This window comes from Furipterus horrens, unplaced genomic scaffold, assembly GCF_987537825.1.
Source record: "Furipterus horrens unplaced genomic scaffold, mFurHor1.1.pri manual_scaffold_10, whole genome shotgun sequence".
Taxonomy (NCBI): Eukaryota; Metazoa; Chordata; class Mammalia; order Chiroptera; family Furipteridae; genus Furipterus; species Furipterus horrens.
The window spans coordinates 97026289-97311772 of NW_028327180.1; the positions used below are offsets into that span (position 1 = coordinate 97026289).

The 285484-nt window shown below is 43.1% G+C and overlaps 3 protein-coding genes and 1 non-coding gene across 4 annotated transcripts; 3 read left to right on the plus strand and 1 right to left on the minus strand.

Moving 5' to 3' along the window:
• The first annotated feature begins 2278 nt into the window (after positions 1-2278).
• On the plus strand, positions 2279-226243 carry RANBP17 (RAN binding protein 17). Its single transcript, XM_090288573.1, has 28 exons — positions 2279-2403; positions 11318-11464; positions 14151-14241; positions 16683-16849; positions 19831-19896; positions 23994-24098; positions 25509-25674; positions 27175-27248; positions 29471-29590; positions 31688-31834; positions 32402-32574; positions 34345-34538; positions 39119-39224; positions 47968-48103; positions 144750-144823; positions 145692-145772; positions 154909-154972; positions 155061-155169; positions 165033-165136; positions 170810-170898; positions 178382-178489; positions 180644-180726; positions 189411-189625; positions 191602-191740; positions 201359-201525; positions 222037-222135; positions 223956-224083; positions 225817-226243. The coding sequence occupies exons 1-28, from the start codon at positions 2386-2388 to the stop codon at positions 225911-225913; spliced, it is 3267 nt and encodes a 1088-aa protein (XP_090144699.1). The 5' UTR covers positions 2279-2385; the 3' UTR covers positions 225914-226243.
• LOC150000998 (small nucleolar SNORD12/SNORD106) lies at positions 100988-101081 on the minus strand. The gene has a single exon (XR_016513863.1). It is a non-coding gene; the product is annotated as a small nucleolar SNORD12/SNORD106 (small nucleolar RNA).
• Positions 226244-235215: 8972 nt separating the features above from the next.
• On the plus strand, positions 235216-237491 carry TLX3 (T cell leukemia homeobox 3). The gene is made up of 3 exons (XM_090289797.1): positions 235216-235777; positions 236139-236382; positions 237255-237491. Exons 1-3 carry the CDS (start codon positions 235216-235218, stop codon positions 237463-237465), a joined length of 1017 nt encoding a protein of 338 aa, XP_090145923.1. The 3' UTR covers positions 237466-237491.
• A 27545-nt stretch (positions 237492-265036) lies between these two features.
• On the plus strand, positions 265037-276110 carry NPM1 (nucleophosmin 1). Its single transcript, XM_090288575.1, has 10 exons — positions 265037-265218; positions 267229-267308; positions 267875-267994; positions 268200-268293; positions 268588-268694; positions 268804-268871; positions 272576-272633; positions 272982-273065; positions 273684-273785; positions 276012-276110. The coding sequence occupies exons 1-10, from the start codon at positions 265161-265163 to the stop codon at positions 276093-276095; spliced, it is 855 nt and encodes a 284-aa protein (XP_090144701.1). The 5' UTR covers positions 265037-265160; the 3' UTR covers positions 276096-276110.
• Positions 276111-285484: the final 9374 nt, after the last annotated feature.

Sequence of the window (285484 nt, forward strand, 5' to 3'; positions counted from 1 at the left end):
TAAATAAATATTTAACAATAATTTAACATATATTAAAAATATATGCATATACACACACAACACATATATATATATATATATATATATATATATATTTAACAATTGCTTGGAGGAAGTAAGAACAACAGATAAAGGCAAGATTTGATTGGCTCGGATCTTTGAAAGCATGAAGGCACTAAAGGGCAAAATTCACGTTCAGCTCAGCTTTCCCCCACTCCCCAGAGCATTTTCCAGTTGGCACAAGGGGCAACAGAACTAAATAGCCAGCAGCAATCTCATTAGGGTACGAGTAGAGGTGGGAGTTCAGTAACAAAAGCAGCTAGGATTTGAGGGACAAAATTCTAGAGAGGCAGAAGCTACAGAGATGTGAGCCCAAAAATCTGTGTACAAATTCCCCTCAAATCATCAGTCAATTCTTAAGATGCACATGTCCAGGGAAAAGACTTTAAGAAACTCAGGAAAACAGGAGCACCTAAAGCGCTGAACAGAGATTTTAGCAGCTGCACAGTATTGGGGAAATGGGTGTTAGAGTTCAAGCCCTACAGGGTAGCGGAGTCTTGCTAAACATCCTGGGTTTTTAGTTTTCAGATCTAGTAAAAACTGTGACTTTAAAAGCATAAAACCAAGCCTCAATAGGATTAAAGTGATTCACTGGTGTCCTATCGGCCTATTACAATAAGAAAACTTAACCCTCTTTGGAAAAGTCTGGTATCATCTAGAACCTTGACAATTTTTCTTCTACACTGTCTGACATTCAATGAGAAATTATGAGGCATGCTTAAAAAATAGAACCAAATACAAAAAACCAGGAGGACCTAGAGGTGAAGATATAAAATAGGGCCTTTCAATAATAGAATTAAAATGTTCAAGAACTTAGAGGGAAGATAAAATATTTCACCAGAGCCTTGGAATCTACTTAAAGAATGGAAGGGGAGAAGTCAAATGAAAATTCTGGAACTAAAAATAAGAATTCAGTAGAGGGGTTGTATACCAGATCAGATACATTAGAAGAGATTCTACTGAATGGGAAATAGGTCAGTAAAAATATGCAAATTAAAGCACAATGAGAAAAAGACAAAAAACAAAAAAGAATGTAAAAGATATATGGAATGCTCAAAATGGTCTAACATAGATGTCAGAGTTCCAGAAGAGAGAGAGAGAAGGGGGCAGAAGCAATACTTAAAGAAATCCTAGCTGAGAATTTTTAAACATTGATTAAAAAAATCAGATTTTATATTCAAGCGGCCTTAAGATCCCAAGTAGGATAATGCATACAAACACACACACACACACACACACACACACAACACAGTTACACAATTACTACAAAGATATGAAAGAAAAATTGTGAAGCATCCAGGGGTGGGAAAAGAAGACATAATACCTTCAGAGGGACGACAGTCAGACTGATGGCTAACTTCTCAACAGAAACAATGGCAACCAGAAATCAAGGGAAAGACATTTTTTAAACGCCATAAAATTAAAAGCCAAAATGGAATTCTATACCCAGCAAAACTATCCTTTAAAAATGTAAGTAAAATAAACAGGCTTCCATGTTAATAAAAGCTGAGTGGATTTGTTGCTAGCAGACCTGACCTATACGAAGTCTTACAGGAATTCTTCACACTAAAGGATAATGATCCCAAACGGAAGTGTCAAACTTCAAGGAGTACTGAAGCACATCAGAAAGGGGAGACTTTGACCCAACTTTGTTCAAGTAAATTCTCATTCCAATGGAGTAATTTGATTTAAAATATAAGTTCATTTTAAATGAAATCTATACAAGAAGAGGTGAGCTATAATTTTACAACTTAACACCATGTCAGTTAAATTTTAAACAAAATAAAGTTAAAAAAATCAAGTTGGTCTCTGGGAGTTGGGTGTCAAGGACAGCAGTGAGCATACAGGAATCTAAAGTTATGGCTGGCTGATTGTGTCAGGGCAAGCGGGCCTTTGGGGACATGAGAACTTGCAGCGGTGTGGTAGTCAGACGCCATGGGCAATAGCTATGCTGTAGGAGTTAGGGAGCAAGCATCTGTGGGAGATCTGAGAGTCAGAGGTCACGGCCGACAGTTGGGTTGTGGTAGTGGTGTCAAAGGACAGAGGGATGAGTTGAACAGCAGTTGAAATGAGTGCAGAGGACAGTTGAAATTCCCGCCCCAGGCCACGCCCCCTTTGGGCCCGCCCCCCGCGCACCTCTATCGTCCCGCCCCTCCACGTCAGGCTCCGCCCCTTCCAGCGCCAGGAACGGAGACCTCGCGGCAAAGGGGAAGAGCGAGCGAGCGGCGCAGGGACCCCGCGGGCGGCTGTGGCTTTCGCTGCACCCGCCTTCGCTCCCTCCCCTTGGGCTTTCGGGGCCGCTGGCCGGCGCCGCCTCCCGGGAAGATGGCGCTGCACTTCCAGGTCAGTGCGCTCTGTGCCGCGGGTCCCCGCTCTGCCACCCCGGGAACCCGGCGGGACTCTGGGGTCTGGAGCTGAGGGCCGAAGGCGGCGGCGGAGGCCGCGGGGCCGCGGACCGGCGTCCTGGGGACACGGGCACTGGCCTGGGCTGCACACACCGGGCCGGGGAAGGGGCGGCCCGAGCCCGGGGGCGGGGTAAAGGGGCAGAGGCCAAGCTCGAGGCTCGCCGCTCGGGGCGGTGCGGACGCCGAGGACCTGCGTGAATGGCGGCTTTGGCGACCCCAGGCAGGTGGGATCCCGGCCCGGCGGGACAGCATTCCCGCCGCCTCGGCGGCCGCGGCTCGGTCGTCAGTCCACACGCTGTTGGGACGGAGCTCGGGACGGGCCCTGGGTCCGCCAAAGGAGCTGCGGCAGCAGTTGGACTTTAACTGGCCGGGGCGGGCAGGAGCCGTGTCCGTGGGGAGTTGCGAAGGAGGGCTCCTCATTGGAGGAGGAAGCCCGGGCCGGGCGTGCGCGGGGAGCGCGGGGAAGCTGAGGATGCTCGCGGAGGCAGGCTCACGCATCCTCGGGCTCCGCGGGCACGTGCATCTACTTATTCATTTCGCAAACATTTATGGAGCTCCCCGCTGTGTCTTAAGCACAGTGCAAAGTTCTGGGATGAAGGATGACATCATTTTCGCATCCCTGCCCTCGCTGAATGCAGCATGATTACAGTACACGTGAAAAAGGACGGGCTCGGATTCAGCACAGGATCTCCTGGGAACATGGAAAAGGGGGCAGCCCACCGCGTGTGTGAGGCAGAGCTGCTGTGCTTTCCAGACAGGAAGTGCTTGGAGCTTCTTGAAGCTTCCATTTGTCCACTTATTTGTTGAGTTCCTGCTTTGCTAGGCATTAAAGATACAACTGTAGCAAAACTTCATGGTATCAATTCTCAGGGAACATGCAGTCCGGTGGTTCTCAAAAGCGCTGTAGGAGTTGTCCGGGTGAAGGGGGGTGGTGGGAAGGGTGCAGAGGCAAAAGGGCAGTGTGAGCCAAGGCAAAGAATTGTGGAAAAACGGGGCGCACGGCAGGAAGTAGGGTCTGGCTGGAGCATTAGGATTCGTACCAAAGGGCTGGGAGCAGGGGGCGGGGGCTGTGGCTGGCAGGAGATGACTTGGGAGGGGTAGGCAATTTCTTGGTATGGTGACAGTGCATCCAAGTGTCGCATAACTTTGGTAGACGTTTTGCCTGCCCCCCTGGCCCCCCGTGGTCACACCGACTCATTCCTTAACTAACAGCTCCAGGATGTTATGGTTTAGGAGGTGAAGAGCCCCCACTCATTACCTTTGGACTCATTGCCATTATAAGGGTCTCCAGGTCAAAATCATGTTCTTTATTATCACTTTATAAATATTCCACCCCACCCCCTGCCCCTCGGGAAATTTTCACAGGGAGGATTTAGGGATTGTAAATGGGCGGTCAGATGTTCACAGTTCAGCTGTAAATCTTGAGGGTAAATTAAAAACTGTGGCGGAAGTTTGGAATATTTTCACACTTGGAAAGATGATGTATACCAGTTAAGTCACTCAGTCCTGGAAGAATTCTTCATACTTAGGTAGAGTGTTGGAAAAATTAGCTGCTGTTGCTCAAACTGCCCATATTGGTGACCTAGTGATATATTTCACAGCAGCTGTGGGCAACTTAAAAGTGGAGTTGGACAAATAAAAGATCAGATAGTTTGGGGAGCCTGAAAAAAAAGCTCCAGAACTTCTTACTCTCAATTCTTTTTAGCCTGTAGGAGCACATTATTGTCCAGTTAACTCAAGGAGCATTTATTAATAATGATAACCAGTCCCTAGCATTTTGAATTTTCATGTACTCATTGCAGACTCTGAGCCACGTGGCTAACTTGAAAAGTGCGCATATATGCATATGTTTTATTCCTGAAGTCACTGAGTCTGAGAACAGTCGTGACTTGCCCAGGGCTACAGGGCTAGAGTAGACCTAGTAACTCATAATTTCGTGTTCTTTCATACCTGTATCTTACTGTCACCTCCAGAGTAGCTAGCTCCTCAGAGATGATGCTTTTGAGGCGATGAGTGAAGAAGTGGGTTTGTGTCAGGCGAGGTTAAGGCTCTACTTCACAGTCTTTTTCACATCGTGGCATACATAAAAAATGCTAATTGTGAAGCTCACTGACATCAGTTGCCCAGAGCCAGAAGCCTGGCTGCTGGGAGGGCAGAGGGATCAATATCAGGCAACCCTATGACCATTTAGGTCCCTACACTCTGGTTAGGGAGCTGTGAGTTAGGCTACTCTGTCCAAAGGGAAGTAATGGATTCGGATCGCCTGCGAGGAGACCGTCCAGCGCGGGGTTAAGGAGCGGACTGCGGAAAGTTCGGCTGGGAACAAGGAGGGTGTAAGCTGAGTGCGCAGAACAGGGGGCCTTGATGAGATTCAAAGTGTAACATTGCAAATAATTCAGGGGACCTAGTTGCTTGATTTTTTTTTCTCTCTCTCTCAGGATTGTTCCAGAACCAGGGACCATAGTCGTGCTTCTTAATACCCAGCCAGGCTATCTGATTTGATCTAGATGTGATTATGAACTGTTATATTTGAACATGATGGTAACATGATGACCCGGGGGTGGGGGGTTAGGGATGATCATCCTGGAAGTGGACTTGAATTGGAGAAACCTGCGTTCATGCTGCTTGTCACCTACTAGACCCAATAAGCAGAGTTAGGGACTGAATCTTCAGATGGTCGGTGATCTGAGAAGACAGCGGGTTTGTACCCTAACAGATCATTTTCAGTTCCATTTGAAATGGACCCTTTTTATAAGGAGAAAAAAGGTGTAGGTAAGGGGTTTGGAATTCAGGGGAGAAGTTAATCAGTTAAAAGCTGCAGCATTCCTTCATCTGTGCCCTGGGCAGTGGTCTTTGTGTCCTGGGCAGTGGTCGCTTCACCCTGGAGCACAATGGCTCAGATACCGTCTTGATTGCTTGGAATCCCCCGAGGCACAAAGGTGGGGCAGTTTATAGCCTGGAGTCAAGGTGGGTCATTCCTTCAGTTCCTGAGACAATAGCTTTTTATATACATTGATTACTAAGCTTATTAGTTTTCCCTGAAACTAAAAATTTCCAACATTTGAGTCCTCCATCAAGAAGACAATATAGTGTTCTATAATTATTAGTCGTTGGCAGCCGTCCCTCTCGAGAGACGATGGTGTAGCTTCCTAAGAGTCTATCTGCACCGCCGAGAATGGCTGTGCAGTCCGACTCGGGAGTGACACGGTATCTGTCTCCTCCCGTGTTGAATCGACATCTTGCGATGACGCTGGAGTGTCCTCTCCAGTGAAGCTGAAGCTACAGAGCCTGGGCAGGGTGATATGGAGGGTCTGCTGTTGCCCATGCAGCAGACCCCCCCTCTCTTCGCAGCTGAAGGGTCCAAGGGAAAGACGGAGTCAATACAGCTTGGCTTCAGGTGCGCCGCAGGAGTTGCCGGTGTTGACTACAGCGTCAAACCGCCTTAGGGACTCCGGCTCCGGATTTTCTGTCGGGGTTTACTCCCTTAGCCTTTCCCCTGAAGAGGTATGCCGCAAGGCAGCGGAGGTTTTTTGGAGTCAGAGTTTTCCTTCTCTTAGTAACTAAGAGATTATTCACAATTTGTTGTGGATCTGCTTTGTGCCAGACCCTGGATTAAGCTTTCTCTCATCTTTTCTGTCTTAACCTTGACAGTTATTTTGGAAGGTGGATAGTATTTCAAAATAATATTTTTCAATTTCAAAATGAAGTTTAGAAAGGTTAAATACCCTGCATGAGGTCACTTAATAAGTAAGGGGCAGATTCCAAAGCTTCCTCTCTTATTCCCAAAGAAACCAATGAAGAATCCAGGGCACTGGAGGCCACAGTTAGAAAATATTGTTTTATTGCTCTATTGTCTATGAATGTCATAAAGAGGTATTGAGTCTTTATTTAAAAAGAATTGGTAAGACTTTATGACAGATTAGGTATGTATGTGGAATTAGCCTAACTTTGAGGTTTGAGGGCACAGTTCCTAAGACCGCCCTCACCTCGAACACTAACTGTGTGTTTGGGGGTTTCCCAGACCACCCTCAGGGTTGACAATTTATCAGAAGGACTCACAGAACTCACCGAAGGCTGTCATACTCCTGGTTGCAGTTTACCATCAGGAAAGTACACACAGATTAAAATGGATTAAAAGGAGAGATGCGTAGGGTAGAGCCTGGAAGAAATCCAAAACAAAGTTTTCGTTGTCCTCAGAACATAATATTCTCAGGGCATGTATGTGTGGCAATATGCTCTGAGTATTGCCAACCAGGGAAGCTCGCTGGAGCTTTGAGTTTGGGAGGTTTTATTGGGACTTCATTATGTAGTCATGACTGATCAATTGCCCATGTGATTGATCATAGTATTTTAGGAAGACGGATACCATGTACAGTGATCCCTCACTTATCGCGGGTATTATGTTCTAGACCCCCCCGTGATAGGTGAGAATCCGCGAAGTAGGAACCTTACATATTTTAGTATTGACTGTACAGGACCACAAAATCCCGTGATATAGCAAAAAATCCGCGATAAATAATTAAATATAATATTTTCAAAAATATCGCGATACAGTGAAGCCGCGATAAGTGAACAGCCATATAGACAGGGACTGCTGTAATCCAAAGTCCCCGCCCTAAAACGGGGCTGGCGTTCCTGGTATGGCCAGACACCAATTTAAGACTAGGGGTGTACCTCCCTACCCTCCGTTCTGAACAAAAACACTCCTATCAGGTATGACTTAGACTGTCCCCCAGAACCCGAGGGCAAGGCTGGACTTCCCTGTGGGTAGGGTGAAACTTGATTATACAGGAGGGGCTAAGGCGTGGAGAGCCAAAGATAACACCAGGACTGTAAATCCAGATCCTGGTCTTGACCTCTGAAGCCACTGAAGGAAAACAAAGGGACACTTGAAGTGGAAATCTGGGGGAAATATATGCAATTCAGATTTTGACATTTTGGGGTGGTTTTCAGCATCTTTCTGGATTCCCGAGAGGAAGACATTTGCAGATAAATATAAGGATGGTGAGAGAGCTGAAAGTGGACTAGGGTGTCACCTGCGGGTTGAGCATGCCTGGCGGGCGGCACGATGGCGGCGAGGAGACAGCGTGTGCGTGAGGCCTGAAGACTTCTGTTTGGCTCAGTGCTGACCATTTGCGCTCTGTTCGAGCTTGAGCAGCTTCTGTGTTTGATCTCTCAGCCTCAGCACGTCTGTACACTGGGTGTGCTAAAATGCGTGCTCTGCAGGGGTCTACTTTTCAGGACTGGGTTAAAAAATAAAAGATGCAACTACTTCTATAAGCTAGAAGGCACTAAAACAATACTTACCCGGCTCGTTGTAGAAGGAAGAGTTACAAGAGCCTCAGGAATAAGCCCGGAAAGGGTAGTAAAGGGAGAGGGAGAGAGAGGGAGAGAAACATCCATGTGAGGGAGAAGAATCCACTGGCTGCTCCCACACGTGCCCTGACTGGGGACCAAACCTGAAACCTAGGTAGGTACCCTGGCTGGGAATCGAACCCATGACCTTTAGATTTGTGGGATGAAGCTTCAACCAACTGAGCCACACCAGCCAGGGATGTCTGGCTCCTTTTATTCAGCATTGACCTGTTGATAGATACATATGTGGGAATTACTGTATAGGAAGAAGTCACACCATTTAGGGTTCATTGTGTGTCAAGTGCAAAGGCCAGAAATAAGCCCAGAACAACTTGGAAGATCTTTATACTGTATGCAGGATTGTGTCATTGTCTCCTGGGCCATTGAAATTGGGTGCTGTCTGTTTGCATTTGATAGTTGCTCTATAAGAATTAGGTGATGTCCAATTCTACTTGTTCTACCCATTAGTTTTTTAAATGGGCTTCTAATGTTGATATTAAGCCTTGTATAAGCTTTAATAACTCAAACCTGATTTGTCAACAAATTGTGAAGAGTCCTTTCTCTGAGGCATTCTCACGTTAATCATATTCTCTGACATCAGTGGATAAAACTAAGATGCATATTTATCAGTTCACTGTGAAAAATGAAGCCTCTGTAGAGAAGTTCTTTGGGAAGTCAGATGCTAATCCGAAGTTGCTTGGTCAGTCCCCATTGTGAGTTTAACTATTTTAAAGGTGTAGATAATGCTTTTCCACCAGACTAAGGAACTTTGTGTACGTATCCTTTTATCAAAAAAGGTTAAGTATGCCAGGCACGTGTTTAATTGTAGTAATTACAATGAAAGAAGAACTTGATTTTTTTTTCCCCTTTGTTTCAATCTTTTGGAAGAGGAAGTTCAGACCTTTCTCTTTTATCTTGTGCTGCCTTTCAGTTGTTAATAATTCGAAATACCTTTGGGGAAGATAAGTAAATTGGTGACATTTTAGACTTAAACAAATACTATTTAAATACACTCCAAACTTGTTCTGTGTTGAGGATCTCTAAATTAGTATAAGAAAATAGACAAAATAATTTCCAGAACCTTTCCGGAATCTTTCCAAATAGGTTTGCTTAGGTACCATTGAATAGATTAATATTATTTCTGTTAGTTTGCTAGGGCTGTTGTAATAAATTGCCACAAACTGGGTGGGTTAAAACAACAGGACTTATTCTCCTACAGTTAAGGGGGCCAGAAGCCGGAGACCAGTGTGGCAACAGGGTCCGTTCCTTCTGGAGGCCTGGGGGGAGAAGCTGTTCTTGTCCTTCTCCTGTCCCTGCCGGCTGCAGGCAGCTTTGGCGTCCCCTGGGCTGTAGATGCACCACCGCAGCCCCTGCCTCCTCCTCCACGTGACGTTCTCCCTTGCGTCTGTGTCTCTGCATCTAAAATGTCCCTCTCCTTCCTCTTACGGACCATTCGGTTTCGGCCCACCCTGAATCCAGGATGATCTCATAGCCCCAGATCCTTTATGTAAGGATTTGCCAAGACCTTGTTTCCAAATATGGTCCCATTCAAAGGTCCTGGGGGTTGGGACTTGGACATATCTTTTTGGGGAGCTGTAAGTCCATTCATTGTAACATTAATAAGAAACAACTTCCCTTTTTACTGTACACTGTCTTCGGAAGTTACGCATCCTGAACTTGGTTAAGCTTCCAAGCAAAGCCTGTGAGGTGGACACTGTTAGTGAGTGGTCTCTGCCTTTGATTGCCCTTTGTATTTGGACAGTTAGGCCCTGTTCTCTGGCCTAGTTCTCTTTGTACTCAAAGTCAACTTCTTCAGAGACTCCCAGACCGAGGTGAATGTGGCCAGGTCAGGTTATTATTAAATTATTCTGGGTATTATCAGTTCTAAAGTTCAGCCCTTCCAGTTTATTAGGTGAAGGGAGTCTTCTGAGCTTGATCACGGGTTATGAGAAGGAAAGGGTAGCTCTCTTCCTTTCTGTCTCTCTTACCCTTGGGGAAAATAGGGGAACCCATATGTATTCGCGACTCATAAATCCTCTGTGCATTTGAGTATTATGAACAGCTTGGCGTAGTTCTCTGCAGACCTGTTGGGCCAAGCTGGGGAGGGATGGGGGTATTTAAAATATGGTTCATTTGAGGTCCTTTACTTTATTTTTACTTTGTCCTTTATTTTAATGTCCCCATTTGAAACCTTCCTTTTGTATTTGTATTTTCACTCTGGAAGAAAATTCCCACGTCTGGGATGTTGGGCTCTGACCTGAATGGGGAAGTGGGAAATGCCATAAGGAGCTAAGAAGGAGGGAGAAGTGACGAGAGTCACGGGAGGTAGCGGAGGTTTCATTTCAGGTGTCCTGTGTGTCACACAAAGGTATATAGACGCATTCGAGGGAACGCTTGGGTCAGGGTAGCTGCAAGGCCGCCGCATAAACACTCAGGCCAGAAAGGACACAAAATAGCATTTCTTCGTGGCCCACCTGTCATTGAAATCTGTGCCAATTGTTTGTCCTCCAAAGAACAATTCTCTTCTGATTCAAGTTCAGAGGGAAGTAGTTTGTTGAGTAGGATGCCATTAACAAAAATTCTTCTAAGCTGAAAGGAATGCTAGACTCACTTTAAAATTTTTTTCAGGTTGTATCTGTGTGTCCTGTGTCTTCAGTTGAGATTATATTTATAAACAGAATAAATTAACCTTTGTGTGCCTATAGAGTAGGCACCTACAGTGTGGTAGCGAGCTATTGCACTGCTAGCAATAACTTGGATCAAGTGATAGTTCTTGAAAATGGTGACAGAGTTGGCCTACAGCACCGTACGAGTCGTTAGTTCAGAAGCTCCAAATCAGCATACATCTGTAATTATCTTTTCTTTTTTTTATAGATGGACCCATGGTAGTTCTTACAGTTTGAGAAAGCATGTAAATTGGTGTCATGTCTGCAACTTGCCTGTAATCCCCCCCCCCCATCTCTTTAGCTACATTTGCCAACTCCTCCTTGCTGCCCGTGTTCCCAGCCATACTGACCTTTAAATGCCTTGAAATGATTAATCCCTGTTCTGGGCCCCGGCCAGTGCTGTTTCTTTGCTGGGGCTGCTCTCTAATATTTTTCTGTCTGGCTCAGCCTTTCAGGTCAGCACAAACGTTATTACTTTGGGCAGGCCTTCTCTCACTCCTTGGGTTTGGCAAGTCCGCCTCTTTCTGTATTCATACTTTTCCATCACAGAACTGTCCGCTTACAGTTCAATGGCTTGGAGGTAGGAGATGCGCCTGTTTCGTTCACTGCTGTGACCTCATTAACACGCTGCGTACTGGGGTATTTAAATGCCTTTTAGAAATGACGAGAATTCTCGCCACCTGTACACAGTGTGTTAGGTAGTGGTAGCTCAATAGACACTTACCGAATTGGTGAACGCAGGCACGGTATTTGTATCCCTTGTTTCCTGTGATTAATACATGTGTCTGATTTTTTCCACTCAAGTAAAATATTAATTTTTTTCTTTTCAAGAGTTTGGCAGAATTGGAAGTATTGTGTACTCATCTCTACATAGGGACTGACCTTACACAGAGAATAGAGGCTGAGAAGGCACTCCTGGAACTTATTGACAGCCCGCAATGTCTCAGCAAGTGTCAGCTTTTATTAGAACAAGGAACAGTAAGTATTTGATAACAGTGCTTAATCATAAACGGTCAGATATATGTCATTGTTGATGAACACATGTGGGTTAGCGATGATGACTACTAGATATTAATTACCACATGTCTTTTTACTACAGGTCATTTCATTGTCAAAAAGATTAATCAGAGAAAGGATTGGACAACCTGAAAGCAAACTTAGAGGAGATCCCAGTGGGTGGAAACAGGCATGAATTGAAAAAAACTTTTGACCTTCTTTATGTATCATCAGTGGGAAAAAGTTATATTTTTATAAAGCTGACTGACAGCTTTAACAGACGACCCTAAGGTGGGAGAGGCAGGTTGTAACTGACTGAAGCAGAAGGGAATGGTTCGGGGGTGCGGAAGCCCGTCGCCTGCCTGCCTCGAGTTTCATAGCCATTCACTCAGCGATTATTCAGCAGAGACCTCAGTGTAAAACCAGGTGCTGTGCTCTCTGCTTGCTTTATGTTCATGCATTCCGGTTACTCGTACTCAGGGTTTAGTTAAGGAGGCATAGATGTCGGAATAAAGACTCTGAAGTAACGCAGCAAGCAACACAGTCGGAGCCTGCAGGGGCTGGGGCAGGTGTCGGCACCCTTGTCCTGCGAAGTGCCAGAGGGTAAATATTGTAGACTTTGCAGGCCAGGAGACAAAGTCAAGGACATTTTGTAAGTATGTCTGTAAGAAGACAGAAAATAAATGTCAGCAAAGTTTTATAGATGAAATATAAAATATAATAATTGAGCACAATTTTCTTCATATAGGTGTGCTAATGAAAAGAATGGAATTATTTTCGGGGGGGCAACATTTTGCTTAATTGGTGTTCAAAGTTAGTATTTCCTATCAATGTTGATTGCACATGTTCATATGTTAATACTGACCTGTGATGAGATTTTACTTGTTTCATTTTTGAAAATGTCTTTTCACACTGAGAGGTCCTGACAAATATTGATATCAATCCACGAGCATATGGTTTTTTATCCTATCACTTAGAGAAGGCATTCATAGAATTCTATATATTTGTCTTTTAGAATGTGAATACATTGCAGATTAGTCACTTCCAATTGAGGTTAGGTGGAGACTCCTCAATTGCTCAGTTAAATGGATTTCAAAATATGGCAATTTTTTTTTTTTTTTTTTTTTTTGCACTTGTATCAAAGGGTCTGAAAACTGCTGCTGGAACTGTAGTTTGAGCTCAGAAAATATACCCAGAAATAGAGATCTTGCTACTTGTTTTAATGGTTTTTAAAATTAATTAATTAATTAACTTATTTATTTATTTATTTTTAGAGAGAGGGGAAAGGAGAAAGAGAGGGAGAGAAACGTCACTGTGTGGTTGCCTCTCACTCGCGCCCCCAACTGGGGACCTGACGTGCAACCTAGTCATGTGCCCTGACTGGGAATCGAACCAGCGACACTTGGCTCACAGGCCGACGCTCAGTCCATTCAGCCACAGTAGCCAGGTGTTTTAACTTTTGACAGTGTGGAAATATATAAAGTGGCTTGGTAATGCTTGTGATTCAGACACTGTCAGTTGTTACTGAAGTGACTATTGCAGTGTTAAGTTTTATAAATGGGTACTAAGCACTGTTTGCCTTTTAGGCAATTTATAACCTTAGGTTGAAGTCCTTAAGAGATATCAAGTTTACGGCACAGGCTGATTTCCGAAGCCATGTAGTGTTCAGCAGTAGTGGCTTAGAGTGGTTCTCATTCAGAAAAATTTCGTTTTCAGCCCTGAGTTTAAAAAGAAAATGGTAATGAAACTTGACCGCTCCTTAAGCTATTCAGCTAACTGCGTGGTGGGGAAAGTCAGGATTTTCAGCTTCTGTTTCTGATAGAAACGTACAGAAGTGAAGACAAGGTCACCGAGTGAATAGAAGTCCACCGTTAACGCCGCTGATTCATTAACACGGGTAGATTCAGATATTTACCGCCAGGCATTTTCCAATGAGTAAGACAGTGAATAACCGTAGGCTTTAGCCTCTTACTACATTTTATAAGCTTTGTAAGTTTGTCCAGTGGCCCTTTTCTGCTCCGTGTATTTTTATCACCACCTGTGACACTTCCTAGCTGACACTACTTTAGGTTTAGAGAATTAGTGTTTTCTCAGCTTCTTTAAGAATATTCTGGCTTGTAGTCTCACCAACTCTTTCTAGAAGTTAGTTCTTCAGTCACTCCGCACTCACCATTGATTTCTGCAGTAAACCGTAAGTACTGGTAACAGTGTGGGCAGTGTTAGTGACATCTGTCACCTCCGCAGGAGCTGAGCAGGACCTCAGTCACTGGCCTTGTTTGAAGTCTCCTTTCAATGTCGCTCAGTACCTTCATCTGAGCATTGGTCTCACCAAAAGGCTAGTGGTCTGAAGTTCATTTTCTCTGCGTGTATCCCTTTGGCTACCGCAATAAAATAATGGTGATTTAATTAACTCCACTGGTAAGTAAGTGGCTTTCCTTGCTCGGCTAACACATGAGCCACTTGAAAACTTGGCTTTGGTTGCAGCCTTATTTTCTGTTTTTGTGAAGAAGTTCTGCTGTGATGAGATACTCTGTTTCACATTTTATACATTTTCTGACTGTTGGTTTCATGTGAAAAATTCTCATTATTGCTTAGGGAAAGTTCTTATATAGAGTTTTAATTACTCTAATTTCATTTGTGATGGTAATAAATATTATTATTCTTTCAGACATCCTATGCTCAGCTTCTTGCAGCTACATGTCTTTCAAAACTGGTCAGCCGGGTCAGTCCTTTGCCAGTTGAACAGCGGATAGATATCAGTAAGTGGCTTAAAATGCCTTTTACCTAATTGTGTTTATTTTCCTTTTAAATATGCTAACCTCTTATAGGTATACAAGGTATTGGATTCTGTCATTTTATAAAGACGAGTGGTCAGATTTCCTTTACCCATCTAGTGATGAATAATGATTATACAACCATGTGCCATTGAAAAGCAGTTGTTTAAATTAATAATAAATAACAACTAGCATTTTATTTTGTGTACTATTTACTAAGATTTGCACTGGTTAATTTTAGCCACTAAACTTATAAAGTTGGCGCTGTTGTTACCATCATTTTATAAATGAGGAAGTTAGAATCGATAGGCTCTGTAATGTCTCTGAGATCTCACAGCGAGGGAGCAGTAGAGCTGTGATTTAAACCCACCCAATATACGTGGAGTTCATGTTCTTGGCCTTGTCTTAACTTCATGTGCATGAATGATAGGAGAGAAGTCAGTTTCCCAGTATTTCTCAGGATGCTGTGTTTAAATTATTTGGGCTACATGCATAAAATCAAGAGCCGATTTCTGGAGAGGGGGTGGGCAGAAGTGGGAGAGGGTATAGGGGAGGTAAATGCTAATGGGGAAAAGACAGTAAAGTAAACAATAATTAAAATTTAAAGAAGCAGATTTCTACTTATTAGGAAGATATTGTATATGTGGGTGAGTAGTACTTGAAATTTAGTGTAGTTGGAAACTGGTTCTAGAAAGTAGCAATATATTTTTCACAAATAAAGTATTTTAAGGAGATGTGTGTGCTTTTGTGAATTTGCTTTTCATGTGGACAATGCTTAATAATTGAGGTATGGGATTTTTAAAAACCCATAAATTAACCCATGAATCATATTAGAATAGATTGTTGATTCATTTATGCTTTTTCGTCTCAAAGTTCACATATCAGAAAAATTAAAATACATGTGATGGATCTGTAGGATCAATTTTTGAATGGATTGATCACACAATAATGCGTTATTTGCCTCAGATATCTAACTAATATTTCTCAAGCACGCAGAGTCATAGACACTGCGGAAAACCTAGAGGCGGGTTTGTCCATGCGCTCATGGACTTGTGTGCTTAGGAAAGCAAAAGAGAAATTTACAGTTTCAAAAATAAATGTTTAAACATTAGAAACCTAAGTCATAAAACATTGTTTTTATTTGAGTTACTTTTATACATGCACATACACATTTTAATAGACATTTTTTTAGAGCAGTTTTAGGTTCATGGCAAAATTAAGCATGAAATACAGAATTCCTGTATACCTCTTGCTCCCACACGTATACAACCCCCGCCCCCATGATTAGCATCCTGTACCAAGTGGTACATTTGTCCTGTTCATAAACTTCCCTGACACATCATTATTACCACAGTCCATGGCTTACATTAGGGTTCACGTTGAGGGCTGTGCATTCTGTGGGTTTGGATAAATGTACGATGATATAGATCCCCAGTATAATATCCAGCATATATTATAAAACTCCTGTGTTCTGTTTGTTCACCCCTTCTTCCCCTCCAACCTCTGACCCCTGGAAACCACTGATCCTTTTCCTTTTCCAGAACGTCATATAGTTGGAATTATACAGTGTATAGCCTTTTCAGATTGGCTTCTTTTACTTAGTAAGATGCATTTAAGTTTCCTTCATGTCTTTTTGGTAGTTTTCCTTTTTTTGTTTAAAGCACTGAGTGATGTGCCACTGTCTGCATATAGCGCAGTTTATTCATCCACCCCCTGAAGAAGGACTTGATGGCTTCTGAGTTCTGGCAATTATGAATAAAACTGCAATAGAGCAGGTTTTATGTGGGCATAAGCTTTCACCAGGGAGAGTCATTACTGGGCTGTATGGTCAGAATCTGTTTAGGTTTGGAAGAAATTACGAGACTGTCTTCCAATGTGGCTGCATCATTTTGCATTCTCACCAGTGGTGAAGGAAGTTAGTTATTGTTTTTCCGCGTCCTTGCCGACATTTGGTGTTGTCAGTGTTTTGCATTTTGGCCATTTTAATAGGTTATGTGGTAGTTAGCATCTTGCAGTTGTTCTGATTTGTAGTTTCCTAAAGCCATACGAGGTTGCCCATCTTTTCATAGGCTGACTTGCCAACTGTATATTTTCTTTGATGAGGTGTGTGTGTGTGTGGCTTGGTTCACTGGGCCTAGATGGAGTTTTCTGTATTCACTCAGCATTTTTTCCTATAAGAAATCATGCAAACACAAAAGTGACATTTTCATTATATTCAAATTATTCTCCAATATACCAATCGAATTGGAACAAATTTACTTTTTCAAAATAAGTCTTACAGTAGAGTTGACTGTATAAGTAAGTACGTGCCTTAAAGCAAAGGGATAACTTTTTGTCCAAGAATGTGTCATCACCACCTGTTTCTGTTTACATGATTCACGTTACTTACTGAAGAGTCCAAATGATCACAGACTCTTTTCTTACAGGAAACTACATCCTTAATTATGTGGCCTCACAGCCCAAGCTGCCGCCCTTTGTCATCCAAGCCCTAATTCAAGTCATTGCTAAAATCACTAAGCTGGGGTGGTTCGAAGTTCAGAAAGACCAGTTTGTCTTCAGAGAAATTATTGCCGATGTGAAGAAGTTTCTTCAGGTAAAAAGGCATTATAACATTATTAGAACATCATTTTTAAGTTTAAAAAACTGCTTTTATTACAGTTGTGTGGTTTGTTTTGTGACTATCAGTACCATATTAATTATGATTTATTACTTGTCTTGGGTCCTTCATTTTTTATTGCCAGTAAGTGAGTTCCGTGCCATTATATATCTTGCAGACCAGAGGAATGCAAATTATAATGTTTTCTAATTGCAAAAGTATATGTCCCGTCATTTCTGATTCGTATATAGCTATGTACTGCATATACACAAAACATGTATGCATATATTGTTTTCATGTATTGCTCATTACATCTCTGAAGTAGATTTCATTTTGTAAATGAGAAAACTGAGGCATACAAAAGTTAAATAATTCACAGAGCTGGCATTTCAGCAAGTTTTCTAACTTAAGATACATAAATCCATGTATATACACCAATATATTTAATTTTTACATTGTACCACATTGACTGTATTAGTTTCTCAAGACTGTTTTCAACACAGGTGCAGGTTTTGGGAAATCTAAGTTTGTGATTTCCTGCTTCCTACATGGACCCTCAGGCTCTGTTCAGTACGGTTCAGATGTTTGGATACGTATTTTTTATCCAAACATCAACCCTGCTTGCAGGAAAAGTACTTTGGCTACTGCTTTGCCAAAGAAGCGGTGATCTGTTAAGATCCCTGAGGAAAAACCCGCAGTTTGGATTAGCTGAGCGATGGTTCGGTATTGGTTTATTAGCAACTGGGGGCAATTTGGACTCTGCGGTTTTATTTCTTTTACAGTCACCTGAACATTTAATTCCTGTGCGAGATGTAACTCCATCGCGTAGTGTGGCGCTGGGCACCGCAGACCGTGGATTGCTAGATGTGCTGCCCTCTTTATTCATATTGCTCAAACCATGGGTCACAAATACAGCAGGTCCTCAGATAATGTCATTTGGCCAGTGTCGATGAGTTGCAGTAGCAACGTAACTCTTTATATCAATGAATGTTATTGTAAAATTGCTTTCTCTATAAGTCATTTTGCTTAAGTAGCAGAACCTGCCCAGGACATTGAGGACTTGCTGTGTTTGATCATCTAAAACTTCACAGAATTAAGTGTGTTTTTCACCCTGAGTAAATCTCCCTGGGGCAGACGGAGAGAGTTTATTCAGAGACGGGTGAGTTTTTCACCTTAGAGTTGTAATTCTGGCTAACATTGCATGCAGCTCATCAAGAATCATCAGCATAGACAAGAATAGGCTTCAAAGTCCTCTTTAAAAAAAAAAAAAGTCAGGGTTAAAACTCAATGGAATGAAATCATTCCTGGTGACCTGCATTTTTCCAGCCGTTTTTAGTGGCTTGTAAGTTGGGCTCAGCGTGCTTTTGTCGGTTTTGGAAGACCAGAAGAAACAGAAAATGTTTTACCTTCAAAGTTTATTATAGTATCAAAAAAAGCACTTGCTTCCTTGGTGTGTGACTTAACCTAACCTTGGTTCATGAGAAAGACAGTTGACGTGCATGTTTAGGGCTCTAAAATAGTCCTGTGAGATTCCTTTGGGTATTAGCAGCTTCGGTGCATTCTGCACTAAAAAGTTTGTCGGATCTGTCATGGCGGAAGTCGTGTGCTCTCCTGCTTCTGCTGCTGCAGTCTGCTGCCGCCACGTTCCCGGCATCTATGTGCCTCCTTCCCACAGACACCCCCAGAGAGCCCTACTGCTGCTGGGGCCGTGCGCTCAAATTGCGGGTCCCCCACAGAATAAGGGGTTAATGTCAGAATGCAAGTCGGCCTGGTGCTTATCTCATCCAGGAAGACCTGCTACGAAAAAGCGCTCACTGAACTACACAATGTACGTAGTGACTTAGCGATTTTATATTCCGGTCCGAACTTTCCTGTCCTTGCGCGGACCAGTGCCAGACTGTTCTCAGAGCAGAGCCGAGTTTGCAGAGCACCAGCGGATTCATGGACCAGCCAGCGGGTCAGGGGACCCCACTTGAGTATCGGCCTGGTGTACACAGTGGGTGCTTCAGGACGAGGAAATCTGGAGCCCAGTTCAAGTGGTGCAGGTTGTCTTAAAGAATTAAAGTGCAAAAATTAGGGCACTTTCCTTTTGTTTACCTTTTTTTGTTGTGCGAATTCGAACTTAATTACACTTAGTGGCCCAGTGTTAGTGGAATTCAGGGATAAGGAACAGCCGAATGTAAAAGTAAAACTTGAAAACTGCATCATCTGTGTTAGTTTTTTTTTATGGTTACACTGTAATTGGGTGCTCCATTTAGTTCATCCTTGCAGTCTGAGTCTGTGGTAGGGCAGTTTGTTATAATGTGCACATAAACCCTGAATTCTGACTTAAAGACGTTTTTGAGATTAAATTGGAAACTGATTGAAAACATGACAGAGGCTATGAAACTGTATACCATATATTGACAGTCATGCATTTACCCCAGTGCATTGGGCACTTTAGATGCCTTCATTTTAGATACATAATAAATGCACACACATGCACTATTAAATAGTATTAAAAGGGACTAAGTGGTCTTATCTGATATTAGATTGAACGATTTGAATTAGTTTCTAAGCTATTAATTATTTATTGAATGCATGTATCTCCATAGCCTTCAAGCAGATTTATAGAGCTAAAGTGTATTTTTTTGTTCATTCTTATTGAGGGCCTTATGAAAACTATTAAACCAAACTCTTATATTTTGAGGTTTAATTTATGATGAGTTCCAGGTGCTGAAAACATTTTGTAGAGTATCACCCAATTCTAAGATTGGTAAGCTTTTATCCCACAAAACTCTATATACTAAATTTATTCTTCAAAAAATGACTTGAAATTCTTTTTATTTGTGGACCTCATTGTGATTTTTCTACATATTTTAATAGATATATGATTAAGAGAATGTTATGTTTAATTAACTGTAAATATTGACTGGTTTACGCATTAAGAACCAATCACATGTCTCCAGTCAGTCTGAACTTGGTTATTTCCGCCACAGGGCACCATGGAGCACTGTGTCATAGGAGTGATCATCCTTTCAGAGCTGACTCAAGAAATGAACGTGGTAAGCCTTTCCGTCTGATGGCAACATGACATTTGCTAATGCTGTTTCCTTGATATAAAACCTTCTTTATGTGGCATAAAACTCTGAATTGTCGTTTTTGTTTTTGTTTTTGTTTTAAATCTATTGGTGGGAGAATAAGTACTGGAACACTTTCATTGTTATTGAAAATAACGCCAGTAGTAGAAAGTACTACAAAGAATAGGGAATTAGACATGGTCCTTGCCCCATGGCAGTTGGAGAATTATCCTTTTATGTTCTGTATGTATAGTAATATACTAACCATAGAAAATAAGTTATATGCAGTTGAGAAACAAGCCTTTATTTGCTTACAAATAGAAGAGAAGCAGCTTGGTAAATTGGTACTCAATAATGGATACACAGCAGGACTCATCGAAGAACAGACCATTGGCACTTTGCCACTTGCTAGCATGGGTTCTAACCCTGTACGAGGGGAGTTTTCAGAAGCCACCCCCTTCCCCCCCGCGCCGTGCCTTTATGAGCTCCGCAGCTGAGCACATTGTCACCTGCTCCTGTTCACTTTTGTCCTTAACATGGTTCTAAACAGAACAACAGCAGAAGTTGAATTCTATATGGAATGTTACAATGAAGGGCAATGTCAGTTTTTATATAAAACTTGGTTGTCATGTTGAATGGTCTGTGTGTTTGTATATGTGTATCCACATATATATAGATACATGTATTTACATACCCCCACATACATACATGTAGAGAGAGCTTGTCAGGGGCATTTACCAATTCCCTAAAGAGAGACTATATAGTTTCAGTGTGTAAAAACTATATCATCCAAAATAACTATTTTCTACTTGTGTTCAATCAGGAATTAGAAGATATTTCTAGATTGGAAGGACTTCTAAATTTTAAAGTGATCTCTTAATATACCACAGCCAGTAACTTCCCCAGAGTAGGTAAAGATTTCTTGCCTTATAGATGGATGCCAATATCTATGTGTGTCTCTCCAGGACTAGTGGTAATAGTATATGTTGGCAGGGACATTGTGACAAGGACTTTGGCTAATCCTATTAGGCTCTTCAAATATCCTTGAAGAACTATAGCTTTGTTTTTTAAAAACATGTTTAAAAATGTTAGTATGATTATTTTATCTCATAAAAGTGAAGAGATTAGTACAAAAACCTCATGTATCATTATTCAGCTTACACTGCCATCAGCTTTTTGCTAATCTTAAAAACTAGAATTTTTTTTATTTCCTACTTCATGGCATAATAGGAGTGCAGACTGCCCTGGTAGTGAGGGTTTTCTGTGTGTAGACTAGGTAATTTGGGGTTCTAATAAAAGTAGGACTCAGCAACCAAGGTGGTTTTCTTTCTTTTTTTTTTTTTTAATTAACTATCTTAGACTTACAGATAACTTGGGAGTATAATACAAAGAAGTTTTCTCTCAACCATTTGAAACTAAGTTCCCGACGTGGTCCCAGGCTACTTGAGTGTATTTCTTATACACAAGGACATTCTCCTGCACGTTAAAATTAGAAAATTAAATGACATATTATTGTTATTCCCATTTAAATGGAGTATTGTTATACCCCATTTAAGTTTCTTCTTCTGTCCCAGAGAGGAGCCAGCTTAGAACCCCGCGTCTCATTTATTAGGTGTTTTATTGGTCTCCGTCAGTCTAGAAAAGCTCCTCAGTCTTTGCTTCACTCTTATGACTGATATTTGTGAAGGCTAGTTGTTTTGTAAAATGTCCCTCAGTTTGGGATTGTCTGATGTTTCTTCATTAAGAGATTCATAGTATGCACATTTGTTACGAATATCACAGAAGTGATACTGTGGTCTTCTTGTTATCACCTGTCGGGAAGCACATGAAGTGATCTGTTACATTACTAATGATGTTCACTTCGGTCACTTAAGATGGTCTCTGCTGGACTCTCCAACTGTAAATTAACTCCTTCCCCTTTGTAAAGAATAAGCATTTTATGGGGAGGCACTTTAACACTCTGAAAATACCTCATCCCCTATCAGAGTTTCAGTTTACTCATTTATTTAAATCAGAAGGGAGTCCTAGTTTCCTATTTCATTTAGTAGGTTATAATTTGTTACTGACATATTTTGATGCGCAAATTTTCCCAGATTTGGCCAGCAGGAACCTTTCAACCTCGCTTCTGTGGCCACTTGACGTTTACTTATCATTCTTGGAACATTTTCTTATTTTCTGGTGCAGGATGTTCCAGGCTTCTCTTGCCTTTTGAAAAAAGCTTCAGGGTCTGAATGTGATTTTGGCTTTGTATGGTGAAAAAATATATGGCTTCTGGACATGTGTCACTCAGCCTGATTTTATGGCATTTTAATTGCAACTAGAATTTCTTAATTATTTCTGAACCAGACAGTTGGAGATCTGTAATGCATAATGAAAATCAAATATTATGGTTGTCAAGCGTGAGCCAGGTAAATTCATGTGCTGTCAATAACAGGATGTATCTTCTAAGGAAAAGACCTAAGTTTCCTAAGCGTTAAGAGTAATAGATGTTATCCTGCTTTTTTAGAAGCAAAGTCTGCTATTCCTGGAGTATATTCAATATATATATTGAATATAAGTAAAATATCCTTTGCCTGCATGGGAGAGGCATATGGGTATGCAATAGAAAATGGACCCACAGTTTCTCTTCTCAGAAAACTGGATGTCGAAACGAGTAACCCAGATAAAATAAGCATGTAGGGCTTGAAGAGAATTCTGAAGGAAGACCTGGATTTGTGTTTAGCTCTGTGGCTTTGTGCACACTTCCTGATGTCTTTAAACTTACACATTGCTGTCTTTAACGTGAGTGACATCTTCCATGGAACTTAGGAGAGCTCCCAGCACACGGCCTAGTGCGTACACGTGCTCAGTAAACCCGAGGCTCTTCTCCCTGTCATAGATGCAGTGGTAATGAGAGGTCGGTCTGAGGCAGTGTGTCTATAAACTTTAATTTTTTCCTATGTAAAAAAGAGGATAATACAGATCTCACAGGTCGGTTTGGAGGATTCCGTGAAATAATGTGTGAAGAATGTTTCATAAATTGCTATTGTAATTCTGTATGCTACTATTAATTTGTATGAAGGAGAAATTTATTTTTTAAGTATATTGAGGGAAGTATTGTGGGACCCACAGACTGAAGTTGGACTTGAAAGACGGGAGGAGTGCTGGAAACCTTAAGTCAAATCTTACATACTGGATACAGATTCCAGTAACTGTTTTCTGTAATCACTTATACCTTCTGTCACGTTTCATGTTTCTGTGAGTGAGTGGCATTTAAGTCCAGTCTAAGTTGTATGATGGCGCTGAGGAGGTGTTGGATAATGCTGTCGCCCGTGGTGGTAATAATCGTTTGGGGTTCAGACTTCAGATTTGGTTGCTATTTCCTAGTGATAAGTGGAAATATTAATGGTATTAATAGTATCGTTTTGACCATATATATTTTAGAGGTTCTTAGTAAATTTATCCTTAAAATTATTTATCATTAATAAAATATTCAGAGGGAATATACTATTGCTTATATAATCAGATTTCTGATTATTTATCATTTCTGCCTTTGTTCCTTTTTAGATTTATGAAACCAGTGACATCTGGTATATAGAGAGATACCACTTTTATCTAGAAGAAATTTTACATAACTGATTCAGTTCGCTGATTTACAGGAACTAGAATTTGAAGATTATCTAGAGATTAGCTTAGAGATTTATCATTTTAAAGGTGGAGTCTGAGGAACAGGGAAATTGTTACTTGCTTAATGTGCATAGTTCAGGAGTTGATAATCTTAGTATCTGTCTGTTATTTTATAATATGTGTTTATATTGCCTCTGAAAGTTTATAGTCAATTCTGTTTTTTAATTTCGGGGTCAGTATGATTTGTAGAAAGAGCACTGCAATAAAACAATCCAGAAACTTGGGTTCTAACCCTGGCTAACCATTAACTTTTTGAGTAACCCTAAGGAAGCCACTTAATCTCAGTAGGTTTTTTAAAGTTCTTTTTGCTCTATACTTTATGATTCTTTCATTGTTATTTCCATTTTTTCCTACTTAGGAAATTTTGTCTTGCTATTTGTAAGCCTGGTTAAATAAATACATCTTGATCTTTTTAGGTTGATTATTCCAGACCTTCAGCAAAACACAGGAAAATAGCTACCTCATTTCGTGACACTTCCCTCAAAGACATTTTAGTGCTAGCATGCTCTCTTCTAAAAGAGGTAAGTTATTTAATAATTCAACATTCTAGTTATAGTACTTCGGAAGTTTTACGGTTCAGAGAATGTCAGGTGAGTCTCCCTCCCCCCATTCTGCTTTTTGAAGAGTTGTAGACAATCCTAAGGTAGGGTGGATTTGCACAAAGCTGTAAGAGGTTCCAAAAACTCACTCACTAAGAATATAATAAAGTAAAATCGAAAGAACATTGAGAAACTTGTCTTTGGGTAATACTTTCCTTGTCTCCCTCGTTTATTGCACAAGCGAACTGAGACTTAAGTTTCTTTATTCCTCTGCCGATATTTTAATGGGGTGCAGATGAGCAGTGAAATGACGGTAGGTTTTCCCAATCAGTTACCTATTTATTCATAACTGAGCCAAGATAGTTGACTTGAACAATTTCTTAGGGCAGTACTATTTCCCCATTTGCTGCTTTGTGCCATATTGGTCATTGGGGACAGTACTGTTTATAATTCTGTTGTGTTCTCTTATAATGTAGGGACTGCATCATGCCGCTCAAGCTTGTTAATTGGTGTAGTGCAGCATTTCCCGAAGTATGTTCCACTACTCACGATTTTCTACTTACCTCGGTTCTGTACCAACATGATAACTCCCACACAAGGCCAGACTGAAAGACCCTGTTATTTTAAAATTGTTTCTTATACTTCAGAAAATTTTACCATGTAAGAAAGAAGATGGAATAGTAGAATGAACTCCCTTGGATCCATCAACCATTGGTAGTAACAGTTCATGACCGATCTTGTTTCATCTCTGTCCCTGACCTAAAACTTTATTTTTGTGTGTGTGTTATTCTTGAAGCAGAATCCCAGACTTCATATCGTTTCCTCCACAAATATTGCAAGTTGTATCTCTAGGAGATACAATCTGTTCTGGTGGTGTCAGAATGGACACTTGTGGAGGTGGGAGTCGGAGTGGGGGAGGTCGGCCCTGTTGTCCAGAAGCTTGTGAGTCCCCTCCCACGTGCGAGCCGCTCTGAGAGCCTTTGTTAGCTGAACAGGGAGCATTGACGCGTGGAGTTCCCCCACTTTCTCTTGAAGAATATTATATTTCAGCTTGTTCCAAGAAACCTTTGAATGAGTCCCATACATTTATACATTTGTGCTGTATAAAGTATTTGTTCTAAAGTTACCTCTTAAAACTTTAGGGGGTGATCTATAATTTACCTTAAAGAGTAAAATTTTTTGTTTCCATTTTACAAATTAAGTATGAAAATGGTCTGTTATTGTAGATTTCTGATAGTGATTTTACAATTGTTTCTACAATTTATAATAACATAACCTTCAGACTCTTTTTTTACTAATTTTAATTAGGCATTAAAGGGTTATTTAAATAAATGAAGATTTGTTTATTGACATATTTTATTAAGTTTTATTTGACCTTGAACTTTTTTTCAGGTGTTGGCCAAACCTTTAAATCTTCAGGACCAAGATAAGCAAAACCTAGTGATGCAAGTCTTGAAGCTGGTCCTCAGCTGCCTTAACTTTGACTTCATCGGCAGCTCGGCAGACGAGTCTGCAGACGACCTTTGCACAGTGCAGATCCCGACCGCCTGGAGAGCCAGTAAGGGCCAAGTTCAGTGTGAGGCGCAGTCCGCAGAGAAGGCCCAGGATTAAGCCGTATACTTCCTTATGTGCAACTCTGCACTTTTTGCTAGGCAGTCAGAAAGTTCAAAGGCGTTTGTAACCCACGGTGGCTGCGTTTACCAGTATTGGAATGTTTTTCCCAATTCACATCAGAGTAACCCCCATATTTTGATTTTGGAAAAAGGACGAGACTGCTCTAGACTGAGGGGGAAATAGGTTTGAGAGGGAAAATGAGTGGGATAAACAGATATCAGAGTGGGAGAGGGTACAACCTTTGGCAACAGATACCAACCTGTATTTCAAAGTTACAAAGAGAATGCAAAGAGTAACTGACCTCGCAGAACGGGACTGCAGCTTACTTCTTTACAGGGGGGCACCGAGACAGGCAGGGGGGTGTGCTCTCCCACGCCCCAGGAGGAGGACGGCGGAGGGTGCTCCTGAAGTCACACTGACGTGATCAAGTGTAAGACGGAAGGGGGCTGACAAAGCTCTGCACAGACTCCCAGGGTCTTCCCTACCACCTGCACGGCAAGGCGGCTTGCTTTGTCACCCCCCACCCACCCCCACTTCGTGCACGTCCCTCTCGCTTTCCAAGACCAGGGCTTTTTTCCCCTCAAGAAATTAAACCAGAGAGGTTTCACATTCAGGGATATCAGATATAGTGGAGAAACACCATAGGTATTGTGAAAACTAATATGGAAATTGGAGACTAAAACAAACAATTAAAAGGGATCTTCACACCTTGACTTTGGTTATGAATACATGAACCAACACATCTAATAAATATTGCACAGACTAAATGCACATACACACAAGTGCATGTAAAACTGGGAAATCAGATTAAGATTAGTAGATTGTTTCAGTGTAGTCTCCTGAGTGAGATACCATATTGTAGTTTTCTAGGAACTTAGCATGGGGGAAACTGGGTTAGGCTGCATGGAGTCTCTCTATTATAATATTTCTTGAAATTGCATACGAATCTGTAATTATCTCAAAAAGATTTTTCTTTTTAATGAGGGAGAGTTAGTAGAGAGACGAAACAGAGAGTAGAAATAAACTTTGAAAAGAATAAGTATTATCTCCACAGAGAGAAAGAGGTAATGCGTCCCGGAAACAAGAATAGCATGTTGTTTTTAAGTGGGACCAAAGACAAAACATAGATGGGCCAGTTTGGCCTAAAAAGTTACCAGTTTGGGGGCCTCCCACTTAATGATCCAATTGAAAATATTATGATTCTCAAAGTAAGAACTGCAATGCTACATAGAAATAAGGGACATTTTAGCTAATTAATTGCTTTCTCTATATTATTTCATATTTCAAAAGAAAATAACTAGGAATTAAAAAGAAATTAAGCCTAACTGGAAAGAGTGGCCTTGTGAAGAGATCTTAGAGTTCTTGGTTTGCGTTATAAAAGTCTTACTTTGTTAAGATCACAGAATTGAAAGTAATGATAATAGAAAATAACTTTTTCCCCTAGTTTTCCTGGAACCAGAAACATTGGACCTTTTCTTCAATTTGTATCATTCACTTCCACCACTACTATCTCATTTAGTAAGTAAAAATCATTTATTATTTCATTAAAAAATACTTGTGATCTTTATCTAAGGTTGTTACAGATTTGCTTTTAAAAATTCTATTTGTATTCTTGATTGGGTTTATCGCTCACAAGAAATTCTTACATTTCTGGGATTTGTATTGCTTAAGCTGTTTGCCAGATTCCGTTTATAGTCAACAGTGCATTCCACTTGGTGGGTGAGCCCAGAACCGATTACTGTTGGTTTAGCTTCTGCCCGGAGCCGAGACAGCTACCAGCCTGTGAGTGTGTCTTCCTCCCCGTGCAGTCCTCACGCCTTCTGGGCCTCCATCCGGTAGCTGGCCCCGCACCTGTCTCCCTGCCTTCTCCTGCCCTCTCTCCAGCTCCTGCTCAGCCCTGCCCGTCTCCACATCTTCGGTGCGCCAGGCAGCCCCATTCGATAGCTCGGAATGAGAAATGAAGGCGATCTGCTCCCTCGATTTTGTGCTCATCCCTCCAGTTGTTAATTTAAAAAAAAAAAAAATTTCTATTATGCGATTTAAAAATTCTTGAAACCCCTTGGTTATATAGAACTTTGAGACTCTGAACCCCATCTTTGTGGAATCCGAAACAAGCCAGGCAAGGTTGAAAAAAAAGAGAAGAAGAAAAAGTTGTCAGTTTAATATCTAAGCTTGTAGGAGTGGAGTTGGGGAATTCTAATGTTGCCACTTCCTGAAAAAGGCGTCCCAGACTTAAACTGCATGTAAGCGGTGTGTTCGTTTAGATACGTTACCGCCTGGAAGGACAAAACAAGAGTCATTCGCAAAAATATTCTTTTTTTTCTTTCTTTACTCTTTTTTTTTTTTTTTTTTTTTTTTTTTTAGAACATACCTCCTGTTGAAGTTAGGATTTTAAGATGAAGGTTTTTAAACTTTTTTAAAACACCTGGACACTTAGGTTTCCACGTGGTGCCGGAGTTTTAGCCTTCATCTTTTAACTAGGATAGTCTTGTTTTTGGTGTTTAAACACCATGGTTTCATGTGCAGTTATGTTTTGGGATAAAAAAGCTGCTGGTGCTTAAAAATAAAGTGGAGTATGACTGCTTGCAGAGAGTAACATTTGTTGGGCATGCCCTATTAATAAATGGTGCTTCTATCACTTTATCCTCCAAGGGGCCCTGCAGAGTGGTCTTACCCTCCCTATGAAGACGAGGGGACGAGCCAGACTGGCTGAGGTGGCTTTCTCCAGGGCAGCAAACTAAACGTGGGAGCAGAGAGATTCAAACCTCGGTGTTTGGGGGCCCCACCCTGGGATAAGTTTAATGTACCAGTGGTTCTCAAACCTTCTGTGCATCAGAATTGCCTGCGGTTTTTTGTTTGTTTTGTTTGTTAGTTCATTTTTGCACAGTAAGGACTCTGGCAAACTGGAGCCCGTCTGGAAGTGTCATCCTCTGATTCCTGTCCTTATTCTCAGCCTTGCCAAGAGAGCCACACATTTTGTGTGAAATTGAAATGTTTAAATATTGACAGCAAATTCTACTGTTAAAAAAGTGGGCACGCAAACATGTGGACCAAAGACAAAACATAGATGGGCCAGTTTGGCCTAAAAAGTTACCAGTTTGGGGACCTCCCACTTAATGATCCATCAGACTTCAGTGGGCGCCAGGGAGTGAAATTGTCTGATACAGTCATAGCTTTAAGAGGATAACTAGACCATGGATTCTCGGCAGGGATTTTTAGAGTATCTCACTCTTCCAGCAGTGTTTTCCAAGTTGTTCCTCAAGGTCTTAATGACTGGTCAGATATTCTGTCATCAAATACATTTGGGACATGCTAGGTTAAGGAAAGTTACGGAGTCCCCAGCCCCCGTTTGCAGGATACCACAGTGCATACATAATACGCGGTATTTCCCAAACATTACACCACAAAACCGTATTTTCTTTTTGGTAGAACATGTGGTCCATGGGCTCACAAACAGAACAGGTCATTAGAAGCAATGGAAAGCCTTTTGAGTGTGTATGTCCAGGCTCTGCTCTGGGCATATCTGACATATGAAAAAATGGTAGAGGAGAAGGCTCACCAGTGGTAGGGTTGACGGGGTGACTGATACGTTACATTTTTAGCTTTCATTCATTTTGGATTCTATAATGCTTTTTTAATCGCAGAAATTAAAAATGTTTTTTATGTAAAGGTTAATGATCCTTACATGTGGCCGGAGTTCCTTTTTAAATTGAAATGGCATTTGTTGTTTCCTTTTCCAGGTACTGTCATGCTTAGTCCAGTTTGCCTCTACAAGAAGGTCCTTATTTAGCAGTCCTGAGCGTGCCAAGTACCTTGGTAATTTAATTAAGGGAGTTAAAAGGATACTTGAAAACCCTCAGGTATTTATGAAGAAATTTAATTAATACTTAGCATATAAAAATACAGTTTCTTTCCCTGCTGAAACGGGCATAATAAACTTTATTATGATTCTGGAGAAATTAGGTGGTATCGTATTCTTCTTTCTTAGAGCGCGAACGGGCACTTTTCCCAACACCCTTCTGTGTTCTTCCTCTTGTTGCTTCTTCCATTCTTTTAGGGGAGTGGATGTCATATGTCACATTATGCTTCTGCTTCCCGCTCCTGTGCTGCATCTCTTTGCGTGCACTTCTTATATTACAAAGGGGTTAATTCAGTTATATCGCCTTCTGAACGAGGGGACTTAATATAAATCTAAATGTTAACATTGGGATAAATGGCTCTAAACTATGAAATAATGTCTTTTTGCCCTCTTGTGGACAAATAGTTTGTAGATTTTAAAATCTGCTTTCTACACTAACTGCAAAACGTCAGTAGCGGTATCTCAGAGAATTACAAAACGTTATTTAGTGATTTTGCATACCTAGATAAAAATTTTTGTTTCACTTTTTATTCTGTACTTGGTTTAAAATTTCTGTAACAAAAATACAGGTATTAAAAGGTTAAATGATGATTTAAGGAGGTTTATATAAATCTCTTGGTTACTACATGTAATATCTGTACCTAAAGAAAATGTTTTTTTAAAGAGCAATTATTTTTGCAGGTTATTCCTAGGAGAATTTTAAATGTTGTGCATTTGCTTTACCTTTTTTATTTTTTTTAATTGAACTTATTGGGGCGACATTGGTTAATAAAACCGTACAGATTTCAAGTGCACCACTCACTAAACCATCATCTGCCCACCACTTGGTGTGCTGTCGCCCCAAGCAAAGCCTCTTTCTGTCCCCACCCCCCCCCTTCGCCTACCCCCGCCTCTCTCCCACCCCCTTTCCACCCTGGCTGTCACCACACTGTTGTCTGTATCTGTCTGTCATATGTAAATTATTTTGGGAAATCCCTTCACATTCTTTCATCCAGCCCCCCCACTCCACTTTACCTTTTCAATTTAGCATAACTATGAAAGTTACTTGTTTTGCTTATAAGTGGAATTTTACCAATATGTATACTTTAATGTTTTTAGTTTTAATTACTGTCATTAATCAATATGTGGATAATATCATATAATTTTCTTAATTGATTTAACATCCAAATGTTGACGTTTCATGGCTGTAAAAGTTAGTTTGAATATCTATAAATTACTTCGGAGTTACAAACATGTATTAAAGGACCTATGAGTACAAAATACTTCTTGTAATTTGTCCTTAATAGACGCTGTTTTATGTTCTTTCCTTGAGCTCGTTTGAATGAAATCTCTTATGCAGTCTTTCAGTATCAAACAAACACTTTCTGACTTCTGTTTCATGCCAGCCACAGCACAAAGTGTTCAAACTGTAAGGATAACAACACGCGCCCTGTCTTCAAGGAACTCAGAGGCGTGTGGGCACTTTTTTCAGTTTTTCCCTTTAACTTAACCTCTCCCAGAAGTTATTTCTGTATCTTGTAGTAGTTTTGTTCCGCTTTGGGCCCTACACTGAAATAGTTCATTTAAATGGCCCTTCATTTAGCAACAGAAAGATGCTTGAGGGTACAATGCCTGTGGGTTCAATAAACATTTGTCGAATTAAAAGAAATTTCTATTGTGTGTGCAGTGCACACATACTATTTACCTTCACCTTGGGTGGTGTTGCTCTTTTCCAGGGTTTCAAGAGCCCATTCTTATTTTTTATCTTAAGTATTTTTCAAGTCGTCTGTTGACTTCTTTCTAAGCCACAACACATGCACGCACACATTTTGTGTGTAATGTGCTGGGTTCCTAATAATTATAATTTAGCTCTCATGCTGCAGTTTCCTGCAAAGCCTCTGCTTTGGATTCCTTATTGTTAATAATTGATGACAGCATTAAATCCAGCAGAAATTATTTGTTTTCTTTTATTACTGTCTACCCAGTTGATACAAAATACCCATAAGTACCCATGAAAACTGGAAGACGTATTAATAAAATACTCTTGGAATTTTATTGATGGTCATTAGCTTGGTTTGTTTTGAAGTATTTTTAAAAGCCTTTTTGCCTCATATTTTAGGGTTTGTCTGATCCAGGTAATTATCATGAATTTTGTCGATTTTTGGCTCGTTTGAAGACAAATTACCAGCTGGGAGAATTAGTTACAGTGAAGGAGTATCCTGACGTTATCAGATTGATTGCTAACTTTACCATTACTAGCCTACGGGTAAGTAGAAATATATAATTGATATTAAACTCTAGATAGTTTTGAAACAATTTCTTGGTAAGATTTGGTAGGGATTTTTAACATCGATTAGAGTACTTTGCTAAAAATGTTCATTGCGAGGTTTTAGGTTAAAAAGTTCATTATAACATTTTTATAATAAAAATTTAGAGGGCACCTAAAGATCTAATAATTGAAGAATGAATTGAGAAGTTGTAGAATCTATGTGAAGAAATAAAAGAAAGTTTTTACAAATTGGTTTTGGGGAAAATTTATAAGTTTAGGGGAAGGTTTTAAAACCATATATTCCAAGATATCAACTCTGTGAAAAACTATTCATGGAAAGAAGACTAGAAGGACGGACGTGTACTAAATTTTAATAGTAGTCACTCCTGGGTGGTAGAATAATGAGCTTGTTGGTTTCTTCTTTACACACTTTTTGCATTTACAAAATCTGCTATGTTAGGTGTTCATTGGTTATATAATCAGAATAAAATTTAATTTTAAAATCTGTGTTTAGTAATTTTAAGACATGTCATTTTAAATAACATTTGCTTTATTTCTTTGTAGCATTGGGAATTTGCTCCCAACAGTGTTCATTATTTATTAACTCTGTGGCAAAGGATGGTAGCTTCAGTTCCTTTTGTGAAATCAACTGAACCCCACTTACTAGACACTTACGCACCTGAAATCACGAAGGCCTTTATCACTTCTCGGTTGGAATCTGTTGCCATAGTTGTGAGGTATTAAAAACTAAATATTTCTGTTGAATTTTCACCTTTTGTGTCTTTGAATTTTAAAAAATTGAGGAATAATTTACCTACTGTAAAATTCACCCTGTTCAGTGTACAGTTTTATGAGTTCTGAGCAGTTCATACAGTTGTATAACTATCATCAAAGTTAAGATAAAGAAGGGTTTCATCATCCCCAAAAAGTTATTTTGGGTCTATTTATAGTTAGTCCTTTCCCCACCATTAGCCTCTGGCAATTACTGATTTATTTTGTTTCCCTGTAGTGTTTGCCTTTTCCGGAGTGTTGTATAAATGAAATTATATGGTATATAGCCTTTTAGTCCAGCTTCTTTCACTTCACATAGTGCATATAAGAGTCCTCCACGTTGAATCAGTAGTTGTTTCCTTATCGTTGCTGAATAGTATTCCATTGTATGGATGTATCACAGTTTGTCTATCCATTGACCCGTGAGTGGGTATTTGGGTTGTTTTCATTTTTATCAATTATGAATAAAACAGCTGTAAATGTTCCTATACAGATTTTTGCGTGAACCTAGGTTTTTATTTCTCTTGGGTAAATAGTGAGGTGTGAGACTCCTAGGTTGCGTGGTAAGTGGGTGTTTTACTTTGTAAGAAACTGCCAGACTCTTTTCCAAACAGCTGTATCCTTTTGCCTTCCCACCAGCTATGTATGAAAGATCCAGTCAGTCTGCATCCTCATCAGCACTTAATATTGTCTGTTTTTAAAAATTTAGTCATCCTAATAGGTATGTAATGGTACCTCATTGTGGTTTTAATTTGTGTTCCCTCAATGACTGATAAAGTTGAGCATCATTTTATATGCTTATTTATCACTCATATGTATTCTTGGCAAACTGCCTGTCTAGTCTGTTGCCCATTTTTTATTGGGTTATTTTCTTATATTGAGACTTGAGAAGTCTGTATATTCTGGCCACAAGTCTTTTTTATCTTGTGTGTTTTTTCAGCTGTTTTCTTCCAGTTCATAGCTTGCCTTTTCATTTCCTTAACAGTCTTTCAAAGATAAGGCATTGTAAAGTTTGATGAAGTTCAGTTTATTGTATATTTTTCTTCTAAAAATTATATACTTTCAGAATTAACATTGTGATTCATTTTGAGTTAATTTTTGTATGTGATATGAGGTAAGACTTGAGGTTATTTTTATTTTTATTTTTTTTCATATGGATGACCAGTTATCCCACCACTATTTTGTAAAAAAACAAAACAATTCTTTCCCCATTGAATTGCCTTTTACACTGTTTCCAAAAAGTAATTGACCACATACATGTGTTTCTCCTGCTAATAACCTATCTTGATAACTGTTGTGGTTATCTTGTAATTTACTGAGCTCTTCTGTCATTTCTTTCATGAATGTTTTGTAGTATTCAGCCTTCAGCTCCTACTTAGATTTAATTAGTATTTTATGTTTTCTAGTGCCTTGGGAAGATACTGTTTTTTAAATTCCAGTTTCCAGTTATTCGTGGCTCGTATATAGTAATGTAGTGGAATTTTGTATGTTGACCCTGTATGCCAGGAGCTTGGGAAACTCAACTGTTAGGACGAGTGGGTGTTTTTGGTATTTTTAAAACGTGTGTAATCATGTCATATTCAGATATAGATATTTTGTTTTTCACACCCCCCTCTATTTTTCTTTCATTCCTTTATCCGTTATGGAATTTTATTTAGCATAAATGAAGTTACTTTGTGGTGACTGAAAGTACATTCGATTCTAACGTTGTCTGCAAACGTGTCCCACCCCCGCAGAGACCGCTTAGATGACCCACTGGACGACACCGCCACCGTGTTCCAGCAGCTGGAGCAGCTGTGCACGGTCAGCAGGTGTGAGTACGAGAAGACGTGCGCCCTCCTCGTGCAGCTGTTCGACCAGAACGCGCAGAATTACCAAAAGCTCCTGCACTCCGCCGCCGGGGCCACTGTGGATGTGACCATTCAGGAAGGTCCATACGTTTTTCCCCATTACGTGGCAGCATGTTGAGTTTTAAGTGGTTTCATTCATCACTTTAACAACTTTATGCAAATTACTTTTATATAGTTCCCCCAATTCCTAATCCCCTAATAAGCCATTAAATTTTTAACCTTCTGGATATTTTGGTGGCCTGATGGTTAATTTTCAGTTTTCCTTTATAAGATTCATATGGAGATATTTCTGGAATCAGTATCAAGAAAAGCTGATAATGAGTAGAGTTTATTATCTTACAACTGTCTTCTACCTGATCTAATTGGTCATGTGTCCTTCTTTGTTGTAGACTGCAAATTCAGAGCCCAGTTCCAGCCAGTAAAAAAATTCTGTAAGACCTCAGCATGGATTTGCATTTGTGTGTTACCCTTCACCGTGGCTTTATTTTATTTTTATTATTATTATATTTTAATTCTTTAAATTTACATATCTTACCATTTGTCTTTAATCCTTTATCAAAGGAGGATTTACTTATTTATGTTTATCCCTTTAAGTCCTCTCAGTATCATAGCAGGGAAGGAAAATAAATAATACATTTTTCAGACTTTTTTAATGAGATGAATTTTGAGAATGAAACTGGCTTGATACATTTCTAAGAGAAGGTATTTTAGTTATAGTTCCAAAATTTTCTAAAAATATTTGTATCTTTTATCTTGTTTAAGAAAGTTAGTGGTAACAGGTGATAGTCAAACTTACTTTCAGTGATTTCTCTTCTACACTTTTTTTGTAAAACATTTAAAAGATTATGCTTTACATTTACATAACATTTCCTTAAAATACCTTCTATTCATTATGTACTTCCGCTTTTTGTGTGTCGCACAGCACTGCTGGGGACCAGGTAGTGGAGTGGTTCACCTTCTCTCCTTTAAACGTTCTCTTTTATTAGAATTTCATTATTTATAAATTAAATTGGGGAGAACTAATATTTTTTGCAGCATTTAGTCCTTTCATGATTGATTTCTTCTTTTAGTAGAGTTTTGAAGATTATTAAACCCCAGGTACATACAAGAAGGTATTTACATACATTGACACATAGCGGCTGCCAGTAGCAAGCGCCATCACGTGGCTGAAAGAGTGGTTCACCCCCACTAGCTAGGCTGGGCCCTTTGTTCCCCTTTCCAACCAGCAGAAAGTACTTGCAATCTTGAATTTTTGTAAAAAATTAATTAATGCCTTTTCTTCATACCTTTACTGCTTATATAAATAAATTTGTATATTTTGAAAATAACACATAGTTTTTTGGCCAATCCAATAATACTACATAACAATAAAATGAATGAGCTACAGGTATACTTAAAGATGAATGTCAGAGGTAAGTTATTTAGTGGGAGGAAAGAAGCAGTTCTTAGTAAACTATATGTACTTTGACATATTGAAAAATGTCACGAGAATAGGAGACTGGATATAGGATCATGGGTGCCTCTAGGGTGGGAGGTAAGGAGACAGGCTGGGGGAGGGCACGGAGGTAGGGATGCGTGTGTTGGTAAAGCCTTGGTTCTGAAGTTGTACGGTGCGCTCACAGGTGTTTGTTTTATTACACTTCATACACGTGGCTTACATTTTTCATATATACCAATATTAAATTATAATGTATTGGGTTGGCCAAAAAGTCTGTTTAGTTTTTTCCGTAAAATAAAAGATACAGTTTTCATTTTCACCAATTGCTTTCTTGATTTGGATATTTTGAGTATGTCGGCTCTTTACTGCATGGTACAGTGTTGATTGTTCTCAGTTAATGTCTTGATTTGATTGCTATCGACTTCAGCTGGTCTGTCCAACTGCGGAGCATCATCCAGTGAGAAATCTCCAGCATGAAACCTCCCTCACAGACCACTTTTGACATGTTCAGTTGGTCACAGCACCTTCTCCATACACTGCACAGATCTACGTTTCGGATGCATTTTTACCTTTCTTGAAATAAGAAAGCATAATATGCCGAAAATGTTGTGTAGTTTCTTCCATCTTCAATACTAAAATCGCTACACAAAATTTCACCAATTTTGACAAGTTTTTTTTAATGCACACTGACATGACAGCTGTAACAATCTAAGAAAATTGTTTTGAATGAAGTTCAGGACAACTAAGCGCTACTGGAGCCACGCTACAAAAGGGTATTAGCTGTTCTAAGAAATGTGAACGCAATTAACTGAACAGTAATAATTTACTGATGTTAAATAAATGTTTATTGAATAAAATTAAGTCAGACTTGATTTTTGATTAATATAAATTTAAGGAGTTTTTATTGTTAGATACATTCTATAACTTTAATAAGATGACATTTCAAAGTTTCTAATATAATTCCTGAAGCATAGAAAATTTTAAATAAATATCTTTCCTTTCTTCTAGTCAAAAGGTCAATGGGAAGCAATTTTTCCAGCTTTTAAAAAAAGATCTGTGGTCCACTCAAAAGTGATTGTTTCATGTCACAAAAAATATCTAACGTGGCTCCAGTTTGTACTATTCAGTTTCTTTTGTGCAGACTAAACACTTCAGTTAGTGTTGAACAAAGAAAATTATATGCTCCCGTTATGTGTGCTTTAATTTAGATGCTTAATGGCTTTTAATGTTACAAAATAAGTTTATTATTATATTATGATCTCATTTGTATTATATTGTCTTGCTCTTCCATGTTTGTGATGATATGGTCATGGTTTACGAAAACAATAATCCCTAAGAAATAGGTCATTAACAGTAGTTAACGATTACTTGTGATCTATGGTAATGACTGATTTCTTTGGGATTATTGCAGTTATAAACCATAATTACAGATTATTACAGCAATAATTATTTTTTAAAGGAAAAAATGTGCTGTCCTTGAACAGCTGCTAAAACAAGTGCCCTGAACATTAATGGAAAATTAAAATGGAAATTTAGTCTTACTATAAGATATTTTTAAAATTTATAGATATGTAACATATATTGGATATTTATGAATATATTCCTAAATACAGTTTAGATTTATGGATTTATAAGATTCTTTAAGCTTCGGGGAAGTAATTCTGTAACCAAAGTAACTTAACATCTATTATTTTGAACACTGCCAGTCAGTTGTTGGTGAGGTTTAGGTAAAGGTATAATGTGTTTGTTAGCAACACACTTTTACATGGATCATAAAATACTTCCAAAGTACATAAGGTAACTTCCTAACACCTTCTGTTTCCTACATGCACTTTTTTTCCCCATTATCTTTTTTCACAAGTTATACATGAGTCATTCATAAAACTGAATTGCTTGTCAAATTACTGATCTTATTCTTTTATTCAACCTGTTTCATGTTGCTAATATACAAGGCTGCATAATTGGTCAATTCTGATTTATTCATTGTTTTATGATAGATTTCGGGATGTGGATACTTGCCAGGTTACATTTTAGACTTGCAGGGTGTTTGTCACCTCATTATACCTTTGTCTCCAGAAGTTTGAAGTAGCTGTTGATGAGTTGTAGTACAGTGATGACCGCTAGTATCCGTAGGAGGATAGGAAGAGTCTGCCGTTTATGTGTCATTTTTCTACTTATTATTTATTCTTCTTAAGTTTTCTTACAAGTACAGACACCCTCTTTTATTACTGTGTAATTCAATACCTTGTAAAAAATAAAATAAAATAAAAATAAAACAAAGCACTGTAGTTCACTTGAAAAGGGTTCCCAATACAGAAATATCGTTGGTTTCAGTATTATGAAACAGCCCGTTCCTCTTTGAAGAACTAGTCCCCAAGAATAGCACAAAATTTCTTTTTAGCAAGATAATTGATATGTTGTTAATTATTCATAAAGGCCTCAAAAATCTCAGACAACTTGATACATAGATCGGTGAATATAGAGATGTAAAATAAAATGCCTTAAATAAAAACCATTCGATATAAATACCTCCACTTCTAAAGTGTCAGTGTCGGCTGCCCCAGAGTAAGGTTTATGAAAACTGGGGGTGCTGCCATTGTGCCTCTGTTGGGGAGCTGTTTAGTCCTTCACTGCCGCTGCCCGAGAAGTTAATTTGGTTGTCAAACGACGTGATTTGCCCAATGTGATTTAAAAATCTTGGATTTTTAAAAAATTATGCATAAAAATACAAAGGGAATAAATTATTATGTTTCAAGCAGGCGTAATATTAAAAATAATCAGACTGGTACTATCATGATATTGACTGTTCAGAAAAGAAAGCCCTACATCTAGACATTACATTTGTTGTGATCACGTTTAATTTTAATAAGTCTTCAGGGTAGATAAAATTTTCTCCATTTTGCAGATGAAAACCTTAAGATGTAAAGGGGTAAGTAACTGAAGCAAGTTCCCATAGCAAATTGGTAGAGGTGGGATTCAGTTTTATCTGCCTCTAAAATCTCTCAGTTTTACTGTTTTAACTTACTGCCTTGATAAACTTTTTTTTAATTGTTGTTTTATTACAGTTGTCCATGCCGTAATGAACTTAAAACCCCACTCTCCACACTGTGAAGAACTGTGTTCACAGTAGTTTATCACTTATTTGGGGGAATAGATAAATTTACTAAATTTTGAGTTTTCTACAATACTTCCTAAACATTTTTTGTTCTTGTTATTTATTAGGACGTCTTGCATGGCTGGTGTACTTAGTTGGGACAGTGGTTGGAGGAAGATTAACATACACCAGTACAGATGAACATGATGCTATGGATGGAGAGCTATCCTGTCGGTAAGGGATGGCCATGTAACTTACAGAAATTTACTAAGTAGTTAAGAAACTGTCATTGAACTGGTATTGTTAGCTAACGCATTTTGTATTTGGCCTTTTAAGGAAGGTATTCTTTTCCTTTTTATTGATGGGAATACCAAGGCTTAGAGGTTGAGTGATTTGTAGACGTCAAGCCTGTAGTAAGTTGCTATAGTCAGATATATTTTAAATGTGCATAGAAAGCGTGATGAAGATTGAGGTTGCTTTTATTCCTTAGACCTAATGAAGCATGCAAAATCAATGTGTATTGGGATGGTGGCAAAATTGGGGTGACATATGTCTGGTCAAAAATCAGCAGCTAGTTAATTACCCAATACAAGTTTTGTTTATGATTGTTGACTAGACTGTTCACTTCATAACTGTATCTTTAATAAGAAGCAATTCATGTTCCTAATCTAACCTGAGGAAAGTTCCTATATGAATAATACGAGTGAGTTGGTTTTCTATATATTTTCTTTGTTAATAATGTCTTTATTAACAAAGTAATACGTGTTTTTGCTGAACCTTCAAAAGTTCGATTGAAAAGTCATATATTGGTTTGGAGATAAGCACTGCTGTCATCTTGGTAAAGACCTTGAGCCTTTTCAATTCATACTTGAGGATGTATGTTCACCACACATGTATTTTTCAATTTTTTAAGCAAAAATTATATAATACTACTGTTTTGTAAACAAAATAGGAATACTAATAGTAATAATACCTGATTCATTTGGGGCTATTATTAGGATTAAATGAGTTAATATTTTTTTAATGTTTAGAACAATGCCTGGCGAAGGGAAGTGCTATATTACTAAAACAAAACAAAGAAAAAAACTCAAAACACTTGTTGTTTTTTTAAACATCGATGTGAGAGAGAAACAGTGATTGGTTGCCTCCCATACATACATACTGCCCTGACTAGGAACCAGTGTGTAGCCTAGGCATGTGCCCTGCCCGGGGATCAAACCTGCGACCTTTTGGTATGTGGGGCGATGCTCCAATTAACTGAGCCACCCGGCCAGGGAAAAACACTTCTTTTTTGTTTTTTTTAAATCAAACATAACATTATGAACGTTTCACGTAGACATGAAATTCTCTAAACTGTACCATAATTTAAATAGGCCCTTGTTTGGGGAATTTTAGGTGGTTTCTCAATTTTTTCTTCTTACAAACTGCCTTAAGATAAATATTTTTTTAGTTATATTTTCCCTTCTTTCCATACCCATTTCAACCTTTAAAATAGCTCTTGTCATTGAAATTTGAATCCGAATGTAACATAAATATTTTTAGTTTCTCTTAAGTTTATTATTTCCAACATTAAATTATTTTTAAATATGAATGCAGGCATTCTTAAAATGCTTTGGTTCATTTTAAACCAAGTGAATAATTTGCCTCTCTATTATCTTTTAATATGACATCACACATTTACTTAAGTAGAAATTAAGTATACTTTTTGCTATAATTAGATTCTTAAAAGTTTTGTTATTGAGTAGGGAAATACCCATGGGCCCATTTTCCTGAGAAACAGATAAGAGGAAGCAAACGAAGAGCATGTATATTTGCCAAGTAGAACAATGTAATTTTCTCTTTAAGCAGCACACATATATAACTTTAAATAGGATCTGTTTTGTGTTTTAGTCTGCATTCTTTAGAAAACAGAGCCTTAGGTGACCTTCACAGACTAAGACTATCTTTGAGGAGTAAGGAGAAGGGTGCATTTTCAGGGAAGAAAGAATGAAGGAGAAGGAAGTAAGAGAATAAGAGAAAACAGAGTCCGTCGTCGTCATTCACAGATCGCACGCTGGCAGGTTTCCGTGCTTCCGATGGGCACTCGTGGTGCTCTTGTGCCGTTCCTGGGCACGTGCGGGGTGGCGAGCAGTCTGCGTCCTGGGGGCGCGCCTGCCCGGCTGAGCTTGAACAGGTGCTCTGCCTTCTCCTTTGGCTCTCATGCTGTAAATGTGTCCTTTCTGCGCTCTATTTTGTGCCAGTATTTTTGCGTTTTTGTGTTCTTTGTTGGCGGTTCGGCCGTTTAAAATGGCCCTGCCAGCGTAGTGCTGACGTGCTGCCTGGTGTTTCTAAGCACAAGAAGGCTGGAATGTGCCTTACAGAGAAAAACCCACGTGTGTACGTGGCTTTATTTAGGCAAGTTGTGGTGCTCTTGGCTGCGACTTCGAGATTAATGAGTCACCTGTGTACTAGATAGGGTTTCCTTCAATAAAAACAGACAAAACAGGGTGATGTGTTGATCAGTGGATGAGCGGCTTGTGACCATAGTCCGTCAGGAACCTAACCCTGTATTTCCTTTGGGAGCAGCGGCTCAGAACTCACTAGTTCCGCTTGCACAGCGACTGTGTGGACCGTGCTGCCACGCGTAATGGCGCTCGGCCGTGTAAGGCGGTGCCTTCCTCACCGCTGGCATCTTCCCCAAAGGCCGCGGGGAGCCGCTTTGCCTCCTGCAGTCTGTGGTGGTAGCAGGGGGACGGGAACAAGGGAAAGCAGCTCATCTGTCCGCTTGTTCCTGTGTCCGTTTCTTAGTGCTTGAAACCTGCCCCTTGGGTGTTCCGCTTCTCCGTGTTTCTGAGTTGGGTTCCCTGGCCTCTTGGAGAAGCTGCTGAAGTAGCCAGAGCTTCCGCTGGTCCTGTTGAGTCGAAAGTACGGGCTGGAGCGATGGCGGCCTCTCCTCTCCCCTGGGTGAGGGGTTCAGCATGAGGGTGGGGTGAGCGGCGGGGCTGGGGCGGGGGCTGTGGAAACCGAAGCAGGCAGGTTCAGCGTAGGACGCATACTGCAGCCTCCCTACTTTGTGTGGGAAAAGAATAATATGTGTCTTCAAATGAGATTTTTAAGTTAAATAAGAATGATGTTTTATGTAATATTTTAAAATAATTAATTTCCTATGAAGAAGCTCCGAGTAACGAGAATTGTAATGCCGTTTCCTTCTGAGCCTTATACGACTCCTTCCCAACTCCTGGGAGGACATGACCAAGTTAGAAGATTGCGGAGCTTCTGCCAAAAATCTGTGTGCCGTTTTATCAGGAAAAGGTTAATATTCAGGGAAGCTCCCAATATTGTGATAATTATAATTAAAACAAATAAATATATTTGTGCTCAGGCCACACAACTCTAATTAAGTGAGGCTAATTTTATAGTCATTTCAGTCTCAATCATCATGACCAGAATGTAGACTTCTTGAGACATTTCCCAGGGATTTTGTCTTATTCTGTATCCTCTCCATCTGCTCGTGCCAGTGGAGTGCTTGCTTCTTTCAGGCTCATTCTGCTCGGTCCCACCACCCTCTGTTTCTCCTGGTGTCCCCCTGCCTGTCTTTGTCATCCCTCGTGATTCTTTGGAGACTGACAACTCTCTCAGAGTTCTGCGCTCTCTCCCAGACCCTGTCGTATAGAGAGATGAATTGAACTTCTGTCCCATCAGATAATGGCACTGTCCTCCTTACTCATCAGCTTCCAGGGGCTTCCCATCACACGAGGGACAAATTCCAAAGTCTTTGTATGGTCCAGAGCATCCTCTACTGCTTCTCTGGCCTGGTTTCCTGTCCCTTCTAATTCCACTCACCCGTCCTGGCCTCCTTGCTCTTTCTGGAGCATTACCAGTGTTTTCACTTTAGCACCTTTGAACTTCTCTGGTGCTAGGAATGCTTTCTCCTAGATGTTCCCATGGCGCTCCCTCACTGCGGTCAGAATTCTCTTCCACGTCTGACCTCCCTCTCCAAAAGAACATTCTTACCCTGCTTTATTTTTCTCTATAGTACTTTGACCTCTTGACATGTATTTGTTTATTTCACAATAAGGGGATCAGGAAAGGAATAAGCTTCATATACTTTGTTCATGGCTGTATTATTACTTCATCTGCCTGGCAAACCTTAACCCTGAAGAGATTCAGAGTTTTCTGTAATTTGTTGAGTGATAATCAAAGAAATTGCACACCTCTGTAGATAGGTACTATTGTCAGTTAAGATTTTTTTTTTTTTTACCTCAGCTGACCCCTCAGTGTTGTTCAGTGATTTTGTGCTGTTTCAGTAATTCTCATCTTCGGGCTTGCAGACACCTATAGAACTGTTCCACATGCGTCTTCTGTCCCACATGTGCCTCCACTTCAGTGACTAAAATTAAACTCATGTCTTCCATCCACTCCCAGCCTTGACTCTCTGCAGGTTTCTCATCACTGGCCACTCATTGCCTAAGTTTGAATCTTGGGAGTTAGCCCTAATTTCCTTTCCTTCTCGCTGGCATCCATGTCGTCATCAAATTCTCTCAGTTCTGCCTGCAGTTATCTCAACGAGTCCAGTGATTTCTGTCTTCCCTGCCATTTTAGCCCCTGTGGTCTTTCACCTGGATTTGCACTATGGATTTAAGTGGACCCCTTACCTCGTCTGGCATTCTAAAGTACAGATCCGATTGTGCCAGTGCTCCCCCCAAACTCCGCGGGACTTCCCATGCTGTCGGGATCAAAATCAGCACGGCTTATCAGGCTCTTCATGACCTGGCTTCTGCTCCTGCCACTGACTGCTTTACAGCCATTTTGAATTTTATTTCAGCTATTAAATGGGCCATGCTTTTTCTTACCTCCCGAGATAGCTATACATGCTTTCCTCTTTCTCTCAACATTCTTTGTCCCATTCCATTCTAGAATATTAAGAATCCTCACCCATTTCTTCGTAGCGTTATAACACTTGTCTGTGTTTATTCTAATTGGATCTTTCATTGTCTCTCCTTCCATAGACAATAGATTTTTAGAGCACTGGGAATATATATGTGTTGTTCATTGTTGTGTTCTGAACAGTTAATACACATCAGTCATATAGTAAACCAAATATTTGTTGACTGAATAATTATTTAATTGGATATCCAGGAGAATATGAAATGATTGTCCAAAATTTATTTTTTTGTATTTGAAATGGTGTGCTATACTTGGATCAAAATAATTTAATGTTATATTTATCTTTTTATTCCCTCTGTGCTCTTTACCAATAATAAATTGAATCTGGAAGTGAATAATATATATATAAAATATAACTTTTGATCTTAACCACTTGTTAGACATAGCCAAAAATCTTTGAAGGACACTGTGGCAGACACTGCTAGTTGTGCCATATCTCTTTTTCCTTTCTTCTACAGTAATAGAATACCTGATTGTGGCCACCTGAATAAAGACTAGATTTACTAGACTCCCTTGCAGCTAGGTACAGCTAAGTGATTATGTTCAGCACTTGGATGTAAATGAATGTGTTATGTGCAATATATGTAAACATAATGGGTAGAACTGTAGCGGCCATGGTAGACCATGAAGTGATTGTGTGAATGAAAGCAAATTAACAGCAAGGATGGAAGGAACCTGAGTCCCTAATACACCATGGAGCACCACTTAGTCCTGGAGCACTGCCTTGGATTTTTCTTGCGAGACGAACATCTATATTGTTTAAGACATTGTTGTTTTGAATTTCAAACACTTGCAGCTGAGCTTCTTGTACAGCTACCAAAAATTCTTTGGCAGGTGGATCGTGTACCCTGCTGGGAACTCTTTTCTATTTTCCTGCTGGGGATGTCATTGCCTCTTAGGGAAATGCAAATCAGCATCTTAATATGATTATAAAGACACCCCAACGAACTGTCTTTTGATCTCATGTCTTGCTCAGATTTTGGAATGTATGCTATAAGGAGGAAATAAAAGTAAATAAGAACAAATACATAGAATCAACAAAGAACTAAAGTAGGAAAAGGGAGATCCTACTCAATAAAGAATTCATTAGCAAGATATGCCTTAATTAAGTCACTTGAAATATCACCTAAATTCAGAGACAAAGTTTGATGTATCTATTTAACTAAAAATTTCTCCAGCAATGTGCTAATTCACCAATACACGGACTTCTAAAGTCACCTTTGTGCCTTTTCTGCAAATGAGGCAGTAAACTCACCTGCTCAGGGAAAGCAAGAAAGTCCCCAAAACATGGTTACGGTAATTCTAAAATTGAATCTTTAGTAAGTTTTTCTTCCTAAAATTTCATGATATTAAAGATATGGCTGGTTTGGCTCAGTGGATTGAGCGTCGGCCTGCGAGCTAAGTGTCGCTGGTTCGATCTTCCAGTCAGGGCACATCAGAGAAGGAAAACTCTGACTCAAAAAAACCTCCGCTGCCTTGCGGCATACCTCTTCAGGGGAAAGGCTAAGGGAGTAAACCCCGACAGAAAATCTGGAGCCGGAGTCCCTAAGGTGGTTTGACGTTGTAGTCAACACCGGCAACTCCTGCGGCGCACCTGAAGCCAAGCTGTATTGACTCCGTCTTTCCCTTGGACCCTTCAGCTGCGAAGAGAGGGGGGGTCTGCTGCATGGGCAACAGCAGACCCTCCATATCACCCTGCCCAGGCTCTGTAGCTTCAGCTTCACTGGAGAGGACACTCCAGCGTCATCGCAAGATGTCGATTCAACACGGGAGGAGACAGATACCGTGTCACTCCCGAGTCGGACTGCACAGCCATTCTCGGCGGTGCAGATAGACTCTTAAGAAGCTACACCATCGTCTCTCGAGACAGACGGCTGCCGACGACGAAAGATACTTGGTAAGTGAAGGGTAATTTTAAATAAGTAGCTTAATCTATAAATATAGGAAATAACTATAAAAATAGTTGTCAGAATATTATTTCATAATGCTGGCCAGAAGTACCAAGTTTTTACAAGAAGTTTATATGCCATAACCTAGATATTTTGTTTTAAGAAATCTTTGGTAGTAGGAAAGAGGACAGTAGTTATATTTTACAGAAATATGAATTTATATTCAAAATAAGATGATTAAATCTTTACATAGTCTTAAATATTAACCATTAAAATAATGTTTTGAAAAATTACTTAACATGAAAAAATAATCACTCAAGATATATTTAGTGAGGTAGATCAATGGAATAGAATTAAAGGTTCAATAAGGAATCTGAAGGCATAAATGGACTGAGTGTATTGATAAAGGGTGATTCAAAATGGTGAGGAAAAGATAGACTACACAGAAGAGAAATGACGTTTAAGAAGCTGAATAGCCACCTGGGAAAAAATGATAGTCCATTACCTCACAAAATGTTGAAGATAAGTTCAAATATACAGGTAAATGTTAAAAAATAAAATAAAACATAAATACACTTCAGATTCAGGTAAGACCTTGTTATTATGCAAAATGCATAAAAGAAAAATTGATAACATTTTCTGCATAGAAAAACAACAAAAACTTTTACATGGCATTAAAAAATACAATAATGAAAATCGAGACAAATGAAAAATGAGGACAAATAGTTACAGCTCAATCACAGGCAAAGGGCTTCATTTACTAATATATAAAGAATTTGTGGTAATCAGCAATAAAAAGACACTCAATAGAAAAAATAACAAAGGATATGAACAGGTCACAGCAAAAGACATAAATATGGCTTACGTACACTGACAAATTTATATGTTTATATTCTTGAAGCTAGTAGTTCGAATGAAGTGATGTGTATAAGATGGTCAATTACAAAATTTCTGTAACAGCAAAAAATTATAAACAACTTTAGTGTTTCGCCATCAGTAGTGGAATGTGGTATGTTCATGTAATGGAATGTTTGCTGCAAAAGAGAACGAGGAAGCTCTTTACATCTAATATGGAAATGATCTGTAAGATATAGTGTTCAGTGCAAAAGAAGCTTGGTTTAGAACCATAGGTATAATATGCTCCATATTTTTAAAATAGTGGGGAGGAGAATATATATAGTCGTATTTGCGTGTACATACATTTTTTAACATTCTTGAAAGACACAAACTATTAACAGTGCGCGCGTATATGTCTTGTGTGCCTGCGTGGCAGGAAGCAGGTGTCAGGGCTGGGCACAGCTGCCCTCGTGCAGTTCCAGAGTGGAGGAAAAGGTGCTGCTTTGTCATCGGCCTCTCCTTCTCTCTTAACAAGATTGATGCAATATGCTGGTCTTTGTTAGCACCGAGCACTCGGTTGCCATCCCAGGAGAATTTTAATGATAATAGGTAGATAATAAAAGGATTCTTTTTTGAAAATTCCAGACTAATCTTTTCATTATATTGAATTTTTTTTTTCTCTAGGAAATTTAACTTAACCTTCGGTTTATTTATAATTTTCTGATGATAATAATAATTGCATACTTGTGTGAAAAATATTTCATTATGTTAAGATCGTCTTGTAATTTATTTCAGGTAAAGTTTTTATTATTCATGAGGAAAGTGATATAACTTAATGGGTGTACCTGATGTTTTTTGTATTTTGAATCATGGGACCCCAAAATATATTAATAAGTAAAAATACAAGGTTTAATGAAAAAAATAAAACCCAAAGCTACGTATTCAATGTCATTCTTTTTTTACTAAAATTTTATGTATCCATGGACATTAACATACACTGTTATATTCATAATAATCATATTTACTTATATCTGTATATATTATTATATATGTATATGTCATAGTATTCCAATATATAACTTTTTTGTAAAATAATACATATGTCTTGTATATGTATATGTATGTCTTAGGAAAAAAGACTAGAAGGAATTAGACCAAATTGCATCTCTTAGTGGTAGGATTTAGATGGTTTTTAAAATATTTTCTTTATAAGTTTTAATGTTTCCACTTTTTACAGTAATTATATATTATATCAACAGTAAATGTTTTCATGTTGTTTTTCTAACAATTTTTACTAAAGCTTTTTTTCTTTCCTTCATGAAAAGAGTTTTTCAGCTTATATCTTTAATGGATACCGGATTGCCTCAGTGTTCTAATGAGAAAATAGAGCTTGCAATTCTGTGGTTCTTGGATCAGTTTCGTAAGACATATGTTGGTGATCAGCTTCAAAGAACCTCAAAGGTACGTTTTTACTAGAGATTAAAAAAAATGTTTTTGAGGATGAAGAAAGATATTCACATGTAACAGCTTTGAGCTCAATGATATATTTGGGCAATTTCTATGTAAGAAATTTAATTGATCAATTGAAATCAATTGATTGATTGGTATTGGGGGCAATGTGAGATTAATTTGCTCATTTTATGCCTGCATTTACCATTTTCTTTGAAGATTGATTGATAGAGATAGTGAATGTTTTTTATGTGACTAGTCATTAAATAGTTAAGATTATTTTAAATATTTTAATTGAGTCTGCCTTATTGTATTGTATTTCAAGGTTTAAAATATAAGATTAACTCTTTTAGTAGTTCTGGGTTTATTTTTTCTGAACACTTAATTATTTATGTGATTTCCAGTATATTTTTTGCTCATTCCTTGGCATTTTTACATGATAAATTACGATGACTAGGAGAGTTAGATATGTCTTTGAGAGGTCACAGTGAAATTACCTTAATGTGGAGAATACTTGTCCTATAATAATTGAAAGTTTAGCATCAGCAAATAGAGATGAATTGATCCTGAGGCAGAATGAGGGGTTACTGAGGGCATGTACGTGACCCCTAACGAGGTGCTCAGTAGTGGTTGTGACACTGAGTTAGATCTATGAGATTTTTGTTCTTCTTCGTGGAATAGTAACTCTTTCTAAAACCTCTGTGAGAAGTCTTAAGGATATTCTTACCTCCTCTGGATTTATAGTTTATGTTAGTAATGTGGAAGTATTTCCTATTTGAAAATTCTAGAGTAAGCTTTTTATATTAAACTGAGCTTTTTGTTCCCTGGGAAATTTAGTTTAACCTTCAGTTCACTTATGATTTTCTATTAATAATAGTTGTAGTGAAAAAAACTTTTTTATTTTGTTAAGATCATCCTTTAGTTTATTTCAGGTAGTTTTCTTGTTCACTTTTTAAAAAAGGCATATAGCTTGATGCTTCCTATGTCAAATACATCATGGTATTTTATTGCCATTTATAATTAATATCAATAAGATTTTCTTAGAATTAAGCTGCTATTGAATGAGACCATTAGAGAGAAAAAAGAGTAGCTAGAAATAAATGCATTAGGTTGAGACTAAGACAAATTAGAATCAGAGAAAAATTACATGTTATGAAATTTATACAGGGTGCCTCTTTTAAAATCCTAAATGTGTTACTCAGAAGTTGAGTGTAAATTGAATTATGATTAATTGTCTTGTTTTAAATGTACCCAGAGAGTTTGTTATTTTGCTTTTACAAAAGTGGATACTCTTAAAACATTACTAATTCAATATTCATTTGGTCTGGGTCTTAAATCAGAACATTATAATATGAAGTAGAAAAACCTTCAAATGTTGTACTTAAAGTATTGGAAAGAAGTTTGTAAAATAGGAGTAGTTGTTTTAAGGCAGTGGGACTTGGGAAATACACATACACAGCTTTTAATATAAGGTAATTGTGAAAAAAATGAATTATAGAGGATCTCTTTTTTTTTTTTTGAAAGAACTTACACATTAGGAAAAAATAAACACATCATCAAACTAGTGCTGTTTCTTTTAATAAAACTTTAATTTTTTGGTGTATGCATCTTACTGTGTTCTCAGAGAGAGTTTAAGCCTAAGTTGATGTACTTTCTAAGGCATTTCTGCTGTGTAACTCCAAAGTGAAACCAAAATTTACCACTTTTCTTTTTCTCTGGCCAGTCTGCCCAAATAGGACCTGTGTTTGAGGTCATTAATATGTGCCCTGACACCCTTCTGGGAGCTCTTCATGCTCTTTCTAGTCCTCACAGCAAGCCTGAGAGGTTGGTGATATCGTTCCTGTTCACAGATGAAAGGACAGACTGTCTAAGACATTTATAAGTTCTCTCCATACTATTTTTCAGGCATCCAACTAAGAAAGACTAGACAGAAAATATTTTATGGTTAGTGTACTGTTGCCCTGGCTGGTTTAGCTCAGTGGATTGAGCGTCGGCCTGCGAGCTAAGTGTCGCTGGTTCGATCTTCCAGTCAGGGCACATCAGAGAAGGAAAACTCTGACTCCAAAAAACCTCCGCTGCCTTGCGGCATACCTCTTCAGGGGAAAGGCTAAGGGAGTAAACCCCGACAGAAAATCCGGAGCCGGAGTCCCTAAGGCGGTTTGACGTTGTAGTCAACACCGGCAACTCCTGCGGCGCACCTGAAGCCAAGCTGTATTGACTCCGTCTTTCCCTTGGACCCTTCAGCTGCGAAGAGAGGGGGGGTCTGCTGCATGGGCAACAGCAGACCCTCCATATCACCCTGCCCAGGCTCTGTAGCTTCAGCGTCATCGCAAGATGTCGATTCAACACGGGAGGAGACAGATACCGTGTCACTCCCGAGTCGGACTGCACAACCATTCTCGGCGGTGCAGATAGACTCTTAAGAAGCTACACCATCGTCTCTCGAGACGGACGGCTGCCGACGACTGTTGCATTTCAAACTGTGTCCAAAAAGGGGAGAGGGTTAGGAAACAGTGAATAATGTTGAGCTTAGCAGGCACTTACCTTGGACCAGGAACTGTATTAACCACTCACCAGCATTATTTCATTTAATTCGATTATATAGGGTGCAACTTAGCAAAGTCCTTCCCGATCTCTTTTCCATGTCACCAGTTTTGTGCTTCAGTACTGCATACGTGTGCCGCGTCCTTTATGTGTGCTAAACTTGGTCAGCGCCTTCAGCATTCTGCGTTCTCTGGCCATCGCGGTCAGGCCTTTGCACAAAATGGTTCTTCTGCCTAGGACCCATTTCTTGTAGGTCCAGCTCCCACCTCCCTGCCTTACTCTGTTAACTCCTACGTACCTTTCACATGAGACACCCATTCGTCAGGATGCCCTTCTTAGCCTCAGTGCTGGAAGACGTTCTTTTCTCTGTGTTCTCTGGCACCCTGGGTTTCCTGTTCTAGCCTAATCACATACGTTGGTAAAACATACGCGGACTGTAATTTGGGTGAGGACTGTTTCTGCCTTTTTTATTGTTATTACCTTCTAAGTGCCTGGACTATTGCTCGTATGCTTTTTACTACATAATGGTTGAATGCGTATATTTAGTACAATTCCAGAGGAAATGGGTCTGGACCTCATGATCTAATACTTTAGGTAATTAAGGGTAATAAAGGAAAACGTGCCTACTTCAGTGAAATTATTTGGTGGTTTTTAATGAGGTATACTGTTAAGCATCTTGAAAATTTTATAAAAGCCTACATAGGTAAATAATATAATTTATAGAAATAAGTGTTTCAGGAGCTAAGGTGGAATCATTGACGAGTCCTAAATGATGTACAGACGTACGTCCTGTGAGAAAGAAGAATCATCAGCAGTAGCGACAGGCCTCTGTTTAATAGTTAGCCTTTGCCAAAGACTTCGCCCAAACCTGACAGGCATCTAATTTTATTTCACAAAAACTCCACAGAAATGGTAATTTTTATTAACACCCACCTCACCTCTTTTTACATATTTGGACACTGAGACTTGGAGTGGTTAATTAATTAATGTGTTTAACTGGTCAGACTGTGTTTGAATTCAGGAGACCTACTAACAGAACCTGTGCTTTTAATGGTTTTGCTAGACTGACAAAGGAGAAGATTCAAAGTACTAAAATCAGGAGTGAAATCGGGAAACAGTACTGCTGACCTTACAGAAATAAAAAGGGTTGTAATAGAATATTATGACAGTTCATGCCAACAACTTAGATAACGTGGATGAAATCAAACTCCTAGAAAGATATAAACCACTGAAACTGATCAAGAGGTTATAGAACTCCGAACAGCCCGCAACCACTGAAGAGACTGCATCAGCAATCATAGATCACCCACAATGAAGAGCCCACACCCAGGTGGCTTCCATCATGAATGCTAGCAAACAAACAAAGAATTAACGCCAGTTCTTCATAAGTGCTTCCCAAAAAATGGAAGATGAGGTAACACTTCCCAGCTCATTCTAGGAGGCCAGTTTACCCTGATACCAGAACCCTACAAATACATCACAAAAATGAAAAATACTCACCAACATCTCTTATGAATACAGATCCAAAAAACTCAGAAAATGCGAACAAACTGAATTCAACAACATATAAATGCTTTTGCCTGTGATCAGGAACAAGACAAGAATGTCTCTTGTGTTAAACATTGTTCTAGAGGTTCTGGTCGGGGAAATTAGGCCCCTAAATGAAAGAAAAGGTACCCAGATTGGAAAGGAGAAAGTAAAGCTATCTCTGTTCACAAATGACATGACTTTTTATATAAAAAAATCCTAAAATCCACTAAAAACAATGAGAACTAGTAAAAAACATCAGTAAGTTTGCAGGATAGAATATCAATATGAAAGTCAATTAAATTTCTATACATTGGAAGTAACCAACCTGGAAGTGAAAGGAACAAAGCGTTCCATTTACCATAGCATAAAAAATTAAATAGGAATAAACTTAACAAAAGAAATATAAAACTTATAAACTGAAAACTGAAAAAGTTTGAACAAATTAAAGACAATATAGTAAATGGAACGATATCCCACGGTCATGAATCAGAGGCCTTAACATTGTGAAGAGGGCAGCAGTCCCCCAGTTGATCTACAGCTGCAACAGGATATCATCATCTTAGCTGCCTTCTCTGCAGGAATTGACAAGCTTATCCTAAGATCCATATGGAAATTTAAGATACCAAGAATAACCAAAACAGTCTTGAAAAAGAACACTACCTTCTCAATTTCAAAGCTTACTTACAAAGCAATAATCATCAGACAGGTGTGGTGCTGCCATAATTATAGACACATAGGTCCGTGAAACAGAAGTGAAAGTCCAGGTAGAAGCCCTCACACTGGCGGTCAGCTGATTTTGACAAGGATGCCAAGACAGTCCAATGATGGAAGGGTAGGCTTTCCAACACATGATGCTGGGGACCATAAGGATACCCACATGCAGAAGAATAAAGTTGGACCCCTGTCTCCCACCATACTCAGAAATTAAGTCCAAATAAGTAGGATTTAAATGTAAAACTATGAAACATTTAGGAGAACACATAGGAGTCAGTGTTTATGCTTTTGGATGGGGCAGTTGTTTCTTAGCTACACCACCAAAGGCACAAGCAACCAAAGGAAAAAATAGATAAATTGGACTTCATTATAAATTAAAAACTTGTGTGATATAAAGGACACCATCAAGAAAGTAAAAACGCAACCCACAGGATGGGGGATAAAGGACTTGAATCTAAAAATACATAAAGAGCTCTTAAAACTCAATAATAAAAAGATAACCCAGTTTAAAATGGAAAAAGGATTTGAATAGACGTTTCTCCTAAGACACACAAAAGGCCAGTAAGCACACGAAAAGATGTTCAACATCACTATAATTCATGGGAAATTAAGTCACTATAATTCAGGGAAATTCATGTCAATACTGTAATGAGATACCACTTCACACTCCCTAGGAGGGATATAATCGTAAAAACATAATAACAAATATCGGTAAGGATGTGGAGGAGTTGAACCTGTTCATACAGTGCTGGTGGGAATGTAAAGCGGGGCAGCTGATTTGGAAGACAGCCTGGCAGTTCATCAGAAAGTTCAGCATAGAGGTACTGTGTGATCCGGCAGTTTTAGTCCTTTGTATGTACCCACGAAGAGTGAAACACATCCACACAAAACGTTACACAGCCATTCACAGAAGCATTATTCCTAATAGCCATAAAGAAGAAGAGCCCCAAGGCCTGTCAGCTGAGGGATGGATCAATAAAATGTGGTGTGTATGTGAAGAAGTGGAATAGTATTCAGTCGTAAGTAGCAATGAAGTATTGCTGCAATATGGTTGATCCTCGAAAACAATGCTAGGTGAAAGGAGCCAGCCACAAAAGAACAATATTGTGTGATGCCATTTATGTGAAATTTCCAGAATAGTCAAATCTAGAGAAACAGAAAGTAGATTATTGGTTGCTCAGAAAAGGTATCATTTAGTGATATTGAAGATATTCTAAAATTGATTATGATGATGGCTGCAAATGTCTGTGGATATACGAAAAACCATTTAATTGTATGCTTTAGATACCTGAATTTAGGTGAATGGTTTTCAGCTAGTACCAAAATAAGACAAAAACTCACTTTTAAAATGGGGTAAAGAATTAAACAAATATATCAAAAGAAGAAATCTAAGTGGCCACAATAATCACATAAAAAGGTGCTCAACGTTGTGTATCATCAGTGAAATCTAATGACATACCAATATGCACCTGCCAAAAAGGCTAGACATGAAAAAGATTGATAAAACTAAGCCTTGATGACCATGTGAAATACATGAAACTACCATGCATTGCTGGTGGAGGTGTAAATTGATGTAACCTGTTTGGAAAACTATTTGATGATATCTGCTAAAAATGAACATAGCTACCCTATAACTCATCAGTTTCATTTTTAGGTATAGATCTAGAAAAAAATGATTTATAAGTGACATGTACAGGAATGTTTGTAACAGCTTCATTTATAACATCCAAGAACTGGAAACCCATGTCTATCAACAGTCAAATGGGTAAGTAAATTAACATATAGCCATAGCCATATGATATAATATTACACAGCAGTAAAAGGAAAACGTTTTGCTACATGCAAAAATTTGGGTAAATTTATGATAATTAACTGTGATGATAAATTTTAAAAAGTTAGACCCAAGTGTATATACTTTATGATTCTACTTAATTTATTCACAGTCAGAACTGACTTCTGGCGCTGGAAATCAGAATGGTGGCTGCCTTTGGGGAGGGAGAATATATTGACAGAAACTGAGCAAGGAGGCCTTCTGGGGAACTGTAAATACTTTCATCTTGATGGACGTGACATGAGTGTATACACATAAGTAAAAATTCACTCAGCTTATAATGATCATTTAAGCACCTTATCGTATGTATGTTATATATACTTCAGTAATAGGAGAGAAAAATAAGAAAATTAGACAATTCAGGAAGCCCAAACAGTGGATTAGTAAGATATTATTGGTTCCAGTAAGAGGAAATGAATGAATACTAGAAAATTTTTTGCAACAAAGGATAAGAGATTTTTATATTAATTGAATAGGACTCTGCCGGACTCCAGCAAAATAAGGGAAAGAAGATCCTTATCAGCGCCTATCATTGGAAACCCACATTATCAGGGAGGGGAAGGGTGGTCCAGACAGATAAAGCACGTCACGTTCAAAAGTTGGGGATGAGAATCATATTGACTGCCTCAGTTGCAACTAGAACTAGAAGACGCTTGGAACGATACCCCTGCAGTTTTGAGAAAAACTGAATTCCAACCTGAAATTTTATATCCAGTGACACTTAAGACATTTCTAGTCAAAGCCTCAAACGTGACTTCCCTTACGTTCTTTACTATGAAGCTACTGGAAGCTGTGTTCCACCAAACTAAGGGAGTGAACCCAGAGATGAGAGAAGCCGTGGGATCTGAGAGTCGGGGGTGCAGCCCGGAGGGAGGCAAAGGGAATTTCCAACTCGCTGGCAAAGAGAAGCTCTAGGGTGGCAGCTGAGCCTCCAGCATAGAGAGCAGTCGGTTTAGACTCGAGCAGGTGGGAGCCCATTGGTGTTTCCTTTCTTTTCTTTTGTGAAGGAACTGATTCTCTCCCTGATGTGCTGGGTCACATGGAGAGGAGTTGAGGGGCTCTACAGATCTGGAGTAGAGTTCCGGGATCATTTTGCAGTAGGTAGAAACATGGAAAAACTCAGATAATTTAAAAGTGAATCAAACTAAATATTTGTACAAGAAAGGAAATCCAACTGTACGTAGTAGAAGTATGTAGCTTAGGTGTGAATGATAGCTACATTGTCATAAACATGTTAGGGAGTCAAAAGATAATGTCTGACATTCCAAATTCAGGTAATAGCTGGATCAGCTTGTTCTATTTAGGAGAATGGATGAAAGTAGTGAAAGAAATAGCTGAAAGTTTAAAGTAGTTTTATTGAGTATTAGAATCAGACATGTGGAGGAGTATGTCAGAGGATAGCAGGCTTTTTTATTGTTACTACTTGATTTTTCAATGATGTACATGTTTAATTTTATAGAAATACAAATTTGGACAACTACAATACCATTTCACACATGCAGTGATAGTGGTAAGCGCATGGTGTCATGGGAGCACAGAGCACATGAGTATATAACGGATGGATAGAAAGGGTTTTCAGAGGGAGCAAGGAGACACGTGGTGTCATGTGCGGCCCGCCTTGTGTCTGGAGCACCGGAAGTCTAGGCAGAAGGTGTCGCAGGTTCTGCAGACTGACCGGGTTGTTGTCCCACTAAGCAGATTTGATTTCTGAGCTAGATAAGTAATCTGTTCTGGAGTTCACTAACAGCGTGATTACACTAACCCTGCATGCTCTTGGAATAAAATACACTGATCAGAAGTGTAGCTGATTGGGAAACTGTATATGTAAATAGATCACCCATTTAAAATATTAGGATACAATTTGAAACATCAAAACTCTAGTAAATATAATAGAATATTTTATAGGGTATATCAGAATTTCTGCAGCTTTTTTTTTTTTTTAATCTGCCAGTTCTTTGGTAAATATTAGTGCTTTCTTTGATCTCATATAGAAGATGCCACCATTTATCATAATTATTAATGGTTTCAGTTTATTGGGAACACTTATAAATATTACATTTTAAAATTTGATGTCCGTTCACTTATTGGGAAAAGTTTGTTTATCCAATTAAAATTAGATTAAATATTTTTTAATTAAATTAAGGAAGAACCCTTTTTAAACACACACACACATATACATACATCTTGGCTTTTGAATATTTACCAAGAGTTTGAAGTTTTGAACTTAGTTTTTATATCCCTTTACTTATTCAAGCCAACCCTACCATAAATATCAGTTTTGCTTTGGTGGGTAACAAAAACCTCACCAAAAAATGAAATTCCAAAAGTTAGTTAAAATGTGGTTCTCTAGATCTTGTAATGTATTTTCATTTGCAAATAGACCAACAAAGAGCTATTTAGTCAACAACACTGATAAGCTATAGTATTAATAGAAGTTGTCTGAGTTTTGGCCTCTTAAACTGAGACATCAGAAATTGAGACAGAAAGTTCCCTTTCCCTCTTAGGATTTAAATTTGAAATGGGCAAGTTAGTCTCAGAGATTTTTCTCTCCCTCACTCCCAGTTTTGACATCCTATCCAGTCAGCCACCGCCAGAGGGATTTCACCCTCTGGAATGAGCAGTAGTTCTCTTTTCTCCATCGCCACTATACACAGGGCAACACGCACACGCATGCACACGCACACACACGCACACCCTGCCTTACAGATTTGCCTTCTAACTCATCTACCAGGTGTCAAAAAGAGAGCATTCCAATTAATATATGAATGAATTCTTTGAGAAAGGGTTGGCCTTTTCTAAAGAAAGTATTAATGCCAAAGAATTTCAGATGATATAACAAAGGGAAGAAAGTAAAAAATCAGGTAGTGTCGAGGTGGCTACTTAGATCCAGCTGCTGTCTGGTTTGGGAGCCCGCCGCACTGTTGAATTTCCTGTTGTTTTTCTCTTCCTCTTGAATCTAGCTGTTTCCTAAAAATTTCCAAGTTACCTTTCAGGAAGGTCCTCAAGGCACTGAGGAGGGCGTGAAGCATGAAGGGGTGGAGACAGCCTAGTAACTTATAAATAGGGTGACCAACATTTAGATTAGCCTAGGATAGTCTGGGATCACACTCGTCCTGGCAAAATTGGTAGTTAGCTGCCCGACCTTTCGTTCTCAAATGTGTCCCTATGTGGATAATAAGTTGTACGGTCGCTTTATAAGTTGCGTGTTTATAAATAGGATAGTGTAGTAATTATAAATGGGAAATAGCTTCGTCAGGCTAAGCAGCTGACCCTTTTCTTTTGGTTCTTCACACCTGAGCAAAAGCCTTGTTTATAAGCATCACGAATTAGTGACATATAAGCACCTTGCAGCCTTGTAATTCTGTGGAATAACTTAGAATTTACATGGAGACAGTAAGTGCCCGTTGCTGTATTTCCAAGTTATTCAAAATAGAAACGGACTGCTTCCACTTTGAAGCGTTGTCATTGCGTGTAGAGTTTCCAGTTGTTTTGTGCAGCCCCTCCACCTGTCAGACAGCCTTTCTTCTCCTGTTGTGTACACACAGGAAGCAGCAGATGGCATTCTCTCCCTGCGTTGTGAGGTTCTCTTGTCTCGATCAGACCGTTGCGGGTAAATTGAGTAGGAAAGCACTTGAATAATGAAACAGAAAGACATATCATAACAGTAACTTCAGTGGACTGCTATCCACTGTGGAAATAATGTACTTGCTGCTTTTGGGGTACTATACTTGGATATATTTCAGTTGGCAAAAAGTGTCTTTGTACTTGATAACAATTTTAGGGAGAAGCGTTTAGGAAATTCAATCACAAGAAAACTGTTTTGTGCATAGAATTTTCCCTTTGGTGAAAAATAAGTAGCAGCTTTAAAAATTTTTACACATTCGAAACATTTAAACACTTTAAAATATTTCAGTGAAATAAGTGTATCATGTAGGTTATAGGGGAATAAGTACCATAAAAAATTAAAATTATCTTTTGATGTTTGAATGTTAGAGAATAATGATCAGTGACTTTTGGAATTTTCACCAAGTGTTTTAAAACTTTTGAACTTTAATTATATGCTGTTTTCACATTTACTATGTAAATGTATCCCGACCTGTCATTGTGATAGAGTGTCATTAGAGCTAGCTAGAGAATGGTTAGTGCTTATAGTTCGTTAATGCCTACGTTACTATATTTCACTGGTCGGGGATTTGTTTTTCAATTATCATATAATCCATCAGTATTCAGGTAAAAAAGGTTTTATTTATTTTTAGAGAGAGGGGAAGGGAGGGAGAAAGAGAGGGAGAGAAACATCGATGTGCGAGAGAGACATCAGTCAGTTGTCTCTTGCGCGCACCCCGACCATGGACCCCGCAACCCAGGCCTGTTCCCCGACCGGGAATCAGACTGATGGCCGTTCACCTTGTGGGGACAATGCCCAATCGAGTGAGCCAGATATGCTCTTAAAAAAATATTTCTCTATGCCCTTTCCCACTTAATTTATCTTAAATTATAATACATATTAGTTATTTAAAAAAACCCACATTATGCCTCTGCTTAACTGAACATTGAACACAGCAGATAGAAGGCCTACTTATTTTTAAAATGCCTTTACTTTAAAAATAGATTTGCCAGTTTATACTTTCAAGCATGAATTTAAGTGCATTTAAGTGTTGATTCAAGAGCATTAAGTACTGGACAAGGAAGTTTGGAGCAGACAAACCTAAAGTTAAAATCCTAGCTGCCATTAATAATAGAAATTATAATGCAAAAGAAATATAGGATTTAAGTAGGAAAACATGGGATTAGATTTTTTAAACTGAGTTTTATTATTTATTACTTATCACACTATTTGGCATTACTTGGCATCAGGTCTTACGTGACTTACATGTAATTTTGCAGTTCTTTCTACTTACATTTGTTAAACACTTGCTGCCTCTCTTGTCCCCAGTCTTGTGTTAGATCCCGGAACAACACAGAGGTAATGATTCTTCGTAATTATCTGAGAGCGTCTGCTTGCCCACAGAGACGTTTCAGTCCGTATTTTCTTCTTCTTTTTCACTTATGTTTAATGATTATACGTTCTTAGGCATTTTAAAATTTGACATCTGTGGACAAAATGCACAAGTAAAAATTTCATGTGCATTCACAGATTATGAATGACGTGTTTTGGATTGTTCTCTTGATTAATTTTTTAAAAGAAAGATGGAAGGCGATAATTCTGGTGGTGATTTATAAGTTTGCTGCCTCAGGTCTACTTATCCCAACACAGCATCTGATGTTTGAAATTTTTCTAATTATTTAAAGAAATTGTTGTGGTAAGAATAAACAAAATATCATGTGGCATGTGACTAAGGTCTGTTTTTGAAGAATTTCAGAACTGAAGAACACTCTTAATTTAAAGAAGTTCTAGTTTTCAAGTTTTGCAACTCAGAAATTTCTTTTCTGCCCCCACTAATCTGTAGTTTTTCTTAATAAGGTCATTGGGTCTTGTGGAAATCATGGCACAAGACGACCTTCCCCCACAAATCAAAAGGTGAAGCATACAATATGCAGTTGTTTCCCTGAGAAAGATTCCCCATAATTTAAATTATGTCTGCAATTCATTTTATATATATGTGTGTATATATACCCACACACATGATGTCTGCATTTATTTGATAGTTTTTACTTCTAGAATAATGAAAATTTAGAGAATCTGCTGAACCTGAATACCTCATTAAATACTTTGTGTGATAGAGGTGGGAAACCTAGTTAATGGGATCTTGGAGTGGAATCTGCTGCCTTAAAAATTTTTGAATTTCTGCCCTTGCTGGTGTGGCTCAGTGGATTGAGTGCCAGCCTGCAAACCAAAGGGTCGCAGGTTCGATTCCTAGTCAGGGCACATGCCTGGGTTGCAGGCCGGGTCCCCAGTTGGGGGTGTGCAAGAAGCAAACACACATTGATGTTTCTCTCCCTCTCTTCCTCCCTCCCTTCCCCTCTCTCTAAAAATAAATAAAATCTTTGAAACAAATATTTGAGTTTCTTAAAAGAAGGCCATATGTAAAAATATATTACTAACTTTGGCATTTCAGCAATAGAGGTGTATATACATCTTCTACTAAGTGTCTGTCCAAAAGGTATTCACCTGTGATACTGGTGCTGAAATTAGTGTCGAAGTGGTTATCAATGAGAATCTCTTACTGCACCCCTGAAAGTCTTCTCTTTCTTCTGCTCATAATTGTTTTAAGTAGTTTGCTTGAAGGAAGTTGGGATGCTTCCACCTCTGCAGAAACCCTGAAGCTACTCAAAATTTGTAAATAACCCATCCCACCTCTTTGTGTCTTTTGCTTCAAGAAATGCTTAACACCTGTTAGATTTTGTGATGATCAGTTGGAAAGATACTAAGTCATTTTAGTTACCAGTTTGTAAGTAAATGTTGTGGAAATATTTCCCGTCAAGTTTCAGGCTTTGCAGTAGTGGTCCTGTAGAGTCAGGTGTTCCCTACCAAATTGAATGAGGAATATTATGCATTTTTAATTATTTACAGTTTTTAAATTATTTAATCTTTATAAGTTTTCTATATTAATTACTTTATCACGTATGTACAAATATCTTGTGTTTTTGGTAGAATAAGTATAAGAAGGTAAACACAGGATATTATTTCTAAGGCATATCAAGATTTGAAGAATAATACAGAAGAAATATAAGATATTCATTTGCTATCTCTAAAATGTCAGTCAGTGTGTTCTTTTAGTTTTAAAAATCAATATTTTCAGATTCCTACTGCTCATATATATTTGGGAAATTAGCAAAATCCAGTGAAAAGTGCTAAACTCTGTCTAAGTCTGGATGGCATTGCCTTGGTTCAAATGATACTTTTAAGCAATAATTTAATGTGTAGCATAGTAGGCACTTTATTGAATGAATTTGTTTAAATGTGTTGTCAAAAATTTTTCTCCAATTATACTATATTATAGTAAGTCTTATAAATTCAGGTTTTACTACACAGAGATGGATGCAGTGTGCATTTGCTATAGATTCCTACTGATTTTGGAGAATACTGCGTGCTTATTTTTGTTTATTTTCTCAAACTAGCAACCTCCAGGTTTTGCTGTGTTAAACCTCTTCACCATGCGGCAGTGAACTAGAGAAATAAAAACTGTAGTAGAGTGGATTATCATAGTTCATGTTTGTATTCCATGTGGTACATTTATTATTTTCTTCCCTGTGAAAAGGCCAAAAAAATTTTTTTAAGCTTAAACAAAGGGTAAACGAGCATTCAGAATAAGGCTCCTTTACTGTCCTAATGATTAATGATCACTGAGCACTTTTGAAAGATTAGCATTTTTCAGAGCTGCTAAAAAATATACTGTTTTATTTAATTACAAGGAAGTAAAGGCTCTTCACACTGACAGGTGGCGGAAATTAGCAGGCGGTTTTGAAATTGTGCTGTGCACAAGAAATTAGATCTCATTTTAATTCTGCTTTTCTCAACTAGCAAATGAGGTTAATGCCATACATATTCAGCTGATATGGATGAAGAAATTGATATAAAGTAGATCAACATAGCTACAGGGCCAGATTAATTTATAGGTAAAGAGGCAGTGATGAATGAAAGTAATGTAGTAGTGGTCACTAAACTCCTCTGCCATGAGGGATTCAATAGCGTTAGTTGCTCATTAAAGGCATTGTCAGGGTGCATCAGATAGAAATTTAAAAAGGAATAGCCAACTAACCCCTAATTATCAAAATACAGAAAATACTAATTATGCCTTAATTAGCTTTTCTTTTAATGTACTGAAATTTGTTACTTTTTGTGTGGCACAAATGGATAGTTATATCAACAATAAATAGGTTGTTTTAATAACTTTCTTTTACCTCTGGGAAAACTACACTCCAATTTTTAATATGCAATAATGCTTCTCTCTAGCCTGTAGGAGATGAAAATTATTAAGTAGCTTTATTTTTTTGAAGATTTTACAGCAGCTTTGGGAAGAATTATTTCACCATGCATCAATTACTTTTAATTGAACTGAATATTTTTCAGATTGTACCAAATGCCTCTCATTTAAGTTTAGCAGTTAGAGTTTAAGAAAGCATCATAATGAGAACTGCATGTAACCTCTGTCATGTGTTATAATAAGATAAGGATGAATATTTATTTTTTAAAAGGAACCCAAGGTAGAAATTGTGAAGGGGGTCACCTTCCTGATTTCTGGTGGGCAGTGTTGGAGCATCAGAGGCTCTGTATTTTGGAAACTGTACTTGAGGGTTTTTTTCTCTCCCGAAGTAAGATAGCTATCAGCCATCCAGTTAAGAAAGGATTTATCTATTTAGAATAAAGATGCAGGGTTGTAGTTAGAAGCAGCTTGGGCTTTCAGTCAGACAGACCCCTAGCCTGCTGTGTGCTCCTCCTACTCTTACTACTCTTGGCAAATCCATTCATTTTTCTTGGTGTAAATTTCCTCCCCTATCAACAGGAGAGATGCCTTTTACAGAGAACTGTGAGGATGAAATAAGATTGGTGACAAGTACCTAGCGTAGCATTTAATACAATACAGATACTCTGCCAAAAAGCTGCTGTTGTTGATAAAACTAAGAAGAAAGGGCAAACATGTTTAAATTTCTCTCTCTTTAAATTTGCTGTAATGAGAAAATTCTTCTTGAAAGAAAGTTCATGTAATCTGATTTTTAGAATATCTAATGTAGTTCCTGACCTGTTTTGGGAACTAACTGATTTATCACAGACTGACATTTTGTGGAGAATTTGGATGTAGTTCATCTTAGGAACAGATATTTATAGTGATTATAGTATCAGCAGATAAACTTAAGTTCACACTTTTTCCTAATGCCAGGCAGAAATGGGGATTAAAACCAGATAGTCTTTAGAAAAAGACAAAAGTAGGACTTCTGATGTGATCAAATCTATTCTTTGCTCAGAATCTCTTATTTTTCTGTCCTCTTTTGCTTTTGATGCAAACGTTGGATTTGTGTTTCCTCCCTTCCTCCTCTTTTGCTTCTTTACTATCTCTTCTGGGTTGTAGTCATGCAGTGCACAGGCCGTTAACTAGGTCTCTGACATTCAGCCTCTCCAGCTTTGTCTTCCTTGTCAGCAAAATAAAATTCATAGCACCTACTGCTCTTTTGATACTGAATTATACCAGTATTTATGCCAGCATCAGTTACGTTGTATGCTTTGTCAAAAGAAATCAGATAAACAATTAAAATAGGAAAAAAGGATGGAGGAGTGTTTTACAGTTTATCAAGATATGAATACCAGTATTACCTTAAAACATAAGTGCTGCCAGCTTGTTATAAGAATTATGAATGCTAACTAAGGAAATACACGTGAACGTAAGTTGTAACGTATGAAGTACTGTAGATAACTCCATATTCCAGGAAGAACGACAGTACCCTTCACCTGTTTACAGACTACCCCAGAACAAACAAATGAGGGGAAAAAAGTTAAAAAACAGGAAAATGAATGGCTTTGTTTCCCTAGGGGTATAGGGGCATGGGAGAGAATGTCAGAATTCAAGAGAGGAGTTACGGTCCTGGTCCTCAGGAGAGGATCTTCAAGGTTACAAGCAGTGAATCAGAGCAGGGGTCTCAAACGGAGGCCCCGGGTCCGCAGCATCGGTCCGCCCCGAAGCTTGGTAGAAAGGTCAGTTCTCAGGCCCTGCGGTACCCCGGCCTCCTGCATCTGAGGCTCTGAGGGCAGGCCCAGCCATCTGGCTTGTAACCAGCTCTTCAGGTCATTCTGATGTCCACTCAGGTTTGAGAACCACGAAATTATTTGCTTGAAGGGAGATGCTCTGTCTTTATTTAAATCATCATAAAGAACTAAATTTGTTTGTTTGTAGCTCCCTTCCCCCGACCTTTAATCTGAATGCCTGTTTCTTTTTTGCTTTTATTTTAACCTAAGCTCTAGTGTAGGACAGGAGGAAATGACCACTTAAGCATTACGTGTTAAACATTGTACTAACATACTCTCGAGGGATGAGTAAGTCAATAGGATCTATGTTTTCTCCTAAAAACTAGAATATATGGTTGTCCAGGGTACAGACGTAATAAACTGTGAATCATCCTAATCTTATCCCTAGTTTTTAACATTTATTTTTACATTAGAAGTAATACTAAAATGAACATATTTTTAAAGGAATATACTTTAAAGATAAAGTTGTTATTAAATATAATTTCTCTTAATATATTTATCTTTTTTTTTTTTTAAGAAAACTACAATCTGAACTAATACCTTGAACATAGTTCTCAAATGTTGTAACCCTTTCCCTCTGTCGGCCTTTAAGTATATTATAATGCTTGCTACCTATGGACTCAGTAACTGTTAAAAATCAATAGTTTTTAAGATAAGTCTTTCAGACAATAGCAAGATTAGGTCAGAAGGCACATTCTTCTCGGTTTCTAGAATCAGATTGTTTGGACTTAATTCCCAGTTCTGTTTCCTTATTGGCTTTGTGATTTTGGACAAGCATGTAATCTCTCTAAGACATTCTTTCTTCGCCTGGAAAATAAGAATAATAGCGCCTAGCTCTTAGGAGAGTTTCGGCATTAGAAGAGCACACGTTAACTAGTAGTGGGCACAGTGCCTGCCACCGTGCCGCGTAAACGTTAGCTGCTGTGATGATGATGAAGATGACAGCACTGTGGCTGTCCCTTTTCTCCTTCAGCGTGACCAGTACCTAGCGTTTGTAGAGTTACGAAAGGTGAGAGCCTGGAAGAGAATGGAGACATAATTTAAACGAGCATTCCCCGCACTGTTTTTACAGGTCCCATGTCTCCTGAAAACAGAAGTTAGCAAGTTAATGGTACTTTTTTAAAAAAGGATTTTGTTGTTGTTAAATTTGAAAAAGTCCACGTACTGTATTTCTCTCTTGGAAACTGATAATGCATATTGGCCCATTAAAGGCTTTAAGAAGGCCCTACCTTAATTAATCCTTAACATTTATCAAAATTACTTAACCATAGAAACCTTTTCTGTTGGAAATACCTACCTATGTTTTACAGAATACTGCCTGGGAAATGCTATCTAGACCAGTCACTTTCTTTTATAGCTAAAGAAGCATCTCCTCAACCCCATTCCAGTGGAAATTGGTGACTCAGGTTGGAGCCCAAAGCTCTTCCTAGTCGTGTTCACCTGCTTTTCTCATCAAGTTTGGATGTAGAAAAGAAGGTGCTTTGAGTGGAAACGGAGATGATTCTATTGCATAGGATGGCAAGGAACGGGATGGGAGATAATTCTGATACACTACAGATATGCTTCTCATATTGGCCTGATTGTAAGGGAGTCTAGATACTTGTTAAAAATACAGATTCTCAGACTCCTGGACACTTTGACTTACAGATGTATGGTAGGTTATCATTGCTAGGTTATACATGACTAGATCTAGGATTTTGAGACATGGATCTTTATAAACATTGTGAGTCTTACAAATCTGAGTGGGTTGGAGAAGTGGCGTTATCCTTCTACTTTGGCAAAAGAAGATTCAAAATAGAGCAGCTTCTATGACAAGAAATGCAAATAAAACTCTTGATATACAATCACACTGCAAAATGTTGTATGTGTGAGGAGGAACGGTACTGGCTTGTTCGATGTTGCCTTCCCCATAGGCGTTGCCAGAAGCAGGTGTGGAAACCTGTCAATCAAAGTAGCTGTGCTGCCATTCAAAGCTGCGTGTTTCAGTCAGCCCACTGGGTTATCAGCAAGTTATATTAAGTTCTCTTTTTGTAAATTAGTAATTCATTCAGTTCAGTTTTTTCTTTTTGACCACAACTATTGGATTGACCTGAGAACAGAATACTTATAATTTCAACTTAAAGCTAGGTCTTCTTAAGTCAGAAAACATAAGAATTTCTAAACAAAAAATTTTGGGAAAATATGGATACTATTTGGAGTAATAGCATAGCCTTTATGGCTGATACCTGTTCAAGCCCTATAACGACAGTAAGAATTCTCAATGAAATAAGAATTAGTTCTAGTATATAGTTAAATGTTTGCTTTCAATAAATCAGCCCATTTCAGGAAATCAAATGGACATTACTTGACATTGTATATAAACTATATATTGTCTTAAACAAGGATTTTTATAATCTTACATGGGGATTTTATGTATTATAGGTGAACTGTTTGTGAAATTTGTTATATGCATATTTTTTTCTTTAAGACCTTAAATTTATCACCACACTACATTTTTGCCTTTAGCATTTTTTTATCACAAGTTGTCAATAGATTTTCTGTTCTTTGACTTTCAAAGTAATAATACTATTATATTTTGTTCTCCAGCTTTGTGACATACTTTTATTTCATGTTTTGCTTCAGAGAAACCAAGCAAAATAAAATATAGTTATAATATCAAGGTCCTTAAAAATGTTCACATCTCTTGACCCAGTGTTTCATGTCTGGAAGTGTAGCCTGAAGAAATAATTTTATTATTTTTTTCTTTTTCTATTTACTCTTTCATGGAATTTATTGGGGTGACATAGGTTAATAAAATTATATAGTTTCAGCTGTACAGTTCTATAATATATCATCTGTATATTGTGTTGTGTGTTCAAAACCCCAAGTCAGATCTCTATCACCATTAATCCCCCTCCCCCTCTCTCTCTAGTAATCACCTTACTGTTGTCTGTGTCTATGCGATTCTTTCTTTTCTTTCTTTCTTTTTTTTGGCTTAATCTCTACCTTTTTCACCCCCTAATGAAGGCAAAACTTCATGTACCAAGGTATTCATTCCAATGATATTTAAAAGAGTAGAAGATTATGTAATTTATGATATAATGTTACATTTTTAAAGGATGCAAAATTATAAATATTTTAAAATCCACCAAAAAGATTGGAAGATAAAATAAAAATGTTAATATTACTTATCTCTGGGTCTGTGTACTTTCAATCACCCTCCATAGACCCGAAGTAATTTCTTTTTAAAGTTCATAGGTAAGGGATAATCTTTCTACATGAAAAGAGCCTAGAAACCTAAAAGTGTGAAAGATACGGTGCTTGAAGGACCCTCTTCTTTCTCAGTTAAATGTTAGTTGAAGTCATCCACCACCACCCCCAAAATATACAAGGCAGTGAATGAAAAGATAAAGATACTGGTAGACAATTATGTCAATGAAATAAAATAATAGAAGGAGTGGAAATGTGAGTTGGTTGGAGTAGTTGTAATATACCTGAAACGGACTTCAGAGGATGCCCAAGTGATCTTTGTGAGATTGGGTATTTTGGTCATTTGAAATCTGGAGTTTACTTCATTCATACACTGCTAAACAGCAGCTTTTCAACAGCTAAACTAGTTGACTATAAAGAAAGGTTTCTTTTCTCCTTTGGAGAATTTTGATGTCATAGTTTTCATAGATAAAGAGCTGTGAAGACAGAATTCAGACCTGGGTTGGTCAGACTCCAGAACATTTGCTCTATAAATTCTCATTTCCATCTAAGACACACCGTCTGATTGTGGAAATAGAAGTTGTATCTCAAGGTACATTGTCATTATTAATTTTTTATATTGGAAAGGGATAATTATTCTTTTTCTAGCTTTACTAAAAGATAAGGTTTTTCTGCATTCCTGTTTGTTATGCAGTTGTTTCTAAAATATTGAAAAGTGAGTTGCTTAGATAGAAGAAAGAAAGAACAGACAATTTCAGTTAAGTCCCAGTTTGCAGATCCAAGTCTTCAATGGGAGTTTCTAGAATAATGGTTCATCAAACTGTGTTGTGCATAAGAATCTTGGGGGGCGGGGAGGGTGTTAAATATAGTTCGTGTAATCCTCAGAGATTCCGCTGCAGTAGATCTGGGGCAGGACCCATTATTGTAACAACTGTGCCTACTAATTTTGATGTAGGTGGTCCCTGCACTACAGTTACTTGTCCCAAAGGTCTACGTCCTAGTCCCTACACTGTACTGGCTCTACTGCCCAGGGTGATAGACAGCTTCATAAGTCCTCTCACAGAAGTATTTCTAGCTTGTTTGGTTTTGTCTGTGTGGCTTAGTGAAGTACTACACACCCACTCTTAGCTTAAACAAATGCTGGTTGAGTAAGCAATTATTTGACATCTCTGTCTTTGGGCCTTTTAGTCCACATGGTTGGAACACCGAATGCTAATCCAATGTTGTTAAGCCATTCACAGCACATGTTAGGCGCCTTCCGAGTGTGCATACCCTCTCTGGCCTGACCGCTGTGGCTCAGTGGTTGGGCGTTGTCCCGAGGGGTCGCTGGTGTGATCCCGGGCAGGGGACACGGGAGGCAGCCGACCCATGTTTCTCACGCCAACGTTTCTCTCCCCCTTTGTCCCTCCCTTCCCCTCTCTCTAAAAATTAAGAAATAATATCTTTTTTAAATGTGCATACCCTTCGATCTAGTAATGCCATATCTAGATGTATATTAATTGGAAATTCTCAATCATTACTTTGGTATTTGTAGGTAATAAATTTAGTATAAAAAGACAGTACAAAATTTGAAATCACTTGAAAAAGCCTTCTGTTATGATAATAGAGAACAGCACATAATACATAATATGTAATAAGACCCAACAACATGGAAAAAGGGAAAAAAGGGACTTAGAAGGAAATGAACCAAAATATTCATTTTCTTTCTTTCATGACAGTTACAAAGAGTTTTACATTTTCTTCTGCTTCTTTGAATTTTCCAGTGTTACAGGGAGGGACAAAAGCAGGTTTACAGCTGTTCGCATGGAAAATAATACAATAGTTAACAAACAACACAAAAATAAACCGTCTTACGTACTCACAGCTATAAGCCTACTCTTGCCTTGCCTTGTATTTCTTACCGAAAGGAATACATTGCAAATAATCGTTTTTTTAATATCTTCGCAACTGACTATTAAATAGTAGAAGTCTAAGGACTTTCACTTTCTACCGTGCTTAGTTTTGCAGTATGCTATGAGGTCTGCCAAATGCATATACATTTGCTGTTTTAAAGCCTATGCTGCTGTCACTTCTCAGTTTCTTACTGACCTTGGAGACTTCTATTGTCATGTGCATACCTTTTTGAAAATAGCACTTTGATTATAATTGTCAGGGCGGAGCAGTTGTCATTTCACATAATTAAGAATACTTAAGCCATTCTGAGGTCGAACTGTTTCTTAGAAGTCTTAGAAGCCCATCTATACACATTGGTTTATGGCTTTTAAAGACATTCTTTCATTCTTAGGCGTTTCCATGTAAAATCATCTACATGGTTGCTGTTCAACTTGACGTTGTCACGGTATTTAAATGTTGTGTGCGTCCAGACAGTGGGAAAGAATAAATGCACATAACAGTGACACCAGAACTGGAAGCAGAAGGGGGCTCTGACAGCGACATCAATGCGGTGTCAGGCCCTTCTCGTTTGACAGCTAATAGTCTTGGTGGGGCCCGTGAGCCTTTTAACTGCCACTAATTAACCAGGGACCTACCAGCTGGTCTGTTTATTGTGCTTTTACTTTCGTCTTACTGTCCATCCAGGTGCTTTTGCTGGTGGGAAATTAAAATCATCTATTATAGTTTTAATGAAAAAAAAAAGGCCAGAGGAGCACAGGTGTCAGGGCTGTGGTTTTTAATTTGTATTAAATATCTTTTATTTTGAACAGGAAATTTCAGGGTATTTTTGTAACTTATCACTAGTATTCTAGAGATGTTCATGAACCTAATAGAATATCACATTTTAGGGTATTTTACTTTCAAGTTTTATTTTACATTTATAAAATTTTACAACTAGAAAGGATCTTGACAAATCATGTGCTACCTTGAGGCAGTTAAAAAACATTAACCCCGTTTTAATAGGGAGGCCCTGTGACAGTAAGTGACTTACTCAAGGTCTCATAGCTAGTAAGTGTTAGAGAGTAAACCAGAATCTAGGCTTCTATTTTCCTAATGTAATTCTTCACTTAATTATTTTCTTGGATCATTACATTAATATATTTTTAACAAATATGGCTTATGCCAGTGTTCACCATTATTAAGTTTTTAAGTATATTTTCATAATTGTAAATAAAATGCTAGTATTTCTTCCAGGTTTTCTTTTTACCATTTTATAATATTTTTACAATAAAAAATTCAGCAATTATAAAAATAAATAGCCTGTTTTTTCAATTGATATGAGCTGGCTTTATTTTATACTGCTAATAAAGGCACATTATGTTCAGGCTTTGCAATTATCACTGAAGTGCGCGTCCATTAACTGAAACATTAGGCTGAGTATATAATTACTGTCTCGAGCCAATATCTTTGTGAAGCTGCATCTACAATGCTATTAAGCTATAAGCAATATTTGTAAACTAATATTTAAATGATTCAGAATTGATACCATCTTTTGTAAACTTAAAAATGAATGGTGTATACATTTATTGGTTTCTTATATGCTTAGAACAATATGGGCATTCTCAAAGAGGATTGAAAAAATTATCAGTTGAGATGAATGAATTTTAATACACTTGCTATAACCTAACACATATTAATCTTACTGAATTTTTTCCCCAAATTATTATTGTGGTAAAATATTAAATTTATCATCTTAACAATTTTTAAGTCTATAGAAGTAATAAGTACATTCATGTCATGCAACCACACCACCATCCATTTCCAGATGTGTTTTCAGTTTGCAAAACTGAAGCACTGTAGCCATTAAATAGCAACTCCTCATTCTCCCCGACCCCTAGCCCCGGCACCCACCATCCTACTTTTGTCTCTGTGATTTCGGCAACTCCATAACTACATATAAGTAGAATCATACAGTATTTGTCTATTTCTGATCGGTTTATTTCACTTGGCCGATGTCCTCAAGGTTAATTGATGTCATATGTGTCAGAAGTTCCTACCTTTTCAAGGCTGAATAATATTGCGTTGTCCGGATAGACCGCGTTTTGCTTATTCGGTCACCTGTCAGTGGACAGTTGGCTTGCTCCCACATTTTAGCTTCTGTGAATAATGCTTCTATGAACATGGTATACAAATATCTCTTCTAGACCCTGCTTTTCAACTCACAAGTACAGTTGCTGGGTTATATGATAATTCCATTTTTAATATTTTGAGGAGCTGCCGTTGTCTTTTCCACAGTGGCTGTACCATTTAACATTCTCACGGACGGCGCGCAAGGGTTTCAGTTTCTCCATATCCTCACATTTCAGCCATACGAGATAAAATACATGTAAATTCTACTCACAGTAAAACCGAAGTAGCTATCTCATTAAGCTTTTTAACTCGGATGGTCTTTTTGGGCCTGTCAATTCAAAAATGCTTTCAAATCTGAATAGTTATGTTGACTATTGAAATCAACCTGAAGATGTATTTCCAGTAATAAGTACCTTTTTTTACTATTATCACATTTACTGGGGTGTTTTTTGAATAACATTGCATGCAAATCCTGCACAATTTCCTACACTGTACCTTCCTTATTTATGTAATTTACATCTTGCTATGTGACATAATTTATTTGGCCCTACTAAATTCTCACATCAGAGTCCTGGCTGGGGCATACATATCTGAGCCATACAGTGAGGAACACAGAGTCAAGAGAGTTGCTGCCTAGTTCTGTCTCTACCACTAAGGCCACATTTTGTAGAGGCCCATATTTTAGTTTTGGAATCTGATATACTTGATTGTGGTGCCAGTCTGCATCACTTAGTAGGTCTGCAGCCTTGGGCCATTTACCTAACTTCTCTGGATACCACTTTTCTGAAGTAAAACACTCTGTAGAGTTGTCATGAAGGTTAGAGATATAAATACAAAGAGCTTCACACACAATTCGTGTTCTCTAAATCATAGCTCTTACGATAGTTTTATAACCTGGAGTAAATTATTTACAGACTAAATCTCAAATTTAGGCCATGTAAAGGAAAGGGATTGAACTGGACTAGGAGAAATGGGTCTCAGGATTTTTGTTTTGTACACTTCTATGAAAAGATTTGTACTGTTCCCCAGATTCTTGAAGTGGTTTTTTTAAATCTTCGAAAAGGATTATTACTCAAACTAGGTGATCTCCCAAGTTATTTTCTAGTGATAAAACAGTATGGTTGTACGCTGCACAGTCAGCCTCATTGTGGCCAAAATAGGGAAATTCTTTCTGAAAAAGATTTTTTTAATCAAGACCTTTGCCGTCAAAGGTAATCATTGTCGACTTCTGGCTTACGGTCATATGGAATGCTTGTGTCAAATAACCTTCTTGCTGAATTTTAACCTCTAGACAAAATATTTTTTAAAAAGCACTGTTTCCAAGCACCAGAGAGTGACCCAGAGTAGGTAGAAACTAGACACATTGCTCCTTGAAAGAAAGGAACAAAACTGGTTGCGATCCACATTTCTTTGGCTTTTTTGTTGAAGAAATTCACAAGTTCATGCAGTGCACAGGAATACAGCCCATGCAGAAATCAGACATCTTTTTTGAGAAGTTAGAGGATAAAAATTAGGGTTGTCACAGCAGCTGAAAATTGTGAGGGATGCTAGAAAGGAAGAGACACAAAGTGGGGAACCCTAGAATTTGTATCCAAACTTTCCCAAGTCCTTAGAGGGGGCAGGTCAGACAACATTCAGAAATGCTGAAGGGCTAAGCGGTGATCTCAGCAATTGCTGAAGATAGAGTTTAGAGCTCCCATCCGGCTGAGTTAGAGGGACTTGTTAAACACCTCAGGCTTACTGCTCAGAGGCTAGGATTAACATTTTTGTGATAGGACCAATGCCAGATTGAAGCAGTTGTGTTCAAACAAACCCTAAAACAGATCTATCAAGGTCAAGGTCATTATTTTTTGGAGAAAGCTAATACAATATAGAATTCAGACATTATACGCAGTAGGTAATAAAAAATAGGCACATGGGGAAAAAAGTAAGAAGTGACACATAGGAGAAAATATAATCTATATAAAGGGATCAGAAGTTAACTTAGATGTTGGAGTTAATAGACAAGGACTGGAAAGTAGCTGCTAACTAGGTTAAAGCATCTTAATGAAAAGAAAAGGCAACTGGGTGAATAAGGGAAGGATTTTTGGACAAGTATGAAAATTGTTTTTAAAAAATCAATAGGGAATCCTAAAACTGAAAACTACCATATTGAGATTTAAAAGATCAGTGGTTGGGATTATCAGAAAATTAGACACAACAGAAGAAAGAATCAGTAGCCTTTTAGGCAGAGCAGTATAAATCATCAAATCGAAAGCAGAGAGGGGAGAAAGACGGGGGGCAGGCTGGGAAATGGACAGAGCTTCCAGGACCCACAAGATAGTATCAGGTAGTAAGTAGCCTATCACCTGTGCAGTTGGAGTTCCAGAAAGTGGTGGGAAAGGACAGAAAAAGAAATGAAAGAAATATTGGCCAGGTTTATTCTAGGTTCTATTTTTAAAACATACCCTTTGGGTCTAGGAAGCTCAAGCAACCCGAAGCAGGCAGGACGTTTACGGAACACTGCGATGGACAGTTGCAGAATATACCTTTTTGTTGAACATGGAGAACAGGTTGGACCTATGCTGGGAAATCAAGCAAATCTCTAAATTTGTGGGATAAAGCTAAAGCAGTGTTTAGTGTTATATGATAAAGGAAGAAAAGTTTAAAATCAGCTTAAACCTTCTACCTTATGGTGTCAGAAAAGATGAACAAATTAGTCCCAAAGTAAGTAGGAGAAAGGAAATCATTGAGATATGAGTAGAAATCAATGAACTATAAAATAGACAATCAATAGAGAGAACCAATGACATGAAAAGATGGTTATTTGAAAAGATAAACAAAACTGGCCCTGGCCTGGTAGCTCAGTTGGTTAGTCATCCCAGTACGCTGGGGTTGTGGGTCGGATCGTCTTTCAGGACCCGTGTAGAAAGGAACCAATGGATGGGGCTGCAGATCGATGTTGCTCTGCCCAGACGACCCCCCTGCCCAGCCTTTCTCTCTCAAAATCCACCTGCAAGGTGGATTAAGGAGTGAAAAACCCTAACATTACCAATATCGGAATGAAAAAGGACATCAGTGTAATCCTACAGACATTAAAAGGATAATTAGAGAACCTTATGAATAATTTTATGCCAATAAGTTTGACAGCTAGAGAAAATGAGAAAAATCTTTTCAAAACAGAACTTATCAGAACAAGGAGAAATGGAAAATCTACATAGTTTCGTATCTAATAAAGGTAATTAAATTTGTAATTAAATACCTTCCCACAAAGAAAATATCAGGCCCACATGGCATCAAACGGTGAATTCTGCAAAGCAAGCGCCATTCTCGCGCAGTTTCAGGGAAGAGAGGAGAATAAACTGCCCTGTCTCCTTGATGAGTCTGATACAGCCCTAAAACCAAAACCCGACAAGGATGTTTTAGAAAATGATTTCATACCAACACACCTCATGTCATGGAAACAAAAGCTCTCAATAATTTCAAACTTTATGCTAGTTATTATATATGAAAGAAAAGAATTTAATCAATTTGAGACTAATTCAATTCAGAGTAGATAATGTATGGCTTACATTTGTTTTCTTTAGTGTGCCATCACATAAGGATATGAATAACTATTGGCGTTAATGCCCAATTTGTAATCAGAAATGACCTGGGTGTTCTATGAGGATAGCCAAGTAGTATTATTTATGGCCTCTATCGCCTCCCTTAGCACCTTTGTAACAGATAGTTATTCTTTCTATTATTTTTGTCTTATTCATTAAGAAGGAATTTTAACACATTTTCATCATAATTATGGAAAATTATTTTTCTCCAATTACATATTTAAATTTTTTCAAATGCCCAGAAAAGCTTAAAGAATACTATCACAAATGCCTTTATGCCATACATGTAACCACATTTGCTTAATATCTCACTCTGTGTATACACACGTACACTTACATATAAACATTTTTTTCTGAACTGTTTGAATGTGTTGCACCCGTGACAGTTAGCCCATAATACTTTTCAAGGACCTCTTACAATCAGGGATATTCTCATGTATAAACACAATACCATTATCACACTCAATATAAGTGGTGGGGCAAAAGTAGGTTCCCAGTTTAAGTATGTGAAACAGTTTATTCTTGTATTATTATTTGTTAGTTATTGTATTATTTTCCATACAAACAACTGTGAACCTGCTTTGCCCCACTTTAATAATGACATGGGAATATCATTTTATTTAGTCTGTATTTAAGGCTCCCCAGTTGTCTCAATAGTGTCATGTATAGGTTTTTTAACGCCACAGTGATTATATATTCGGTTATTTCTCTTTAAAGTATTTTGGCACCTTTTCTTGTTGTCTCATGATTACTGACTTTCCTAAAAACTCCACGCCGACAGTTTCAAAGAAGATCCTACAATTTTATTTATTTATTGGCTTATTGCCTCAGATCTGTTTAAACAATATTGCCACGAATACTACGTAGCTAAGGAAATACAATTTTAATAAAACTTTTGCAGAAAGGGCATTGCAGACAGACAACTGTGGAGCCAATAGATAAAATGACAGAAACAGCCAACCTGAAATTTACAAGATTATACCTGCCAGGTACCAATTCTGCGTTAGCTTGTCTTATACTGAGGAAAGGAGCTAAGTTTTACTATTCATCTAAGGGAAAAGTCTACAGTTGTTTTCAAGTTCATAATATTTTAAGTGTACATGCCCTGGCTGAACTATCTGTTTCCTAGACTTGGAATATTATAGCTGTTGTCTTATATTTTCCTAGGATGTTTTGGAAAAAACTATTTTTGGTCTAGTTACTGAGAGGGAAGAAGCACTGGGGGAAGATACCTGGTCATCGTTTGAGAACTGTGCTGCTCATGGGTGAAAGTAGGAATTGTTAGTCAGTTGAGACATTTTCAGTATTCAAAGCGAAAGTCTTTTTAAATCATTATTTGCTGCTCTATTTTCAGTCGACTCATGAGTTTTATGATAGTTTTTCCACGCTGAAATCATAACTTTCAAATTTGGTCTTCTTTGCAAGTTAATTTTACTTGGATTCTAAATTAAAGAATACTTTAAAAGACAGGAATATATATGCTTGCTTCACGTATGATCAGATCACAGAAGAGCTACATTTTAATTTCTCCCATCATGTAATAAGATGTCTTGTTTAGCTTCATATTCCATGTGATAGCTTTGCAGTTGTCCCAAACAAGGGAGCAGTCAGTTTGTAAAAGATGCGCAGAAGCTTTGAATGACTATTTTGGTCCTCGAGTTACACCCCAGAAGACCCATTCTCCTGGGTTTGTGCGCGTATTCACTTTAAAACTGCCCTAAAATGGTGCGGTGCTGCTGAACAACCATCTGTCGGGTATTGCGTGCAGCTCCTTAGGAACTTGTTTGAAGCGGCTCCCAGGATTCAGAGACGACCCGAACATTCGGCGTTTTATTGTGAGCGCCCGCCGTGTGCCAGCCGCCGCCTGTCCTGCCGTGCCGCTGCCCTCGCGGCCCCCAGCCACGGCGGAGCTGCAAACCGCTGGGCTTTGGGCCGTGACCCAGCCGCGGGACACCGCGCCGCTCCTTGTCCGTGACGGCCTCGTTATTTATGCCCTTCGGATTCAGACTTCTCGGAAGTGCTGTCTAGACTGCTTGTCGCCACGCCCTCGTCACCTGCTCTCTCCTCAGCCTGTTCAAGTTCATTCTTTTCAGCTTTGTCCAGTTCATTCCTTTGTACATTAAAAAAAAGAAAATCCGTTCTCTCAGAGTTCCTTCCCGACTTCTGTGTGTACTAATTTTCCTAAATCGGACCTTTACACATTGGAGTTTCTTAGGACAGGCCTGACAGGTCCTCATGTCTGTCTGTTTTCTCCCTCCTCTCACGCACTCCCGTATCCTCAGTTACCATCTCTTTACTGATGACTCCAAATATATGTCTGTAGCTGGGCCTGTCTTCTGACCTTCGGGCTTCTGTATCTAACTGTCGATTTGACATCTGTTTGTCATCTTAAATTCAAGAGGCTCTAAGCAGAATTTCAAACACCACTGCAAAAGCTGCTTTACCTTCAGGTTTCTCAGTTCAGTAAATGGCACCTGGTGTTCATGTTGATCTCATCATTTTAGCGACTAAGACCTTTTTGGCTTTAAACTCCTAGGTATTTGATTTTGTATAATTTTGCCTGCATGAGCATGCCCCGAATTCAGGTCACCTCTCTGTGGCCTCTGTGGCGATTTCCTACTGGTCATGGTTGCGTCTCTCAAAGTGGAACATCAGATCCCGTAGCCAAAGTGATGGTTTTAAAATGAAAATCAGTCTACTCTCCTTGCTTTTAAGATAAAGATGCAAATCTTTTAACTGCTTATAGAATCTACTAAAGAAACTGTCTCCTGTTTCCCTCTTCAGCTTTATGCTCTACCATTTTCCTTGTTTTCTCTTCTCTCAGGTACTCTGGCATTTTTTTAGTTCCCAAATTCTCCAAGTACCTTCCCAGGGCCTTTGCATGCCTTGTTTCTTCTACCTGGAAAGCTCTTTCTCCCCTCTTTGACTAGCCAGTTCTTACAGTTTTTTCTGGGCAGGCATCCCTCGTCTTTCCTTCCCATCCCAGGGCCTCCAGTCATTGGAAATCACGCTACTTGGTCTTTAGTCTTCAAAGCATTTATCACTCTATGGTTAATTGCAACTGTAATTCATGTAATTATTTGTCTGTCTTTCTCACAAAACTATCAACTCCAGAAGGGAAAGAGTTGTGCCTGTCCTGTTCACTATTGCATCCTCAGTACCAATTGTATTTTTAAGTCAGTAAGGATTTGTGAAATGAAGTAAGCATATCGTGTGTTCTAGTGATCATAAAAGCCTTCTGATTTCTAATTTCTCTTTGGGAGACTTCTGAATTTCTTGGGACAAATGTAGTAAAGAGTGATGATAATAGCTGCCCTTCATCCAGCAACTCCCACATGTTTGCTACTCACCGCACCGCATGCGCAGTCTTAGCTTGATCCGCACCGCAGCCCTGCAGGGGGGTGAGCCCTCTCCTCGTTTCTGTGTGGGCAAGCTCAGAGAAGCGATTTCATTTCACTGGTCACACGTCACTGCTAGCTGTAGCAGTTCTGGTTATTTTATAGAACAGGAGGTGAGGACTAGAACTGAGGAACGGTCTTTGATTTCATATAAATCCGTCCGCTCGTAACTAGTTGGCCCGTGAGATGTTTATAGCAGCCGCTGGACTTGTGCAGCCAGTCTGGTTGTGAGGACATCTCACCGTATCATCTCACTCCCGTGAAAAGGAATTTTTTTGCTTACTGACTTTTTAAACATAAAAACTAACCGATGCCCATAATGTACAGAACATTGAAATTTCAAACTTGCCTATGAAGGAGAACAGTTAAATTAATATTAGATTTTTAAGGCACTACAAAAACTTAAATAATTTTTAATAAAAATTGTGTTTAGGACGGCGAAATAAACAGTTTAAAACCCAGGAGTTTACTAATTTTTTAAGACAATGGTATGCATATCTATAAAAAGAACTGACATATTTTTGAATATATACCCTAAAATTAAAAATAGAAAATCACCAATTTTGGAGGAAAAAAAACGTTTTTAGAGTTCTTGTTTGAAACTGCAATAAGGATATTTTATACCTATGAAAAACCCAATTGGAACACGTTAGAGACATAGCAAATACTGGCCTTTGGAAGACCTGGTAATTTGGACAGTGGAAGGATACATTCTTTTAAATCACCATTAGAATAGCTATAATACCTGAAAATAGCTTAATCATTTGTCTTGACATTCGATTTTTTACATCTTCTATATTCAAACTTAAGTATGTTTAGGACCATTCTAGGACTAATCACTTTGCCCTTGAAAGCAAACTTGATTATTGATCTTCCCAAAATTCAATTTTAAGGGGCCATGAAAATGATGTTATAATTAGCATCTTTATTATTTTAATCTCCATTCCAAAATGATTTTGATTTTTGAGAACTTCGTCTCTCCCCACTTATGCAGAGACTTTCTTTGCCTGTGTACAGAACAGAGGTAGCTAAAGGAGAGTATGCGTATCTGACTTTTTCCCTCTCCTGAGAAAGGGGAGTTCACCCACTGCCACTGTACCTCTTTTTCTTTTCTTTTTTGTCTTGCACAGAAGACTGACATCTTCCTATGAAGGGCTTGTGGCAAACCTATCCAACTCGGGGTTCTTCCTCCTTGAGAGCGATCTGATCCATCAGCATCTGAACCAGGGATCACACTCTAAGGGTCCAGGTGAGGGCAAGTCAGTCTATATTTTAAGCCAATTTCCTTTGTGGTCAGGTAAGTCACACTCAGGCATGGTCTCACTCAGCATCAGTCAGCCTCAGCTTGTGCAAGTTTCCGAGGCCACAGAGAGAGATTCGGTTCATCTACCCATCAGTTGAGGACCCACCTAAGCTATTAATGATTAATCACATCATTAAAATTTTTCCTTTGCTGTATAATGCAAGCATTTGACGATACTCATTTTTAATTCCAGAAATCTTAAAAGGACTATGTGTGTATGGTGAGAAAGCAAAACATATTGAAAGAGACAGGTCTTCCTAGTTACAGTTTTAGTACTGGTTCTTGTCTCCATTTTTATTGAACTAGTAAAAGTTTAGAACAATTTATAATCAATCCAGCACATATAATCTTGTACCCTTGTAATTTTAATAGCTTTTAACTATGTAGATGTCTTGCAAACCAGAGGCAGATTCAGAATATTTGAGCTAACATTTACATGCATGGTGGTCATGAAGGTCTTTGTTGGTTTGCCATGAATTCTTTCATTTTATGTCAGAATGATTCAGGAAAGAGTCAAGAACTTCCCTGTTCTGTATCCACCTTCTGTATGTTAGTTATAAAAAGAGATCTGTGGTTGCTCCTCAGGCAAGTGGTCTTAGTCAAATGAAGTCTAGCTTTGTACCTTTGCACCTTGATGTTATATTTTAAGATGGAAGGTGAGTTAGGTCTGTGGCCATGAGACTATGTTCGAGATAACTTAATTTTCAAAAGATTTTTTTTAATTGGGGAAAATACAATCTGCCTTGTATTCTGACACACTTTAAAGTACAATTGTGCATTACATGTAATTTGTTTTATAGGTGACCCTTTACGTGCCATAATAAATTAGTTATCAGTCCTCTAAAACATGATTTGTTTCATCCTGATAATGACAACTTTGTGAGGAAAACAAAAGTGACCACCCTGATGTACCTTGTCCCTCCACTTGCCACCATGTAGAGGGGAACAAATTGTGCTTTTATATCCTTTTATTGGCTAACTCTCCCAGTGATTCCTAAGTTACAAACTGGAGTTAATGTACTTCAGTGAGTCTGCCACAGGAAAGAGGGGCTCCTAGCCCCTGGGAAGGACAGGTTGTCTTCCTCTCTGAATTTTGGCAGCTAAATAGTAGTGTTACTCTTGTACCGTTGGTCTTTTGAAGTACATTGTTTTGTGTTTATTACTCAAACATGTCAGTACAGTTTTGAGCAAAAGGATTCTTCTTTGTCTGGAAAAGCAACTTTTCAAGCATTCGTTATTTGGAAGCACCTGGGTTTTACAATTTAGAACCTAAATCAAGCGGTTGTTTATTTGATCCTAGAGCAGAACAATTAAGTTCCTATGGACTTAGACACAAAATTTGTTGGGTATAAATTCTTTGTTCTTTGTTTTTTTAATCCCTTTATGTTTAGTATAACATGTACAGAAGAACAGAAAATACTTACTGGGTATTAAATGTTTCCATGATAGTTCCCCTTAACAGGAGAGAGATTTAACGCTGCTTCAGATTCTAATACAGAGTTGTTCACCACCAAGTCATTACTGTTTTTAATGTGATCAGGTTCCTGTATGTGCATTGTATGTGTATGTGAACATATTTTAACCCAGTTATGTAAATATATAAAGTAACTTAAATACTTAGAAATCTGAATTACATTACTTAACCAGGAATGTCATACACATTAGAATGTTTGCTAAGTATTAGAATCTCTATTGTGATGAATTAGTGGCCATGATTCAAAAACTCAGGAAGCAGCCGGAGTCCCCCTGCTGTTGTGGGGCTGGGCTAATCAGCGACATTGCTCAAGGAGTGTAATTTTGAAGGAATTTTGCCGCCTGTGAATGAAACTAGAGGACTATATTTGACTGGCTTTGGAATACTTGTCTATCTAAAGAGTTAAGTTTTAAAATAATCTTTCCTACTTTTATTCTCCTCATACTCTTTTACTTTTATAACCAGTAGCTTTTTGTGTACCTGCGTATATTAACTTTAGACATCTCCTTAGTTTTAGCAATGAAGTCATTGCAACATCTGTTTCAATAAATGAATGAACTAAAATTTAGAGACTTAAAAGATCAACTTTTAGTTTTTGGAACATCATAATGGGATCAGCTTTTAATTGTCTACACAGAGATTTCCAGACTTCAAATTTATAGGTTTTGATTACCTGTGATAGCATTTCTATTCTATACCAGTTAACGCATTTCAGAGACACCTGGTATGTGTAATAAAGGACATGCTAGCTAATTTATCTTACAATAAGCAAAACAGAATTAGAAAGGCAAATTTGCTCTGAAAAATAAGTCATTGACTTTCAAAACCAAATATATGACTTTTGGACTTTTCCACATATTGATATTGAAAATACAAAGGCATGCTGCTAACCTACCATAAGCTTTAAGTTATCTTTTAAGTAAAATATGTTAGAATAAAGCATAGTTTAGACCTAGGCATTATAGAGATTACATGTCAAAATCAGGCTTCCTTTCCTTATTATCTCTTCCCAGTTAGGATTTGCTTGCATTACTCTAATAAGCTTTAACATTAAGATGTTTTGAGTTCGAGTTCATTTTCTGTTTCCATGTGGGCCTAAAGAAAGAAAGGCCAGTGAATATCATTCTTCAAAGAAGCTTCTAAGGGGCCATGAGCAATACTTTCATGCAGTCGTATAGGAATACACTGCCTGGCTTTTCTGTTGGTGATGTCTTGCCATTAACTCACAGAAATGTGTATTGTACTAGTACCCCTACCATACCTTCAAGTAATTGGTTAGATTGCCTCACGGCTACTAATGTCTCAAGTTAATAATCATAGAATATTTCAGAAAGGTGGTGTCTGCTTCATAAATGGATCTGTGATTGCTAAAATCTTATTTGGCTTGAAATGACTAAATTTAGTAAACACCGAAATTGTATATTATTAGAATATGATGCTACAAACAATGATTTACTTTCAGTTGTGAAAATATTCAGAAGGATTTGTTATGTCTTGCAGACCTTTCTGCAAACTACTAATGGGATGAGCACATATATCACTTTTATAATAGTGAGCTATTAAAGGCGAGCATAAAGCAGTCTGAAGCCCATAAGTGCTGCCAACAGCTCCTGCTTTAATGAATTCCCTTTTAGATGTCCATTAAATGCTCGTGGCAAATGTACTCATAATGGAAATGGCAAATCTAAATGGGTAGATATGAATAATCCATGGAGTTTAAATTCTGTTTATGATCATCTTCACATTTAGTTTTCAAGACAACGCAGTTTAGTTTTCATTACAGTTTGGAATAAAGAGGACAGGGAGTAATTGATTGCTTCAAGCAGATTAAAATCAATGGTTTTCTTTTCAAAGAACCAGTTCAATGCAGTAATTCCAACTTTAAACATTGATTTAGGGTACTCAACACAAAATGTTTTGTGCTGTGTGAACTTTTATATAGAAAGACTAGTATTAATTTTATTTCCCTATATATCTATATAGTGAAATATAGAGGTTGTTAGTAGCATGTGCATGACTTAATAGTGATCTATATTAAGTCATTTTGATATTATTGCAGTCATATAATGAATCAATGAGATTCCCGTCATCACTGTAATACTGTTTGTAACCCATTAGCACAGAGAAATTACAGCCCATCATACATCATTACTGTGATTGAGGCTTTATTACCATATTCTCAGATTGCTCACTTGCTGTAAAACTAAACAGACACAGGACAACTATAGGTTACAGACAGTGTACTATTGTGCTGCAGTGATGAGGGACCTTTGCACCGTAATGGGGTGAAACTTAAGAGGAAAATAAAATCAGCAATAAAGAAAACCAGAAACTTTTTACATTTGTTGTTACCACGTCGAAGGTCAAATATATTTGTTATGCTCAGGTTATTGTTTATGTATTACGTGAATCATCGCCTCTTTATACTTTGTAGGTCTTTTTCCCAAATGCATCCTTTAGAAGAGGCCTGTGGTCTAATGCACTTCAGGTGCTCAGGGCTGGACTTGGAATCTGCATTTTGCCACTTGAGAGATGAGACGTTTTGCTGCTGCTGTGCCTGACGTTTCTATGGGCGGGTGAGGCCCCGTAAACTTCAGGCTACCTCTCAGTACTCTGTATGTTTTGTTAACAGTATAAATAGGTCAGTAGTCTTCAGGCTCTTTAGTTGAAATAATAAATGTATGAATGCAACAATATTCTAAGCAATGAAGAGAGGTAAAATATGGGACAACTGCCGGGGGCCTGGTTGTAAAAGGCTTTTGATGTCTCAAAGAGCGAAAGGGAAGAAATATATTGCCTCTATATTAAAGGAAAAAAACCCACGAAACGAGAACTTGTTAGTTAAATTGTGCATGCATTCGTCCTCTGTCTGCTGAGTCTCATGTATGAGTTACAGCGTTGAGGGCGCTATTTAGAACGGGAAAAAGCCGAGGGCACGGACGTCTGAGCCAAGGTCACTGCTGAAATTCCCAGTTCTGCTCTGGGCACAGTGGCTTCCTCATCTCAGCCTCGTTGTGATTTGGCACCATAACAGTTTAAATAACAAATAACAATATAAAATAAAAAACGAAAACTGGATTAAATATATTCATTATCATAAAGCACTTGATGTAAGAATTCTTAGCTAAAGCAATAACAGCCACCTGTAAAGTCAGAAATCGCAGCACATTCTGACAGTTAACTTTGTTCCCAGATTATAATATCCTCGTTTTTAGGCATCACTCATACGCTTATCATAATGGAACTGCCACTCCTTTGGAAATCGTGTTTTCTGTTTGTAACAGACAGCACCTGCAATGGGATAAACCTGGACACTTGTCACGTGCGCCTTAACTGCAGCGAGAGGTGCAGCACAGGGTCAGAACTGGCCAAGGGGACAGGTCTCCGCCGGCTGCAACCACAGCCGTCCCTCGCTGTGTCGCGGGTCACTTATCGCGGCCCTGCTGTATCGCTGTATTCTAAAAATATATTTCATTATTTATCGTGGATTTTTTGCTATATCGTGGGATTTTGTGGCACTGTATACGTATGTTGTTAAAGTTACATAGGTTTAAGAGTGTAGAATACATGTAAGGTTCCTACTTTGTGGGGGGTCTGGGACGTGATACCCGCGGTAAGTGAGGGAGTACTGTAGTACATCCTTAGAAGGTAGAAAACCATAAACCTTCCTAACTAACCAGCTTCACTCCACGCTTGCCAGGGTCCACGGCCATTTTGAAGTATATGAATATTTTTGTAACTTTCTGTTGATTCATGTCATTTCCTCTTGGGAGCACGTTCCTTGTTAAAAACAAACAGAGGGAGCAATGTGAGAGCCAAACGCCAGAAATAACAGAGCGAGGCAAAGGTTGGCGACTTTAGAAAGATGTATTTTAAATCTTTAAAATCATCTGTGACTCCTATTACACTTAATATAATAATTTCAAGCAGGATTAAATGTGTTACCTACCTCAAAATCTTTTGGGGAACAAGGGAGGACATGAATAAAATAAGTGATATTTCTTATTTTTTTAATAGTCTTGTTGGAGAGATAGTAATAAATAATAAAAATAATAACAATAAATGAAATAAGCAGTAAGTACTAGGAGGAAAAGCAAAGTAGGGTCTGGAGGGGAGGGAGTGCAGGGCGGTATTTACAGAAGCCCTTTCTAATGAGCTGACATTTTAGCAGAAACCAGCCATAATGGTATGTGTGGTAAAACTGTCCTGGGAACAGTGGGTACAGCAGATACAGAAGCATATTCGGTGTGTTTGCAAAACAGCAAGGCCGCTGACTCAGCAAAGCAAAGAGGGAGAAACCTAAGAAATCCAAAGCATCGCAGGTCTTCGTCCCAGCAAGCCAGTGCTCTTTCCCATGTCTTCATCCCAGAGTTCATGTTGATCTCACTGTGGAATGCACTTTAAAGTTGAAAAACAAGTGAAATAAAATTTAAAATACTGCCTCAGTGATTTTTAAAAATTATGATGAATTTAATACCATCGACAATTTTTTGTTGTTGTTTGGTTAGGCTTTTGCTGTTAGGTAGTTCAAACTCAAATGATGCTTCCAGTAGCTTCCTTAATGTAGTGGAAGTGACATAGTTTTGAACTATTGGAATGTACTTCTAACATATTCCCTCTGTCATATATACTTTTGTGGGGATCTAGAGCTTTATTTTTGATGTTATGGCAGAATGTCTCAGAGTGTGAGCCATGGACTTTTCTGTATATTTTAGGAGCTTATAATTTGTACTTCTACTGTTATTAGATGAGTTTTAATTTATTTTGAGCACTCAGTAACAACAAACATTATTCCATATGATGGCCCTTCCAGAGCCCCATGAAAGGCCGTGAAGGGTTGCTGTTTTAGTCGGGGTTCCTGATAAATGCATGTAGGTGAGAGGGGGCGCTTGGGGGCCCTTTAGTCCTATAAAATGGGTCTGGGAACTGAAAAGGGTTTTGAGAACCAGCTGCTTTCTTCTATGGAGGGAGAGGGGCGGACAGAGGGACCAAACGTGGGAAACAGGTAAAAAGAAGACCTTCATAGGAGCACAAAGAAGCCGAACGTGTGGGAATGTTAGGTGTTGGCACAGACGGAGGAAACTGCCGCAGAAGTCCTTCCTGGCTGTGTCCTGCGTCATCGTGCATTGCTGGGTAACAGGTTACCCCTGTCTTGGGAAGAACCCTCCTGTATTGTCACAGCTCTGTGGGGCAGGTGTGGGGGAGCCCCTAGGCTGAGCGGTCCGGGCTTCCGGTCTCACGGCGGCTCAGTCCGGATGTCTGCCCACCTGAGGCTGCCGTCCCTGTCCCTGAAAACGAGCGGGGTCGGAGGGGCGGCCTGCGGACCTGCTCCCTCGGCTCCTCGCCAGTTGTTGGCGGGAGGCCTCACTTGCTTGCCAGGTGAGACTTAAAAGGGCTGCTCGGTTGGCCTTATGACATACATGGCAGCCGGCTTCCTGGAAGCTTCTCAGGTCTCCCTCTCCCAGTTCTAGAATGTGGGCGTCCCTGGATTTTTGTTTCCTCAGCCTTAGGTCATTATTGAGCCAAAGGATCTCATGGGCAAGTTCAGGGCTTCAGTCTGGCCGGAAGGAGCCGTACTTAGCAGAAGGCCCTGCGGCTCACGTGCGCTCTCGCTGCTTTACGGTGACTGATGGGGGTCTGCGGCCAGAGCTCCCGTGAGCAGAGGGATCCGTCCGGCCACGCTGGGCACTGCTCCCCGTGAAACTTCTCATCCTGGTGCCGATGGGCTTTGAAGTCCAGGAGTCCATCAAACGAGGATCTTACACGTGGGATTGCTGAAAACTTCTATGACTAAGGGCTTGAAAACTCATAACTGGTGGACTAATGGGTGGATAGAGGGGTGGCATGATATGTAATAATGCAAAACACAGCAAAACTTTTCATTATGAAATCTAGATGATGGATCTATGGCTGTTGATTGTACAATTCTTCCGACTTCTCTGTATTTTGAAAATGTTTATAATAAAATGTTGAGGGAATAAACTCTCACCCTTATGATACTCTTCCAAGCTATTGCTCTTCCAAATGAGTGCCTACCTGTAGTGGCAAAGAGGTGGTAACTTTTCTCCCTGACCCAAACAACATATACAAGTTATTATCAATAGTTGGCATCTTAGCAAGCCTGGAAACATCTAGCTCTTTCTCTCTAAATAATGTGCTTTCTGTGATATTGTAGCAGAGATTGCAGCTCTGCCATTTCCCTAGATTTCACACGGGCCTGATACACTAAATGTACTTACACAGAATATTCATTACATAATAGCAGCTACTAATTACTTAGTGTCTGCCACGTCCCGGGCACTGGACTAGGCACTGCTGTTCTCACCATAACCCATTGAAAATGCAAAGCCGTGGGAAATTACAGATGGGGAAACCATGCCGCAGTAGTTTTGCTTCTTAGTGGCAGTTCTGGTGCAAGTCTTTTCAATATTGAAAATCACTACAGATAGTTTTGGATTCTAGTATCTAATTATTATTCATTCATTAGCATAGTCTATGCAGAATGCCTAGATATTTGCAGTGGCTTCTCATGTGGTCTTATAATTTCTTGTACTTCCCGCAGCTCACATGTAGTTAAAGTGATTGTGTAGTTGTAAGAGCCATATCACTCGGAGTGAGAAAGCTATCATTTAGGTTCTGGCCCCACCTCTGAAAAGCCCCGTGGCCATGCAGGGAAGGTAAGTGAAGGATATATAGGAATTCTTTGTAACTATATTTGTAATTTTTCTGTACATCTGAAACTATTTGTAGGTAAAGCATAGGAAATTAATAGCTTTGTCACCCCTCTGAGGCTTCTTGTACTAATTTTGGAAGTAGGGAAACCTAGTAATAATACCAAAGGAACATTGAGACGCCTGAAGTATGAATGTAGATACATGTGTCCTACACAATAGCCCTATTGTAGGTGCTTAATGATTTTTGTGCATAGTTAAATGTGTAATATATGTTCATTGGGAGGGACAGTCTGATCTTGTAAGGAAATCTTTAACCTTGGGGAGCTGGCTCACTAGATTGAAGTCTTCATTCTCTCACTGGATGGTGTTGAGCGCCGAAGTCCCGTCATGCCTTGGGTTTCCCTACAGGAGTGTGAAGTTGTGATAAGTATTAAATATCTAAAGGCATTTGCGTTATCTCCTAGAGGCTTCTGTGAGAATTCAGGGTTATATTATGTAATATTTATTAAGCGGTGAACCGTTAATTTCAGTAAGTGATGTCACCTATTTGCTTCATTATATCTTGTAATTCCTAAATTTTGTGAATCATTACTGAGCATAAAGCAACATATCTCCCAAAACAAATGAAGCCAAATTACCACAACTCCCTTTACAATCTAAGTTGTGATGAAATATGAAAATATATTTTTGTTTGTTGAAGCAAGTCCTCTGTATCTCAGTTGAAATCATTTTTGAAGTACATTATTGTAAGCAGATGCTGTACTTAAATACATTTGTTGTTTTCAGTGTTAAAGAAATATTTGTGGTGAAAGAGATGATTAATTAATGCGGGCAAGTTGTTTGGATGAAAGAGGAATTCTCCCTTTGCTCATATCTTCAGAATGATCTGGAACATCACGAATGATTTTATTGCAGCAGCACTCACGTTTGAGTCATCTCTGGATTAAAAGGTTCTAACTGGTGCCCTTTTTGTGCATTGCTTTTCTTAATTATACATATAAATCAAAAACCACGTGAAATTACAGGAAGCTAAATGTGTGCTAAGAACCATTTAATGATTGTAATAACCCACGTTAGAGAGGCATCGTCTTTTTGTCGTGGAAATCGAAGTCACAGAAAGACCCTTTCTCTTAAATTTGTGCTTTTTGTGAGGGGAGTATATATATTACAGGTGTTTGGAGAAAGAGTAACAAAGTCACTCCTACAGTATTTTAAAAGAGGATATGAGAATTTGCTTAGATTAATAATAAGGGTGTATTCAATGGGGACAAAAGTGAATGAGAATGGGACAAATTTAGAAAAAGAGAGTTGATGTTATATATTGACTGCTGAGTGCTTTCCTGTACTTAATGGTGAACAGGTCGTACTGTGCAAATATTGATCTCTCTCAGATGGCTGACTGTAGCATCTCCATTCAGATGCTCTGTAATTACTTTGTAATAAGTAAATCTTTTTGAGGCAAATATATGAAATGAAGTATTTTTCTTTTATTTAAAAAAAAAAAACAACCCTAACGTTATTCTTTTCTTAGTTAAAATATTTCACTGTGAAGATTCCAGGAATATCCATGGGAGAGGATAGTGCGTCAAAACTATTTTTTATAATATTTTACACAAAAACAAATGGCTCTGGGGGTGGAAGAAGATATAGGGGGGATAAATGGTAATAGAAAAAAATACAATAAAAATATATATACCTATTTTTTGTCACATCGGCAAAAAAATAATATATTTCTTGGTGTGCTGCAGAATTTTAGTAATTAGTTTATATGTGCCATGAGATGAAAAAGCTTGAACACTGCTTGGCTATATTATTTTTAAATGTAATTAAAGAATACACAGTTACAAACCAACAAAAGCAAGTGGCCCTGACTGAAATGAGGGCACAGGGGTTGCAGGGAGCCAGACGTCCCGGTGGCCCCGTCCTCGTGCTCTCAGCGGTGGCCCTGAAGTAACCCTGGCCTCCTGCGCCTCTGAGCAGTGCCTTCGGAGAACCAGGGGCCTATGGAGGAGTCATCGTTCCTAGGCCGTCGCTGTCCGACCCCACGCACCGGCCAGCGGCAGATACAGGCGTTCAGCAGCAGCGTGTGTGTCGGGAACCCACGTTATTGTCAGTCAAAATGTCTCTCTAATCAGGACCCATAATTAGGTGTCTTAGATGGGTTCAGACACGTCGAATCCTCAGTTTCTTCTTATGTACATAATGAAAGAGAATTGAATTCAGTCAAGTCCGAAGCTCCTTCCAGGCACCTACCATCTGTCATTCGATACGGAGCCTGGAGCTTTCCTTGTAGGAGGCAGAGGACAAGTCTTAGCCGTAGTCCGTAACCCTGAGGGGTGTAAACTCGGATGGCTGAGAGGAAACTAGCCAAGATGTAATGATTAGAGACAACCTATTAACAAAATATTAACAAAATGTTTTGGATTTTAAGAACCAAAATCATGAAGAGACAACCGTATATGGAAGGGGTCTGTTTTCAAATCCTTAGATTAAGAAAAAGTTCTTGTTTGAGATTTCATCTAATTTAGGTGAACAAACTAATTATGCATTTATGCATTTCCTTCTGAGAACTAGAAATCAATCTTACTGCTTTATTTTTATCTTAAATAGGACCTTCCAGGCCAGTGTACAAAGGTGTTGGTTTTCTTCTTACGCTGTCCATAAATAAAAATAACATGGCGTTCTTATTTTAATGCCTCCTATGAAATGTGCATTCTTAGAAATCTAATGAACCAGACTATGGCTTTAACAGTTTATATAAATTCATTTGGCATATAGCTTGAACATTCAAATTAAAGTGACAAATTCTCCTCATTGTTCATGAGTATAAGTTAATATTTTCCAAAGTCTTCTTAAAATGATTTTTTAATATAACTTTAAGGTCATGTAGATATATTTCAGCATATTAAATATTTTAGTTATTTTTTTCATACTGAAATTTTACTTTGCTATCAATTTTAATTCATTATGGCTTATTTTTCCTTTGGTAATAATAATATATTTTCAAACCATTGTAAAATTTGTAGAGAATTTTATATTTATTTGATATTTGACTGTAATACCCAAACTGGTTTTGCTTTTGCTCACAAAGGTAAGAAGAAATCCAAATTTACTCATAATAAAAGTATTAGAGAAACTGTCAATAAATTTACAGTTATAATTGAATCATATGATTTCTAAATTGTTGATAATATGATCTGCTCGTTAAACAATAGTGTCTGGAGAAAATGATGGATTAATTGACTGATGGCTAAAGTTTCCCTCAAATATAATGGTTTACCCAGTTTGATTTGATTTGTGTAAAATAACTTTCTCTAATAAACAATTTGCTCAGAGGCAATAGAAGAAATGAATGGTTATCAAACCAAACTTAATTAGTCTCTCCTAGATTGATATTACTTGGGGAGTCTTCGTTTTAATTGTGGAGGGCTGGATACAAAGAGTTTGGTTCATTATTTTTTCCTGTATAAACACTATTGTGTAACTACCTATAGAATAATAACATGTGAATTCATTTTAATAAATGCTTGTAAAGTGAATTAGCTAATTATGCCAGGCTAAAAATGATTCCTTTAATTATTTTGGATATTTAACTGGTACTTCAATTTTATTATTGCTAGTCTGTAAATGTGATTTGTATTAGCTCTGCCAAACTAATTATAATGTATAACTTAACAAACAATTTGAATGGTTTTGTATTGCTTATAATGTTCTCTTGTGCAAAAGAAAACATTATTTCTAGTTTACATGAAGATAAAGGTTTAACACAAATTCAGACCCAAAGAATGGCAGTTTCTGTGGAGACAGAAAATAATAACCCCTCAACATCCAGTGTAGTGACTGACATAATTATGAGAAGAATGAACATATTTCATTCAGGGGAAGATAAAACTGGAGACTCATTAGTTTATCTGAAGATGGTATTCAGTTGGCACTTGAAGGCATGATATAGCATAAAAGATTTGACTGATTCTTATGTTATAAGCTGGAAGCTTTTCTCCATGGCCTTACTATAGGTAGAAGAAAGAACTCTATCCACATTCTCAAACAGAAAGATTTCTATTAAGAACTTACTGTGATGTCAGAATCAATGTGCCTCTTAATCACTTTCACTCAGCGGGCTAATTCTGGGTGTTTTGAATCAGAAATGAATGAGAACAAAGACTTTAGTATCATTTATATATATTAGAAATGTGTGTGTGTGTGTTTGTATGAAATTCTAACTTAGTTTTTCTAGAGGAAAAGCAAAATAACCTCCAAAGAGTATGCAATCTAAAACCTTGTTCTTTAAAAAAACATGCAATAAAAATCACTTTTTAATGTTTGTTCAGTTTTTTTGAGGGGGGGTATACAATTCTATGAGTTTTAACCTATATAACCACTACTGCTATCAGGGTGCAAAGTAGTTCTGTCACCTAAAAAATACCTTTTTCCACTTTGCCATGCCTTCCCCTATTCCTAACCCCTGGCAGCCCCTGATCTCTTCCTACTCACTATAGTTTTGCCTGTTTCTGGAATGTCATATAAATGGAATCTCATAGTACTTGACCTTTTGAAACGGGCTTTCACTCAGGGTAATGCCTTTGAGAGTCATCCATGTTTCAGTAATATCAATAAATTGTTTTCTATCTGCCCCTCCCCAGATTGAACATAGCAACAGTAATATCAGTTTGTCCAATTAATATAAACGATCTGCCCATAGGGAAGGTTAGTCTATTTTTCATAGTACCCCATCGTAACTAGACTTTGGTTTTTGCCGCTATTCAGTAGTCTCCGTTGTAATTTTATGGCTGCACCATGCTTTGTTGAGCCTGCCTCCAACATAGACGCAGTAACCATTTGTGTGCGAATCTTTCTGCATGTATATTCTTCCAGTAGCTCCTAGAAATGAAATGGCTGGGTAGTGCGTATAAAGTAATTCCTCATTGTGGTTTTGATTTGCATTTCCTGAATGACAAATGATGTTGATCATATTATCATGCGCTTGTATATCTTCTTTGAAGCGGTATCTATTTCAGTCTTATACCCATTTTTAATTGGGTGGTTTGTCTTTTTCTTACTAAGCTATAAGAATTGTTTATATAGTCTTGATGCTAAACCCTTATCAGATACATGATTTGCAAATGTTTTCTCCCCTCCTGTGGGTCGTCTTTCACTTTTTGATGATGTTCTTTGAAGTACAAAGATTCTGAATTTAGTAAATGTCCAACTTATCTATTTGTCTTTTTGTTGCTCATGCTTCTGTTTATAGTTACATGCAGATTTCTGTTATCAAGTATATTCTATACTGTCCCTGCTACTTCTAGTCCATAGGGAACTGACCCTATTTCCTGGCTTCCGTTATTGGTTTAATATGAACCAAGCCAAGTCCAGGTCAGTGGGATTTAATTTCTGAGACCTGTTTAAGCTATTTGGAAAGAGGAGTTCTCTTTCCAGTGAATTTGTAGCTGGGAAAAGAAGTCTTAGACCTGTTAAGAGCAACTATGTTCAGAACGCCAGCTTGAGTGTGAATGAAATACTGAGAGATGGAAAGAGACAGATCCTGATGGTGTTTCTTTAGCCCCTGGATCCAGCGATCCAGCCATGACCAACACGAAGATCCAGCAATGATTATTTCCTGCTGGACTTGCAGGGCCCAATGGCGGCTAAGGATTTGAAGTGATACTGGTGATATTTCCTCTCTCTTCCTCTCCTGCTCTCTCCCCCTCCCTCCCTCTCTCTTTTCACCCTGTCCCCCTCCCCCTTCTTCGTTCTTCTTCTCTCTTGATCTCCTCCTCCTCCTCGCTCTCCTCCTCCTCCTCCCCTTCCCTCCCTCCCCTTCTTTCCTCTCCTCCCCTCACTCACCTCTCCCTCCCCCAACCTCCTCTGCTCCTCCTCCTCCTTTTTCTGCTCTCTCTCTCTCTCTCTCTCTCTCTCTCTCTCACACACACACACACACACACACCCTTAAGTCCAGTATGCCTACTAATTCTAAAATAAATAGGAGATGACAGCGAGGACGGGAGGAAGCGGGGCAGTGCTCTGACCTGTCGCCAGCCCCTTTTTTTCACATCCGCACTACGCCCATCCTCTGTAATGGTCACTGCAGCCCTTTTTTTGTGAACTGTTTACATGTCTGACTTCTTGTTTGGATTTTACTTGGTGATTTGATATGAATTTTTAATGTGAAAGCACTTAGCATTAGGAGTTTGACATTTTGTCTGACCTTAATCACCAGGAGGATCATGAGAGGTTTATTCAGTGGGAAGAGAACTGTTACAGCTCTGACAGAAATGATGGGAAATAAGTAAACAGCCTTTTAAATCTTCACCAGAAATCAATAGGGTTTAAAGATGATGGACGTTGGTGTTTTTTGCTGCTTAAGGACTTCAACCTTTTACGGGAAAATATCTTCTCAGCGGGTCAGCAGTTTTCTCCGTGCACACGATGAATCACAGCTGCAAATAGGACGTTCTGCATACAGCACTCCGTCATTATTATAAGGAAGAAATGGTACATGACTGCCCGTGGCAACATAGAGCCTTTTGGGGCATTTGTGTATGAAAAGAGAGGGCCATTTCTCACCGCTCTGTTTTTGTCTGCGTGTAATTTGTACGGCAGACTTCCTCCTCGGCGCAGTCGTGGCAGTTATTTATTGAGCGCCTCCGCTGTCCTGGCCACCGACTGGGGGATATTTTAAGGCAGATGCTATGACTCCGTGTCACAGATGACCTTGAGGCCCAGCGCCTCGGTCCGAGGGCATCTAATTGGTGATATAACCGGTATTTAAAACTGGTCCATAAAGTCTGAAGCTTATGCTCTTACCATTCCTCCAACTGCGCCTCCGAGGACGGGCACGGAATAGACGCTCTCGCCTTTGACATTCGTTAGTGGTGGTGGCAGCTCTTATTTTCTTTCTTTCCTCTTTCCACCCGTCAGTGAAACTGACGGAACTGACAGATCTCCATATCACTTAATAAGAGGATAAGAGCTACACCATGGTCATTGAATAAAGGGATATGGGATTTGTTTTTTCATGAATGATTTATAAGATGGTAGCCTGATACAGCATTCAGCAGTATGTTCACAATAAGCTGAATCTGATGCATCTGTTCAAATATTAACCAAACATGTCATGCAGTGTCCTTTGTTTCAAGGTGTAGAATTACGGATTTTACTGTAAAAAATACTTCTAGATACTTGAAAACATGGAAAACTTGCCATTACAGAACAGTTGACTCTCCAAGTGTTCAGCTAATTCATACATATCATTGTGCAGCTGTTAACCCTGGAGAAAGTAAGGTATTTATTTTTTAATTTGGAAATATTATTTCTAACTCAAACTAAGAATACAAACTCGGTTTTTTGGTAATTAGTAATCATGAACCATATACTTGGTAAATAAAAAATTTCACATCAAACCTGATTTGATGTGAATTTAGACCTCAGGATGCATTACTTTAGTTAATTAATAGCAAATTCAAAAGAAAGGATAAAATAGCTCTTTACTGATTTATTGTAATACAGGTTAGATATGCTGAGTGTAAATACTGTCAGATGAAATGTGCATTCTTGCCTTTATTAATGTCACGGAAGAGTCACTTCCATAATTCTCCATTTCCTTATTTAGAAACTGAAATGAAGTAAAAGTCCCAATGACCCTCCTGACTCAAAAGTTATGTAACTTGTTTAGGACTTCGGTTTGATGTCATCTTTTTCTACCACATACTTTTAAGTAAAACAATCTTTAAAAGTAATTTTTACTTCAACATTTTAAAATGTACTTCCTTTGCCCCTTAAAAACGGCTCTTTTTCTAATATCTAATGGCCTTCTCTGAACTGGTAGTACTATCTTGGTGAGCTGGCAGAGTGACTTACCTTTGTTTCCCATGGACCTGAGCTAAGGGCGGGGGTGGGGGGGGTCACTAGAGTCAAGAGGGTGCCGGGTGGAGGAGGGCGAAGGGGGAAAAATTGGACAACTGTAATGGCATAATCAATAAAATATACCTTAAAAAAAACATAAAACACTGTTACTCCAGACAGTCTAAAAAGGTGGCAGTCAAGCTGCACTTGATCAGCTGCTTTCTTGTGTTCTCTGGGGACCTAACGTTTTCAGGCACATGGCGATTTTGTGTTTGATAAAGGAGGAAATTGATCAGTTTGGTTGGGCAGTTCACTGCCACGCTTGTGGGGAATAGTTTTGTGCCTGTGAGGGAAGGCTGGTTCTCAGGCGGTCTCAGGAGAGGCCAAACTGTGAGAAACACGCGCGTCTCAGAGTCGGGGGTGTGGTCTTGGCTCCCCTTCGCTCAGATTTACACCCACTCGGGGCCTCCACAGGGGGCACAGCAGACATCAGGAGCCCTCCACTCCAGTCCGCCTCCTCCTCCTTGTTTACTGGTCACATTCATGTAACTTTGTGAGTCCCAGTTCGCTCATCTCCAAAATGGCAAAAATAGTACCTACTAAACACGATTATGGTGAAAATTATTTGAATTAACATATATGAAGGCATTTGAACTCCTAAATAATTGCTGCTTAGTCAGACAATAATTTATTTTGGTATCTTGCTAGGACGAGTTTTTGTTACCTGGGTTTGCTGTATAATCTCTCTTACATAACAACACTTTGGGTGGGACGGAATATAACTTCTAAAACAACGTATTGCTGAGTTTATTTATTCACTTACTGACTTACTCTTTCACGGTTTTCATCCTTGCCTTTGTTATTGAGTAAACATGTGTATTTAAAAAAGACAAGAGCTTCCCGAACATGATGGGGGTTACAGACTAGACAAATGGAGAGGTCTTTTCAGTGCAGAGTGTTCTGTTTAGTCCAGTACCATTTCTTATTTGTCTTTCAACTATTAATCTTGTTAAATGTAAAGTCATTTCCTTGTTAATTCTCATACTTTACACTGATTACTATAGGTTTTAATGTTTAATTTTTTTTTTTTTTTTTTTTTTTTTGATCAGGTGACCTGTACTGGTTCATTTTATTAACTTCTATTTTGGGGACTCAAAGTTTTACCCAAGAACATGATTTAAATGAATGGAAGTCAGTGGGAAAACGATTTAATACCTTAAAAAATTATATTAAAGCAAAAAGTATGTTTGCACCAAAATCTTACTTAATGTTAAGTATGGTAGACTATGATCAGTGTCTCTCTTGGTCCTACCTACAAACCTACAAACTTTTGTTCATTTTAAAGAACACGTAAGTTTCCTATTTTCTTGGCAAAGTCTAAATTTGAATACTTCATTCTTAAGTTATGTGAAATAAGTTTTATGCCTTATTAAATGACTTAATACCAAAACAGAAGTTATTTTCCTCAAAACTGGTATTACTTTTTTTCTTTTCATGGCTCCTTGTGCATTCTTTTCCTGCAGCAGTTATATCCACAGTTACATGTCTGCCCTGCACACCATCAGTAGCTTCTTAAGGTCAGAGAATTCTCATTTACCTTTGATCTCTAGACCTGAAGCTCTGCGTTTGGCATTTAGTGAACTCCCAATAATATATTGAGTGCTACTTCAAATTACGTGGAAGATCAAAAAATACTTCGCCAAAATGATCTATGACTGCATAGCCTGTTGCAATGGCTCTTACAACAAAAATGTTCTCACTCTGTGGCTGATGATCTCTAATGACCTATTGACTTCCATAATAAATAGTCACCTTTCATAATAGTGTCGTTATACTAAACGAAGATAGAAGGGATTTGCTGAAACTTCTCTCCCACTATTAGGATAAACCAGGTACAAGGCTCTACCTTCAGTTAACTGTGTGACATTACCCTGTTAAGGTTTTACTTATGAAATGAGGGCTTACGCTGGATTAGTGCTAAAGTCTATCTAGCTGGAGAAATTCTCAACCGAAAGAGCTTGACAGTGTCTATCACTTAACATTTGTTTTTGCCAAGAAACTTTTCACATCATAGTAAAATGATTATTCTGAAGTTCATCCCTTGGAAGCTCAGCTTGTTTTTACCTGCATAGAAGCATTGTTCAGAGAACCTGTTCACACAGGCGCTTCTTCCGTTCTTAGAAGAATTGGTTCTTACTTTTGATCTCTGGGCCTTAAACTCTGTGCTTGGCATTTAGTGAATGCCTACTAATAACTCCTGTCTTTGAATTTGTGGGAGGAAAAGTGTATCGTAAAGTCAGCTTCCTACTCCCCTGTTTTCACCATCTTAAGTCCCTGCAACTGTAGCTTAGTCCCCAAAATTGTTATAAAGATAGAAACACATTTATTTTTCTTGTATCATAGACAATACAAGGTAACATGTGACTTGTCCTTTCTGGACTATGAGCTACTTGAAGTCAGAGTATTACCTGAATAATTTTTTGTTTCCTTCTAGAGTTTATTACTCTTTAGCACATACTAGTTGATTATGTTTACTAAGCAGGTGATGATACCAAACCACACACATGTAATAGCTGAATCATTACTGAAAAAATAATCACTGCCTTTGTAGTAACCCCTTTCTACAAGAAAAAACATCGCAAACCAGTTGTGTGTGATAGTTTATGTAAGAAGGGAACTTTGGGAAAAGAACCTGCTAATAGTCACTGTGTGTTATATTATTTCAGAGACAAAGGAAAAAAATTAATCGTAATTGCTGCTATAATTTTCATGAACCCTAAGCAGTTCTGTCTTTTTAAAATGACCAAAGGAGTTCACTGGTTGTTTTTAGTTTAGTTTTTATGCAGTGTAGTAATGTGATCAGATTAAGTGTGTGTGTGCCACGTCCCCTTTCCCTTGCAGCACTAACGCCCTGTGTGCCTCAGTCCCATGGCGCTTGGGCAGTGGGGTAACGCAGACTGAACCAAAGCTGGGCTAGAGCCCAGGTGATGAGTCAGAAAGGTCCACGGTTTTGTGATCATGTAGACCTGGATCCCCACTAACGGAGGTAACATACATACAGCGCTAACTACAGTACCAGACCACGGTAAGATGCTCCATACTGGCAGCCAACGTTAATTTCGTTTAAAAAGGATATTGTTAAAAATAATCACTAGGTGTGAAAAACTGTTGTAAAGGGCTTGGAGCCCGTGGCCCTGAAAGTGTAACTCACCAGTGTACAGTGTTGCTTGGCACGTGTTAACTCTGCAGGCAGTTCTGCACCAGACCAAGGAATGGAAGAACCAGCTCACTCTGGTGCCAGGCCTTGTGGTTTTTTATTTAATGGAAAATAATAGTAATCAGGTGCCCATCTCGATGGTGATAGCCAACATGTGTGTTGTTTTTAATTGCATATGTTAGGTGATGAGAGATTGCTGCCTTCGGCAACCGAGTACCAGATGGACTAACCGCTGTTCCATTTTTCTCTAGCAAAAATGGGCCCATCGTGCCTTCACCACAGAGTTATTGTGAGGATTAGTGATTATGTCTCCAAAATAAAGTCCCAAGTGCTGGCATTTTATAAACTCTTCTGTAAATCAAGCCTGTTATTTCTGTTGTTCTCGTTATTATTGCCACCATCATCAGTACCATCTTTATATAACGATCTGTGCACTTAAGGTGAGCTTGTACCTTTGCAGATCCCCTGAATACTGACATTCCTTAGACATGGACCCTTTGAATAACCATAGACGCTGTCTGGGCCTCTGAGGGTACAAGTGCTTCGTCAGATCCCGTAGGCTCTTACCTTCTAACCTTTCCTGTCTAAGCCTGTCTTCTAACACTTCTTCTTCTGCTCTTTCCGAATTGTGCTCGCTACACGCAGAGGAACTGTGGGAGTTTATACTCTCTGGCCAGTCTTGGTCCGTGGCAGTACCTGCAGCTCCCCCGGGAGGAGTGTCTTCGCTTTGTGCGGCCCTGATCTGGTCGGCGCTCCTGCCTGAGTCAGGCTCACACTCGGTTTTCTGCATTCTGCCCCACGTTCCTTTTCCTTACGATAATTCCATTTCATTTTACTTTCCCCTTTTATTTTTTTAGGATCTGTTCATCTCTAGTAAGGTCAGCTGTGTGAATTCCGAATCCGTTCTCGCTGAGTAGTTCATATAATGCCAGGGAGGGCGCTTAGGGGTTGGGGGCGTGGGCTGGTGTGCGGACCCGGCGGGGCGGCTTTGATGGGGAGCTTCGGGGCTTGGCCGGTACAGTGAGGTACGGTGAGGAGCTCCAGGCCCAGGTCTGCCAGCTCAACAGGTCCTTGCTTCTGAGAGGGTTCTGTTCAAATTGCAGTTATGTCCCGGCCCTTTGGTCCCGTGAGCCAGGGGACGCTTTGGTTCCAGGTGCAGCCGAGGGTCGGCATTCTCTCCTCTGTGCAGGCTTCGGCTGTGGGGCTTGCAGTTCGGGTCTGTTGTCCCTGCAGAGCACCTCGGTGTCTTCTTAGAAACAGGACAGGACCATTCCGAGCTGGTTCTGCAGTTACAATTACTAGGAGGAAGTGTTGCACCTTACAAGAAAAGAGTAACTTTAGGAAAGTAATGTAAGCAGGATAGGGCCTGAATTTTCCATCTGTAAAAGAAGAGGCTCAGTTCTTACTTTTTAAAAGATCGATGTCTACCTGAAAGGCTAGTTTATCCAGAAAAAAGGATGTTGTGGGTGGAGAAGAGGAAAGAGGATAATGTATTTATGGGTCATTTCTAAGATCTTAGTGAAAATCCTAAGTATGTGGTAGAACTTTCAGAAATTCGTGCCCTAGTACGAAAGGAGTTACGGTTTTGGATAATGTTATAAAACATTAATTGTGCTCATGTAATTAAAGTTTCTGATTCTTGACTTCATGTCTTATTTTATAAACTGAGGTTTTATAAAAGAATTTATTACTTTCTGCTTTAAGGAGCTACTGAAGAAATTTCCCCTAGTAATTTTCTAAATCCAGTGCTGAAATTGTTCCAAGCCCTGGGTAACCAGTGCAGGGGAAAAACCCTGAATCATTTTAGCTCCTTTTTTAGTTTTTCTCTCTTTAGTTCTTTCCTCCAGAACTATGTTAGTTAGACCAATGAAGTCCCTGTACTGCTATTTACTGTCTCTCTATTTTTTTTTTTCTTTCCAATGCATCAGACAAAAAACTGGCTAATATATTAGTTTGATCAACAGGGTTGATCTGATGGGGGAAAAAGTTACATCATCACCTGCTCTCTCTCTTTCAGGCGAGTTCTTTAGCTCTCTAAACTTCAATTTCATTATAAGTGTGGATAATAACACCTACTTTTAGGGGTGGTGTGAGGATTGCCGTAATCGCCTTGTGATAACTGACACATTAAACTGCTCATTAAGAATTAGATGCTTCTGTCATTGTTGTGGCGGTGGCAGTCATTGCTGTTATTATTACAACTGTTCTTACCCCAAGAAAAATCATTGGGGAAAATCACAGGGGACGTGTTTATAATAAGTGGTCGTCATGTATTATGTATAATAGTATAGGTTCACACACTTTGCTTTTTAGCATTTTGTGCCTTTAAAACTTGGAGAAGATTTTCTTTATTTGAAAATGTGCCTCTATTGTATATCTTTGAATAAAAAAAAAAAAAACACTTGTGCGTAATTTTTATAGTCAGTCACCCGATGTTAGTCTAACACAGAAACCATGATTCTTGGCAGCAGGCTGTTCTGAGGTTGGGGATGTTGTTGGGGAAAATGTGATTAGAATTCGCTATCCATTCTTATATTTCTCTGTATTTTATTTTTTAAGCAGTCACCACTTGGGCTTATTGACCTTTAGACAGCCAGTTGAGGTGCAGCCGCAAGGGATGAATTGTTCTGCACATTTGTAAGCTATCTAAGTGTACAAACTGCTGAGCATATCTCACTAGGGTCCTAGAGAAAGGGGCTGACCTATGTTTTTGAAGACTTAAGTATATTGAATACCTATCATGGACCAGACCTGTTGTGAATTCATCATTGCCCCTAGAAATGTCAACTGTAGGCCCTGACTGGGTAGCTCAGTTGTTTAGAGCATCATCCCAGTGCATCAAAGTTGCAGGTTCAATCCCCAGTCAGGGCACATACAAGAATCAACCAGTGAATAAATAAGTGGAACAACATATTGATCTCTCTCTCTCTCTCTCTCTCTCTCTCTCTCTCTGTTCGCTTTCCAAACTCTCTCTAAATCAATAAATTTTTTAAAAAATGTTAAAAAAGAATGTGAACTGTAATCAAGAAATAAAAAAATTATTTCAGAAAATGATGGCTATTAAAAATAAATAAAAAGAATCTTGTATTTAGTGGTGAGACTGACAAGAAAGGGGAGATAGAGCTGTGACTGAGGGGAAGGCAGGGCTGTGTCAGCCATGGGGGGCCGCCTCCCTCGGGCCCGAGGAGAGCAGGACAGACGGGACAGAGGAGCCGGGAGAATTCGTAATGGTGATATCTGTTTTGGGCTTCGAGGCCCAATAGGAGGTTGGCAGGCAGCTGCGCGTGAGGGGCTGGGGGGGATACATTTTTCTAGGTTGAGGAAGTAACACATTTGGGGAACTGTAAGAAGGGGTCGTTAAGATGAAAATATTGGGCGCGAAGGGGGAAATGAGATTTTTCTGCTGTGGCCTTGGAGCGTCTGTTTTGTGAAAGAACTAGTCAGTTCCAGGGAAGAAAACCATTGAAATGGTGTTCACTAAACTATTTTATTCAAATGACTTGATTACTCAGTTTCAGTAAAAATGCTTGAACCTAATAATCCATCTGGGTATGGCTTTGTTTTTATTATTATTTGGAAAATATTTTCAAAATTATCATGTGGTTCTTAATACTGATTGTACAATACAATCACATGGGGAATTTTTTTAAATTCCAGTGTGGATTTGCTGTAAAATACTAAAACAGAAATTTTTAAATGTTGAGAGGTGGGAATAGATGATACATGAGTGGCAAAATATTGATAATCATTACAGCTTGGTAATGGGTACCTGGGGCTCATTAAAGTAGTCACGGTATGTCTGTATATTGTTCAAAGATTTCCATGGTAAAAAGTTTAAGAAGTAAAATTACAAGAAGTTTTTCTGAACAACCACCAACAAAAAGATACCTCTCTGGGCCTGGACCCTACCCTAAACCAATTAAATCAGAACTTCTTGTGTAGGACACAGTTGTCTTTCTTCTTTTGTTTTTAGGTTTGATGTGATTCTCTTGTAGAGCCATGGGTGAAAACTTGTGTTTGTGAGACAAAGCAAACAGGGATTATTGTTCTTGTCTCCCAGGTAGAGCAGCTCAGTGTTTCGTTAAAAAGCCTCACACGTAGTAAAGACCACCGCCGTCACCCCACCAACCTCGTGGTCTAAGGCGCATCTTATCGCCCCGCCCTGCTTCTCTGTCGCCTACCCTCAGAGAAGTGGTTTTCTTGCTAATTGTTGTCACATGATCTGTTCAGAGATTGTGCTCTGTTGAAGGTATCTTAGTCCCTACAGCCCTGTTATAGAACATACTGGTTCTTCGTCCTCAGGCTGGCAGTGAGTGTCGGTGCAAGCCATGAAGCTGAGCTGGCTGTATTTGTGAGCAGATGCTCATAGTCAACCTGCCGTTTTCTTTTCTTGGCCTGTAAATAAGGGGACGGGTCAGTGCCTCTTGGAAAGAAAAGATGCTGATTTTTTCTAATACCCTGTGCACAGGGGCAGTAAATCTACACGCAAATTAAAGATTTTGGTGACAAATGATAACTCTCATCATCACTCTAATCTCTTCTTAACTTTCCTGGGTATTGTTAATTCATAACATAGTTTGAATTGACTTACCATTATTGATTTCTGTATTCATTAGAATGAAAAGGGAAATCTTGACTTTGCAAAGGAAATACAGTTATCAGACATGATCTTTCTCATAGAATAAAAGGACCTGATGGGATATAAACTGTGAGAATGACAGTTAAATTGACGTGGCGAAGGTTAATGCTTGCTACGCGGATGCTGGAGGTTCCGATCACTTATCAGCGTGCGTCTCTAATACACGCAGTACATCTTCATTAAGCAGGCACGTAGCAATCAGTTTCAGGTTTCCGGATGAGCCTGTGGCCGGGCCATAATTAACCTTCTGAACCTGGAATTGTAACAGAATGTACTATTGGCTTAGGTTATCAATTATGGTCAAAGTCAATTGATACTTACTCAGAGAGAGCTTATTGGTGATGGATATTACAATTTACTCATCTTCTCACTGTGTGATTAAAAAGTAAAGTTGGCATGGCAAAGTATTCATTTTTTACTTTTGGAGATAGAAATTTTGTAAGCCGTAAGTTTAAAAGATTCAAGTGACTATGGAAGTGGAAGGTGGGCTGGGTGGAGGGGAGCAAAGGTGGGAGACGGGAAAACTAATAGCATAAGCAATGGGACATTTAAAAAAAAAGAACCGTCTTGCTTAAAAATAAAAGTTCCTTGCACATTAAGTAAATAAATAAAAGATTCGGGTTCAGGTGCAATCATGTAGGTGTTTTTTGTGTCTTACACTTTTTTTCCTATCCAATATTTCACTCAACTCAAATAATACCAGAAAAGTGGCTGACAGAATTTCACTTATTTTGGAAAAACTTAATGGAATGTGTGTTAATCAAATAAAACTAAAAATAATAATTGTCAGTTTAAGTCAAGGGAATGTTACTATTTTAAAGCATTTCAAATTACTATAAAGATAATCGTTCAAATGTAGAACTGTGCATTTTTAGCTATATTTATGTTTGTTATGTTATTTTTATTAGTTTTTGAAGTAATTTTCCATTAAAGTTAAATGCTGTTAATATGTTTTGGAAGTAACCTGCCTAACTTTTCGTTTCCGTTTGTACCTTGGGGCTAAAGCTCCCTTCTTCTCAAACGTGTGGCTGGCACACAGGAGACACCTGATGAAAGCGGGTTTCCTCTCCCTCTTCCCACCTTCGCACACGGCATGTGTACAACGTAGTTCCCGCGGCGGCCCAGCCAGACCGCAGGTTTGCAGTGGGTCTGAAGAGGTGTCACTGAATAGTCATTCTCCTCACTTACACAGGCACTGCCGATTCCTCACCCCTGCACGTGATCACGCGTGTCTTCCTTGGCTTCTAGTACCAAAGGTTAACTGTTTAGACATGAGCTTCCTTGGCCCTCAGTACCCATCCTCATACCATTTCAGAACAAAGAGGAGTTGTGTTACTGTTGGAATGTGAGCACAGCCGTTGTGTGTGGGCAGCCATTTGTCCTTCACTCAGCAATTTCCTCGCAAACATTTGAGCATCTCCTATGTTCCAGATGTGTTCCCAATTACGCTGGACATTAGTGTCGCATTGGTAAAATGGCTGAACTTAGCACGTGTTACATGGGAAGGGGCCCGTGCCTCTTGTAAAGCAACACATTTTCTAATGTTAGCTATTTTATTATTATTTAAACTTATTATCTGCTAGGCCACGGTCTTGGTCTGGAGCATCTCATTTAATTCATACAGCAGTTCTTCCGAGGTCAGTGCTACCGTTAATCTGCACTTTGCAGGTGAGGAAATTGAGCCCCAGAGAAGTTAGTTTGCAAAGCTAATAGGAAGAGCTGGGATTAGACCCAGCACCTCTGAATCCAGAACCTAAATTTTAACCTCTGTGCCAACAGGTCTGGAACTCCTGGAGATCCTAAGACCCTTCTGGGGGGTCATTGAGGTCAAAACTATTTTCAAAATGATGCTAGACCAATATTGACCTTTCCGCTATCATACTCCAGTAGATGTACGGTGGAGTTTTCTAGAGGCTACATGCCATGTGGTAGCACAACAGCTTGAGTGCAGAAGCAGATATAAGAACTCAGCTGCTTCTGCTTCTGTTAATCCAGATATTAGAGAGTCATAAAAATGTAAAAGAGTGCCACTCTTCTTACTGAGTTTTCCCTTGTAGAAAACGTAGCTTTTTCATTAAAAAAATATGTTAATTATATTGGCATGTAATAGATTTATTATTTTTCTAGTAAGGTAACATTTTTAAAATTTTGTTCTATATCTACTGTAGTAAATATCAGTAGATACAGCCCGCATAAACAAAAGCTTTTTGAGTTTCTCCTCAGTCGTTTTATAAAATGTACCGGAGACCAGTACATTTGAGAAGTGCTCCTTTTCACTGTTCATTTCCATATTTCAGAACCTCCCTTTCCTATACACTTTGGGTCTTTTAAGTTGACTTCCCGGTTTTTAGAGGATCCTGTAATTCTGTTCCCAGAATAACATCTTCCAATAAGCTGTCAGAGTCATTGGCAGTAATACTTGCCACTTTGTCTGTTCTTCGGCCCTCTTTGCCTTCTCCAAGGGCTTACAGTACCGTGACCTTGGTGTACTTAAGTCCCATTGCCAAAGTTAATTTTTATGAACTGCATAAAAAGAATTACATTATAATTGAAGCAGATTGTCTGTTTTCTTGGTTAGGTAATGAAATGGCTAAATATTTTCAATATGATTTATGTATTACGTGTTTTTCATCATTTTAGAGACATGGTAGGGTACAGGTACACTTAACGATTTCTAAAAGAACTCTTTATGTCTTTTATTTAACAGTTATTAAGTATGTACCAGCTTCTGTGTTTAAGTACTGGGGATACAGACCAGCTGTAGTCTTAGTTCTTAGTTAAATGGAGGGGATAGAAAAGAAAATAAACAAAAGGTATTTTTGCCAAACTAGTATAAAAATTCCCAAAATAACATCTTTTTTATTCTTGATGATTGGTGCCTATCATTGATTTTGTATGAATAAAAAGGCTATAGTCTATTTTATGAGTATTTTTAATTAGTAATAAAATCTTACTTCCAGTATGCAATAGAAATTATTGACATCTAATACTATGCTAAGTATTTTTTAAAACAATGACTAAATGATTTTTATCTAATCTCCCTCAAGATAAAAAGAGATAATATTGTCGACTTTATTTAGGAGTAGACGCAGGAAAACGTTCAGTGTAAAACAGATGGCCCAGCTGAGTTGAATAGATGATCATCAGAAGGGAAGAAGAGCCTGCATTTCCCAGATAACTGAACAACATTCAGGTGTAGGTTTTACATACCTGTGTATTGCAGTGAGTATTTGCCCTATGAATGCTGGGAAAAGTGGTTTCAGTTTTAATTTTTGCGGCTGGGAGTGTTTTGTAGGCCTGCCTTACTCACATGCCCAGTGCTCAGCCGAGCCTCATTCCAGCCAGTGTTACCTGCTAGTGCTTCGTGGTCGAAGGGACCTGGGGTGCCCGTGTGGCAAATACCATTAGCCTGGACAGTAAATGACAGTTTGCCTAGGAATAAAAAAAAGGTACAATCTTTTAAAACCTGCTAGTTTGTACAGCTTCAGATTTTGTTCTAATGAAATGAGGGCTCGTTGGACGTAAGACTCGCTAACACCTTTGGAAGCACACGATGCCAAGCTAGCCTGGGAGAGCATCTGAACCCCGGAGGGCTCTCCTCCTCCTGCTCCACCCCTTGCCCCAGACTTTGCCCGGATCTCAGTTACTTCAGGCCGGCACTGCCGCTGAGCCCATGGCGCCATCTAGGGACCAGGGGAGGTGACGGCGAGCCGTGGTCCTGCAGCTGTGCCCGCCCCAAAGCTTGCAGCTTCCAAAGCGTGGCCAGTGCTGAGTAGCCACCAGAGCGACCATTTCCAGGTAACAGTTCTGTAAACTTAGGTCACAAATAACTGAGTGTGAAATTTACAGAGTTTTCGCCCCCTGACAATGTAGGAAAGCAAATTTACACACATGGCAGAGAGCAGTGTTATACAGTGAATAGTAGCATATAAGCTTTGTCTCAAACCGATCTGGGTTCAAATCCACCCTCTGCACTTGTAGGGTTTTCCTATTGTAATATGTAAAGTGCTTAGAACATAATAGGCCCCTAAAATTGAGTCGTGGTGTAATGTTTCAAAATAATAGGGGTAGAATTAAATGGAAGCAGAAGAGAGTCAAATTCTACAAAAATAACGAAACTATTTTGTGCAGCATAAGGAAAGAAAATAATCACTAAGCAGATTTTTAAAAGAAGAATGGGCTGTGGTGTCTATCTAAATCAGGAAAGGATTAAATTTACAGCAATAAGCATCCTGGTTACAACATAAAACTATATTATCATCAAAGTAAAACTGAGGTTCCAACCTGTAATTAAATTAAACTTGACACAAGAGCATTAAAACAACAACTTCTGTAACACTTTTCCTGCATCACTTCCCTCCCACTAAAATACAAGAAGCCAGTAAGAAACACCATTCCCTCCTTGGAATAAGCTCAGGAGAGCCTGCAAACAGATTATAAGAAAAATGTCATTCATTATTTTCATTTTCTTTGGAAATTGTGCTTCCTGAATATAACATAATATTTTTTCTTTTCCTTACATTTTTATACTCAAACTACTTCAGAAATACTTTTTCCTGTTACAAAACAATTTTATTTCTTAAACATATCCGATGCTTTTTAGGAAAAAACATTTTGGGAGTACAGCTACATCATCATAAGCAACTGTTTACCTCTGTATTACATAATTGTATTACCAATTGTGAAGATGAAAAGCTAGTTTTCCTTCTAGGTGTTTCTTTTGGTGAATAGAAATTTGCAGTTTGAGGGTGAAGAGATTAGCCAAAGAATGTATATGCATAATTCATAGACACAGATAACAGTGTGGTGATGGCCAGACAGACCAGGGAACAGGGAATGGGTGGAGGTGGGCAAAGGCAGGGGAGTGGGGACATCTGTAATAGTGTCAGAGATAAAAATTAAGTTAAAAAAATAGATGATACAATGAATATAGTTACCTGGAAAAAATCAGTTTAATATTATGTTATTTGTACTGGTGATGCAGTATACATGTTTTTATTCGTGTGCCCTTTTTGAGACATCTTTCTTGTTTTACATGTTTTTAGACTTTTCTCTCCAAAATACAGTGATACAGGCAGAATACAACTTGGGTTCAGAAATGGTTCTACCAACTGAGCAGCCTTTGGGGAAATTTCTCAGACTCACAGATCCTTGATTTCTTGCTTCTGAAGTTAGAAAAATAATACTTAATTTACAAGGCTGTTGTAAGGATTAAAGGAGATTATATATTATGAGCTCTCAAAAAAAAAATATTAGCTCTTTTTCGCTATGGGAAAAATTTTCCCTGAAAAAAAATATTAAGATTATGTCCTTTTTCTCTTGGCCTCCGTCACCCATTTTGCCCCCTCTCCTCCACCACTAATCTGTATCTACAAGTTCGGGGTTTTGTTGTAGATCCCACATATCCATGAGATCATATAGTATTTGTCTTTTTCTGTCTCGTTTATTCAGCTTTGTAAAACGCCCTCAGGGTCCATCCGTGTTGTATCAGGTGGCAGGGTTTTCTTTTTTATGACTGAATAATATTTCCCTGTGTGTATACCACACCTTTTTATTCATCCATTGATGGATATGTGGGTTATTTCCATGCCTTGGCTCTCGTAATTAAAGCTGCAATGAACGTAGGGGTGCAGGTATCTTTTCGAGATAACGATTTCGTTTCCCTTAAATAGATATCCAGAAGTAGAATTGCTGCATCATATGGTAGTTCTATTTTTCACTCTTTGAGGAACCTCCATACTGTTTTCCATGGGCCACACCAGCTTATCTTACCGCCCACAGCGCAACTTTTTCCCATGTCCTTGGAAACCCTTATTTCTTGACTTTTTGATAACAGCCAGCCTAACAGGTGGGAGGGAATAGCTCCCTGCGGTCTGGACTCGCATTTCCCCCGTGATGAGTGATGCTGAGCCCCTTTTTATGTACGTGTTGGACACTTGTGTGTCTTCGGGAAAATCTCCATTAAGATTCCCTGCCTGTTTTTTAATCAGGTTTTTTAAAGTCTATTGACTTGTATGAGTTTTTGTGTATTTTGTATATTAAGCCCTTATCAGATTTATGATTTGCAAATGTCTTCTCCCATTCCTTAGGCAGCCTTTTAATTTTGTTGATGGTTCCTTAAATGTTCCTAGGCATTGGAAGTGGTTTATAGTTGCTACTACTGTTTTCTAGATTCCGGGAGCAGCTTCCAAACAATGACATTCTTTTCATCGGAATAATGTTAAGTTACCTAGTTCACTGCTACTGTATTGGACGGCTTGGGGAAACGTGCTGTTTTTGCAGTCTGTTCACTCCCATGGTTTATGAATTAAAAGCAGAGGCCTATCATGCCCTAAGATCCGTAGTTCATTATTGCAAACTGAAGTATCCATTTCTTAGGCACGGGTTGTCTACAGGGCCTGCAAGAGCAAGCAGAGCCGCTCAGAAGAGTAAGCGTTGCCTTCCGATCGCACAGAAGGGCGCTGGGAAACGCGCGCGGGGCCGCGCGGTAATGAGCGGCGCGGTAGAGAGAGGTGATGGATGACGCCTGCGCCGGCAGCCCCAGCGCCGAGATTCCCAGGGTGTCTGATCAGGGCATTAGCATGCTGACAGCTCAGCATTTAGAACATTATGGTAATTCATCCTGCCTGGGCTGTCACCTGCACTGTCAGAGTTTCTTTTTAATGATGGTATAACTATTTTGTTTGTTTGTACTGCATTCTTTTCATTTGGCTAATGCTTTCTCATTAGATTGAATCTAGTAAATGAGAGTAATTAAGTGCTTCCTATAGCTCAGATGCAATGATTAAGTTGCAGAGCTGCTACTGATTATGTTTTGTCATTTATCTCTATTAATCTGAGAATAATCCAGATGATAAACACATGTAATTTTTTGCTAATGTTCAATAGATGAAATTTATAGTTTCTCACTGGAGCCAAGCAGTTAAGTGTATATTCATATATAAATAGTGAGTTGTTACATGTGAGCCTGCTTTAAATAAGCATCCAAGTTACAACTAGGGTTAATAATAAAGAGGGAAAGATACTTTTAATTGCCATACTGAATTTACTCTTCCCTGAAATGTCCTTCTTTATTCAAAAGGGAGGGAGGGGGAGGCAGGGAGGAAGAGAGGAAGGAAGGAAGGAAGGAAGGAAGGAAGGAAGGAAGGAAAGAAGGAAGGCTTAAATCCTTGTTCAGAGCACATTGTTTCTCTGACTTTTCCTTTCTTGGAGTCATATTCCAGGGACAAGACTCAAATTTGTTTTAATACAGTGTATTTCAAGTTCTTCCGGTCACCCCATTCTGACAGCTTTCAACTCTTCCCATGGACTCCAGTTTTCTAAAATGTAATGATTTACAATTCTAGAAGAAAACGTTGCAACTAAATTGTTCATTAAAAACTCATGGTATTAATCAATTTTTGCTTTTTAATTAGTTAAGCTAAAATGTAGAAATAATGTGGCATTGCATATATTTTTTGAAAGATAATACACAGTTACGTATGTTTTTATTTACATATAACAGTATTTGCTGTAAGGATATACAGCTTTTATAATTCTGATTATTGTCAATATTATAGTGCATTAATCATGCTAGCTTTTGAAAGTTTCTATAAATAATGCCAAACCAGTGATACATTTTGTTTGCAATTAGAGACAGTATATGCCAAATTCATGCATTGTAATATAATCATTTTGTGACAATTTCCTCCTAACTCTTTACAATTTACAAAATGATATTTCCAACACACTTTCAAATGTGTTAAAGGAAAAATAGAGAATTTTTTGTGGAAATTACATTTTGTGACATTATTCTCATAAATGCTTTAAAAGATCACGGAATTGCTCGCTCTGTGAACATCGGTGTGCAGAGGCTACCCCAGACCTTTCATTCATATACGGATGGCAGGGTAGTGACCAGAAACCTAGTTAGTGTATTTAATAGTTTGTGCTTAAGTGTATGACCAGGAGCCCGGTTAGTGTGATGCATCAGACATCGGAATAAGAACATTAGCATTCCTTTTTTTTTTTTTTTTTTTTTTTAAGAGCATTGTTGTACTTGAACTTTTCGTTTATTTCCACGCACTGCAGTGCTTTTGGAGCTGCTTTTATGTTTCATTTAAGAAAAGGGCCTTTGAAGCATCTACACATGTAATGCCTTTATTTCCCCATTTAGATTATTTGCAGAATTTTGTTCTATGAACAGATGGTATCACCTGAAATGCTTGAAACACCAACTGATGTTAGGCCTCCTTTAGTCAGTTCACTTTAATGGAATATAGGTTTTTGAAAATTAAGACACTACATAAATTTTAAATGGAATTTGATATTTTGTATTATTCATGTATTCTTTGGGGTTCTTTCTAAAAGAAATAATGATTTTTTTAGAGGTACGTGCAAACTAATTGGAAAAAATGAGGCTATCATAAATATTGGGGGTTTATTAAGTTCTCCAGCAGTCTATTCAAATTGTTTTTCCTCCAATTTTAGAAGATTTAATATTTAGCCTAATAAAGATAGTCACCTTTCTTAGGGATCAAATTTTCAATCCTATACTTAAGGCTAGATTGAAATAATATTTCAGTGAAATGATCAGATTAATATGATGGTTTTTTACTGGCAGTATCATAGAGGAGTCTGTGTTTTGAAATGGTGGGAAATGTAGCTGATAGGTATTGTCAGTTCATTAAAAACCAAAAGCAAAAAGCTCTAAGTTCTAACTCAGACATTGTTCTCTAGTAGTTATTTCATCAGATGAATCTCTTCTGCACACCAAGATATTAGGATGAGTAATGGTGTTAGACCGGCATAATGCTCTTTGAATGTTAAACTGTAAAATAAGGAGCCCCAAAAGAAATCGGCATTAAAAGTCATGACAGCTTTCCTATCATTATGTAATGATTTTTTTTTTAAGCAAAAATTAGATAATTTTTTAGGATAAAATGTTTACTAATCTAGAAGATATTTTTCAGCCAAAGATGGTTTTGATAAGCATCTTTTCAGTATTGCATATCGATTTGGTGTTTCTGTATTCCTACCTAGTTAATTCCTAAATGTCCTTTCTTTCTCATGATTCTGGTTTAAAAAATTGAAATTCTTAATTTGCCCCTAACCGCAGTCTTTGTGTCCCCACAACAAACCAACAAAAAAAGTCTGTTTGAGTTGGTAATGTTGGAATCACAAGTTGTATCTGTTCCTTTGTTCTTGGTTAAAAAATAATTATAAAAACAGGGTAAAGAGAAATTCTTTTTTCCCCTTGTTGGTCAGTTCTATAGAAGTAATTTAAAAGACCATATATTGAATTCTTTGATCATTTCTCCTGGGTGGATGGGAAGGAAGTCAAAGCCGAGGCAATTGCTCCTGGGCTCCCTCTCCATGTGCCTGGTAAATGAAACAGAAGGAACCGCACCAAACTCCATGACTAATGGCAACCTCCAGTGCCGCCTGCAATCAAAGATTAATTTGCTTTATCAAGTTTAAAGAATACCGGGTGATAAATCATGTCAAAAAGAAATAATCAGTCAAAGGCTGATGTTCTTTTCTACATGTAAGGACAGGTGCTAAGAGGCATGCATTTGCCATATACAGTTAATTTTGTTTTTATGCACTTATGTTCCTCTTAATTCTTATTTGGTGGTTTTTGAGTCATAATTTCTGTCATTAAGGTTACTAACATCCCAACCGAAAGGCTGTAGGATTATAGATCCAAAGCAACATTCTTTCCCTTTAGTTTATATAAATTATTTTCTCTATGAGTATTATTAATAAGTGTTTACTTTTTTCAACCATGAGTTAGCTAATGCCATATGGGAAGTAAAATTATTTTCTCCATATCAAGATGCCCAAATATATTAACTGTGTGTTCATTTTCCTAACAAATACCTATATATTTACATAAAATTTTCATTTTACTTAAATCCGCCCCCCCCCCTTTTTTTTTAAGAGAAAGGGAGAGCTGGAGTTTAACTCTATCCCCTGGGTCCATAATGCAGGACCCATGTTAGGTAAGACTATATTTTAAAGAGCTGGTCTTCTCGGCACTTCCAGCAAACGCATTTTGAACAGGATCCAAAACCAACCTTCCACTTCTTCGGAGGCTGTCAGAACTCTTCTTAAAGGGGGAATTGGAGTATCATATTAGCAGAGTTTCTTTTGGTGGTCCCCCCCCCCCCCAATTTCTAGGCATAGTCATGTTTAATGGGAATCCTTTTAAATGTTTTGGTATGTGTGGATACATATTAGTTCTTACCGTAGGTGTTTTCTAGCTCACTCTGCCTTTAATGGCTAACTGGAAATTTAGAAATGACTAATTTTGCGTTCGATGTACAAAATTGGATAAAAATTCATCATACCCTTGAAACTTGGGGCTGTGAAGCTGTGTAGTGTGAGCAGGTGGAGGAACTCTCATCCCTGGAGTGTGTTCATTTTCTTTTTCTTTATGGTTTCTCCCCGTCTTTCCGTCTAGATTTTGACCCTTTTCACCCCAGTGGGTTGTTGGCAGTGCAGGGGGGCTTCTGGCTGGCCTCTGTTTTCCATTTCTTTTGTTTGTGATTTCTAGGAATTATTTTAAAATATTTATAAAGTTCCATTATTAACATCAATATCATCCTAAAGAGAAACTATCTCGTCAGCGTAGCAGGGTTTTAAAAGACTTCTTTTTAAACTGAGCAGGAATTCAACTTGCCATACTTACATTTTTGACACAGAAGTTCTTCTCGTGATTATTTCATGCTTAAATTGAGATGCTGGGACGAGTCGATGAGGACCCTTCCAGTTTGGAAGACTTTTGTGACCTAGGACACCGTCACCAGTGATCACTAGCAGCTTGTCTAACAGCAGTCCGTCTTAGTGAAATGCGCGGAGTGGAGACAGATTGCGGGGTCAAGCCTGAACACTTCCGGGCCCCGCCTAACCCCAGCACCTGCGTGAGACCTGGTGACTGTAGCCGCTTCGGCGGTGCTGCTCCCGGCGCCGTCCCATCGTGTTCCTTAGGGGTCCCTGTAGGAAGCCACACGAGAGAAATTTCTTTTAAAAATTAACACTAGGATATGCTTTTATTTTCTTAAGAAATGCAGATATATTCCTCTAACAGATACTAAAGACTCTAAAATAACCTTTCGTTTTTCACTTTGGACATCTGGAAATTTGGCACCGACTTATGGCTCTGCTGTAAAACCAGCGTGTGAAACCTAATCATCTGCTTGTGAGTTTTGACCATTCTGCTCCCCTGCGCGGCCTGTACTCATTCAGCTTCATATTGTGCGTGGTTCTTGTGTTTCCTTTTCATTCCTTTTGTGCCTTTTTATTGCCTAGACTTCTTATACATTACTCCAGATGCCATATATAATGGGTCACTGTATAAACATGTAAAATTGACCTGACTCTGTCACTAAATATAAAAGTTTCTTTTTTTTTCTTTTAGAGTCGCAGTATCCTCATTTGTAAAATAATGAACTAGATTGCTTCTGGGATCTTTTTGACTCGATTTCTAGGCATAAAGAAGGTAGAGGACTTGCTTTTTAAGGTTTTTTTATTGACTTTAGTGGGGTGACAAGGACTTTCAGTTTCCATTTGGGACTGTAGCTCCAAGGAGCACCACTCCGATCCCTACAGCCACTGGAAAGCTGGACACACTACTCAAATGTGTGACTCTTCTTGGACCTTTGGGAGACCGGAGATTACAGGGCAGCCGAGTAGCCCAACCTCTAAGAAGAGGCAGGTGCGCGATGGAGAAGAGCGAACACAAGCGCTTTCTTACCCGGGGGAGACTCGGCCAAACCGTAGGGGAGGGTTGGACGGGGACAGTCAGTGAACGGACAGAGGCAGGTGAGAGGAGGTGGGGCCCCAGGTGGCCTGAGATATGTGGGGGTTTTATACCCTGTTGCGGGCTCTCTCCACAGGCCCACCAGGCAGCCTCTGCCTACACCGAGGAGATATTAATTACTAACAGTCCTGAGAAAGCATGCTTCAAGGGGGATGAGGGGCGCCACAGTGGAAGGGGCACAAACGCTCTACCTGAACCCTTTTTCTCTCTCTCCTACTCGAGGGGGCGGGGGGTACGAATGTGCACAGTAAGGAGGGCAACCTATGGGAATCTGTTGCAGCCAAGGTAAGGAAACGGGGTGGAGCTGCGGGCGGGGAGGTGACCGGGCCGGGGCAGGAGCAAGGACAGAAACTTCTGGGCCCAGAGCGACAGCTGTGGGAGGGCGAGGAGCGCTGAGATCATACCCCCAGCGCCCCGAGACCCCGGGCCTGCCTGAGAGCGAGACCTCAACACAGCAGAGAACACTCCCCCCAGCCCCTGTCGCCAGACTGGCAAGTGTCACGTAGTAAGTGATATTGTAATAGCAGAACACCGTTGGAGAATTGCAGGAGCGTTAAGACCGATCCTGTCTGAGGCTCTGCACGGTCGGGAGACCTCATGCCCAGGGGGGCAGACATTGGGGAAAGCCCTGAAGTTCCTCTTGATAACCAGCCTCCACTCTAAATTAAAGCTATCACCAGAGCAATGTGAAGCCTGTGATAGAAAAGGCCTAGCAGAAAGGCATGCCCATTTCCAGGAGCAAAAACCACAAAAATATCTTTTGACAAAAAAAATTATAAAAAGTAAAAAGAAGCAGCAACCTGCCAAGAGACAAAGCAAATCACAAAACCAGACACAGCTGTGACACAGATGTTAGAACTGTATGGTGAGGAGTTTATGATAACAGTGGTGACTATGTTAACTATTCCAACAGTAAAGATGGGCGACATGCAATATCAGGTGAGTCGTTTCAGCAGGGAGTTGAAAAGCCGAAGTACAGTATGTGCGTAGTAATGGAAAACTTGAATGATGCTCTAAACCGATGTGCCCTAATTGACATTTATAGAATACTTCGTCTGACAATAGTGGGGCCTACATTCTCTTCACATGGACATGATACATTCACCAAGATAGACCCTATTTTGGGCCATAAAACAAATGGTACCAAATTTATAGAAATCCTATAAAATATATTTTCAGACCATGAATAAAACTTGAATTCATTATCAGGAAAATATCTTGAAAATTACTAAATATTTGGAAATAAAACAACCACTTCTAAGTAGTTCATAGGTCAGAAAAAGTTTTTAAGTATTTTAACTAAATACAAATTAAAATAAATTTTCAATATCCTAATCTGTGGGATACTGCTAAAGAAGTGTTTAGAGTAAAACTTTCGCATTAAATGATCATATTAGAAAAAGAAAACTGACCTTAAATTAATAATCTAGAACAGGGGTTGACACTTTTTCTGTCAAGATCCAGATAGGCCCATGGACTAGAGGTTGCCTACCCCTCATTTAGAAAATGAAGAACAAATGAAGTTCAAAGTCAAAACAAGAAAGGAAATAATAAATATAAGAGCACAAATCAATGAAATTGGAAACAGAAAAATAATTTTAAAAATCATTAAAACCAAAGGCTGTTTGCAAAGAGAAATACAATTAATAATATCTAGGTACACTGACCACGGTGAAGTAAAAGGCACAAACTAACATCAGGAATGAAAGCACAGACGCCAGTGCCGACCCCACAGACGTGAGAAGGGTGATAAAGTAATAAACACAATGTGACACTTCGGGTTCAATGGACTCTTTCTGTGAGACGCAAACTCCCAAAATTAATTCCAGAAGAAATAGGTAACCAGACTAGTCTGATATCTATTAAAGAAACTGAATTTACAGTTAAAAACCTTTCAGTAAGAATAATTCCAGATCCAAATTGTGTCACTGGAGAATTCTACCAAACATGTAAGGAAGAAATAATCCTAATTCTACACAGTCTCTTCCAGAAAATAGAGAGAAGGAAATACCCTTCGACTCATTTTATGAGGCTATCATTAGCCCAATTTCAAAACCAGACAAAGATTTTACACAAAAAGTAAACTGAAGATCAATATCCTTCATGATCATAGACTCAGAAGTTCTTAACAAAATATTTGTAAATCAAATCTGACAGTAAATCAAAAAGAAGATGCAGCACAACCAAATGGGACCATGCCAGGGGTACGTAGTTAGTTGAGCATTTAGAAATCAGTTGATGTCATTCACCTGATTATCATAAAACTAAAGAAGAAAAACAACATATGATCATCTTGATAGCCGCAGAAAGTTTTTAACGCCCATTCTTAGTCAAAATGGAATAAACCAAGAATAGAAGGGATCCTTCTTCCTGTGAAAAACCAACATGATACTTGAATGCTGAAAGGCTGGATGCTTTTCCTCTAAGATCAATAATGATGCAAAGATATCCTTTCTCACCGCATCTATTCCAGCATCATACCAGACGTTCTATTCAGTTCAATGAGACAGAAAGAAAAGATGTAAATACGCAGATTGGAAAGGAAGAATAAAACGTCTCTATTCTCAAATGACATGATTATATAGAAAATGTCAAGAAATCTACAAATATATATATATCCTGGAACTAATACGTGAGTTTAGCAAGGTTGCGGTATGCAAGGTCAAAATGAAAATCTCAATTGGATATCTATATACTAACAATGAACAATTGAATTTTTATTTTTTTTAAAGTACTGTGTAAAATAGTACTGCCAAGTTAAATACTTTGGTGTAAAGCTAACAAAATATATACAGGATCTGTATGCTAAACTATAAAACATTGATGGAAGAATGAAAGACCTAAATATAGGGAGATAAACACAGGGTTCATGGTCAGAAGGTTCAGTATTATTAAGATGTTAATTCTCTCCAAAATTAATCTGTAGATTCAGTGCATTCCCAGTTGGCATTCTAGCAGGATTTTTTGTAGACATCAGCAAACTAATTCTAAAATGTATCTGGTAAGGCACAGGAACAAGAATAGCCAAAAACTATTTTGAGAAAGAACAGAATAACAGGATGCACCCGCCCGGTGTCAAGACTCACCATAAAGTTACAGTAATCAGGTAAGAGTGGCACTGGCAGATCTTTAGACATAGATCAGTGGAACATAATAGAAAATCAGAAATGGACCCACACAAATATACTTTGCTGATTTTTACAAAGACTCAAAGAAAATTCACTGGATAAGGATAGTCTTTTTCAGCAGATGGTTCTAGGTCATTTGGATGTCCACATGCAAAAATCTGAATTTCTCTGTATCTCACAATTTATACAAAAATGAATTAAACTCAAAATGAATTAAAAGGCAAGTAATGGATTGGCAAAAATATTTGCAAATTAGATTTCTGACAAATGACTTATATCTAAAATATGTAAAGAAGTCTTAAAGCCCAACTGTAAGAAACACCACATTAGGAGATACTTCAGGGGAGAACGAATACAAGTAGCATATAAGTATATGAGAAGCTCAACGTCATTATTATTAGGAAAATGCACATTAAAACCATAATGAGATCCTACACTTTATTAGAAGGGTTTAGATTTTTTGAAAACCTCATAATACCAAGTATTAGAGATACTCAGAACCAGATTTCTCCCAGCTGAAGAAAAAGAGTTACAAGTGAGGAAAGGGGAAGGCTAGACTGAGCGGTGGTCTTGATTCTGAATTAGAGGCATCAGTATTTCTGACATATTGCAGATACAGAAATAAATACGCAGACAGTAACCGTACTTATATTTGCTTGTTTTGTCGCTGAGAATCAGTGAAACCCCGGAAGCAATGAACACATCTAGATCTCGCATCTCGATTTCTATTATAAATGCCGTTTTCCAATAAAAGAAACCAAGGCTTCATGGAGAAAAGTTTGATTCCAGGACTGGGTTTGGGAAAATACGAGATGAGCTTAGAGCTTCCTTCTAAAAGGCAGGGGAAGAACAGATGTGGGCCTGCCCGAGGGAGCCACCCCGAAAGGACTCCGAGTGGCAGGCTGGAATCGTTTTGAGCAGCAAAATGATTATAACGCTCAGAATAAGAGAATATTCATGATTTAATACTGATATGCATGTGTAACTGAATAAATAGGCAAAAAGAGGAAATTCTTCCTTATGGATGCTTTCCAACTAATAGATTTTAAAGGGAGTGAAGGAAATATAAAAGCGCTATTAGTATACCACAGTAACAGTTGTCGTAGGCAAGATCCACATGTATGCTAAAATTAGTGGGCATAAATTCAAGGATAAACAGGTTATTTTCCTAATCTTCACAAGAAGACTAGTATTTCCTCCAAAATATTTATTAATTACAAAAGGAAAGAGTCACATCCATGAAAAAGTAGCGTCAAGAGTTCAAGGTTGACATCACAAGTAGTAAGACCTGTTGCCATGCACTCCCCTCGGGTATTCTTGCTGAAAATGTACAACCCCAGTTTGTTCGTGAAGAAGCATCAGACAGACCCAAAGAGACATTCTGCTAAGTGACTGCCCACTATTCTTCGCACGGACCTCAAGGCACTACAAGTCAAAGACAGACTGAGGAACCTCGACAGATTGGAGGAGACTGAAGAGCCATAACACCTAAATGCAATGTGCAAGCCTAGATTGGGTCCTGGGACTGAAAGGACATTAGTAGAAACATATAGGTGAAATATAAATAAAGTCCATAGCTTAGTTAATAGCATTATACCAGCGTTTTATTTTTGACAAATAGGCCACGGTTGTGTAAGGTGTTACATGAGGGGAAACTGGGTGAAGGGTAAATAGGAACTTCTGTACTGCTGCTTGCAACTTTGCTGTATATCTAGAATTATTTCAGAATAGAATTTAAAATTATGTAGGCAGTGACCAACTCCCCTTTGGGGGGGACAGTGGTCTTCTAAAGTAGGCATGCTTACCTCATTTTAAAGATTAAGACTCTAAGGCAGTGGTTCTCAACCTTCCCAATGCTGCGACCCTTTAATACAGTTCCTCACATTGTGGTGACCCCCAACCATAAAATTATTTTTGTTGCTACTTCATAACTGTAATTTTGCTACTGTTATGAATCATAATGTAAATATTTGATATGCAGGATGTATTTTCATTGTTACAAATTGAACTTAATTAAAGCATAGTGGTTAATCACAAAAACTATGTAATTATATATGTGTTCTCTGATGGTCTTAGGCGACCCCTGTGAAAGGGTCGTTCGACCCCCAAAGGGGTCACGACCCACAGGTTGAGAACCGCTGCTCTAAAGCATGAAAAGTTAAATTTTTATTAAAAGAATTTTGTATAGTTAGCAACCCCAGAAAGCCTCCAGCCATCTCTCCCGCACTTTCCCCACTCTTGGCCTGGGCGTCCTTTCTCTCTGCGCTTCCCCTCACCGTGGTCCTAACCTCATTATATGAGGCTCATATGCTACATGCTCATCTTGGATTCAGCCCTCAGTGCCTTGAAACACGCCTGGTCTTCTTTCACTGTTGCTCCCCTTGGTGATGGGCACCGTTCTGGCATAAGCAGGTAACTTAGGCACCATGTTTACTTCGTCCCCCCTCACTCACCCTCACCCAATTCTGATATGTTTTAACCTCATAAATCTCTCCCCAGTCTCTGCATTCACACCTCTTGCTCCACGCCTGTAGCCCAAGCCATGATCCCTTTGACTCGGGCTATCACATTACCCTTCGCGGTCGAATCTTCCCTCTGTCCTCGCCCGCCTGCCCCATGCTTTTGGCCCATTTTATATGTTGCAGCCAGAGTAATCTTTTCTTGAAAGGGAGACTGGTCTCTTTTTCATGTAACTTTCTGTTAAAAAATAGTTTTAATTGTTCAGGCTGTAATTGAGGAGAAACTATTGTTAGAGGCCATCTGTATAGTTCTCTGTCACTAACTGTATATAGTAAATATATACTCCTGTTGTGTGGCTTTGGAGTTCAGACTATGATTGCCATTGGTGATGGCGTCTGATCCAAATGTCCTACCTGCACTTTATAGGTAAAGATAGTATTTTATGCCACGATGACTAAAGAATCGTCCCAGATTTGTGTTTTCACTTAAAATGCAAATGCTGGGTATACGCAAGCATAGTCTTCTCATGTTAATATAAATTGCCAGTGGTAAGACCAGTGCTTATGAGTGTTATCTATGACCAGACAAATGACTTTTTAAAAGCTTGTCTCTTTCAGTTCATCAGTATTCATTACGGAGTGAAATATAGGCCATTTCAAAGGCTTACCATGTGCCAGTCAGTATGCTAGATAACTTTTATTTACTTTGGTTCTTCTAACAACTATATGAAGCAAGTTTTGTACCAGTTTTAGAGATGAGGAAATGAAGCCTCAAAATAAATGACCCTCATTAGCTAATGAAACCATAGAGTAGTGTTTCAGACCTAGAACTCTTAACTGCAAAGGCACACGAAGACTGAAATTGTTCTAGGTGTTTACCTTTTCAGGCATAAGCGTAAGGCCTGGTCTCTTAAAAGATTATTGAACAGTTTGCGTTTTTATTTTTTATACGTACTCGATTGCAACATTTTGTATTTAAAATTAGTGATTATTACAAACCACCTGATTTTATGTGATGCACTGGGTAGGATTAATGATCCATAATTACACAGTTGTGAAGCATAGTTAGTGAGTCCAGGTTTGATAAAATAATCCATTATGAGAAAATATGGTTCCCAATTGAGGCTTTTGTTTCGAAAGGACAGTAGAACAATGGAATTTTTCCACTTGATGATCCTTATACACATTGCTTGGCAATACTGAATAGCATCATAGAATCATAGAATACATATTAGAACAGAAAGCAACCGTGAAACATGAACTCCAGCAGTTTTTCAGCTGGGCCCGTGGTGCCTGGCCGCGGGAGGAGGGGCCGGGCAGGCTGTCTTTCCTGCCGCTCGGCCCGCGCTCGGCCCTCACCTGTCACTCCCGGTAGGCGTCCAGGTAAGCTCTTATTTGAAGAAATGGTTTCACATCTTTAAAATAATTTTCTCCGTTTCCTAATATTACAGGTGGCAGTTTAAGGCCCACAGAAGCAAATTACCTCTCTGTGGTAATCTCGCTGGCTAGACTATGATTTTTTTTTTTTTTAAGATTTTATTTATTTTCAGAGAGAGAGGAAAGGAGGGAGAAAAAGCGGGATCTGGCCCACAACCCGGGCAAGTGCCCCGACCGGCAATCTTTTGCTCTGCAGGACAGTGCCCAACCCACTGAGCCGAGCCAATCCCGGGCCGGACTAGGATTTTCAATACTATAGTTTATTCCTCCTTTTAATTCGCGTTTATTGAAATCTGCTGTGTGCCAATCCAGTCGCCGTGCCTGTGGGAGAGGCATAAGGGTAAACAAATAATTGACAGTGGAGTGCGACAAAGGAAGTTCATGACGCGTCACGTGAAAGAAGTCAGGCGTCCCAGGAGAAATTACATTCAGACCAGGCCTTGAAGACGGAGGTGATGTTGCTAGATTGAAAAGCGGAGGGCGACCACTCCCGGCTGTACACAAAGCCGGGGAGGCAAGGTGTGAGCGGCCCGTGTCGGGGGGCTTCGTGGCTTCAACCTCTGGATAATACAGCGCAAGCTGGGGTAAAGGCGGTCACTGCAGTTGGGGACGGCCACAGCAAAAAGTGTGCTCCGCAGCAAATTAAGGGAGAAGGTTTTATTCTGTAGGAAATAAGGTGCCACTGAGGGCGTTTAATTAGGGAAGATGAGTGGCCATTTGTGTGGTATTTCAGAGACGCTGTTCTGATGGCGGTGGCCTACGCCGGGGTGCGAAGAAGTGCACCCTGGAGCAGACATTGCCCTTCGGTCCTCTCAGCCCCCATTGCTTGCTGGTGCCCCAGGCCCTTCCCAGTAGCAACAAGTAGCCACTAGATGTTTTGTTAAAGGTGTTTTGTCCTTTGGAGTGTCTGCCTGTCACCACACAGCATAGATCAGATTTGGAGGACCTTTTAAAACTGAGTGGCTCTCTGTGAAATCCCTTTTTGTGCTTTGCTTCACTTGAAATGACATGACTTACTGTGAGACAGGATAATTTGTAGTTTCCTTTGTCACCATCCCCTTCAGATGTCACAGACCATGGAGTGCTCAGCGTTGGTTCAGAGGAGCAGAGAATGGGAAGGACATATGATTTTTATATTATTATTTCTCTCGAGTGTTCTCGCTTGTGATGGATTTTGGCTTCAGGCACAGAGATGTATGGAGAAGCGGCCTGTTGGGAGAGCATCTCACGCTTCACTTGGCTTTTCTGTGACTAGTACAGTGTTAAACGATGGTAAATTGCAGGGACCATTGTTTTATCAAAAGATGCTTTAGCATATTCTGTGAAGCCTAGACATTAAACCCCGGGGTTTCTGTGCGTAAAGAAAAGTCAGGCCAGGTTTCTGGTGGTGTCTAGCAGGTAACAAGCACTCAGTAGTGAGAGCTGCTCATATTACCTTCCTCGTCATTGTCACCACCTCTGTTCCTGGGACTTCAGTGCCCTCAAGTGATGGGCTAGAAACTAGACGAGCCAGTTAGGAGGCTGCTAGTTATCAAAGTAAACCTGACCGTGAGGCCTGTAGCTAGCCCGCACTAGCCGCCTGACTTGGCACGCTCCCGTCACCCCTTCCAGAAAATCGCCCTCAACTTCCCGGCCGCTCTACGGGTCTTTTCTAGGTCGGTACCTACCAATATTCGCTCTCTGCGCCTTTAACCCCTTTTGTAGGTGCCCTGGATTGCCTCCATTTTTTTTTTTTTTTTAAATGTCTGAGTTACCCTCGTTTTTCACAGGTGTCCATTCAGTTTCTAAGTATGTATACAGTGTGGGGTTTTTTTTTTCTTTTTCAAGCCCCCATGGCACGCCAATAAGGGAATGTGAAGGGGAAGAACGTCGTTTCCCCTGCGGGTCCTCTCGCCGTGGGACTGCCACCTCTATCCTTTGAACTTGCTGGATTCTCATCCTTCCAAATTATATCATATTCTCCTCAGAAGTTCCTAGCTTGCTTTGTTCAGAGGCAAAAATGTGATGCTTTATGAGAAATATGCATGGTTTGATTCTGCATGTGTTAAAGAGATGCTGTGATTGCCTTCTTCCTGCTTTTAGAACCTAGTTTATGGCCATTCCTTCCTTTACTCTGCATGAGCAGTAGAGAATATAATCTGCAAACGTGGTTTAAGCTTTGAGTTAGTTTACATCTGTCTGTGCTAACATGTTCCATTAAACTAGGCATTGATGTCCCTTCATTGTGCTCTTGTTGGAAGAATTCTCTTCAGTCAAAGAAATGTGTCTTAATTTTAAAGAAAGATAATTTTTCCACCTCTCTAAGATTAAATATTGAGAAAAACCTGCCAAGACAAGGAAGTTCCATTTTTAAATAACAGATCTCAATAGGCGCTTGATTTGCGGGTTGTTCCTGTTCATCTTTGGAGTCAAGTGAATGTGTCACGTGAGTGCTGGAGAGCAGATGTGGGGGGCGGGGGGCCGCAGGCAGAACGCGGAGCAGGAAGCAGCAGTGTTGGCAAACGGGCAAATGCTTCTGTTTTGCTAAGCACCTGCTTGTTCATGCCCAGCCTGTCCAAACCATCTGCTTTTGTGTTCTCTTTACCTGCTGTCGGCCGTTCTGGTGTTCTTAACTGTAAAAGTCGTCGGGAGTTTTTTCACAGTAGACTAGGAATCCATACCACTCTTTAGAAACCTTGTGCTTTTTAGGGTGTTCCCATTTAGTGCTCGAGAGAATAGTTGCTTTTTAATTTAGGTATAGCGTGTTTTTGTTATGCAATTAAAATGTTTTCCTCCCTTTCCAATTACTTATTCTCAAACATCAAAATTTAAATTGCCTAAATAATGTGATATATTAATAGATACATAGTAATTGGAGGTAAATGATGGTTTACTTATCCCTTTCCATTAAAAACAAAAACAAAAAAACCACTGCAGAATTTAATGAAAATTCCTAATTCTTTATAAGCTTAGTTATTTTCTAGACGTGCAGCTGACGTTCTCAGTGGCAGTAGCACTTGAAGAATGCCTTTTGGGCACCAGCCAGCTACTGTGCTAGGCATTTTTTGTAAGTTATTGCTGATCCTCTCTATAGCCTTATAAGGTAGGTATTACCTTCGTTTTGTACATGAAGAAAGTGATTCTCAAAGAGCTTGATAGAATTGTTCAGGCTCACACCTGAGACTGAGGATTTGAACCCGAGTTTCGCTGACTCTTGTCCGCTGCTCCTCAAAGACGTTGTATCAGAAAGACGATTCGGAGTGTGAGAGAAGGTTTCTAGGTAAGGGACCAGGGGCGGTCCGTTCCATTCAGCTGCAGGTGCGCACACTGGTCTGGTTCGGGAGGCCCGGCTCCTGCAGGCCTTTTGCAGTTTGCGGGCATCTCACCTTCTCCTCGGGTCACGGAGAAACCCTGCGACACGCGGGCCCCTAGTTTTGCTTTTTCTCAGTTTCCTCTTTCCAAAAACCCTTTCACTTAAAAGGAAAGAAAAGGAACAAGTTTGCCCTGTGTCTAAAAATTTATAGCACCCACTTGTTTCTCCCTTGGGCTTTCTGCCTGTCAGCCTGAGGCCTCCGGTAGCCCTTTAAGGTTATGGTCAGAGTGGAGGGGCTACGTTACTGCGTGGTTCTTGACCTTTGTCACTACCCAAAGCTGCGGTCTGCACAAAACAGTCCCCAAAGGTGCAACAGTCCAAGTGATTTAAAAGCACATGTTAATAGATATAATCCATATATTTCACTTTTTTAGAGCTACAGCTTGCATATACACTGTAAAACTAAACCCTATGGAAGTATTAGGCCTCTTCAGCCTAGAAAATTAAACACCTAAGAGGGAAGATCAGATTTTTTTTTCAAATCGGAATATTGGTAAGACTTGAAAATTTCTTAAATAGTGAAGTTCAGGAGGCCCCTTAGCCGTACAGTAAATTAGGGAAAATAAGAGGAAATTCTGTTTCCTGGGGTGGATAATAAAATTTATGGAACTTGTTTTGTCAGTCAGTGTCACAAACTGAGAATACAGGTAGATTTGATAAGTCCATGAATGAAAGACTCTCAACCAGTTATTAAGAAAGAAATATCAAGGTTGCATCTCTCACCTTTTGAGGTTAATGGTCATGGCTGGAGAGTAGGTCATTGGAGTAGAAATCAGAGACTAATGAACCAAGTGAGCTCTTGAGCTGATATGTTGTGTTCTTATATAATTGACTTCAGTAGTGGGGATCTCCTCCAAGTTCCTGGCCAACCTTAGACATTCTTGTTCAACAAAATAGAGGCAAAATGGTCACAATTTTGCCACCTTGACATTCCTTTTCAATTTCCAGCCCTACCTCCTTTTCTTCAGTAATACAGCTGAGGCAGGCAGATTTCTTTTCCACATTGAATACAGCAGTCCCTCTCTATATCCCGGTTCACTTATCACGGCCTCACTGTATTGCGGGATTTTTTTAAATATTATTTTTAATTACTTGTTGCGGATTTTTCGCTGTATCGCGGGATTTTGCAGTACTCTACAGTAAATACTAAAATAAATGTAAGGTTCCTACTTCATGGATTTTCACCTATTGTGGAGGGTCTAGAATGTAATACCCGCGATAAGTGAGGGATCACTGTGCTGACTTTTGAGATTATAGATTTAGAGGTTTTTGGTACAGATTTAAGTGAAGTCTAATAAGCAGACAAAGCTTCCCCAAGGAATTGTGTGTATGAGGATGGAGGGCACTCATTTCAAAGATGTGGAGACTGGGAATTTCTAGCTGAAAACAAAGAATTAGAAAAAGAGAAACCAGAGCCACGTGTGTCCACGAAGGTCAGACTGTCAAGGAGAGGAAGCCCACGGTGTCAGAGGTAACGAAGGGTCCAAGAAGGATAAAAGTCTGACCGCTCGGCCTGCGGTCCGTCACACACGCTGTAGGGGACAAATTCAAACACCACTTGTGTCATGGGGCGCAAAGGCCCCTCCGCTGCCTGCCTCCAGCCAGACTCCTCGGCTCCTAAGCTCCTCCATGACCCGGTTCCACCTGCTGGCCAGTTTTAGTCCCCACATTTCCCGTCTGTCAGGCTCGCTCTCCCCATCTTTACCTTGGGTCCTGTTGTTCTTTCTTCCTTCCCTCTTCCTGCAGCCCACACTCTTCCCGTCCTTCAGTGTTCTCGTCCAAGTACTCACTCTTACAGAGCTCAGTATTTAGATCATATTCATTAAAACTTAGTTAAATAATAATGATAATGACAATGTTAGCATTCATTTATTCTTTCGCATATGCCAGGCACTGTGACAGTAAGCTTTTACATGCATTAGATCTTGTAAGCCTCAGAATAATCTTAATGGTGGTGTTCTTAACCCTAGCTCTACCGATAAAGCGACTTGACTAAGAACGTAGTGGTGGGAAGTGGCAGGCACATGATTTAACGTCTAGTCTACCTCCAAATCCGTTAAACGGTGAGCTGTAATTCCCAGTCCTGTTCCTTAAGTGTTTTCTGCTCTGTGTCCTTGTTTTTTTTTTTTTAACCAAGTTTGGGAATGTCCTGATGGATTGAATATGGGTTAAGTAGGGGGAGCTGGTCAGAATTCATGAAAACAGAAGGAGAGAAATTTTATTCTGATCCTAGTCGTTTTTCTAAAATAGGAGCCATTCATCAAAGCAGTGATTATTGAAAAACAGTGGTTCGGAACCAGGCAGTGTTCACCTTTTAAGGATGGCAAATTAGTGAAGGACCTTTAGAGTGGCTATCACAGTGTAATGTGGGGCTAGATCGGTGCCACTCTTTTATTGTTTCATTTTTCAAGCACTTGTATTTACTCTGATATTGTGATTTACAGTAAGAAATAGTATGTTTGGTCTTCATTCCTGTTTCTGGCATAGAGCTCCTAAAACCCTCGGAATTTCCTAAGTGATTAACTACCAGTAAAGGTGTCTTGATAGTCTTCACAAACCCCTTTCAACTCTGTTTGTTAAAGAGGTGAGTTTTGGGAAGTACCTGAGGGTGGCGCTGGTTGCCAGGGACACTGACCATGTGATGAGGGGGCTGGGCCTTTCAGTCCTGTCAGGGACCTCTGGGAAGGGGCGAGGGACTGGGGATGAACTCAAGTCACTTCCGGTGGCCCAGTGAGTTCGTCAGTCACGCCTGTGTCATGAAGTCCCCATGAAAAGGCAGAAGGACAGGGTTTGGAGCGCATCTGGGTTGGTGAACACGTGGGGATTTTAGGAGAGCGGCTCCCTCGGGAGCCCGGAAACTCTGCACCCCTCCCCACGTACCTTGCCCTAAGCGTCTCCTCTGTCCGACTGTTCCCATGTTACATCTCTGTGTAATAGAACGGTAACCTAGGAAGTAAAATGTTCCCGTGAGTTCTGTGAGCTGCCCTGTACATTAAGCCCAAGGAGGGCATATTGGAACCTTTGATCTGTAGGTGATAACCTGGGCTTCCCACTGTCGTCTGAATTAGGGGCAATCTTGTGGGACTGAACCTTTCACCTCTGGGGTCTGACGCTATCTCAAGGCAGATAGTGTCAGGATCTAGTTAAACTGGGGGACGCCTGATCAATACCCACTGAGAAGTGGAGAAGTGCTGGATGGTTTGGGGGGGAAGACACGTTGGAGTTACAAGTACAATTGCGTGCTGTGTGCTAAGCACAGACCGGCAGAGGACGCAGACTGAGCTGACGGGTAAGCACTGTTCGTGTGATGAGGCCGGGACTGACGTGCAGGGGAGCCGGGGAATATATAAGAAGACACCTGATGGAAGTCCCAGGGGGTGCTGGGGGCTTCCTTTAGTGTCCTTCAGTTCTGCGTGTTACATGAACATGTAAAAAGATAAAACTAGGAGGCTGTTGCATGTTGGTGCCCAAAGAGGCCAGAAAAGCCCAGCTGCGTGTTTCCTACTTTCCCATTAAGGTTGCAAAACGAGCCCTGGCCGGGGCGCTCAGCTGGTCAGAGCGTCCTCCCCCGGCACCAAGGTTGCCAGTGTGATCCCTGGTCAGGGCATGTGGAAGAATCAACCGATTGGCGCATATGTGGAGTGGAACAGCACATCCATGTTTCTCTCTCTCTCTCACACACACTCTCACACAAACAAATCAATCAAGCAATAAAAAGTTTTTAAAGACTGCAAAACAAGGCCAAGAAAACTAAATGTCAGTACACTTTACATTACTAACCAAGTGAAAGAGGCCGATGACAAGACGAATGTTCCGTCACTTCTAAGAGGTTAATTAGTAAAATGAACTCCTCTGCCCCTCTCGATGGGCGCCAAGAACTGCCCACCACTTCCCTCTGTCAGGCAGGTGCCAGCTATAAGTCAGGGTTATTTCCCACGCAGTGAATAAAATAGCACCCAATAGGAAGCTTAGTTTGGATTTAGTAAAATAAATGTCCATGGATACATATTTTTCCCCAATAACTAGGAAGCAGTGTTGTCATAGGAAGCTGGAGGAGAAGGCATTTTACTGTGTAATCTTGAGCAATCTCCTAACAATTTTTTAATTTTCCTCATCTAAAAAAAAATGAGGTTAATGGTACCTGCCCTGCCTGCTTGGATGGACATTCTTAGGGCTCAGAGAGAGTACGATGAACGTGAGCCCTCTCCAAGCCAGAGGGAAGATAATCCACGTCATTAAAGATTTCAAATAAAATGTTGTCAATGAGATATCGGAGGGAGAGAAGGGGCCGTAGGGGAAGTGGATACTTTGTCAGCTGTTTCTCTTAGTGGCTCATTGAGATTTTTATCATTTCAAATCAGCTGCATTATGGTGAAAGGTCATGATTTCAAAAGACATAAGCAGAGAAGCAAAAGATAAATTGATATATATCTGGGTTCTCTACATATACAGATATGTAGTTTATAGAATATGATTATGATGGTAATGATTCCCCTCTAAAAAACATGTGAAGATGAAATAAAATTATTGCATTGAACTCTTCAAAAACAATATCTCCCACAATTTCCTAATAATTAATCATCATAATCAAGCTGATATCAAAAAAAAAGGGGGGGGTAGAAAAAGTAGGTCTGGAATGGCGTGCTGTAGCATGTAGCATTTATAGTCATTGGTATGTAGTGAGTTCTCATCTGAAAATAAAGATGAAATGGAACAAAGTTGTTTGTACTTTGAAAATTGAATTATTGTTCATCAAGCAGAATTGAACGAAGTTGAAATTTTATAGGTATGAAACAAAAAAAAGCCACAGCTATGATAGCTATTACAGGAAATGGAGGAAATTAATAATAAAAGACAACACATTACCTCATAAATACATGCTCATCATGAGCTTGGAGCAGCTACTTTCAACCTTTTCATCTGACGGCACACATTAACTACTAAAATTCTGCGGCCCACCGAAAAATACATTTTTTGCCATTCTGACAAAACAATAGAAACGATTTTGATTCGTCCATGCCGGACGGCTGCTGCTGTGTTGGCTGTTGTCACTCCCCGTTTGTCAGGGTTAGGGGAGAGAGGGCAGTGCCCCCGCTGAATACTCAGGGGTCGCCTGTTTTAAAAACTCTTGCGGCTCACCCGTTGAAAATCGCGGGGTTAGAGGATGAGAGCATTAAGCAAATACCCTGATTAATTTAACAATTTAATCCTGGAATTGGGGTTCAACTATTTCAGAATTCATTTGAACATAGATAAACCAGAAAGGCAAAATAAACAGCTTACTTTCAAAGAGTAAAGTTTTCAGACAATTCTTTTGGAGATGTGAAATTCTATTTTTTTAACAGAAAAATTATAACTAAGCAAGACATATTTAATGTGAATATTTTTTAAAATAAATAACCAAGTTTCTGTATCGTTTTTAAAATGCAAACTACATTAAGGAACAGATTTAGGCCTCTTGCCTCACATCCAGTGATCTCGCCTTTATAATTTGTTCTAACTAATTGCTAGGAGCTATGATTTTTAAGAGACTGCATGATACAGCAGCATAAATTAAGGGGGAAAAGGTACTTTCTTAGGTCTTAGTGTTCACTAAGTAAGATTTAAATTAACCTTGATTAGAATATCTTTTAATACCTTTTTGATGCATAAAATAATTTATCAAAACATGTTTTGAAATAAATTTTGGAGGCTTTTTAGGAAGTGCAAACAGCATCAGAGTAGTTTACTAGAAAGGCTTTTATTTTATATCACATTGACATTTGTGAATCATTTTATTTTTTTCTTATCAGCTGTTGATAAAAGTCCCCAATTTGCTAAAATGGTTAATAGGACACAAATACAGACGTTTCATGTGATGTACCATGTAAATGTAAACCTTTGTAGTTACATGTTTTTGTAGCAAGAGGATTGTTTTAAAAGGCATGTAATTTATTAGCTATCGGTCGTTTCTTTATTGCCTTGCCGCGCTGCAGTAATAAATAAAAGGAAGTGAACTGATTTTACAAATGGCACACAAGGTGCACATTTTGTGGGGAAAAGTCTTTTTTTAAAGAATTGGCATTAAATCCTTTTTTTGTGATGACAAAGAGGCTAAGAGTGCAAACTGTATTTTCTGTTTATCGAAAACAGTCTTTTTTTCTCGGGGGCATTTTTTCCTATGATCATCAGGGGATTTCAAAAGCAATAAAGTGTGGAATCATTGTTCGACTTGAACAGTATTAAAACTTAGGTTTTAATTTCAGTGAAGTAATAAGATTTGAACCTGTCTCACATTACAGCACTGTAAGGCATTTAGCAATTGTATTTTAAAAGAGGTTTTTAAGATGCAGCTCACTTGTAAGCTAACTGTCTGTCAGTAATTAATAGTTTTTCTTCAGCATAGGCTGTTGTGATCAGACCAAGAAATGTCTGGGTTTTCAGTAACACATTATGATAATTGTGAGTGCTTATTCCTAATTAGCCTCAATGTGTAGTAATTTTTAGCTTCTCTGCCTGCTTCAAAGAAAAAAGAGTGGCGTTTCAAGCTATAGTGTATCTGGGCTTTTAAAAATATGAATTACATGCACATATTTCAATAAGCTTTACACACAGCAATTTTATGTCAGTTGACTCATTCATTAGCCAAGTATTTTATTCTTCAATATCATTTCCTAGTTTTTAGACATCACATCATTTGTATACATAAAAAAAAATAAAATGTTACCAGAGACAGCACTATACATGTATAGCTAAACCTGAACTGACAGTCTGGGTTCTTCACTACTCAACACTGAAACTTATCTTTCCTTCTCAAAAAAGGCTTTAAAATATGAGCATTTCTATTAGACCATTTGTGGCAACATACTTGCTGATGAAAGATTGTATTTACCATTTTGAATTGCTATTGAAAATAATTGCCTCTACAAAAGGAAACATCTGTACGATAGTGCATGGTTAAAGCTGCCATCAATTTTTAACATTTGAGGGTTGAGCTATGACCTTTTATGATGACTGTGAACAGTAACTGCCTCCATTAGCCATAAGTTTTGTTTCTTTATTTTAGTAGATGGCCTAGACTGTAAATATTAGGGAATCTAAAATAAATCAACATATTATCCTAAGGATACAAAATGTAAGAGCTATTTGCGGTTGGGAACCTTTGACAGATAGTTCGGATGGAGCAGATGATTGCCTGCCTGGTGTATCTGGTCTCCATCGCTGTGCCTGCAGGCATTTCAGTGCTATGGTTGTATATATTGATGTCAGGGTTAGTACTGAGTGGCTAGCAGTGACAGATGTCTATAATTACAGGCAATGCTTCCAGTATTTCTGAAAAGCCAGCCTATGTTGAACAATTATCTTATTTCTGCCTTGCCAAAGAGCATGTTCCAATTGCTAGTATTAGCATTGGTGAATAGAACGCTTCCTCTGCTGCCTTGGGACAAATGTGGGCAAAGCACTCGGTTACAAAACACAAATGCAAACAATTTTTTCAACGTTTGAATTAGTTAAGTTCAGTGTTTTCCTAATTTTTATCTCCCAGAATGTTTCTGTTGAAGGAATATTGAAATATAAAAGCACATTTGGCAAACTTATTGGGATTTTGTTTTCCCCTCGGCCTGAGTGGCTCCCTTGCTGTACTGAGTAGATGCGTTTAAGCGAAGTTGGCTTTGAAACAACTTTCTCCAGTGGGAATTACATTTTCTGATGTGATTCCCATTACTAAATTGGAAATGCATTTCGATAGATAATCTCTCACACCTTTTGATGAGGGCAACTGTAAAATGATAGACAATACTGAAACGTGGCTAGCACCTTAATCCACTGATGGCTCGACGTCTGCTGAGAATTGTACTTTTCAATTCCCATTTTAACCCTTTCTTCTTAGTCTTTGGTCACTTATTTCTTCTTCTGATTAATTTTTAATTTTCCAATTACAGTTGACGTTCAATATCACATTAGTTTCACGTGAACCTTCAATCACTTGTTTTTTCTTATCTCCACGTGTTCGTGACCACTCTCTTGCATGCCTCCTCTTGGTCTGCTTTCCTCACTCGTTTGACATGTTCGTGCCCGATAATCCCAGTTCTCAGCCATCCTTTCCCCGCTCCCCTGCGTTTGAGAGACGAGGGCTGTGGTAGCTCCCTGCCCGGCAGGTGCTGCTGCCTTAGCCAAAAGTCTCAGACCCGAGCACTCACTCCTGAAGCTCCCGGAGTTCAGGGCACTGGGTGTTGAAGCATTGTCCAGGCTGTAACTTATGAAGCCTGTATTTTCAGGTAATGTAGAATGAGAAATGCCTAGGGAATGTCATTTGAGAATGTTTTGTCTTCACTTTAATTTAATCTGTATTGGGTTTCTACTTTGGTCTTGACCATTTTGTGCAGTTATTCATTACGTTTCTTATTTAGTCTTCTCAGCAATATTCTACTTAGTAGGTGTGTTATCTTCATTTTACAGAATATGAAATAGATTTCAGGAAGGTTATAAACTTGTTTAGAGGCAGGCCCTGTTTTTGACCATATCATTTTTCTCTCAACCCAAGTTTGCTTTCCACTGGATCACATTGCCTCTGAATGCATTTAGGCATGAACCCAGGCACGATCAGTTTCAAGTGTAATGTTTGAAAAGACCCGCATCTTAAGTTTCATCCCCACATTTGCTACTTTACTCCCCAAGGAAAAAACTTATCGCTACAGCCACATATTGGACCTCTAGTCCTGATTAGCCATCAGCCACAAGAGGACGAAGCTGGATCCTAGATATTTGATATAATCCATCTCACCACAGGAAAAGCAACTCAGCCCATCATCTAGCGTCAGAGATCAATACTATATTTATATCTGAAAGGCATTTCATTTCTGTTCTTACTGAGCCTATCACACAAAATTGAGGTAACTTTGGTTAATAGCATTATGTAAGTTTCAGGTGTACAACATAATTCTAGCTAGTTTTCACCCAATACCATATATTTGATCCTTTACCAAAAACTCTTGATAATTTTAAACTAGTGGTACTCTGAAACCCCTTGTCTGTGTACATTAATTTAGCAAAGAAAACTTAGAGAATTGGGTGGACTCGTTGATCTGAGTTCAGGAGACTGATAACTTGTTGGAGACAGGAATGTCCATCACCTAGTTACCCAGTAGGGTGAGAACTTACCCAGGAAATAGGAGGTTGAGGGCTTTAAAATTGGGAACTCAGGTGATGCAAATGAGCCCTTGAGACAAGACATCACCTGCAGTGTTTCTCTCCAGTCACTTCACGTGTTCCTCCTCCTAGAAAATGGAAGTTAGAGGGAGAAGATAGGAGATGGGGAGCTAAGCTATCTTTCACTCACTCTTCTTTAACCATTACTAAAGCTGCTCATATGCCAACGTAGAGCATAGATTTATAGTCTAGCATCTAGTCAGACAAAGCACAAACAAAAGAGACTGTCATCAGGGGGCATGCCTCCTAGTCTTGATGTCAGACTAATGTTTGATTATATATTATTTAATAATAATAACAGCCATTTCCTGACCACTATTCTGATGGCTAATAGCTAATGTTTATTTGGTGCTTACTGTGTGCTAGAAACTTCCCAGGCGTTTCTGCCCCTGCACTGCCAGTGCTGTGTATAGTATAGCACGTGATGGCAGTAATAATAATAGCTAGCGTGGAAACGTTACTGTGTGCGAGGCCGGAGTGCTTTGCGTAAATTAACTACTTTAATCCTCTCAAAGGTTCTGTACATTAGGTCCTACTCTCGTTGAGAAAACTAAGGTTTAGAGGGAAAGGAACTTGGTCAACATGACTCAGTAAGTGGTAGACCCCAACTCGTCTTGGCCTTCAGAATCCATCCTTAACCACTTCACTAGACTACCTCCTAGTTTGTGAGATGACTCGTTGTGATAATATTCCATTGTACCGGGGAAGAACTGAGGTTCTGAGAGGCTAATTAATTTTAACCAGGATTATAGAGTTAATGTATTAAATAAAAATGTTTATTCGGTGCCTGTTTAACCAGGCATTTGCTGGGCTAGCAGGCAGCCGAGTCTTGCTCTAAACCGTGCATTGCACAGCACGTGCATTCCGGTCTCCTCCTAGTTTGAAGTTATCTAAGACAGATACTCAATTAACTTGCTCATTTCTCTCTTCTTACTGAGAGAAGAATATGCTTCCTTGGCAACTGTGTCCACCAGTTGGGTTTTTGCATATATTATAGTGAATTTTCAACAGAGAATTCTTCACTAGGAAGGCTAGGCTGGAGGCAGCACTAGCCTATTTCCACAGACACGGCCTGCTCAGGGAAACCAGATACTAGTGTCTGAGGGCTTTAATGGGCCATCTGAAGGGGAACTCTGGTCCACTGCCTTTGGGTAAGTTCACGTTGTCACTAACCAGGCTAGTGTGAGAGACAGAGGCGAAGGTACAAAGGACTATGGGAGCAAGGTCTTTGAGTAAAATCTGAGACTATTACAAGAAAAAAGAAACTAGCTGATTTGACAAGGTAGCAAGAATAATGATGGTGTCATTGACACCCCGTTTATCACCTGCGCCACTGCTCCTCTCCTGCTCTTCCCAGAGGGACAGAGTTGAGGTCTCTTAGGAGAAAGGTACAAACGTTATTCGAGATGTAGAGAGTGGGACATGTTTCCGGGTGGCGATGTGGAGCCAGAAAAGAGAATAATATTCTTAGGAGAGCTGTATGAATAAAATAAAGACCGAGTGAAGATCTCAGCACCCATTGCAACTGTAAGCTGGGGTGCCCTCAGAGGGCCGGGGAAGCGTACGTGAGGAACTTGATGAAGTGGTGGAAGACGCGGCGTGGCTCGCCTACCCTCTGAATGACTACAGAGATGAGCCCCGTTTATGAAAGACCTGTGTTCACCCATGAGAAGGTGACTCGGCCTCCTTAAGTCAGGAGCCCCGCCGGCGGTACTTGCATAATTAGAGTACCTCCTGGGAGGCCATAGTGCTTACAGAGTCTTTTTAAAAGTTCCGTCAGCATTATTTATAATGCGTTCCTTTGTAGGGCTGTCATTTAATTATTGGATTCTAGAAATATTCCCTGGAATCTGTATAACCGCATCCAGGCTCCGAGCAACACTTCACCAGGCCTCTGCTCATGGCCTCCAGAATCAAATCTAAGGCCCAGGAATATTTTAAGCGACAGCCACAAAGATCCCGAGCCACACTCTCCCTGTATCTGAAGTTGGGAAGGCCTTCTGCTCTTCCCGTACCTGTGACACCGGGGAGCAAGTCCCTAAACACTGTGCTTTCTAGGTTGTACGCCTGAGGAGTGATGTGTCCAGAGGTCCAGAGAAGGCTTGGAAAGTAGTTAAGGTGAGTTGGGTGCTGGTCGTTGTGGTGGGTCACCAGTCCTTACACTTGTCCCACCACAGCCCCAGATGCTCAGTCCTGAGCTAGGCGCATGCCCACGCTCAGTGATGTCTGGAGGGCTGCGTTGTCTGGGGTCCCTTTCTCACGCAGTATGTAACGCAGCATCGTGGCTGTTCTATAACCAAATGTCCCCTGGTCAGCTCATGAGCGGTGTTAGCTGCCAGGACTGTTTTGTGCACTTGCGTAGTGTGAAAGCAACCTCCGTTTCTGCATCAAAACATTTCTGAAGCAGCCAGTTCCAACCAGTTATTCATACCTGAGAGGAGAAAGTTTTATCTGGCGTCTGTTACTGAACAGTGTGTAGTGCACATGCCTCCCATGTGCCAGAAAGTTGCTGGCTGACACCTCTGAGGAGTCCGGGGCATCAGCGTAAACAAAATCTTGTATTTCCTGATTTCCGCCACCATCACCCGCTCACCAGCCTCAGCCAGCATCAGCGTCTTTGCTCCAAGATCTAATCATGCCATCTTGTAAATTCACTCTTGCAAAAAATTGTAAACAAAATGCCTGAAATGCCCCCGGAAGTCATGGTCTCAAAACCTTCACCAAGATTTCAAGCCTTCTTCCAACAGCCTGTGCCGTAGCCATGGTTAGCTTCCTCTTGTATGATCTCGGGGAGATAATATGTTTACCCGGGGCCTGACCACGGCGTCAGCCACAGAAGACTGGTTTAACAGAAGCTTGGCAACCCCGACACGGAGCGCGTTGGCAGCCAGCGGGAGCAAAGCTGTGTCAGGACAAATGTGCGCTGCCGGCGTCCTCCAGTTGGCTTTCAGCTGGGAGCACCGCGGGCGTCCTTCTGTGGGCTGCGCTCCTGTGACCAGTAACGGGTGCCCTCGGCCCCGGGTCCCTCTTGGCTAGCGAAGGCCTGTCGGGAGACATTAGGTTCATGCTGCTGGAGATCCTTAGTCAGAGGCTCCCTGAAGGAAAACGGGGCACACAGCCAGCCTCTGTTGAACAGGTGGTAGTTAGACCTTAGATCTGGCCGGGGGTGGGAGGGCACGGACCTCTCCAGAATGGCCAGGATTGCTGGTTTTCACACTGTACCTGTATTCCACTTTCTAATAAATGATTGTTTAGACACTAATCCCAAAATATTGCTGGCAGCATCTGGAGCCCTTCCTCAGCAGTCTGGATCTGGGCCCAGGTTAGGAATGGAAACCCCACTGGGGTGCAAGCAAAAGAGGAAGCATGTTCTTAGCCACGCCTGAGTGGAGGCCCCCGCTGGGCCGGGGATTATCGCAGGCAGCAGGCAGCCCCGCACCCCAGCCTGCTGAGTCCGCGCGCTGTGCCACAGGATGCGGGGCGCAGGCCCCGGGAGGCTGGAGGGGCGGCTCCGAGGCTCCTCACACAACAGCTCATTCAAGCAGAGCGGCGACGCCTCTTAAGAGATTTGTTAGGTGCGTGTCCCCTCAGCAAGATGGCCACCCCAGCCGGTGGGTTCAGATATCCCAGCTGACAGAAGCACTTCACACTTGTATTTATGTTATACTCCCACGGCCCGCTTTCCCCATCTGACGCCATTCTGAATAAAGCAGGCAGACCCCTAAGCGTTTGCCACTTGGCTTCAACATATATGACGGCTTTAAAATGAAATCCTGGCAAAAGATTCTTTTACTTATAATTCTGGTCCTGTATTTTGTGATGTTATGTTAGATGATATGGAAAAATTGGTCAGCTGAGATTGATGTGGATCTTTTCAGGATCACTAAGGCTGTGTGTTTCGTAGGCAGCAGCGGTGTTTGTACCATTGATTCTCTTGATGTGGTCATAACTTAATTGTGATTATCGTGTTTTATTCTGCTTCAGATGTTAATGAAAGCTCAGTGCCGTTAGTTCCAAGCCGTTTACATCTCAGTTATTAAATGCTCTGTTCCCTCTTAGCCCTCTCCTTCCCCTCCCGCCCTTACAGAAATGGGTCTTTCTTAGAGGCACTGGAAGCCTGAGACGGAAAAAGTGGGAACTGGTTTCTTACTCATAACAAATGAGTTCTCACTCAGTAGCAAAATGCTTTCCTAAGGAATGTTAATTCTTTCATTACATTGGGTCCTTTCTGGTGACAGGTTTTGCCAAATTGCAACCAGTTAAAAAAATCTTGATTGATAAGTCATTTCAATCGATTGAAATAATACTTTAAAATTCACTACAATTGGTTGTTTTGTTTCGTTTGTTTTTTTGTGTGTGGTATCAGTTTTGTATTATCGTATGTGAATTTATGAGGATAAATTGGTTCAGGAAAATGTATCATCTGACGGCAGAATACTTTGCTGTTGATTTTCACAGCACTGCTAATTTTCTGCACGGAGCCTGCTTACAAAAGCTCTCTGAGAACATTTGTAGAAGGCCTGAGGGTATTAACTTACTGTAATTTTCTGAAGATTCATTATCCAAAATCTTAATTCATTATAACAACTCTTATGAAAACCTGCAGAACCAGTTTTTCTCTTTTATTTTCTTATTTGCACAGAATGAGCGATTCATTGTTCTTTTTAATTTGTTCCATGTGGTGCTTTTGAGTACGTTTCACAGAGGGCTGTTATTGGATTTCTGTGACTGTCATTATGCACGCATACAACCTTTAGGAGCTAATATTCTGGGCTTCCCAGTTCTGTAATCTACTTCAAGTTTAAGGATTGACATAATTAGTTTCTTCAAAGTTATAACCAGAATGTTAGAGACAACACTGCAGATACTCGAGACCTAGGATTAGGATTGGAAAAAAGAAAGCAATTTTAAAATGCTCACAGCACATGCTTTTATTCTTTATTAAGTTAAATTTACAACTCAAACTCTTATTGCTATTTGTGTCCTTATTCCCTTGTCTAGTGTTCTTATCTCATCTGCTTTGTTTTTAAAAACCAGATATAAAGTCATTTAAGCCACAAGCAAGGTCTGCCACTGGTTAGCTGGGAAGGAGGAGAGGCCCGGGTCATTGAAGCATTGTATACATGTCCACACACTCTTTTCTGGAAGTGAAAATAACCTTCATATAAAGTGAATAAGAAAACAAACATGTTAAAACCATTTTTTAGGAACATGACTTCTCAAATCAGCAATAATTATAATTTCTTACATTTCTAAAAACTTTCTATATCTCAACTGGAGAGACGGATGGCTGGTTAAAATGGGCAATTTTCCTAGCTTCTCAGGTAATAACTGTTTAGAAGTGGATAGAATTTGGTTTTGTATCCTGAAACTTTGAAGCTTTATACCTTTCATAAATGCCATTTCTGACTGGATCAGCGTGTGCTGACTGGGTATGTATGTGAAGATTTCAGAGTTAACAGGCATTTTAAAGTTTTGTTTGTTTTGACCCTCTTTGTGCCATGTCAAAATTTTCAAGGTAAGCACCTTCTTATCTTTCCGTGACTTTTTATGTAACAGGCCTTTCTCGGAAAGGTATTAGCGGACAGCTTCAGCACCTACTGTGAGAAAAGGTTCATGGTAAGGAGCAGGAAGGGAAGCCACATTTGTGAAGTGATAACTGAAGGCCGGGCTGTGTGTTGGGTATCATCATTTATTTTTCCCAAAAGCCCATCCAGTAGGTGCGTTAGTATCATCATTCCTGCCTTACACGTAGGAAACCAAGACGGAGAGATTTTACGTGACCCCAGTTAATGGTAGACCCAGAACGCAGATGCAGGTGTCTTCGGGTCCAGCACCCGTGCTTTTTCTTCGTTGCTAAGTTGTCTGAGACGGTGCTATAAGTACTTCTGGAGGTGTCAAGAGGAATAGACATTTTCCCTGCCCTCAGGCAACGCGTGCTTGAAATACTGGAGGGAATAGTAGAGCATGTGTTTGAAACAGTGGAGAAAAATGAATTTTCCATATTCCCATGGAAAATGAATTCTAAAACTAGATCATATTCTATTATGTGATACGAGAAGTAAGTGCCACGAACAGGCTGGGACAATGGGTGCTCTGAGTATTCAGAAGAGAGCTCTTCTTCCTGAATCTACAGGAGGCGCTTCTTCCACAAATACTGATTAAGCATTAAAACCACATCTTTTTAAATAACAAAATTTTACCAGTGGTTGCCTCTGGTGAATGGAATTTGGGGTGTATTATTTTTAGGAAAAGGTTCTCGAAAAGAACCTTATGCGAGTTGTTTTCCTTCTGTTAAAAATTTTGAATGACATGGAATCAGCCAATATTGACACGTTAACATTCTATCATTTTTAGTCATTTTACCTTTATTAAGTATTGGGCATGCGAGAGAAAAGACAGCATCGTGTGTGCCCACAGGGAGCTTGTAGCTGGACAGAGAAACACAGGCATATTGACCAAGGAAGAGAGGGGGGCCCACCCAGGCTGACAGGCAGAAGCAAGGTCGCGCGTGTGCATCTCCGATTCCGTGAAACACAGAACCGAAAGGATAGCGTTTGTTCTGCTGCGTTGTGTCCTTCAGAGAAAGGTGGACAATACCATGGGCTGAGTCTCATTTCTTAGATTGTTGCTCATTTTTCACTGTGATCAAATTATCTCAATTAATTCTAAAACAGAAGATGAGGCGTCTGTGACCAAGCGTGAGTTTTTACGTTGCCTTGCGTCCCCGTGCCAACCTCTGTGCCCTTTCTTAAAATGAATATCATGATGTAGTTTCTTCTGGCTGTCATAAAAATTATTTTGGGTCAAATAATAGAAGTTTTAGATGATGTCAAAACCCAACCCCTAAATATTGTGTTAGAATTTTTCTCTGTAGAGAACTTTCTTTCTCTTGATTTATGGTAAACAATTTTATGGGACTTCTCTCACTGGACACATAACTTCCCACCCCCAAATTATGTGTGTCTGTGGCATAATGAAATTCCAAATGTTTAAAGACGTTTTCATATTATCTGTGTGTTCTCTGAATGATAAGGTGCCTTGGAAAATGTGAGTCAGTCTTTTAAAAGAAATGCAGTAATCATACATTGATTTTAAATGACCCTGTCACACATGAAAACAAATCAGATTGTTGCTCTTAATGAGCTTTTCAATTTACTATTCAGGAGATCAGATAAGTGGATTTAAGAGGTAATGATCCTGTTTAGTACTCAAGCTTGACTGTCAGATCCTAGTCGTGGAGAGAAATCCCCACGGAGAGAAGCGCTGACACACTTCTAGATGGGATCATGGGAATCAAAGCTAATGGATGATAAAAGGAACGGTGCGAGTTACCAGGATAATTGTGGATTGAAGCGCTGCCAGGTGTCAATGTTGACTGTTTTTCCTAGTGTTTGATTGGGTCAGATCGCGTGCTTTGAGAAACTGTGTTGACAGCAGAGAACAACAGACCCTCCTGTCTAGTTTTCTCCTTTCTTGAGTGCCAAGGACACAACAGAAAACTTCCTTGTACAAACTATTAATTTTAAAGGGTATTTTTTAATGTTAAAATATGTTAAATGTTTAAAATCACATTTTAGTGATTATATTTTTATTCACTGCAGCATGGGTAAAATCAAAATTAGATTAACCTTGAGTTTTGCCATTAAAAAAAAAGCATTCATAGGGCCTTGAAATTATAAAATTCGATTTTACAAAAATACAGCACAGTGTGGTGGGGGGTGGGGGTGGACACCCACTTACAGTGTGCGAGGCCCTGTGATGGAGGGACGCACCAGCCGCTGTAGGGACACCCAGGGGAGGGCAGCTCGCTGCTGGGAGGGGAGGAAGGTTCAGGGGAGAGAGGACTTGGGGATGGGAGTCAGGGGAAGAGGAGGAGGAAGGCCTGTTGCGGCGCAGTGAGAGCGCCTGAGCTCTCCGAGGTCGGGAATTGTGTGCGGGACCTCAGTGTTCCAGCCGCACGCCCTGTGGCTTCCGGTTGAGGGAAACGGTAGGTGAGAAGTAGGTAGGGTCGGGTTGTGAAGGGCCTTCCAAGCCGTGAGTCATATCACTGTCAGATTTTCCAAGGGACCCGATTCACTCCCGTGCAGAGAGAGCTTTTGGGTCACAGTGAGGTGGGGGACCTTCCCTTTCTACGTACCATTTGGAAGCCTTCGACGTGCCTGAAGGTTTCTGGTCATTGAGGATGAGTAGGAACGAACCTCCCTGGGTTCTCTCTCCCTAGTTTCCTCTTTTCCCCCCAAACATCGTACAGACACAGTGATGGCTTCAGTCTTATAAGAGGGGAAGGCCCCCTCTCATGAGCAGAGTCACTGAGAGCGTAACTGACGTGCTTTCTTGTGTGGCTCAGAAGTCAGCGCAGAAGGCAGCAGGAATTTGGATTCCCCGGCTTCCACCGCCACCCTGTGCTCCTTCTTTCCTCCTCTTGCCCTCTCTGCCGGCCCCCCCTTCCCCCACCTTTCTCCCCTTCTCTGGTGGACTCTATGGGCCCGAGGAGCTTTTGGTCATAGGACTTAGGTTGAAAGCCTGGAACACAAGCTTCTGGTTTGAATGGTGTTTAAAATCCCAATATGAGACCTGTGCAAGGAACAGGGTGCCCTGTGATTTCTTTCTCGCCTTCACGGCCTCTGCAGTATATCACGCTGTAGTTTACGTCTGAGAAACAAGGCAGAGAGTGGAAGCCAAGTTGCCATACCATAGGAAAGGGGCTGGTCGGGAGGAAGTGGGAAAACGTAATCACAGGGGATCAAACCGCAGAAGCGAAATCCCATACAGCAGGTCTCTGGCAGGGCTGACCTGGAATCACACCAGAGCATCGGGGAGTATGGATGGAGGTGTTAGCCCACCTCTCGGCTCTGCCAGGCTGTGAGGGAATATCCCATTGGCTGCTGGTGGCATTTTCCCAGCTGAGTGGGACATGTGTTTATCAGCTCAGCGTGGCTTGGGTTGGGACTGAAACACTGCACCCAAACTCTGCAACCAGCGCGCCCTAGTTGGAAGCTTAGCGGGTTCCCGGGCCCTGCCGTACTCAGCAGAGAACTCCTGAGCCTGGGATTTCGGTTTCAGTACGGACAGTAAGACCTACCTCTCTCTTTGGGGGAGCTTAATTGAGAGACAGTTGAGGAGACTTTCTCTAAATTCTTTAACTTTCACTTTTGGAATTGTTCTTTCTATAACTGCCTCACGAAAGCCCAAATTATTTGATGGTTAGCTGAAGACCGGAATAGATGGGGGCTTTGGAAGTGGTAGAGCCTTTGATCAAGGCCCTCGAGTTTCTAGCCCTTTACATGCGCCCTCCCGCCCTTCAGAAAGGGCTGAGTTACCGCTTTGCAAAAACGGTGTGCTGCAGTGTGCTGGGAGTGGAATCACGTGAGAGAGGGGGTTTCTTTGTACTGCAGAGTAAGAGAGGTGCTTGTGGAGAGCGACAGGAAGTGGGGACCACCGTAATAGCGCAACGGTTAAAAATAAGGAAGAGAGGTGCTTCCTGGAAGATAAAAGAGGTGAATTTTAAAATTATAAACATTATTAAAACTTCTTGATTTGCTCCCCCTATTGCTCCCGACTTTAGTGTGGATGCGACTACGCATTAAATCTTACATTTGTTCAGTTCGATACTTTTGAAAGTCTATGTTAATGATAAAGCTTTTCACAATTACATGTCTTCATGCAGGTCTATGCCCGTATGTCAGAAGTCTTAGGAATAACAGACGACAGCCATGTTCTAGAAACATTCATGACGAAAATGTGAGTTCCCGCCTCGGCTCTTGGATTTTTCTGTATTGCTGTTGCTGGTTTGAATCTGGTAGACCTTTTTGCTTTGTTTAAATCTTTTTGTAAATATTAATTTTCTTAATGAAAGGCTTTAAAAGTCAGGCTTTAATTCTTAGAATGGTAGCGTGGTTTTTCATTAAAACGTAATTTCTCAAATTTAAAGTTCACCATCCAGAAGACATTGTTATTTGTCAGGGTCTCCATACACCTGCATCAAAGCATGGCTTTAGAAAGTTCACATAGTTCGACTCTTCCAGTCACTTGGACACTTTTTTTTTTTTTAATTAAAAAGAAGATGCCCAATTTTGAAGACCAAATAAGAGATTATTGAAAATTGGACTCATTGAGAACGGTTTGATTGCCGTGAGACAGGGCATTCCGTGACTCCCAACAGGAACCTGTGGCTATCAGAGACATACTCACGGAAACTGAATTATCCTGACAATATAGCAGAGTTCACTAGGCTCTCGTCACAGACATTACTTTGTACACTTGACCTGCAGTGACATCCCTCCACGTGGCATCCCCCTGTATCTGTGTAACACGTAATGTCGCTTACAAAGAGAAAAGCTAGATAAACAGTCCCGATCATAAGAAGGGAGTTTGGAGCCACAAGTTGGGTGTTTTGTTTCTTGGTGGTAGCTGTGGACTCTGTCTGACTCCCTTTGTGACTCCTGCTGCGCTCCCAAGTGTGTCTGTTGTAGATACAGATTAGAAGATTCTCCATCGGTATTTTGTGATTTAGGTCTTCTAGCTTACATGGATGTTTGCGTATTTCCATGTTCTCCCTCTACAAGCCAGTACCTTACTTACAACTAAAAACTTCTTTTTTCATGTTTAGTGTTACAAACCTTAAATACTGGGGAAGATGTGAGCCTGTAATTTCAAGGACTCTTCAGTTCCTAAATGACCTTTCTGTTGGATATCCTTTTTACTATATGTCTGATGATTTATATAAACAACCAAACAAATGCATTCTATTGACTAGGTATTTTCCTTGTTTACAGTTTCTGCAAGCCTTTAATTTAGCCTTATCTGTAAATGCATGTTTTTGAAAGATTTATATTAGCTTCATACTGTATTATAAAGCACTTATTCAGAGTCACAGTGATTGTATGTGGACATATAGATTTCTAATTAACGTTCTGGTTTATACCCACCCAGGTTAATAAATTGTTAAGTAAGAAAGTATGAAACCACATGTTTGTTAGCCCGTGACTTCTCATAATTGTCAGGAAGTTCTTGTGTTAAGAGAAAGCATGTGACTAATTTTAAGAAGGTCAAAATGTTCTAAAAATACTACCTTATAAAAACTAAATTCCTAAGAGTAGATATATATTTAGTATTGTTCAATGGAAAAGTATTATTTTCATTAATTAAAAGGCACAAAGGAATAGGTAGAAAATTTTGAGTTTTTGAACACTTCTTTGATTATTGGCGCCACATAATTAACATGTTATTTACTCTAAATTGAGATTTCCCAGTACACATTAAATGTTTAGTTTTCTCTCATTAGCAGATCTTTGAAATCTAAAACTGGAATCATCTTTTCTTATTAGGTTATAATTGATAATACTATAATGTTTCTACCAAAGAGAGAGAAACATGTAGTTTGTTTTTTATATGTTATCTATCATATAGATAGATATAACTGAGAAAAATTAATGTTGGGTTAGTTAAACACTAAGATTAGCTGATATTTTAATATGAGATAACGTTCTGAAAATGGGTGGCATTGAAGAGAAATTTTTAATGGAGGTTCACTTCAGGAATATGTTTGTATTAGTTAACTTTAAAATTGTGTTCCTTGGCAAACCATAAAAGATTTCCAAAGTATTAGACACCCACTTTTGTGCTGGAATTTAATATGCAACTTTTTATTGGAAAATAATCGTCCTTGTCTGGCAAAATCCACCATGCAATATTTCTGTTAGTAGGTATAATGCAATAAAGTCAGGGAGGGCTATTTATCACTACAAATTTTGAGGATTTCAGGATTCTTTTTATTATTTTAATATATTTCTTTGATATTAAATCAGAAAAATGATAAATTACACCTGTCCAGGCTGTTTTTCCTTTTTACTGGAAAGTGATGTACAACCCAATTCCAGTGGTCATTTTGGCTTTTTAAGATATGTATTTTTTCTTATTAAAAAAAAAAAATACTGAACCTGTATTTTTAAAATAATAATGCTGAAATACTCTTTATTTCTAACATATGAAGTGGTTTATAAGTACTTCCTAGTATTGCCAACGCTGGCCTTTTCACAATGAATTAACTCTGAGAGCATATTATCTGGAAGGAAGCCTGTGTTATTTTATAGCACATATCTATTGTTTAGATTTACCCTGTTTTTTAGGTTGAAATTGAAATCTAATATCAAATTAATTTGATTTGTATTCTTTTTAGTATAATTTGCATAATGCCTAATTTATTTGTGTCTGCTATTAAGATCCTTTTCCTATCACCTTATATTTTGTGTATATTAGTTAATTCTAAAATTATAACCTTTTGTTTTATAAGCTTCCCATTGCTTTTGAGCACTTCCTGAAGTTAATAAAAAATCATATTTTCAGAAAACTTATTAGATAAAAGTTTAAAAGCTATAACATTTTAAACTAAGGGATATGAATGGTTTCAACGTGGGTACATTGATTTATATTTTTTAACAATTATTTCAGGTTTGCATATTTAGAAATATATATTAGCTCAATTTGATTTCAGTGCTCAGTTATTTGAATTATAAATCATTATGTCCCTTCTAGCTGATCAGTCATGAAATATCTTTGAATTCATTTACATAATGGAATATGTGAGTGGTGTATCTATTTCCGTGCAGTTGCTGGATACCCTAATGCATGTTTTGTTGTTTCCAATCGATTTCTTTATTATAATGTATTTTTTAAGTCCTGATTTTAAAGCAATACATTATTTCTGTGTTAAAAATAAGACGGCATTCTTTGGAAATAGAAACAGTTATGCAGAATAAAAATCATCAGTGATTGACCCCCTATTAATGTAAATCTTTTTATATATTAATATTTAAAATATATGTATTTAAAATATTAGTAACAAATGAAAAGCATGTTATATTACTGTAAAGTTTTTCAATGTTCCCTGTGACTTTATAATGCATTTTTTCAGATACTTTTGTTTTGCTTTTTTCTATTTTTATCTTCACAGTGAACCTTACTCGGTGTTTATGATCTTCAAAGTCAGTCTCTGAACTCTTGCCTTCTTGTAGCTGACCACTTGTTCGGCAGTTGAAATCCCCAAAGATTCTCATTTTCAGGACACGGGAAAAAGCCTGTGCTCACCTGCCCCCAGGCAGGAGTCTCCAACTTTAATAATCATCAGAATCACTAGAGCACTAGTTACAATACAAACTGCTGGCCCTTACCTCCACAATTTAGGTTAGGAGGTGTCAGGCTGAGCCCTGAGAATGTGCGTTTCATCGAGTCTCAGGTGATGCTGGTGGCTCAGGGACGATACTTGGAGAACTACCTAAGTCTAGTTCCCTAAAATGTCATGTGTGTGAGGAGGCTGCCGGAAGTCCCTGGATTCTCACTGGAGGGCGATCCTGTTGCATTTGACCCCAGGGTTTCTGTTTGCCAAATTCGAGGTTGTCCAAATGGTTAAGACTATTGTAATTTTAAAATCCAGAGACTTTTTTTGCAAGAAAGTGTATGTTTACATGGGGCATATAGAATCCATTTGGCAAATATATCTGGGTAACTTTTTAATATATTCTTTAAAAGTCCAAGACACAGTTCCAAGACTTCCAGATTCCACGCAGGTTTTCTAATATGCACAGAGTTGGAATGGCTGTGTCCTGGGGCAGCCCTCCACCGGCAGGTTCAGGGGGCCACCTCGTTTCTGGAATGCTTTCCAGTCAGGAATTCAAGTTTCTTTCTAACTGGCAGAAGGATGAGATTGCTCAAATGAGTATAACAAGGCAGCTGCTGGGAAAACTGGAGAAAATCAGGGCCATACAGGGCAATAAAATATAGCCTTATGTTCAGTGCCGAGAAAGGGAAGAGGGGGTTACATTTCATCCGAAATTTTGTTTGTTTATTAATTATTATTTCTAGTTTCATTGTCCTTTGAAAAATAATTGATGAATATTTCTACTGCAGTTTGTAATGAGAAAGGGCTTTTATTTTCCGTTAGGCCCTCTGTTGGTTGTTGCCCTTACTACATCATCCTCAAAGATTGAAGAAAACCCAAAAGTATCTTTAGCTTTTTACAGCAGAGCCCATAAAAGAGTTCTACGTTAATTCATGAAATTAGCCAAAGTCATTTCTACCCTGCTGTTACTGTTCACTTCACAGTTCTTGAGATTAATAACTTGTCCCTGTTATTCCAAGGCCACCTACATAATTGGCAGGGCCCCGTACAAAGTGAACGGGTGGGGGGCCTTGTCCCCAAGGTACTGAGAATTTCAAGACCCCCACAGCAGAGCGCTGAGCCCAGCACAAGACTCTGTGCAAGTTAAGTGTGGAGCCGGCCGGGCTACCCATTGTATTAAAAATAACTCCTTTTATGTGGCTTCAGACTAACTGTCCAAGACCTTGAGACTGTCCCCTTACTTCCTGTACACCTGGATTTAGTGAATATAATTTCTCTTCGCCTGCATCATGGATCTATTTATCTATTAGTTTATTTCGAAGCTGTTCATTTTTGCCAGCTTGGGAGTCTTGTTTCCTGTTCAAGCTACTTGATCACCCTGATGACTTTATTTTTCAACCCCAACCCTCTTCCAAGTTACTTTGTCTTTCTCTGCTCGCTGGGGTCAGTGCAATAGCTAGAACTGCATCCTTCTTTAAGTCTAACATTGAGTAAGAATAAAATAATGATTTTAAAACTTAATTTCGTACTCATCTTAATGATTTACTTTCTCCTACTGGCCCTCTCTCAATTGAACAGATACTAATTAAGCATTTGCCCAGTGCGGGGCAGGAGGACTGATGACACACAACCCTGCCTCCCCAGAATTGATCCTGACTCCAGACATCCTTTCCTGTATTTCTACTAAGAGCCCAGGGAACATTGTATTATTCACAGTTTCCTTTTTTTAAAATTTAACTTCAGTAAATTACATACTAAATTTCTGAAAATCTACCTACTAAACATATTGTGGATATGTGACATTTTGATGTGGTGGCTTTGAGGGAGCTCTTTTTATTCAAGGTCATTTAGACATAGCTTATATACAAGCCGTTAAGCATGCAAGTGATATGCAAACCAGGCATCCTTATCCTGCCGTGGATCTGCCCCCCACTGGGGTGACTCCTGAAGGGGGGCGCAGGTCAGGGAAGAAGAAAGGATAAGAAATGAAACAAAGGTCTAGAAGGAAATAAGGGTGCAGAATGGAAATAAAATCGTGTATGTTTGTTACAGGAAATATTCAGTAATAAACAGTAGTAATTCTGCTTTGGTGAAACAGTATTAAAATGTATTGCTTTATTTCAGTGAACACCACCATCTCCAGATGGTTTTGAGAATGTTAAATAAAACCAGTTTCTGCACGCATCCCTCAGGCATACTTCTATTAACATTTCTCATCAAAAGAAATGTTGGTTTATTTTTCTGTTTTCTGTCTCTATCATGCATGGCAAAGGCATCCCATAATTTATCTGCTCTACTTGTTTTTATACTACAATCACACGTGAGAATCCTTTCTACTCTTCTGTAGCCTGTTCATTCAGGCCTTCACTCAGTTCTTTAAATTCTTGCTTCACAAGATTACCTTCCTTGAGTATTGTTTTAATCTGATCATTTCTCTTCCCAAAAGCCCAGAATTACTTCTACTTGCTTCACAGGTCAAAGTAAAATTATTGATTTGAACTTGAGTCCTTTAACGGTACTTGACTTATTGAGTTCCCATAACTAATTTCTGATCCACCACTCAACCACAATTTGTACTTTATACTTTTCCTAGGGCCAAGGAAATTTATTTTCCTTCCCCTTGACACCTTTCATGGTCTTTCACTGAATCACCACATATGCGATTCTCCTCATTTGACCCATTGTAACTCAATTTGGTGTCTTTTTAAAAAAAGATTTTTTTCAGATCTTGCTGAAGACTTAGTAAAGCCATCTTGAAATAGTTGTAGTCCTTAGTAACTGTGTTGACCGAAAGAACATGAACAAATCATTTAATTTCTCTGAGGCTCAGTTTCTCCATCCGCAGAAAAGGAACATTATCTGTCTCTTAGGGTTTTGTATAAATTAAATAAAATAATAAGTATATAACAATATATTTGTGTTATCTAACAAAAATTAAGCACCTGGTGCTACTGACCATGTCATATAGTAGGTGTTTACTAAATTAAACCCTTCATTTTCATTCCTATCATCTTTAATTTTCTTAGTGTTCCTGAACACTTAGTTCTTATCTATATATCTGAGGATGAATATAATGTAGCTTGGTATTGGCTAGTCCTCCCTCTGATTAGGTTGTAAGTTATTAGAAATTAGGGCTATTTTTTTTTCCTCTAGGGTTTCAAACCTCACATAGTGGCCATTTGAACCTGTTGTTACCCCTCTTGTTAAATGACCAAGCCTTTAACTCATATTCTTCATAAGTGATTATTAGTATCCCTTAAGATGCTTCGTTTTGGTTATACCTATTTGGATTTTTTTTAGTCTAGTGTGGCTTATTAGCATAATCCTGTTTGTGAAATAGCTGAACTGATAGTTCAGTGATTATACTTTGTACCTATCATCTATCTACAGTAATTTCCGACATGTAATTTTCTTATTTGTGAACTTTCTTTTATCATTGGGGTCTAATTCTCTCTGCAAAAACTATTTATAAACATGTATGGCTTTAAAATTATTGCCTAGAGCAACACCATCATCCATCCTCTTGTGTTTGGTGGGTATCATGTATTTATTACACTATTCCTTTGATTCTCAAACAGAAATGTCTTCACGCTTTATCAGTAAATAAGATGTCTTGCAATCGATGGTATTTTAAAATACCTTTTCTTTCCTAGTAGCACATAAAGTAAATAATGTTTTTTATAATCAGTGATATCGTGGGTTTGATGAAATGCGGTAGATTCTCAGTGAAAGCTTGATCCCATGAACTGAAGTTGTCCTTGGCGCGGCCATGCCCGCCAGCTGCTCAGCTGAAGTGCGTGCTGCTCCTGTAATGTAAGCAACCAAGTTAATTCTCGGTTCAGTTGTCCTCCCTTTTAAAGGGTACAGATTTTCACAATTTTCAACCACCTTTAAGACACACCATTTTTTCAGCTTCTTCTTGCCTTTCTCCACTTAGCTATTGATAAGGCCATCTTCACTTTCCTCAGTATTGTCCTAACCACGTGGGTGCAGAAAGGGATTTTCTGGGAATTTTGTTCAGTGAGTTAGTATTAGCAAGACTATGGAGTTTTCTCAGTCCCAAGTGTGATGCGAGTTCATCAATGGATTGGTTCCCTCCTGAAAGAACAGTCTCCGCCTGCCTTCTGGGACCCGGTCCCAGCTTCAGTTGTATCAGAAGCTAATGATCTGTGTTGAGACCTTGGTCTCTTTAAAATCAAATGGATATGATGTAACCTAGTGAAAAGAGCTTAGACTTTACAGTCAGCCAGAGTTGCATCTGCTTCTTGGGTTTACCGTTCACATGTTCCATGTGTGCCCTTCACTGAATTCTCTTACTTATGCTTTAGGCTCCTACCCCGTTGCTGTTCAGCACCATTACTCCATTCTTCTGTTATGAGCTATTCAGAACGTCGCCCAATAAAATACTCCCACCACACAAATAAGGTGATGCCATTTATAAGAACCCTAGTCTCTTAGAGAAGAATTAAGATAAAAGTACAAAAGACCATAAAATGATTATCCGTTTGCCTTAAAAAAAAAAAAAAAAAAATTACAGATCCTCTTAAGGACCATGACTGGCTTTGAATTGAATTCCTATAAGGCAAGATAAATGTTCAGATGAACTCTCGTTTTTTTCTTTATTGAAAAATATTTATTCTTAATTATATTTTCCTTAGAATGTAATTAAAAGGCACTGAGGCAGGCCTTGGTACAAAGTGCACAGATGCAGTCCTGCAGAAAATGTGGCTTCGGCAGATGAGAGTCTTCCTGGGAACGTTCTGTTTATTGCTACCATAAATATTCTGTTGTCAAAACATGACTTGCTGTTTATTAGCAGCACTGACAGGAAGATTCCTATTAATGGCAGCATTCTTATCACCCATAGACCCTGTCACTTATAACTTTGCAATTCTAAGAGAATCGCATTTGGTAATTACTTAAGGTACTTCGTAGTTTATGGATCCCGCCCTGTTTAACCGAGTGACATGTGAGCGGCACTTCTGCTCGGTGATTTACACCGGGAGAAATCATCGCATCTGCATCTTTGTGGGCAGGGAAAGGCCTGCCACCTGTCAGCCCCGATCCTGTTGCCCTTCAGCCCGCCAGCAGCACGCAGGTCATCGGCGCCCACGGGGCCCCGGGCAGGGAGGGAAGCGCACAGATGCGACCCCTGTCCCTAGAAAGCTCACAGTCAGACGTGCAGGTGAGCCAGGCGTGCTTGACCCATACGCAGCTGGAGCGGTGGCCTTCAAGGCCGAAGGACTGAGTCTAAATCCTACTGATTGTTTCCTCATCTGAAAAATGGAAGTGACCCTCCCTGTCTCGTGGGACCATGAGAATCAGCCTGGCAAGCGGTAAACATTCTGTAAATGTAAAGCACTGCACCCTGTGTCCTCCCCGGTTTGTAAGGGACAAAGACATCTCCATCCTCTGATCCTCACAACCATTCTGTGAGATAGAGAGCTCGGGGGCAGGGTTCCCCCTCATTTGCTGGAGAGGGAGACTCAGGCTCAGAGCAGCGGGGGACAGTGGTGCTCAGACCCCGCCCTCCGACTGAGTGGTTTCCTGACCTGTGTTCCCGCGTGTTTGCTCCTCTCTTCCACCCCACCTGAGGGACTGCAATGGCGAGGGAGACCTCAGCGCCCCTGGACAGAGGCAGCCGACAGGCTTCTGGCTTGGGGATGACGGGAGGGCCCGGTGTTTGCACTGGAGCACGCGTGGGGCCGGAGGGGGCCGTTATACCCAGTGGGAAGGGCGTGCGTGAGTGTGAGGAGCGGCCGAGGGAGACCTCCCCGCTCACCCCCCGCTGGGCTGCGGGAGGGCGCCGGCGGCCACGGGGACACGAACCAAGGCGGCGTTACATCTGGAATCGGTGTCCTTAGAGCCCGCCTTGGCCCTTCTCTGAGGGCAGCATTAGCCAGAAATTATTTAGGCCTGTCATCACGTTTATGAGTCTTTACCTTTGTCCTCATTTTCGGCTGAACTGTTCAGGGAATAGTTCGGTACAATAGCAGGAACACGGTCTTTGCAGTCAGACCTCAGTTCAGATCTCGGCGCTCCCTCCCGAGCTGTGTCATCTTGGGCAAGCAGCCTGAGTTCTCGGTGCGTGCTTTATCTCTGGGTTAGAAATAACAAGTGATATTGACCAGTGTCATTGTGGGTCAGCATCTAGAAAATGCCTTGCACCCAGTAGGTCCTGGAGAAATATTAGGTCCTCTGAGCCTGTCCTTCGATACTTCAGGACAAGCAGTCTGCTCCATCTCCTCCTCAGAGGCCCATAGATTTCTCACTGAGCTCACTGTTTCTTAAAATTGAAAAGTTTTCTTTCTTGATAGCATATGATGGGTCTTTTATAATTATTTTATTATGAAATCATATTAAGTGAAAAGAAATTCTCACATTACACCCAAAATGTAAAAAAAAAAAAGGTCAGTTTTAATTTTCCACTATGAAGGTTTTAATAGTAAAGAAGTTTTGTCTTAATTATAAAATTCATTCTTTCTTTCCATAATGAGAATATGTATAAGATAGGAAAAGTAATTGCACTGGTTAATAATAGATTATCTTTCTTAATAGTATAAAGGACATTTCTATAGGAATATTCTTTAGCAATAATATTTATTCTTCATTAATAGAAATTGGTGCCATTATAATTCAATATTACTTAGTGATTTATTACCTATTGATAAGACAATTACATCTCCCTAGATTCCTTAACTTCTATTACCTATATCCTTTTAAAAAAACTTGTGAAGATAGATGCTGTGAAATTCATGCTAAAAAATCACACGGTAAGTCTCGTTTCCTTTCACTAATGACCAAACTTCCCAGGCAGTTTAGATGACGCGTGTGTAACTGTGGGTGCTCTTCCACTTTCAGAGGGAACACTTCCCCTTCCTCGGCATCAGTGACCGTTACAGCCTCAGTGACTTCCGGTGCCGCACGACCTTCTACACAGCCCTCACCCGCCTTCTAATGGTGGATCTAGGTAAGGGTGAGAATGGAAGCTTACTTGATAAGGGACGACCAGTACGCTCGTGTGAATAAAGAGGTGCCCTACTAGGGAAAGCCACATTTAATTTACTCATGTTCATCACCTCCCACAGTTTCCTACAGCTGTCTAAGGTCTGAGCATTCACTTCGTGACGTCAGAACCAAAAAGACGCATCTTTGTACTTAAGATGGTATTTTTCCCTTCATATAATACGTGCATTAATTCTTCTTCTAAGTTTGTTTTCTGGGTATTCTTTGGTACCTTAATTTAACTGCTATGAATCTGGGAATAATCTTAAATACAGAAAAGCTTTACACACAGGTTTTCTTTATAATGACATTTAATCTCGAGAAAAAATTGAAACAATGTAAATGTCCAACATAGGGAATATGAAATTAAGCACACCCACTTACTTGATGGAATAATAATATATGGTCATTAAAAATTATAGTTTGCGGACAACGCGAGGCATGAAATGTTCTGTTCAACAGTAAGCGGGAAAAGCAAGGTGTGAAACTGCTAACGTTATGACCACGTCTGTTGGGGGCAGGGGGACAATACGTCGCACAAAGGCCTACATGAAATTTCTCAAAAGTGTTAAATTTTGTCTTTGAGTAGTGGACCGTAGGTAACATTTCCTCATTCCTGACGACTTGGAATTTTCTTTACTGTATTACATTTGTAACGGGAGACATTAGCTTGTGTGTGTGTGTTTTTTCATTGGAGGCTGAAGTGAGTTAGCAGTTTCCACAGGCAGACAGCACCTTAGCGTGGGCATGCGGGCCTGTGACTGCGTTGCTCTGGGTCCCCGCTGTTGGCCACACTTTACGGGCGCCTGAGAGAGCTCGACCAATGACCCTGTCACCCTCAGAGAATGTAACACTGGTGATGCTTTGTTCTTCCTTTCTCGTGCCCTGTATTGATCGATCCATCCACTTACGTTTGAATTGTTTAAAACATGATCATACAAAACAAAAGAGGGTGAGTAATTTTATTTTTCACCTAAAAGGCACTGAACCTTGTAAGGGGAAGGGGACCAGGCCCCTCTCTGCTCCACAGCTGTATTATTCTTATGCTCGTCAAGAGAATAAATTACCAGAAAGACAAACAACCGAAAGCTGAGAGACGCGCACTTCGTGTGATGAAGGAGCTGAGCAGGACTGATTTCCAAGGGAAGATGAAAAGAACGTGTATGTATAGCTTGCCTAAGTGACGATGAGGGCTTGAGGCAAAGAGAACTGTCTATAAATATTTGAAGAGTGTAAACCGGGCGTGCAGAACCCAATCATCTGCTACCTTAGGCAAGCGGGGGCCCTAACGGAGCAGCAGTTCTGCGTCCTGGGCGCTGACCTGGGGTATGTCTCGGCTGCCGCCTGGCAGAGAAGAGGCGCGGCCCAAGCGTTCTGTCATTGTCCTCCGTCATCACTTGGAGAGCACACTGCTGAGCTCCGAGGGCCCCGCACAGACGTACGGCCTCTGCCCTCGAGGAGCGTGCCCCTCGCTGTCAGACTGCCCAGGCGTTAAAGACGACTCTGACACCCTTTGGACTTGACTGTTTCCCAAGCCATGAACGTGCTCTTTGAACAACGCTGTCAGACAGCGTGAAGGAAGTGGGGAGATCAGCGTTAAAGAGGACAAGCTGGAGGAGAGCTCCTAGGTGTGGGTTCCGGTCACGCCCACCTTGGGGACCTTTCAGTGGAACGGGCCAGGGTCCTTTTCCGTAAGGTCCTCATAGGCAGAGAACCCCCGTGAATCTGGAGGAGCCTCAGCACCAGGGTAGCATTGTCAGGATTCACAGCTGGCTTATCGCTGCGCTGAGATAATTGCCAGGCGTGCCGGTGCCCGGAAAGGCCTGGCATGACACACTGCCTTTCTGAAGATGACTTTTATTTAGTATTGCTTGCGGTTGCCTGTGAGGTATGGGAAACTGAACTAAAAATATATACATTTGAATTAAGTATTAGGACTTCATTAGCTTTCACCAGTTTCTTTGAATTATTTGACCCATAGCAATGTAAAATACAAGTTGAATTTTTAAGTTGTTTTTTTTCAAGGTACGTATCTGTTATGTTGCAAGCACTTTTTAGATCCCTTGTGAGAAATAAGAAAGGACAGGCTGCGTGGCAGTGCCTGGTGCATGGCGGGTACTACTTACAAGAAAATTGAATTGAGTGTGGATAAAATTAAAAACAATAGCTACTGCACACGTGGGAGTTTTGCTCAGAAAGAAATTCTCTCTGTATTTGTCAGTGTTTTTTACTTTTTAAAATAATGTGCATTTTGAGCATCAAGTGATGATATTGTTATATGTTACCAAGCCTCTTTCGCTTGTTAAGGACCACAGTGGCTCCTCTTTCCAGAATCTGTTGAGCTCCTGCAGCGTATGGACCTTGTCTTTTGCATGTTTTCTAGCACCAGCCTCAGTATCTCTACATTGTAAGTACTCGGTAAACACTTGTTGAAAGCATGACCCACCACCAGTGTACTGTGACCAGGATGCCGTCACGATGGCTCCTGGAATCCGCTCTGCCTGCCCGCTTCTCTCTGGGAGTAGCCCTGACCGTTGGCCTCGCCAGGGCAGAACTGATCAGACGGCCGATGACTGGCACATGGGATGAGCCACCCTTGGCCACTCCCGTGCTGGATGAGTCGTTTGCTCTTTTCTGTTGAACAGAAAAAGTGTTCCTGCCTCATAGACAATCTTGGGCTGAGTGCTGTTGGACACGGTTTTATTATTTGAAGTCTTGTCTCACAAACGAGGTTGCGTAGCACGTTGCTGTCAGAACAACTATATATATATATATATATATATATATGCTTTCATGGTTTTCTGTTGGGTGTTCACTGTCATGGAAACCAGAAAACAGTAGAAGTGCTCTTACCAAAAGAAGCACAGATCCATGTGTTAAATGAAAGAAATAAAAATATTAGGTAATGAGAACCCTTCTCAAGTTAAAGGAAAATTTGAGGAGGAACTTATTATAACACTGATTTTTGTTTTGTTTTGTTTTGTTTTTGGTAAGTATCAACTAGAAAAAACAGCTAGCCAAACTGCTAGCAAACCACTAGATGTGATTTTTGGATTGAAATATAAAACATAGTCTAATTGAGTCCTACAGAATAAATTGTGTTTTGTGTACAAGCCTTGCACATTGGGGTGATTAGAAATTGGGTGTCACATTAATTGATATTTACTTTGAAATGCATTTTGGTTTCTATTCAATAATTTGTGCTTTGTACAAATTTAATTAGATGCTACGTGCCCCAGGTAGCATTTCAGATGAAAATGAGGAGGTTTTTGGCAATAAGCAGTTGTACCATTTTATCAAATTGTTTCTTGCCTAAACTAGATGAAATAAAGAAAAGAAGTGAAAGCATTTCATCATCCGAATGATGATGTTTCATGTTGGCAACATACTTTTTGTATTTTAAGAAATTATAAAAATAAATGCAAAAAATTCCCTTCACAAGGTAGCTCACGTACGGAAGAAAACGGTGACCGACCATATGTGCCTGCGTGTTAGCCCTTCCAAGAATCACTTAAAGTTCCCCAGGTTATTTTTAAATTAACTTTGTCAATCTAATAAACTAAAGGAAAGATAGTATTACCCAAGCCAGTAAATGGAGAACCTCCAGGGAGCTGTTCAGTCTAAAATACAGGAATAAATAAAAAACCTTCTATTTTGTTTAATTTGAATGGAGGAGAAATCAGCTGACAAATACCGGGGAGGGTAAGTGTGGATAAGAGCTGTAACAAGGCCTTCTGTTCGATGGAGAGCCAAACGTTAGTCGTTGCAAATGAAGGTCTCAGCAGCCGCAAGTTTAGAAGTGCGCAGTGTCGCTGAGAGCTGTTTCTCTGTGGATGTTTCACGATTGCACCTTATCTTGAAAGACTCAGATGAGAAGCATGTTGATAGTATCTGAGTGAGCAGCATTTGAGTCATCCTGAACCCACCCCACGCCCCACCCCCATCCCTGGAAAGATTGTCTTCCACGAAACCGGTGCCCGGTGCCAAAAAAGGCTGGGGACCGCTGCTTTGTGAGGATGAGGGTGGCAAAGCGTCCGTCTACTTTTGTGGCTTATGACAAGTACTTGGTACCTGAAAATATCTCTAGCTTAAATTAGAGAAAATGTAAATAATGAGTAAATGAGGGACTTGAATAAAAAGGGGGAAGGAAGTCTTCCAGAAATAATGACTAACGAGGGAAGTAAAAACACGGTGGAAGGAAACTTTCCTTTCCTTTAGTAATGATAACTAACATTTGTTCACAGGTTGACGGTCGGTGTGCCCCTGGTACACACACTGGCCTCTTCGGTCCTCACGGGGCCGCCGGGGGGGCGTGGTTGTCTCGCTGCCTGCCTGTTGGAAGGCTGGGGTGCGGAGGTTACATGACCTGCCCAAGGGCAGCGTAGACACTGTCGCCCTCTGAGCACACGTTGTCGCTCACTTTTGCTCAGCTCTCACGGCACCCTTCACGTTCTCTACCAAGTAGGAAAAGCAACGCTTTCTTCTTCATTTTTATTGGAACTGTTTGTACTGAACGATTGTTAGGAGGCTTGGGGGCCGTGGGAAGAAGGGAGAAGGTATTCTTTTCCAAGCTTCTATCAAATAGATAGATTCATGTTTATTATTTGCACTGTATAGGTACATTACGGTCCCATGGTCAGTGAAAGTCCAGTGTAATTCTTATAACTTGTCCTTATGTCTAATAATTGGGCGAGCGTATTTTTCCATAGTTAAAGGACACACAAAGGTAGATATCCCAGGAGGACCTAGCAAGTGAGAAGCTGATCAGAAGTAACTATAGTCCCAATAGATAGGAAGACCACATCAATATATCACCTGTGTCCATGACTTGGCAGAGACTATCTGGAAAATAGACTCTGGGGGTTAGGGAGTTGGGTGGGAGCGGGCAAAAAGGGGTGAAGAAGCAGCTGGAAATGCTTGGAATCTATAATGAGATCATTAAGACTAATTAACTGGCCCTGTAGGCAGAAAGCAGCCCATTAAGTCCAAATCCAGATTTAATAACTTACCTGGTTTTGAGGGTAAAGTCCAGAGCACCCCAGAGAAGAAGGTGCCCCAGGGACGGCACTTGGAAGATAGCTGACTTAGAGAAGGTGCGGTCTGCAGAGGGTGATGCAGTTTCCTACTGGGAGCTAGAGTAAACATCCTGGTTCCCCAGGGAGAGGAATTAAAGGGAGCCTCAGTTTTTTCATCTGTTAAGTGGAGATACCCACCTAGAAGAGTCATATGGCCTAAATAAGATAATGTGGTGTGCGGAGGGCCTGGAACAATTTCTATTCACAAAACAATTACGCGGTATATATTAATTATGACACAAATATTTATTGACAGCACTATTAGGGTCACTGACTGCCACTGGGACCCCCAAACAATGCCTGTTGAGCACCCTTAATGCAGCTGCTCCGCCTTCAGTGATGGGCTGTTGTTTTCCTACAAAAGCACAGGCCGATGATACCTCCTGCCCTGCCTGCTGGGCTGCTGGGCAGTTCAGAGGGACACTGAGATGGGACGCAAATTCTGGCCCCAGGTAGGTCTAGCTAAGCCCCTTCCTCAATACTTGCACCAGAACTTGAAAGGAAGAACCGGGGCAGGAAGAGCAGATGACATGGGCCGAGATCACCCACTGGTGCTCGGTTTTAAGTGGATTCATCTCTTCACTCACTGCCTGCGTGTCTCCTTGTTCGGCTCTCCTAATTCTCCTTAGTTTGGAACAGAGGCCTTAGACCTGACCTTCCGTGAGTCTGTGAGTTTCCTGTTACCACTGTAACAACGCACCACAGACTGAATGACTTAAATACTGCAAATTTATCATTTGGCAACTCTGGAGGTCAGAGGTCCAGAATCAGCCTCAGCGGGCTCCGTCAGGGCGTCGGCAGGACAGTGTTTTTCCCCGGAGGCTCTGAGGAAGAGTCTGCTCCCTTGCCTCCTCCAAGTGAGAGGCTGTCTCAGCGGGTTGCTGGCCCTGCTTCTCCAGCGGTCGCTACACAGCTCTTCCGTAGGGGCCAGACCCTCGCCTAGGCACGAGGGACGCAGCTGTTGCCGCCGCAGACCAAGCTGCTTCCCTACGGAGCTCACATTCTAGTGGGGAGGACAATGAAGACACGGGTAAGTGTCCTCCGGTCGTAGGAAGGCTCAGGAACAGCCACGTCCGCGGTGGGGAGCGCAGGCACCCACTGGTGCTGTTCTAGGTGGGTGGGCAGCAGGGGCCTCTCTGAGCAAGGGACGTGCACGTGAACTTGCTGTGCGTCGTACTGTCTGTCACGTTCGCTCCGCGACTTCTCCCAGCACAGCTCGGTGACTTGTCTCTTGTGTCCCTGGTGTCTCTCTTGGCCTCCAAAGTAGATTGCGAAAGGAGATGAAGTCAGGAAGTTTCTTGACCTGTAGCTCAGTGTATTAATGCAGGATGGAAATAATCAAGCCCTGAGTTTATCTGTGTTCTGAGGGAACCTCTCCACCTTGGGAAAGCTTTGCTCCCACGGGAACGGCGCTGGGCTGGCAGCCTTGTGAGCATACTTTGTTTGATCAGCATAATCACCTACGTCCATGTTGAACTCAGAACAACAAAAATGCTAATGGCTACCGTCTGTTTAGCGCCAGACACTGAGCAGAGGGGCGTAGGGGGGTTTGTTATTTCATCCTTACAGATCATTTTATGACGTACAGTATCCCCCACTTACTGGATGCCTGAAAATGCAGATAGTACTGAACCCTATATATACTGTGTTTTTTCCTATAACACATACCTGAGATACACTTTAATTTATGAATTAGGCACAATAATGAATAAGAAAATATGACAATTATAACTGAACAGTATTCTGTAATAAAAGGTGTGAGTATGGCCACGCACGTCGCGGGACCCCTTGCTGAAGCCTTCCTTTAGGCCCCGTGCTTTCTGGGGCAGCGCGTCGCCATCAGTGAGAACACGTTGTCTGTTCGCGTCTTCTGCCCGCAAGTTCATCTTTTCCACCTAAACTAAGTGCTTACCGCGCACTGCGGCTGTAGCTTCTGCAGTTTGAGGTGCAGCAGCAAAGCTGGCACCTGTTTCTTTTCCCTTCACCACGTCCTGGACAGAAGGTTCATCCTTACGGTGTATCACAGCACGCTCGGCATATGGTTTTTTCTTTATTAAGTCAAGAACTTTCAGCTTTCACTTAAAGGACGCACTCCACAGCTTCTCTGCGGTATCTCCCAACTGCCAGCATCGCTGATCTTCTACTTTGGGGCCATTAAGTAAAATGAGGGTCAGTTGCACACCAGCGCTGTGACACTGTGACAGCAGGTCCGGCCAGGGCGGCCGCTAAGTGCCTGATGGACGGGCAGCACACCCAGCACAGGTACGCGGGACAAAGGATGAGTCACTCCCCAAGTGGGACAGAGCACGGTGGCACAGGTACTGTCACGCTTCTCAGAACTGCATGCAATTTAAAACATATGAACTGTTTATTTCTGGAATTATCCGCCTAGTATTTTTGGACCTTGGTTAACCACAGGCAATTGAAACTGTAGAAAGCGGAACCACAGCTAAGGGGTCTGCTGTAAATATTGTGTCTCTTAATCACGGGTGCGAGCTCTGAGGCTTAGATGAGTGAAGTGACTTCATCCCAAACCAGACAGCTAACAGATGCAGAGCCAGGATCCACACCTAGAACTTCCAAAGCAGCCACGCCTTCCCGCACCCTCACCTGCCCGCAGTGACCATCACTGTGCTCACAAGCAAGCTCGTGTTATCTGCAGCCACTGGTGCAGGCACTGATCCTGTAATACTAGTACTACCGCTGCTATTTATTGAGCATTTACTATCCATGTGTTGTATCATTTGATACTCAAAGTAACCTTAAAAGATGGGTATTGTCGTCCTTATTTTGAAGAGGAGAAAGCTGAGACGCAGAGTGATTAGTGAGTCCCCAAAGTTACCCTGGGTCTGCTCAGGCAGAACTCTCCCCACTGCACCTCCTTCCCTGAGAAGCGCAAAGATGCACAGCCTCGGTTCTCCAGAAATGAAGCCAAAGATGCTCGCAAAAATAGACTGACAGGCCCAATAATGTACGTACGCACATTATAAGTTTTATCTCATTCGGTCCCCCCAGTAGTCCTCATCCAATGGTGGGAGCGGTGGAATGATGTTCTTATTAGCCATATGCCTAAGTACTTGGCGGTTCAGAGCTTACTGATGAATGCTCTCTGTGGTAGAGTCAGACACACACACAACACGCTGTGGGAATCTGAAGGGACGGGGGGAGCACTGGCAGCGGGGCCTGGGGGAGTGCTTGCTTGCGGGGAGCTTAGCTCAGGCACTGGGAAAGCGCGCGTTTGACCTGGGCTCTGGAAGAGGAGGATGACTTCTGTAAGGCTCTGTAATGGTACCGCCAGCTGACAGGGCATATCTGAGAGGAATAACCTGGCCACATAGCCGACGGACAGGGCAGGGATTATCATTTGGTCTGCCTTGCCCTTCACCTAGGATCCTGACCCTCGTCTGGAACAGCATACAGGAAATATTCGCTGACCTTTTGATATCTCTTTGTGAACAAAGCTAAGCCTCTGATTCTGTTGGACTCTCGAAACAAATTATGTAAGGTTAAAGGGAAAAGAAAAGTCACGGAAGATCAGCGTCAGCCAGGCCGGCCACTCCTTAAGTGTCAAAAGGTCCCTGTTCTGCCATTGATCTCCGTGTGTGTGGCCTTGGACTTCAGTTTTCTTATCTGTAGAGTGATATACAGGCTAATGTTTCTCAAGCATTTGGAGGGTTTCCTAAAACAAAAATTGCTAGGCCCCACCCCAGAGCCTCTGATTCAGGAAATCTGGGCTAGAGCCTGGGAATCTCCGTCCAGCAAGTTCCCAGGCGATGCTGATGCTGCTAGGCCAAGGACCAGACTTGGGAGCCACCGGCCTCCTCTCTCAGATCCCGTTTCCTGTGTGATGCTCTGTTAAAGAACTGGATGCATAGAAAGGAGGCGTCCGGACCGTAGAGTTCCACCTCCAACTAAGTATGCTGCCTTGAGTAGGTCATGTAATCTTTTCCTGCCTGTTTCTTCATCAGTGAATGGTCTCTCAGTTCCCTGTGGCATGGAATGAATGGGTCGACTCTCATGTAAAGAAACCCCTTTTGAAAGAACACTATGTAAACTGTCACTTGTGCCTGTCCATGTGTGAAGCGAAGACTGCTGTGGCAGGATCCTTAAGGACACTGTAGTCTACCTGTAACGTGAAAAAACAACAGGAAAATGTCTCTTTTCTCTCTTTTCTATGAGGAAAAGGAAGCTTAGTGCAAGAGGAAGTGCGCCCAGGGAGCATGTGCTGAAAACCCAGATGACCAAGGAGGGACGTCAGCCTATTTGGCAGATAAAACTTTCCCTGCCATCTATTTAACAAATTAATTTTTTTTAAAGCACATAAATAAAAGAGAATAATAACTTAGCACTTTCTGGACACCTGAGTCTGTGAGCCCTTTAGGGCTTTGGCACCCAAAGAGAAGGGAGAAAAAAGGTCCTTGTCTCTAAGGCTTTGAAAGTGGCTTTCCCTGGGGCATTGGGGGATCTCTGGGGGCCCTCAGAGCTGCAGGGCTGAGAGGCCTGAGGCGGGAGTCTGCTGATCCAATAAAGAGCCGGGGAAAAAAATGGCTGGTAAGTAATTTGCTATTTCATATGGTGCAAAAAGCGAGGGCAGAACACCAGAATATTCAATGAGCTAACGCACAGAATGTGGCCTGGATGTGAATGCAGGCCGACCCCTTCACGGGAGCGTTTCTAGGCCCGAAAGAAGCGCTCGCTGCGTGCACGACAGCATGCATTTTAAACCATGGTGACCCTTTTGTTTTTTTGATAGGCGAAGACGAGGACGAATTTGAGAATTTCATGCTGCCCCTTACAGTCTCTTTTGAAACAGTATTACAGATATTCAACAACAACTTTAAGCAAGAAGATGTCAAGGTGGGTCTGTTTCCAAACGTGAGAAAAGACCATTTTGTTCACTCTCGATACCTAGACGCAGAAAAGGGTGCTGCGTATTCCTGTGTGTTCTGTGCCACCCGCTTGCGCTCCCAAGTGTGTGTACCTTCCGGTTGTCCCCTTCATTTAAGTGGTGCCCTTCCTCACACAGGTGGACTTGGGGATCAGCCGTGAGTTTGGATAGTCAGTTGATGGTTAGATGACCCGGATTTGTCTCTTTGTGGCACTGAATGTCTTTCAAAGAACCTTTCTCCTGGGCACGCCACCTTAAACATCCCTGTTCCCTCACCACCCAGCACTGTATTTTTTAACATATTTACAGGGAAAAACGCACAAACATACACATGCTAAAACACTCCATCTCTAAATATTTTTTAAACAGGAATTTATATAAATCAAGACTTTATTAAATGGCTAGGCATATATGTATAAATAGGAGCTGGTCCTGAAGTATTGCATTCTTAAGCTGAACAAAGTGATTAGGATAACTGATAGCTAAATAAGGTTTTTATGTGCCTGTGGGAGCCATATTAGGATTGATTTGACAAGTCAGTTCAGCTGTGGCAACAGTCATAATATCTAAGACAACATTATGTTTTATTAGTAAAATCCTTACGTGGTGCAAGCTGTTTCTGACAGAACAGTCCCATATTTAAATGTGGGGGATGGGGAGCCCAAGGTCTGCTAAATCGAAAGAGCATCTTCTGAAATTATAAGGCATCAGGGCCATATGAAATAGATTCACACTGCTTATTATTTTTAAGAGACTGATACATGTACTCCTGAGTATTTAGGCACCTTTGTTGGTGGTGATACTTGAGTCGTATTTTGTCGTTATTTCAAATAAGTTGATCAAAATATTATCATTTTGCACGGCTCCTCTTCTCTCTACCAAAAAAAAAAAAAAAAAAAATAGCAGTAAGAAGCCAAATAGAAAAACGATCCCCTTGGATGGTTATTTTAGGATAATTCTTCTACCAAAAAATAATTAGCCCAATACAGTACTATACCTTTTAATTTGAAATAAAGGTTTTGAAATGAGCGTTTATCAGCATGCAATAGTCACAGAATTTTAAAACCAAAAAGATTGTAGAGATTTTCTTTGTGTTTATAGCCTTGCTGAAATTCTTCATCAGAGTTTCTCTTCAGACTAGCTATGGTTTTTAGGTGTACAAATATTTCTACTGACCAACAAGATCTTTGCAGCTCTGCGGTGGCTATTGCTGCCCTTTATATCAGAAAGAAGCGAGGTTGAAAAACACCATCTTTATAAAAATCACATTTGTCTCATTTGAAGATTTCATTATACTCCAAGCCCGCTTTGATGTGATCCCATCTAGTTTGATAGAAACCATCTTCCCAGAGTCATTTTTAATGGAGTTCCAGTGATATATCCCTAAACCAGCAAGTTCTTAACGACCCTGGAAAGTGACTGCTTGATTACACTTTAACGGTATTTGCAAATAAAATCACAAGTAATTAAGGGGAAATCTCCAGGCTTTTGAGCAAGTTTGATGCATGATAACTGCCTGATTCAGCTTCATCTAGAGTAATGCTGGGTAGGCAACAGCTACTGAGATCAATAGCAACGTAATGATAGTGGCAGAATTAAGTGAGTAACCTGAGAACTGTGCCTCAGAATGCATGCAGCTGCCACGAACCGAGGCCACACAGTGCACTCCGCGCTTCCGTCCTAAATGTTCATCAAAAGACGCCCTGCAGGAAAATGGAGTTAGATGCTCTTTATTGCTGATCGTGTCTCTTGCCACATTTATCAGGGAAATTGGATTAGCAGTTGGCAGCTGCAGGTAGACAAGATTCTGCAGTGATTAAATATGCAGCTTGGCTGCATTTGTTGTGACAGACCTTTAGTAAATTCTACAGTAAGCACCATCTGTCTAATTTGTATAAAGGACACTTGGTGCTTTAAGCCACCAGGAAAGAACTAAATCTGTTGCTTTATCATAAACAAAACTTTCGCACTAAATGCTTTTAAATGTAATTTATTAGGTTAAGGCTATTTTTCTATCACGATGAATAAATAATACATGCAGAAGTGCTTTCAGGTACTTCATTTTGCAAGTACTAGAGATAAAAACGGTTCTGTTTTGTTCTCCAATAAAGTATTTAGTATTCCAATCCGCAGGAGGTGATGCTGTTAAAATATCTCTATGAAAATGCCTCAGGACTGCCATATTCATTTAATTTGCAGCCCTTACCAGGATTTTCTAACTCCCTATTTATAGATATTTTTCAAATGCAGATTTCAGGATGAACATAAACATTAAGGACCTGGGGTGCCAAAATGAAATATGGTTGTGACGGGAGGAAATGCTGCAAAACTCTGGAATTTATAGCTTTGTTTTCTTACTTAGTCCTAATAAAAATGAAGAGAACATTGAATTTTTGTCTAGGGTTTTTCTCTTCAAAGTAAAGGAGCAAAAGAAAGAAAACACTGTGACAAATCCTGGCTCTAAAGCATGCTTCAAAATACATGTTTTTGCCATATAATTGTATCCGTAGTAAAATACAGCCCAGTACGCCCCTGACTCGTGCATCATTTTTGATTTGACCCTGACGTCATCCGTTTTAAGGCAAATGAATGAAAACTTCTCAGAGCACGAGGAGCAGTTAAATAGGAACCTGCTATCTTTAGTCCCTTCGTGTAAACTCCACGATGTTAAATTATTTAAAATCCTTGATTTTCAGCATGCGCACATTAAAAGTTTTTGCACTAAGTGCCAAATGTTGCAAACAGCACTTTAACAGAATGATTTTGCTTTGATCCCTGTAGCAGTTCCTGAATAATTTATCACAGGTTATTGCCTTAATTCTGGAGAGGGATAGAGCAATAAAGGCAGATGAAAACACTCCAGTTGAAACACCTTGGGGCCTGCTCATTCCTCTGACACGGCTCTTTTGTTGGAACTATTTAGAGGTTATTAAGATGTGTCTCCAGAATTAAGAGTATGCTTTAAGGATGAAGACAGCCATCTTAATTCTAAAGACAAAGCACAATGACCCTTCACCTTCTTTTTCTTTGTTGTTATTATATAGTAGAATTATGAGGATAATATTATAGCTGCCCCCAGTAGTGCCACTACAGTAAAGGGTCTGTCAGACTTTCCATTAGAAACCCTGTTTGGGGGGTCAGGGTGGAAGGAGCCGCACCTCAGCTGTTTCCCGGGCCATCCGTCTCACACTTGGCACGCAGACAACTGTTCACCAGGCAGCGGCCTGGAGCCCTGAGCGGCTCTCCTTGGGCTGCCCAAGCAGGAATCTTCGGGATGAGATACCCCGGGGCTGCCCCCACCCCCGCCAGGAACCCTCACGGACAGTGCAGCAGCCACTCACTTTGCAGATCCATCTCATGCTGACCAACTTGGGTAGGAGAAGGGCAACTGTTCAAATAAACCTCTTTGTACCATTTTAAATGAGATGGTAAATTGTGGCTCCTCCTCCCCTGAATTTCAGTCGGTTCCCCTGTCCCTCTGAGATTGTTCAGTAGCTGGTGGAGCCGCTACTGACCAGTTTCCCCGTCTCATACTGGGACTGGGTATGTTCTGACTATCAAGAAAGTGCTCCCTTAGTGTGGTTTGATTATCTGTGGAGCTTATCATAGTACTCTTGCTGTTTTGAGGTAAAAGATATTGTTCGAGCATAAGAGAACTATTTCTTAACGTTAACGCTGCATTTTCCTGCTCAGTCAAATCTACCGCAAACATACATTTAATTATTATTTCTTAATGCTTACTCTGTTCTGTTGTAACGTTTTCTAAAATTAAATATTGATAGGCTTTCATAGATTTGTGTCAATGAGAGCACGTCAATTAACTTGGCATCTTTTAAGGAAGAAAAATGTTTGATGAAATCGTTTTTGTGTAATGAGGATCATCTGAAATATTTTACGAACCCTTTGCACTGGTCACGATGGAAGTAACTCTCGGTGCCTATTGACTAATTCAGAGTTGAGTGGTGGGTGCCACTTCCATATGAAAATTGAAGATTATTTGAAGAGTAGCTTGTAACCTGTAGGCATACGTAATAGAAGGAGACCAAAAAGGCCAATGTAATAGAAAGACTGCAGAGCTAACGAGTCAGAATAGAATTACTCGAGAAGGTTTTTAGAAGATCTGTTTTGTTCTGGAGGCCGTGAGAAATGTGGGAAGTGGAGAAAGAGGGGAACAGGGTTCCCGGTGGTGAAAGTAGGTTAAATAAAAGGCAAAATGTTTTTTAAAAGAAATAGCAGGTCACATGAGAGAACTATGTAGGAAACTAGCCAATTACAGAAAAACAAGGAATGGTGAACTATGAGAGAAGAAAAGAGTAAGCCATTTAAAGAAGCAGAAACAGGTACTTAGGGTTTACAGATTCAGAAATTCACATAACCATCACTCTGTAAAACTGAATGTTCTTATAAACAACTGCCAGCTGTAATGAGTCACCTTGTAGGTGGGTGGAGGAAAGATGAGAAATTCAGGCACCCTGACAGAGAAACTATTATTTGGCCCTTTGAAATGTTATTCAGCCAATAAGCCGAGGGTCATGATTCACTTCCAAGTCCTTAATGATAATTTAAACACCTTCCTAAAGAGGTTTTCATTTATTACCAAAGTGTGAGGAAAAAGAAAATCTGGTCAGATGGGAAGTTCAGAAACCAGTCGCTAGCAAATAGCCCCACTGAACCCATACCTGCAGAGGTCACGGTTGCGGGTCTCAATTATCCCACCCCCTTGTTTTGCAGTTACGTTCATGTGTGTTCTTTGTTCTGACATCCTGGCATCTGTTCGTGGGTTTTATTTTTCTCTTCCCAGGCATCCTCCTAAGGACAGCTTAATTAAGCATCCAGAGTACCCATCAGATCTCTTCCAATTTAGAGTCAAGTTTTTGTTTTTCAGAAACTATTTATGGAACACAGTATGATTTCAGGCTCTTGTTAGGCATTTTTACATGCATTTGTTAGATTTAGTCTTCCCAGTGCCTCTGTGGAAGCGGTCTGATTAGCCCCTTTTATAGGTGAGAAAACTGAGACTGCTAAATTGCCTTGCTTTAAGACTCACAGATAAAAATGTAAAGCTGGAATTCAATATCAAGTCTTCAGACATCGAATAGTGAACTGTTTTTCTTACACCTCCTTTTTTGTCCCCCCTGGGGAATGTGAGTGCCCTAGGTGTGTCATGGTATCAGGAGGTAATCAGGGCAGTTTTATTTTGTCCTGAGTTACTCAGGGTTTTTCTTGGGGAATCTTTAAAATGCCAATGTGCTTCCAAGATAGATTTCAGATTGCATAGTGGGGCTGCTTTCATGCAAGCCAATGTTGTTAAGATCTGCTATTATTAAGTCATGTCTAGACTCTGTGCATTTCTGTTTCATGGAATTATCAATCCATTTTTTTCTATTTTGTCTTTATTAAGAAACAAAATATACTAAGAATCTACATGTTCCCACACTATTTAGAATTATGACTTCACTCAATTTATAAGACTCAAAGTAGAGTTGGTCAGCACATTTGTGGTTTTCTAGAGAAAAGGATCAGAGCGAGACATTTTAGCTAATGAATCAAAATCAGATATGTGGTCATTATTGCCTGATTATTACTCCATCTGCTCTGTGCTAACGTGAAAATCAATTACTGTGTCTCTTTCCCACTGGCAGCGTATGTTGATCGGGCTGGCAAGAGATCTTCGAGGGATTGCCTTTGCACTGAACACAAAGACCAGCTACACCATGCTGTTCGACTGGATGTATCCTTATTACACTGTGACAATACCAGCTCCGCGCACAGAGGGACGCCAGGCCCCTCGCTTTCGGTTAATAGTGTGGCTCGGTAGGGAAGAGGAAGCGGGCTAAATGAACTCGTGTGTAATCAGCGCGGCATTACAGCACAGGGCGGCAGTGCAGATCACCGGGCACAGCGGCGGGGACCCCGCCCGGAGAGGTCGTTCTTTTGGTGCCTCCAGATACTGACAACTCAGAAACCACATCCCCACGTGATTGTTCAGGCCGGGGTCGCAGGGGTAGTTGGGCTCACGTCTTTAACTCAGGACCAGGGAACCCTACCGTTTGGCATTTTGGGGAGATTTGAATTTCTACTCCATCTTAATTAGCAGGGCTGAGAAGACCACTTGATTTCGGGGAGGCTTAATTCATCGTGCTGCAGTATTTCCTCATCATAAAAATATTAACGGATGTGGAAAGGGGGGAATAAATGGTGAGGGTTTTTCATTGTGTATATAAATTTACCTTTGCCAAGGCTTTGTGTAGACAGCAAAATCAATAAAGAAACAAACATCACCCCCCCCCAAAAAAAAGGTTTCATCACCTAAGAGGGAGAAGAACATGGACTTGGGTGTCAGAAGTCCCAGCTCTTCATTTATTGTGTGAACCTTGGCATGTTATTTCCCCTCTGAGTCTCGGTTTCCTCGTCTGAAAGAGGAGACACCTGGTACCGTGGCTTATTATAGAGGAGACGTGCAGTACCGTGGCTTATTGTGACCATTAAAATGGGCAACTTTGTATAATGTCTGAAACATGTAGGATAGTCTTAAATGGTTGTTATTAACATTATTTTAATAGTATTGTATGAATCCTCTTTGATCCTAACAGAAGGTGACAATTTATGCAAGTCATATAAGTATAAGATAAAGTTTTCATGACTTTATACATGAAACCATCAGAGCACCTAAGAAAAATTCAGAAGCTTTAAAGCTATTTTATTTTTTAAGTTGCGCTATTTCTCAGTTGCTCCTTTCAAACTCTTCTCCAAACTTCCCTCGTAAATTGTAAAAGAAACCTTTTTAAGGCAGTCTTAACAGTTATGGCCCAAAAAATAACCAGCTGGGCACCTGGCATATTTTAGAAAGAACTCTTATGTTTCTTTTAATTTTTAACATTAATTTGAATACTGACTTACATTTTCCTAGTAAGACCTACTTCATCAGATTTATGTGCTCATAGAAGGGTTAGAGCCCTTGCTGGTGTGGCTCAGTGGATTGAGCACCATCCTGTACACCAAAAGATTGCTGGTTCAATTCCCAGTCAGGGCACATGCCTGCGTTGCGGGCCAGGTCCCCATTTGGGGGTGTGTGAGAGGCAACCGATTGATGTGTCTCTCACACATCGATGTTTTTCTCCCTCTCTTCCCCTCTCTCTAAAAATAAGTAAAATATTTTTTTTAAAAGAGTTCGAGGTAATGTTCCATGTCATTGAGGGATCATGTATGTCTTTAGATAAAGTAGATTTACAGAGATTTTAGATTTTAACATGGAAAGTCATACAACTCTTTAAATTGTGAATGATAAAGTAGAATTACATGTGACCCTTTTATTCCTCTAAACATAAATAGCTAACAAAGTAAAACTTCCACTTACTTGAAAAATCATAAAATCCTGTGTTTGCACTTTAAAATTAATGATGATCTTGAAATCAAGCTACAGCTCTAGGATGTCCAGCAATTAATGTTCCATGTTTTCCTCATCAACAGTCTTATTAACCAAGGGTCAGGGTCAGAACCTTCTCCCTCAGTGTCAGAGAATAGAAATATCTTCCATAACTGATACTGCCTGAAATGTACAGAATATATTGTAATGGAAGTTTTTAATTAAGGCTGTTTTCCATTTCCTGACTTAGCTCCTTCTTTTTGGCACCTGTCTAAAGGGACACTTTTGTCCAGCAGATGGCAGAAAACAGCAGACAGAAAACCTTGGGACAGCGTTCCGCTTTGAACTAGAAGCCATTGTCTCCCCCATCGGACCATAGATGTTGATGTTCGTAGGGTCAGGGGCGCAGGGCGAAGTGTCAGCTATGCAGGAAGGTGGGTCGGATTGCCAGGCGGGTGGCCCGGCCCAGGCCTTGCTTATAATAATTGAGTTTCAGTAGCAAATCAGCTTCCTTGGGAAAAGGCCAAAGGCTTTTCATAATTGTATTGACAACAAAATGAATATGATAAATGGTGTTCATTCTGTTGAGACAAGATTTATAGTTTTCCTTTGGGCCAGGGGATGAAGAGCAAATATTTATAATAATAGTAAAATTTGTTTAAAAGTTACATTATTTGATCATTCAAAAAGCTTTATTAAAATATTTTGAAATACTTTAAGCAGTTTCAGGTGATAAAATACAGATTCTTTTCAAAGTATTCTAGTAATGTAAAAATGAATAAGTATATGATTAAAAAAACATGGATATGAAAGTCATTTATTCTTCCTGAAATATTGATATGTCAAAACGTCAGTGGTGATTCCCACATTACTGCTGGGGAAGGTTTATTTGCCTTTTATCCACATGAATGTGTGTTCTTTAATTTGTGACACAGTCCTTAGCATGCAGAAGAGACGTCCTATAAGAGCACATGTCATCTTACCGTCAAAATGCATTTTATTTATGGTGATTGTTTGATAAAATGCTATTTTAGTGGTTAGCTATTTAATTCAAAAACATTTCTATAAATACTGACTGCATTAAGCGCTACAGAAACTGCATTGCTCATCACTCTGTCCTTCCAAAACGCGATCGCCTGAAACTCCCTAGCAACCGTGCTGATAGATTGTCCCGCTGCTGGAGCGCTGAGGAAGCCCCGCTGATGTACTTCTTCGCTCCGACAGTGAGGATGCGACAATAGAAAAGCACCTCATCTTACCGGGTATTGAGTCGCCGTGTTTAAACTTCCCAGATCATATTTAGATGGAAGTATCAAAAATCCAGAGGGAAACTAAAAAAAAAAAAAATACGGGTACGGCACTGTTTCTTCCTAGTGCTTTAGGTGTCCTCTGCCCTCTGAGCCCACTGTCTCAGCCAGGCCGTCCGTTCTGTGTATTAATCTGCATCAGCAGACGGAGACAAGGCAAGGCAGCCGGCTCCGGGGACGGGCATGGGCTCTGCGACCGGACAGCCCTCGGCGCCACTCTGGCTCCACCACGTGGCCTCTCGCGAGGTCGTGGGTGCGCTGCTTACCGCCCCAGAACCAGGGTCCCCTTCTACAGAACAGGGTTGCCAACGCGTCTCTCTCGGTTGTGTTGCCCAGTGAGGGGCTGGCGTCTAGGAAGCGCCCGGTGCGGTGCTGGCGCGGAGGAAGCGCCCCTCCGCTGTCGCCGAGGCCCGTTCCCTGATGGGGAAGAAGCAAAGGAGCCGTGCTCGCTCAGCCGTTTGGCAGGTTTGGCTAAGGTCCCTGTCAGGTTGTGGGAAGGGGGTAGGTTACTTTGGGTCAAATCCTACCCCAAAATGAGCATATGGTTTATAATAGACTCGGTTAGTTCTCTACATAAATGACTGTAGTAAAATATAAAAGGTAATAAGGGCCTTAAAGATACAGAGGGCGGGATTGCATTGAGCTGGGGACTCAGGAAAGGCTCTGTAAAGGTGACGTTTGTTTTGGATCTTGTCAGATGAGTAGGGTTGGACCACTGGGGCTGAAAAGTAAAATCTTTTCAGTTGGTCAAGGCACGGGTTTAGAACAGAGTAGTGGAGAAGGTGTTTTGTTATAAGTACCACTTACTTCGTGGTCGGAAATACAGGTGGGCTGTCTGGGGCCCTCAGGTATCAGGCTAAGGAATTTGGACCCTTACTCCATAGGTAATATAAAGCAATTGATTGTTTTGATTGACTAACAAAATCAGAATTAAGTGTTAACAAAATAACGATCAGTATGTTGGACAAACTGAAATAAGAAAGTAAACCTGAGAAATCGCTGTTCAGCAAGCATTTCCTTTTTTAGTGCTCCGTGCCAGGCATGAGGAAGGAAGGAAAGGGTTGCTCTTTACAGGAATGAGTCCCACAGATTGCTCCTTAGAAGCTACAGTTTCGTGGATATGACAAATAACTAATAAACAATCAACGTGTTGTATCAAAAATGCGTGGAAAGGACCGCGTGAACATGTAAGAGGAAGGGATTGGCGTTTCTGGCAAAAAGCAGGCTTCCCCAGGAGTGCAGGTCGGGCTCGTGTGGAAAGATGGATGGGCAGGCATTTGCCGGGGGGGGGTGGGGGGTGGGGGGGGGTGGCGCCAGCCGCGCTCCCCGTCCCGCGCCACAGAACACGTGTTTCACATTCCCGGCCGCCTTTCAAAGGAGCTCTGAGCTGGCGGGCTTGCTCCTGCCCTCCCAGCGGTTTCGGCAGCAACTCTTTTGTTGTCTTCTAGGATATTACGATGCTTTCTCTGTTGTGAAAGCCCAGAGGGAAAGAATTATGTTTCTACTCATTAGTTTTTGGGGGGTTGGGGGGGTTGGCACATAGTAAGTCCTAATAACTGATGGGTAGGTAGGTAGGTGGATGGATGGATGTTGTCAAGAAACAAATCTCACGTACTTCCCATTTTTTTGTATTTGGCATCTTAGAAGGTAATATCCTATCTGTCATGCTTTTGACTTTCCACCTGTCTGATGTAGACCTCGGGAATTCATTGGGAAGATCTGGGTGCAAGCAATTAGGTCTGCGCCCCTTCTACCTACGGGCCGCCGCTGCCTTCCTGTCGTCGGCCGTGCGTAGGCCTCGCGAGCCCACAGGAACATCGAGAGTGGGGTCTGATCCTCACCCTGTAATCTGAGTCTGGCTTTCTCTCTCTGAAGCCCTATTAACCTCCCGGCTTGAGAGATCTCTCCTCTGCTTTCCAATATCCCTCACATTCTCCGTGGCAGTCCCCTCGGTCAGGAGCATCTTAGAGCTGCTGGCACCGCTCCCGGTCCACACAGGGAAGGAAGCGTCCCCTCCTGTCCCCCGGCCACATCCCGCAGTGGATGCACTGTGCTCTGAAAAAGAAGGTGGTCCTAATGCCTTTAGAGTGCCTAGCAATGGGGCTTGCGTGAGCTTAGGGTACCCTCAGATTCCGACACTGGGGTCTTTCCAGTCTTCTGATGAGCCCTTCAGATGCTCTCTCACCGGTGGTCACTGCAGATGTGCGCGGGAGGTCCCTGGTGGGATGTGTTCTCACCCTGCTGCTCCGGCCCTGCCTCAGAATCTTGCTGCTCGGAGCATCCCTGCGGTGTGTCCCCCTTCCAGACCTTGAGCACCCGTTGCCCTGGCCCCCTGGCCCCCAGCTGAGTCCCCAGCACATCGTATCTGCCCTCTATCAAAAAGAACACATTTTCTAGTTGGTAGGGGGAAATAGTCCATTATGTAACAATAGCCAGAACAGAGTTAACTGTCAAGTGCATTGATGTTACTCTTTCTGTTCTCATTCAGCTGAAATCTCACGCTCACATGTACACTTGCTTCTTACCTCCCATCCCCGCTTTATTCTCCTTTGTAGGGCTTTCTAACATATTACACATCTATTTTGTTTATTTTCTCCCTTATTGGAATATAAAGTCTATGAGGATAGGGATTACTTTTTAATGTTTGGTTCACTGGTATCTCTGGAGAGTCTAAAACAGTGAGTACAGTTAGAGAATAGCCTTCAATAAACACTTAAGTAAATTGTTTTACTCTAAGCAAATACTGCCTTTAACATGGTATGTCTTAGGGAGATCAGAGTATTGCTTTTTGTGCTTGTAAGGAGCATGCCACTCTTAAGCTGGTAGTGGGCTTATTCTCACTGAGTGTTATATGAATTATTTCCTGAAGCTTCAAAGTAAAATACACAGTTTAAAAGAGTTAAATAGGCAGTTCCACTCAAAGATGCTACCCCTCACTTTGAGGTTGACGAGTTTACAGCAACAGGTATTTATTGGACTGTACTTTGTGCCAGGTCCATGCGTACAAGGAGTGCCTAGGCCCTGCCCTCAAAAAGCATATAATGGAGACGAGGTGCTGCGCTAGCCACGCACAGGACACTCCGGACCCTGTGCTGTGTGTGTGCGGGGGGGTGGGGGGGGCGGTCACGGAGGCTTCTTGGGACACTTGACACCTGTATTGAAATCTGGGGGACAGGGTAGGGAAGGACAGGGCTTTGCCCTTTAGAAACTCATTATCTGAGGGGCAGACAGACAGCACAAGCAACCAACCCTAATAGTCTGTTCTAGGAGCGATGTGGTCCAAGTGCTCTGAACATAGAGGAAGAAGAGGTTGATGCCTTTAGACGAAACAGAGACGGTTTCGTCATCCCAGGGGACACGAAGCTTGAGCAAGGTGTTGACAGGCAGGAATGTGTTCGCCAGGGGAAGCGGCCCCCAGAGGTTGGCAGGGAATTAAGAATGGCTGAACCCCCCTAGGCTGGGAGTGTTGAAAATGAAACTGGAGGTCGGCAGGGGCCGCACCTTACGGGGCCTTGTACGCCATGCTACGGAGCTTGACGTTTATTCTAAGAGCAGGGAAGAAAACGGTCATCTGTTCCACTGGGGCGGTCTCCCCCCACGTCACGCAGAACACCATTAAGTGACGCAGGTCAGCACTGCATCTGCAACAAAAAGACTAGGGCACTGGGAAGCACCAGAGAGCGAGGCTTGGGGGTTAGGAAAAGGACAAGGAAGGGAAGGTCGGGGCATGGCAAGAGGGTCTTCTGCTGCAGGTGTGGGTCTTACCTTTCCATTTCCGTGTCCGTTTGGCCGGCTGGGGGTCAAAGGGCCAGCGGAGCCAGGTCCGTCTTCCGGGTTCTGATGGTCTTAGCCGTGACTTAGGAGAGGCACACGGTCCTTGGTACTGATGAGGGCATTTGAGAATTTCTCCTTGGGTGTCTGTATATGGGACCACCTTTTAGCAACACTGAGTAGATGAGACATTACTCAAAGGTTTTCTTGAAGTTAACATCCCCCATGTTCTTTAGTTACAGCGGATCCAAGCAGAGCAAGTCAACAACTTGAAAAGAAAAAGAAAAAAATTATGTAATTTCTAAGCTGGGAGATAGATACATGTGGTTTATTTTACTAGTTCCCTCTACTTTTATGTATTTTAAAAATTTCATAATGAGCAACATTATTCCTTGAATAGTTTGATACCCAAGAAAGTCTGGTAATAATAACAATTAAAATGTTCTTATCCTCATTAACTAAATTTATTTATTTTTCTACAGTATTAACCATAATTCTTTAAATGTGTTACTTATATGAGACCTTTAAAATGTGTGTTTTATTTATAGAGCATGCCAAGAATAATCCAGTATAGTATATGGGATATGTTACAAATAAGCGCATCATCTGCAGTCTCAAAAACAGCTGTGCAGGTTATGGAGAGTGATTTATAAGATTGCCTTTTGCACTAATCAGAGAACAAATGTGGGTTCCTTTTTTCCTCCTTAAGTGACACTTTCAAGAACAGTGTTTCTTTTGACCCTTAAATTCTTTAACAGGCTCTATAAAAGGTACCCAGCATACCTTCCCCTCCTTCAGAGGGCTGTTGAGCGGTGGTATGGGGAGCCGGCGTGTACCACTCCGATCTTAAAACTTATGGCGGAGCTGATGCAAAACAGGTAAGAGGTGTGATGGGGAGCGAAAACCAGCTGTTTGGCAACAGTGTCCAGGGGTCACTGCTTTAGGTGTGACTAATCAAGGCGTAGCAAGAACCTAGGAACCAAAACAAGATGTTCAGTGATAGCCATAGAATTAGAGACATAAACGTAGTCCTCTTGGGAGAAAGAATATAGTATACTTAGGTGTACGTGGGAGCTGGAAAAAAATAGAAGACTACAGCCCCCCCTTACTGAAAATAATCAAAGACACAAAACGGAGGAAGGGCAGCTATTTTAACTGTCTCACTGCTTAACTGCAATTCTGTAGAGTTTTAAAGCTGGAAAGAAGTCTAGAGGCCTCTGAATTGAGATGCTTCATTTTATGGATAAGGGAACGGAGTCCGGAGCAGTTCAAGACACAGTTTGTCAGGAGCCCTGGGGTTATCCTGGCTTTGCCTCCTAAGTTATTTTTCTTCTTCTACACCAAGGTGCTTGTTATGTGGGTGATTTATGCACTTAACGTTTTTATTTAAATATCAACTACAGCACTTCCAGAAATTGCCAAGTTGACCTTATGATTTGCATAGACCAGCAGAGATTCAGTAACTCAGCATGTAAATATTGACAAAGATGTAGCCAAAAGAAAAAAAATGGCAGTAAGGTAATTGGTTTACCTCTTTAAAATATGTCATTGAGAACATGGCTTAGCACCAAATTACCTGTCACTTAGTCATCCTGTCTCATCAGTGCCTTTTTGTAAACTGCATGCTGGACGGGAGACGTTCAGACCGGGCTGTGGACTGCAGCTCCAGTGTCATCTCTGGTGCTGGGTTTTTCCAGCAGTAACCTAAATATTTTTAAAATGAGGTGGAAAGATACCTGGCAAATAAATAAATGTGTGAGTATTATTCTTTTGAAAGCTATTAGTTTTGTTTTGTTTTAACCATTCTTATAGGTGACTTAAATGCTAAGGGAAAGATAGCTATGTATTTTATATCTGAAATTTAGTTTCTATTCACTTATAATTTTTTTCAACAAGATAATTGCTATTGTATATTACTGCTATGACATTTAATGCTAAAGGAAAAGGCATTGCATTATATACTGTGAAGTATTTTATATCCGCCATAGGCAGATAATTTATATCTAGCACATCTGTTTTAACAACTACCTATTGATATCTCAGAAAATATGTCATCTTGTCTGTGTTTCTCTAGAATCTGATGTGAATTATGTCTATACATTTTTTATTCGGGAATTATATACCAACAATCAAAAGTTCACAGTAATATTTCTAATCAGTTATCATTGAACTTCATTCTAAAGCATTTTGAGAATGCATGAAAAAGCAATAATTCATTCTAGTCCTGGCTAACAGCACTTTAGCGAATGTCTTTGCTTTTTGATATTTCTTTGACCTGGTTTCACATTTTTTGCTAATTCTTTTAGAAATATATCATTTCTTGACAGCACAGCAGCAAGGCACATTAGAACCAACTAAAGCCAAAGCGATGTTAAAAAAGCAAATATTATATCAGGATGGCACATCCCTTACCCTGTTCCTACTCTCCTCCTGCCTACCAGGAACCAGGGCAGTAAAATTGTTGTCATTTAGGACTTCTGGGGGTTGTTTTTCTTTACTTGAGGTGTGTGCAATGGAAACTATAGTCTGTATATAATTTAATGAGTTTGAAATATGCTTGAAGTATCAGACGAGTCATTATGCGTATGTGCAGGAATAACAGTCCCTAGGTTTCCTGTCTGGCCCTTAGCGGTTTTTGACGTGTTTTGGGCACAACAGGAGATCTCAAATGTCAGTCTCTGTCCGGGTGTCTACATAAACTTACACATACACACCTGGGGGTCTCTATTGTTATCTCTCCACCACTTTGCACGGCAGGAGAAGGGTGAGAGGTTTGTGATACAGGATGTCAGCACATTGTTTTGAGAGATAAAAAGTGAATTCTTCGAATCAGCAAATAAGTAGAAATAACTTTTCTGAATTGTCCTAGTATCTTCCTAGTGAGGAAATTAGCATATGTTAATGAATGGCACTTTTAAAAAGGGATAATTGTACTACTGCTACTTCTAATGAGTGGAAGTGCTAGGCATTTTAAATCTATATGTGGTTTCTTTTTCTGCACAGAGAGTCTAATTTTCTGCTATATTTCTCAGATCCCAGCGTTTGAATTTTGATGTATCATCTCCTAATGGAATTCTTCTCTTCAGAGAGGCTAGTAAAATGATTTGCACTTATGGTGAGCATCTTTTTCCATATTTGTCTCTGCAATATAACTTTATCTCTTTGGAGGAAAGAAAGATGTTCGTTATTTTGTTATTTTGAACTTCATATCTGTATGCATTTGTGAAGTGGGTAATAGGACTGCAAAAAGCCAGGTAGCTATCATATTGGCATCAGGAGAAGTAAGCAGGATGCCCCCGACTGCAAATTGTCCCTGACCAACTTGATGAATTTCTTGCAGATAAAACTGCAGTGTCAGTGGGCAGAGGGAATGCACTAGGTAAAATATGGAAAAGTTATAGCATATTCAAAATTGCTAAAAGTTCTGTCAGGGACTTTGCTGTCTTTGGTGAAGGAATGCCTAGACCAGTATATAACCAGCACTAAATTTTGGGAAAATATCCTGGTAAAGAATAGTAAATACTGTATTGTAGGGACTTGGGGCATTGCACCCCTGGAATCAGAGTTCAATAGTAAAAACTGTTCTATTCAATTACAGTCAAAAAAATGGGTTAATAGATAGAAGTGGGCCTTATAACTACCATAGACCTTAATACTTACCTATTCTGAGAGCTTCGTGAATGAAGTTACCAACTCTGAGATTTTTCTGTAGCCAGGGACTGGGGACAGGATGGATAGGGGTCCTCTGGACCCTGGTTTGCCGCACGCTGACAGAACACTGCGTATGAGCTGGGCCCTGTGCAGGGCTGTCTCCGAGACGTGCTTCCCTGTGTCCTCTGTCACGCCTCTTCTTTCTTCCTGTCCTTCCTTACTTTCCCAAGCCAGTAGCCAGCTCCAACTACATTTGGTCTCAAAAATTGCCTGTGATTCTTACATATCTTTTTGAGTGCCTTGAAACAGATTTTACAAAATTTTGTAACGCTTCTTTATTTTGTGTTTGTGTATTTGTGAGAGAGAGAGCGAGAACACCCATTAAAAGCATATTACTTTTTTAAAATAAAAGCCCATTTTTGTAAGGACAGAAAAACAGTTGTTTTAAATTTTTTTACATTAATTAGGAATATATTCTGGGGCATTACAGGCTTCTGTTTACAATGCTTAGTTCTAATCGTACAGTTGCTCTTTGCAGTTGGAGATGGTAAGTGTGTGGGAACTACAGGAAGCACCTAATCAAAGACAGTGACCTTGCGCTCCGTCATTTTCATCTCCGCCAGCAGCTACGCGGCCACGGCTTTCACATCTCTGGCAAATGGGCACACCAGTCACATACATAGAAATGCTTTGCCTCCTAAAGGTTAAAGAGGACCCCTTCTAACGTAACCGCAGTAGCGTTTGCCACACTTCCGGTGTGTATCTAATCCCCTTCCAGGTCTTACTATACAAAGATATGTGTCCGGACCATTTTCCAAGAGCGTGGGACTTTAGAAAAAGCATAATTGGGAGATTAAAAGATCTGAGCACCAGCCCTTCTTAACTCCATGGCCTTCAGCTAAGACACTACAGCTTTTGTGCCTGGTTTTCTCCTGCACTGTAAAATGAGGGAGGGATTCAGCCACCCCTCCATATGTGCAGGGGTCGCACAGATTCTCAAGGCCCTTGTATAAGACGGCATGGGACTCGCCTACGGCCTGTGGTTGCACGTAGGCCACAGCAGAGTCTGCCTGCACGTGGCGCGCCGTGTGTGGCAAGGTCAGGCTTTGCCTTTTGGAACTTCCTGAGAGTTTGTTCCTGGCTCGTTTAGATCCGTAGGTGATTGAGTCTGCGGGCGCAGTGCAGAGGGCCAGCTGTGATGAACGGTACCTGCCGCCCTACCTGTGCCGTTAGCGTGAGAGGCAGTTAATCGGGCTGCTCTGGGGACAGGACTTGGCACAGGCTGTGACCCCGAGCACCTGCCCGTGGCAGTGCCCCTCCTCGATCCATAGCCGTTCTCCTGCACGCGCTCCGCCTGCTCTCTTTGGTCAGGGTCTCACGAGCCCCGCCGCTCTCGTCCAGGGACGCCTCCCACGTGGCCCGTGCTGCTCAGCTTCCTTCTACCCGTTCCAAGTGCTTAGTTTCTGTTTCCTCACTTTTTAAAAGAAAATAATAATTTCCATTATGAAACAATACATGCATAAGAATTTTTTTTTTTTAATGTCTTAGTAGTCAGTAGAGCTATAACTATTTGAATGTTAGATTCCTATTACCAATCATGAATTTATCTTTCATTTCCCTCTTTCTGGATCCAGGTTCTTTCACTAAGTATAATTTTTCCTTCGAGGTTTATTCATTATTGCAATGGGGCTGATAAGAGCAGTGGCATCTTCCTCTTAGAGTGTTACTGGGTATCTAGAACAGAAGAATGTGTGTCCAGCAAGTGACAACAAAGTAACCTCAGAACAATGCCAAATCTGTGGGCTCCAAAAGCTATCCAGTCCTCTGTCACATTGCCTGGCACAGACAAAGGCAGAAGTTGAGAAAAACACCTATGTAAGGATTACTTGGGGGGAAGAGCAAGAGGAGACACATGGAAACAGGATGGCAAGGAAGAAGAGAAAGGAGGTGGAATGGAAAAGAGAAAAGCCCTCAAAGCATTCTTGAGAAGAAAAGTCAGTAAGACGTTTTCTTACTCTAAAGAAAGACTGGGAGATTAGGCTGACCCTCTGCTCCCCAGTTTGTATTAATAATAATGGTAACTTCCACTTTTTAATCAGCTATTAGATGCCCACTCCTGTACTATATATGTTAGCTGTTGAATCCTCAAGGTAGGTGTATTCTGCCACTCACCAGTCATTGGAACTTGGTTAAGTTGCTTAGCCACTTTTGCTTCAGATTCTTGTTAAACAGAAAATAATACCTACTTCCTTAGGTGGTTATAAAGATTCAATTAGATTTTGCATGACAAGCCCTTAGACCAGTTAGCTGCTATTATTGTTGGGGAGAAACTGACACTCAGAGAGGTTAAGGAGAGATTTGCCAGATCATGCCGAGCTAGTGTGTAGCTGAATTGGAAGTTCATTCGAAATCTGTGTGACTTAAGGCAGCAGTCTTCCATATTTCTCTTTGCCACTTGGGAGTTGCCAAAGGAAGAGTGTGCCCTAGATGTTTTTTATGAAGTACTTTTCCTTTAAGTACGGTGATTTCCATCCTAAAACTTAAAGGAAATCAAGGCTCAGTGGAAAAATGTCCTTCAACTTTGTCACCAGTGACCTTGACACATGCATTTCACATAGAATAATAGAAAAATGTTTCTCAGCCTTCACTGATTCCCGGGCTGGCCCCCATCAGCCAAGCTGATCTTGTCTCTCTCTGCCTTCTGTAATCTTTTATTACCCATGCGCTTACCTCTGGAGGTTCTAACCTGCTCATTGGAGGGAGACCATGTGGTTGCCACCCAGGAGTCTGGAAAATGAGGGATAGTGGCTGGGTGGACACGGAAGGGCCAGCGTTATTTATTTCTTCGGTAAGCCAAGGGGAGGGGAGGGGGAGCCTGTGGAGGGAAAAGGCTAGGTCACTCTGTGATCCCTCCTGTCCCCAGCCGCACCGGGCTCTCCCTCTGCACGCCTCTCATGGACAATACTTGGGTAGCCAGGGGCTGCCGGTGTACGGAGGGGGCAGGATGCATTGCCAGACACACCCGATTGGCTGTTTATTTTGTGGACTACCTCCACCTCCCTGTTCAATGAGACTGGCAGAAAAATAATACTTTTGATATGCTGTTTTATTTATCTACATTCTGTCATGATATACTTTGATGTAAGTTTTTAATTTTGCTTCGGCTCTCGGCTGCTCTCGCCGTTACAGCTCAGGGTCAGCGATGAGGTTAGCCACAGTAGCACAGAACAATTTCCTGTTTGTACAGCCCAGGTAACATTTGGATGCGGATTAAATTTTACCGCATTTTCTACTAGCCCAAGCCTATTATTTCTAATGAGTTTTAAATTGCTTCAAGAATGCGTATTTCAAAACTTAGTGCTGTGATCTGTTCAGCCTAACCAACTTAATAAAAGAAATTTCTTTCTTAAATTTTTGGTTAAAATGTTGCATGCAGTGTAATAAATGTTATTACTTTGTAAACCTACTTCTCGGTTTTAAGAACTGAGTGTCTTTTATGCTCAGTTTCCATTTGTCTAATCTTTTCTCCCCTTTGCCTCCGGGTACTGGTATCTTTGGTGACATCTGTTGGTTGAAGAGTGCACAGAGGGAGAAATGGTGATTGTTTTCCTAAGGCTGGCCCCGATGGAGCTGCTTTTGTTCCTTCCTTAGATACAGTGATCCCTCACTCATTGCGAGTTTTACATTAGACCCCCCGCGATAGGTGAGAATCTGCGAAGTAGGAACCTTACATTTATTTTAGTATTTATATATATTTTAAGGCTTTATAAACCCTTCCCACACACTTATAAACCGTTCCCAGTCCCTTATTAACCTTTCCCACTCCCTTATTAACCTTTTCCACACTTTTATAAACACTACTTACGTTCTTAAACATATTCTACACTCTTAAACCTACGTCACTTTAACAACATCTGTACACAGTACCACAAAATTCCGCAATATAGCGAAAAATCCACAATAAATAATTAAATATAATATTTTTAAAAATCCCGCGATACAGTGAGGCCGTGATAAGCGAACCGCGATATAGAGAGGGACTGCTGTACCTGATGTAAGAAAGTTCCATGTATAAAAATCTGAACTTTAAGAATGAATAGAACAAGCTACGGTTATTCGTCATACATAAGAACTGACAGCGCAGTTCATCAGCAGTACTATATGGTCCAGGTACATGTAAGGTGTGACTTAATGTGCGTAAATTGCATTTGTTAAGTACAAGCCACTGTTACTTACTGTGACCTAGATAGCAGACCGGTGGTTTTCTAACTGGGTTTTGCAGAAGGTGCCGGGGTCGGGGGGATCCCTAGGCCACCTGGACTGGCACCACCCGGCTGTATCGTTACACTGGTTTTACTGGTTCACATTCCCTGCACTTGCCTTCATCTCCCACAGCGCCGTCAGCACCGCATCGTTTTCGTCTTTTCCCGTCTGCAAGGGAAACCTATTCCTCTCCGGGCTTCACAGCCTCCGTTCTCACCCAGAGTGTTTACGTCCAGGGGTTGGTTTGCAGAGCGTGGCCTGAACTGAGGATACCGGCAAGCACGCGGTTCTCTCCCCATTACTGTTCCGATGATGAATGAAGACATTCAGCCTATATAGCTGTCAGCTAAAGATCAAATTCACTTTAAAATTTTAGAGATTAAAAGGGAAAAAGAAAAGGGAAATCGATGTAATGGATTGAGCGTGCTGTTCGTGCTGCTGGTACAGCAAACTGTGAGAGGGCCCTATCGCTTGTGCCTTTTTCCCTGAGGGTCTTGTAAGGGCACAGAGAGCTGGCAGCATGCTGGGCAGAGGACCACACTGGGACCCCTGCAGCCATTCACCTCCTCCCCTTTCCCTGGCCGGAGCCCCCCACGTGTGAACTTGCGGGCTGTTAGACCGGAGAAGGAAGTGACACCCAGTGCCACGCGCTGTCGGAGTTTACTCTGGCTGAGCGCGTTGCCAGTTCCTGGGGAACGCACCTTCTGCGCGCTCCTCCTCTCCTCCGCGTTGGAGCCCTGTGAGCTGTAGGCACTGTTCTTAGGCTCATTTCATAGGTGAAGAAACTGACTGACAGAGCATGACAGTCTGCCCAGACACCCAGGACGTGAGAAAAGACGTGGGGTTCAAAGCCTAGGCCGGGCGCGCCCCGGATCCTCACCGCGTGGTAATGAACGATGTTTGTCTTCAGTTAGAATGTTCCCGTTACACAGTTCTCCGGCGGAGGCCTCGCTATGGGTAGGGAGCTGCTTCTGCGCAGGAGGACTTCCTGGGAGAGAGGGTCAGGAGGAAAAATGTTTTTAAAAAACTAGACCTGAAAGGAGGAAATTTTGCATCTTTATGTATACTTCCCGCTCTGAATCTAGGTCTTGAGAGTTGTATGCTTGTAAGTGCTGGAAGCCAACCAAAAGCCCAGACAAAAGCAAGAAAAAGGCTTCTCCATAACCCAGGCAGTTAATATACGCTAATAATGAGGGAAATATTTTAATAAGCCACATGAGCTCTATCAGGCGTCCTCTTTGCGTATTTCCCAGGCCACTTCCCTTGTGATTTAGTAGGTCTCTTGCCCTGCGCGGCATGTGCGAGAGTAAGAACGGCAGCTCCTAGCACGGAGCCGCCTTGCCCCGTGATTGCCTCGGCCGCATTCGCCACTCGGTCCACAGCGTTCTTTTCCCAGGCCCGACGCACAGCCTCAGCACCCACCTCGCTCACCCAGGTCTGACGTTGAAGATGTAACAGCCCTGGCTGCTGTGGCTCAGGGGACTGAGCACCAGCCTGCAAACCAAAGGGTCGCGGGTTCAATTCCCAGTCAGGGCACCAACCTGGGTTGCGGACCAGGTCCCCGGTTGGGGGCGCGCAAGAGGCAACCACACATTGGTGCTTCCCCCCTACACCTAAAAATAAATAAATAAAATCTTCAAAAAAAAGTTAAAAAAAAAAAAAAAAGATGGTAATAGCGCGTCTTTCCCCCACCCCCAGTTATGGGCAGATGTAGTCAGTGGGAAACATTTACAAATTTTCCTTTGATTCTAAACTTTGAAAGTTTATTTCATTAAGGGAAGTATCATTTCCTTTTGTGCTGCAACAGTAGTGCCAAAGTGACAACTGTTACTGGCTTCGGTGGCTGCCAGGCTGGCAATGCCTTCATCTCCCAGCTGCCCATCAGTGTAGCGCAGACCCCCCTCCTTCTTAGGGAGCGGTGCTGGGGAGGAAGGAGGGAGCATTTTCCAGGCATGGGGCGGGACAGGCACAGGAGGGGGGCTGTCATACCTGCAGAGGAACCATAGGACCAAACCTCAGCCCTGTCACTTCTGTTCACAGTAGCGTGAGTCCATGGCTAGACTGGAAGCTTTTTGAGGGCAGGGCCTCCAATTTCAGTGAGTGGTGTTGGATAGAGCTGAATTGGAGGCAGGAAACGCCAGTGTGGCCAAGCCTTCTCTACCTTTATTCCCGACCCCAACCCCCTTCCTCTCTGGTAACCACGGACAGCACCGTGTCTGTGAGTGTATGTGTATGTGTGTGTGTGTGTGTGTCTTCTTTGTTCACTTCTATTCATAGTCCTCTTTGGCCCCCAGGGAATGCTGCCAGGGCACTTGAGCACCAGGAGATAAGCATTTTCTATTTCAAAAGTATTACTCATTCTACTTTTGCACAGAAGAAAACGTGTATGTGGAAATGTTTCACTAAGGCAGGCCAAAGGTTGTTTTATGGTCTGCTAGAAGTACTGGTCCTTCTTAGCCTCCTAGTACACCTGTGGTTACCATAATAAACCTATCAGTCAGGGATCAAACGGGAAACGAGCGCTATGACACGTATGGAATAGGAAACTTACTTTAGGAATTAGACCTTGTATAACTTGGGCAAAGATGGGGAAATAGGTCCAGTGGGGAGAGTTGGAAGTTCAGGAGGAAAATCACTGATCTGCCCGTCTGAAACAATGGCGTGGAAGACAAGTTGGACCTGGCAGGACAACCTAGAAGCTGCATGCACCCAGCTGCTGTTGCTGGCCATGAGAGGATGCGGGGAGAGAGGGGACTAGTGTCGTGTGGGATGGAAGTCAGTGGGAGGCTGTCCCCTCTGCAGAGCTGCCGCTCCGTAAGTGAGCTGCCAGGAACTTGGCAGTGAGCTTGAGGTCGCTGGGCAGCATGGCCGGTAGTTCCTGTCACGGAGCAGGAAAGAGCAAGGACAGACTGAAACCCGGTGGCGTTTCTAATCTGATTCCCTCCGTCTCTAACGAGAGTGGCCTCCCCTGTCTCACACAAATTTCTGTTTTGCCCAACTCTTGCCCACAGCCATCCAGGGAAACGAATTCGGGAAACTTAATCCTCATTCAGCTAAGTTGACACAGTACAAAACCACAACAGAGGACCTCTGAATTTTGTAAATTGAATTTAGTTTCAATTTTAGAAGCAGCACTTAACTTGAACAGGAAAAAGCAGAGCTAAGAAACATGTACAACTTTATGTTTTTTGAAAAAGCCTACTGACATACCTAGTAAAAAGGTTAAGGTCATTATAAAAACATTTCTTTGTCTTTTGGTGGTCAACATGGAATTTAAATACAGTTTTTAAAGCGGTCGTCTGTAAAAGAACCTAAGGAGAAAAAGGAAGTGACGTTTATGGTGTGCTGTGCCGAGAACTTATGTGTCTTATTTCATTTCATTCATATCCCAAACCTATGAGGCTCCTCAAAGTGAAGTAACTCAAGATCAAGTTTATATAAAAAGGCTGAAAATTCACCCCAGAATTTAGAGTAATTTTATCTCGGTCTAGGTTATCTTTTCTCTTGACTTAGCTGGTTATTTACTTCTACTTTTTTTTTTTGACATCTTATTGAAGAATGGGTAACAGATATATTAAAGTACATACAGTGAACTAATCTTGAGTAAAACTCAGTGAATTTTTATGTATCTAGGTATGCATCCAGATAAAAGTATAAAATATTTTCTCATGCCCTTGATTTATTTTCCTTGGGCCATTTGTACTTCTTGGGTAAACTGCCTTAAGTAGTTATATTTTCAGTCCATGAATGGTGTAATTCTTGGAACAATGGGAGGGGGAAGTGAACGGAAGGAGGAAAGTAAAAATGTCAAATAGTGTGCCGCATAACTGCTTTGAATTGTATCCCCTTATAGCGCTTTCTCTCTCTGCTTTTACCCTCACACAGGTAATCAGATCCTGTCCCTGGGGAGCCTCTCAAAAGATCAGATTTATCCAATGAAACTCAAGGGCATCTCCATCTGCTACTCAACTCTCAAATCTGCCTTGTGTGGAAATTATGTCAGCTTTGGCGTCTTCAAGCTGTACGGGGACAACCATTTTGACAATGTACTCCAGGCCTTTGTCAAAATGCTGCTGTCAGTGTCCCACAGTGACTTGCTAGTAAGCAACCGTGCGTCCTGGGAGTCCTTGTGTGAAACATGGCGTGACACCCCCACAGGCTTGGAATTGTGATCATGAAGCCCAGGGAGTTAGGACAGCGCCAGGACACTTTATGTTTTAGGACAGCGTCTTGATTTAACTGAGAGAATTTGAGCAATTACAGTGGCTGTGTTTATAGAATTAACTGTGCACTTGGAAAACTGCAGCTACCACCTTCTGACAAATTAGTCAGCCAGAGTGCTGCAGATTCGGCACCTCGAGAAAATGTAATTAGCAAGTTCAGCTAATCGCTTACGACTGTACTTCTAATCCAGCATAGGTGTGTGTTTCCTCCGGCAGAAGATGCAGGGCTGGCCACAGCATCTTCTCCTTCAGTGCTGCTCTGAACGCTTCCCCGGCCGCCTGGCCTCGCGTCCTCTAAAATTCTGGTCTGGCGGACAGAGTGCCGAACTGGAAGCTGAGCAACCTAGTGTACAGTCTCAACTCTGCCACTCACTGGTCCTTTACCACACATCAATCACCATCTCTATTTCTCCAGGCTTTCATTTTCTCACCTTTAAAATGACTAAATTAAACAAGGTGATCTCTTAAGTCCCTTTTCTGCTCTACCATCTAATTTCTATGATTTATGTCCATGGTTTTCAAACTTTGCGGCCCATCAGAGTCACCGTGGGGTGCTTGTTGAAAATTCAAATTTCCAAGCTCCTCCACTGCACTGTTTTATTATCAGATTTTTTTTTAAAAAACATCTCTGCCTGATTACACAAAAGCTAATACATGCCCAGTGCGGTTACAGTAATTACTTCAGTACCACAGCCAAGGTCACACTCAGGCATAGTTGAGGCGTTTCCCACCTGCTCCCACCCCAAGGTTACCAGTAAGGGCCGGGGGGCCTTCATTAGCCTGTGGGCGAAGTGCTCCTTGACATTCTGATGGAGTAGTGGTACCCTCTTCTACAGTTCTAACTGGTCTCAGCAGAGCCACATCTCAAGCCAAAGTGGTTGAGCCTCTGTAGTGGAATGGAACGCATCTGGAAGGTTGCCAGGGTGACCGAAGTACAAAGTAAAACGAGTCGGATCAGCCTTGCATTATGGCCACCTCGTTGAGGGGACTCATCACTGCAGTTGAGGTCCATCAAAAAAAAAGCGTGGTTCTAGGAACATCTCTAATCTTCTTTCTGATGGATGAGCAAACTTCTACCTCAGTAGTTCCCAAAATTGACGATGCCTAAGGCTCCCTTCGTGTACGTATTAAAACTGTCCTTTTGGGACCTCTTTCCCGAGCTTTTCATTCAGCAAGTCTGGAGTGGGGATCAGAAAACTGCGTTTTTAACAAGCGCACCATGTAATTCTTGTGAACGTGGACTTAATCTCTCTTTACGAAATACTACTATGGCTTATTTCTCTTCTGAGTACGCTTTTTTTGGATACTAGTTTGAGTTTCATTTCAGCTTTTCCAGGTATCTCTCTCATGTACTTACCTTTTGCCTATACCAAATTAAGACATTTACCAAATTATGATTTAGTTAGATGGGTTGGCATTGTGTAAAGACAGCAGATGATAATGCTAAATCCTATTATAACAGCAAATTCGTTGGTGTTAAAAAGAAAAAAAGAGGTTGCCAAGCCACTGTTAGGTCCTATTCAGTGTTAGCTCCAGTCCAGAAAAATAATTCAGTCTTCTAAATTCCATACCATAGAGATTTTCCCTGCATTTAAGTGTTAGTCGTATAAGGGAAAATTGAAAGGACATACTACGCTGTAGCTTCAGATTAGGGTTTCTGGACATTGAGAGATTCCTGTTAGAGCCCTTTCAGTGCTGAACTGAGAATCACGTCATTTGTTTCATATATTTACTTTATATTTACTTTGTGTAAGTAAGTTTCCCATTTCCAGTGTCATAGACGGCAATTTCCGCTGGACTGTATGTATCTTCAGCGGCCCCGTGCCGTGACGCCCAGCCTCTCTGTGTTGCAGCAATACCGGAAGCTGAGCCAGTCTTACTACCCGCTCCTGGAGTGCCTCACGCAGGACCACATGAGCTTCGTCACCAACCTGGAGCCGCCGGTGCTCCTGTACGTGCTCACCTCTCTCTCGGAGGGCCTCACTGCTGTCGGTAAGTGGGGGGGGCGGGGGGGGGGGCCGACGCGTGCGTGCCCGGGCTGAAAGGTGGTCACTAGAACTTGCAAGGGAGAAAATGCTTTTGTCACCTTTTGATACGCAGTTTATTTTTTAATCAGCTTTATTCCGGTACAGTGTACACACAATGAAATTCATTCATTTGACGTGAACAGTTCACTCAGTCCTGACCATGTATACGCACAGTCATGAACCACCACAGTCAAGAGAGAAATCATTTCGATCACCACCAAGCACTCCTTCGTGCCCCTGTCGTATCAGTCCAGGCCCAACCCCGCGGGACCACGGTCTACTTTCGCCCTCTGTGGTTTGCCTTTTCCAGAATTTCACGTTAAGTGGAATCATCTACTGTGTAATCCTTTGTGTCCAGCCTCTTTCACTTAGCACAGTGCCTTAGAGAGTCGTCCGTGTTTTATACGTCCATCAGTTTGTCCCTTCTGGTGCTCGTCGGCAGCCGTCCGTCTCGAGAGACGATGGCGTAGCTTCCTGAGAGTCTATCTGCACCGCCGAGAATGGCTGTGCAGTCCGATTCGGGAGTGACAATCCCTGCCGCACTTGGTACAGGTGAAGGCAGATGGCTGTTGTTGCTGCTGTTGACGCTGCTTCCGCCTCGATCTTTTCTGGGCCGCCTCCTCGTTGCGCGCAGCCTCCGCGCGTGACGTACCTTGCCTGACCGCGAGCCTCCAGGCTAGGCGGTCGTCTGCTTGAACTTCCCATGTGTTGAGATTGATGGAGCATTGTGTCATGTCCTTTTTGCAGATGTCTTTGAACCTTCTGGTGCTATTACTCCATTTATAGATGACCACCATTTTTATCTGTTCACCAGCTGTTTGAACTTGGAACTGCCTTTATTATTTAGTTATTTTGAATAATGAACATTGATGTACAAGTCTTTCTGTAGACAAATGTTATTTCTCTTAGATAAATACCTAGGAGTGGGATTTCTGGGTTGTTTGCTAAGTAGATTTTCAACATGAAAAACTGCCAAACTGTTTCCCAAAGTAATGGCGCCTTTGGCCCCTCCTAGCGATGCGTTAGGGCTCCGGGCGCCCTGCCCTAACTCTTATTGTCAGCCTTTTCCGCCTTAGCCGCCCTGGTAGATGCGAAGTAGAATCTCACTGCGGTTTTAATTTGCATTTCACTAATGATTAATGATCTGAACATCTTTTCCTGGTTCTTTACTATTCATGCATCTTCTTGGTGAAGAGTTTGTTTAAATCTTTTACCCATTTTTTAAATTGGATTGTTTATCTTTATCTTGTAAAAGTTTGTTTTGTATTCTGGGTACAAATCCTTTTTCAAACATATGTTTTGCAATTATTTTTTCAGCCTTGGCTTGTCTTGTTATTTTCTTAACAGTATCTTCTGAAGAGCAAAAGTTTCATTTTAAGGAAGTTCAATTTATTTTTTTCTCTTATGGTTCATGTCTTTGTGTCCATCCTAAGAAATTTTTGCTTAATCCAAGGCCAGATTTTTTCCCTTTTTTCTTTTTCTTTCTATAAGTTTTATAGTTTTGGCTCTTATTTTTTGGTCTGTGAGCCATTTAAATTAAATTTTTGAGTACAGTATTTATGAGATAAAAGCTGAGATTTTTTTAAACATGGATATTCAGTTCTAGCAACTTTTGTTGAAGAATACCCTTTATATATTGGATTACTCTGTACCAATTCTGTGCTGTTCTGATATTACAGTAAGTCTTAAAATCAGATAGTATAGCCCTCTATTTTGTTTTTCTCTTTTAAAATTGTCTTGGCTATTCTGGACCCTTGGTCTTTTTTATTTAAATTTTAGAGTCAACTTGTCCATTTCTCTTGTTAGAAAAAAAGAAGGAGTAGGGGAATTTTGGTCGAGTTTTGCACTGAAATTCTAACCCAGTTTGGGGAGAATTGACATATTAGCAATATTGAGTGTTCAGTTCCTGAAGATGGCATATCTGTTCATTTAGATCTTCCTCAGCTTTTACCAATAGCATTTTTGTGTTTTTAAATGTATAAGTCTTATACATGTTTTGCTGTATTTATAAGTATTTTATGTCTTTATGCTATTGTAAATGGCATTGAATTTCAGTACTTTATTGTATTGTTCTTCGCTACCATGTAGAATTGCAATTGATATTTGGATGCTGACCTTGTATCTTGCAGCCTTGCTGAACTCACTTGTTAACTCCAGACAGTTTTACCTCCTTTTTTGCCCATCTGTGTGCCTTTTTCCCTTGCCTTATCACACTGACTAGAACCTACGGTACAATGTTGAATATAAGCGATGATAGCAAACATCCTTTCCTTGTCCCCAGTGTTACAGATAAAGCACTCATTCTTTCATCGTTTAGTATAATGTTAGCACTAGGTTTTCCATAGAGGCTTTTATCTTGCTGAGGATATTCCCTTCCGTTGCAGTTTTCCCAGAGTGTTACCATTAATGGGTATTAAATTTTATCAAAGTCTTTTTCTGCAACTATTGAGGTGATCATATGGGTTTGGGGGGGGGGGTCTGTGAATACATATATATATATTTGAATCTTAAATCAGCCTTACATTCCACACATTGGTATAAAGTATTATCCTTTTTATAGATTACTGGATTCAACTTTCTAAAATTTTGTTACAGATTTTAGTTCTTCTTTTATAGTTTTCTGTTCTTCTCGCACCTTTGCCTTGTTTTAGTGTCTGTGGAGTGCCCTCATAAAATGGGTTGGGAAAGTTTTCCCTCTTCCATTTTCTTCAAATTTTGTATAGAACTGTTATTCTCTATTTATTGTTTTGTAGAATTCTCTAGTGAAACCATTAGGCCTAGACCTTTCTTTTGTTAGAGGGTATTTAACTACAAATTAAATTTCTTTAATGGATATAGGGTTGTTCATGTTATCTGTCGCATCTTGAGTCTCATCTGGTAGTTTGAGTCTTTAAAAGAATCTGTCCATTTTGTTCATTTGAAGCTAATCTGACATTTTTGACATAAAATTGTTCATAATATATACCCTTTTATACAATATGTTTCCTGGAGAGTCTATAGTGATGTCTCCTTTTTTATCCCTGATATTGGCGATTTGTGTCTTCTATCTTTTCTTCTTGATCATTCTGGCTCTAGATTGATCAGTTTTATTGCAAAGAACCAGCTTTCAAATTTTCATTGATGTTTCTCTGTTTTTTCATTTTTGTTTCATTGATTTGACATATGATCTTGATTATTTCCTTCTTTCAATTAAGCTTAAATCACTGAGTTTAGGCCTTCCTGAAGAGGCTATGTAGTTATTTTTACCATGTTCTTAAATTGGATGGAGTAAATAGTATCAATGTAATATGAGATCGAAGCATTCAGGAAGTATTTAGAAACTTAGAGACCTTGCACATTAGTTTCTCCAACCCAAAGCCTGCTAAAGAAAGAGGAAAGCTAACCCTAGAATGACAGGTTCGGGGTTTAGGGGGCTGAAATATCCAGGAAGACAAGCAAGTGAGAAGGGGAGATGACGTGCCATGTACTGCGTCAGGGCGCTTCATCCCGTTAACTTCTCACACCCCCTGGCAAGCAGCGGGTACTGAGCACATTTTGCAGAGGTGCACACGGAAACTGCATAAAGCCAAGCATGTAGAAAATAGAGGTTCAGGTCTAGATGCACCTGTTTCCGAAACGACTGCCTCACCCGAACAAGCCTTTGGCTTCTGACCTTGCCTCCCACACCGTCTTTCCCCGAGGCCTTTGTACGCCCTTCTGCTAACGTGAGAAATGTTGAGTCAAAGACAGATTTCAGCTCAGCCCCGTTCTCCTTCCTCTGCCTCCCGGTTAAGCAGCTCTTTCCTACACAGCTGACTTGGAGAGCATTTTTCTGTGGCGGGCCTCGTGAACAAGAGGGCTGTCAATGACGCATGTGCTCCCTGAGGAGGCCGGCTGCAGGGGACGAGGGGTGTCGGGCTGTCTTCAGCGCCAAACAGTTAAGTTGCTACAGAGGACACAGTGCCTGGTAGGCTTAAAAATTATATCCAAAATTGTCTAAATTATTGATGAATCCTTCTTAATAGAGTCTAAGCACCAAGAACTAGGATAAAATGTGAAAGTTCTTGACTTTTGCTTGTTCTTTTATGTCAGGAGAGTTTCGTTAGTTTAATCTCACATAATAGCTTGAGCTGCAAATAAGGAAAACCAGTAACAGTACATGGTCCTCAGCACCATTCATTCCGTTTTTGATCAAACGCCCCTCGATCGGTATGATTCCTCACTTTTCAATCTACCCTGACATAACATTTATCCTTTTCAAAGTCGCCGGCCATCCATCAGCCATAATGGAAGCTCTTCTTCTTGCTTTTATCGCAAGGATATATGCCCCAACCTGTGTGTCTAAAGTGTTTACCTGGCTTTTTCGTAGCTGACTCAGTAGATTGGAACCTTTTAATGCAACCTGCATGGCACGTGGTCACCAAATCTATGCGAAGTCTTTCTAATTTTTGTGTGATTGATAGCATGTTGCTGTTCACTGGGGAGAGGAACCAGACCTATTTCTGGCTGGCTTCCTTTTGTAGATGTTAAACTACTTAATCCATTTGCTTTCATGAGTAGGACTTCCAAGGTAGAAATGTGAAGGAAAAGGGAACAGCAACCAGGCTCAGCAAGCCGGTGCTTGACCCTCAGGCCCAGGTGTTTCCCACTGCAGACTGCCGCCCAGGGTTATAAAACCGAAGCTCCCTTTTCTGCAGAGCAACCCAGTTTGTGGGGAGAGGAAACAATTAATTAATAAATCAATCAAATGCCATAGGTTTTTGGGGGGGGGGGCTCTTTCCTTAAAAGCCTATAGCTCCACGGGTTCCCAAAACTGTTGTCTACGCCCCCATCTTCTCGACTTCCATCCAACCCCTTGTGATCCTGCCTCAGCGACCACCATCCTCCTCTATTTTAAATGCATTCGTTTGTGTCTCAACACTCGCCGCCCAGCCTGCCTCCTTCTATTCACTATGTCATTTCTTCGTAAAACAGCGTATGCGAAAGTTTTTAAACTGTAGAGTTATATCAACTGTAGGTTCTGTTACGAAACACAACTCAAGACCTTCAAGACACTGTCTCAGAGGGGCTTTGCCTACCCGTTCTCTAACCAATTCAGCTAGTATTTCACCTCTGATCGCTGACCGGGCACGTGTGTCTCAGAACCTCAGAGACGAAGAAAAGGCGTAAGAGCCTGTTGCCGCAGGGAGTTCCTGATCTGCGGCTTCCCAGCCCCACTCCCCCAGTCTGCCTGTCTTCTGCGTCTGCCACAGCTGGCATTTTCTGAGTGTTTTTAAGCGTTTCTCTTGCTGTTTCTCTCACGAATTGTAAACTCCCCGGGATCATGTTCAGATGTCACCATTAGCCAGAAGTATTTGGCAGTGTTATGCCATGAATCAAAACCATGAATTTTGGAAAATCTCCTTATCTCTGGGCTTTAGTTTTCTCGTTTGAAAAATGCAAATAACACATATATACCAAGTGGTTTTTAGAAGTTCATGAAATGATCGTTTTAATGTACAAAGGAGAATCAATAAATGGTTGTTCTATCATGTCACGTGCCAAAAAAGGAAACTTCAGTAACACCACTGTTGCCTTTCAGATTAAAAGTAAATGTGGCAGCTCAATATCAGATGTCCTCAAGGAAGACCCCAGCCTAACCTGGTCAGCCTCCTCTTACAGCTCCCCTCCGCGTTCTTTCACTCACACCGGAATCCGACTCCCTGAATGCACCCTCTTCCACCAGGAGGGCATCTTTGAGTCCCCATGTGGTTTTGGAAGGTGCTTGATGCTCACATATATTTTTCCTTAATACCTAGTTTTGCTTAGTATCTACTCAGTTTTAGTGTCCAAAAATATAGATCTGGACTCCTACTCCTTGTCTTTCTTAGTACTACGGCCCCCCAGGCATCTAGCTCTGTGGCACTGGACAAGTCATGTCACCTCTCAGTGTCCTCCCCCCGCCCCCCGGTAAATGGAGATGACAGTAGTAACTGTTATAACGCTGTTGTGATCATTAAAAATAACAGTCCATGTAACTAACAGTAATTCTCAATCAATAGTAGCTGTTATTACGATGATGAGAATTTCTAGTTATTTTCTTCTCCTTCGGCTCTGCAGTATACTTTACAAATGATGCGAGAAGTGAGGGGCCTCTTTTAAAGTAACAACACAGCAAGTAGTTGGAAAAGATGGGATTTGAAACCAGGGCTGACTGGCTCCCAAACCCCGACCTTTCTGCCACATTGCGTGCGTGTGTGATCTCTCTGCATGAAAACGCCCTTCCCTGTGTCAAAGTGGAATGACCTTCCCAAGCCCGACTCGGGTGCTGCCTCCTTCACCAGACAGTCCTTGAGCCCCACCCAGATGTGATGGGGCCTGGAAAGTCCTCACGGTGGTGTGTCACTCTTTCTGTTACGGTGACTTAAGGACTAAATCATGACCTCTTTGACACCGGGGTGGGGGTCTCCCTCAAAGCAGAGCACTTTGCACCAAGTAGATATTTAATAAAGTCATTTGAATTAAACACAGGGTCTTAAGGTCACAAATGGGAAATTCTCTCTAATTCTATCCAGGAAGCACGTACTTACTAACATGTCTCTGTGCCAGGTCCTGTGGTGGACACTGGGTTTAAAGAGATAAGGAAGGCAAAATCCCATCCTTCAGGAATTTATTGTGTGATAAAAGTGCTTTGATCCATTTTGAGTCTGTTCTTGTGTATGGTGTAAGAGGGTGGTCTAGTTTCTTTTTCTTTTTTTTGCACATATCTGTCCAATATTTCTAGCACCATTTATTGAATAAACTAGCTTTACCCCATTGCATGTTTTTGCCTCCTTTGTTAAAAATTAATTGACTATAAAGACATGGTTTTTATTTCTAGGCTCTCTCTTCTGTTCCATTGATCTCTATGTCTGTTTTCATGCCAGCACCAGGCTGTTTTGACTACTATGGCTTTGTATTATAGTTTGATATCAGGTAGCATGATTCTCCAACTTTGTTCCTTCTCAAGATTGCTGTTGCGATTCGGGGACTTTTGTAGTCCCATATAAATTTTTGGAATATTTGTTCTAGGTCTGTGAAATATGCCATTGGTATCTTGATAGAAATTGCATTGAATCTATAGATTGCTTTGGGTAATATGGACATTTTTATGATGTAATTCTTCCTATCCATGAACATGGTATATGCTTCCCCTTGGTTGTATCTTCTCAGTTTTTGTCTTCAGTGTCTTACAATTTTTCAAGTAAAGGTCTCTTGCATACTTGGTTTAATTTATTCCTCAGTATTTTATTATTTTTGAAAGAATTGTGAATGGGATTGTTTTCTTAGTTTCCCTTTGTGATAGTTCATTATTGGTGTATAAAAATGCAACTGATTTCTGGATTTCTTTTTTTTTCTTTTTCTTGTATCCTGCTACTCTGCTGAATTCATTTTCAGTTCCAGTGGTTTTTGGGTGGAATCTTTAGGGTTCCCTATATACAGTATTATGTCATCTGCAAATAATGACAGCTTTACTTCTTCTTTTTCAGTTTGGATACCTTTTATTTCTTCTTCTTGTCTGATTGCTGTGGCTGGGATTTTCAGTACTATGTTGTATAAGAGTGGGGAAGGCAGACATGCCTGTATTGTTCCCAATATTAATGGAAACCCTTGTAAGTTTTGCCCACTGAGTGTGATGTTGGCTCTGGGTTTGTCATATATGGCATTTATTACATTGAGCTATGTTTCCTGTATTCCCACTTTGCTGAGAATAGTATCGTAGCATAAATAGGTACCGGATTTTATCAAATGTTTTTTCTGCATCTATTGATATGATCATATGGTTTTTAGCCTTTGTTTATGTGGTATATCACATTTATTGATTTTTGGATATTGAACCAACCTTGCATCCCCGGAATAAATCCCACTTGAACATGGTGTGTGATCTTTTTATTGTATTGCTTGGATCCAGTTTGCTAATATTCTGTTGAGAATTTTAGTATCTATGTTCATCAGTGATATAGGCACATAATTTCTTCTTTTGTAGTGTCTGTTTGGTTTTGGAATTAGGATAATGCTGGCCTCATAAATGTTGAACTTAAATGTTATTAAATTTAATTTTATTAAAAATAATAAAAGAAAACATAGGTAGTAAAATCTCAGATATTCTTCGCAGCAGTATTTTTTCTGATATATCTCCTTGGGCAAGGAAAAGAAAAGAAAAATAAACCAATGGACTACATCAAACTAAAGCTTTTGCACAGCACAGCAAAAGAAACCAGTAGCAAAATGAAAAGACAACCACTGAATGGGAGAACATATTCACCCATACATCTGATAAGGGGTTAATATTCAAAACTTATAAAGAACTTATAAAACTCACCCTGGCTGGTGTGGCTCAGTGGATTGAGCACCAGCCTGCAAACCAAAGGGTCGCTGGTTTGATTTCAGTCAGGGCACGTGCCTGGGTTGTGGGCCAGGCCCCCGGTTGGGGATGTGGGAGGGGCAACCAATCAATGTTTCTCTCCCTCTTACTCCCTCCCTTCCCCTTTGTCTGAAAATAAATAAATAAATAAATAAAATTTTTTTTAAAAAACTTCTAAAACTCAACACCAAAAAACCAAACAGCCCAATTTAAAAAAGAGCAAAGAACCTGAATAGACACTTCTTCAAAGAGGACATACAGACAGCCAATATGCATATGAAATGAGGCTCAGTGTCACTAATCTTCAGAGAAATGCTAATTAAAACCACAAGGAGATATCACCTCACACATGTCAGAATGGCCATCAATAAATCAACAAGTCTTGGTTAGGAAGTAGAGGAAAGGAAATGCCCCTGCGCTGTTGGTGGGAATGCAGATCGGGGCAGCCACTGTGGAAAGCAGTATGGAAGTTCCTCAAATAATGAAAACTGGCACTGCCTTATGACCCAGCAGTGCCACTTCTGGGAATTTATCTGAAGAACCTGAAATGCTAATTCAGAAGACTATGGAAACCCCTATGCTCATGGCAGCGTTATTTATAATAACCAAGATGTGGAAGCAGCCCACGTGCCCGTCAGTAGACGAGTGGATTAAAAAGCTGTGGTGCATTTACACAGTGGAATACTACTCGGCTGTAAAAAGGAAGGAAATCTTCCCCTTTGAGACAGAACGGATGGACCTGGAGGGCATTATACTAAGTGAAATAAGCCAGCCAGAGAAAGACAAGGACCATATGATTTCACGTGCATGTGAAATCTAATGAACGAAATGAACTAGCAAGCAAAATTGTGACAGACACATAGAGAGCAGGCTGATGGTTGTCAAGGGGCGGGGTTTAAGCAAAAAAGACAAAAAGGAAAGAAGAAGCAGCTCATGGACAGAGAACGATGTGGTGATTGGCAGGGTGCGGGGGGGCGGGTGATGGGCAGAGACTTGACTCGGGGTGGAGAGCACAGCGTACAGTGTACAGAGGACGTGTTTAGAATTGTGCACCTGAAACCTGTATAATTTTGTTAACTGGTGTCACCTAAACAAATTCAATAAAAAGGAAAGAAAGCACTTTGGAACCAGAAAGTTATTTTTTAATAGAGGCTTTATAGTTAATCAGACGAAACAGACGCTTCAGTAACGCAAATGAATTCTCATTTGTCACCCGTACAGATACTGTTGTGTCCTCCAGCTGCTGCACCAGCTTGGACTACGTCGTCACCTACCTCCTCAAGCACATAGCAAAAGAGGGCAGGAAGCCGCTGCGGTGCAGGGAGGCCGCCCAGGCTGGTCAGAGACTGTTACATTTCATGCAGCAGAACCCAGACGTGCTGCAGCAGGTAACGGGTGGTCGGTCGCCTGGCTTAGGAGACATAGAGTTTCCCCGAAAGCCAGCCTGGTCCCTGGGGATCTCCGGGAGCACCTGGTCTTGCCGAGAGACTTTATCAGTTATTCCCTAAGAGTGTTTTCCTGAAGGTGGGACAGTACGCTGGCCTTAGGGACACACACACACACACACACACCCGTGAAATTCGAGTCCACACACACACACACACCCGTGAAATTCGAGTCCTTCATCTCACCCCAGTGAACTAAAACTCCAAAAGAGGCTAGTTCTTCCAGAGGCCTGGGAGGAAAAGCAGGCGAAGGCCGAGCTAGAGGTGCTGAGCCTCTGGTTTCTCCTCTGGCGCCTGTAATAATGTCACCTTAAGTTTGCCTTGTGAGTACTCAGGGTGTTGGGAAACTGCCATTCCTGGGCTCCCAATCTGTCCCAGGAAACTTGCTGGGACCTTCCCATTTATCATATCATGGTTGGTATTTTCCCGTTTTAAAATGAGAAGTCAAGGTTCATCTAGGTCATATCCCCAGGAGCATTTAATAATAACCGATAAAGCCACAATTTCTTTATTGTCAGATGTCTTCCTGAGTGGCTAATATGAGTTAGGTCCAAGTTTAATATTGTTTTTAAAAACTCACTTCTGCAGATCACTGTTAAGAGCATGCACAAAAAGAAATACACATGCTGGAAATATTTCAAAAAGAATAGTACCGTTTTTCTATGGAAATGCCATCACTGTGATATTTTCCGATTTCACTAGATTTGGAAAATGATATCTTTATAATGCTTCCAGTTGTTTTATCTTGCTGTGTTATCCCCATTATAGTCTGGTTTGCAAATGTAAACACTTTGCCATGGTCATTAACCAGCAAATAAATCTTGGCAATCAACAGAAAATGTTACCGTTGATGAAACAGAATGAGACAGCAGCCATGGAAGAGGATTTCTTCCTGGCTGTCATTTTTTTTGCCAATATTTAAATGAAATTATGAGAATTTTATTTGGGGTGATGTCTCAGTTAATCACTTATTTTCCTGGTGGGGAAGCGTGTAATTAAGATTTTGTGTAACCAGGCAAAGTGCTATAGGCCTATAACTATTTAGTATGACCCTGGAGTTGCTGCATATTGGTGATACAAGAAATAGAAGAGGAAGATTACTCACATTTACTGAGAACTTTTTATGTACAAGTACAAGAGCAGTTAAGACTCACAAGACATCATTTCTCTCCTTAAAAAGTATCCTGTGAGGTAGGACAGAGAGACAAGTCACTAACCAATTAGCTGATCATTTGAGTAATACAGTGATGACAGAGTGACATAGAAGGTGACTTCCAGAGAAGTCTTCTCTTTTAGACCCCCCACAACCCTGGAATGTGGGTATCATCGTCCCATTTTACAGATAAGTAAATTGAGGCTCAGAGAGGTCAACTGGAAAGTAGAATGTGAACTAAGGTCCCTCTGGCTCAAAAGTCAAGTTCCTTAACCACTTACTCCATTGGTTCTCAAGGGTCTAGTTGGTGGGGAATCAGATCTCAGACTCACCTAGACGGCCTTTTCTAGCAAGACGTGGGTGTCCTTCTCCCCACGCCCGTCTGCCCACTGCCGGAGCCCCGGCACTGTCGGCTGTGGGCCGTAGCCCCCAGGTGTTCTCCAAGGAGGAGGCTGAGAGCCACAGACTTGGAGTGCGCAGCCAGTGGAGAAAATAACCACCCACGGGTTGGCCAGAGGTCAGCCCCAGCCCCCACCCCACCATGGCAAGCAACAGGTTCACCACCAGATCCCTCCTGCCAGCACTCAGCCACGGTCACAACACTGTCCTTTAAGCTTTGGCAGAAACTTTTACGTTGGTGGAAAATTTTAGCAAAAATCAATAGGCCGTGGTCCTGGACAAGTACTGTCAGTGCAGAGCGAGTCGTACGGCCGTGCAGGAGACAGTTTGTCTTCACTCAGAATTACCGTGCGCTTGTTGGTTTAAGCAATTTCTCTGTGTTAATAACACTTGGTAATCCTTGACTTTGTAGTGTATGACTAAGTAGTGATATGTCTTTATTAACGGTGGAATACATTCTATTTATTTGGAATGCAGGCTTTCAGATAGCATTTTAAATATTAATGACTGGTATCTGGTAGTCAGCATAAATATGATTTGCATTAGCACTAGGTTATATCATCTGGAGTGCCTCTGATGTCAACTCTTGGGCATAGTAATATCTGACATCATCTCCTTAGGTCACTGACAACTTTGACCTCTATTCTTATGCACAGTTTCTATCGTCTCAAAAGCTCTTTTGAATTGATTTGAAATTTTGACTCTTCCCTTTATGAGGCAGTAAAATTGATAATTATTCAGATGGGAACTGAGCGCTGAGTGAAAAATCAATTCCACCCGCTCTCTGCTGCGTATAAAATTACTTCTGAGTCGGCTGGACTGAACGGATGGCCGGAGTAAAAGCAGCAGGCAGGAGTAGTGGGAAGAATTAGCCGGACAGAGCTAATAGCCTGAAGGGATGGACTTCGAAAAGAAGGAGTGGGCCAGTTGGGGGTTATTATGAGCAAGGATGGGTCCCATTGATCATCTGTTTACATCAGCTTTCCAGACCTTATAAATCAGCCCTGAAGAGCAGCAGAACCCAAGATGCAGCCTCTTACCAGAGGGACTTTGTATTAGATTATTCTCATTTTCACACTCAGATGAAAAGTGAGCCATTGATTATTCATTGGTTGCCCATTAAATGCTGATTTTATAGATGATTTGCCTATCACAGAAAGTAATGAACAAGGTTGCTGCTTCATGACTCGAGGTTTCGGTTTTCAAGACATCTGTGTCCGCTAAGTAAGGCCTAACCCTATTAAAAGGAATGGGTTACAAATTGCTTAACAGTGCTGAAAAACTAGGCCCTGATGGCTAATTGTGCTTGGGGTTTAGCGGGGGCTTGTCAGCTCTTTAAACTAAACTGATGCAATGATGCTGCAATTATTTACTAGTCGGAATTGCTTTTCCCCCCAACCTGGGTCTATGTTGCTGGAAGCGTAATTGCGTCAGGAGCGTCCGTGCATGTTGCAAAAGTTGTCTCCTGAAGCTTCCAGGGCAAACGAAGCATGAACCCACAGAAGGGGTTTTCCTGCCTCTTAATAGGCCTCCCGTCTGTATGCAGCAGCCTGGGAAGGACATTCTAAGTGCCTCTCACCTTAACTGCCCTCCTTTGGACCTGCTGTGTGGCTCTCAGTCTTCAGTGTTGTTAAAAACATTCTCCAAATAAGCAATCTGTCATATTTTGCGAAGAAATCTAACTTTGCAGCCATTAAATTTAGTCCATTTGGAGATGCATGATGACTTAAGTAGCTCTATTTCAAGTAAGAATTATTGTCTACCAACATCGTTTTGACTTCACAATTGAGAAAAACCCAATTTATATAAATTAAGAAAAAATTTCCCGTGTGTTTTTATGTCATTAGAAAGATAAGCCGACATTTTAAGGACAGGCCGGTAGTGACAGTGAGTAGGCACTGATCTGCCACCATGACTTAGAAGGTCAGACTCCCATGTGAACTGTTTCAGCCTCACCGCTGGTCACGGTAAGCGTCTGCGTCCATAACGCGTGCAGCAGCGGCCGCTCAGTTCTCTCCCGGAGTGCGAGACTTGCCCCGATTAGGTAAATGAAGGGGCGAGTCTTACAGAATTGCAGGGCCATGGCAAAGGCGCGACGGATGCTTTTTCAGATTATTGGAACAGGGCGCTGACTCGGAATGCTTTCCTAAGTCAGAATTTCAACCCAAGCTAATTGCTGTGATAAGAGTAGCACCTTCTACAGAAGGAGAACAAAAACTATGTGATCGTTAGTATTACAGGTTAAATTATGTGATTAACTTGTTAAGAAGGTATTTTTAGCAATTATATTCTCTAAAATCAAAATGTATTGAATGGAGGGATTCGAACATTTAGGCTTGAATTTATCTTATCCTCATATATTTAACTGTTTGACTCAAGTACGTACCAGAAACCCAGAACCCTCCCCCCCGCGCCTCCTTTTTTGCACTAACGGGGCGTTTAACTACAAACTGTGAAGAGCTGTCAGGAGCTGTAAGACTCATACTTCAGCAGGGACATCAGCTGAAAAGGAACATTCACCCTTTTCCTCAATCAGTCAGTCAATCAATGAAAATTGCTTTTGTATAGTGCTCTTCATGACATACATCCCAAAGTGAATTACGGCAGCAGGGAAATCATCTGCTCTTCTTTCATTTCTGTGTTTAGATTGAAACGATATTGCTCAACATTTTGACATACTATACAAGGCATCTTTCATACTTAAGATGCCATTCCATAATCGTAAGCAGGGGAAAGTGCAGTCGCGTATTTAACTGATGGGGAGGTTTGGGCCTAGAGAAACTTAGCAGGACTCACACAGTGGGAAACACTTAAGCAGATGAAATATAGTCATGTCTCATGGCCTCTTAAAAAATAATTAGCCAGATTTTCTAACGTTATTAAAGACATTTCTGGCAAACCCTAAATAGAACGTATGCCCTCTACATGACCCATTAGCTCAGTCTAGTTGATTTGCAACTTTATTATCAAAAATATGGCCATAGATTGATATCAGAAACACACACTGCAAGGCCACTCACAAGAGGATCAGAGGATAACATGAATTAAAAAGGCTTAAAGGAAGCAGGGATAGGTCGTTAGCGAAAGCGGAAAACAGGAACTCCTGTGTCCTGACACAGCTGCTTTTTGCAGATGCTGCCGTGAGCTGGGTCTTCACAGCACTCTGTGCATGTACTGTGTATTCATCTCTAGGGAAAAAATAACACTGGCAAAACGTAAGTGCTTTCTGTGTGCGGGCACTGGCTTAAACTCTGGACCTGTGTACTTCATCTGATTTGGTCATCACAGCATCTTTGTGGCATGATCTCCATTTCACAGATTTAGAGACTGAGGCACGAAGTGATTAACGTTCCCAAGGTCACTTGGTCAGTGAGTGGAAAACCTGAAATGTCAGCCTAGGTCTGTTTAACTCCAGGGTTCACGTGTTTGACCACAGAGCTCTAGCTGGTTGGCGACGAATCTGAAATAGTTTGTGTATCTGAAGCACTTGCTTTGAGGCAAGTTGAGCTTCCAGTAAGTCCCCCCGGGGCCATCCTTGAGGCGGAGTGATTTAGGGCAGTCATCCTATACCTCAGCTTCGTGCTGCAGCGGGGACCAAACAGATGGGCAGTGACCCGAAGAGGCAGCGGGCAAGGGAGAGGAGCTGGCTCTGCCGGCTGGTACAGAGAAGCCCTGTGTCCCCCACCGTCACCGGGGTGGAGACAGCAGAGCTGGCAGTGTCCTCTCCCTTCCACTGCACCCAGTCCCAGTCCTTAATTCTATGGCCAGACATTGAGGGTATAAAATGTAGTCAGACATGTCCCCTTGGGAAGGTCAGAGTCTCATGGTGTAACTGCTTCATGATTTCTTCTAATGCCTTTGGGGTACCTCCCGAGGTTTACTCCAGCCTGGTGTTCCTGGGGTCGACTCAGGATGGCAGCTGAGTAGTGAGGTCGGGGAAGCAACAGGTGTTCTGCATCCGCCCCCCGACCCCCAGCCCATCCCTAGGCTCCGTCTTGATTCTCACTGACTCATCAGTACAGAATGCTGATTTTCACATCTTTCTGGTTGTAAACAGCTTCTCTTTTCTAAAGGAAGCTTCTACCACAGGTCATTCTTAAGGTCTTCTGCAAGGTCTTGGCAAGTCTGAAACTGACACGGGGGTTCCTTTGAGCCTCCCTCTTTCTCTCCTTCCCAGTTTCCAAGCTAAGATGCCTATTAGAGCCAAGCAGAAAACCTGAATTGAGTGCACATTCCTGCCTAAAGGGGGCAGCGTCCACACAGCCCCCCTAATTGCTCCCCTATAAGAAGACTCAGTGTTGCCAGATTTATTGAGATTAACCCCCAAAGAGAAGCCAGAAATCCAGACTTCAAAATGTTGGCCACTAATTGCAAACTGAAAACAAAAAATAAAAGTGCTCTGCCGGTCAGCACTATGTGTCTGGTTCCCAGTTTCCCACCTCTGTGTTATATAATCTTAGAGAATTTCAGAGCGATAAGACCCTCCAGTGCATAGGCCCTCGAAGTCCTCACACATCTCCTGTGGCACTGCTACCATGGTATTTTTATTTCTTGTGACGTTTTGATAATTTTTGAAGCACAGTTTTTTTTTTTATTAGTTTTAAAAGGATGTGTTATTTTGCATACAGAAAGGATACAATAAAATTAATTATTCAGAATCAAATCAGAATATCTAAAAGAACCAGGGCTGGACAAAAGTAGCCAGGCAACAGCCAGGTAATAAAAGTCCAAAAGAGACCAAAACTCTTAAGAATGATGAATATGTGACTACCACCGCTAAAGATCAGTTTATAAAATTAAAGTTTATGTTCTTAAAAATAGAAAAACAGTCTTTTTTCATTTAAATGGCATCTTATCCATGATATTATAAATTATTTGTCTATTCATCCCTAGAAGGATGATTTTGGTCCATATCCTTGTTGCATATTCTTGCCATTTTGATTTTATTTTTATTATAGAATTGTTGGATGACTATTTTAGCTGTAACCCAAAAAAACTGGTATTTTAAAAAATAAAAACCAGTTAAAATAGAAACCTATTCTTGATTGATACATAATTAAATTAGTGTTGTGACTATAATACCTCTTCAACCAAATCCCTTGTTTTCCCCCAAGATTATCACTATCTTGATTCTTGTCCCAGCACCTAGCAGAACCGGGCACCTTGTGATAGTCAATGACTACCTACAAAACAAAACAAAAAATAAAAATAAAAATTAGATTTCTTAAGTACAATCTGCAGGCAGTAACGTTAGGTATCAAATCTAGCATGATCATAGACCACTTACTGCATAATAAACTAAATGGTAATGCTAGGATAAGATTATTGTATATTATTACATACTACATAATAACCCCGCTGTTCCAAATGGTTAGCAGAACAGAGAAGTTTCTGTTTGGTTTTGTTTTTCACTAGGACATGTGCCCTTTCCACCTCCAAGCACAGTTTATAGATGTGATCCGTTGATGGCGTAACTCCCCTTATTAATTGAAAAGGATGGAACCTACCAGATGTAGCCCAAACCAGCAGAGAGTTGGGTGACTAAGCAACAGCAAAGACACCATATTGAGTGAGCCCGAATTCAGTCTCCAAGTCATTTGTTTCAGCCAGTGACAAGACAGTTAAACTCCTGTGCCTCAGCAGTGATTGATGGTTTAATATCATATATAATTTTTTTAATGAAGGAAAACCATTTAAATATGTTACCATTTGCACGGGTATTCTCCTATGTACATAACTGCATTTAATCATTATGGGGATTGTTTTTATACTTGTGTAATTTGTATCCGAGAAATAACTGTCAGAGCCACCTCACACCGTTGCTAGAAATGGTACAGTGTGCTTCATACTTGAATAGATTCATTCTGCCCCGCACATAATTAAGAGTGTTGGAGCTTTCACTGCCACCACATAGGAATTCCATGTTTACATTTCTGAGAATGAAAAATTAGCCACAATATGCCCTGGCTGTGTGGCTCAGTAGACTGAGTACCAGCCTGCAAGCCAAAGGGTCACAGGTTCAATTCCCAGTCAGAGCACGTGCCTGGATTGCAGGCCGGGTCCCCAGTTGGGGGCGCACGAGAGGCAACCACACATTGATGTTTCTCTCCCTCTCTTTCTCTCATCCTTCCCCTCTCTCTAAAAATAAATAAAATCTTTTTTTAAAAAAAGAAAGAAAGAAAAATTAGTCACAACGTGCTTTTTCAGATTCCCGTTTTCTGGGGCTATGATACTTAAGTACCTTAGGTCTGTCTGTACCAGCATATGATTTGAAGAGTTTGATTTCAAGACTTTTAATATTAAAATGCATAATAAAATTTTATTATCTAATTATAGGAGGGTTTAGCCTCTTATTAAAGTTGCTAAATCAGACCTAGATTAGCATCATAATGGCACAGTTTGACAAGGAATACTCAAAAGTCAAGTTCGAGGGAAGGGATGGGTTTTTTGTTGTTTAGGAGATTTTTCTCTTAGGCCCACCCCTGCTCACCCCTCGCACAAAATAACAAGGGTGAAATGCATGTATGGAAACACACAAGGAGCAATTTGGAACGCTGGAGAAGGAGTGGAGGTGTCAGCCCAGGATGGTACCCTTAGGCAAGGCAGCTGGTCTATGTAGCCTTTTGTTTATCTGCTCCTGGTTTATGTAGCCTTTAGGCCGGCACCAGAAACAATCACTCCTACAGGGTCAGCTGCTGGTCAGAAGCAAAGTAAGAAAAGATTTTGCCTTCAAATGCGCAGCCATAATTTCTGTACAGCTGGCACCTGCTACTGGTGCACAGCGTGAAGGTGAAAGGTCAAAGAGGCAGTTGTTCAAAACTCAAGAATGGCTTAAAGGGACTTGTAGATTAATCTGCTTTATTAACTTCTGTATATTAGATAACTATTGCTGTGAATGACAGTACATCTTTTTGAATAAGTCGCATCTCTTTCTCTTTTAAATTAGCTTTTGAGTAATGAATATTAAATAGAAAGCATTTCAGGAGTAATTAAATGAAAACAGAATGATGTCATTTTGCAATTATATTGGTGTGTTTATAGAATAGGGGAATTATAATGTTTTCCAAGGAGCCCACTCTTCATAAAAGAAGAATTTGAAATAAATAAGTCCTATGTCCATTAGCCTTTGTGTTTAATCTAAAAAATACGATATGGGTTGGGATTTGGCATGAAGTCATTGGGTGCCGGTGGCTTGATGTGGCATTCCCAGGGGTTCCAGGTGTGCTCTTCATGAATTAAAGGGGCTGCAATCTGTCGTCATTCTTTTATCTACAGTTTATCAGAGTCCGTTTTGCTGTTGGTCTGCAGCAGATGCTCTCAGAGTAGCAAAGGAGTTGTAGAGAATGAACGACGGCCATACCTTTTCCCTCCCGCCCATGTGAGGCAGATAGACAGCATTTCTTAAGGAGAAAGCACGGAGCTGTCCGTCGGCTTAGCCCAGTGGTGGTACGTGACTGGGCGTGCTGTGTAACGCTGTCTCCCCCGGTGTGGCCAACGGCAAGTAAGATGGTTTTCGGCCTCTTCGTTAATAGCGATTGGCATAATGGGCTATCGTTGTAAATTAAGGATAAGTGCCTCAGCCAGGGAAATTCCTAATCCACAGATTACATACTGAGACCAGCTCTGGGAAAATTAACGATTTGTGTTTCAAAGGGACCTCTTTGTCTGCTGGCTCTCAGTGGCTTTGGTCTTGGTTTTTAAAGAGTTCCCAGAAAAAGAAAGCGCCGCCGATGACATCCGCCTCCCTACGCCAGCAGCGTGGGAGCAGCACTTAGCCACGCGGCACAGTCAGAAGTTACCGGGGGCTTCGTTCGCGCTCCCAAGTTTAATGGCAGAGCAGTCTTCCTACTCTAAGCAGTGCTGCTGTGACATGCGAAGGCGACACTTGAGATCGTCTTCCTGAGTCACACGCAAGCCAGTCCAGGGCTCACCCGCAGGACCCCGAACTCGCGCGGGGATCACAGAGAGGCTGACTGCGTTACCCAGAGCACACGGGGTCAGCGGGGTCCTCGCTGCCGCTGCAGGGTTGGGGGGGCCTTCGTACCTCCTAGAAGAGCGGGACTTTTCCTCCATCCTGTAACAGAGCCTTATTTTCTGCAGGGCCCCTAGGACCTACGAAGTCAGTGTGGAAGGGCAACCTCAGACTCAGAGAGAGAATTATGATGAATGGTGATGATGATGATGAAAAAGAAGTAGAAATGATTGTCATATGCTAGGCTTGTGTGCTAAGTGCTTTATAGACACATAGACACATAAGTGCTTCACACACACATAGATTCTTGTGTGTGTGTGTATGTATATATATATTTTTTTCCCCTATTTAAGCCTCACCATATGTGAGGCAGATATTTTTATCTCCATTTTATCATCAAACTACGGTAATTGCAGCTCTAAGAAGTCAGGTGCCTCACCCGATGTCATACAGCTAGTAAGTAGCGGTGCTGTTAACCAGTCTATGGTACTGATTTTCAATGGACCAGAAACGGGATTGGTGGAGTGGAGGAAAGGCAAAGGGAGACCCACAGTATCCCTCATCCATCAATCCCTGATTGAGCTGAGGACCCTCGTTTTTTGAGAACTGACTGGACCAGAGGTAAATGCTTGACACAGGCTGCCTCGATGAGCCGGCCCTGCGTTTGGAAGTCCGCGTTTCCAAGGAATGGGTCGGCCCCTAGCCTTCACCTGAACGGAAGACTTGAAAAGTCAAGAGCCATGGGCAGCCATTCCCTGCCACGGGCTCGGAGAAAGTAGCCAGTCTACAGCTACTGAGAATCTCAGTGAGAGAAGAGGTCCATGCCAGCCCTTGTCCCTGGTTGTAGGTCCCGGAGACCTGGGCCAGGGGTCGTCAAGTCCACCCTTTCAGGCCTCTTTTGTCTGTGGTGGTTGCTGTCCTCACAGCAGAAAGTCTTGGCTCAGGGGAGTCACGAGGACAGAGTGAACCAGAGAGGGCATTCCAGAACGGTCAGAGGTGTCTGCACTCCGGAAACCGGTGTGCAGGTGCCAGTGGCTCTTTCGTGGGCCCCTCTCTGGGCCCCCCGACTGACTTTTTCACTTTTTTCTTCCTGCATACTCCGGACAGTGCCTTGGAATGGCAAGAATGAAAATCAGCTTCCTAACACTTTCCATTTATATAATGTCTTCATACCTAATGTCTCTTCTGAATCTCTATCCTCATGGGCAGATAGGGCCAATATGGATATTTTTAAACTTGGGAGTCCGGGTACAGGAGAAATCTCATAGTACCTACATGGGAGAAGCATGCAGAGGTTCAGAGAGGCGAGATAACTTGCCTGCAGTCACACAGCCAGTAAATATCGGTGCCTGGAACACAAGGAAGGGTTTATCTCTAGGTTGTACACAGTTCCCCACAGCAAGGCGTCCCAGGGCTTTCACCTTTCCTCCTCCCTGGCTTTTCTTCTTACCCACTCATCCTATCCTGGGGAGGCAGCAGGGTAAGTGACGGGGTTTCTCCTGCCTTCTTTTTTCTGAGTGGCATTGTGAGTGGTGTGAGAAGCCCTTTGAGTTTCTTGAGAGAGTGGAACAGTATAATCTGTGAGTTGGCTTAATGATGGCATGATTTATTCATTTTACAGTTATTACTGGCTTTTCACATACTTGAAGGGCAAATTATGTGAAATTTTCCCAAAATATATTAGTGTGCTGGAGCTGTGAATTAAATCTTTGTATTCATTGCTCTCTTAACTCTTGGAAAGTTTGACCAACAGTAGTAGCCTTTGGGGCAGCCATGAGCTGCTATGGTATGTTAGGGAAGACTCTTTATTTGATTGCAATCTGATCACTACTTGAAGAACGAAGTCAAGGTTCCCTAATCCTCCGACCTTTTGTGAATTAATGGTGCTTTATATGCTTTATAGCCCGGAACAGCTCTTACATGTCAATTCTGTATCCCTTGTCATGCTTAGGGAAATAGACTCAGTGCTTGCAGACTGAAGAAATCCCATCCTCCTTTCAGAGTTGTTTAATTGCAGATTCTCTGTATTGGTTAAGGACTTTCTACTTTGTAACAATCATAAGAGACGGGTGTTGCAATCAGCATACCCAGCTTGGAGCACCTGCGTCCCTGGGATAAGCACTTCACCTGTTGGAGGGTAACAGCGCCTCCCCCTGGCGAATTCTGGGCCTTACTTGGACAGGCCTCCAGCATCAGGCAGCTAAACTCCTCCGTCCCGTGGTCTCATGCCCGCACTCCCCAGGACGTCAGCCGGACTCACTGCCTTAGAGCCCTCCCACTCCAGCACCGCCTCAGCCTGCCCCATAACTGGGAACATCAGTGCCAGGGAAAAGAAAAGACGTTCGTGGGTACAGTTAGTCAAGGTCATAGGAACAAAGAATATGAAATAAACTGCCAGGAAGTACAGCAAAGGAAAGGGCAAGGCCTGAAGAGACGTCTCCTAGGCCCCAGAGAGACCCAGCAGAAGGAAAGCCCTAAGTAGCTGTGTATTAATGCCCATACTTAATGTGGCGTCTTGTTTTAGATGGGACCAAGGAGTTCCACTCGGAGAACTAAAAGCGTCAATTAGAGTTAAGTGCATTTAGAGATGATTTCTCTAAGACCCTTAAGATTATAAGGAAACAACTTGATGGATGGACAAGAAGAGATTAATAAATACCTAGGCTATCATGCTCCATAAGGCTACAGGGACCACACTTTATTCAATTCTGTACCACAATGTCTGACACATAGTAGGAGCGCAGGACATATATTGCATGGGTGCACCTAGCACATAATGAGAGCTAAGAATAGGACATTGACTTGAAATGCCCGCAGGATTCCTCGCCCCTCCAGAGGCCTGGACTGCTTTAAGGGGGGCTGCACTTGAAGGGAGAAGCCCCTCTCCATGCAAATGCAGCACGCTCATCCCACAGAAGGAGCCTGCCCTCTCTTCCCAACCCCGTCTTTTTCCCGAGCCCCCTGAATTACAGAGAGGCTAGAAACAAATAGAAACCTGGAGGAGAGTAACTCAAGTGATTTAGGAGAATGGAAGGGCTGGCTTATGGGGCCAGATTAAAGAAGCTAAATATGTATAGCCAGCCTAAGTGACAACCAAATGGGGCATTTGATAAGTCTATAAATACTTGGAGGATGTAAATGCCAAGGAGGAGAGGGAATTACTTAGCATGGCACAATGGAGTATTGGCATAATGGGATAATATTAAGAAAGAGAAAATGAAGGCTGAACACCAATAAAAAGCTTCCTGACCAAGAGAACCATTCCTGACAGGGGACACTATTGAGTTATGTGCCGTGGGCCAAGGGAAGTAATGGCCGTGCCATTTCTCAGGGTACCGGCAACAGAGCGGCAGGGCAGGTGCCGGGGTGCGTCCTCACCGAGGCACAGGACAGGCAGGGGACCCACCTGCGGCCTCCCAGGCCCGGAGCAGGCAAAATGTTGCATCTTCCTGGAAGAAGTCTGATGGCCCAGACTTCCTAAAGGCTCTGGCTCCCGGGAGCGGTGGTAGAGGCAGCTCCGCTTTCCACAGCACTGCCAGCGGGATCCCTTCAACCTGCACAGGGTACAGCCCGCGTCCTCTAGTGCTGACCACCTCTTCCCCACGCCTGGCCCTTGTCCCCCTCATTGGCCACCGGCACGCCCCCCACTCCCTCCCCAGGCCCCCAGAGCCGCTCAGCATCCTGCCCTTCCACACCTTTGCACCTGCTCGCCCTTCTTCCCTCCGGACCGCCTGCCAGCCTTGGCTTATTCTCTGCACTTACGAGATGGTCCTGCCCGCCCCCTCTGGTCTCTCAGAGCCCCTGGGCGGGCGTCCGTGTATGACACTTGCTCTGCTGTCTTGTCATAGTTTACATGCTGTGTATGGTCTCCCCTGCTTGACTGTGAGCCACCTGCGGGCTGGGACCGTGCCCTGGATATCTGCACATGCCAGGGTCTGGCCCCGAGCCCGGCAGATGCCCGAGGGAGCCAAGGAACGAGGCCCGGTTCCCAGCACTCCTGGGCACTATCCCTTCTTAGGGGCCCTGTATAATTATTAGGGCAAGAGAGCTTGCGGATCTCAATAACATCTTTGAATCGTCTCCCGGCCTCTTGGCCAGTGCCCGCTGTGCCATTTAGACAACTATAAATAAAATCCCTCAAGCTGAAAGGCGGCGCACCATCCTCTGTGGGTTGGATGCAAACTCGGGCCTACTCTTCAGTGGAAAATGCTTCTGAGGGCCCCGTGAATTTTCCACAGAAATACTTTTCCTCCCCACTCAGAATCATTTGGAGCAGGGTAAGTGGAATAATCCTCCCCTGTCGGCTGTGAAGGGTTTTATGTCCATCCAACCAAAGCCCTTCATGGAATCGGGGAGAATGTGGTGATAGATGAGAGGCGATGGAACTTTGAACCTCCTCCTGCTGGGATAATATATTTATTATTAAACACAATATTCATTGCACTCTGCGCCGATGACTGGATGCGATGCCCTCGTGCCATTACGCCTTCTGTCATTCTGTTGTGAAATATGATACTCATTGGCCAGCGTGGTGATGGCTGTTCAGTAGAGGAACGGGCTGTTGCCCGCTCCCGTCCTTGAGTTTGGATGGCCTCGGTCAGAGTTTACTTTATCACTGGATGTTTAATATCAACATGTGCTTGTAGCCGTCTGTCATGCAAATGCGTGTGCTCTGGTTAGGGTTCATTTCGCTGCTCCTTGGGCCCCGAATTCATTGTTGGACTGTTGATCTGCCAGATGCAGCCAGCCCTCCACCGTCAGCAGCCCTGAGCCCGAGCCGTGTCCTTAACGCTCAGAATTTACCTGCAGCTTCAGTATCAGGGTATGTTTCTGGGAAAGACTTCATTTGCTGGGAAGAAAATGGGGTGTGCCATCTAGAATTCCGATCTCTGCTCTGTGTCTGCTCCCACAGCCCGGCCAGGGCCCCCCTCACTTCCCCACGGGGCCCGGCCGTGCCATTCTCCGGTCCCCGTCAGTTACTGTTCCAAATCAGGAACCTCATCCCCATTCAAAAGTCCTTCGAAGGTTCCCATCTGTGGACTGGCCCAGCCTCGTTTCTGCATTTAGCGTGACCTGAAAGGCCTTTTATAGCCTGGACTTGGCCCAGGGTTCTCTCCTCGTCCTCAGCTGCACTTCCTGCCACTCGGGAGGGCTCTCTCAGATGCTCCCTGTAGAGGAGCTCCTGCTCCTCGCACGTGCCAAGCCCTGTCTCCTGGGCTGCTTCTCGTTTTATCTTCTATTCCTGACATCCTCCTTCCCGGGCGATGCTCTGTGCGTCTGCTGAGATTCAAGTTAAGCATCCCCTGTCCTGTAAAGGTCAGCAGGTCTTTTCAGACAGAACCACAGCCCACATGCCTCTGCTAGTCTCCCTTGAGCTTGCACACCTGTTGGCGAATTTGGGGACCCCCAGGGGCTAGTATAGGCCAGTCATTCCCACAGGACTAGAAATAACTAGAAATAACAGTGTCACTGCACAGAGGAAAATGGCTTTGGAGTTGAAAGCCATTCCTCTACTTACAGATTCCCCCGCCATCCCTACCCAGAGGAAATTGAAATAATGTTTTTGACAAGCGATGCTTAGTTTTCACATCAAATCGAAAAGTGTTCTGTTTGACTTTGGCGAGAGAAGAGTGAGAACCAGTTCCCCAAACAGGGCTGCGCAGCCGCCCCACGGCCTTCCAGAGCCCCGGGTCTTCTGGTTCCGTTCTAATGCAGCCGGCTGCTCTATGAGTTCTGCAGCCACTTGAAATATGATTTACTACTCGTACAAAGTTTCCAGTGCATAATGAAGATTCAAGAAGGAGACTCAGAGTGTAGTGGAGTCAATTTGGTGCTGTTGCTCTCCAGTACATCTCTGCCGTTGAAGTGAATTATTTATGATAATTTATTTCAACCGTGGAAAATAACACTGTTTTCATTGCGATGTGCGCTGTGGCATTCAGAATAGGCACACTACACGCAGTACTCTCAATTAATTAATCCTGGAGTTGCGTCCCAACTTTTCTCTGCTCTCTTATGAGCTAGGGGACTGGCAGGCAATGCTTTCCCCAACAAATGGTGATTCAGGTGAAAGTTTGAGATCTAGGAGTAATGTTGCTGATGAGAGAGATTGAAACAACAGCAAGACCAGGCCGTGCGCGCCCTTAGATCTTACAGCGAATGGAAGGGTTTGAAATACTGTGGACCATTCATCACTTGGAGGAAAAGCATCCCTTCACTTTGCTGCGGGGGTGGAGGAGGAGGGTGCCCTTAGTTTAGGTGTGACCGGCAGCGCCGATGGAAGACCAAAGCCCACTGCTGAGCCCGCAGTACCTTCATTGGTGAGAAGCCTTTTCTTTTTTTTTTTTTTTAAAGCAGAGCTAGCACTGTGCAAAGGCCAAGTAGGCAGGACTCCCAGATGATTTTCTGGAGGAAAAGGGGTCGTTCATAATTGACTGCAATCTTGTTTCTTTAAAAAAGAGTCTCACCTCGTCTTGCGTTTCATTTGATTTTTTTTTTTCCATTTAAAGTGCTAAATATTGCTTGCTTCTATTATGAGGCTACAAAGACATATAAGAATTTAAGGGTGTGCTTATTAATATGTACAGATATTAAAAGATTTAATGTAACTTAGATGATGGGGCTTGGTTAATCCAGGCAAGGAAACAGACGCTTATTTGGCCATTACTTGTATTTTTCATAGCATCCCACTGATACCACAGCAAAGAGCACAGTTGATTCCTTTTCCCTAAAGATGACGAGTATCTATAATAATTTGAGGAGGGTCACATTTCAGTGTGTGCTGCGCGCGGGGGCCTCGGGAGCGGCCCGTGCTAGGGACAGCAATTCCCCTGTTTCCGCAAGCACTGGCGACCTGGACGCTCCCCCTCCTGCGGCAGCACTCTGGTTCGCCCAGTCCCGGGCCCGCTCTCGCCGGCCTCTGAAAGGTCACTTCCTGTGCCAAAGGCTGCCTGAGACTCGGGAGCAGCTCTGGAGGGTGGGGCGCATTTAGTATCGGTTGCTCCTTAAAACATCGCCCACTCGGTACCTCAGTCAGGACCGTGTTAGCTTGGCCAGAGGGGCATACACTACCCCTCTTCCCATTCAGGCCCCCACCTACCGCAGCAAGGCGCCCCACTGCAGACACGTCCTCTTGGGCACAGCCCGGTCATCCTTGCTCTGTCCTCCGCCCCCTCCCGCATCTAGATGTAGGCTCTCTCCTTGGTCTGTCCCCTTTACTGAGGTCCGTCCTTCCCGTGTCTAAACCAGCGATTTCCAACCCGTGGGCCGCGGGGACGTTTAAAGCTTGCCATACCTGACTGTTTAGTCAGGGGCACTGGCCTCTTCTCCCTTAGACTGTCAGATTGAAAAATGACAGCAGCCAACACCGCAACAGCCGTCCGGCGCGAATGAATCAGAATTATCCCTATATTTTCGGTGTGTCGCGGGATGTTAGTGGTTAGTGTATGCCGTGAGGTGGGAAAGGCTGAGGACCACTGGTCTACACCAAAGCCTCCTCCTCGGGCCCTCCTTCCGCTGCCTTTTGGACAAGGACAGATACTTGTCCCCGTGCCATTTTCTCCTTCCCTGTGCGACAGCAGCGGAGTTGAACCGTAACTGGTTTGCACTCAACTCTGAACGAAGAGACGGAATTAGAGAGGGAAGAGCTGAGGTCCCCTAAGCATGCTGAGCGTTTGACCCCTGAGGACCAGGGGTCCTCTCCTCACTTCAGGTTCGGTTTAGTCTTCCTGATACAGATGGGAAGCAGGAGGGAGGAGTTTGACTTTTTTCACCGGTTTCTTAGAAGTCTGTGGAATGTTTTTAGTCACACTATTCAGTGTGCTCAAAGAACGTTCACAGGGGAGTGTCCACTTTATAGGGAGTGTTGTCACTCAGAGGAAGTCAGCACTGCGGTCCTCGCCCTGTGCTCGGGCCGCCTCGGCCCCGGAGCCCCGGCCTCCCGACAGACTGCAGACGGCAGCGAGCACCGGGGCGCCCAGCACGCGCCGTGTCTCTGCTTACGTGTGTCCGCGGGGGCACAGGACGCACCTGCCGTCGGCACCGTGCTGTGGGGAGAGCAGTGGGAAGTCCACGCAGCTCCGTACAGCACAGGAGGGGCTGAGGAGGGGACAGAGGGACAAATCACACAGCATCGCTGGTTGTCTTTTTCCAGATCAGGTCTTTGTGGAGTAGCTTTGTGCTGTATTTGGAAGGTGCCAAGTTTTCAGAACAGCAGAAACACTGTCATTTAGAATCCATACTGACACACGTGCCAGACCAAATAGGGACGCCTTTGGCCCATTTCCCATTTTAGGGTTTTGGGGTTATTGTTTTTGGTTTTTTAACTGCAATTCTCAATGAAGTTAGATTGTGAGGAGACTGTAATCTGATTTATCCGTACATAACTAAGACATGAAACGGGGGTACTTCTTCAGCCACAAGATTCCGCTGGGCCAGGCCAGGGAGCCGTAGTTGGAGTAAAGAAACACTGATGACTTTTGAGGCCTGTGGAAGTTATTCCTCACAGCAGCCCTTCCAAGTAGGCGCTGTCATCCCCGTCTACATGTAAGGAAATAAAGGCTCCGAGAAGTGAGTGGCTTGCCCAGCCTCCTACGTTAGGTCGATGTGTGGCCAGGCTAGACTTGACCTCCGTTCTCACTGGCTCCAGAGCCTGTCCCTGCTGCGCCATGTTGGTCTCACTTCATTGGGAGGGATTTCCTATTGACGCATGCCAAAGCCCGTGGGGACGAGAAAGGGGAACGAGGGAGTGCCTGAGACACGTGGAGTGGACCAAGCCACGTGCCTCCACTTCCCAAGCGGCCCCTCCCAAGCTGGGCAGAACAGCTGCTGAGGATAACACGTGGCTGTTGTGGGTTTTTGGACAAAGGCCCTGGAAATGGGCAAATTGCAAATGGCCATTTCGGCCATCCCTGTAACAGTGCTGACAGTGAGCGGGAGTGGGGGGCCCAGGGGCCACGCTTACGCTGCGTGCCTCGTCCTGAGTGCGCACTGGTGGCTTGGTGACTGCGGGGCTGGGGGCGCTGGCGCAGGGCTGCTGGGAGCTCGCTCCTTGCGGTCTCCGCCATTCGCCACGTTAACCGCCGAGCTTCCCCCCAGCAATGTCACTTTGCCCGGGACAGCATTCTGTGCTTCCGCATTTCACCCGGTACTCTTCCGCGTGGGCCCTTCTCCAAAGGCACCTGCCGCGGGGCTGAGCTGCCTGCCCCACCCCCTCCGCAGCTGTCAGGGACAGGAGCTCGGGAAACGAGCTGCCACATCACTGCCATTTGAGCAGATTTGCTCACTAATTTCCATTTTTCCGGAAGAGTAAAAAAGAAGAAAAAATCATCCATTTTAGCTAACTTTATTTTTAGAAAAGTATTTTATTCAAACATCCCCTTACTTATTACAGACATAAATACATGCATTCAGACAAATGAATCCACCGGAGGACTGTATAAAGTAATTGGCACATCACTTCAGGGTGCTTTGTCAGTTACTGGAGGAGTTCAGTCCCTCTAACTTCCATCTTTTCCGTGAAAATATCCATTCTGCCTTCACATGGTGGAGCCCTCAGTATTTTAGCCTGTCTCCGTGGCTCTGTTAGTTGTGCTTGTCAGTCTGATCTGTGGCTCTCTGACTGCGGGCGGCTTGTTGGGGTGTCCGTAGGAACACGTGATCTGCAACTGCTGCTCAGCATCAGTCTGAGGACCTCGCCTCTTCCCAGAGTCTGGACTTGGCAGATTTCATCTGCAGCCAGCCTGTGTGATGATGATGATGATGATGACGACGGGTGGATGTGTGTGCGCAACGGCAGATGTTCAGAGCTACGGAGAAGCTCATTACTGCAGCGATCACACACCTTAAGTGTTTGTAGCACTCTCTGCTCTTCGCAGCACTTCCCACATCCACCGTCTCGTTTGCTTCCCGGAGCTTTCTTAGGCTGGATTATTATCTTGCGCTTTGTTGCTAATGAAACTGAGGCACAGAGAGAAGAAGGGTTGGTAACGTGCCCAAGACCACGGGGAAATGGGACTGCAAGAATACCGAGGGACAAAACCGGGTGTCCCCAAAGCCCAGTCTGGGGCGATGCGTGCGGTGGCCTTTGCCGCAGAACCCCCGTGGCCCCGCCCTCCTTGAGGAGAGGAGCTCTGAAGCTACGGAAACGGGGGGCCAGAGGTGGGGGGCAGAGTCCAGAAGCAGAAATTGTGTCATCAGCCCCACGTGAGTGACCACAGCTTGCCTCACTAGATCTCCAGCAGCCTCATCTCTGGCCTCTCTCCTTCAATGTCTCCGGCACGGCACACGTTTTCCGTGTCCCCAGACGAACCTGAGCATGTCTGTCTTTTGCTGTGAACCCATGACTGGCTCTCACTCCATCAGGATGAGGTCCAGGCCCTTCAGCGCCGGCTTCCCACCAGGCACTGGGGTCTTGCTTGTGGCCCGCCTGTCTCCCCCCATCCGCCGCGCGCCCGCGGCTCTGAGCCCACCCAGCCCTGTTTCCCTCTGGCTGCCTCCGGGGGGTCTGCCCCAGGAAGCATCTTGCTGGCCCCTCAAGGGCGGGGGCTGGGCTGGGCGCCTGTGCTCCCTCTCCTCCCTGGCTGTCTCGCAGGCTTTGGATTTAGGAGAACGGATGGATGTTCACGTAGGAGGGAAGTGAGCGTGTGAGCGAATGAACTAGTGAACGAAGAAGGAGAAGAAGCCTTTAGCCGCCTGAGCCAGCAGGAGGCAGGATGTCCCAAGGTCACGTGGCAGGGGTCCCACTCCTCCCTCCATAACTCGCCCCATTTGGTGAAACGAGAGGCAGAAAGGAAAGCGAGCTGGGCTTTTGCCTGGTGACCCCGCATAGAGGGAAAGCACCCCAGGGTTGAGAGGCAGGGACTGACCCGCGGAAGACCCGGGGTGGGCCGCCCTGCGCCGGGCTCAGTGTCCCCATGTGCCTGTCTCCCAGATGATGTCTGTGCTCATGAACACCATCGTCTTTGAGGACTGCCGGAACCAGTGGTCGGTGTCCCGGCCTCTCCTGGGGCTCATCCTGCTTCACGGGAAGGTGAGTGTGCCTGCAGAGGCCCACGGGCGGCGGGCCCTGGGGTGGGGGGTGGGGGCGCTGCCCGCCAGGCCGAGCTGTGACAGTGAAGGACAGAGGAGCCACTGAGCTGGAGCTGGAACCCCGAGCCCCCGGGGGCAGAGCCATGCATCCCTAGAAGTCCCTTCCCCAAAGGCCTCGGGGCCAGTGCTTCCGCGCCCCATGCTCAGCAGTGCATCCAGCTCATCCTCGTCTCCTTCCCCTGCTCCAAGGGAGTTCCGAGCAATAATCCCGTTTGCTCCTTCTTTGGCCTCCTCTTAAGTCTGGGGCCCCTGCTGCCCTGGATGGTGGCGGCAGCCCCTCAGGGCCAACCGCAGACGCAGCGCCCTTCACCCGGGAGCACGCGTCTCCAGCCCCGGAGCGCACGCGCCGCACTGGGCTGCCTCCCAGGCCGGCCAGCTGCCTCCTGAAGCCACCCGTGTCCCCAGCAGTCGGCAGGAATAGTGCATTACTGCTCGGGAGAATGAATTGTCTATACAATAAGATAGTACTGGGGAAAAAGACAGTGAGATTAGAGGCAGCCGCATACATTAAAATTCAGACGGAAATCGCAGCCTTGGAAGGAAACTAATAGAAGAAGAAAATATATCACGAAGAGAAGCGCTGTCTCATCACTCACCTGTGCTGAAGTATCCAATTTTAGCCACATTCAGCGGCGGCGCCATTCATCTTCCCGCGGTGTTATTGTGATTTAAATCCCGGCTCTATAAAGGAGAGCAGTTCTTTTAAAATGATGGAGAGGGAATAAGGGCAAATTCAGTGTTTAGGAAAAGCTTATGACATCACAATATTATACTTTACTGATGGAGGCAATATCTCATGGTTCGGGGTGAAAAACTAATAATTTTCTATTCGGTGGGAGTCACTGCATCATTATAAAAAGGAAAAATAAGTAGTTTTGTGCATTCCCAGTCTTGTTCAGGAAGACATTGAGGTTTACACCCAGTGCCTCTGATACATAGCATTTAAGTATTAGTCTGACTCCATATTAATTATGTGTGTTTTTGATGTGTGCTTTTTTAACGTATGACAGAAATTAAATATGCTGTTTGGGCTTGGAAGGATAAACACATGACTGGCACAGTGCTGGCTTTGTGCTGAAATTAGGCTGTTCCCAATAATTAGGAGCCGTGTTTAGCATAAAAGCTCCTGTCTGTACAAATGCTCACAGATCCCAGAGAGCAGACGGGGCTTGGTGGAGTCTTCATGACCAGGTGTGACAAAGTTCTCGCAGAACTTAGCAAGCTCCTCCAGTGCCCACCTCAGTAGAGCAGACCCCTCCTGACCCGGAAGGACAGAGCCTGGAAACAGAACCTGGAGGCATGTGAGGAGTGGCTCCCTAAAGCCGTGCAGGTGGCGGGGCCCTGGGCCCGGCCTACAGTGACCCAGCATGCTCCCCAGGCATGGGCCACGTTCTCCCATCGGCCTGAGAGGCCCCCTCCTCTTCCAGCCTCTCTGTGATTTGTGGAGGTGCAAGCCAGGAAGACCTCCACCGCCTTGGCCCCCGCCGAGGAAGCAAGGGCTCTGTCAGCCTCACTTGATCGGTGACAATGGAACAATTATAGCAAGAGATCTTTACAAGGAAGGATAATACCAGCTGTACCTAGGAAGGCCCCTGTTGCCTTCGTTTTCTGCAGAGGCTCGCAGTGTGGAGTGGGCCTGGACGAGAGCTCCCTGAGAGCCAGGAGCCTGAGCAGGTGCGAGCTGGTCTGGCCCGTCCCCAGGCCGTTCTTCAGGCCCAGGCTCGGAGTCGGAGCTCTGACCCCTGCTCTGTCTCCCAACAGTATTTCAGTGAGCTGAGGGCAAGTCTGATAAACAGCCAGCCACTCCCCAAGCAGGAGGTCCTTGCCCAGTGCTTCAGGAACCTGATGGAAGGGGTGGAGCAGAACCTGTCCATCAAGAACAGAGACAGGTAAGCAACACCTGGTAGGCTCAGCAGCTCTGGGGGAGGCGGGTATTCCAGGTTTGTGGGAAAGACTGGGTTGTGCTTAGCATGGCGCGCATCTTGATGTGGCTTTTCTGTTACACCCTGGCATCCTAGACACAGGTTACTTCCAGCCAGTGAGTACGACTGGGTGTCTGCTTTCCTCCAGGCACCCTACTGGGGACGGTGCAGAGACGGCTGAACCCCAGCCTTTGCCTCAGCCTGCAATCGAGCAGGAGAGATAGGAGAAGTAACTGAGTGAAGAAGCCAGAGAAAGCTAGCTCGGGTTTGCTACAAGGGACAAGGAAGGGCTTCCCAGCATGAGAACAAGCACAAGCTTTGCAGTCAGACACTCCACCTTCAGTTTTCTCCCTGACTTCCACGGTGTGGCGGTGAATAAGGCAGGCAGCTTCTCTGATCCTCAGTTCATTCACTAGTGATGCAGAGATGACGGAGCAGTAATCGGTTGTGATGTTGAAGTACAGAGCGTGCTAAAGAGTGGTCCCTAGGACGTGTGACCTGCAGTAAATACAGGCTCCTCTGCCTGACCTTTAAGAATGGCTGGTTTAAAAAAAGAAAAGCAGGAGGAGCCAACTGGTTTTGTGACGACAGCAAAGACAGGTGCATCGCCAGTGAGGCCGAAGTCGGGGGAACCCAAATGCGTCAGCCGTGCCTGAGTTCATCCACGCACGCGGCGCACAGAGGGCTGCTGGGAACCTGCTCTGCTCCAGGGGTGCACTAACTGTTCCAGACTTTTGGTCTCATGGAGCTTCTAGTGGAGAAGATAGACAATAAGAAATGACGTTGTCAGGAAAAACCACCGCCTGTCCCATCCTTTTGTGAAAGTGGGCTCAGCGAATACAAGGCCATGGCGGATGGGCTCTGCAGACACGTTCCTTCGTTCCACGCCAAGATGCCCTTCCAGGCAGAAAGGGGCAACCTGCGAAGCCAGGCCCTGAGTGGGGAAGCCCTCAGTGCCTCGTGGGGGGTGGGGGGGCCGTGGCTTCCACTGAGATCGGTGACTTTGAGTGCCACCTCCCGAGCCGTGCTGGGAAGCAGTGTCAGACAGCCCTCCTCGCTTCCGCTTCCGGGGAGGCCTAACCAGCAAGGACTGCGTGGTCCCCGCGTGCCTGGCACTATATTGAGCACTTCCAGGCACTGTCCAGGTGACCCAGTAAATTCATACTTCCCACAGTCCCGCGGAGTAGCTACTCATATCAGGCACCCAGGTATTCATCTGAGGTCACCCAGTTAGGAAGCGGTGAGGCCAGGGTTTGAACCCAGGTGGTCTAACCCAGTGCCCCCTATTTTGAAGCCCTAAGTTTAGTTTTCTCATCTGTAGAAATGAGGATACTGTTACCCACCTTTAGGAAACCTTGTGCTGATTAAATGAATTTATATGTAAACTCAGCCTGGCACATAAGCTTCAGTTCTTTTCTTTGTATTCTGTACCATCTGTGTGTAACTTGACTTTTTTAAAAATAACTTTTAAATAGTATAACCACAAAATGCACCCCTCAAAATGGTCAGAGTGGTTTTGGTAGTAACCTTTGTTTTCTGGGAGGGGAGGGGCGCGGGCCTGTAGCGCGGTGGGAGGAAGCCACTCCGCCTGCCCCGGGGCCCTGTCCAGGGTCCTGAACTTCACAGTGGCCTCTGCATCCAGAGGTCCGTGCAGCCTCGACCCGGCCACTGCCCTCGGTCCTTTCCTCCTCTTTCCACAGGTTCACCCAGAACCTCTCTGTGTTCAGAAGAGACGTGGCAGAGGCCCTGCGCAGCGACGGCAGCGCCGACCCGTGCGGTCTGGACATGATGAGCTGACGTGACCCCCTGACCGAGTGCCGAGCGGCCTTTATCAGGAGACTCCTGCGGGTCCGGCCCAGGACAGGGGTGTTGGCGAGCCCAGGGGAATCTATTTTTCAAAACAAGCAACAACAAAAGCCCTACCTTTTTATAAGTCTGACCTAATTATAAGAATTTATAATAGTGCAGATTCGTTCTATGTAAATTCGTCCTTTGCTCTGAAAAGGCAAACGTGTTTTCAGTCTTTCTATCAGACACCGTTATCTTTGTTCTTACAACGCTCTGAAGTGGTGTAGAGACGGTATTTAACCAAAGAATGTAATAAAACCAGTTTGCACCTACGTGTGTACCAGTTACTGGTTCTGCAGTCAGAGCAGAGAACTGCTGGAGAGGCAGCCTTCGCCGCGGGCCCCAGATGGAGACAAATGCCGTCCGGTCCTGGCGTTGGGAGTTCGTTAGGGGTCGGGAGGGAGCAGCGCTGGGGACCAGGGCCGCGGAGCCCTCCGAGGCAGCCCCGCGACCGCACGGCCCTCTGCCTCCGCAGCATCTGATAAAGTGCAGAGACAGTAACGCAATTAAGTGGCTTGCAAACAACGTTTCCTCTTCCCGGGCATAAATCTGAAGCGGCTCGGTCTAGAAGAATTAAGCTGAGCGCTCGCGGCCTGCAGAGAGGTCTCTTCAGGAGGAGCCGGCCATCCAGCAGGAACCCCCGGGCGCTGCCAGCCCCCCGTCCTTCTGCTTTGTTTAATCTAAGAGAAGCCGAAGGTGTCTAACTAAAGTATATATTGGAAGCAGCGCTGCCTTCTTGAGCCATCCAGCACAGTTCTAGGTACCAAAGTTCAGATCTTCGGAGGATGAGGAAGAGCTGGTTTCCCCGCCTCCCCGAAAACCCAGTGCCGTGGGGGCCGCAGCCGAACGCACGCCCAGGACGGGAAGGCGGCCTCTGCAGCTTGTGGGGACTGGAGCCAGGCTGTTCGTTTGGGGTCGCCACTGTCGGATGGCGTTTGTCTCCCTGTCCTGTCTTCAGAGTTCAGGCTCGTGATAAATAGTATGCCCTTTATTTCTGATAAGACGTGAAACGTGGGCCTTGCTGTGGAAGAAGTAAATCCACAGGCTCCTGTTCTAATTTCGTTTCTCAGACTAACGTTTGTTGAAACCCTTCTTGATGGTGGCACTTTGTAACAGGCCTGTCACGTAAGAGCAGGGTTGCCCAGGTTTGTCTCAGTGCTTGTCATCCGTGCGTGGACCCAGGAAATCTGGGCAAGAGGGTTACAGGCAGGCCTTGACCTTACACTGTATTTCATTAGCCGTGAGAAACAGAATTCTTCTGGAGGAGGCAAGTTCTGAACTTTATAAAACGTCAGCTGTTCGAGGAAGTGTGACTTGGGAAGTTCTGTTTCTCAGGGACTGATTACTGAACATTGGGGCCACAGGAGTGCTTCAGCAAAGGCCTCTCCCAGCCTGGCACTGTTTCCTTTACGAAGGTCTGAGACCTAAAAGCACAATGTCATTTGCAGTAAAATGCTCACAAGACAATAACGGTGTGCACTTGCTTTTCTTTGCCGCACTGCCAAAGGTCACCTGCTGGTTTCCCACGAGCCAGGGAAGGCTCCTCAACCTTGGCCTTGGAGAGCCGCTCCCCGGGGACTCGCCAGGCCTGCCCCACTGTGGGCTGACTGCAGCAGGGCCAGCCGGTGTGCTGGGCCGGCAGAGTTCGCTGCCAGGCAGTGCGCACAGGCCGGAGAACGGACTCCGCAATCGTGTACTGAGCATCCGCCGTGCCCGCGACCCGTGTGACCTCCCTTAGTCCCCGCGACAGCCCCAGGAAGGTAGGCGACATTGCTCCCACTTCTGAGAGGGAAACTAAGACTCAAAGGTGGTATACAGCTCACACAGGTTACAGCGGCAGGACTGGGACCCAGACCTGTCCCACCTCAAAGAAGTGGTCCCTTCCAAGGAAGACGTATTTTGAGAGTGGTGGGTTGAAACCAGTTAATAAATACGTCCATTTCCATTTGTTTTTCAGAACTCTACTGCTACCTAGTGTACCCCAAAATGTAGCAGCTTAGAATGGCAGTGATGATGTCACGGTTCCTGGGGGTTGGGACTCTGTCGCCATGTCCCCTGCTTCAGGGCCTCTCATGGGCCGCCAGCACAGGGGTCAGCCAGGGCTGCTATTGGCACGGCGCGCCGGGAAGGATCTGCTCCTGCGGCCGTTGGTGGCTGAGGGTGGGAGTCAGTCCCTCCAGGACTGGTGGGTTGGGAGCCTCCGCCCCATGGGCAGCTGCCCAGACAGCATGTCGCTTCATCAGGGCGAGCAAAAGAGAAGAGCCACAGAGAAGCAGCAGCCAGGAGTCACAGCCTCTTCTAACCCGTCTCTGCAGGGCGCCCATCACGCCTGCTCGGCGTGGGCCGGGCCCCTGAAATCACCGGCGTCAGCTCACACCCACGCAGGAGGCCTGCAAAGGGCGCGGTGCCGGGACACAGGGGCCCTCTGGGGCCATTGGCAAAACTTCCTGCCACAACTCTTAACCAGCCGCTGCCAGAGAGGTTGAGTCTGGCAGCGGGTTTCTCCCTTGAAGCCTGGAAAGGAGTCTCGATGGTCCTGGGAGCGCTCGGTTCCATTCTGCACCCTTTCTGGGGGGAGAAAAGGGAGTGGGGACATTTCGGGAGCACACACTGTGCGCTCACCCCCATCCAATGGGAACCTCTGCCCCCCCTGCCCCCCTCCTCCCCCAACCCCCCCGCTGAAGGCTGCCTGTGGAAGGGACACGCTGTCCCAGGGGTACAGGGAGCACTCAGGGCGTGCCCAGCCTGGCAGAGCGCCCCCAGAAGAGCACCGACTGGGTCTGCTACCTGCACTAGTGACGTCACAGGTGTGTCTGACTGACCCCGATTCGGCCACAGGAAGAAATAAGGGAGGCTCCAGGGGCTGGCCCTTCACGGGCAGGTGGCGCAGCGTGAGGCCAAGATGGGAGGCGTGACCGGTCGTCCTTATGATGAGAAGCTTGTGCGCAGACGCTTGTCGCTCAAGCAGGTGGGGCCCCGAGCCACGCCCTCCGCCCCAGTGGGCGCTCAGGCACGGAACAGCTGGAAGGTATTCTGACTCGGCTCCTTTTTTGCGTCTACACTTGACTTCAGAACGTAACCCTGGAAAAAGCTGCATTCTAAATGTCTCCACTTTCCTGTGCTTCCCAATCAGGCCTCTAAGATGAGGGGATGGGGAAGCTCAAGGTCCCTGCACTGCGTGATGATCTTAGACGTCCCGAAAGGTCCCTTGGCTGGGCCCCGAGCCCCCTTCCCCTCCCAGAGCGTCTTCCCCTTACGGTGCAGGAGGTTTTCATTCGTGGGGGTCAGTGACTAGATCGACGGCCAGTAGAGAGCTGAGCAAGAGAACAAAGAACGGGATAGGTTCGGTGAGAGTAGTGGGACATGGTATGTGTGGGGGCCAGAAGTGGCATTTGAGAGAACTCCGCTGCCTGGCAGGGAGGGCGGGGGAGGGCAGAAAGGGAAGAAGGGGAAGTTTCAAGACGAGCATGAAATAATTGGAGCCACTGTCACTTACGGAGCACACCTCCCTACCGTGGCACGCTGCCATCTCATTTAAACGTAATGCTTCCCGAGAAGAATGCCAGGTAAGTGTTATCCCATTTCCGAGGTCAGAACACTGAGCCTAAACATCTGACCTAAAGCCGTAGAGCTAAAGAGTGGGCAAGCCGGGGTTCCAAGTCCAGTCTGCCTGGCTCCAGAACGCATGTTTCTTTTCTCCCTGAATTCCTTAAACTAGGTCCTCACAACCAGGCTTTGGGAAAAGGTAGGCAGGGGGTGCACCCCACCCCTCCCCCACCGCAAAGGAAGGCCAGTCCAATGCCTGGGCCCCTGGTGTGTTGTGTCTGTGGTTTCTGCCACCGACTCCTCCTCCTCTGTGAACTTTATAAAATCATTCTTGAGACTTTTTAATGTTTTATTGAGGTGTAAGTTTATGATGACAGCAAACCTTTCAAACTATAGCAAGAGTAACCTGCCTTCTTGGCATATTAAAAAATAATGTTAGTGTCGATTTTTACGTCCCACAGTTGGGATTGCTGATAAGAGCGCTTCCCTGACAAGATTCTTTTTGAGGTTTACAGAAAGCGTAATAAAATATGTAAGTTACATTTCCACAAACAAAAGCTATAACATAAGTTATTTATAAGCGTGAGATACAAACAGTATCACGATAAATAAACCATAAAGGGTACCTGCAACATCCATCTTAATGTAATTTGCCCAACGAAAGTGTTGAAGTCAAATGTAGTAGAGAAATCTGTCAGGAAGAGAGGAAAGTTGTAGAACACAAAATGGGAAAAACGGGAGGTGGGCGCAAACAACAGGGCGTGAGGTCAGGCCGTCGCGTGTGCTCCCCTCCGTGTCTGCTGCTCAGGCAAGACCAACCCCTGCCACCCTGCCCACGCCACCTTCTGCACGGGGTCCCTGCTCACACGCCCTCTGCGACCTCCACAGCCTGTCCTCTCCTCCCCCTTCTCCTCTTACACCCTCCTCTAACCCAGCACCCCGGGGCCAGAGCTCTCTCAGGCTCCTGCCAGCCTCCCCGCCAGCCTGCACCCCCAAGGCCAGGGCCTGGGTCGGACTCAGCACCAGGATCCTGGAAAGCAAGTGTTCGCTCATTCACTCACCTGCCATGGAGAAAGCAGTGAGCGAGGCAAGTCTCTGTCCTCAGCTGGCGAGCGGAATAAATAAGATCTCGGTTCCAGAGGCAAGGAGAAAATGATAAAAATCAACAGGGCTGGGGGATGACGGGGAGACAGGCTGCTGTGGAGGGTGGGCCTCGAGGCAGTAGCTGACCTGGGTCTTCAAGGCTGGACGGCACCAGCCACAGGGCTGGGGAAGTGAGTGCTCAGCTGAGCACAGGCAAATTCCCAGACACACTTCGGCCCCTTTTCCTTATGCCCACGTCTGACCACACTGTGCTCCTCAGCGCGATTCCTCAGACTCTTGATGACCCTCCAATGGGCCGGGCCTTGACCCAGCCCCAGGACATGGAGCCAAAGGCCACCAACACTGTCCTGCTTTGAAGGAACTCCAGGCCAGTGGGGAGACAGAAGTGAGCCCCGCCATAGCCAGCCCTCACCCCACTCCTGAGCTCCATTAATTTCCCTCCCCACTGGGTCCTGTGACTAAGAGTCCTTCCTTCCTGTCCCCAGAGGGAAAACAGGGATGTGACATCAAGGGAAAAGCACAGGCTTATGGACAAGACAGTCCTGAGTTCAAATCCCAGCTCCAGCCTTCCCAGCTGCATGCCTCTGGGGAGGGATTTCACTTCCCGTGACCAACTGACCTTCAAGTCTCATGACTTGTGGGGGTGCTGAGAAGCACACAGCACCAGGTGGCCTGTGCCTTCCTCCAGCTGCCAGGGCCTCGGGCCCTTCCAAGTCGCCTCAGGAAGGTTCTTCCCCTAGCCCACCCACTGGGGAGGCAGCGATAAGGAGCTCACCCTGCATTCGTCCACTGTCGATGGGGAAACCCAGGCCCAAAGTTGAGACATGGTTCAGAAAATTTGAATAGGTGCTCAGTAGTAAATACTTCCTGAGTGAATGAATGAATGAACTATCCATGTTGGCAGGTGTCTCTAGAGCCTTCCATCATGAGAAGTGCAAGAGCCCTGGGAGACCCCTGACTAGGGTGTGTGAATAAAGGAGCGTGGGCGGGTGCGTCCCCTGTGACACGTGCACTGAGTTATGTGTTTGTGTCTTTGTCCCTGGACATTTTCTGCAATATTTTCATCAATATTTCAAATAGCGTTGCTGATCCAAATATGTTTAAGAGCCCTGATTCAACCTCTACCCCATTTTACAGACAGGGAAACTGAGTTCAGTTCCCACAGGAAGTCAGTGGCAGAGCGAGCCTCCTGCACATGCGTGGCTGGAAATTCCAACATTCTTCCTCTCATCCCTGAAGCCCTCCCCTTCCTATCTAACTCCTAGCAAGGCCTGCACCAGCTCTATCCTCCAAATGGGAAGAGTCGAGAATACACCACATCCTGGAAGTCCTGGACTCACGGGACCTGGCCCCAGGTGCCTAGCTCTTAGAATTTTGAGTGTGTGTGCGTGTGTGTGTGTGTGTGTGATTGTTCAATTGATAACAGGTAAGCAGGGACAGCAAAATTATAATCTCAGGAACACCAAATACACATCAAAACATATTTGGCCAACAAAGTGCATAGAGGTCAATTTATAGCCTTAAATATGTTTATTTAAAAAAAAAAAGATCGAAAAATGAACTAAATATTCACTTCGACAAAAAAGAAATTAATGAATAAAAATCCATCGAAGCATTCCTGAAAGATGACATAAAAAAAGGAAATAATGTAATAAACATCTTTTAAGACCAATGAAACAGACAACCCTTTAGCAAACAGCATCAAACAGCACAAGTGATGAGGCCGAGAATGAAATGCAGATGATATCAGACTCACACGAGAGTTATAAATGGTGAGTGCATTTCCAGTGTTGGAACAATGAATGTGAAAACTTGGGTGAAGTGGACAGTATTCCAGACACTGGCTTCCAAATCGGAATGTGCCTCAGAATCACCTGGGGGGCTTCTTAGACCAGCTTGCTGAGCCCCTGCCCCCGTTTCTGACTCAGTGGGTCTGGGCTGGGGTCCAGGGGTGAGCATTTCTCACGAATTCCCAGGCGCTGCCCCCGCCGCCACTGCTGCTGCTGCTGGGCTGGGAACACACTTGGAGAACCGCTGTCCCAGGGATTGTGCCTGCCCCTTTGCTCCCCTCCTGACGGCTCTGCCCTGTCTGGAATGGGAAAGACAGGGTTTCTGACCACTGGCCCAAAGGGCCTACTGCTGGATGACGAAACCCAGGGTCTCAGAGAGCCAGGCCGGTGCAGCGAGGTGGACCCTCCCCTGCCAGGCACTGTGCTGCTGCTTTCGCCTGAAAGAGCTCATGTACTACCGTGATGTTGGTACTGCTGCCTTACTAGAGGGGGAACTGAGGCACAAAGAGGGCGGAGAATTCCTTGAAACCACACCCAGTCGACAGAGGTGCAAAGGCAATCCTTCAGCGCTGGGCCACTCCCCATGCCCTGGGAGCCCCGTTGTCCCCACTGCCCATGCCGCCTCCCTACTTCTGTGCCCACATATCCAATTTCACAGGCCGGGAAGCAGCCAGGACAGGCCTGGGACTCAGGGCTCTGGAAGCCAGAAGGGTAGCGGAGCCGGTAAGACATCAGCCCCCGAGATGGGGGCTGGGACTCTCATGTGCGCTCTGACCCCTCAGTTCCCTTACCAGGTAAAAAATGGGACCAGTAATAGTCTTTCCGCACAGGGCTCTGCTGAGGAACGGGCTAAGTGCCACTTGCTGACTGGCACATACCAGGTTCCCGACCACCACCGACAGTAGCTGTACCGCTGTCGCTAGTGCTACCCGACCCCCGGAGTTTCTCACAGACACTTCCGCAGACCCTGGGGGTAGCTACCAGCCGTTCTGCTCCACAAATACGGAAAATGAGGCTCCAGGAGGGGCGATGAGAGACCGCAGCGCCCCAGAACACCAATGGCTGCTGCTCCCCCTGAAGGTCCCTGTACCCTGGAGGGAGCGGAGGAGGCCCCACCCCGCGCCGCTTCCTCACCCCTTGCTGCCAGCGACTTGCCCAAGGCCACACAGCCGGTGGCGAGACCCAGGCCATCAGATCGCAAATCCTGAGGCCTCTCCCCAGCACGCTCGCTGCCTCCTGCCCTTCCTCTGAGACTGACTGCACCGGAGACAAACCCATCTTTCTCTCCAAAGTGCTGAGCCTCTGCAAATAAAATAAAACTGCAAACAAATACACAGGAATCATAAGAATCATCCATCAGCCACCACGCTGGGAGGGGTGCGGCGTGGAACGGGAAGGCAGCCGCCACGGCTCCAGGCCCGCGGTGCGCCAGGCCTAAGCCCTGCGCTCCCGACTCCTCGCTCCCGGCTCAGGACAACCCCGCCATGCACGCGTGGCCCTTTTTACAAATAAGAAAACCAGAGCCTAAAGACACAGAGTCACTTGCTTAAGGTCACTCGGCTAGGAAGTGACCGGCCCCTCATTTCTGACCAACCGCACATCCGACCTCACCACGTCCGCAAGGCGGGGAGCGCGCGCGCGAGGCCTGGTCAGGGGTGTAGCAGTCAGTTTGCACCTAACAATTTAAGAACCGGCGGGTAGAAAACGATTCTGTGTCGCCCCAGGGAGGACAGCTGAGGCTGGCGCGGGGTGCGGCCGCCCCGCATGCGGTCCGGCCCACAGGGCCCCTCGGCCTGCCTGGACAAACCCCAAAGGCGCGAGCAAAGACAGGGGTGGTTCCAGCGCCTAGGCTGCAGGAGAGCGGGAGGAGCTCGCTGCTCTCGTTACCCAAAGAAACCCCGCATTTGCTCTAATATGAGCCACCCCCGCCCTTGCCCCTTGGGAACCCTAGTCCCCACACCTGCTGCGACACGGGCGGGTCCCCACGCGCGACCAACAGTTCCATCCATCTTGCAACGAACTTCGAGGGACCGGATCCCCTCGCCCCACCGGGCGACCCAGGGTCCCTAGCCCAGCCGGGCAGTGCACGCGTGGGCACCTGTGAGTCCGCCTGGCGGGAGCCAGGGAGTGTCTCCAAAGTGGTCGCGATGCCGCGGCCGAAGGCCAAGCGGGGGGGGGGGGCGAATTCTGCCCACGCGGGTCGGTGTCCTCGGCGGCGCGGAGCACGCTTCGGTACTGGCGTCACCCCACGCGGAAGGAGTGCGGAGCTTGCGCCCTGGGGGCCGTCCCGGGGTGCGCCCTTTCGTTGCTCCTGCGGCGCTGCGGTGTCCAAGACGCTTCGGCGGATCCTCAGGGTCGTTCGGGGGTTGCAGTTCCATTGTAACTGAGAAGATTCATAGGGTTTGGATTTTGCTCAGATGAAAAAAATTTGGAAGAAAATGACAACCCCCTCAGCAAAAGACAATTTTACCCGCAGAGCGCCCCGACCAGCCCAGTGCTGCGGCGGGGAAGCGGCCCGACCGGGAGGTGCGGGGAGCGTCTGCTAATTGCAGCTTCGTTAGATTTCGTATTTGGGAGGCTGCGGTTCGGGCGCTAATATCCGCCGCCCATTATCCCAGCTAATAAATTTGACCTATTGTTCGTTTGTTAAAATGATGTCACCTTGGAACAGTCCCTAAGCTCCTATTTCCATGAATTAGGCCTTTATTGAAAGCCGGGAGCCAATGGGAGGAGAGAGGCTTGTTGATCGCAGCCAATGGCTGCGGCGGGAGAGGAATTAGCAGCGGAAACTCCAGGTTCGGTTCAAGAAAGATGACACAGAGCCTGTCGGGCCCGCGCACTCTTGGCAAAGTTTCAGTGCGACGAGAGGCGCCGGGCGCTCTATGGCCGCGCCGTAACGGGGACCCAGCCGCCTCCCCGCCCAGCCCAGCCCAGCCCTTCCGCCCGCCCAGGATGGAGGCGCCCGCCAGCGCGCAGACCCCGCACCCGCACGAGCCCATCAGTTTCGGCATCGACCAGATCCTCAACAGCCCGGACCAGGACAGCGCACCAGCCCCGAGGGGCCCCGACGGCGCCAGCTACCTGGGAGGGCCCCCGGGGGGCCGCCCGGGCGCCACATACCCGTCTCTGCCCGCCTCCTTTGCCGGCCTCGGCGCGCCCTTCGAGGACGCGGGATCTTACAGTGTCAACCTGAGCCTGGCACCCGCCGGCGTGATCCGGGTGCCGGCGCACAGGCCGCTGCCCGGAGCCGTGCCGCCGCCTCTGCCTAGCGCGCTGCCGGCCATGCCCTCCGTGCCCGCGGTCTCCAGCCTGGGCGGCCTCAATTTCCCCTGGATGGAGAGCAGCCGCCGCTTCGTGAAAGACCGCTTCACAGGTGAGCAGGGAGGGCGAACAGGCGCCGGGCCACGGCCCTCCCGGGGCCAGAGGCGGCGCGTCCTGTGTGCTGCACTCCGGGAAACGATTCCGGAGGCCCAAGCGCGGCAGCGGTCTCAGCGCCCGGGGTCCCGGGGTATCCGCAAGGGGAGGAAAATCAGGGAGTTCGGGGAAATAAGCCTGTGCCCAGGGAACAGGGGATGGGGGGGGCATCTCCCAAGTGGCTTGGTGCCGCTGGGAACACGCGGGACCAACGAAATAGCAGAGCCTTCTGCGCCCCACTGGGTGGCACGGGGTCCTCGTGGGGCCTGAAAGGCCGTGGAGCCGGGCTGGGCTTCAGGGGGCCTCGTGTGTCTCCGCAGCGGCGGCAGCGCTCACGCCCTTCACGGTGACCCGTCGCATCGGCCACCCCTACCAGAACAGGACGCCGCCCAAGCGTAAGAAGCCGCGCACATCCTTTTCTCGGGTGCAGATCTGTGAGCTGGAAAAGCGCTTCCACCGCCAGAAGTACCTGGCCTCTGCCGAGAGGGCGGCGCTCGCCAAGTCCCTCAAAATGACGGACGCGCAGGTCAAGACCTGGTTCCAAAACCGGAGGACCAAGTGGCGGTGAGAGAGGCCCAGCCGGGCCCACCTTGCACCTGCCCCTCACCTGCCCCACGCCGCAGCCTCGCGCTCTGCCCATCCGGCGCTACCCCTACCCCGCAGTGCCAGGGCCGCGCCTACTCCCCCACCCCACCTTCCCAGATTTCAATCTCCGTTTGCTCCTTCCCGCCGGCCTGTGGTTCTCTCCCCACCCTGCCGCGCCTCGGCTTCTCCTCCACGGCCATTTCTGTGTCGATCTCCTGCGCGCCTCTCCAGCTCTCTGCGTGTTTTATTCCGTCTCCTTCGGTAGCTCGGCTTCCTCTCACCTGCCTTCCCAAACAACCCCGACCCCTTTCGCACTCCCCTTCTCCCCGCGCCGGTTCTCTCGGCTTTCCGACAATCCGCGCGGGCTCCAGGTTCCCCCTCTAGCTCCCCACCCCGACCCCAGCTCCGTGTTTATCCAACCCCTGTTTCCAAACAACCCGTGAACGGCGAAGCGGTCCTTAAAGGGGGTCTGAGACAGGGCCTGGGAGAACTGGATGAGGCTGACCCCGCCCGGGAACGGCACAAGGGCGGTGCAGAGGTAGCCTGCCCGCCCGCGGAGCCCAGCGACCGGGCTGCCCGCAGGGCCAAGTCTGTTACACTTACGCCCTGCCCTTGTCCCGCAAAAGAAACACTCCTTGCTGTTGGCAAAGCCACGCTACCCGGGCGTGCAGGTGCGCAGCGCGCGGTGGCCCCTCCCGGTGCACAACAAAAACGCGCCACCCAACCCACTCCCGGGATGCGCCGGCCTTGGGCACACAGCGCGGGCCGGGAGGCAGAAGGGCTCTGCGCCTGGAGGCTTCCGGCTGGCCGGGTGCGTGACGGCGCTGTCCCTCTCCCTCCCCCCGCTGCAGGCGGCAGACGGCGGAGGAGCGGGAGGCGGAGCGGCAGCAGGCGAGCCGGCTCATGCTGCAGCTGCAACACGACGCCTTCCAAAAGAGCCTCAGCGACTCCATCCAGCCGGACCCGCTCTGTCTGCACAACTCGTCGCTTTTCGCTCTGCAGAATCTGCAGCCCTGGGAGGAGGACAGCTCCAAAGTCCCCGCCGTCACCTCTCTGGTGTGAGCCGCCGACCCGCACGGTCGCCAAGGATCGCCGCGTCCACGCGGTGGGGCGCCTCGGGCCCGTAGCTGGGCTGGGCGGGGAGGGACCGAGAGGGGCAGGGGCCGCCAAGCTCGAGCAGGCCCCAGGGCGCGGCCGCATCCCCGCCGGCGAGGAGGGGCTGGGCTCGGGCTCCGCGCGGCTGCACAATCCCCGCGCCCGCCCCGCGCCCAGTCCCGCCCCAGGCCGGGGCCTGACAAAGAAAGCGCCTTACGTTTCTCCGCCCCACGCCCGCATCCCCGGGCTGGGCGCCTGTATTATACTTTGTACTTTTGCCCAAACATGTAAATAATAAAAGTTTCGGCTTTTTTTTTTTTTTAACCGGCCACCTGCTTCCCCCGCGGGGGCCTCTGGAGGAGGGGCGGCCGACCAGGTGGTTGGGGGAAGAGCCAGGGGCTTGGGGCAAGACTGCGTTCAGGCAGGGTCCACTCCTCTCCTTTCCGTTTCTTTTATTTAAGTCGTTTTATTTAATAAAAACAAAGTTAGCTATTTCACTTAACGCCGCTTTTATTTTGTTTTCGTTCCAATAATGCTCGGTGACCCCCGACCTGCGCCCCACCCCTACGGCGGTAGAGGCCTAGCTACAGTGTGGGGGCGCGTCCACTTCTCCAAGGTTCATCCGCGTTCGTCTCAACTCGAGCCCCGGCCCGGGCCCCGCGGAGGGTCTGCGGAGCAGGTCAGTGTGTGCCGGCCTCCTGCAGTAGGGTGTCGGTGGGATGGGGTGCACGTGGCAAGGGCCCTCTAGGCCTAGAGGTAGTCCAGCGCCAGAGTTGGGGAATGAAAGGCCGTCTCAGGTCAAACCCACCCGAAGTCGAGTAGGCCGGGAGACCTCCATCGTCTGGGACCTCGGAGCCTCCTCACCCCACCCCACCCCCGGCCCATAAGCCACGGTCTGTTCTTTTTCTGGCGAGGCCTCAAAAAGGCCCTGGGTGGGACCCGCCGACTGGCAGTAGGGGATGTGGGAGCATTGCAGAAGGGCTGTGCGTGCAGTGGGAGCGCATCCTGGGTCTCCAAACGCTCGGCATCTGGGGACTACTACAGCGCACAGCCCAGGACCCCCTCGCTCTTTTAGGTTGCATGGGACCACAGGTAGAGCGTGACGTCGTGTGACGTCACTGCAGCCTCGGTGGACTGGAGTGCGGCGGCACCAGGACCGCCCAGAACCCTTAGACCAGGTGTGAAAGCGCTGGGGCCCAGTCCGCCCAGCTTTACCTGGACTCAAAAGCCGCAAGTTTGGGGATCACGGGTTGGCCGCCGAAGGCCCCTTGCAGCCAAGACAAACACTCGCGAAGAGTCTGTGAACATTTCCTCTTGCTTGCTCCTTTCACTATTCTCCCTTTCGATCTTTTAAAAACTTTTCTTGCTTCTGGCCTCTCCGTTTCTTTCTCTGCTATGTTCTCTGATTCCTCCTCTGTGTGACTCTTGGTCTGTGCGCAGCTATAGCTTTTGACTTTTCTTTAGTTTTGTTTCTGTGTGTTGTTGTTCCGTCTCTACTGCTTGTAGTTCCTCCCCCTTTCTTCATCATATCCTCCCTTCCTCGCTCCATTTCTGATTCTGACTTCCTCTGTCTGTCTCTCTTTCTGTGCGTCTCGGTCCTTTCTGCTTTCTCTTTCTCCTCGGTCTCTGCCTTTGTCCCCTTCTTCAGAGTCCTCTAGGCCAGGCTCCCAGTGTCTCCCCGAGACTAAACCCATGGGGCGCTGTCCCAGACACCCTGTAGCAGCCCTGCCCTGCTCCTCTCTCCGCCTCCCCGCAGCCACGAGCCACGCTCGCGCTGCGGTGTCGGGGCACCTTCGTTGCATGCGGGCTGTGGGATTGTCTGCACTGGCCCTGCTCCAGGGAAGGGAGGGCGTCTAAGAGACACAGCTGGAGGTCCCAGCGTTCCCGCCCTCACCCCCACCTCCAAGCCCCACTGATCCAAAAGCTGGGATCGCGGGGCCCGGGAGACCCAGCTTCGTGCCTCTTCCGTGGGGGTTTTCCTGAAATGCGTCTGTCTTCTCCGCTAAGAAGCCCGATGAACGCCCTCATCATCGGGATTCGAAAGGTTGGTCCTTTGGCTGGGGGCTTGAGCATCTAAGAACTAGAGCGACGTTCGTTCTGCCTTGGCTGGCCAAACAGCCCCTTCTTCGGGGACTTCGTCACTTGCCAATTTTCCTCACCATTATTCTATGTCTCCATAAATAATAAGCCTAGTGGGTTTTGTTTTCCTAAATTATTTTTGTTTTGCCAAGGTAACCCACTAGGCTTGGGCCTTTTGGGGGACGCACGCGGGTATTTTTCTTTCTCCCCGCTGCCTCGCTTTGCGCAAAAGGTTTCTGACTGCGAAGCCCACTCTGAGCGTGCAAGCTCGGGAATGGGGACCTAGTCTCAGTGCGGCCCTGGGGGGGGGCAGGTTTCTCCCCACGCGGTGCCTCCCCGGCGTCCCTCCTCTCTGGGCGCTTTGCTGCAACCAAGGTTTGTCCAATCAAAGACGGGCCAAGAGTCTCTTTGCGTTAGGGCGCTGGGTCCACTGGTCGCGACTCCGAGCCCACCCAGAGCGGTTCGGGCGCCCCCAGCGGGTGGGAGCGATTGCGGAGCAATGCGAGGGTGTCTAGTGCCTAAACCCTTCCTTCCCCATGCGAAAAACCAAAGACTGGGGGTCGCCTTTTCCACTGTGGCTGCACAGTGATAGAGCCCGAGGGCGCGGCTCTGAGGGACGCAACTCGCAGCCCGTCGGGAGGGGGGCTTTGAGGCAGGGTCGGTGCGCGGAAATATCCGGATCGCATAGGCGCCCCCCCACCCCAGGCTGAGCTTAGGGCAAAGAGCCTGGAGGAGGCTGGGAGGCCCTCATGGGCTCCTCCTTCGAGATCCTCACCCAACACCAGGGCCCGCTTTGGCCCAAGGAAGAGGCCGAGGCTCCGGAGAGGTGAGAGTGCGGGCGTCCAGCCCGGCTGCGGTAAGCGAGAAGCGGCCGACCTCTGGGGCGGGAGCTGGAGACTTCGCCTCCTCGCCCTTCCCCGAAACCGCCCGCGCCTGGGCTCGAGCGTCTCTAAAGCCGCGCCCATTTTACAGACGCAGGACAGAGGCAAGGGGCAGCCTCTGGGCCCGGAGAGCGGGTTGTGCGAGATCTCCCCGTGCGCAGGTTTTGGGGCGCTGTCTGCAGGTTGGGGAGGCCTCGGCCCTAGGAGTTGGCACAGAGGATTGGCCCGGGATGAGTAGTTAAGCCACCGGGAGGCTCCGCTGCCAGTTATGCCTGGAATTACGGGGATGCGACAGAGGCCTGGCCAGAGTGGAGCCAGACAGACCGACAAAAGGGGCTGGTGCTCGCTTCCAGCACGTGAGGGTGACTCCCCTTCCCCAGCTTCCGGTACAGCACCGCCGCTGAGAACCGCGCCCGCCTTGCACGCCTTGTACGGTTTACAATGACTGAATATCTCTACCAAGCGGGGATGCCCCTCCCCACTTTGCAGCTGGAAAAACTAATATTCAAAGTAGTACAGGAATTAGTTCTGGGTAGCGCAGCGGCGAGGACCTGGGCTCTCGCCTCCAAACCACGCGCTCTAACACTTAGGAGGCAAGGGGGTCTTTGCCTAGTGAGCTCTGTGGGACGGCCTAGGGGAGCCCGCAGCCCCCCTGAACCTGGGCCCGTGCGTCTAGGTGGACAGAAGGGCCTTCTCGCTCCAACGTCGGCAGTCTCGGGCTCCGAGTTCCAAGGGGGACCAGCACCACTTGCCTCCCGGCCTGAGGACGGGTCTCCGTGGAGGAGCTGGGAGACTTAGCTGCAGCCGCCCTAGCTCAACAGGGAGACCGGGAGGCCCCACTGCGCCCCAGAGCCGGGCAACCTTTGCCCGCCTGCCTTGGCGAGCAGCTGGAGGCTGCGGCGCTTCTCGCGGACCCGCGGCCGAGGGGCGCGCGGCCTTCCCCGGCTGACTCGGCCGCCAGCTGAGCGGTTTCCGCGGCCGGGGTCCTAACTGGCAGTGCGTGTCTGTTCCGCAGCGGTCCGGCTAGGCGCTCAGGGTTAGAGGCCTGGGAATGTAGCCTCCAACTTCTCGCCGAGGCCGCCTGGCCGAGAACCGGGCCTAAAGGTTCCTGGGAACCTTCGCCAAAATCCCAGCCTCGGTCTCAGAGCAACAAAACGCTGCGTCCTGGAGCAGTGGAGGTTTCCCGGGACCCTCGGCGGGTTTCTAACGCAAAAGCCGCGGGCCGTGGCGCGGCCCCCTCATTCCCAAGCATCCACTTCGTTCCGAGCCTCTCCTCTCTGGGACGCCCAGAGCCAGTCGCGAAATTTCTTGCGGCTCAGACACTCGCAAAAATCCTGCCGAACTGCCACAGCGATGTGCGCCCTCCCTCCAAGCACCCAGGCGCCGGTCCTCGGAGTTCGCCGCTGAACAGTCGCCCCCTTGCTGCGTGGCCCTGAGAGAGAGGCTTTCACTTCCCACGCTTTGGTTTCCACATCTGTAAAATTAGGACTCCCTAGTCATTAAGGCCTCTTCCAGGCCATGGCTTATGGTACAGCTGATGATCAATTTATTATGCGAATAGGATCATTTAAAATACATTTATGAATCAGAAATCTAATTAAATGCCTTCTAATAACGCAGGGGTTTAATCGGAGGTGTTGCACCTTTGAAGGGAAGGGCAGGAATGGGGCAGGGTTCCCCACTTCGATCAATTCTCCTACGATCACTAAGAGGGAGACGGGCGGAGAAGTCGTCTGGACGCCGGTCCTGGTTTGACATGGTTAGCGAGCCCAGTATTCTGGTGTTACCGAGATCAGGAGCCGTATCCGCCTCTTGTTTTAGTTGAAAGGACCCAACAAAGTTGTTCTTGTGTGTTAGCCCGGCTGGCAATTAACGAGTCAGTTATTAAACCCCTTTACTATGTTCCCAGTTGGTGTGAAGAGGCGGGGTGGGAGAAGAAAAATCATATTTGAACACATTTGATCGGAGGATTTTACACCTGCCACCATCCACTGAATGCCCAGAAAGGTCCTGTATTCCCGTTCTACTAACAAGGAAGGTAGGGAGCAGCCAGGCAGGCGACCTTGGCGGGTTTACTCTGCACCCTAATTCCACTGTGGTTTCAAACACGGGTCCGGCCGCCCCCCGGCTGGCTGTGGGGCCTGAGCCCCGTTGTATCCCGACCCCACCACAGACTGCAGCCTGGAAAAGTGCCACCGGCCTCGGGGTTATGGAGAGATTTGTGCTGACGCAGACTTTCCTGATTTAAAGAATCCAAATCTTCAAATGAGTGAGAGGCTTAGATCGGCTTTAGGAGACTCCAGACCCCGCGCAGTTCGCGTGCTGGCTGGCTCCCTGAAATGTGTGTGGTACCAAGCCCTACTGACCCATGGATTTATCTGAAACTCTCGAAGGCCTGGAACCAGGGAGGGGAGCGCACCCTTTGCATCCTTCAACCCCACCCAGGAAAAGTCCACTCTTCCCTCCTGCCAACACAGACGCAGCCTGCAGAGGGGCGCAGAGCGTTCTAGAAGATGGATCCTGTCGGGGAGCTCTGTCCTCGAGGGCACTCATGGGCAAAACCCGCCGAGACCCTGGGGCTGGAGAAGGTGGCGCTGGGCTCCGAAGGGCTCCTGTGAATACCCAGAATGCTAAACAGCTCGCCCTGCATCTGCTGTCTGGGCCGCCGCAGCTGGGACACTGTTCCTAGGAAGTGGCGCGCCTAAGGAGGGGGCCGGGTAGGGAGGGTACAGAGGAAACCCCACCCCGGGGAGGCGCAGGAAGAGGGCCCCTGGGAGGGGGAGGCCTATCAGTGGGTTTGTTGGAGGGGCCCCTCTGCCCGGGGATGGGGCCCTGCGCCTGGGCCCCTGCTCCCGGAGGCACCGCAGCCCGCGCGGAGCCTTGGGCCGCCTGTGCTCTCCCGCGGCGGATCCGGGAGTGCGGAGGCTGCCATTGGTTGAGAGCACGTGCCCGCTGTCGTGTGATCCTCTCGAGGACCCAAGGAGCTAGGTACGTCTTATGGTAACCCCCGTTTTACACATGAGGAAACTGAGGCTTTATAAGCGAGGCGGCAGTTCCAAGGCCACTCTGATGCCAGGACTTGAACCCAGGCAGATGAAAACCATCATCCCTAAACCAGATACAGGCCAGGTTTCCTGTGTTTACACAGTATTGCCGTGGCTGCTGCTACAGGATTATCTCCTGGTGTTTCTCTTTTGAGTCCCTGAAGGTGGTTGGAAGGTGTGGGGTTTGCACGTTGTCTAAGGGACTGGGGGGTGGTCCCAACCCTCTCCCCAAGGACATGCTAACCAACCGCTCTTCGGGGGCTGCGCGGGCGCCGATGAGCCAGGGTGCAGCCCCTCAGCTGCCAGACCCTGAGGATTTAAAGCTCAGGGAAAGATGGTACTTACAGGCAGCTTGCCTCCCGCGCCAAAATGCACACAACGTGCATGCATCTTTACCAGGCCTGCGGCAGAATCTCAACATACCGCCACCAGCTGGGTGGCCTTGGACTAGTCACTTCGCCTCTCTGAGCCTCCGCGTCCTGTCTGTACTCTGTGAGGATAGGTCTTCCCCATGAGGTTGAGGATTAAATGGCATAACCCATGGAGCCCTTCACCAGGAGCCTGATGCATGGTGAGCACTAGGACGCATTTACTATTCTTATTACTAGTAGAAGATGAATTTTCACAAGATAAATTATCCTTGTTCTCTTAGAGAGAAGGAAACAAGCCCAGGAAAGATGAGTAACTTGCTCACCGTCAGACATGTGGTGGTGGAGCTGGAATTCAAACCCAGTTATGTCAGCGTTCAGAGCCCTGACTCACCTCAGTCTGGGCGAAGTCTCCCCCACAAAGAATCTTCTAGATGTGATTGTTGACTTGTTGTAGGAAACCCAGATCATGGTAAGAAAGTGTAACCAGGTGCTCTGCAGCCTTCTGGGGCCTCTGTTGGGTTTTGGTTGCTACCGTTTGGCACACGGCAACTGCTCGGTACATGTTTGATTAAATAATAGTAGCAAGTAGCATTTCCAGAACATCTACTCTGGGCCAGGCAGCAGACCCAGCATTTTACACAAATTATCACATTTAATCCTTCCCACAAACCTCGGAAGTAGCACCCGTTTTGAAGATGAGAAATTTGAAGTTTGGGGACATTAAATCACTTGCTGGTGTCCCACAGGCTACGGGCCAGCATCTGGATGTTCTGACTCCAGAGAAGGAAGGACCCTCGTGTGTGCTGAGCGCCTACCCCAGGCCGAGCACAGCACTCGGCACACCATGTGCCTTTCCTCCCTCGGCCTCACAATCATCTTGCCTTTAAAACTTTATTTTTACAGACTTTAAAGTGCATTTGCTCAAGGTCTCACAGCTGGCTGACCACAGCAGTGGTTTCTCTCTCTTCTAGCCCAGGACGCCCCAATCTGTTTAGAAAATTGAGGTCTTCCACGCCAGTGGGGCTGCTCTGTGGAGGTGGTGGGGAGACTCAGTTATGGGGGGGGTAGTTCTCCCACAAAATGTGGGCCTCTCCCAGGAGGAGGCAGGCCGACTTGGTATTTCCTGGGCTCCCTGAGGGAGGAGGTGTCAGTGGGACTCAGTGAGCAGACCCAGATGGAGCGTCTAGAGGAAGACAAACAGAAATAGAGAAGCCAGGGTGAAGGCGGACAGGCGGCCTGCAGGCCTGCTCTCTGCCTGCAAGGACCCAGCCAAGGGCATGCGGGGAGCTGCTTCTCACGGTCTTCATTGTCTCCCTCGCCTGTCCTAGCCTTGCTCCCCGCTGATCAGTGTATTGGGGTCTGTCCCCATCTGCGCCCAGAAGGGACTGCTCTTGATAAAGACCTCAAGCCTTCCATATAGTTCATGTTCAAAAGCAGAGGAGGGGGGCCAGTTGGGTCCCCCAATTGCATCTAAGACTTCAAGATCAAGTAAGGTGGATGATTTTGTCCATCCTCAAATCCAACAAGTGACAAGCAAAAGACCTTGAACCTGGAGTTACTTAATCCAAAGGGCAGGGTCTGGACTGTCCTCTGGGATTTGGCTGTTTTTTTTGCATAAGCCAGGTTTTGCCCACCTGGCCGCGTGCTGCGCCAGACAACCTCCTTCCGGGCCCCAGCACGCTCAGCACGCTGGGCACATAGTAGGCGGCTCGGTGAGGCCTGGCAACCGGCCCGGCTGCCAGCATCCCAACCCCGTCCCGTCTGGCTTGCTGTAAATGAAGGTCAGAGTCTGAGGTGTCTCTGCAGGAAGCTTGCTTGGGCCCCCTGAAGAGAAAGTTGAACCTGCGCTTTATAGAGTTTAAAAATTATTTGTCAGTGGCGACAATTTACAAAAATATATTTCTGGTGCAGCATCTCCCTATCGCCGAGATTTATAGCTTCATCACTCGGATTTGAAAGCCCACCCGTGTGCTCTGGCAAATGGGAAAATGTATGAACAATTTGTTGGCTTTTTTTTTTTTTTTATCAAGTTTCCCCAAATACGTAAACTCTGAGAGCGCCTTATTCTTTTTAAATGATCATTCATTTGTCTCTAGACTCTATCTTTTGGCACAATTTATTATTCTCTATTTCAAAAAACTTAAATGCATTTTGCATATTAGCACGTAACTCTTGTTCCTGTCTCCTCAGTTGTGGAAAGGACCGGATTGCTTTTATAAAGAAAAAAATGGTTAATAAAATTGGCCTCAGCACCATTGCTCTGCAATTCTTATGAACAGTAAAGTGGTACTTACCGTCATTGATGTTAAAAGCTATTTCTAAATTATGGCGCCATTTATTATCTCTAGTGTCCAAAGTAAGTTTAAATGATGCTTATAATTCATGTTTTACCAAATTTCCTTTTCCCCCAGAGGATACCTCTGATTAACTTATGCACATTAAAGCGCTTTTTAAATTCTTCTTTTATTGCCATTATGCTCTGAAAATCTCAGCGATTCTCAAAAATGGGTAATAAACTTGAGATGAAATGCTGCAGTTTTAGATCAATGCTGACATATCACTGTGGTGATTTCTACAGAGCTAAAGTGATAATGCTTCATATTTACGGAATATATACTAGGTTATTACTGCAGTATTACCATTTTGTTCTAAGATGAAATGAGTAATTTACCAATTTATTAAACAGTTACATTTAAGTATTGCTTAGGACATTACCACCCCAATCTGTTTACTTAGCTTGAAGAGTTACCATTAAGATACCCTGTTTATTTAGGTAAAATTTGTAATCATCATGCCTTCCATTAACCAACTTATTTTTCTGCAAGGCTAATTGTCTGGAAATGAGTTTCTCCTTATTTACTGTGCTACATTCTGCTTAGCTGGCTAAAAACGTCACCCCAGCAAGAAGTGCTAGGGAAATTAATAATACATACAGAGAACAGTTTTAATTAGTATAATACCAAATGTTAATAAAAGATTTATGACTCCATTAAAAAGTTCTAACAGAGGAGACCTCAAACTTCAGGCTCCGTTTGTCAGGAAAGGACGACCTTTTGTGTGAAGCGAGGCTCGATTTCAGATTTCGGGGAGTCTCGGGAGCTGCGGGGGCCCCTGGCAGCAGAGGCTGCCTGCAGGTGACAGGCTCTGCCTTTAAGAGAGGTTTGCTGGGAGCTGAATAGAGAGGGTTTACACTAAGGAAGGGGAATTCGGAACATGGGTGTAGAATGCCAACTCTACCTTGAAGGACACCAAGTTTCCTGCAAAGAAGGAAAGGAACACGGAACCAGCCTGAGCCACCCCTAAAACCCGGGCCCCAGACACTACCCCAGGGCATGTTGGTCTTTAGTCCCAATTAGGAATAGGACTTTGAGAGGTTTGGCTGCTGTTAGGTCAAAAACTATGAGAAAAAAATGGATTGATATGGAACTTGGAAAGGATACGGGATATTTATGAGTGTCTGTGATGCGCCGTGTGCTTACACACTGTATACTTGAATCAGCACAGCTGAGAGCTAGCATTATCCTCATGTTGCAAGTCCAGAGGGGAAGTCCCTGGAAGGCTAGGGCCCTTGCCCGAGGTTATGCTCTTGTGAGCCAAGCAGGATTCGAACCCAGGTCTGTGGAAAACATGCCCATTGATTCCTGTGCGGCAGTACCAATGGGAGGAGCAAGCAACCCCCTTATTCATCTGTGCCTTTTGTCCACACGATGTGAGCTAGCGGATATCCAGAGAAGCAAGTGGATGCTCCCGTTTGCATCTGGACATCTGGACGGGCAGGTGCATTCCCATCCCCCACGCCCCCATCCCCCACCCTGTTGGCACCAATATGGCAGTATTCTTTCTTGATGTGTCCATCTGTCCGACTGTGACGTGAGCTCATAAGGGAAGGGGCCATTTCTTACCTTCTTTAGATCCCCCATGTTTGCCACATAGTGGGGCCTTCTAAAAAGATTTAAGGGACCAAAGAAAAGAAGGAAGTGACAAGGACCGAGGAATACAGGTTCCATTGCAATGTCCGGGAGAAATGCTTACGCTAGAGAGATGTATCAATCTTGTGTTGGACTGCGGGTCACCCCAACCCAGCCACCAAGCCCACACAGCCCTGGCTGAAGTACGAGGGGTTATTATTATTGGCATTTTTCAGCCCCAAGGGCCAGGTGTTAGGAGCAGCGGGCAACCATTGTACTGTTGGTTATTTCATGGCATCCATAGTAAAAACTGACCGACCTACTTATTTTCCTAACATTCTCTCCAGTTTGAGAAACTCCATAGCATGAGGCTCTTGGGGTTTGATGACTCTTTTATCCTACCCTTGACTGAAAGAGAAAAAACAAACAAAGTTCTTGGACAGAGACGTTCCCCAGGATATGCAGGAAAATTCCGTGGGCTGTTTCTAGAAAGAGGCTCATTGGAACTCCTGGCTCTTTGTCACTGTTCACTCCGAGAAAGAGTTCAGTTCTTCAGTGGAAAAATGAATAAATGCATTGTGGTATATACGTACAATGGAATATTATTCAGCCAGGAAAAAGGAACAGGGCACAACTTGGATAAACCTGAAACACATTCTGCTCAGTGCAAGAAGCTAGACATTAAAAGTCACATGCCATATGGTTCCACTTACATGCAATGTCCACAGAAGGAAAACCCACAGAGACAGAACAGAGATTTGTGGTTATAAGGGACAGGGGAAGGGAAGAGTTGAGAGTAATTATTTAAATGGGTAAGGAGTGTTTTTCTTGGATGATAAAAATGTTTTGAAACTAGAGAGAGATGGCGGTTGTACAACACTGTGAATCCACTAAATGCCACTGAATTGTACACGTTAAAACGGTCGATTATGTGCTATGGGAGTTTTGCCTCAATTTGTAAAAGAAAGCATTTTAAGAATACCAGCATACGTGTCCGAGGCTGGGTGCAGCTGATCATTACAGCAATGGCTGTTAAAGGGAAAAATCAGAAGTGACCATATGCCCATCATTTAGAGACTGGTCGCATAAAATAAAATCACTCATAGTATGCAGTGAATGGCAACGCGCAACAAGAACGGGTAACTGTCATATCCCTCCCGTATGTCCAGCTTTACATGTAGTGATTTGTGCCCAGAAGTGGCTCAACAAATATAATAATTCTTTTAAAAATGAATGAGGGAATGAGTCAGTGAATAGATGAATGGAAAAAGAGGTAAAATCTCTCCAAACCTTTTAGTTACAATTCAGAAGTCACCATGCAAAATTAGGGGGGAAGGGGGCAGTTGGTCAGGGAGAGTCATGTTCTAGATAAAAAGCAACTTCAAACCCACTGCAATGAGTGGTGCCTAAGGAGCTCTTGGTTTTGGGGGGCTATGGCTTCCTGAACTATGAATTGTCATAAAAATTATGTCTGTTCTCTATTATTCAGAAATTAGTGTTAAAATCAAAAGCATTATAAAATAACAGGTTGTCTAGACCTAGTAAGGTATTGATATTAATCTCAATTGATGGGCTTCTAAAAATATATATGTATGTTTTATTCATTCAAATAAATATACTTTAAAGCATTGACCAAAAAAAAAAAAAGAGTAACGACCAACCACAAACGGATGGGCACTGATGTGAAACCATGTCCGCAATGCAATAGTAAGTGAAACAATTTAATTGCAAAATAACAAGTACATTATATACCATTAAAAAAACATATACACAGGTGTACCTTGTAGCGACACAGGTGTACCTCATTGTGACCCAGGACAAAAGACTAAAAGGACAGACACCAAATGAAAGACTCGTTCAGGTTCCTGCTGAGGAGAAATGCTGGAGCAGGAGGAAGTTTTCGCTTTTTATGTTTTCACGCTGTCATTTGCAAAAAAAAAATAAATAAGGATTTTAAAAAAATAAGTGAATATGTTTTGAATTAAGTGAGAAGTTATATAATATTTAAGATGCAGGAAAGTGGTGAGGGGGAAAAGGACCCCCAGCCCAGCCACCAGAACCTTTCCAGTTTATACCTTTCAAAGTTGCGTTTTAAACACAGAGCACGAAGTTTAAAAAAAAAAAAAAGCGATACTAAAAAATGCCTATAAGACATCAAAAGATAAGGCTTTAGACTAAGCAGGGTCTGCTTTTGTTCCTTTTGATGCCCAGCACCACTCCTTAAAAATAGCAGAAATTCATTACATTCTCAAATGCAATTTTTTGAAGACCGAGAAACTTTCTGTGATTCCCTCCGATTTTCAGGATCCAGCACGGAGACATTGACCCTGAAACATTTATAAGGCAGAAGGGCTGTGACGCAGCACAAGGGCACGTTTTAGCTGAGCAGCTTGAGGGGACGGACCTTTTTATGTCGGTTACTGGGACGCCTCCAAAGGGGTTTTCACCCTGACGGGTTTGGGTCATTACCTTGACCTTTCATTTTGTTTCCACTAGCTCTGCAGACAGATCTGGGTTCAGGACGGGTATCAGTTACTTCAACTGAATATCCTTTCAAACTCAGAACGCCACCGTATGAGATTTTTTTGTTTGTTTTCTGATGGCTTTTTGTAAACACAGCCAATGTTAACTTCTGCCGTTTGATCCTTTTTTTAAAAGGTAGCATGTTTAGAATCTGGAAGGATGAAATGAAAGCGATGAATGGATATGAGTATGCGTGTGTTTCTGCATGTGTGTACGTGTGGTGTGCGTGTGTGGCGTGTATGTGTGTGCATGTACCGTAATTGTCCCTGTGCCAAATTTTCAAGGCAGAGGAGAGAGCTAATTTTTGCCCTTATTTTCAGTGTATTATTTTCTGTGGGCTCTAAATAATTAATGAGGAGGTCCTTTTCCATAATTAAAATGGATGTCCCTGCACGTCAACACTGATGGCTTTTCTGGCAATGAGTGAATGTAGATACATGTTAAATACGGCCTGTGTTTCCTCACCCTCGGTGGGCTGCAGGGCACAGTGTGCGGGGTGGGGCCTTGGGCTGGGGGAGACGCAGGCCGGTTTCGATAGAGATGATGAGAGAGATTAGAAAGGATAGAAGCCTGGAGATGACCTGGGGAAGAGCCCCCGCCTGTCCCCAAGGTCACCCGGACGAGCAGGTGAGCCGGGCACAGGAAGGCCATGTCAGGCAGGAAGTTGGGAAAGGTACTTGCTGCCACGATGAGTTTCCTTTGTGTTTTCTCCCAACCCTGCCGACCGCTTCTCCGTGTTCCACCTTTATGGCCACGTCTCCAAGTGACCCTTTTTCTTGATCAAAACCTGCTATTTAAACCTTCCCTGGCAAGAGGGGGTGGGGGTCAGGTGCACCCTTCCAGGTATGGTTAAGTATCGGCGTCAGTTCATTCACCACTGGGTTCAACAAACCCCTCCGCCTCACCTGCCGGGGCCCGGCTCTGCATCTGCTGCTGGGGACACTGTACGAAAAGGCTCCCTATCCTGGAGGGACGCACGTCGGGGGTGGGCAGACAGATGTCCGCCACCAGTGAGCCAGGTGCGGGGACTGGGCGCAGAGGGACATGGAGGAGAGACGTCCACCTTCAGGGCCTGGGCTGGGGTTGGAGGCGGGAGGGGAAAGTGTTCTCAGTGGAGAAGTCACCCCCAAATGGGGAGGGGGATGGGCATTGGGCTGGGAGGCTGCAGAGGGGCCATGGGCGAGGCCCACGCCCGGGGGGTCGGGTCGGATTTCTGTCTAGGAGCTCAGGGGTCACTGAAGGGCCTTATGCCAGGGTATGTGTGTAAGGGGGGGGGCAGTGAGTTTTAGGGGAGTCTCTCTGGCTGGTGGCCACATGGGGGGCCTGGGGACTGCAAACAGGACAGTTTGAGGCTGTGAGAAGGGGGGCTGCCTGGTGAGGAGGAAGGTTGGTGCCGGAATCCAGAGACCTCCTGGGAAGTGAGGCAGCTCTGAGGAGGGAGGGACATGCCGTGAGCCTGAGCGACAGAGGCCAGGGGACTGAAGAGGGTGAGGTGCAGCCCCGACAGGGAGGCAGGAGTGAGAGTGAGACCTGGCAGGTCCAAGCCCCAGCGCCCTGCCTGGTGGCCCTGGGCTGCCGGCTAAGTCCCTTAACGTCCCTGAAGCTCAGCACCGTTCCTTCCCTGTCACCCTGCCCCAAGGATCCCCACTTTGTTCACCTCCACCTCCCACATCCTAGCTGCTCAGCACACAGTGGGGCTGGTTAGGACCCGGAGGCGGACCAGGACAAGGCACCAGTGCACTTGCCGGGGCGGCGCCCAGAGCCTGAAGGGCAGGGGCAGGGAGCCGCAGAGACGTCTGCGTGGATTCATTTCCAAGCACTCCCGTCAAAGGGAAAAAAAGGTAGCAGCATGTCGGTCCTGGCAGAGGCCCCTGAGACCACAGATGCATCTTCCCGCCCGCCCCCGCTGTTCTCTCTGTCTGCCTCCTCTGGCCTCCCTTACTCCGCCTTGGCTTTGACCCCGCCAGCTGACTCCAGACAGGCGACACGGGGCGGGGGAGGACTGATGGGACCGCCACACTCTGGAAGAGGAGGCCATTCCTGGAGGGGACCAAGCTCTCAGCTCCCACTATAGGCCTGACACTGATCCAAACTTGGACAAGTTTTTTTCTTTTCTCTTCTTTCTTTTCTTTTTTTTTTTTGATAAAAGCAGCTTTGCCCACATGTTGAAGACGTGTATCTATTTCATTGAAAATGTGCTCAATGCTCCAAGGCCCCTGATGAAGATTTTCCTAACAGAAACAAACAGAAAAATCACCATTTAAATCTCATTCCAGCGTTCAATGCATCCTTTAAAGAAAAGACAAAGAATGTCTTGACCCCTCCCCCACCTCAAGTGGACCTTTAAAGACTTGTGGGAGCCAGGGGCAGAAGACTCGCTGGCCCTGAATGAGCCTGCAGGAAGCAGACAGAACGGCCATTGTTAGGGACAGGTGACTCATTGAGAGGACTGACTCTCTGAGCAATGGGCACCTTGAGTTTGTGGGAGACCACGAGTGGGCTGTCTCATCTCAACAGAGAAGCTGTCACAAAGGGGGAAATCCTCGTGGCTGCGCCTGCCGAGCTGTGTGTAACGTGACGGCCACCTGGGAAACACTGCACAGGAAACCTGGCCAAGACTACTGGGTTTCACAAGTCCCCAGCCTGCGCCCTCCTTCCCTCCTTGCTCCCAGGTAGGCTCGGCCAGCAGCCAGCCTCCTGGGTCTTCCAGCCATAAGGCAGCGCCTGCCGTGTGTACCAGCAACTTAACCTGGGGAGCAAATCAAGCCAGAAGATGCTTGCTCCATGATCTAGGACACTGTATTTTTTGTTTTGTTTTGTTTTTTAAGATTTTATTTATTTTTCCAGAGAGGGGAAGGGAGGGAGAAAGGGAGGAGGAGAAACATCAATGTGTGGTTGCCTCTCATAAGCCCCCAAGAGGGGACCTGGCCCACAGCCTAGGCATGTGCCATAATGGGGAATCAAACCTGCGACCCTTTGGTTCGCAGGCCAGCGCTCAATCCTCTGAGCCACACCAGCCAGGGCTAGGACACTGTTTTGATGGCAGTCTCCCAGTCTGGAGTGACCAGGACTCCAGAAAAGCCTTCATCTCGTTTCTAGATTGCTGCCACCTTCCCCATCTTTTTCCCTGGAGGTCCCATTGTAAGAGCCCAAGGGACAATTCTCCTGAAGTCCGAGAGCAAAGACAACCTCTTCTTTCTCTTGATGAATTTGTGTATTTCCTCTGTTTTGAAAATAAGAATATATAAAGTGATTGTGTTTCCTCTTATTTTTTCCCCCTCCCCGTTGGCTGCCAGGAAGCTCAGAGACAAAGTCTAAGCTGTGTTATACGTTAGGCATGAGAGCAGGAGGCTAAATGCTCTTCTTTCTCCTAGACTTGACTTTCTCCTTCTATTGCATGTTCTTTGTCCTTGATTCTCTATTTTTAATTTATGATTGATTCTATTGTACAAGAGCTAAGATAATCCTGTGGCTTTTCAACTGATGTTTTTTTCCCTCCCTCTATTCCCTTGTATCCCCGCCCTCCCCTCCACCTCTCCCTCATTCAGTCAACAAGACCAGGTGGCATTCTTGCCTCAGGGAAGATATGTCACAGTAGAAGGAGAAGAGAAATCTTTGAGTGTCAAAGCCCAGGCTCTGAGGGACCGTGGGCCTGAGCGGTGGATTCTGGATTCAAGGTAATGAGTCACACAGAGCAAAGCCTGCGGAAGCCTCTGAGGCCAGAGGACAAGAGAGCAAAAAGAAGTTGAGAGGAAGGGAACAGCGTGCCCCCAGATCGTTGGGAGAAATCTCTCAGGAAAGGCACAGATTTCTCACTCAGAGCGTAGAGAAAGGACAAGCTGCAAGGCTGTGTGGTAGACAGATGGGCCTGAGACCCTTCCCTCAGTGTCCCGCACCCCGGAGGGCACAGGAACTCTGTAAGATGACTCCCATATGTCCCAGGAGCGGGAAGTCTGGAGAGGCTCAGAGAGCTCTGGCGGGCCCTGGTGTGGAGAATGACAGTGTGGCAGCCCCGTTCAGAGGCCCAAGTCCAAGGCTAGACAGTGGCCATCGCCCAGACGCCAGCACGCAGGGACAGTGGCTGAAGGGGTGTTGGGCTTGCCTCGATGCCCCAGAGCCCCGAGGAACTGAGGGCAACCAGGGAAAGTGGAACCTGACCGAGATGACCTTTCTGCCCCATGGCAGGGTGGAGCTCACACAAGAAACTGAGTTGCCTGGTAGACAAACTGGCATAGGTCTTAGAAACCTGAGTTTGCAAGATGTCGGCACACAGATCCCCCCAGGGGAATGTAAAGAAGAAACAAATAAAAAAAAAATCCTAAAGTTAATCCTTTCTGGACCCTTCTATAAGAGCGAACCCAGAACAGACTGCCCCCTTAGGAGCCCTGGGAGGGACGCTCTAACAAGGAGAGGATTTCTGTGCTTGGGACTCAGCTATCTGTGCCTCCCCCACATTTTGATGGGTCAGGAAGCCGGCTGACTCACTTCCTCTGTCTTTCTCCAGAACGGATGCTTTTCGAGTAAACGGGAGCTGCCACTGAGCTCAGTTAATGGCCTGGAAGCTTCCCAGGTGCTTCAGGAAAGGAGCGGCCTTTTAACCATGATTTTTGGCCTTCATCACGAACGTCAGCCTTAAATGCTATTTGGAATAACAAATGATGCTGGTCTGCCTCTGAAAGCCTTTGCTCACTGCACTCCCGAGTTCTAGCATTTCGCTGATGGAGGCTGGTTTTGTCATCTGTATGTAGCGAGTCATCTTAGCGGTCGGACCATGAGTTCACCTGTCTTTCCAATGAGCCTAAGAGTAATTTCTTGGTGGGGGTCCGATGCTGAGCAGATGTTTACAGACACCCTTAGGATCGCCGAGACAGGGCCCTCGGTTGGATTGAGGGGGTTGTTATGTAATCATTTTCCCTTCTAGTTTTGATTTTAAAATGATACATGTGTACCTATGTACACATGTGTCGATGCTAATGAGGACATGCGTGCTGGAGACACCACCACACTGTTGAGGATGCCCAGAGGGAGTCCCCACAGCAACGGTCCCTCACAGCCTCACATTCCACCAGCAAAAAGAGTACGGGGGAAACCTCTTTTAAAAATTGAGATGTTTCTGACCTTTGAAGGCCACACGTTTGTGGTGAGGACGGTGGTGATGCCGAGAAAGGCAGCCTTGGCCTTGGCCTTGATGGCCGTGTGCAGACTCCAGTGCCCTCTGCTGTCTTCTGCAAAGAAGGAAAACCACCCACTCTCCACTACTCCAAGTTTCCCCCTGAATTTGGCTGTGTTTCAAGTCAACATCGGGGTTGGAAGCCCAGTGTCCCCCACAGAGCCTGGGGGTGCTGTTACATCAGCCTCCGTGCTCACCCCCAAAATGGAACCGAGCTGTCTTGGAAGCCAAAAGCCAACGAGCCAAGACGCCAGGATTCCCAGGGATGGAAACAGGACCGGCATATTTTAGAGAGACCAGTAAGAGGGCGCCATCAGCCCGATTTGATGCAGCCCCAAGTCCTTGGGTCCGGACAGTTATTTTATGCATTTCACAATTGGCTTTAATTTTATTTTCTGTCCATCTAGCAAGGAAAGGGCTTGGATCTGGCCGGGAGTGGGTCAAGGGCAGGGGACGCGCCCCCCTGCCTGTGCCCCTCTCACACCTGGCTACGGCCCGGGGTCCCCTGTTCATTTACTCTGTGAGGGAAAAGGATATTCGCCCATTAATTTCCACTCCAGCGCGCCAAGCCCCATATAAGACACAGTTAATATAACCTCACTTTCGATGACACTCGGAGGAGCAGGAAGCCAATTTGTGGGGGGGAAGGAATAAGAGGCAGCACGCATTTAACAGGAATGTTAATATTTACCCGCTGCCGCGCTTGGGTATCTGGGAGCCTGCACAGTCGCTAAGTGGGGATTACATCTTCAATTAAGCAGTGGTGGCGGGGGAGCCGCTGGGCCTTCACAGAGGGAAACTGCCGAAATCATACTTTAAGGAGAATAATTTTTTTTAAAAGCTACAAAAAAATTGAAATAAAAGCCCGTGGGAAAAAAATCGAGGGAACATTTCTGTTTAGGGAATCCTAATATTTTGGCTGAACACATTATGTAAAATTAAATACTATTTTAAACCAAGGAGATATAATATCTAATTAAGTTTTTGTGGTTGATGGGCTTAGAGAGGATTGTGAACGTTGCATCCATTGAACTGAAAGAAGTAGAAAAATTAAATAACCCTGTTCTATAGTGACTTTCACCCAGACGTGCAAGCAGACTTCCACCCGTGTTTACTCTCCAACCCTCCCCCCTCCCAGAACCCACTGAAGACGTGGAGGAGAAAATGAGAATGTGTGGGAGGAGCTCGTTTAAGCTCTGAGGACCCCAAGGAGCAGGAATCAGGAGTTAGCCTCGTTTCCGAGCTGCGACCCTGGGCTCTCACCAACAGGCTCCCGGGGGCCAGGGGACCCTCATCCGGGGTCATTCAGTGCGTTCAGGGGTGCAAGAAGCACAGAGCCACCACGTCCCTGCTGCTGCTGGAACTTCTCCTGCCCGTGATGCTCTCTGCTCTGCAGTAAGGAGAACGTCAAACTTTGGGTTGTGCCGGGTCTGTCTCTGGTCAGAACCACCAGGAAGCACTAGGACTGTAAGGCATTATTGGGAGGTTGGGAAGAATTGCCAGATGAGGTGTACAGACAGCAGAGGTGGAAGATTCGTTTTTAAAGGGTGTTGGCTTCTAAGACTGATTATTACATTAAGGCATTTTCAAGGTACCCTATAAAATAATTTTTAAAGAGAGGGAATAAAGAAATTAGTATGTGATTTTTTTTTTCCCAGTGGGCAATTTCAGAAAATGTAGGCTTTCTTAAACCAAGTAAAATGTACCTACAGATTCCAAGAGGCAAAAACTGAATATTTCCATCACATTCCATTAGGGTCCCCTTTAAAGTTACTGTCACAGGTGTGCACTTAAGAAACAAACTCACCATTGAGAAAAGTTTAAACTTTGGTTCCTGAGATAAATTAAGCAGGGTCACATTTAATATTGGGGGAAAAAAGAAAAAGAACTCTCGCGACATTTTCATATTGAGTTGAAAGAGATTTGGTCAGAAGGCTATCTGAAAATAGAATATTCAAATTATAATTGGGCAATCAGGAAGTAGTTCAAATGATTGAAAATGAAGACTGAGCTACAAGAAGTCACTCTTTGGTGGTCATCTTTGTTTCAGCTGCCACAAGCAAGAAGTCAGTTTTAAGAATGGATCACCAGGATAGAGCAAGGGTCTCTGACAGGCACTTGCAGGCAGGATTCTAGAAATTCCAGTCGTTTAACAAATTACACCATTAAAAGTCATAATAGGTCTAAAAGCCATTCTTCAAAGAACTTACTAAGTAATTTGACCTACATAATCATCTTGTTAAATTCATTCAATATCATTTCACAGTTAGTGAAATATGCATAGTCCATTATGTTAAAGAGAAAAGTACCCCTTCAATTGGTAGCTGATGTGCACTTTGCAATTGTGGCTATTAGTTGCCTGTAAAACTCCTAGACATGATTTGATTTGATTTGATTACTATTATATCATTTTACTTTGTAACATAGGAGTGGCGATTACAGGTCTGCTCTTGCTTACTAGGAAATTTAACGAAGGATGTTTTATTTATTAGCATAAAGAGACACAGTGGATTATTGGGGGATTAACGTGATGATGTGGCTGCCGCACTTGTCAAAAATATAGCTCTAATTCAATAGCAAGGCGACGGTCAGTCTCTGAGTTGATGTTCGCCTGAGCAAACTGACTTTGAAAGCAGGACATTGCCCCACTTAAAAGAATCTTTGTAAATTTCTATAATAGCACATTATCCAAAAAAATAAAAAACAAAACAAAACAAAAAAAACCAAACAGAAAAAAACAAAACAAAAAGTAACAACAGCAAACCCACTGAGTGATTTCTCCCTTGTAAATTTGCTTTCTCCCTGCCACCCGCCCCTGTATTGTATATTCTGCATGCCTATCCATCCCAAATCAATAACAGAGAATGATATTTAATGTTACTAATCTATGTGGGAAACACGACATTTTCATAAGAAGTAAATTGAGAAGAGAATTCAACAAAGGAGCAAAGGAAGAAAAGAATTCACATTTATGGAGTGCCTGCTGTGTGCCGGCCTCTCTGGTGTTTCACAGATACTAGCAGGCTATCTCATTTAATCCTGCACGGAGCTGTCAGGTGAAGGAAGAAACAAATTGATTTTTAATTTTGGAGTTGCACACGTTTTCTCTTCTGCCCTTCATTTTCCTTTGGCTTGTGTCTGGAAGCCCCACAGGTAGCCTTCAGCATCAGAACTGCTTCACACCAGGGTGGGAGGGAAAAGCTGCTCCTGTCACTTGTCACCAAATTGACTGCAATTCTGTCCATAGTGTAACAGTTTTTAACTCTTGCTCAGACAATACGCGACCAGGATTCTACTCTGTGCATAGGAAGGCAGAAAATATATATCCTTCCTTAAATACCAGCTCTTTGCTAATTACTGTGAATTTAAAGAAATCTTATAAGATCATTAACTACACCACACACATCATCAATTTGTTCTTTAATGTTTGTTCGTTGTATGATTTGCATTTCAGGAAGAACGTAGGGCTATTTCAAGATAAAATAGCACAGAGGTTGGTTTGTTTTAGGTTACAAGCCAAGATATGTACAGGCCCTTTGTCAATTATTTTACTAAGCTAAAAGCTGGAATTGACCCAGTGCCTCCTAACCCTTAGGAGCAGTGTAGTTCCCCGGCGCCCTCTGCTGTTACTCGGTGAGTGTATCACTTCTAGCTCAGCGGGGAGAGGAACCCACTCATCCCAGGGAGGGCTCATCTCAGGTCAGGGTCGGCTCCTCAGTCTTAGGGTTCAGAGCTTGGGTACTGACGGTGAATCCAACTCCGAGCAGGCTCTGGGAACCAGTGTGCCCCGACCGAACTCTCCGGGATTCTCTTTCCATCCCCGTCCTCTCATTGGAGCTCTGGGGCTCCTACATCCAACTGCCTCTGTTCATGGACCACCCCTCTGCCGCTCAGCCCCCAAACCTAGGAGCTGGCTGCGATTTCTTTCTTTCCCTCACCTGGCATTCAGGAGGCCCTTCATGAATATCTGCTAAATGAAGTGAATGAATAAGGAAGCAGAGATGGGAAGCAGAACTTTAGGGTATTCATTTCCCGTGAAAAATAAAAAAGCACCTTGAAAATGAAAACAACGTCAGCATGTTACCTCCAGGTAGGTAGCCCCACTTGGGGAGAGAGGCTGGGGCCAGTTTATATGTATTTGCTGACCAGGCCTTGTCGATACAGGACAGGATCCCTTTGGATCCCGCAGCCACTGTCAGGCAGGGCAGGGAACACGGGAGCTGGTTTTAGGTGTCTAAGTTAAAATCACATTCCCTCTCTGCTCTCTGTGCGCTGGTTAGTTCCTTAAATGGGCCTAGGCTGTTAGTTCCTTAAATGGGCCTAAACCGCCACTCTGTGTGCGGGCCGTCTCGTGATGTGCTTCACGGCTTCCAGGAGCCCCTCTGTGCCGCAAGGTGAGGGGTCTCCCTAGAGCCACTTGCTGAGACTACCTCCTTCCTTATTCCGGGAGACCCTCTGGGGGCCCCTTGGGCTGCGGATCTTTAACAGTTCAGCTTGCTAATCAGAATGTGGCATACTTGCAATTCCAAGTATTTTCTAAATTATCTGGGGCTGGTTTGATTTAAAGACACCCTTTGATTGAAAATATATATACTCATAATATATGTTTGGATAACACATCGTTCATAAAATTACCATCAGGCTAATATCTATCAACATCTTTCTTTCTTTCTTTCTTTCTCTCTTTCTTTCGGGAGTTATTTTTTAGAGCAGTTTTTGGTTCACGGCAAAATCGAATGGGAGATATGGAGATTTCCCACATGCCCCTCCCACATGCTCAGCTCCCATCATTAACATTTCTTACAGCCAATGGACCTCGATGGACGCCATTAAGACTCAGAGTCCGTAGTTCACGCTAAGGCTCGCTGTTGGTGTTCTACAAGTCTATGGGCGTGACAGACATATCATGTCATGTACCCGCCATCATGTGTCGTACAGAACAGGTGCACTGCCCTAAAAATCCTCCGTGCTCCTGACCCAGTCACCGCTCCCTTCCCCCAACCCCTGCCAACCACTGATCTGTTCATCTGGGTTTAGTTTTTAGTCTCTTGTATGTATATGTGGATACAGTAATATTATAATAAAACTGGGCACATAGCAGGCGTGCAATTTTATTCTGTTTCATTTTCCCATTTTAAACTTTTAAAACTGCCTCTTACAGAAATTCTCGGGCACAGCTAAAAAGAAGAGAGAAAGCTACAATGAACCTCCACGTGCCCAATGCCTGGCTTCAGCTGTGTTTTCCCTATCTACCTCCACTGCCTTTAATTTTTTTTTCCCTGAAGTATCTTGAAACAAATCCAAAGCATCGTGTCATTTAAATGACAATGCTGACATGTGTACGTATGCAGATGGCCTTTTTCATTTAGCATGACATCATGAATATTTTTCCATGTTCTCTACTATGGTTTGAAACATTATTTTTCACAACTGTCAAATACTGTCATTGTCTATATGTGTTACAAAGCTTTGCGTGCACCTCTGATTATTTCCTTGGGATACAGCTCTAGAAGTGGATACAGGATCTGAAGGTAAGAATCTGAAAGACAGCCCTGACTGATATGGCTCAGTGGGGTGGGCGCCATCCTGCAAACTGAAAGATTCCTGGTCAGGACACAGGCCTGAGTTGCGGGCCAGGTCCCCGGTTGGGCGCTTGCGAGAGGCAGCTGACCTGGAAAACAGGATTCAAATAGCACAAGGTGCTTTGGTACAATTTTAATGTGGAGGCCTTAGTGCTTTTCGCCTCTTCTTCTCTCCATCCTCCCTCCCACCCTTCTTTTCTTCCTTCCTTCCTTCCTTCTTTTTTCTGTGGGTTAGAGAAGCACCCTAAATAAAATAGTCTTTTACCCTCAAAGAACTCACTGTAAGAAAACAGTCACGTAAATGCAATAAGACAGAGCACAGTTTAATTGTGGACGTCCATGGAAGGAAAGTCTCTTTTTCTCACTAGCTTAATCCTCAACTGCACCGACATGTCTTCCTCCCAAAGGAAGCTGTTTCAGCGCAGGTCGAAACCCATAGTAGGACATCTGCCACTTAATTGTCACCCCCACCGGTGGGGGTCCTTATATTTTCTCTCATTGAGAGAAAGTCACAAGTGAGTGCGTGATGAGAGGATATATTTAAAATACGTGGTAAGAAAAGAGGAGCAAGGAAGATGTGAGTTGAGGATAATCCCTAGATCTAGCCTCCAGTTTTATACTGCACAGTCTTTGCATGGTGGTTCCCCCCCCCCCAATGAAATACAGTTCAACAAAATATATAAATGAAAGCAATCCAAATCTTTATTAAGTCTGATAGTGGCCATGTGACATAGTGGGAAGTACTTTTGTTAATTCAAATAAAACCTTTTCAATACCTTCTTTCGCGGGGTGGTGGAGGTGCTGGGAATGCAGCAGGAGGGCTGGGGAGTGGCACTGACTGCTGATTAATCCATATTTTTATCTCCACCATCTGCACGTATACAAGGTTATCTTTCTTTGTTTCTAATAGTTGAAGTAGAAGTATTGCTGAGTTAAGTGACACCACTCCCTATATGAAAAGGATAGTCTGTTGGTTAATGATTATCTGTTGGAAGCTCAGTAACAAAGATGTAAATTCATGGGCTTAGGAGGCAAGCAGAGATCCGTCTCTCCCTTTTATTAGCTGTTGGTTTGGGGGAAGTTACTTATACCCTGATTAGTACTACCTTTACACCTGCAAAATGGAGATCATCAACGGGTGGAACTGTGTCCTTTAAAAATTCAGGTCGAAGTCTCAGCCCCCAGTGCTTCAGAGTGTGACTTGTTTGGGAATTGGGTAGTGGTAGATGCAACTAGTTAATTTAAAATAAGATCATACTAGTGGTGGGTGGGCCCTATTCCAGCACAACTGATGTCATTAACAGGGAAATCGGGACACAGACATGCACGCAGGGAGAACGCCACGTGAAGACGAAGGGAGAGGTCAGGGTGCTGCTTCTAAAAGCCAAGGATCCAACCTGTCAGCACCTAGATCTCAGACTTCCAGCTTCCAGCCCTGGGAGACAGTGAATTTCTGTTGTTGGGGTAACCCAGTCCAAGTATCCAGAGGTACTTTGTTACAGAAACCCTTGCAAACTAACACAGAGAAATTAAAACAGTTACCAGCCCCATGTTACAAATGAACAACATAACCGTACTGGGGCTGGCAGCGGAAAAGAATTAACTTAAGCAATTTTGGAAAAGACTGTGTTTGGCTATATACTCTAAGGCCAAGGAGGAAAATATTTGAGCACAAATATTGAGGTGGCCAATCCCGGGACCAGGGCAAGGACAGTGCAAGGTGCATGTGAAACGGAAAGCAGGAACCGCATGCACAGAAAATGGTAGAAGAGGTCCCAAGGGTACAGGAGCCCCGCGGAAGGGCTTCCCTAGTCAATTTGAGTAAGAAGTGTAACATTAAGGGTATTGGATTACAACTTATAGAATAAAATAAGAAGCATGAATTCATACAGATACAAATCGGTAATTAGAGAGGCAAGCAGGACGAGCCCTTCTTTAGAGTAGAATTCCAACTAGTAAATGAAAGCAGAACAACCTTATTTGGCAAACACTACGGTAATAACTTTTTCGGTAACAGTCATAGATGGAAGGTAGAATGAGTGGGTACACTACCATGAGAAAGAGGTAGAAGTAGACTTAGTCTCACAGATGAAGAGGCCTGGTAGACATCACCTTAAGCAAGTGATGGAAGTAAACATCATCAGAAATGGGACAAAAGTCGTGTCCCTCCTGATACGATGTGCTGAGAAGGACACAGCATCCTATTCCTTGCTACTGTCTGATGACAGATCAATCTTAGTAACACTTCCTCTCGAAGATCTCCAGTGGCTATTCATCGACTATAGAAATCTTTCACCTGGCATTTAAGGGCCTTCCATGTTATAGTTCTAACTTTATTTTTGCAATTTTTTAAACTCTAATTTCGCGTAACTTCAGGCAAAAGAACGCCTTGCTAGTCCCCTGCATTTTCCTTCATTCATTTGCTCATCTCCTTTCCTTTGCTTAGAACACGGCTCCCCGCCCGCAGTGCTTCCGAAGTCCGTTCAAATGCTACCTGCTCTGAAAGGCCCAGTCGTTCTTAACTGGTGAAGCTGGGTGATTGGGCACTTACCAGCACATTCTTTGTATTTTTTTGTCCATGCTTGAAAAGTCCCATCCTAACATGTAGTAACAAAGGAAGAAATAAGTAAAACTTAGAATTCAAAATATAGTGCACGTGTTCGTTCTATGGGCTATTACACGCCTCCGAAGAAGGACGCACTGGCCTCCGCGGAAGCTCATGGGGAGATAACGGAACAGCGTGGAATTAGGAAGGGAAGGTGCAGAACAATGGCTACCGGCTGAATGTTTGTGTCTCCTCGAAATTCCTATCCTGAGGGCCGACCCCCCCGAAGGCGACGGTATCAGCCGATGGTATTAGTGATGAGATCAAGAAGGCGGAGCCCTCCCACGTGGGGTCGGTTCTCCTGTATGAGACCCCGCAGATGCCCTTCCAGCGTCCGAGGATGCAGCCAGGTCTGCAGCCTGGAAGACCACCCTCGGCGGACCACGCCGGACTCCCGACCCCCAAAACCGCGAGAAATCAATGTCTGCTCTTGATGAGCTGCCCAGTCTGTGGGGTTTGTTCCAGCCGCCCAAACAGACGCAGACCGGGAGAGAGGAACCATGGCCTGTTTATGCAGCCGAAGATGCATGTACGCGCGCGTATCTGTAAGGAAAGAGCTGCCCTTCTCCGAGGCCAGCCCATTCTTAGGCCGCATTACGGAGCGGCTTTCAGAACGTCCGTGCGAGCCTGCGCAGGCCGCACGCGCACGGGAGCCCGACAACGGCCCCCTCCCTTCGTCCGTGTGGGAGCCTCGCTCCTCTCCGCCGGCTTCCTCGTCTGCCAAGCGGGGACAGTGGCACTATTGGGGACACGCAGCCTGCCCTGCTCAGACAGCAGAGGCTGCCTCGGCCCCCTCTCGGCCCCCGAGATGGCATAAGGACGAGGAATTCCACTTCGCGGTGTTTCCTTAGAAAGAACAGAGCTAGAGAGACAGAGCAGCTCCCACTTCGGAGACCGAACAATGGGCTGTGCGCGCAGGCCCTTCGGAAGCCGGAGAGCCTGCAGTGGTCACGCCAGCCGGGAGGCCTGCGAGGCACGAAGGAGCGAGAGAGGTGGACCGAGCTGCTCTCGGGCTTACAGCCGGCTCGCCCTGCGTGCCTCTCAAAGGCAGCAGGGCTGCGGCCGCCATGTTGCAGGGTGGGCTGCGCAGGCTCCCGGCGCCGGGCCCGCGCCCCTAAGCAGGACCTGGAAGGCTCGGCAGGGGAGGGGGCGCGTGCGCACCAGCGGTGGAGGCGGCGGAGGGGTGGGGCTTGCGTACCAGTGCGCGTGCTCGGTGGGAGCCCGCGAACTACCTGGAGCGGGTGGGGGGCGAGGTAGGAAGGAGTGGGGTTGAAGAGCGCTTGCGCAGGAGGGCTACCGTGCGGGAAGGGGGGCTTCCCGAGCTCGCGCGCCGCGGCGGGACTTTGCGAGATCTCGCGAGACCTGCAGGCGCTATATATGTACGCAGAGTGCCCGCGTCCTTTCCCTGGTGCGATTCCGTCCTGCGTGTCTGTTCTGCGGAGCAGAAGTCATTTATCTCCGTCCGCGTTCTCTCCCACCTAAGTGCGTGCTACCACCCCATGGAAGATTCTATGGACATGGACATGAGCCCTCTGAGGCCCCAGAACTATCTCTTCGGTAACCGCTGTGGGGGCTGGAGCGGGGCCGACCACGGCCTGGTGGCTCTGAGGTTGGGGGTGGGGGAGAGCGGGAATCCGGCTGAAGCCCGGGTTGTGGAAGAAAGCGAGGCAGGCGGGCGGCCGGAGGGGGTGGGGAGCGGGCTTCCGGGGCCCTGCCGCCTAAGGGATGGGAGCCGGGTGGGCAGAGCTGGCGGCACGGCGGGGTGGGAAGGAGGGGCGGCCTGAAGCCTGGGGCGTGAGCGCTCCGAGGCCCGTAGTCGAAGGGACCTGGGAAGCGGCCGACTGGCTGCGGGTTCGGCGTTGTCCGGAGCGCACGCTGCAGCTCCGGGCATCGTTTTGTGGCTCGGGGGGGTGTGAGTTCGTGGGCTGCCTTCTGATTCTAGATTCTAGGCCGGGGTCTGGTGCTGGGCCGCGGGCTGCTGGAGGAGGCTGCGGGCGCGTGGTGGGAGACGTGGGCCTTCTTCCCGGGGGAGGGGCCGGGTGGGGCCTGGCGGTGCCCCCGGGCCTGGGGAGGGCTAGGGCCAGGCGGCTCCACGGCCTCGGGGGACCTCAGGGGGAGGGGAGGTGCGGCCCGGCGTGAGGAGGCCGCTAGCGCCGGGAGCACGTGGTTGCCACGTGGTCGGGGGAAGGAGGGGGTGTGGGCGCTGCATCCGGGGCCCGCTGGCGTCTTGTCACCCCCGAGCCTGGGATCCGGGGGCCGCGTTGGGGCCGTTGGCGGGAGATGGTCGGTGAAAAGGTTGGTAGCACCAGGACGGTGGAGGTCTTTGTTCAGGACTTCGCATCTCGAAGGCAGCCCTCGTTTAAGGAGCCCTTTTCAGCGTCACCGCGGGAGGTGGAAATAGCCCAGCAGGCCGATGGCCGCTGTGATGCTCAGAACTGAAGTGACCGAGCCGAGGTTGCTCTTGTAGGTGAATGGGATCAGGTCTAAGGCGCGATCCTTGGTCCCAGAGCTGGTGCATTATAAATGGCTTTTGGGGGAGGGGGGAGTGGGAGGGCGCCCTGTGTGCGGTATCCAGCCAACAACTCTTTATTCTTAAGGGTCAGGGATGTGCTGCGATTCAATTTGGGTCAGTAAGACCTGGTCCTGTCCTCATACTATATACCAAGGTTTGGGGACCCCTCCCCACCCCAGGACACATCCCCGATTTGGGTTTCAGTAAACTTAATTGTTGAAGCCGTTTCTTTGTGTTAGGCTTTTAAGAAACTGCAAATTCTGCCCCAAATTTATTTTGTGTCTTTACCATGCTGAGGTTTGTTAATAACATTTAAGCAGGTATGTCGGTAACGTAAGAGTGCAATTAAGTGGACTCATTTAAGTTAAATTAAAATTTTATTCTGACGGTATTTAAAAACAATTCGCTTATTCATGGAATAGGTAATGTGCAGTGTACATAAGGCTTTTTATTCCTAGCCATTTTGAATAGCTGGGGTTTCTGATCAATTTATATCACGATATTTTTCTTAGCCCTCTCTATTGGAAATATTCATTAGGATAGGTCTCTTCTTGCCTTAAACATAATTTAATGTGCGTTCCTGTTACTTCAAAGATGAGGTGTTGACCAGTAACAATTTTAGTTCTACATTTGTAGTTTTTCTGTTGTAAATACAAGCTGTCCGGGTCGTCATTCTCATTTCTAACACTTTTGGGAGTTTAGGTAGATATTTCAGCTTTCTTAAATACTGAGATTTTACCAACATTATACATCAGGTTTGGTTTCAGATACTCGTTCTGGTTCCTTTACTAAATCTTTGAGCCCGTTTCTACCTGAGAAGAGTAATAGGTGTAGTTAAGAATGAAACAGTATAATGGGAAAGTGGAATTTAAGGCCTGAATAGCTGTTACTTGATTGTTTATAGACATTTGTGTTCAAGAAGTCTAGGAAGAGAGGCCCTCTGGTAGAATAGTGAAAAATTAGTTCACACCTAAAATGTTAGCTTTTGGGTTACCCCCACTGACGTCTCAGTGTTGCTTTGCCTCCTGCTACCGTTGCTTTTTTTTCCTTCACAGGTTGTGAACTCAAAGCTGACAAAGATTATCACTTTAAGGTGGATAATGATGAAAATGAGCACCAATTATCCTTACGAACGGTACTTAAACTTTTCAAAACAAACTACTGAACCTTTCTTGATTTCAGCCTTGGTTCCTGCTTCCGTGGCTCAGTTCTTGATTTTTACATTGTGTTTTTATAACTGAGCGTTGTAGGTACCTGGTGTTCTTGTACCTGTGATACAGAACTTGGCGTCTTTGCCTCTCCTTTGGTGATCCCGTAAAAGCCCAGCCACACCGCTGTTCAGCTTCTCCCATTTATGCGTGTCGGTGGCCTTGTAGAGTCCCTTAGGGTGGGGATGGGCCGTCTGTTCCCTGCGGAGACTGGCCTGGGGCCTGCTGCCTGGCTTGTAGGTGGTCAGCAAATGTCAGGTGATCCGTCCTGTGGGCGATGACACGCCTTCAACTGCATTTTTTATGCATTTGTCACGTTTACTGAATGTGAGACGGTGTCGAGGTCCCATAAAACTTGATGACGACATCGTGCACAAATTAGTTTTCTATCAGTGATAAAAGTGAAAAGTTGTAGTTTTTTTAACATAAGAACTTGCAAGGGCAATGCGAAGTAGCAGAAACTGAAATTGAGGCGCTGTTTTTCTGTTCGCAGGTCAGTTTAGGGGCCGGGGCAAAGGACGAGCTGCACATTGTGGAAGCAGAGGCCATGAATTACGAAGGCAGTCCCATTAAAGTGACCCTGGCGACCCTGAAAATGTCTGTGCAGCCCACGGTAAGGGCGCTCGCGCTTTGGGCCGTGCGTCGGAGTCCGATGGTTGCTGGAGGGCAGGCGGCGTCGGGCCACACCAGGGGACGGGGGTCGCTGCGGCGTGGGGGGGTGGGAAACCGGGTTCCGTGGTCTGTGGATTTGCCTCAACCTGTTAGCACGAACGTTTGTGAGCAGGTTTTACACCGAACGTTTAACTTAACCTTTTTAGGTTTCCCTTGGCGGCTTTGAAATAACCCCACCTGTGGTCTTGCGGTTGAAGTGCGGCTCAGGGCCTGTGCATGTTAGCGGGCAGCACTTAGTAGGTACGGCGTCTTCCTTTGTTGCGCTCGTGATCAGCTCGCGGGCGGCTGCTTTGTTCTGCCGACTACTGTCTTTATAGTCGGTGTGAGGGGAGTCTAGGGATTTATAACTAGCAAAGCCTGGTGCTTTGCATTTAAAACCTAGTAATGAGGATTAGGCCCCACGATTCCTTTTCTTAAAAATTCCGTTGTTTCCTGTATTATTTTTTTTTTAGTAGAATCTTTAAGTACTGTCTATTAGTACCCTTTTTTCCTGAGGACGTGCCTCTCGGTGGCTAACACAGAATCTAATTTTAGCTGTGGAGGAAGATGCAGAGTCAGAAGACGAAGAGGAGGAGGACGTGAAGCTCCTGAGTATGTCCGGGAAGCGCTCCGCCCCCGGAGGTGGCAGCAAGGTCCCACAGGTACTGTTGCGACTGACTGCAGAGGCCTCGCTCGGGCCTTCAGCTGGGGGCTGGGGTCAGCGCGTGCTCACGAGCTTCGTTTGTTTTTGTTCTGGGTTTCTTTCTGAAGAAAAAAGTAAAACTTGCTGCCGATGAAGATGATGATGAGGATGACGAGGACGACGATGATGATGAAGAGTAAGTATGCACTTAGAACTTGACATGGTTGTAAGGGTAAGTTTTAAGAAAATTATTTACCAAAATATTCCTGTGGAATTGAGCAATAAAGGGTGGTGGCCGCGGTTTTCAGTTTGGGTTAGGTGAGCTGACTTAGAGGATGTTCCCGGCACTGCGAGCGGAGCAGGTTTCAGCGGGCTTTCCCAAATGTGCTTCCCCGGTCCTTTTCTCCGGAGGAAGGCTGTGACGGACACGCTGCTGTGCTGCTGCCAAGTGTGGTGTCTTTTGTGCTGAACAGTTTATGATGAATGGATTGGGTGGGGAGAGAAGCGGAGCTCTAGCTACGTGCGTTTTGTTAGTTGTCACTTATGGATATATATTCCCCCCGCCGCCGCCAAAGATTTTTGGCCCATGGGTTTCTAGTCCTTATTGAGAAAATAAGATTTTTAAAAAGAATAGAATTTTCATGCAGAATTAAAAATTTGGTTGGAGATAAGATTTAGTGTTGATTGAGCTGAGTGAGGCCATGGTAAATAATTACGTAAACGCTAGAATAAAATGGTACTCGCAGTCTGTCTTTTCTGTATGCAGCTGGATCAGGAACTTTTAATATGTTGAATTTTTAATTGTCAGCTTTGTCCCTGAGCTCCCAGGTTCATCCATATATATTTATTGGAGACATTTAAATAGAATCTAAGAAAGACTGAGAAAACACATTAATTAATGATTACCTGTGGGGGTTAGGTTTTCAGGAAGCTCAACTGGCCAAGCTAGTCATTGTTTTTAAAAGCCCTTCGGGTGTGACTACAGGCAGAAAATAGGATAAGTGTGAAAGGGTTTAATCCTTAGAAAAAAATTCACATCAAACTTACAAACCCAATATAATGGGTATTTGATTGTTACTACTTTTAGAATATTTGCCATTGGTAAGAATTAAAATAATATACCAAGAGGGGAATGGGAAATGGGTGTCGTGCAGAACTGAGAGACCTGATCTATTCTTGGTGTTTACCTGGGCTTGAGTTTATTTGGTCTTTGGTGATTTCAGGTTACCTTTGTGTAGGTTTACAAGTGAATGGCCAGTAGCACAAAAGTCACTGAAATTTTGGCAACAGTCCTTACCAGGAAGGCTTCAGAAAGTAGGCTCTGTTGGGTATCTTGATTCTTCTTGGGCTTTTGGAAGATTTCCCATCTTCAAAATGGGGGTGATTTCTGATGTAGCCACAATATAAGATCATTATAATGTGAGAACAAGATGGTGATGTCTTCTCTAAGTTGTCTTTAAGTTAGTGAGGGAGGGTGAAAAATACAGAGAAGAGTTCAAATCAGTAAAAAGAAAAGATGGGCAGATACATGCATAGGGAGGGACAGCTAATGGATCCCTTGAGGATAACAAGTCTTAGAGGGAAAAAATTCCACTGCTCAGGTGGCAATGAGAATATAAAGCAATGCCTCAAGGTTTATTACTTGAGATAGTTAATGTGGAAATTAATTGTAAGCCATAGTCCCAGAAGCCTTGGAACCCACAAGGTAAATGGGAAGGGGGCGGGTTCTGTGTTGGGGGATGGGTGGGTGCATTGGTGGGATTAGTGGACTGTTACTGATATAAGTAAGAAAAGCCGAAGACCATTAATACATTAAAAGTTAAAATGTTGCCCTGACCAGTATAGCTTAGTTGGTTGGGGGTTATCCTGCAAAAAAAAGGTCACTTCCCAGTTGGGGCACATGCCTGGGTTGTGAGTTTGGTCCCCAGTCGGAGCATGAGCAATGTCCCTCACATGGATGTTTCTCTGTTCCTCTTTCTCCCTCTCCCTTTCTTCCCCTCTCCACAAAATCTTTTTTAAAAAATTAAAAGGTTAATATTGTGTGTGGTCCTCTTCATAAACACCCTTTTCCCTATTTTTTTAGAGGATGTCTTTTGTGTTTTATTTTTTAAAGATTTTATTTATTTTTAGAAAGAGGAAGGGAGAGAAACATCAGTGTGTGATTGCCTCTCACGTGCCCCACACTGGGGACCTGGCCTGCAACCCAAGCCTGTGCCCTGACTGGGAGTTGAACCTGCGACTCTTTGGTTTGCAAACCAGTACTCAAAAGCCACTGAGCCACACCAGCCAGGGCAGGGAATATCTTAATAAAACTGCTTAGGATAGTGGTTTTAGAGAAATCACTGTCATCTTGTTTCTGGTATAGAGGCACATACATCAGTTGGGTTCTAAAGGCCAAAAATGACAAAAATCACTCTTGAAAATTACCTGTATATGGTTTTATGTGTACTGTATACTTGCTTGATAGTTAAAAAGGCAAATTATACCCCAGTCTTGGAAAGATGGGTGCTGTTTTTTTGTTTTTTTGTTTTTTTTTTTAGTTGCATGTCAGTAAAATTGCTCCGGTTTTATATTTAGAGAACACGTAGTATGGAAAAGAAACACATTGGCCAGTATGTAATCAGTTTGTGGAGTGATTAAAACATGACCCAGTTTCACAGTTTGCCAGTACCGACTTCTGTGGGCGTTTCTGGTGATAGGGTTTTCACAGATTTGCCTGTTTGGGACTTTTCACATAAATGGAATCCTGTAGCATGTACTCTTTGGTGACTTTTCACGTAACACAATGTTTTTAAGATTCATCAATGTCGTAGCATGTACCGTACTTGTCTTTATATTATTGAGTCGTAAGAATATATTTTTGGGAAACACGCCCATTATTACATAAGAATTGCAAATATTTTCTCCCATTCTGTGGGTTGTCTTCCCACTGTCCTGATGGTGTCCTTTCAGTTTTGTTTTTCATGAAGTCCCATTTCTCTTGTTGCTTGTGCCATTGGGGTCATGCCTGAGAGATATTGTCAAATCTAAAATTTTATAGTTTGAGCTCTTACATTTAGATCTTTGATCCAGCTTGATTCTCATGCATGTGGCTGACAAGCAGTCCCAGCACCGTTTGTTAGACTTCCCCCTGGAGTGGTCTTGGCGCTCCTAAAAATAATGACCCTACGTACAGGGTGGGCAGAAGTAGGTTCGCAGTTGGGAGTATGTGGAACAGTTTATTCTTGTGTTATTTATTAACTGTCTCATTTTCAAATTTTAGTTTTTTTATTTCAGTTGTAAAAAACATAATATTTTCCATCTTAACCGTTTTAAGTGTGCAGCTCAGTAGTGTTAACTAGATTCACAGCGTTTGCAGATCTCAAACTCCTTCATCTAGTAATACTGAAAATAAGCCCCCAAAGTGTCCATTTCCACCTCCCCTAACCCCTGGCAACCACCAGGCCACCCTTCGGTCTCTGTAGAGTTTGATTACTCTAGATAATTCATACAAGTCGAATTATACAGGATTTGTCTTTTTGTGTGACTTGTCTGTTTCACTTAGTATGATGTCCTCTAAGTTCATCCATGTGCCGCATGTGACAGGATTTCCTTTTAGACTGAATAGTATTCCATTACATGTACATGACATTTCTTTATCTTAACTATTGACGGACGTTTGGGTGCTTCCACCTCTTGGCAATTGTGAATAATGGTGCAGTGAACGTGGATGTACATGTCTCGTCAAGATCTTGCTTTTGACAAAAGTCTCTTAAAAATTTGAGTCAAATGTCTTTTCTCCCAGAGTTTGAAAGTTCTTAATGTCTTTCTTGACTAAACATGTAGATTCAGCCAATTTCTATATAGTCTTATGTTTGTGAGTGCATTGAGTAAGTAATAGTGAACTTCTTTCATTTGTAGTGATGATGATGATGATTTCGAGGATGAGGAAGCTGAAGAAAAAGCTCCAGTAAAGAAAGTAAGTAGGGTGTACATTGCTGCAGATTGTCAGAAACAGCTGATGACAGAAATGATGGAAACTTTTAGTGCTCTCACTTGTTTAGTTGGGAATGAAAGCTGGTTTGGGGAGGAAATGATGGTCGCATCCTTTACATTGGTTTGAGCAGGGCTGTCTGAAAACTGGTCTGGTGGTGGGGAGCGCCTTCCTCTCTTCATGGGTCCCCCCCTCTGTGTTAGCCCTTCTGCGGCTTTCTGTCAGTGACTGTTTTCATCTTAGCCTGGCAGCTGCTTTCTTAAACGTGGTTTGAGGCAGTTCTATGTACACTAGTATGTCTATGTGTTGATTAAGATTAACTTTTAATTGCAGTCTATACGAGATACTCCAGCCAAAAATGCACAAAAATCAAACCAGAATGGAAAAGACTCAAAACCGTCAACACCAAGATCAAAAGTAAGTGGCGACATACAAATAAATAAAGGCTTCATTGAACTCGTGATCAGAGTTAAGTGTTTTACTACGAAGGAATGTAGTCTGAAATGTGCTTGTTGGTGGTCATTGTCATAGAGATCACGTACGGCTGCTGGCTTTCTAGTTGGGGAGGAAGCCAGCAGGAGTACTTTTGTCGTGATACAAAGTTAGCTCCTGTAAGGGATCTTGCTTGTTGATAGGGAAATTGATTGCATGGTGCAGGGTTTCTCAACCTGGGCTGCATATTAGAATCAAGTAGGGAGCTTAAACGAACCCCAGTACCTGGGCCCAGGTTTATTCAAGGGCTCTGGAAGGGCCCCAGGCGTCAGGCTGCATTGATAGCCTGCTGGTTTCGTTCTGATGGTCTCCTTTAAGTGTGGGACTGACCTGGCGTTGAGTATCAGTGCAGCCTCCAACTCATGCTGTTTCTTTTTAAAGGAACAACCTAACCAAAAGTTTTCAGACAGTAGCTCAGCTTCGGTTATTTACTAGTTTTTACAAGGAAGGGTTGTAAGAGTAACTCACTGAGAACATCGAGGTAGGGTGGGTCTTAACTAAGAGCTGTATCTTGAAACTCTGCAATTAAACTTTTTTTCCCAGGGTCAAGAATCCTTCAAAAAACAGGAAAAAACTCCTAAAACACCAAAAGGACCTAGTTCTGTAGAAGACATAAAAGCAAAAATGCAAGCAAGTATAGAAAAAGTGAGTAAAATTATCTTTAAGACACTCGATAGATTTATTCAGCTCTCCCTCAAATTACACCTTTCTTGGGGGGTTTGAAACAGCACCGTTCCTCGTTTTTTTATCCTTAATGTACCTGCTGCTTTTGTGGAGTGGAAGTTTTTCAGAAATGGATGGCTAGTGATTTACACTCATTTATAATCTCTGGTGGGGTTTTTTTCCCCATGTTTGAAGTTACATATGTTTTATTTCTCATTATGAAAGAAATCCAAGTTAAGTTGGTTGTAAGACGCCCCTGTGACCTTAGGGGTTAGTTAAATAAGGCCAGAGAGCGCCCTTCTCTCTGCCTGGCCTTCTGGCTGTCGGTGCCGTGCGGCCAGCAGAGGGCGCGTGAGGCCGGGGCTGGCGCTTGGTGGTGTGGGAAAAACACGCAGGACTGGCTGTAATCAGAACCATGTTCCAACAAGCGGAACCATTTCTGTTTACCTTTTACACCAAGGTGTTACCAGTCAGTACATTTGGTTACATCTTGAAGTTTTGAGTGACTAACAGGTTTTTATTGAGTCTCCTTTTGTCTTAAATAGTGGAAACGTGAGAAGAGGATTAGCTCTCATTCTGCTACTTGACTGGGGACTAAACTAAACTTCAGTGAACTCTGAACTTGGAGAGTATGGAATAACTGGTTTATCTTGAAACACATTTGAGAGCAGCTTTAATTCTATGAATAATAGGACTTTTAGACCCCAGTTATTGAGAGCAAACGTGGGGTGGCGAGGAAATGACCCCTTTTCCCGTGTGTTCCTGTGCTCCCCTAGGTTCTCCGTGGCTTCAGTAGACTTTTCCTGTGCAGTGATGAGCCGATTGGAAAAACATTTTAGAACCAGAATGTGTTTCTTGACTTTGCTTTTGTGCTACGATAGGCCTTCCTGTGTCGCTGCTTTAACTGTAGCCCTTGCATACAGTGCTAAAATGACCTTCTAGATACCCCTCCCCCGCGTTTTAATATGGTCCTATCTCCTTGGTTTAATTGCAGGCGCCTTGAACAACCCTGGGCACTACTGGTAAATTAAGCCCAAAGATGGGGAAAGAGGAAAAGGAGAGAAATGTAGTCCATACTGAGTATCATCAGCAATCCAGACTGAAGTCTTCTATTTTAATCTCAATCCCCTTTCCTGATTGACCGCTCAGCCAGGCCCCCCCTCCGGGCTGCACGCGATCTCCCTCTTAACCTCTAAAGCACTTTTCTTTTGACTGCTGTGATTCAGTGAACTTTTCTTGCTGTTGTTCATTTGCCTTACCTTTTTGACCATGTTTTAAACACCTTTGTATCTCCCTAGCTGCTCAATAAATATTTGAATGACTCAAATAAGAATGGATGTGACAATAATTTAAAATTGGAAATATAGTGTTTATTTTCTAGGTGCTCAGAGGCCATTAAGTGTCTCATACTATACCTGATCCCTAACCTAGTTTGTGCCATGGTCCCTTTGGTTCCTGACACCTTCCTGACTTTAAAAATGCATTAAAATATTCAAGTTACAAGGAAAATAAAAATGTAGTCATCAAAATGGTGGGGGGAGTGTGATATAAATGTTACATTAAATAATTCTAAAGTAGATTAATATAAATCGTGATTGTGGTGCTTTCAAAATAATTTGGTGTTAATACTATTATTGGTTTCTTATTTCCATAATTGAAGGAAATGCCAAACTTCAGTTAAGATTAGTGAAATATAGTAACTTTTTTCCATCGTTCATATACTTTTGAATTAGCTCTCGGGTTAGTATTGTGCTGGACGTAGAGTCTTAATGTATGCGTAGAAGTGATCTTTTAATGGTTTGGGTCACTTGTCTGTATGGTACTCTGGGTGTGCAGTTTGTGTTTGGTTCTGGGTGGACGAGGGCGGTGATTAAACTGACTTGATAGATAATATATTGAGCAGTCCAATTGACATATTCGAGTGCCTGAAGAATCTCAAGCATGACTTACACTTTGTATTTATAAAAAGGCTGGGGAGAATTTGAAACGGATAAACCTATCAGCATGGGAGAGCTGTGAAAGAACTAGATTCTAATAGTTGCTCAGTGGTCCTTCTGGGCCTGAAAAAGATGTATTCAGTATTTTTAAAGAATTGAAGGGGCAAGGAATAAACCAAAGACCTGTGTAACAGCATGCCAATATGAGGAGCTGCATAGTAACTCACAAACAGTGTTTATATACTCACCCTTAATGCTTTTGTTTCAATAGGGTGGTTCACTTCCCAAAGTGGAAGCCAAATTCATCAATTATGTGAAGAATTGCTTCCGGATGACTGACCAGGAGGTAACTTGAGTTTTCTCAAGACATGACCTAAGCCGGTTATTTTTATTGTGATTTATTATGATTCTTTTAGTCTCTTTTAAGTGTTGGCCTCTTTTAAAAGGTTCCTAACCCCAGACAACACTGCAGATCAAATCTGTGGGAACACTAAAGAATTCAGTTGGCAGGGACTGCGAAGATACCTTTCTAGTATATTTTCCCCAGCTTTTATACAGTTGGTAAATTACCTCTTGGTTACTGAGGAGATTTTCCTTTTGGTGCTCTGTTGGCTAAGGCAGGGAGCTGTGGTTTTCCTTCCTGCTCCATTTGGCTGTGTGGGGCAGTCTGGTCTTTTGCTTTCTTGTGAGTTGGCAGAGGAAGACCCTTTTCTCCATACATCTTAGGGGAAGCACATTTTGCTGAAATGAACCTAAAGTGTAAAATCTGGAAACAAGAAACCCAATTGCAATTAATACTCAATATTTTAACTTGAGTCAACTCTTAGGTTTTTCTGTTTCTTACACTTGAAAGTATTTTGTCAATAGAAAATACATGCGTTAACACAGGCTTGCTCTAGGCTCCACGCATTTACTGGACATATCCCGTGGCTGGTTTCTGTTAGGGATCCCAAAGCCCCAGCTTTTTCAATAAAGAAAGAAATTTGTCAGAGCTTTTTTTTTTTTTTTTTCTGCCACAATATGTAGTATTTCAGTCACTAAAACAGCAACACTTTCTCAGGTTTGGAACTGAGTCAGCGGTTCAGCACTTGACAGCTGACTGAATTCAGCCTTGATCGACTCAGTGGCCATGAGGTGATCAGGTTTAGCCTGTTCGATTCTTTGGTGGTGGTTCTGTTTGTGTGTGTGTGTATGTTTGAACCCCAATATGCAGTTGGAAATTCTGTGAATTTTCTGAATTATTCACATTTATTAAACATTTTGAAACTGCAGTATCCAGTTTCAATTCAGTGTTGGAAGTGGTGGGAAGTCAGGTATAGACCAGCACATCCTGATGGGGAAGCGTCAGAGAGGCATCGTTCCCTCGTCCTGTACAAACAAGCAGCAAAGGAAGGTTTTGATTAAGGAAATTCAGGTAAAGGCAAAAGTGATAAAGTTGCAAGGGCCTTCCACACAGTATAACATTCTTCCAGCCGGAATGACTGATCTCACTGCTAACAGAAGTATTTTCTGACTCCAAAACTGAAAGTATTTTTAAGTGCCAGGATGAAATTTCTGCAATAGTAAAATAAAGTAATAATTCAATTTACTACTACAGAGATTATCAAAACTAAAGACCTCACGTTTTTATGGCATAGCTACAGATGCAAGTGATCACTATAAGATTTTCGCCATTGCTTGTGCAGTTTTTCTTGTGAAAATGTGTTGCTTATGAGGATTTGGGTAATAAATTTCCTTCCAGATGGACTTTTTTGCAGAAACTCTTGAATTAAAGTTGGGAAAAAATTACACTTTTTTTTGTTTGTTTTGGAGAGTTACAGATACAAATTCTGATGACTGTGCAGAGGTGCAAACAATGTTATTTCAAAAGTTGAAGCAAAGCAGGAATGACTCCAGAGAATGTGTTGCTGTCCTGCCTGCTTGCATTCTGTGCGAGACCGGCCAGGCAGCGGCTGTTGGTTGTCACTTCGGAGTGTCGGGACAGTGTTCCTCTCGGCGTTGTTAGGACGAACGCACTCACTGAGGGCGCTCCATTGCTCTTAAAGGACGTGTTGAATTCTTTAAAGTTAACAAAAGTATGAAGACTTTTTTAAAAAAAGTTATTTATGAATAGGAAAAAATGCTAACTTGCAGTAGATAACATTGCACTCAACTGTGACTCATTTGAAAAGGATTTTTATCACCTGAGGGATTTGATTTTTACATGGTTGTTGCTGAGTAGACCAGCATGAGATCAAGTACACGAGGGGGCAAAAGCAGGTTTGCAGTTCTGTTCATATGAGAAATAGTACAGTGATTAATAAATCACATACCAGAATAAACGCGCACACCCACAACTGTAAGCCTGCTGTTGGCCCAGCCTGTGGAATCATTGGTGTTGCAGCATGCAGAAATTGACAGACCCCGTTTTTTGGTCAGTAGGCAACGTTGTAAGTAATGAGGAGATTTCAAGATCGAAAGGGCAAGCTGGGTGAAGTGTTTCAACCAGATGAGAGCGTGTCCTTAGTTAATATGGCAGGACATACCCAGCACACCAGTCCATGATGCTGGTGCCGAGCAGGTTCTCATCAGAGAATGTTCATCGGACAAAATGAACTGATCTGCATGTGCCCACTGTGAGGAACTGAGTTAACAATATAAAGAACCCACTAAGGAATTTTATAGAAGCAGGTTCTGTGAAACAAGGAACTTGAGATTCCACATCCTTAGGGAAATATAAAGAAAAAGATGTAATTTCAGATAAACATAATTTTTTGGTACATGTCCCATGTACTTATGCATAGCTTAGAAATAAGTATGTCCAACTGCGGTCACTTCTGTATTTGCTAAGTCTGGTAGCCCTAAAGCAAGGTGACAGGCCTCTGCCCTCACTCTGGATTTTTCTTAAGTAAAGATGTCTAAGCTGCTAAATGTATGTTATTACTATAATTGACTTTGCTTACAGAGAATTATGTGATTTTCTGTCAGAATTGAAGTATTTAATGTTATGTCTGAGTAAGTTTTTTTTTGAAGTTCCTAATTATCTATAGAGTGAACCTTTCTGGTGCTGGAATGAAAAAGAGATACGCTGAACTGTTCAAAGAGATGTGGTTGAATTTATTGGTTGTCTGAAGTGCTGTGGTTCTTTAACCACATTTCTTGTCTTTTTTTTTTTTTTTTTCAGGCTATTCAAGACCTCTGGCAGTGGAGGAAGTCTCTTTAAGAAAATAGTTTAAACAGTTTGTTAAAATTTTCCGTCTTATTTCATTTCTGTAACAGTTGATATCTGGCTGTCCTTTTTATAATGCAGAGTGAGAACTTTCCCTGCCGTGTCTGATAAATGTTGTCCAGGTTCCATTGCCAAGAATGTGTTGTCCAAAATGCCTGTTTAGTTTTTAAAGATGGAACTCCACCCTCGCTTGGTTTTAAGTATGTATGGAATGTTATGGTGGGACATAGTCGTAGTGGCGGTCAGACAAGTGGAAATGGTGGGGAGACAAAGATATACATGTGAAATAAACTCAGTATTTTAATAAAGTAGCACTGTTTCTCTTTATTATTTCTCTTTATACTTTGTCAAAAATAAATTACACGAAGGTGTCCAAAAGTACCCTAAAATTTCATGAGGATAATAGTCCCTGCCGCACCCACCCCTGTAAAAATGCCTCTCACGGTTAAACAGGACTTTTCACTGAGGAGCCGGGGCCTCTGCCTTCTTACCTCCTGATAGTAGGTCACTGTAGCCATGCTAGTGCGTCTGCCAATGCTGTCCCGCTGCTGGTCTGCTGTCCCAGGCTTTTCACTCCCCAGAGAAAATTGGGCGCATTGAAACGGGCTGCGGTGTCCTTGCTCAAACGGAACAAAGTGGCTTCTGGTGCTGCTTTCTGGGTTTGCCCTTCCTTGCTCCCTCCTCTTCCCGTAAAACAAAGATCCCTGGGAGAAAAGTTAATTTATCCCGAGGATACACGAAGACATTCAGGGCTGGCCCTTTTGTGTGTTTCACCGTGACTCCCTGGTGTGATGGCTGGGAATGAGAGTCCTAATTGCTCCTGTATGTTCTCCAGTTGTTCCCAATCACGCGGGCAAAAGTGTTTTCTGAGTCTTTGTATATCTGAAAACAATTGATTTTTCACATGAAATTCAATGCGACCTTATAGGTTGACTCAGAATTTTTCAGTTGTGTGCCTTCTTTTTTGGCCTGATCTTTTGCCTTTTTCATGTATTTTGTATATGACCGGGGGGTGGGTGGGTGGTTTTTAGTGCTGATTAATAAAATTGTTTCATTGCGGGCGTTCTGAGAGTATAATGCCTTCTTACAGCCTTGTTCTGGGCCCTGGCTAGACGTGGGCCTGTTCTCCAGAAGCTCCTCCAATTCGGGGCAGTTTTTTGGCTGATCTCAGTCACCTACCTTAAGTCCCTTCCATTCTTAGGTCTTATGTTTGATTCCTTGGACATTTTCCCGTATTCCTTTTTGTTTAAACTTCAGGCGAGAGACTTTTTGTCGTCAACTTTGTAACTTCAGATGCCTGCCCTTGGTTCTTAGGGGGGTTGTAGAATCTGAAGCCTGAAGAAATTCTGTCATCACATGCACTGTTGGCCTGTTTTTCTGTTTCTTCCTTCTCGGCCTGTTAATTTTATCTGACATTGATTAAGACTGTGGCACTTGCTGACCAGGCTGCGCAGTTCCAGGTTATTTTGATGTCGTCTGCGGATATGAGCCTGTTAACCTGTGAGGTGCGTTTCCAGGGTACCCTGGTCTGGAGGGTGGGGGCAAAGCTGGAGCATGCTCTGTCGTCTCATCCCAGCTTCCGGGTGTCCGGTGCCTCTCCTGTCCCTTAGGTGTAGTTTTCTTCATTGAGTGTTCAGTTCCTGCTGACCTTACAGCTTCTCTCCATACCTTTATTTTAGTGGAGATGCAGTAGGAGAAGGTAACTGTTTCACTGGAAGGGACCTCCATTTTAAAAGATGTTTATTCTTCAAGTTTAAAAGGTCTAGTCCCGGCTGGTGTGGCTCGGTGGACTGAGTGCAGGCCTGCGAAGCACAGGGTTGCAGGTTGAATTCCCAGTCAGGGCACAGGCCTGGGTTGCAGGCTGGGTCCCCAGTTGGGGCCGCGCAAGAGGCAACCACACATTGATGTTCTTTCCCTCTTCTCTAAAAATAAAATCTTAAAAAAAAAAAAGTCGTCTACTTTAAATTGACAGGACAATCCCAAGTCAAACACTAAACCACCCTGCACAGTAATAAGTTACTGGTGTCAAGAGCCACAGAGACCTGCTCCAGGTGGAGGAACGCCTCCCTTAGCGTCTCCCGGTGCGCAGTACTGGAGCGCCGAGGGTAATGGTTAACTTCCCGTGTTCAGAAGAGCTGTTGCAGTATATGCCTTAACTGAGATGCGGGTCTGAATATTTTAGCTGCTTAGCTGCTTCGTGTAGAAGTTAAACCCTCCGTTCAGGTTAGCCGATGGGCACTTCCATGTAGCTGGAAACTAGACTCACCGTTCTGAAGGAAAGCAGTTGGCCTTGCTGGTCATCTCGTCGTCGTCGTCGGCATCCGTCCGTCTCGAGAGACGATGGTGTAGCTTCTACTGAAGCTACAGAGCCTGGGCAGGGTGATATGGAGGGTCTGCTGTTGCCCATGCAGCAGACCCCCCCTCTCTTCGCGGCTGAAGGGTCCAAGGGAAAGACGGAGTCAATACAGCTTGGCTTCAGGTGCGCCGCAGGAGTTGCCGGTGTTGACTACAACGTCAAACCGCCTTAGGGACTCCGGCTCCGGATTTTCTGTCGGGGTTTACTCCCTTAGCCTTTCCCCTGAAGAGGTATGCCGCAAGGCAGCGGAGGTTTTTTGGAGTCAGAGTTTTCCTTCTCTGATGTACCCTGACTGGAAGATCGAACCAGCGACACTTAGCTCGCAGGCCGACGCTCAATCCACTGAGCTAAACCAGCCAGGGCCTGCTGGTCATCTGATCTCCTTAAAATTCATCAGATCCATCTTTGTAAAAAAAGTTCAGGTAGGGCTTTTTTTTCTTTTTTCCTCCTTTTGAGAAAGGCAAAATCAAAAGATTTCACTGTTCCTCAGTCACTCGTAGTTCTGACATCAACCAACTGAGTGTGATGGTGATCAGAACACTGAACTAGTCTTGGGACTTAAGAAATCTTCGGAAATACCTTCAAAAACTGACTTTCCTTTGCCCAGTGACACTGCCCGTGCTTAGACCAATACAGGTTTAAGGTTCTAAGACCAATAAGGAAGACAATTTTCCTTTGTTCCTAGCATTAATCTCTTTTAATAATAGGGGAAGATTTAAGAGAAGCTGATTTATTCTCAAATTTGGGAATTCCTAGTGCACTTACCAGGAATACAAAGTTTAGGTGGGCCTGCCGTTTGTCATTAAGTACTTGATTGAATCAGCTACGTTTCACTTAAGCCAGTCTGGTGAACATGAATTGTGCCTTGGTGGTTTAGCCCTTGGCAATACCATTCGTTATTCTGCAAGCATTTTCTTTAAACCCTTCACTTTTGCCTCCATTTGTACCTAAATGAAAAAAAAAATGTTTTGATGTTTTGTTATTTTACCAATTTTCAGAATGATGGGTTCATGTCCCAGCAATCTCTGAAAGTAAACTAGTAAGTATTCTGAACTCAGACTTGGGTATCTGTATTTCAATCCATTGTATTTTATCTTTGTGGCCAAGGAAATCCCCAAGCCTGCTCCTACCATCAGAGACTCTGGTAGTCTTTGATGTCAAGGGTCTTATCTTCATTTTCTCAGACCTGGAGTGCTGGTTCCTTCCGAGAAAAGGATAGAGACAGCAGTCTGGGGATGCTCCTTGCTACTGTTACTGTTTATGTGTCATCATATAAGACCCTTTGGGGAAACAGCAAGAAGGGGGTTGTAAGAGCACTTGGAGGGCAGAGATGTACTTGGTGGCCGACTCAGGAAGCTTTTAATTTGAAGGTTAGGTCATAGGGCACGAACTCTACAGAGCAGTTACCATGAGCCTCAACCAGAGAACACGGCTCATAAAGCCATCTGGGGAGAGCACACGAGGCTCTAAACTGGATCATGCCGGTGATGGATGGTGGTAGGAGGAGGTTTATAGAGGTACTTCTCAGGGTTTGCAGAAGCTATTCTGTCGTTTTGACAACTAGTAGCTTAATGAGCGGAGCTAACCATTGTTGAGGGTGCGGGGGTTTTGTTACAGCTCCAGAAGAAAGGCTTGAGGGTTGCAAATACACACTGAGCCTGGTAATCGACGGTAATGGTCTGGGCTCTGGAGATGACAGGGTTAAAGTTATTTCAAAAAGTAAGGCTACCTTCCAGCCAGTTCTTAACCAAGGAGCCAGTTGCTCTCTGACTCATACACTTGGCAGTAGAAGGCTTGTTTTAATGCTGAGAACGTTTCAAGACCTGGTTTTGAGAAAACTTTAGAGCCTCATCTGCTAAGGGTGTACGTCTCTTATTCAACTGCTTGATCCTGTGGAAGACTTGAAGGCTGCATTAGTCTGACGTTTCTGGGCTGGAGTTTCTCCCACCTAAAAAAATGTTCGTATTCTGCAAATGACCTGACATTTGTGAGTCTTCTGATCAAGGAGAGGCAGGAAATAAAGAGTCAGATTCTGGGGCTGTTATTTACTTGAAAGAGATAGAAAGGATCTGAACATTTGGGTATATTCTGTATTCCGAAGTTCTAAGTGCTGAGGGTTAGTAAGCAAAACAAGTAACTGCCCCCTGGTCTGCGTACCTTCTCAGTTCCCCTTAGGGCAGCCCAGGCTTTTACAGATGTGAATCTCCTTGGAAAATCGAGAGGTCACTAGGCTAGGGCGGGGGTGAAAGGCAGGTCTGCCTGCCTGCAGCCGGAGCGAGCACACAGCCGCCTGGTCTGGCCCCCCGAACATTCCTCTGGACTGCTAACAGCCCACTCGCTGACCTTCCCGCCACTGTGGCACGTTCCAATTCACCTGCGGTGCTTTGTAAAAACTGCATTGTGACTGTTTGCTTCAAAGCCGTAGAGAAAGGGCCAAACCAATTGGTATGTCCACACTGTTAAGTATGACTTGGCAAGAGAAGGGACCAACGGGATAAAAGCAACAAACAGACAAGGATGAATCTCAAAAATGTGCTGAGCAAAAGGAGCCAGACACAAAAAAGCACATACTATACGGTTCAATTTATATGAAACTAGAACCTAGAGCCAAGAGATTAATTTAAACCTGGGACCAGGGATGGGTGTGGGTGTCTGCACAACTAAACATTTGTCAAACTCCAAGCACACGTAACATGCGTTTAAAAGTTGCGTGTCAGTAGTACCATCTGAAAGGCCTTGTGGCTCCTGGTTGGCCTGCTGGCTCCTCGTTTCCTGCCACTCTTCCCTCTGCGAACCCTGCCTGTCACCCAGCCCTATTCTGCTTGCAGGCTCTTGACACCTTTAGCCCGGAATAGTCCTTGGCACGGTTGACTGCTGGTGGCCCATTTTCCCCAGTTGAAGTGTTTTTAGGAGCAGGGACCTTACCCCATCCTGAGCCAGGGTCTGACACACAGGAGGAGCTCAGTAAATGGTGACTGAATTGATGAGAAATGACTATCAAATAGGGGCATGTATTAAGTGCTCTATGGCCATAAATATAGATTGAACATTGACGATTCCTGTGTATGTGAAATAGGTACACAAAAACCAGGTGTCGGGGTGTGAATGCTGGGAAAAAGGAAAAACATAAAATGACTGGATTTGGAGTCAAAAAGACAGATTCTGGGGAAACAACCTCTTTAACTGTACATTGAGAATGATCCTGCCTCCCTACTTCATGAAATGAAGACACGAATGTGAAAACAACCTGAAAAACATAATGAGCATTATTAGTAACAGTCAAAGCCTTTGGAGCCTTCACTGTGTGCCTGACGGATCTCATTCAGTAAGTCACAACCGAGTTGCTACCATTCTTAGCCATGGTTTGTCGATACAAAGCACAATCTCAGACTTGCTGGTGTTTAGAAGCGCTAGAGGCAGTATTCAAATACAGGACCACTGACTTGACTTGATACTCTTATTCACTCTTGAGTGGACTTTTTGGTCGGTCTTATTTTAGTGACAGTCTTATTCGTGAGATGGACAAATACACTTTATCTGAGCGTTGAAAGAAATCGCAAGCATTTTAGATAGAACATCGTTATATACCTAGTCCATCCGAAAGTAGTAGGGAACAGGACAGAAAACTTGCAAGTAAGATTCTTAGCCAGGAGATACTTTAAACACCCCACTTGGCCAAAACCACCCCTTGACTGACCTGTTAGAGGTCTTCATAGAAAGCAAGATCGAGGATGGTGGCAATGACTCTGTCCCTCTCTGTGTGGTTGGTTGGTCATTGCACCGATCTTGGGACAGGTTCATTTTCTCTCGGACTGGGGACTTACCAGCAACTGCAAGTCCAGTACTGGCAATGAGAATGTCTAGGTAAATTCAGCCCAGCACTTCACACAAGAACGTTCCCCATCCCTTGCCAGCTGATTTTGAAAAGCTTTTCTACATTTGGGCCCAATGCCAAAAATAGGCTATCTGTTTAAGATAGCCGCAGCCTCGGAAGGGAACTTAAAATAGCTTGCAGAGACCTGGTATTTGGACAATTGCTATTTCCAATTCCACGACTCTAGGAAATAGCAGCGCTCGATAGCCCCTCACCTCAGCCTGCACTTCAGTGAAATGGAAGCATCAGCCCCAACCAAGGACCGACACAAGGAGGTTTTAAACGCAGGCGTCCGGGTTCCTGGGT

Excerpts from the sequence above, each read along its gene's own strand:
- RANBP17 (XM_090288573.1), top strand. Across the intron at positions 201,526-222,036 it reads ACCCAGACGTGCTGCAGCAG|ATGATGTCTGTGCTCATGAA; the intron begins GTAACGGGTGGT and ends CCTGTCTCCCAG. Across the intron at positions 224,084-225,816 it reads TCCATCAAGAACAGAGACAG|GTTCACCCAGAACCTCTCTG; the intron begins GTAAGCAACACC and ends CTCTTTCCACAG.
- TLX3 (XM_090289797.1), top strand. The coding sequence starts at position 235,216 with ATGACACAGAGCCTGTCGGGCCCGCGCACTCTTGGCAAAGTTTCAGTG. Across the intron at positions 235,778-236,138 it reads CGTGAAAGACCGCTTCACAG|CGGCGGCAGCGCTCACGCCC; the intron begins GTGAGCAGGGAG and ends GTGTCTCCGCAG. Across the intron at positions 236,383-237,254 it reads AACCGGAGGACCAAGTGGCG|GCGGCAGACGGCGGAGGAGC; the intron begins GTGAGAGAGGCC and ends CCCCCGCTGCAG.
- NPM1 (XM_090288575.1), top strand. The coding sequence starts at position 265,161 with ATGGAAGATTCTATGGACATGGACATGAGCCCTCTGAGGCCCCAGAAC. Across the intron at positions 267,995-268,199 it reads AAATGTCTGTGCAGCCCACG|GTTTCCCTTGGCGGCTTTGA; the intron begins GTAAGGGCGCTC and ends TAACCTTTTTAG. Across the intron at positions 268,872-272,575 it reads GACGACGATGATGATGAAGA|TGATGATGATGATGATTTCG; the intron begins GTAAGTATGCAC and ends TTTCATTTGTAG.